At 45.7% G+C, this 243,793-nt stretch overlaps 1 protein-coding gene across 1 annotated transcript; it reads right to left on the bottom strand.

Moving 5' to 3' along the window:
* Positions 1-493: 493 nt before the first annotated feature.
* Positions 494-167,824, bottom strand: ADAMTS9 (ADAM metallopeptidase with thrombospondin type 1 motif 9; the record flags this gene model as incomplete). Its single annotated transcript, XM_081106532.1, has 40 exons — positions 494-2,124; positions 3,169-3,263; positions 10,333-10,437; positions 14,371-14,462; positions 15,982-16,115; positions 16,201-16,295; positions 16,398-16,492; positions 16,915-17,047; positions 18,429-18,623; positions 21,624-21,797; positions 37,244-37,417; positions 44,155-44,322; positions 69,083-69,259; positions 71,497-71,658; positions 75,913-76,182; positions 78,343-78,510; positions 78,642-78,746; positions 81,374-81,496; positions 85,300-85,464; positions 87,565-87,729; positions 88,209-88,419; positions 96,308-96,434; positions 97,489-97,618; positions 97,711-97,877; positions 106,617-106,712; positions 106,952-107,072; positions 108,489-108,625; positions 108,709-108,890; positions 116,675-116,820; positions 122,618-122,731; positions 124,786-124,927; positions 126,384-126,530; positions 131,384-131,489; positions 131,596-131,636; positions 132,536-132,645; positions 132,739-132,822; positions 135,498-135,787; positions 160,995-161,157; positions 166,716-167,116; positions 167,710-167,824. 39 exons carry the CDS (start codon positions 167,822-167,824, stop codon positions 3,174-3,176), a joined length of 5,820 nt encoding a protein of 1,939 aa, XP_080962658.1. The 3' UTR covers positions 494-2,124; positions 3,169-3,173.
* Positions 167,825-243,793: the final 75,969 nt, after the last annotated feature.

Genomic DNA, 243,793 nt, shown 5'->3' with positions numbered 1-243,793 from the left:
TTGAAGACTCTGTCTCCTTCTCGATGTAATGACGAAAATTTATTACCTGTTCTCCTGTGTAGTCGTGGGGATGAGCTAAAACAATTTAATAAAGGGCCTGGTATATGGTGAATGTCCACTTACTATTAGACTTCTTTGGAAAGCTCTCATTTCTATAGACACCATTAGTCTGTAGTGTAGAAATTACTGTTACAAAAAATGGACAGGTAAGCTCCCAAATACCACTTAAATCTGGGTCATTAGTTCATCTGTTCTCTGTCACACAGATAAGAGGTTTATACCTCTGATTTTTGGAAGAATCACTTCCACTGATTTGAGTGATAAAAAGAGAAACTTGGGGACAGTCCCCATCCCTTATCTGTCTCTAAAATAGCAACTGTAATTGCTGAGATTAGGAACTGCATTTCTTCTCAATCTGGCAATCTTAAAAACTAGAGACATTTTCATCCCCACTTGAACGAGAGTCCAGAAACCACGTGGAACACAACTGTTTGGTCGTGGTCATGGTATTTATTCATAGCATATTTCTGCAATGTGTTAACAATGGAGAACAGCACAGATTCATACACTGAGTATACCCTCTCCTGGCGCGCTCTGGAGTTCCGGGGCTTGGAGAACACTGCCAGGTTTTTCTTCATCTCTTTGGTTTGTGGAAGTTCCAGGGTCTGCCAGGGGGTGTGGGCAATGACTTCCCTCCGGTCAGGCTGGAAGGCAGGAGGACCATGGCTTTGGCACTTCCTTTTGGAAAGATGTAGCAGAGTGGGGTGATGGACGATCAGAAAGATGGGGCACCTGGTACTCCACAGTTCATGTCTTGTCACAAATGCGATCACTGCAGCAGCCACGAACACTGGCAGGGTCTCGGGCTCACAGACGGGGGAGAAGGCATGTCGCCAGTGTTTTCATGCAAAAGGCAATGACTAAGCACCTGGGTCTGAACCCCCGGGTACGCTGGCGGTGCTGAAGGCCAGCCGTCCTATGTATGCATCCTCATCTTGCACCTGGTAAACTTGGACGTCATTTCAGAAAGTCTTAGCAAAATGCTGAGAGGACCTCTCTGTCTCAAGGTCCCTGGAATGACACTACTTGTGGGGCCCTCCGTTTCACGCAGAGGGACTGAGGCACCATGAACTGAAGCAAAACATATTCATAACAACAACAATAAAAAGAGCAGAGTACAACTCTCTTCCGAGAAAGACATGTCCGAAAACGGGTAAATAGCTGGCCTCATTCTAGCCAAGTGGTTCCGTCCATTGGACAATGTCCTTCGGTTCCTCCCTTATTAAATGTGTTTACATTTCTGAGTCTGAAGATCACTTAAATAATACAATAGTAGCACCAAGGCAGCAATTTTGTTCCCAGAGTTCACGTGAAACTGAATAGATACTTAACGTAATTCATAGCTGGTACAGTCTGTGACACCACTAAATTCCTTACGGGCTAATGATGCTTTCATAGAAATGGCAAATACTGCTGTAGCACCTTGATGATAGCTAGATTGTTTTAAAAAACAAGTTACAATTTTTTTAAAAAAAAATGAGCAATAAAAAGATTTACATATAGAAAGTAAACAATAGTGTACCGTGATAATGAAGGATCACTTTTGTCATAATACTACATATAATGTAGAGTACGTAAAATGCAGTGGTCTGACTGCAAGGAACAAAATATTGCAAAAGGCAGTCGTAATAGAATCATTTTACGTACAAAAATATTACATCACAATAAATAATTTCAAACATAAATATTAAACTTTACATCATTAGGACATTCCACAAATATACACACCCATATCCGGAGATGTGTGTGTGTATATAGGTTTATATATGCATATGTATATGTACACACACACACAAGCATACAGGTCCACACACACGCACATACACACGCACACGCACACGCACACACACATGCCCAGATTTTAGGTGGAGGTATTGCATTACTATCCTTCATCCATCCATCACGGCTTCCTCTTCAGGGCACCTGGAAACAGATGAGCCACCAAGAAAGGTCAATCTTCTGTCTCAAAGGTCACAAGTCAAGCGTAGGCAATGCATACATTTTTTCATGTAGAATGAACAATCACACGTTGTTCTCTTAGATTTTACAAGTAAAGGATGTTTGCTGTAAGAAACATGTAGATTTCAGGGAAGCATAAAGAATAACAAGTCACTAGCCGGAAATTCCCACCCGAGGTAACGCTCTTCTCATACTGGTATATTTCCTTCTAGGCTTTTTCCTATATGTACATGTAAATATTATGTAAAACACACGCAAACATTTATTTACCATATGTAAAATATATAAATACACATATAATGGGGATCTCTAGTGGATACTTGCTGACTTTGCTGCCTTCATCCCACCTCCCCATTTCTGATAACAAACCCCTTGTGCGTTGGGAACTATGTCTCTTCCAAATGAAGCTGTCAATCACCCGATTCTAGGTGGGTACATGATCTCCATTTCCTGGACATTGTGATTGGTTCAGAAGTTGCCATGTGACCCAACCAGAGCCAGAGTTCCTGTGCAGAATGGATGCTGGAGATGAGCATTTACTTGGGACCATGAGCTGTGAGGGTGGTGTGAGCCAAGAGCTGCCAGGGGCCATGGCGGGGGGAGATGACCCGCCTGAGAATGAAGCTGTTTAAGAGACAAGCACTGCTGACTGATGGAGAAAGAACGAGTCCGGATAACTCTGTTTGAGCCTCTGGATCCAGCCATGCCTGAAGCCAGCCCACTGCTTGAATGGCTGAGTTATTTAAGACAGTAAATTCTCTTTTGGTCTTTTGTCTCTTGCAAAGGAAATAATCCTAACTTGAGATCATAATCTTGAATTTAGATGTTTAATTGAACCTTGAAATACTGCTTTATAAGTGACAACTAGGTTCTCCTAAGAGCTTCCCAGGATCATGGGCTGCTGGAAACTGGACGGCAATTAGTGGGAGGTCATATGAGTAGTTGAGTTCTTCCCTTGTGGCTGAGGGCACTGGGGCAAGAAAAAGCAGGACCAATCCGCCCTCTGCCCGGCAGAGAAGGAAAAGGCAGGACAGTCCCCCGACTGGGGTCAACGGGCCTGGCCACATTTGTTACTCATCAGGCTGCAAAAAGAATGAGGTAGATAGATAGAGAGAGAGATAGACAGACAGACAGACAGAACTGACTTACCTTAACTATAAAATCTGAACCTCCAGGCCAGTGCCCGAGGACGGAGTGCATTTCCCACAGTAACCGCCGCATGTCCCCACCACTCGGGTGCCATCCTGCAAGGAGAAGCATGACGTTAGACTACCCGCGTGGCTGGCGTTTCCAGCGCTTGCCCTGGCTCTGCAGGCAATCGCTCCTGCGCACACAGGGGGCGGGCCTTCTGAAAGGCAGCGAGGCCTGTCCCTCACTGTGGGGCGAAGCGGGGTTGAGGGCCGTGGGCTCAGGGCAGCCTGCCGCCCACTTCCGGATGGCCCACAGGTCAACAACAGTGTTGACGTTTTAATTTTATTTTTTATTTATTAATTTGGAGAGAGAGGAAGGGGGAGACACACAGAGAGAAACATTGATTTGTTGTTCCACTTACTGATGCATTCATTGTTTGCTTCTTGTATGTGCCCTGACCGGGGATCGAACCCACAACCTTGGCGCATCAGAATGATGCTCTAACCAACTGAGCTACCGGCCAGGGCATGTGTACATTTTTAAACAGTTTAGAAGAAGCTAATAATAATAATAATAAAAATAATACTTCTTGACAGGTGAAAATTTTATAAAATTCAAGTTTCACTGCCCATAAAGTTTGATTGAAACGTAGACTTGTTCATTCACTCCATGACTCCAGGGTTGAGTAGCTGGGACAGCTCTCTTGCTCTATATTGCTACTCTGCACACTGCCAATCACAGGGACACCTCTTTAGTCGACAGTGCTTTGAGTGCCAGGCGTATTCTATATCATAACATTCTGCTTTATTTTTTTTAATTACTAGTGTCAAAACAAGAAGAGAAAAGTAGACTCTGGATGCTACACTTTTGAGGTACAGTGCTGGGTGGATTATCACGTTATCAAATTGAGAGGGCAAAGCCTGGGCTTTATCACACAACGACATCACAGCTGTGCGAGGAGAAAACACTCTAAACCCACGGGCGCAACCTTTCGGACCTCACAGACCAATAGTGTCTGCGGACCATGGGCTGGCGACCGCTGCCAAACCTATGTTACCAAACTCGGCCTTCATCACAATGCTCCCAACTCACGGGAGAGCAACTCCCTAAGTTCAGAATGTTTAAAAAGGAGTATCTCACCGAAGCATAATTTCTTTGTAAAAATAAAAAATGCAATGAGTAAATAAGTTTCAAAGTCGCTCATTTGTTAGCCAAGAATGGAAACAGTTTACCCATGAAATCTTGTTCTATTGCAATAGCCAAAGAAATATGTCCAGAGAAAATAAACCTGTCCTTAGAAGAGAAAGTTTTCCAACCCTTGATGTAGAGCAGGGGTGGGGAACCTCTTCTCTGCCCGGGGCCATTTGCATAGTTAGAACCTCATTCACAGGCCATACAAAATTATCAACTTAAAATTCAGCCTGCTACATTTGGTCAAACATTTAATTAACGGACCCCCTAATGCCTTGGCAGGGCCAGACCCAATGATTTTGTGGGCCCTACATGGCCCACGGGCCGGACCTTCCCCACCCCTGACCTAAAGTCCTGGGTGTTCGCTCCAGATACCATCACTTCCCTCTCCCCTGCCCTGCTCCCAGAATTTCTTTGGGCTGCTTTTCTGATGTGCTCTGTACACTGGGCCTGTGCACATGTCGCTCCTCTACCTGGAGCTCGCTCTCCTCCTTGCCCTCTGCGTGCACTGGGTCAGCCCAACTTTCGACAGGACCCAGCCCAGGGTCCTTCCCTTGACATGCCTTCCTGACCCAGTGACTGCTACACAGCAGCCTGTAAAGATAGGCAGTTCTTCCTTTACACCTGTCTTCCTGCTAGAAGGTGAGCCCCAGGCTGGCAAAGCAATGTCAGCTTAGGATTCAAGGCTCTCCAGAACCTAGCACAGCATATGGGGTGGGCAAACGCATGTTTGCAGGGGTACATATGGAAAATAAGGCAATAGTTAATAAACAGCAATACAAAAATAAGTGTGCTTCACACACTCACACTGCGAACCTGCGTCTCCCCCACTCCGTGTGGCTCAGAGTGATACGAAATACGCACCTGTTGAATGAATGAATGAATGAGTGAATGAATGAGGCTGAGGCGCACTCTTCTTTTTGACCTGGGATTCGGATCACTCTGCTAGTAAGTTCTCCTAACGCTTCACCATACGAGGAAGAACTTGTTTAACTGGCATCTTCCCCACTGTGGAAATTCACCGTGTTGTGCTAACCCCCCCCTCCCCCCCTTCCCCGCCTCCACTCTGCACAGTGTTTGGCATCTTAGATGTTTCCCATATGCCATCCACTATTGGGAGTAACACTGTGATGGGCCATCGTGTGCCTGCATTTGGCTACGTTCCCAGAACTGGGTCAAAGGCCATGAATATTTGGTTTTTATGGCCAAATTAGGAAAGTCTCTTGCAAATAAGGCTACTCTTATTAGACATAGAACTTGGCCAATTTAACAAATAAAGAGAACAAGTCAGGTTCTCTCTCTCTCACATGTGCATGCCTTGGAGTATGAGTGAGATGAGTTGGTGGGTTTCTATCACCCCGATGGCCCTGGCTTTAAGGCCCATGTGAGTTCTGAAGCTAGTCTGACACCAGCAACTGGATCTGAAGACAGACCAAGCTGCTAGCCAGAAACCCTCTCCCAGGCTGGGAACTGGTCTGGTGGTCGTAGGATGCAACATGCTAGAATGCCTGTCTCGTCAAAGCTTGAGCTTCACCTAAACTCTCTCCTGACCCGGCGGAGAGAGGGCCTGCCGGCGGCGTGGGGCAGGCACTGCATCTTTAAGTAACTGTAAGCCGGGGCGCCTGGATATGGGGGTGATATTAGTCTCTCCTGACAGGTTTGCTGTAAGTCAATGAAGGCATGTACAGTGCTTGGCCTAGTACTTAACCTAATATTTGTGGAATATTCGCTGTCTGTACCATGAGGGTGTATTTCCTCTGTGCATCTCCATCATTGCCTGTTGTCATGGAGACGAGGAAAGGCTGGTATTTGTAAAACCGTTGATAATGACTTTGCAACTGTCATGTTATTTCATTAATTGGGACTCAGCTAATGTGATTTAGATAAAAACTAACCCCAAACTTATTTTTATTACAAAACAACAACAACAACAAAACGTACTGGGGAAATGTGTAGCATAAAGTTGCCATGGAAACAGTGCCTATTTCTGAGGAAAGGGTCTGTTTTCCAGCATTTTAGAAGCACCCACTCACCTACAACAAATCAGTAATTGTAAACTGTTTTTAGTTCTTCACTAGAGCAAATGGAGCTTTCTAGAAATAAGCCCGATGACTTCAACGAACATGTGGTTAGCCGGCCTGTTTAAGCTCTTACATATATGAAGATGAATGACTCTGCACCATTAAGGATGGTTTCTATTTCATACTTTCCCCAACTTCTGTTTCCTCAGTCAATATGAGAGGGGAAGTCTCCCGGTGCCTCAGCCAAGCCAGCAGGTCTGGGCCTGGAGTGAGCTCATTTACCTTTCTTTGGCGTGTGCTGGTGGTGAAACTGCCCATAAAACATGGCATGTGGATGTACATACACTTTCAATCCGGCCCCAGAGAGTCACATATATATGAATATCTGTAGACGCGTGCCTGATTTCTACAGGGATGCACAGCGTAGAAGCACAGACGTGTAAGGTGCTTTCACTACACTGTCTGCAGTGTGACCTCTACACGTGGTGGACAGCTGGGTTCTCAGAAGGAATCGTGGGTGGGAGGCAGGCTGGCAGGCCACGGAAGAGAAAGGAGACCTGCTTCTGTACCACAAACACACATTTACCTCCTGCTACCTTCACGCCACTGGCTGTAAGTGAGCTGGACAGGCACCGAGTCTATCTCCACGACAGCACAACCTTCACTCATTTTACACTTCAGAGCGATTCTTCTATTACAGCTCTTCCTCTACCCTCCTTCCCTGCAACCGCACAGGATTGTCAGCGAGGTCCTGGGGCCAGGCCGGAGGTCTCAGAACACAGGCCTCCAGACCCCTCGTCCCCAGGCGCACACAGAGGGGGCACCTCTCCCATGCAGCCCGACGGGACCTCCTTTCCTTCTCCCTCCGCTCTCAGCTCTGGGCCACGCACCCCTTTCCGTCTGTCTGTCCCTCACACACAAGCAGAGTAGAGACGCATTAGCACCTGAGCCACGCAGGTGCAGAGAAAGCCTTTGCCTAGAGGCCGGTCCCTGGGCCAAGGGGCTGTCCCACCTGCCTCACTCCTGGTGGGATCCCATGTGGACAAAATCCACGTGGCGCTGTGGGTACCAGCGGGCCCAGCTCAGACTTGGCTCAGCCCGCACGTTCATCTCAAGGAAGCCTGCTTCCTTCGCTACCTCCACCAGCTCCTAAAAACTATGGCCAGCCTCAGGGCTGAGAAAATGTTGGAACAGTAATCCTATATAATAAAAGGCTAATATACAAATCGACTGAACGACTGGTCACTAGGATGTGCGCTGACCACCAGGAGGCAGATGCTCAATGCAGGAGCTGCCCCCTGGTGGTCAGTGTGCTCCCACAGGGGGAGCACTGCTCTGCCAGAAGCCAGGCCCACGGCTAGCGAGCACTCCTGCTCCGCCACCTCTCTCCCCCTCGCCGCCCCTTCCCCCCCCACCCCCCCCATTGTTGGAATGTCCATTTGGGCCTCCCCAGCCAGCCCTGGAGGTGGTGCAGACGCAGGCTTGGGTCTGAGAACCACTGATGTAGGGGACTGCTAGTTTGAATAAAGTCACAGATTTCCACCCTGTGTACTTTAGTCTCACCTTTCGTGCCCCATACTTGCTGTGATGCTTCGAGAAGGAAAGAAAATACAAGTTTTCTTCCAAGTGCCTTTGGCTGCAGAGGCCTATTCCCATGGAGCAGGGGTCCTCAAACTTTTTAAACAGGGGGCCAGTTCACTGTCCCTCAGACCGTTGGAGGGCCGGACTATAGTTTAAAAAAAAACTATGAACAAATTCCTATGCACACAGCACACATCTTATTTTGAAGTAAAAAAACAAAACGGGAACAAATACAATATTTATATTTGCATGTTGCCCGCGGGCCGGCCGTAGTTTGAGGACCCCTGCCATGGAGCATCCCTGGGATTAGGGGAGAAGAGGTGTTTCCAGGGGCTGCCTCCAGGGGCTGCCTGCAACAAGCCATGGCTCAGTCTGGCTCCAGATGAGGCATAAGGAATGCCCCACAGGTCCTGGCGGTTATTTTGAGCTCAGGCTCTCTGAACTGTCCTGAAACACCAAGATTTAAAAAGAAAATGCTGACAGGCAACTGTGGAACCCATTCCCTCCGGCACAGGGGACACCACGCCCAAAGCTGGGGGAGCAGCAGGGGATCTTGTCCGGTAGTAATCATTGTTTCCACAAGGTGGCGCTCCCGGCCGTAATTATTTTCAGTTTCGTGACTAAAACTGCAATATTGACTTTGGCTGCCAAACAGAATTGAAACTTGTAACATAGTTTACATAGATGGTTCCCTACATAATGATGTTTCATGTCTGATCATGTTTTGGGCAGTTAACTAGGTTTTTGTTCCTCTGGGTCATTGAAACATAATAATATGCAGGCCCTGGAGGGCAGGGCACATCCTAAAGCACGTGTGTGCCCTCTCAGCTCCCTCCATCCCCGTCAGTGCAATCATTGATTTATGAGCAATCAATCTAATTAGAGGCAGTTGATTGGCTGAGACAAGAGGGAGTGAGACCGTTTTTTGTTTTTTTTTCATAGACAGAAATATAACTCTGGCAGCTTAAAACAAGGGAACCGGGAAACTCCGATTTTCCTGGGAAGTCACAAAGGGTTGATTCTGCTTTGCCCAAGGGGAAGCAGATTGAGCTGCTCCTTTATATTCTGATTTGACAGGATTAGCAACTAAAAATGCAGGATGCCCAACCAGAGGTGAATTTCAGATCAACAACAGATACTTTTTACAATAAATATGCCACATGTGATGCTGAAGACATAGTAATAGAAAAAAAAGGTTCCTTGTTTATTTAAAAATCTAATTCTAATACTGGGCCTCCGGTATTCTGTCTGGCAGCTCTCCTTTGGAATAACACCCCATTTCCAGTTCTCTTGCCCCCTCCCCTCCTCACAGCCCCGAGGGGCCTTGGGACAGGGTCATGTCTGGGGTCAGCCCGGGGCCATGGGCCATCCTCTGAAAGTTCCGCAGTTGTCCCTGGGCCAGGTTCCTGCCTCAGGTCCACAGGGCTTCTGAGGGAGCTGGGAAGGGCAGTGAACATTAGAATCACCCCGAACTTCACATTCTACCCCTGCTTCAGGGATGCCCCTCCCGTGACAAGCGGGGCCAGGGCAGTGCATGTTAAGCTCTCCCAGGTGAGTCTAATGGACACCCAGGCCAGGTCAGGGCGTCTCAAGCTGTAGGTGCTAATGCACCACCAGGCAACTTCCTCCAGCGCAGATGCCGACTCAGAGGCTGCGGCCGGAAGCCGCATCCAGCTCCCAGGCGATCCCAATGCTCTAGCCACAGGGACACACCTCAGTGCGCAAGGTTTTAGAGCAGCGGTTGCGTGGCTGCACATTAGAATCACCTGGGAATCTTTTTAAAATCCTGATTTCTGGGCCTCCTCCTCCCAAAATTCTGTTTCTTTGTTATGGGGTGGGGCCACAACATTAGTAACAAAGAAATAGAATTTCCGGAGGAGGAGGCCCAGCAGTCAGGATTTAAAAAAGATTCCCAGGTGATTCTCACGTGCAGCCAAGGTTGAGAACCAGTTTCAGAGCATGAAAAACTGACTACTGTAGAACCCATGCGTGTTTCCCCAACTCTCCACAAATTCCACCCGAGTTATCCTTTTTTCCAGCCCTGTTTGTATTTTGATTTTTCTTAAACATCCTCTCCCCTAAGTTCATAAAAGGGTCTCTCATGTGGGCTAATTGCAAGGCGTCCGGCGCTCACACTCCCCAGTGGCTTCTTCCTGCTCCAGCCTCCCGGCCGCACCGGCTACCACCTGCAGCCCCGGCTCACATCGCCACGGAGCACGCTCACTACACTCTCCTCACCTGTGGTTTATTTCCTGCGTTTCCTGACACTTTGCAAAATGGTTTGTGGAAAGGGACAGCTCACGCGTACACCGCAGAGGGCAGGGGTAGGAAGGGCGGGAGCGGGAAGAGAGAGACACCACGCCCGCCCTCGGCTCCGCGGCGCCCTTACCGGCGACTTCTTAATGTTGGAGACGGCGTAGTTCCCCTGCGAGATCCACCTGGCGGACTCGGTTAACGAGAGGCCTGTTCCGTAAAGGTTGATGCTGAAGCGACCCTGGAAAACGACCGAGAAGGAGTTAGTCCACGCGACGGCCCCAGCACAGGCCGCGCAAAGGGGGCTTGGGAAGGAGGCGGTGGTAATTCATAACCAGGGACTCATGAGGAAGGGTGTCTTCTTGGGGGGAGGGGAGGAGGTCTGGGCCAGACACTTTGCAAGCATCGTCTCATCCATCATCGCGAGAGCTCTGGGGAAGGCGTTTTCCTCGCAGATGGGGAAACTGGGGCCCAGCAGAGCTGCTTGGCTTCAGGGTGCAGCGCACCCCCCGTTTTCCTGACTTCAGAGTCTTCGCTCTCAGCTAACGCAGCAACCCCGATGGGTGTTGCCCATAATGATCGGATTCCTTCGGGAACAAAATGCCACAACCTAATTTTTCTAACAAGATCTCGCTGCCAAAGCTTCCTGGGCTTGGGCTCCCCGCGCAGAGCACTGGGTTCTGAGCGCAGCAGGGCGGGACTTCAAAGGAGCGGCGCGGTCTCCGGGCGGCCAGCAGAGGGCGCGCGCGGCCTGCTCCCGGCCCTGGACCCCTCTGGCCCAGGGAGCCCGCCCCGCCTCCAGGCCACGGGGGTTCCTATGGAGACGTGGCCCTGAGCTGTTTCCATGTTTCTTCCTAAGGAGGCGGTGCAGAGAGCTGTTCTCTTGCTTTTCCCATCCGCCTCTGACCCCTCCCTCTCTCTCTCAAAAACGGCTTCGCAGAGGCACCTGAAATAGTTTCTTCTAGGGCAGTGGTTCTCAACCTTCCTAATGCCGCGACCCTTTAATACAGTTCCTCATGCTGTGGTGACCCCCAACCATCAAATTATTTTCGTTGCTACTTCGTAACTGTAATGTCGCTACTGTTATGAATCGTCATGTAAATATCCGATATGCAGGATGTGTTTAGGCGACCCCTGTGAAAGGGACATTCGACCCCCAAAGGGGTCGCGACCCACAGGTTGAGAACCGCGGACAGGCTCAGGGCGAACGCTTCCTCCTGAGCCATACCACCCAGTCCTTTGTCAAAAGCCTTAACACAAGGAGGGGAAGGCTGGGGGCCCCATCAGCCCTGAGTGTAAATTCAGCTCTTTTTTAGGGCAATGAGACCCTGACACATTTTTTCAGCCCCTGGGGCTCTCGGCTTGTCTGTCTGCAAGTGGAGGTAATGGTCCTGTTTTCTGGGGTCCGTGAGCGAGCTAAGCTGAGCTGCAGCGCTATGGGGGTGCTCGCTTCCCGGACAGGGGTTTCCAAGTCCAGGCTGCATGAGGCTCAGTAACTTCCTGGTTCCTGGTTCCCAAATTAACGTTATCTGATCTAACCTGTGAATAAAAGGGGTTAGAAGGTAACTCATTATCTGGCAGCATAGCTGAAATCTTCAAATGTGCCCTGGGATTATTCTGTGACAGCCCCTAGGGTTGGTGGTGGTCGATCTGAGTGTCCCTGAGTGGCCATGCCAAGGCAAAGCCGCCCTTGTGGTCCTCAGACACTGGCTTCTGCCGGCTGGATTACCCCCCAAGCCACTTGTCTTCTGTCATCCCTGCCCCAGGACTGGTACACAGCCCCTCTCATGCCCAGAGCACACCGTTCCCGGGCACCCCTTTCATTTCTCCCTCTCCATCCTGCTTCCCAGGCACCGGCCTATGCCACTTGCACTGCAGAAGGTAGACTTGATCTGCTCAGCACCCCCAGACCTGGTATCCAGGGTCTGAGCTGCCCCGCTGGGCAGGTGACACACCTGAATGGAACATGCCCTCCGGCTCTCTCCTCCTTTTCTGGTTCAGGGATTTGATGGGCAGCAAGTGTCCCAGCTCTAAAGAGAGACCTCTGTCCTATCTCACCCTAGTCAGGGGCATCCTTGTCCCGAGGCCTATCTTCAGGGTCGAAAGGGCAGGAGAATTTTAACTACTCCCTCTGTTGCTGGTTTAAAAGAGAAACAGTAATGAAGAGCCATGCATACACTAGAAGACCCAGAGAGCTTTGCGAAGGATATGCCTCAGGGTTTGCTCTCTGCTCAGAGGAGAGTGAATGCAGCAGAAATCCTGCCTGGAAACAGGATCAGCCAGACAAGCAGGGCTGCCACTTGCACTCCGACACCTGAGATCAAACCCAGCCTCCACGGCGCACCTGCTGCGTGGGTCTGGACAGGCACCCAGCCTTTCTACACGCCCTGTCCTCCCTGTCAGGAGGGGGTATTCTCGTAGGATGCTGTGGGGTCCAATGCGACGCCGACTGACGAATGCTGAGCACGGGGCCTAGAGCCTAGTAAACAATAGATGCTAGTAATGCCAGCATCAAAAAGTTAATGACAACGTGGCACCCACTGGGTTATGATTTAAAATACATACATATTCTGGCATATCTTCAGGTGAGGGCTCTTGGGGAACCGCCCCCCATGATAAGTGAATCCCCAAAGCGGCAGTGATGGATGAGGCAGGAGGAGCAGACTGCCAGAGCACCTCGCTTTGACTTCTGCCAGGTCAGAGGATAAACCGTCCTCAAGCAGCTCGCACAGCCCTGCTTTCCAGACCTTTCCCTAAAACCCATTTGAAAACTCAAGGCATTCATCTACTTTGCTGGTGCTCAATAAAGGGAAAGAATTCTTTAAGTATCCAATATGGTTCGAGGAATGGGCTGGGAAAAAATACAAATCAGCCTCTCCCTGGCTTCCGGTTTGCTCACTTAGCAACTGCTTCAAAGTCAGGATTTAGCAAATCAATCCGTTCATTTGTCTCTAAATTAGTAAAATAAATGAATGCGAATTCACTCCAGTTATTTCGCATACAGAAAAGAGAGACCCCTGGGACAGCTGACAAAGGCAGGGCGGGCCAGTCTATTCGCTGTTAAAATGCAGCCCATACAGGGGGTGTTTGAAGTCCCCAACTGCTCTGAAGAAGCTGCACTTCAAACGTTTCCAGGCCTGGGTCATGGAGAAAAGGCCCCTTTCACCATCATGTGCTCTGTTTATTTTCCTTTTCCCCTGAGAGCTTCCTTTTCACTCTTCTGAAACGTTTAGCAATGCGTTCTACAGCTCAGGGCTGAGAAAACACTTCTTAAAAGACAATTCAGATGTGTTTGTCTTTGGACGTCCCTGTGGCTGGTGAACGTCTACCCTGGGATCCCCTAACCCCTCCCCCCACTTCCAAGGTGCACAGGCAGAGGGGAGATTCCGGCCTCCTGGGAACCAAAGGAAACATGGGGCCATGTTCTCCTGCCAATCACCTCGCTCCTTGTTTGTCCTGCAAAGGCTGGTGGTGACGGCCAGGCTGATGTTGCAGAAGGAGAGCTAAACCCTGCGGCACAGGAGAATGGGCAGGAGGCCTGCCATGCAGCGGTGCTGCGAAGCGCCAATGCAGGGGGAGGTGGTATGTGTGCACTTCCGGTCCGAGCATGGCACATTTTACACGTCTGAGGTCTGCGACTGCTTCTCTACGTCACGTAACAGTCAGGGTTTGTAATGGTGGACAGGGGTGTGTTGGAGGCCTCTTGCACTGGCTGTTGAGAGCTGATTGCCTCTCTTCCCAGCTCTCCATTTAGCGACATAATGCCCATGGCTTGAAATCAGTCGTGCAGGTGGGAGGGAGATATCTGTACCACGGAAATCAGCAAACGCTACAAAGCCGGGCTGTTTTTTTCTTTCTTGGAGAGCCAGCATTAAACATTTACCAGCATGTCACTGACTCCATCATATTCATTTTATTATCATTTGCTTAACCAAGCTGTTTGCTAGCCCGCATCTAACTTGTTTCTAAATGCTTACGTTGTAAGAGGTGCATTTTGCTGAATGCGGAGGTTTGGCCTGTGGCTGTGATCGTTCCCTTAGGAAACACTCCCGGGAGTGGGGTGCGACTAGATGAGAAGCTGTGAGCATTTGAGGGGCTCCTGGTGCAGGGACCAGAACAGCTGTTCTGACTACATCCCCTCAGCCAGGCCCGGGGGCAGGCTCCCAGCACATACCTGCGGGCACTTGGCGGCGCTGTAGCAGTCCCCAGCGGTGGCAAAGGGCACGGGATGCCCTTCGCTGGTCCTCGCAAACTGTAAGTCAGTGGCTGTGGAGTTCGGAGAGGGGTTAAAGGCGGAGGAGAGGTGACAGCAGGAGAAAGAGGCAGGGAAGGGACCGGATGTTAACAAGGAGAGAGAAGGGAATGAGAGCAGTAAAAGAAATAATAAGAGGGAGTGGGAGAGGAAAAAAACACACAGTACGATTAGTGAGCAAATGCATCCAGACGGGCTCTGGCTTGTTCCTCGTTGGGGTTCTGAGAGCCTCTCCCTGGGGTTTATCAGCCCTGACTGTCTCCTCACAGCACGGAAGCCCCCCAAGGGGGTCGAGATGACTGTATAAGTCATGTGTGAACCGCCTCGCTTAAACACAGCGACGGGGGTGGTGAATCTGCTGTTCACCCGCCAAGGCCTCGGGACCAGGGAAGGAAGTCAGGAAGGCGTTCCCGGCAAGTCATTCCTCGAGGCTCCCTCTGTCCTCCCGTGGCCCAGGCACTGTGTTACTGCCAAAATGTGGAGCAATGAGAACCCACATCTTGAAAGTATTAATGGCAGTTTCTCAAGTTTGGGGCTAACTTGTAGTTTTTTTTAAAAAAAGCCCATAAAACAATGGGCTCATGTTTTTAACTGTCTTGTAGCTCTTGTGACCTGTAAGGGGTCAGGGATCCTGTAAAAGTTGCCACTGGGGGAACTGGAGGTCAGGGCGGCTCGTTACCTTTCTGCCGTGTCTTTCTGGAATCTTCCTGCAGCTTACCACATTGTGGTGGGAGGAACATCTGAGTGACCCCTCTCCCCGGTCCTGCAGGAAAGGGACCCTGGCAGGAGCCCTGGCCTTAGCTTGTGGGGGCGGGGGAGGGGGTCTGAGTGAGAAACTGCATACCCTGCCCTTAGCCCTAATGGTCCAGCTAAAAGCAATTAGGAATATCTTGGTACCAATCAAGTGCAATCCACCTCAAGAGGAAAGAAGTGCAATATTATGGGTACCTTGTTAATGAGGAAAAATTAATTATTCATCGCTTGTTTTTCCTCTATTCAGGGGACCGTGTTTGGCTGTTAGAGCTGCATTAACCACTCCCATGATTAATGTCCCGAACAAAAATGCAGTGTTGGCCAGAGTATGAAATCAGCCCACGCGCAGGCCGGTTTTAAAAGGTAATTGTGTGGCTCCATTTATCTTGTGTGAATCAACAATCAGAAGAAGTCAGCTTTATGCCTGTGTGTGCGTACGCTGTGTGTGGGAGCCATGGCCACCTGGGTCCCCAGTGCCGGCTCACCCATGCTTGACCTCAAGGCCTCAACTCTGATGTCACTTTTGGGGGTGCTGCTCTGACTCCGCCACTGCAAAGGACCCCTTTAACATGCCTCCATCCCCTCCATCCATTCGTCATCACAGGTCTGAGGGCCCCGCTGTGCCAGGCACCTTCCCAGCAGGGACAGAGGGGAGCACCCCACCCTCAGGGGCTAGGACAGTGGATCTTGTCCCTCTGTGCATTCTGGGCACCTGGCCCAGCCGCCTGGCTGCCCGAGTGGGGGACGGATGGACACTCCCACACGACACCCCGAGCTCACTTATGATCTGCATGCTGGCCAGGTCTATCCTGATCTTCTGGAAGCTGGAGAAGCCGGCCGCCGTGTAGTCCTTCCGACACTGGCAGTCCTCGCGCCGGCTCCCGTTGTAGGGGCATTCGGTCGGGTTGTGCAGCCTGCAGGCCAGAGAGAAAGTTCTGGTGAGCGTGGGGGGCATCCAGGAGCCTGCAGGGTTGGGCTCCTGGAGCCGAGCTCGCCTACCTGTGCCCGTACACCTCAGAGAAGTTCTCCGCGTCCCCGCGCACCAGGGTCAGGTACTCCTTGGGGTGGTCGGACTGCATCCCTGCACAGAAGATCTGAAAGGCAGACAGAAACCCCCCGGGGGGCGGCTCAGGAACGGGGCGCCTGGGGGCTGGCCGCTTGCTCCCGATGCATTAGGAAGAGGACTGCCACCTCACCTTCAGGAGCTTTCCCTGGACTGTCAGGAAATACTCCCCGTCTTCCCTGGCGCCGCTCAGATGCTGCACCTCCCTGCAGCTCTGGGGTAACTCGCCTGGAAAAGATGAGGCACGAAATGGCCTGAGACGCCCCCGGTGGGCGTATCTCCTCAGGCTCTTCAGCCAAGGGGACAGTTTCTTTAAAATAGATCGCATTTATCTGAAGGGGCAGGCAAGCAAGTGAACAGGAAACCCTGTTCTCCAGCCCTAGCCGGTTTTGCTCAGTGGATAGAGCGTCGGCCTGCAGGCTGAACGGTCCCAGGTTTGATTCTGGTCAAGGGCACATGCCCAGGTTGTGGGCTCGATCCCCAGTAGGGGGTGTGCAGGAGGCAGCCGATCAATGATCATTGATGTTTCCATTTCTCTCTCCCTCTCCTTCCGCTCTGATATCAATGAAAATATATTAAAAAAACAAAACAAAACACAAAATACCCTGTTTTTCAGGCTCCAGAGAGGTGGCTTTGCTCGGCCAACTTACAGTTGTAGATATTATGGCAGGTTTTCCTCTCTTCTGGCTTCAGCTCCGCGGGGCAGAGGTGGCTGGGCTGGTCCTCGTTGGTCAAGCACTGCACGGATCGGTGCCGCACCCCGAGGCCACAGGACACCGAGCACTGCAAGGAGAGCAGGGTCAGCCCGTGCACAGGCGTCACTGCAGACCCTCTGCCTCTGAAACACACAGCTGACATATCGAGCACATACTATGGTCTCGTCCCTGTGCTGAGTTTTACTTCTACACGTTTGCGCATGCCCACGACCGACACAGTTCCATATGCATGTGTGCATATGATCCTATATAATAAAAGGCTAATATGCAAATCGACCAAACGGTGGAATGACTGGTTGCTATGATACCCACTGACCACTAGGGAGCAGACACTCAATGCAGGAGCTGCCCTCTGGTGGTCAGCGCACTCCCACTGGGAGCACCACTCAGCCAGAAGCCGGGCTCGTGGCTGGCAAGGGCTCCTGGACTGTGAGAGGGTGCAGGCCAGGCTGAGGACCCCCCCTGAGTGCACGAATTTCGTGCACTGGGCCTCTAGTGTAGATACAATTTTACATTCTCACTTAGGTCTCACAGTGACCCTCAGGTAGTAATTCCATGACTCTGTCTGTGCAGAGCAGAGATTAGGGCTCCCATGTTGAATTTGTTCCAGGTCCTGGGGGAGCCAGGATTCACACGCTGACCACTTCCAGCGACTCCTAGACTTTTGCCCAATCACTGCGACCCTGAGCAATCAGGGTATGTCAGCCCAGGCGAGTTACCCTAGAACTGCAGGGAGCTGGGGGCTGCGGTGATTTCCCAGGGCAGCTCCAGTTTAAAATATTCTCCCTTGGCCCAGCCAGTGTGGCTCAGTGGTTGATTGTCAACCTATGAACCAGGATCTCACAGTTCCAACCAGTCAGGGCACATCCCCTGAAGGCTCAATCCCCGGGGAGGGATGTGTGTGTGCGTGTGTGTGTGTGTGTGTGTGTGTGTGTGTGTGGCCGATCAATGATTCTCTCTCATCACTGAGGTTTCTCTCTCCCTCTCTGAAGTCAATAAAAATATATTTTAAAAAATAAAATAAAAATTCTCCCTTATACTCCTTACACGACAGGACTAGTTCCCAATGCAGGACTAGACCACACAGACTGCTCAGCCACAAAGCGACGTGATGAAGTTCTAGGTGCTTTGAAATTTTCAATTGTGGAAACTGTAAACAATTTAAAATGTGCCACTCGGACATAAGTGCTTTTTTGGTATTAACCCTTTCTTCTTCACAACCACCCACGTCACCGGTGAGGCCACTGAGACCCGGAAGTTCTGCCCTTGCCCAAGGTCATTCGACTGGGAAGTGGCCTAAGCGCCCGGCCAGCCCACTGCAAGGTGCTCACGGCTGCTTCTCACCAGGTCTCTCCTAGCAGGAGAGTGACAGGGCAGGGCAGGCCGGCCGTGTGACGGTGGGGCTCTCCATCCCACACTGTGACTGGATAACGCAGCCATCTACTTACGCTGCCCCAGTTGCCCACTCTCCAGGTGGCGGAGACCGGGCACTCCCTCAGGTAGCAGGGGTGGATGCTGGGGGGCTGCGTGCCCGGGCAGTTGGCGGCAGTCTGGTGGCCGTACTCATAGTTCTCCTTCCCGGTGTAAATCTCGCTGCAGGACACCAGCCTTTGCTTGTAGCCCTTCCCGCAGGTCACCGAGCACTGAGGAGAGAGGGGTTGAGGGAGAGGCTGGGGCAGGGCTCCGTGCAGCAGCCTCCTGCGCTCTGCAGCCGTCCCCAGCACAAGGAGACCGGCGCCTCCTGCATCTGTGCTCCCACTGCCCCACGGGGTGGCTGGGTGCCTCAAGCACCTTCTGTGGATTTCAAGGGGAGAGGGGGCCGGGGTGTGGGGGAGCTCCAGCTGTCATTGGTTCATTTACAGCCTCCACAGCCCACACCCCGGCTTTCCCAAACCTACAGTGACCACATCAGAGACCTGACCGAGCGGGATGGAGAGAGAGCCTGAGTCCATCTGGGCTGAGTGTCAAGTCTGAGCGCTTAGCCAATGGGGGACCCTGGGACAGGCTTCCTTTCCTGCTCAATGTGGTCTGCTTCTCCATCTGACCTCCACCTAATTCCCTTCTCTCTTCTCTCTCCCTGGCTACATATTATTGACTAAAATGTTGCCTTTTTGCTTCTCTGTCTGTCTGTCTCTCAATCATGCAGGCATTGAGCCTGTCTGCCGTCATTAGCATGCATTAAAAATACCCAGAGGCACAGAAAAGGAGAAGAAACAAGTATCTTACTAGTGTCCGCCTCCGTGATGGGGCAGCTAATTGGTTATTTATTTTATATGCGGTTCAACCTCCCCGGCGAAGTATTTCATGTATTATTTAAAAATAAATCTGAATGACAGTGAATTTCGTTTTGATGACATTTTTAGTCGAAGTCATCAAGTAACTGGCCGTCCCTTGTGACGGTGTCACCTGAATTCAGGTGGGGTGTGAGGACTGAAGCCACAGGCTCTCCGAGGGGGGCCAGGGGGAGCCGGGGACAGTCCAGCAGCGGCTGGTGTGCGCTGCTTCTCCGGCTGAGGGACCAAAGCGTCATCTTACGCCCTCTGAAAGCCACAGCCCTGCTCCCTCTGAAAGCCACAGCCCTGCTCCTTCCTCACTCCCCGGGCTGCGCTTTAAGCCACGTGGCTTTCCTCCCTGAACCGCCCCCAGGGAGAAGGCTGTCCTTGAAGACCTGCCAGAGGCAGGAGGGCACAGGCCCAGCCGCGGGCACGCACAGCCCAGCACTCCTCCCCGCGGGCTCCGGGCTTGTCGAGCTGCCTAGGGTTCTTCCTTCTTTGGCAGCCGCTGTTCAAATGCCGAAGACCCCGCTGACGCCAGCCCGGGAGTGTGAGGCCAGTCTGGGGAGTTTCACGTGTGGCAGATGGCTGAGGGCTGCCCTGTCCGAGCGGCGGGTTTAGCGTGTACCCAGCGCTTGCGTGCGGTGACCTCAGTGCACGCGAATCCGAACAGGGCTGAGTGTCTGCCAAGGCAAGTCCTGAGAATCACCCACAGAGCAGCCCGTGGCCACGGATGGAGGGACACAGTGGCGGACAGGCATCTGCTGATGGAACGGAACCCAAATATGGTCAGGGTTTACTCCGGAGGCCTCTGCTTCTCTGAAGAGGATCTGGAAGCACACACCCTGCCTCTGGCTCCTGAATGCATTTCAGAGCAGAGCTCGGAGGGGGAGGAGGCTCATCCTGGGGGGCCGGGGCGGCGGTGGGGGGAAGGCAGGGGGGCCAGCGCAGAGGGCGGGGGAGTCCTGCTTTTCTGACCTGGCCCTGGCGCCCAAAGTTCAGGAGGCTGAGCGCAGAGAGGAGCCCAAGAGCCGTGGAGGGAATTCTGGCCCGATCCTTTGGCATCCTCCCCTCCCAGGGCCCCTGCCCTGCGGTCCTGTGTGAAGTCCTGTCTCCAGCCCTCTAAACGTTGCTTGTACATTTGCACATTTTTCACTCTATGACACATGTGAGAATTTGCAGACGTGTAGAAGACCTTTTTAAAAAAGGAAATCTTCTCATGTTATCCTTTAGGGGTTAAGATTAGGTTTTAAAGCTATAGGAATAATGACTCGAGACTTAGAGACCACATTCTTCTAGCAGAATAACAGCAACACACCACGGACTGGCTGAGGTGACTGGGAGTGGGCCATGCACAACAGGAGGTCTGGCAGCACCCCTGGCCTCTACCAGATGCCTGGGGCATCCCCAAGCAACAGTGTCTCCAGACATTGTCCACTGTCCCCTGGGAGGGAGGCAGAGTCGCTGGAGTAGGGAGGAGGATGGAGAGGCGGAGCTAGAAAAGACTTTAGGACCAACTTTCATAGAAACAATTCAACACACACAGACCTGAAGAGCCCTGGCCAACAGTGAGCGCGTCTGCAGAACCCAGGCCCTTCCCTGTCACATCTGTAGATTCTTCAGGGCAAACAACAACTGGTTTTGATGCTATAGATCTGATGCTATAGTGTTTGGAAATATTGTGAGGTTGGAAAACAGTAGAATCATGCTATTGTTACTGTTGTTGGATTAACGATAAAAAGTGTCCAGGTCGGCAGTGTCTGCCGGAGGAGATAGTGAAACACAGACCCTTGAGATTCCTTGGATATTATGGGAAATTATTTTGTTCCTGTGAGCAGAGTTGTAAAATGGGCAACCCACATCGGGCCCAGGAATGTGTTTGGTTTGCCCCACACAATGTTTCAAACAAATAATTTGAGTCCCCATTTTAAAATTAGGAGACCTCAGCCAAAACCCCTGGTTGAAAGATCAGGTTTGGACCCACATTTCTGCACAGCCTCCACGAGTGGGAGAGAGCCATCCCATAGCACACGTGTGCTAGTGTGCCGCAGTCTCCACCTCTCCCTGCTGCCTCCCGGGCACTAAGGCACTTTCTTATACTTAACTCTCTTCCGCACGGACAGGCATCTTCTGAAGGTGCAGCCTCTGTTATAATGACTCCCTAATCATACCAGCAGGACACTGACGTGAATCACAGAACCAAGACTTGAGGGGAGCTCCCCATCTCATGCACCTTCCCCAATACGCACATGGGGGCCCTGGCCCTGGAAGGCGGAGGGACTTGTCTGAGAACTATGCTCAGGGGCATCCCTGCCCTCACCACCCTGTTTCCCTCAGGCCATTGCTGACCATTGAATCCCCAGGACGCACCTCTGACCACTCTCCTGTGATCCAGATGTACTCGCAGGGCTGCAAACTACAGCTCTCACGGTCGGCAGGCCGCTTGCTGGGGTCGCAGTGCCCGCCGTGCACCTCGCCGCCTTTGTCCTCATCCACACACAGCACCCTGCGGTACCTGGTGCCTTCGCCGCAGGTCCTGGTGCACTGCCGAAGACAAGCAAAGAGGGCTGGTGTGCAAGGGCATGGAACAGTGATGTCCTGTTATCATCTATGTGATATGCTACCTACTGTGTATAGAAGGAGATCTGCTTGCTGCGATTGCTTGTTTCCCTGGCTAGCACCCCTTTGAGACTGAGACCCTGGGATGAGCAGGGGTTACCCGCAGCAGCCGGAATGGGATGGGGATAATGAATTTCAGGTCTGCGAAGACCTGACGGTCTGTTTACTTCGAACACCTACACTGCTCGAATATGGAATGCTCTTAAAACAGTGGCCAAATGGTTTTCAAACTATTATTTAGTCACTTCCCTGACTCAAGAGGTGACTGAATACTTCTTAAGTCAGGGAAGTCATTACCTGTCCACATGGCCCATTTCATCTAAAACCAGGACTAAATGGCTCTCTGTGGGTCCCAGCCTCTCGTCCTGGTGGCCCATTGCAGGCAGCAGGGAGGACAAGTTTCATTTCTCACCAGTGACCCCTCCAGGGCTCGAGGAGGGCTCTCCTGTGGCCCTACAGCCCTTTCTTCTCCAGGTGACCTGCTCATCTGGTCATTCAGCAAATATTCACCATGTTCCCAATCAGGGCCAGGCCCTGGGCCGGTTCTGGGTGACTGAGAGTGGACAGGGTGTGCAGCCCCTGCTCTCCCAGAGGAGCACGTGTATTTCAGTAGCAAAGCCAGGCGTGACCGGCTGAGGGAGCCGGGGAGTGAGTGAGCAGGTGCTATGATCTCCATTTTCAGACCAAGAAATGGGGACCTAGAAAGCCCATATAATTTGCTCCAGGTCACACATCTCTCTGTGAGGTAGGAGGGACTGATCACTGTATTCCCAGGAACCAAGCGAGGAAACAGAGCAGCTGGCATGTGTTGTCCTGGGATGACCTATCTCTATGCTGTCCATTTGAGTTCGGGAGCCAATTTCACTCAAAATTCTTTCCTGAGAAAAATGGACAGATACATGCAAAAGAAGAGAAACCAGACCACTTTCTTACACCAGAATAAACTCTCAGTGGACTAAAAACTTAAACCTAAGACCCCCAAACCATAAAACCCCAGCAGAAAACATAGGCTCTAAAATCTCTGACATTTCTCTTAGCAATGTGTTTTCTGATAGATCTCCTTGGGCAAGGGAAACAAAAGAAAAAAATACACAAATGGGATTACAACAAACTAAGAAGTTTTTTCCCAGCAAAGGAAACCATCAACAAAACGAAAAGACCAATTACTAACTGGGAAGAGATATCTGCCAATGACACAACTGATAAAGGGTTAATCTTCAAAATTTATAAAGAATTTATACAACTCAACACCAAAAAAAAAAAACAAAACACAAACACACACACACACACACACACACACACACAAGCAATCGAATTAAAAAATGGGCAAAGGACAAGAATAGACACTTCTTCAAAGAGGACATACAGATGGTTAATAGACATATGAAAAGATGCTCAATGTCACTAATCATCAGAGAAATGCAAATTAAAACCACAATGAGATATCACCTCACACCTGTCAGCATGGCTACCATCAATAAATCCACAAAGAACAACAGCTGGCAAGGATGGGGAGCAAAGGGAACCCTCATGCACTGTCGGTGGGGATTCAGATTGTTGCAGTCACTACAGAAAACAGTGTGGAGTTTCCTCAAAAAATTAAAAATGGAACTGCCTTTTGACCCAGTGATCCCATTTCTGGAAATATATCCTAACAATCCTGAAACACCGATTCAGAAGGATACATGTGCCCTTATGTTCATTGCAGCGTTATTTACAGTAGCCAAGATATGGAAGAAACCCAACTGCCCGTCAGCAGACGAGTGGATAACAACATGGTGGTACATATATTCAATGGAATGTTACTTGGCCATAAAAAGAATGAAACCTCACCACTTGAGAGCATGAACAGACCTAGAGGGTAGTATGCCCAGTGAAATGTCAGTCAGAAAAAGACAAATACCATATGATTCCACTTATCTGTGGGGTCTAAAGAACAAAATAAACAAACAAAAGAGAAACAGATTCACAGATGCAGAGAACAGACCGATGGTTGCCAGATGGGAGAAGAGCTGGGTGACTGGGCAAATAAGATGAAGGATTAATAAGTACTAATTGGTACAAAACAGTCACGGAGATAGAAAGTCCAGCACAGGGAATACAGTCACCAATATTGTAATAACAGTGTGTGGGGCCCGGTGGGTACTGGAAATACTGAGGGGAACACTTTGTGAAGCATATGATGGTCTAACCACTATGCTGTACACCTGCAACTAATACAAAATAATACTGAATGTAAACTGTAATTGAAAAATGCAATTTAAAATAAAGAAATTCTTTTCTGATATGCTTCTTGTCTCTCTCCCTCTTTCTCTCTCCTTCTCTCCCCCCCTCCCCCCCCACCCCATCTCTCTGGTAAAATAAGCATAACACAGCCATCTTAAAGTGTACAATTCAATGTCATTAAGTTACCCATAATGCTGTGCAATAATTACCCTATCTATCCAAACATTTTTATTGCCCCAAAAGGAAACCCAGAGCCTGAGCCACTCCTCCCCACCCCCACTCTCCTCCCCTACGGCAACCACCAGTCTGCTTTCTGGCTCTATGATTTGCCTATTCTGGGTATTTCATACAAATCTAATTATCCAGTGTGTGTCCTTTGGTGACTGGCTTCTTTCATTTAGCATAATGTTTTCAAGGTTATTCCATGTTAAGCATGTATCCTGTTTATGGCTGAATCATAGTCCAATGCATGGATATACCATGTTCGGTTCAAATGTTGATGGATAAATAGGGGTAATTATTGCACAACACTGTGGGTAACTAGATGCTGTGGACATGCATGTACACCTGATTTCTATTCTTTTGGCTGCATTCCTGGGAGCAGAAATGCCGGGCCCCATGTCTTCTGTGAGCTGCTCTGCTCTTCAAGATGCAGAAGGGATACATGGTGTGTTCTGATAACCCATTATCATTTGCAAACTTAACACGAAATTTATTCCTGCTGCTTGGAAGAAAACCTCAATGTCTAGAATGTGAAGTTATTTGTAATTTTTCTGGGGCACAGATATGAATCAAAATTACTATGAGATGAGCACAGAGGAGCAAATCGCTTCCAACCAGTGCGGGGGCTGGTGGGCCCGGGGTCTGGCTCAGTCCTGGTTCGGTGGTTTTGGGGTTTTCTGTGCCCCTGGGGGGTGCTGGGAATGACTGTGAAGTAATAATGTTTTTGTTTCTTCATTTAAGAAATGCCAAATAAGTTAGGGAGCCACCGAATGTTATAAAACAAAACAAAAACGTGGTTAATCTGTGACGTGTAGGTCTAGGCAGGAGAAATACTTAACTCCCCTCAGAAAAAGCAGTTCCCTAGAAATCAGGACTTGGTGGGCAGAGGATGAGGCCGAGCAGCGGCCTGCCCCGGCCTCCCGGGCCCCATGCCTTCCCTAATCCGCAGGGCTTTCCTTGTGTCAATGAGCAACAGCTTAGAGCAGGGACTCTAAGTCCCTTCTGCTCGGTAAGTGTTTCTCTCCTGGTTTTGAAGAATGTGCGACTGCCATCAAAGCTTGTTTGCCAACGGCGGAAAAGGGAGCTGGAAACCTTACCTTGTGTCGAGGTAAGAATTGTCTAAACCTGTAGAGAATATTAATGAGTGTCTTTGAGCCAAACTGACAATTGCCAAGAAGCAAAATCTCAGTGGATGGAGAAAATGCTCTGGAGAAGGGCAGTTCTGCAGCTTATTTCATTCATCAGCATCAGAGGGGGAGGCGTAAGAAGCGCTGCATGAACCCACTGTGTAGATTAGGGGGGTGGCAGCAAGCAAGACGGGGAGTCTCGGGGATGGAGAAAAGGCAAAATGGAGAAACACATGCTTCTTTTACACGGTGGGTACAGGATACATCCTAATTCAATTCCCAGCGCACAGAGACGGTGTTCCGGGAGCAAGGTAACCGTGAGGGCTCTGTGGTCTCCGCTCTGGCAGGAACGAGGGTGAGCCCTGCGGGTCCTGGTCCGGGAGAGGAGATAAGCTGACATTCCAAGCTCTGTTATCTTAGATGCAGAAAGACAACAGCAGCTCAGTTAACATAAAGAGTGACCTTTGTCAGGGAGGCTACAGGCCTGGGACGTGACTACCGGCCATGCCTCGCTTTTGGTTGGGAAGTTTTATGTCAGACCACCCCTGTGCTTACTGTAGGTCTCTGAGTTTGTGAGGCCACCATGCGGGCCGCCCCTGAGCTGTCAGGTTTAGGGTGTGGCCCCCTTTTGCCCACGATTGAGTATAACTTTTAGAAGAATGAAGGGGAGTAAGTAAGTGAGACGTGCGTGCTCTGGAAGGAGTCTGCAGACGCTCCGGAGTCACACCAGCTTGTCTGCTGGCGCCTGGACCCGAACCAGAGCTGAGGCGGGTGGTCAGAGCACCCCCAGCCCGTGCTTTTAGATCATCAGCCTTGGGTAACACCACTCCCCCTCTGACTTATGAACTCTTCTTTCTCCTGGAGAATGATCTAGAATGTCCTGCAAAACAGCTAGAAAGATCCACTAGCCTCATTTTAATCCCAAAAGCTTTCCTCAAATTTCATGACAGCTTTTAGGATAAAGTACGCTGAGTGCCTAAGTCACAGCGCCAGCCGGCCAGACGCTCAGCCTCACTGATGCAGATGGCGAGCCACAGCGGCGGGCTGCCCCGGGCCTGCCACCGCCTCCCAGGCCACGTGCCGTTCAATGCGACGAAATAAACGGGGGAGCAACTTTCCAAATCCCAGGGCAAGACCTACAATAAATGGTTAAAGTACGATTTTCTTTAGGCAGGCAGGTTGGCCACGGGGAAAGGTCTAAGAGGGGTTATTTGACACATTGGGTAGAAACTGTCTTTCTTTAAAGATTGTAATCAAGCTGCTTTCCACTTGATCTCTCTATGGAGGACAGAGTCAGTCGCCCACTCCCAGGGTCCCGCTATCCTTGTCAGATAGTGTGAGCACAGACCCCCACCAGACGGCATGGGCTCAGATCCCCGCCAAACAGTGTGAGTACAGACCCCCACCAGACAGTGTAAGCACAGACCCCCACCAGACAGTGTGAGCACAGACCCCCGCCAGACGGTGTGGGCTCAGACCCCCACCATATAGTGTGAGCACAGACCCCCACCAGACGGCATGGGCTCAGATCCCCGCCAGACAGTGTGAGTACAGACCCCCACCAGACGGCATGGGCTCAGATCCCCGCCAGACAGTGTGAGTACAGACCCCCACCAGACGGCATGGGCTCAGATCCCCGCCAGACGGCATGGGCACAGACCCCGCCAGACAGTGTGAGTACAGATCCCCGCCAGACAGTGTAAGCACAGACCCCCACCAGACAGTGTGAGCACAGACCCCCGCCAGACGGCATGGGCACAGACCCCCACCAGACAGCGTGAGCACAGACCCCCACCAGACAGTGTAAGTACAGACCCCCGCCAGACAGTGTAAGCACAGACCCCCACCATACAGTGTGAGCACAGACCCCCACCATACAGTGTGAGCACAGACCCCCACCAGACAGTGTGAGCACAGACCCCCCACCAGACAGTGTGAGCACAGACCCCCGCCAGACGGCATGGGCACAGACCCCCACCAGACAGCGTGAGCACAGACCCCCACCAGACAGTGTAAGTACAGACCCCCGCCAGACAGTGTAAGCACAGACCCCCCACCAGACAGTGTGAGCACAGACCCCCACCAGACAGTGTGAGCACAGACCCCCCACCAGACAGTGTGAGCACAGACCTCCACCAGACAGTGTGAGCACAGACCCCCCACCAGACAGTGTGAGCACAGACCCCCACCAGACAGTGTGAGCACAGACCCCCCACCAGACAGTGTGAGCACAGACCCCCCACCAGACAGTGTGAGCACAGACCCTTACCAGACAGTGTGAGCACAGACCCCCCGCCAGACAGTGTGACCACAGACCCCCGCCAGATGGTGTGAGCACAGACCCCCGCCAGACAGTGTGGGCTCAGACCCCCACCAGACAGTGTGAGCACAGACCCCCGCCAGACAGTGTGAGCACAGACCCCCGCCAGACAGTGTGAGCACAGACCCCCGCCAGACAGTGTGAGCACAGACCCCCCACCAGACAGTGTGACCACAGACCCCCCACCAGACAGTGTGAGCACAGACCCCCCACCATACGGTGTGAGCACAGACCCCCGCCATACGGTGTGAGCACAGACCCCCACCAGACAGTGTGAGCACAGACCCCCACCAGACAGTGTGAGCACAGACCCTCACCAGACAGTGTGAGCACAGACCCCCACCAGACAGTGTGAGCACAGACCCCCGCCAGACAGTGTGAGCACAGACCCCCGCCAGACAGTGTGAGCACAGACCCCCGCCAGACAGTGTGAGCACAGACCCCCACCAGACAGTGTGAGCACAGACCCTCACCAGACAGTGTGAGCACAGACCCCCACCAGACAGTGTGAGCACAGACCCCCGCCAGACAGTGTGAGCACAGACCCCCGCCAGACAGTGTGAGCACAGACCCCCGCCAGACAGTGTGAGCACAGACCCCCGCCAGACGGTGTGAGCACAGACCCCCGCCAGACGGTGTGAGCACAGACCCCCCACCAGACAGTGTGAGCACAGAGCCCCCACCAGACAGTGTGAGCACAGAGCCCCCACCAGACAGTGTGAGCACAGACCCCCGCCAGACGTTGTGAGCACAGACCCTCGCCAGACAGTGTGAGCACAGACCCCCCACCAGACAGTGTGAGCACAGACCCCCCACCAGACAGTGTGAGCACAGACCCCCGCCAGACGTTGTGAGCACAGACCCTCGCCAGACAGTGTGAGCACAGACCCCCCACCAGACAGTGTGAGCACAGACCCCCGCCAGACAGTGTGAGCACAGACCCCCGCCAGACGGTGTGAGCACAGACCCCCGCCAGACGGTGTGAGCACAGACCCCCACCAGACAGTGTGAGCACAGACCCTCACCAGACAGTGTGAGCACAGACCCCCCACCAGACAGTGTGAGCACAGACCCTCACCAGATAGTGTGAGCACAGACCCTCACCAGACAGTTGTGAGCACAGACCCCCCACCAGACAGTGTGAGCACAGACCCCCACCAGACAGTGTGAGCACAGACCCCCCACCAGACAGTGTGAGCACAGACCTCCACCAGACAGTGTGAGCACAGACCCCCCACCAGACAGTGTGAGCACAGACCCCCACCATATAGTGTGAGCACAGACCCCCCCCAGACAGTGTGAGCACAGACCCCCGCCAGACGGTGTGAGCACAGACCCCCGCCAAACAGTGTGGGCACAGACGCCCGTCCGACGGCTGGCCCAGGACAAACGGACAGCTTAGCAGCACGCGCTCTGTGTGCTGCATGGAGGCCTGTGTGCTGCATGGAGGCCTGTGTGCTGCATGGAGGCCTGTGTGCTGCATGGAGGCCTGGGTGCTGCATGGAGGCCTGTGTGCTGCATGGAGGCCTGGGTGCTGCATGGAGGCCTGTGTGCTGCATGGAGGCCTGGGTGCTGCATGGAGGCCTGGGTGCTGCATGGAGGCCTGGGTGCTGCATGGAGGCCTGTGTGCTGCATGGAGGCCTGGGTGCTGCATGGAGGCCTGGGTGCTGCATGGAGGCCTGGGTGCTATGGAGCAGTGCTGACCATCAGTTTATCCACATTCCTTTGAAGTGACAAAAGGAAAAGCCGTCTTTAAAGGACCAAGAGGTTCTACTCAAAGCTCATGTTAAAGCCAGGAACGTGGACTTCAGACACGTTTACCCCAGCATAGTCTATTTGCAGGGGAAAGGCAGACACAAGGCTGTGGAGGCATTCATAGCTCTCAAGTCACTCACACTCTCAGGCCCAATTCCGTGCTGGGCGCGGAGGGGCAGCCCCGACACCCTACCCGCCTCTGTCTCGGTTATGACACAGGTGGCTGCTCCCAGCCGGGGTCTCTGTCAGGACAGCAGGCAAACTGGTGGCCCTGGCATTCACGTTTCGGGCACCTTATGTGGCTGTGTGAACAGATGTGGGCTCACAACAGACTGTGAGGGGGAAGGAGCCATGAGGTCCTCTGCATCTGTGACCGCGGCAGAGGACACGGCGGGCTCCCATAGCTGGAGGGGTGCTGGGGGACCACAGGCAGAAAGCAGGAGTGCAGGAGGCGGGGAGGGGCGGCCAGGGGAAGCTGGCCCTGGCCCAGGAAGGCCTCCACCTGCCTGAGGCTGGAGGTGAATGACATCAAGGGGAAGGGGGACTGGGCGACTAGAGCAGCTTGGTCTTGCTATAGCCTTTAGTCTGTGATAGGGACTCCCAAGGTGGGCAGAGGTCAGTCAGGAGGGGCTCATCAACCTCCTACAAGGCTCTGGAGAAAACCCAAACCCTTGCCCTGGGCTGCAGGGCACGTCATAAACCTGCCCCTCCTGCGCCCACCCTCATAGCATCTGGTTCCTGCGATGTTGCACTTTTCTGTACAAAGGCCCTGCGCTCTGCCCTCCCTCTTCCTTCGAAGAGGAATCACCTCCGCTTGCCCTTCGCCCCCTGACCACCCTAGAGACGGAGGCCCAGCCTGTCATTCTCATTCTCTCCCCCTCTCTCTCTCAGCGCCTCATTTCTTTCCAGCCACTGCACTGTTAACAATTGGCAACTTCATGCAACATGTTTGCTTGTTTTCTCTCTGTCAACTCCACCACGGCATTTCCGTAATTTCTACTGCATCCCTAATGCCTAGTGCCTGGCACTTTGCAGGTGCTTGATAAAGATTTGTAGAATGAATAATAAAGAGCTAATATCCAGCCCTTGTACACACACGAAAACCTGATCACTCCCTGTTGGAAACTTGATGAAATCTTTGTAACCACTGACCAAGGACCTGCTGCTCATTTCTAACTTTTCTGGTCTAAGGCAATAGATGAACTTGGGAATCACTCCACAGCTGATCTCAATCAAAGTTCTTAGACTCCAAGTCCCCGCCCTGGGCCAAACAGCTGGGGGATGGCAGCTTGCAAGGCCACACGTACCCCAGCACAGAGCACAGCTTGTCCATGGCAATATGACAGGAAAACAAAACAGCTGTGCTTACAGGAACACAGGAATTTGCCTGCCTGTTCTAAAAGACATTCTAAAGATTTAAAGAAGAAAGGCCATCCATGAGCAGGCATCGTTCTATAATGCCTTCCTTCCTTCCAACATCTTCTTGTCCCTCCATTCATTTTATTATTCAACAAGTGCCTTCAATGCTCGAGGTACTGTGCTAAATGCCGGGGAAAACCCTGGTGAGTAAACTCTCCGACCCCAGAGAGCTGATAACATAGATAAGGAAAACAGGCCACACTTGAGAGCTGACTGCGGGAGCAGAGTGCTTTCAGGCTGCTGTGGGGAGGGCCTCTGACTCAGTCCTGAGTGTGGAGGGGCGATCAGCACAGGCTTCTGAGAGGAAGTGACCTCTGTGTGAGGCTTGAAGGACAACGAGGGTGACTGAATCGAGGGAAGGAGCAGGGCAGCCTCGCTGAGACCCTGAGTTACTAGGTAGGAAAGAGAGTAGTCCAGGCAAAGAAGAAAAAAGGGAGTTTGCAAGTCCTGGGAGGTTTATTCCTTAATGCTGGGAGATGTACAACCCACGTGCTCACAGTTCAAATTTGACTGAAAGTTCTCTGAAAGCTATAAGAAATTGGTCACATTATAATACTATTACTAAGTAAATCCTTTGCGGTTGTAATTTTCAAAGGAATTGAAAAGTATTGTGTTCCTTTTTACAAATTCAAACAGCCTCCTGAGCATTGTAAGTCTAAAGCAGCGGTTCTCAACCTGTGGGTCGAGACCCCTTTGGGGATGGAATGACCCTTTCACAGGGTCGCCTAAGACCATCCTGCATATCAGATATTTACATGACGATTCATAACAGTAGCAACATTACAGTTATGAAGTAGCAACGAAAATAATTTTATGGTGGGGTCACAACATGAGGAACTGTATTTATTTACTTATTTAAAAATATATTTTATTGATTTTTTACAGAGAGGAAGGGAGAGGGATAGAGAGTTAGAAACATCGATGAGAGAGAAACATCGATCAGCTGCCTCCTGCACACTCCCAACTGGGGATGTGCCCGCAACCATGGTACATGCCCTTGACTGGAATTGAACCTGGGACCTTTCAGTCTGCAGGCCGACACTCTATCCACTGAGCCAAACCAGTAAGGGCGAGGAATTGTATTTAAAGGGCCAGAAGGTTGAGAACCACAGGTCTAAAGTGAGTAAAATTGATTACTGAGAGGCCAAATATCTAGCTCAAAGCTGGCAGCGCCATTAAAAGCCCAGCATGGCAATGTGGAGGCCACCAGACTGAAGAGAAGCAGCGTGTGGAAGGTCTAGAATGTGCGAGCCCCTCACTTAGTCCCACTTAATCCTCAGTAGGAACCTTCTACAACGTCCGCCTATAGTCTCCACTTAGCAGATAAGCTAACTGGAGCCTAGTGACTGAAGTAGTTCCCCAGAGCCACGCATTGAATCATCTTTTGTTCACAACATGGTGCATCGAGGGCATAAACAAAACGAGACACAGATGTCATTTTCCTCTTCTCCTATTACTTTGCCCCACATCTGAAGGTCCAGGCTCTTCCCTATGGTATCCTGAAGGCACACTGACGCCCTTCCTCCCCACACAGCCAACGGGCCTCGCAATAAACAAAGCGGCCCATTGAGGTGCTCCAACAACATCAAGACTCCCCAGTCACTCTATCACAGGTGTGGGTCTGCTCATCAACCAACTGAACCAAGAATTTCATTTTTGGAAGCAGGTGGAGGTGGTCTCCCAGCAAAGGGAATTCTACGTTGATGCCAATGGGGCAGTAAGAGGCTGGGCAAGCCCGTGAGAGGGAAATGAAATGATCCACATGGTACATGGAAGGCAGTGGAATATAAAGATTCAGAGCATATGCTCCAGAGGCCAGGCGCTGGGCCTCAAACCCCAGCCTTACTACTTGGGAAATGCACGCACTTGGATGAATCAACCCATCTAGGCCTCAGGTTTCCTCACCTCTAAGTGAGGATGGAAAGTTAATGACTACATTAGAGTCTCGAAAAAGTTAAATGAGGTTTTGCACACAGTGCTTGGTCCAGAGCTTAATAAACAATAAGATGCATGATCTTTTTAAGCATCACCAGTCTTAGGGCCTCTGCTCTACACAACTCGAGGGCATGCCCCTGACCTTGCAGCCTATGGGAACAGCACCCCCAGAGCGTGCAGTGCGCATGTGTGGCTGTATTAACCATCATGATGATGCTATTGCGAACATGCAGGACTTGTGCTTCTCAAGGTGGATGCCTGGATTATTTCTCAAAAAGAGGAGGGTGCCACTTGCTATGTGTCTTGAATGAAATGCATCTTACCAACAAATAGGCGAGTTTTAATAGTGCACAATGGGGAAGCAAAAGGGGAACATGCACATGCAAAAAGCTAGCAAGAGCTCCGAGCTGGTTGCCAGGGGCTGCTAATGCGAAGAAAACTCCTGTAAGGGGAGGTGGGGGAACCCAGCACGTCCCGTTCTGTGGACCTTGAGGCTGCGCCTTAGCATGCTCACTGACATCAGATCAAGGTGCCACTCAATTACGGGAGCAAAGCCAAGGCACATGCCGGCCCCAAGGAGGTATCAGGTAAAATGTAGTAGTGAGGGGGTGAGCGAGGAGGTGAGAGGAGTCCACAGGAAAGAGATGATTGCAAACAGTGGAACCCTCAGGAGGGCGAGTGAGAGAGGACAGGGCTGGAAGGCTCAATCCTCAGCCATGTTAACACCGCAGTTCTGAAAAAAACAACCCCATTTAAAATTGCATCCAAAAGAGTAAAACAACTAATAATAAATTTATTTAAGGAGGTGAAAGATCAGTATGCTGAAAACGGTAAGACTGAAGAAAACACGAATAAATGAAAAGATATTCTGTGCTCATGGGCTGGAAGAATTAGTACTATTAAAATGTCTACACTACCCAAAGCAATCTACAGATTCCATGCGATCTTATCAAAATTACGAAGGCATGTTTCACAAAAATAAAAAGAAATCCTAAAATTTGTATGGAAATTGAACCATGAAAGACCCCGATTGCCAAAACAATCTTGAGAAAGAAGAACAAAGCTGAAGGCATCATACTTCCTGATTTCAACCATATTACAAACCTATAGTAATCAAAACAGTAGGGTATTGGCATAAAAAAAAGGCATAGATCAATGGAATAGAATAGAGAACCCAGAAATATATATATATAATCAGTTAATTTAGACAAAGGAGCCAAAACTATACAAAAGGGAAAGAATAGTCTGTGCAATAATGGTGCTGGGAAACCGGACAGCTACATGCAAAAGAATGAAACTGGCCTCCTATCTTATACCTTACACAAAAATCAATTAAAATGGATTAAAGACTTAAACATAACACCTGAAATCATAAAACTCCCAGGAGAAAACACAATGAGTCAGTTTCTTGGCATTAGTCTTGGCAATGATTTTTTGGATTGACACCAAAACCAAAGGCAACAAAAACAAAACTAAATAAGTAGGACTATATTAAACTGAAAATGAGCAAAGGACCTGAATAGACATTTCTCAAAAGAAGACAAACAAATGGCCAACAGACATGTGAAAAGGTGGACGACATCACTAAGCATCAGGGAAATGTAAATCAAAACCACAATGAGATGCCACCTCACACCTGTTAGCATGGCTATCATCGATGAGACAAGAAATAACAAGTGTTGGCGGGGATGTGGAGAAAAGGGAACCCCCATGTGTGCATTGGTGTAGCCACTAAGGAAAACAGTATGGAGGTTCCCCAACAAATTAAAAACAGAGCCATCGTCTGACCCAGCAATTCCACTTCTGGGTACTTATCCTAAGGAAATAAAATCACCAACTCAGAAAAATATATGCACCCCCATGTCCATTGCATTATTTATAATAGCCAAGAAATCACCTAAGTGCCCATTAACAGATTAATGGATAAAGAAAAGAATATATATATCACACACACACACACACACACACACACACACACACACACACATACACACACAATGGAATATATAATTCGGCCATGAAAAGGAAGGAAATCCTACCATCTGTGACAACATGGATGAACCTTGAGGGCATTAGAGTGATATAAATCAGACAGAGAAAGACAAATACCGTATGACCTCACTTATATGTGGAATCTTTAAAAAAACCCCAAACATAAATATAGAGAATAGGTGATTGGCAGAGGTGGTGGGGTGGGGGGTTGGTGGGGGAATGGGTGAATGCGTGAAGCTGGTTGAAAGGTACAAACTTGAGCCCTGCTGGGGAGCTCAGTTGGTTAGAGTGTCATCCTAAAATGCTAAGGCTGTGGGTTTGATCCCTGGTCAACCAATGAATGTATTAATAAGTGGAACAAGAAATCAATGTTTGCCTCTCTCTCTCTCTTTAAAAATCAATCACAAAAAAGGTAAGTAAGTCCTGGGTATGTAATGTACAGCTTGGTAACTATAGTTAAAATATCTTATCACATATTTAAAATTTGCTAAGAGAGTCTTAAAACTTCTGATCACAAGAAAAATAATGTATAAGTATGTGAGGTGATGACATTAACTATAATATAGCTATTTTTAATAACTAAACGTACTGTTGTAATTATACTGTAATATACACATATATCAAATCATTATGTTTTCACTGAAAATGAAAACAATATTATATGCCAAATATATCTCGATAAAGCTGGAAAAAAGTGGCATTGTCACAGCACTTGTGTAAAATGATAATATAAAAGAATGCAGCGAGTGTCTCATAATGGTTTACGAGTAAAAAAGAACTTGGGCTCGAGTCTTGCTTCTTCCACTCGCTAGGTGTGTGGCACTTGGAGGAATGACACTGGCTCCCCGAATCCCAGTGCTCTGGACTGCAGAATGGGGTAGTGATAATAACACCCCCTTTGTCTAGTGGTTGCAAAGATTAAGTGAGGTGATGACATGAAGCACTTAGCCCAGTGCGGGGCACGATTTCTCCCTGTTCTAAACACCGTTCCTGGGGAGAACTTTCTGTCTTATTATCCATATCTCTGAACCTTTCACAGCATGCACTTTCTTTTTTAAAATTAAATTTACTGGGATATCATTGGTTGGTAACATTATATAAATGTCAGGTACACACCTTATAATCTGGCCTCTGTATGCCGTATTGTGTGCTCACCACCCGAAGTCTAGTCTCCTTACGTCACCATATATTTGATCCCCTTTTCCCTCCTTATCCCCCACCTCCTTCCCCTCGTCACACCATTCTGTCATCTCTATGGGTTCGCTTTTTGTTTGCTTTTATTAACTTGTTGCTTTCAGCTTTATAGTTCACATATCAGTGAAATCATACGGTTCTTGTACTTTTCCACCCGACTTATTTAGCTTAGCATAATACTCTCAAGATCCGACCATGAGTTGACAAGTGGCAGTATTTCATCTTTTTTATGGCCAAGTAGTATTCCATTATATAACTGTAGGTTTGCAGTTGTGAGTATGTGAAACACAGAGTTTATTCTTGTGTTATTATTTATGAACTACTGTATCATTTATTTGTAATACAACTATAAACCTACACTTGTGTGTGCACCACATCCCGTGTGTGTGTGTACCACATCTCCTTTAGCTAATCGTTTGTCAAAGGACACTTGGGTTGTTGCCTTGTCCTGGCTATTGTGAATAACAGCATGCATTTTCTATTTCATTCCAATGTCAGTGGGTGTGGTTTTCCTCCTAAAGCTCTTTCCCCCCTTTTCTACAATCGAATCTTCTGATACAGAGGATACCTCCTACTAATGTCTTTCTTTGCCAGCCAGACGTTTCCCTAGGGACATTTGGTGTATTATTTCACTGAGTGTTAACATTAAACATTAACATTTTCTTTAACCAATTATTAAGAGGGAGAAAAACAAGTCTGTCTGTTTCTGCATCAACGGAGCAGTTCTTCAGATTCCATCATTTTTCAATGTGGAAATACTTCACTAATTAACCGGGATTTCAGTGAGGGCCCGTCTTCTACCTCACAGCCAAGACCTGGACGCAGGAGCACAGGGGGGTCCCAGCTCAAGTCTGTGGCTGTCTGCCTACACACAACGGCCAAGCCTGGATACACATATTTAAAATATTTCCTCCATTTCCCCTCCTCCCAGGACAGTTATCTGCAAGCATTTTGCCTAAGGCAGCTGGACTGGGAACCTTCAAGGATGTAGACAGAGGAATTGTGCAAAAAAAGGAGCCGCCCCACTGGGGTGGGAGTGAGCTGCCTGCCTCTGACCGCAGACCTCTGGGTCCGAGCCAGCCCTGTCACTGTGCCCGAAGGCTTCACAGGGGACAGCTGTGATGATGGCAAGGGGGTTGAGCAAAAGGCCTGGCAGGTGCCCACTTCATGGTTCTACTTACTTCTTGCCATTCCTCTGCCCTCCAGGCGTAGAGCGGGCACAGCGGGGCTCTGCAGGTGCGCTCCGACTCCGGCCTGGTGTACGGGTTGCACTCGTTCTCTCTGGCTACCTTGCGAGGTCCCAGCTGACAGCCCACATTTCTCCGCTGCACGCCGTGGCCGCAGGACACAGAGCACTGAGAAGACAGAGTGTGTAAGTGGGAGCTGTGGGCCACTGTGTGGAGGGGGGCGGGGAGTCCGGGACCTGGGGATGCACCCTCATCCGATGCCTTTCGCAGCTATCACAGGGGTTTCTAATTCCCACTGAAGGAGAGCCGTTGCCTGCCCATGTCGGGGAGGAGGAGGATGTTGAAGTTTGGGGAATCTCTAAAGTGAACAAAACTCTTAGGATGATAAAGGGGTTGGGAGAGATCATTAGGAAACATTAGTACAACCTAGAAATAGAGCTGCCACGTGAAGTGGGAATCCCAAATGATGGCTATTCTGGAGGATCTGAGGCTCTTGAAAATTGGCACTGCAGCACTCTACAGGAATACCTTCTTGGCAGGTTAAAAGAATAACCCAAGGAGAGGAAGTAGGGGAAGTATTTTCTCCAGCCTCTTCCTCTTTCTATTTCTGGAGATGGATGACTTTTTTTTTTCTAAACTATGGAATGCACTAAAGTATTTCTGTCTATCTACAGCCTAAGATGAATACATAAGAATAAAAGCTGATGAGGTAAAACCCTTCCGCAGGCATAATGTTTCAGCTCCTGAAAAATACTGCTAATCAGGCTGAACCATTTGGTTGACCAAGTTGCAAAACACCACATTAAATCTGCAATTAACTTTCCTCTAAATTAATTTTTTAATGGCTTCCTCATTGCTGGATTTTGTAATCTCACTGATGGGTAGGCCAAGAATGATGGTCTTTATTAAGGCTTGGACAGGTAGAAACTAAAGGCACCGCGTATTATTACACTTAGCTATTTAAAATGTTTACCAAGTTTTGTGATAGCGCAGCTTCCATTAATTTGGCTGGCATGGAGAAAACAAGTTTAACATACATTAAAGCCATATTCCTAAGAGGAAGTCTTTATAAAGAATAGAATTACGCTGTTAAATTAGAAAGAAATTGTTATCCAATTAACCTGCAGTAGGACTCATCACATGCTGAGCTCATGGAAATTTACTCTCATGTACACCCATTGGATTCTGCTGACTAGGAGCTTTATTGCCATTCGGATTTTAAGAAAATAGGTTATACTGTGTAGAAGGCAGCTTGGGAAATCATATTGTTTCAGATGAGTCCGTGCCAGGCAGGAGCTCCAATGCTCAAAGCCGGCTGGAGAGGAACTATTCTGGAGAACCATAGGTGCTGTTGTTTGGATTTATTTGTATTCATTGGATTGCGTGAGTTTATGACCCACAAAAACGAGATTTTTGAAGTCATTTTATCCCGGTGGAACGGGGACCGCCTGAACAGGAGTGACAGCCTTGTGTCCAGGGGATGGCAATAGAATGCCACAGGAGCCACATGTACAGTATTTCCCACTGATTACCCTGGAAACGAGTGGACGGTGCCACGGGAGAGTTAGACACGAATGACAGAAGCATCAAACACTGTCATCACCCACAAACAACCACCACCAAACAGCCCTTTGGCGATCTAAATTTGGGGTCTACAATACAAATCACTACATTTCCAGAACAATGTGTCCAAATGGAAATACAGCGACAGAAAAAGAACAGTTACACAAACAAATCTGAGTCGGCCACAGGGCTGATATCTATTCAAAAGCTCACAGTGCCTTAACAGCCTAAAGAAACGGAAACAACGTCAAAGACTGGTAGAGTGCGTACTCTACAGGCTCACAGTCAATAGAACCTCTTTTAAATGCTGTCCTTACTGAGTAAATCACTTATGGCTGAAGAAAGGCAGGGCATCGAGAACCCTAAGTATGCAACATTTAAGAAATCACTTCCTTAAGTGTGATAATTCTTCAGAGGCAAGTAAAGACATAGGAAAATTCAATTACATCATGTATCTCTGTGGCTTCTGGCTTTTATAATGTCAAAGCCAGCTATGAGATGACAGCAAGGTTCCCACATGGCTGAAATGCATGGCAAGGCAGGCACGCGTGGCTCCATGGGAATCTGTGTTAGAAGGGAGTGCCCCGCCTCAGGTCCTCTCCGGACTCCAGGCTTTTTCCTGTGCTGTCTCGGGGACGCAAGGATTTGCACACACAGCCAGCCAGGCTTGCTTGGCGAATCCTGAGAGGTTTGTGCAGAAACCCCATGAACAAAACAGCATCAAAAAGACCTCCGCCTGACCCCGGAGGTGGTGGTGGTGGTGGCGTGCACTGTGCGTGCTTAATTCTTCTCGTTTGTCAAGGGGAAACGTTAAGCAGCCTGTGTGAACGTGGCCCCCACTGCCCTCATTCCGCACCGCAGTCTATCTGTGCGGGATTGGATCGAAAGGCAATGTTTTCAGTTCCGAACAACGGAGCTGGAGCTGGGTTTCATCTCTGTGCTCCCTGCTGTGCGGAGCTACTTTGCAAAACTCAGCACCCTAAAGAGGGAACTGGACGCTTATGTGCTTCCATAGATAAAAGAATCTCTGTGCAAGTTCTGTCTGGGGAATCATAATATACAGCTGAAAACTTGGAAGGAATTATAGAAACTTTCTCCCAGTATTACTGTGGTGACATGACTTAAAGGAGCGACTAGCTTGAAAAGTAACTATATGAACCAAATATCCTATATAATCAAGAGCTAATAAGCTAATTAGACCGAATAGCAGAACGACCATCTGGACGACCTTCCGGACGAAACCGGGGCTGCAAAGGCTGAGGCAGCAGCTGGGGCTGCGAGGGCCTATCCTTGCACAAATTTCATGCATCGGGCCTCTAGTAATAATATAATCATGTAATAATAGTAACAACAGTAACAGAAACATTTTACTAAGCATTGACTATGACCAGTCTGTAAACTAGAGCTTCACACCCTATATTCTTCTTTATTGGGGACTGCCCGGTGCCTTATGGGAAGTCTCACAGCGTCTCTGGACTCTACCCACTGGATGTCAGTTGCATTTCCCTTCCTCCACCAGGTTGTGGCAACCTACGCTGTCTCCAGACGCTGCCAAATGTCTTGAGAGTTAAAAAACCACCCTGGTTGGGAGCATAGCTCTATGCTAAGCACGTTAGAGGAAATACCTTTTGTATTTTCTTAGTAACCCTTTTAGGCAGATACTCCACAAGTAAATTAAGCCAAGAGCACATATAATCACTCTAACTCAAGCAGAAACAAGGAAAAAATGAACAACACAGTAAATTCTGTCCCTGGCAATGTACTGGCTGTAGCTACTGTGGGTTAGAATGTGGCTCCCATCCTTAGAGTATGGTGCGAATAGGAGGCAGTACTTCTGTACTATGTCAGCACGGGTGTAGGTGAGAGGCCTGTATTCAAAGCAATTCAACCTCTGCTTACGGCCCAAACACAAGCACAGATATGAGAGCACACACACCTGTCTCTGAAGCTGACCATGCGCATATGGTCTCCTTGATTTCTCAAGACACACAGCTACCTATTTGCCATGCTGCTCCCTTACACACGTGCAGAGCACTTCAGAGCCTGACACCACAGCCAAGCTGTTCTCACTGTAGTCATGACAAAAATCCTAACCCAAATGGCCAGTAGATTCATGTTGCAAGTGCCAGTTTCTATTTTGGCAATTGCTCTAAGAGCTTGAAGAAATGAATTACTGCCCTGAGTCTGAGACACCACTGATTGCAAGCACAGCATCATGTTTTTATCAGTAAGAAAGAAAACAGGGGCTGTTAACTAAGTCACGGCATTCCACTGATTGTTAGGCCCATCCTGACCCTTGCGATGGTAAATCATAAGAAAGACGGGTACCTCAGGATTGGTGAATGCACCCAGTGAATGAGTTCATGACTGATAGATTCTAATTCCATTATTTATTTTTTTCACTTCTAATCTTCATTTTTTAAAAAGCCTTTTAATAGGAATCGGATAAAGTAAAAAAAAAAAAAAAAAAAAGATCACCCTGGAATGCTTTCATATTGTGACAAAACAGGTTTCTCACTTTTATCAAGAGGAATCAGGAATCTGATGTTGAATTTTGTCTTAAATTTCACAGGCATCTATCTAACCTTAGCTCTTGATCAAAATCATCTAAACAACCTGAACATGAACTTTTGAAAAAAATTGCTTTAAAACTACAGTGAGGATGTTTCCCAAGAAAAGCGTTCCTTTCCTTGGAGAAATTTCCTTTATAATTTCAAGATTTTCAAAAGGTATAGGTTGAATGAAACATTCCACTTTAAACCTCAAAACACCAATTTTGAGGGAGAGACTACGAAGATTAATTAGTACAACTACCCCAGTGTCCTATCCCAATATTCCATATGTCTTATTATCATTAGACATTTTGACATGATGAGAAATTGCACTAATTATTCTTCCTACCTTGAAGAAGAGATGACCAGAAAATAGCTAACAGCAGAAGACACAGGGACCAGATATGAAATCTTCTCAATTTGTTGCAAATGAATCATCATTACTCTTGCTGTAATATCGCTGCCTTCGGGGTATTCCTGTCTACCACCGTATCATTAGTGAGCCAATAATCCTTCATCATGCAGACGGCCTTTCTGCATCAGCCACTGGGTCTGATTACTTTCAGGCACACTTCTAAGCTGCACAAACTGGGCTTTACCTCTGCAGCACCTTGTCTTACCCGCTTTCCTAATTCTTTTCTACAAATCAAATCAGGGCATTCTAAAGCTGGCTACAGACCACTACCCGGCTGTGCTGACTTGCATCTTCAACTAGAGCAGTGGTTCTCAACCTTCCTAATGCCGCGACCCTTTAATACAGTTCCTCATGTTGTGGTGACCCCCAACCATAAAATTATTTTCGTTGCTACTTCATAACTGTAATTTTGCTACTGTTATGAATCCTAATGCAAATATCAGATATGCAGGATGTATTTTCATTGTTACAAATGGAACATAATTAAAGCATAGTGATTAATCACAAAAGCAATATGTAATTATATATGTGTTTTCCGATGGTCTTAGGCGACCCCTGTGAAAGGGTCCTTCCACCCCCAGGTTGAGAACTGCTGAACTAGACTTTTCTAAGCAATCACTTTGAACAGGTGCGGTGTTTTCTGAGGAGGAGCTCAGATAATCCTATTAGCTTACGTTTGAAAACACCCCCGGGGTTCAAACCTAATCATCACAGCTTTGTGAGCAATTTTAGATTTCCCGTCAAGTCACAGGATACTGAAGTAAAACTCACTCTGTGTTTACCAATAAAGAGCGAAAGATTCTTCTCATTGCCTTTTTATTGAAAGAACTGGACTTTAAAATGGACATCATTTTACATGCTCTGAACTTAATGTTCAGGGAAATATGCAAATAGATAAGTTAGAGGCTAAGGAACATAAAGAAAAGTAAGAGCATGGAAGTCTAATAAAGGACAGGCTAGTGTGGAATCCTAAAGAACATTAGCAGGAAGCTTTTATGTGACTTAAAGAGCTCCCAAAATAAATCCTAGAAGTTGGAGATGACAGCAGTCACTTAGACAACCATTACGATGACTCGCAGGAAACACCCTTCAAATCGCACCCCTTGAGGACACCAAAGGAGGCCCTAGTTCTGGCTGGAACATGCTTTGAGGGTTAAATTAAAACAAAAGCAAAACATGTTCATTGTGGTACAGACCTTGAGAGGAATCAGACTCCTGTGCTGGAGAACATGCAGGAAAGTGGAGTGTGGCAGGAGGTATCGGGGACAGCTCAAATCATGTAAGAAAAATTCACATTTCTAGAATTTTCTAAGGGTCATGTAGAAATGGAGGATCCTCAGCTCCTCCTATGTTAATTCAGGCACCCAGTGCTTCTTTGAGGCCTTAGGGATCAAGACCCAGGCCCTGGCAGAACCAATCTGACGGCTGCCAACCTTGACCCTAGTGTTTTATTGATTCTCAGGATCATCTGCGTGGCTCTCCTGTGCATAGGAGAAGCACACATTCCCTCAGACCTCCCTGAAGCAAAGCCCCGGAGAGCAGCAGCGGCATGAAACGCAGAACACGCAGCCTGAGTTGTCAGCGAGTGCCTTCTACCGCTCCGAGAAAGGTACACGTGTGGGGAGGCGAGGTCTGCTTTAGGACTAGATGCAGAGACGAGCTCATGCAGCCGTTGTTTAAAAGTAAACAGCCGCTTTGAGAGTTCCTTCATGAACTCAACTGTGAAACTCCCGTTCTCAGTGTCTGACTACATCACCCCATGTTTAGAATTAGTAGCTTATTGGGCACTAACCCCTCGCACCTTCCCACACACACGCATCCAAACAAATGACCCTTCTCGAGAGGCCGTGAGATGCAGTATGTGGCACTCGTCATGGCACTGAGCCCTCGTAAGAACTCTGTGAAGTACTGGTAGGCTCAGGAAGGTTACATCACAGCCCCACCTCTCTATACAAGGAAATGGGCAGAGACATATGTTCTAACACTTTATACTGAAAGTCCTTTCTTTAAGAACCTCCACGGTAAATTCACACTCAGCTCCTGCCAGGAGACCGTGGTCCGCCTCACTGAACGAGTGTCTTCTAAGGGGTGCGTGTAACACAAGCGCAGTCAGGAGGGGCTGCTCTGTGCTAGACATCTGCCATCTCCAGCTGCTACCACTTAGGATTCATCCTCACAGCCACCCTGCCACAGGGATTAACCCGAGTGCAAGGCCTGAAGCCACTTGCCAGGTCCCACAGGGGGTACGTGTCCTGAGGCAGTCTTCCCTCCCAGGCCAGCGCTCCCCTCTGAGAAAGCAGAGCCGGGCACAGGCGCACAAGCCAGCACGCCGGTCCCAGGGCCCGAAGCAGTCGTAGGGGAGAAGCATTGCTCACCTGACTCCAGGCGCCAGCCTTCCACTTGGGGCATCTTCCTCCTCGGCACTCGCGGTGCCCACTGGGCTTAGCAAGGTGCTTACAGTGCTCACTTCCTAAAAGGCTTCCATCTCTTGCCATGCAGTAAACACTTCGTTGCTTATGCCCTCGACCACAAGAGACAGAACACTGCAATATAAAGCAATGGCAAGGTTGTTGTTGTTTTTTTTAATCACATGGAGTTTGATAAAAACCTGTGTTGTGAGATGTTAAGATCACGCCTAACAGGAGTCACCATTCCCCTCTCCAGCGCGTTTTGGTGACATCGCAAGCACGACATGGGAGGAAGGCAGCAGCGGGGGAAGAATGTCCACAGCGTGACAGCCCCAAGCCTGTGGGGTGTTTTGGGGCCACTCGAGAGAGTGGGTACATCTTGGTGATTTAGGCCAAGAGTGAAGCCCAGGGACCTGAAGTTACCATGCAATTCTGATTTAAAAGCTCCTACTCTAAATAAGGACTTCTTTCCAGATCTCACTTCTTGCAATCTCTGACCAAAACATCCCTTCCACAGCAGGCCTCGTGAGTCACCGACTTGGATCAAGTTGCATTTCCAAAATACAACTGTGCCCAATTTCCCAATTAAATGATTGGAGGAAATTCCTCACCATCTTTCAGAGGATAAACTCTCATTTGCCCAGTCCACTGGGGAGAAGGGGGGAGAGGCACGCTGGGAACTGGAAGGTAAGCTCGAAGGTAAGTCTGCCAAGTTCCGGAGGGAGGCATTACCTTTCAACTCTGGTCGGCAGGTTCATCGAGCTGTTTTAAGTGTGACCTTGTCTGGCCACATCTGAGAAACTTGACTTTGATTTCAGATTAGGTTTCTCAGGAAGGTCTAGGAATCAAAGTGCCCATGGGGTCGGGACAACAATGTGATGTGACAGCTTCCTGCAGCACAGGCAAGAGGCTGCCCCAGTGCATGTGCTGGGATAGTCAGCGTCCCTTGCTCATTAGTGATTATAGAAGTCATTACCACGGGATCATAAGCTTGCTGGCTCAGGTTCTTAAGGCACATTATTTCCCAATATAGCGTTCCTGCTTTTCAGAGGGAAAGGAGTTTAAGAATGAAGGGGAAAATGTAAAAATGCAATGAAAACAGATTTCAAGTATCGCTTCCTTCTATTCAATATTTCTTATTTCCTCCAGTAACTTTGTGGTTTTGTTAACTTAAATTAGTAAACGGCCCTTTTATGCCTAATAGATAAATAGCTCCATGTAAAACATGTAGCCTAATATCAATTCAACCACTATTCTCAGCCAAGCATGCTCAAAGTTATACCATTCATAAACTTGCCAGACATGTTTTGCTAGTAGACAAAGCCATTATAAAAATTGCAATAGTAGCTGATAGATTTAAACATGTATCTTAACAGGTGTGGCCATGACTTGGCTTTAGGAGATGGATGCATGATTTGGAGCAGCCATTGTGGAAATCTTAACGGAGACAGGTGTGGAAGGAAGGAGCCCACTTTGAATATCTGTACCAAAACCGAAATAGCCATCATTCAACAGACAGTGCTGTGATGTGTATTAAGGCTTTGGGGCATAATTCTAGAAGGCTTTCAGGATAAGGTTCCTAGGGATCTCCCTACAAACCAGAGATCCAGCAGCGACTTGCACCCAGGCACACCCTATTATCAGTAACTAATTTTAATATTTTAAAATGTTACTTTGACAAGAAAATAACACAAGGGCACGATTAGGATTTGGGGTGAGTCCATTTGTTTATGCAACACACATTTATTGAGCACCTACTAAGTCCCAAGAATTATGCGCTGTGTTGGGGATATAGTGACGAACAAAACTGATATAATACCTCTCCTCATGAAGCCTGTGACAATTATCAAGGGATGACAGAAATAAATATATGCTTATTCATTGAGAAGAGCGTCATAAAAAAAAGTCCAGAGTGGTTAGAAGAGGGCTCCCTGAGGCGTCCCCGGGGGCACGCAGAGCTCATGGTCACAATACTGTGCTGGGAATGTTTTCTACCTGCAATGGGAAAGCACTGAAGAGCTTTACGTCAGGATAAGACGTGATCTCCTTTTTGGTTCACAAATTCTACCTTGACTACTGCGTGAACCATGGGTGAGGACACAGTGTGGGCGGAAGTACGAAAACTGCTTGGGAAGCTGTTGCATAGACGAGAGGTGATGGCAGCTTGCATTAGGTGCAGAGTGTGGGGTGGAAGGCTGGTGGATTGAAGCCACATCTTTGAGGTGGAAATGATAGTTCCCGAGGGACCAGCTGTGGGGTGGAGGGGAGAGGTTCGAGTGAAGGATGACTCCCAAGCTTCTGGTATGGGCAGCAGGATGCAGAAATGACATTTATGGAGATGGGGAAAACAACATTGGGGGTGACGGGTATATTCAGTTGTAGGAAATGGGCTGGACTTAAAGGATATAGACTCAGGGGTGGTAAATTTGGTTGATTAGAGTAATCAGATGAATCTGGGTGAACTTAGAGCAAGTCTCTGCTTAGGGATAATCATTTTAATGTGCAAACAGTACAAACTATCCCTTAATATCGAGAGGCAGCAGGGAGTTGATAGAAATGCCACTTTAACACTCTGCAGTGGTCATCGGAAGAGAGAGCCTAAAAGTAGGCAGCAACCTTCAGAGGCCGAATTAGAAAAGGTACAGCTTTCTCATGTTACTTCTCTGCCCGACACTTCTCTATGGCTTGAAATGCATCATCTCATTTAACCATCCCAATAACCATAGAGACTGGTACTATTACTGGAGACAATAGGTGTCTTCAAACTGGGTAAGTGCAGTGCTTTATGTATACCTCTGCCCACACCACTCCAACACCAGGGGACAGGTGTCCATCAGGAAGTCACAGCACAACGAGAATACTACATTAGCACATCACTGACTATGCATCCGAGGGCACCCAGCATCTGCCTGCCCATGAAACGGAGATGAGTGAAGCAGTCTCTAAGTCTGTTGCCAGAAGATTGTTTACTGCCTGGATTAGTGAGGTCCCACCGACGCCTATGTGCCTTTCCTTATTTGGAGACCAAAATGGAACTGACTTGAAAAAAAAGAACGAAATACGTCAGCCTGACTCACTGCACATAGTACTTGCCTAACATTGTTAAGATCCCAAAGCAATTAGAAAATTCTCCAGGTATGTAATCGGATAGAAAACACCTTCCATTTTATGCTTTCTAACTCACCAATGAAGACAAGCAGCTGCTAGTGGAAATTTTCATCTCCAACAGTGTACTAACGGGCCTGTTATGACTTCATAAAGGAGCTGTGATTCTGATCATCAAATTAACTCAGGTTTCAGCTCCTATATTCTGAGGGGAATTTCCATCCGACCGTGTCCAGGCCTTTTGCATGGACAAGCGTCACTGAGAGCACAGTTAAATTTAGTGCGTCAGCCAGTGCGTGTTACTTACTGGCGACATATCTGAGGGTTCCTGCTCTGGGAAATATTTCATTCCTTACATCTGCAGCTAAAATAGCTGCCCAGTTTCCCAATAGAAATGTGACCTTTTTTCTCTGGGGAAACAACCCAAATTGTTTAGAATGATTCCCCCACCCCCAGCGCGGAGCAAGACTCCCAAACCATGCAAGCTCTGCCTCTCACTCAGAACATCGGGGCCCACAAGTAGCGCCCGGGGTTCGGGCTTTTGTTTCTGCGAAGCCTTTCTAAGGGCCTGCTTAATGTGGAGCGTGGTTCAGATGTATCCTCAACACTCGCCATAAACTAAGGTCTCAGAGTTTGAAATCCTTGCATTTCAGCTCCTCTGGGGAAAATAAAACTCAAGGCATGGGCAGTTTGCTCGCAGCTTGTACCAAGGGCCCTCTCTCTCTCTCTCTCTCTCTCTCTCTCTCTCTCTCTCTCTCTCTCTCTCTCTCTCTCGGTAGCCCCCCTGGGGACCTGGGTCTGCTGTGCTATCCTGGCCTCATGGGCATGGGTCCTTCCACTCCTATTGAGGGGCATGGCCTCCCCATCACTGAGAAGCCAGCAAACACCACAGTGTGTCTGCCTAGAAGGAAGGGCTGAGACTGAAAGAGAATGGGACCCTGCAACTGCTGAGGCTGCTGAGACCGGAGCATCCAAATGAAGAAGGAGGATTACCCCCGAGCCGGAAAGGACGGTAAGGACGCCAAGGACGCCACAGGAGGCATCCGAAGGGGAGGGTGGAGGTCAGGGATTTACATAGAAGCCGGGCTGGAGGGTGGTGGGGTTGACACATGGGTGGAATGGACAGGATTGGCTGGGTTACATCAGGCGCCTAATACGTGTGGGTCAACAGATGGTCCAGGAGGAGGGCCCTGGAGTGTCTGGCTCGGCTCTGTAGGTCCAGGGGTTCTCATCGCCAAGTGATCTAGACACAGGAGAGTCTGTAGACAGGAGCTGTGTCTCAGAGGATGCTGACTGGCTAGTCCGAGTTTCCGAGCATAGGGCTGGCGACAGCAAGAGAGAAGCCGGGAGGCACAGACAGGCCTCAGAGGGCTAGCCACCAGCAGCCAGTAAGTCAAGACTCTCCCAGGCTTAGGATTTCTGACAAATGGGCAGCTCACCATCACTCTGAGACGGGTGGGCAAAGTTCAGTTTTGAGACAGGAGACCTTGCTAACTATTATTCCAGACCTCTGTGATGCTCCAAAATATGAAAATAACATCTCAATCACTTCATTTAAAAACGTGCAGTTGTGTCTGTTCATAACAACAACCAGCTCTTCTCGATTCTACTCTCACTTTGACCTTGTTTAACGAAACATAAAGTCACACCTCATCTGGAAAGTGTTTTATCAGAAATGATGCAATGCTTGCCCTCAAGGTTCCGGCTGCCTTTGCGGATGACGGTGGCGAATGAAGTGAGCTGCGTGAGCACTGCGCCATCGGGGGCAGCAAAGGGATGCCAGCCTGCCCCCCCCCCACCCCCCCACTACACTGAACAACGACAGTGAGCACAAGGACATGGATTTAGGGATTAAAGTCTCAGATACTAACTCAGCGTAAGTCCTGGAAAACCACATGGGCGTGTCACATAGCAAAAAGTTAGCCAGTGTGTATGGAAACGAGCGAATCCTGAACCCTGCAGCCCTCGTAGGGGTGCACTGTAGATGAAACACCATGCTTTCCTAAAAGCCACAGAGAAAGCCACCAGGGCTCTGCCCCGCAGTGCAGGTGCCAGCTCATCTGGTGCAATGGCTCTCAATTCTGAGGCCTCCCCACGAGCAGGCCTCCACTGCAGCGGCACCATCGGAAACCACGCTGGCCACCTCCCACTGAACTCCCACCTTGAGCGGGAAAGGGCCGCAGTGGATGAAAGCGGGGCCACCACTTGCCCAGGCTCACAGGTAGGGAGTGAGGGAGCCAGGCTTCCAGTCCAGCATCCCCCCCTGACCACCGTCTTCCTCACACTAGCCTGAAGGGAGGGCCTGGCGGGGAAACAGGCTGCTCACCTCTGCTTCCCAGGCAGCCACAGAAAGCAAGGACCTCAGAGGAATGTTCCTGAGGACTGTTTTAGAGACCTCTGCTTCCTTGGTCTCCCAAGAGGAGAGCAGCTACGCAATGTTAGGACTGTGACTTAATACTTTCTTCACAACATCGTTAGCGCCCTGGGAAGAGAGGCGCCATGAAAAGCAGATGGGCAGTCACAGCAGGAAAAGGCCACATTTTCCTTTGGCCAAAGCCACCCCCCGATTTCTCTTGGCCATTTTCCAGGCCATGGCCCCCGGGGCCTGCTGATGCCACGTGGTGGGTGTCCAGGGGGGAAGGGCTCTGTCTGGTCAGGGACGGAGGGCTGCAGGTGGTAACGTTCGGCCCGCTGTGTCTCCAAGGACGGCTCTCTCAAACGCTGAGCTGTGGAGCATCTCAAATATTTCCAGTCCCTCTAATTATTTTACAAATTCAACACCAGAAGGAAGGAGACATGGTCACACAGGGAGGGAGGGGTCCACGTAGGTGCAGGACTCTGAGCTCCTGCCCCTCGCACACACTGTTCACTGCCCATTGCACTGGGATCTGTGGCCGGTTCCCGTGGCCTGCACAGGCTGCTCGGCACCACAGCTACCGGACAACTGACTGCTCCGACCCCAGTTGGTGCTGCTCACAAGCAGCTAGCGGGAGGGAAGGGACTGCAGAGGCAGGCGAGGCTCGGCTCCTCTGGCTTTGACAGGTAGTAAACACCGGCAGGAACAAGAGAGGGCGACAAGCTCTGGTTCCCAGGTTCTAGTTAGGAACCAATTCCAAGGGTGGGTGTGCGCGCGCCACACAGGACACGGCGGCTCCTGTCCACGTGCGCAGAGAGGCGGCATCTCAGGGCCCAGGTTTGACAGACCCAGGCTGCAGTGCCACCTGCCACTTTCCTCTGCTGCCATTTGGGCCAGTGACTTAACATTTCTCAGCTGGGATCTGTTCCCTGCAATGGAGACAATGGCACTATCTATACCAGTGATGGCGAGCCTTTTGAGCCCGGCGTGTCAGCATTTTGAAAAACCCTAACTTCGCTCTGGTGCCGTGTCACATATAGAAATTTTCTGATATTTGCAACCATAGTAAAACAAAGACTTATATTTTGATATTTCTTTTATATATTTAAATGCCATTTAACAAAGAAAAATCAACCAATAAAAATGAGTTCGCGTGTCACCTCTGACGTGTATGTCATAGGTTCGCCATCACTGATCTATACTCAAAAGAGGTGAACGCAGTTAAGTGAGATGGCGCATGAAGACAGAGTTCTTCATGTTTGGCCAAACAGTATAAAAATCAACACACGTTCACTAGCTCCATGACTACTTCCGGTCAGCAGAGTCTTTTACCGTCTCCCAACATGCAGTTAAAAAGGTGAGTATTTAAAAAAATATGTTAACTAATGGGACCTAAGATTAACATTCTAACCGGGAATTTGCTGGGTGAAGGAGGGACTCAATCTGGCAAGATCTCGCCGCATGAATGGGACGAGCTCCTTTCCCGAGGGCACAGGCCCGGCGCAGAGCCGCACGCGGGGCTCCCTGTGCAGAGCCCTTCACTCCCACACACGACGACCACTCCGAACACCGCATCTGCCAGCCACGGAAGACAGGAAACAAGTAAAGAAAGAAAGACCACGTCTTTCCTGCCCCATCCTTTCCTCTCAGACTTATTGTCTAAGAGCTACTGTGTGTGCCGTATTTTCACTGTGCTCTTTCTTAACTGTCCTGACACACAGACTCCACATAGTAATCACCACCACCGAGAACAGATCCTCCCTTCCCTGCTCGCTCAGCTCTGCTGTGGGAACGTTGCAGGTCTTTGTCAAAAACACTTCTTATCGGGGGGAGTGACACATTCAGGGATTTTTCATCGAGGCTCCCACAGCACAAGAATGGTTCTGAAGGGGGCACCAGGGAGCCACAGGCCTTAGGAGGAAGGGGAGAAAGCTTTGTCAGGAAACAAGGGCCATGACTTCAGGGCGTAAAGCCGGTGCTGACAGCCGGCCTGATGGTTGTGTGTGCCCAGGACCACCGTGGCACTTATTACCATGAAAAGGCACTGAGAAAGCACGAGATTGGCAGGGAACACCCTGGAAGCTCAGATGTGAGAGTCATGGTCATTCAGTTGGAGGCAGCATTAGGCCGTCATCCCATCTCCACTGCCCGCCGAGCCCCGGGCCTTTACAATGCTACAAAGGCCTCAGACTGTGGAGAAAAGGGAGATGTATATGCCACTCTTGGCACACCCTTGAGGCTGCCATCAATACTGCAGCCAAGTAGGTGGCCCGGTGTGGGCCTCCAAAGGGAGGGGTAGGACCAGGCAAGTAAGGGGAGCCGAGGAGAGGTGCCCCTGCCACTGCCTCTCATCACCCCCAAGAATGAGGAGGCACAGGGCTCCCCAGCTGCCCCTCCCCACCTCATAATAGAACAACTTCATATGGGGGGGGGGTGGGGGCTGTACTAGTAAATGTTAACATTAAATATAGCAAAACATATGCCATTAGCTATGTAAGTTGTGAAGCCCAAACTGGGTTCCTTTTGTTCTGCAAGACCATAAATATTACAGCTTTTCTAGTTACAAAGACAGAAAACAAAAGCCAAGAAAATCTGCATGAGCAGCCTCTACTGTGGCCATATCCAGTGGTACCTTGGCATGAGCAGCATCTCACGCCACCAGCCCTGTCCCCACCTGCCCTTGGCTTCCCCATTCTCAAGCACATGCACTCTTTTTACACAACTTCTTCCCCCTCGGTGTCACACGTAATTGTTATTGTAACCAACTTCAGGAGGATAATGATACTGGCATTTTCAGGAAAGAGGTGAAGATGGTGCCAGGACCACACTCATGCTTGCATAGGATTATCTATGAGGGCAGTTAGGAACTCGGGGAGGGTGGTGGGTGAGATACTGGGCAGTTAGGAAGTCAGGGAGGGTGGTAGGTGAGGATCCTTACTCTCAATCATTGCAAAGGTAAGTGAAGAAGTGTCTGATAAGAAATTGATAGAAAAGCTATGGCTGATGGGCATGCTGACCCAAGTTTCTTGGCATTCTGAAGGTGGACCGTGACCGGAGGCCCAGGCAGGAGGGCTCAAGGTTACCCAGAGATGTCATTCTGCTAGAAGATGACAATGCCAGGAATACCCAACCCACTCATGACTTGCGCTATGTCACAGGCAGTCAGAAACACCCAGAAGCTTAAGTCACCGTTGGGAACGTTACCATGGAAAAGTGAACCCTGCAGGTGGCCTCTGGACGTGCCCACACCTAACCAATGCCCAGCCCTCGAACTGCTTCCTCCTACCACAGGGCTAGCCCATGTGCTGTTCAGTTCTTAACAGATACTGGGCAGAGTTCATTTAATGGCATTTTCCAGTCTTGCTTTTGTTGCCTGCCTGGCCCTTCCTCCATCAACCTGGTGTGAAAGGAACATCTTTACATGCCACTACAGCAAACATCTTAATGCCAAAAAGTTTACCACATTTTTGTGAAAGTAGTTCATGTCGTCAGTTTGCTTTGGGGCAGATATTAATGCCACCCCAGAGCTGAGAAGTGCACACCTATCCGGGTTTGTACCCAGAGAACTATAGTTCAGCGGGAGGGAAAGGGTCATTTTAACCATTATGACATTAGATGCCCGACCTCCAATTCTGCATTGCTGTACTGGGGGTTCCGATAAGACCAAGTCACTGTCAATATGCACTGTTCTAGTTCTTTGTGGCTTTTCTTATCTCCTCCCCCTGCTCATCTTTTGGTAAAGGAATGGCTCAAAAGTACCACCATGAAAGAATGACTAGAAGAAATAAAAACCAGCTACAGTGTAAATGGCTCACAACATGGAAGACCTAGCATTCGAAGTGGCTGGAATTAGGTTTGCTTTTCTGTGAATTCAAATTATTCCTATACTACTCTGAGACTTATTCAGATGGAAATACAAGGGTTGAGGCAGGAGAGGTTGATAGTTATGAACCTGGTGTTGGAATCAATTGGACCTCGTTTGACCAGTACTCCCTCTTCCTTTGTGATCTTATGCAAAGGAAGATGCCTAACCACAACAAGCATTTCTTTCCAATTTTGTTCCAAGAGGCAGAAGTGACGGTTAATAAGAAGCTCAAATGCAGCATCCCCCAAACAGATGTCCTGGTCTTCCTCTGTAGCACTTCTCTCCCTAGAGCAGTGGTTCTCAACCTGTGGGTCGAGACCCCTTTGGGGGTCGAATGACCCTTTCACAGGGGTCGCCTAAGACCATCGGGAAACACATATATAATTACATATTGTTTTTGTGATTAATCACTATGCTTTAATTATGTTCAATTTGTAACAATGAAATTGGGGGACACCACAACATGAGGAACTGTATTAAAGGGTCGCGGCATCAGGAAGGTTGAGAACCACTGCCCTAGAGCCTCCCCATGGCAACCAATGGACACTCCACCTCCCACTTGCTCAGAGCGCAGCTGTGAGTCATTCTAACTCCTCCTCTCTTGTGCCCCGTATCCAAGTGCTCAGCTGATCCTTCATCTCTCCCTTCAGTACATCAGACTCCCCCACTCTCACCGCTCCCATCATGAACATTCTCATCTGAGCTACTGCAATGGCTTCCTAATAGTCTCCCTGCTTCCATGTTGCTCCTCCTGCAGCTTCTTCTAACTTCAGAAGCCAGAATCATTCTTTTAAAAAAAATTCATGGCCCGGCTGGTGCGGCTTAGTAGTTGAGCATGGACTTAGAATCATGGTTTGATTTCTGGTCAGGGCACATGCCCCGGGTGCGGGCTTGGTCCCCAATGTAGGGCAGCCGATCAATGATTCTCTCATCATTGATGTCTCTCTCTCTCTCTCTCTCTCTCTCTCTCTCTCTCTCTCTCTCTCTTCCCCCCCCTTCCTCTCTGAAATCAATAAAAATGTATAAAAAATAAAAAGTATCATAAAACAAATCTATGTTCCTATTCAAGCCCCCTCTCTCCTCAATGGCTTCCTACCTCACAGGGTGTAAGGAAAAAACCCTCCATGCTCTAACCTTCCTCTCCCCTCCCATGATCTACCCCCATGTTCCTCTCCTTCAGCTTCATCTCTAATTTCATATCCCACCCAACCCCACCTCCCACCCACACAGGCCTCCTTGCTATCACTGAGATGTGCCTCCTGTACTCCTGCCTCCGGGTCTTGCCCTGGAATACTCTTTTCCTGGATATCCACGTGGCTTGCTTTCATATTTTCCCAAATCTCTGCTCAAATGTCACCTTTTTAATGAAGACTTGCCTGAACTCCTTCAAATTACAATTCTTCCTTGCTATTTATTCTATCCCTCTTCTCTCATTTAGTTTTATCTATGTCAGCAATCACTTTCACAAAATATCGTTTGCTTTTTCTTACTTTGTTTGTTATTTATAGGTTATCTCCTCAGCCCCACTAGAATGTACGCTCGGTGAGTTCAATAACTTTTGTGTGTTTTGTTCATTGCTGCATCCCCCGAGGCTAAAGCAGTGCCTGGTTTATGGAACACATGCCCACACTTATGGGATGCACAGATGAGTGCAAGAAACAGTGAATGAAGAGTCTCTACTGGAATCTGGAACCACTTACATCACAAGCATTCTTAAGATTAAGTAAACATTCTGCACAATGCCTAGCCCACTGTACAGACCAAATACATAAAAATACAGAACTCCTGCTCGCTCCTATCTCCTGTGTCTGTTGAGTTCGAAACCGGCTAAGTACTCTTGTGGTTTAATATTTAATGTACAGTTATAGCACCAAATGCTGCACCGGGGCATCTCCGAGGGAGGTTATCTGAGAATGTGATATGTGATTACAGAGAGCAGTGGTAGCAGCGAGGGACTCAGGATGCCACACTGCCCTGGGGAGCCAGGACTGACAGCACCCACACCGTGGGTGTCACATGTTTCTCCTCCCCAAAATGTCACCTTAGAACAATACTTTTGCCAGATGGAAAAATGTAGGTGTACAGATTTAAAGTAACCTACAAGAAACGTAATGGACGAGAACGGGTCCTATCTAGGCCAGGTTAAGATCTATTTTCATTCTAGCTGGAGATACTGAAAGCAAAACCTGAAGGCTCACACTGTTCTCATTTAGAAAAAGGCCCTAAGCGTGCCGGAGATCCAGCACTACACAACCAGCGCGGGCCCTGAGACTGCGTGATGTAGAGTAAGTTTGACCGACGTGAATCATGGCCACCTGCCTGTACCCTCCACAAACTGACCACCACAAGCCTCTCTACTAGCGGGTCATTATTGCCCAAATATCAGGGGCAGGCCATGTCCAGAAAGATCTAGTTTTAGTCCAGCAGACCCCTCCCTAGCTGTGCCATGCCACACCATGTGGGGGCTGTCACTGTGGCCGGGGGAGCCCACTCTTTTCAGAGCTCTGGTTTGGGAACTCCAGGTGACCAAGCCCAGCTTCTGAGCTCCTTTAAAGATCACTCAAAACCAAGTGGAGTGTTAAAATGGTTTATTCAAAAATGCAAATATTCAGCTACCTCCCACTTTTGATAAGTAAAATAAACAAAACCAGGAACCTGGCTGAAAACCCTGGGGCATGTTCAGATGCGAAGGGCTAAGCTCTATGGCTTTTAAAATGCAGAAGGGTGCTAAACGGGTTCTGGGCAAGAGATTGTTTCTTTTATGTGTCACATTTCGAAGTCAGTATTTCTAGAGGTTTTGAAAGTGGGAAAGCTTTGGGGCTTGGGGGACAGTCATGTCTGGATCCCAGATTTACTGATTATAAGATGCTGGGAAACTTGCTTAGCCTCCCCGCAGTTCAATTTTCCTGCCTACATAACCAGGTCCATTTTGCAAGGATTACATGAGGCTTAGCAATTATGCATACAAAGGACCATCCCAGGGCTTGGCTCACAGCAGGGGCTCAGCAACGGGACCTTTGGTATTATTTCTACACTTCCGGTCAAATCTATTTGGCCAACTGCAGATGTGGCACCGTTTTGTGCCACATCAAGACATGTAAGACTGGTCATCCTTTGGTGACTGGGATGTGGAGAGACTCATTCATTCAGGGAAGCAAGCTTTTCAGGAGTGGCTGTCTTCTCATTTTTTTTTTTTTTTTTATTTCTTGAACATTTGTGCCCAATTTAGAGCCTAGAATCACTGGTAAGTTTATAATTAGGTAAAAGTCAAAACTCAATTTCTAAGTTAAAAGGCTTTTTACACTGTCCATTGTTAATTTAAGGCTCTAGTTAACTCTGGAAGGTGGCCCCCACTTGTGGATAGAAAACCAAGACTTCTACATTGGGCACCAATGTGCGTGTCTTCTTTTAATAAAAATTTCTGTGGTCTCCTGTCAAATAAAGTCTTCCCCTTGTGGGGGAAATCCAGTATTTCCTCAGGGCTAGGTCCTATCGTAAAACTTCTGAGGTCGACGACAGTGCCTTGGGTCCATCTGGCTTGCCTTCCCTCTACTGGTAGCTGTCTTCTCCGTTTCCGTGCCTTGGAGTCACTATCAGGGGTGTGGCCACTGTCAGTGCCCTTTTTGAAGAAGAGTTGAGAGATTGTCCTTCTAAGGACAGGAGATGCATCACATGAAACGTTCCCTGACGCACAGTCTCAGAGCTGAGCTGCTGTTCTGAGTCTGCATGTGTGTCTGTGGCGTGGGGGGTGGAGTTGAGTGCACATCATTCAGTGTCTCCGAGAGCAGGGGCCGTTGGGAAAGGGGAACGGGGTGTCCTGTGGCGGCAGAACTTCAGAAACTTTCCTCCCCAGAAGGTCATGGCCTGAAGAGCCAATTAGTGGCACACATCTGGGAAAGCTGGGCACCTGCCTAAGGCTTCCGCCATGGGTTAAAAAACTGGTGGGGAAACCCAGTGATCTCTGCAATGTAGGGACTGTCATCAAACATGGTGGGGAAATGCTGCAGACTCTACCAGGAGGACATGGAAGGGAAATTCTGTAAGAAATCCACACAACTGGATTGGGTGGGGGTGGCAGTACTGCCGAGGGGGCACTTGGCAATGTCTGAGGACACAGCTGATTGTCACAACGAAGAGGATATGCTATTGACACCCAGTGGGTAGAGGCCATGGGTGCTGCTAAACATGCCACAGTGCACAGAGCAGCCCCAACAGAATTATCTGGTCCCAAATATCAGCAGTACTGAGATAGGGAAACCCTGCTTCATACCTATTTACAACCCATGGAACACTTTCTGGACCATTCACTGTCTTAGTTCCAAATTAGAGAGGTAGTCTGCTATTCTCTAGATAAAATGCAAACTAGGACTAATCCTACTTTTAAAAGAGTACCACCCCCCAAAAACCCTAAACATTCAACTCTGACACCAATTCCTAGATAGAGTTAGACCATGACATCCATGCAGATTCTATCATGGCTGAGGGAGGTACTGTTGTTTGAAATGTAAAATTAAAAGGAACATGTACATATGAGCTGTCAGCACCATCAGAACGATCCAAATGTATGAACACATTGGAGTAACCCAGGTTTTCTTTCCTTTCTTTTTAAAAAAGATGATTTTATTGCTAACCCTGGCTTTCTCAGAGATGCCCATTCTCATTTATGCCTTTCTTCCAAAGTTGGTCACTCCTGCCGAAGTGGCCACGCAGAGGGCCTATGGGTGGCCGGGGGCACATTTGTAAGCTATACAAATCCCCTCCTCCCACAAGGAAGGAACACGTGACACTGCTTGCTGGTTTGCAGATTCAGTCTGGTGAAACAACTTGGAGACCTTGAATTTTTAGCTCATCTTTTGACTGACCTTGATAGCTTCCTGGGATCCCACATATGGAAAATTTAACTCTCCAGAGAGAATTGCTTTCTGATAGCTAATTCTCAGTGTCATTCCACAGGGCCTGTGACTGTGCCTTCAACTCTGACTTTTAACTAGGAGTCCTCTTTCTCTTCACCAGATGTCTCTGCAGGGTTTCTCCCCCTCAACCATTTCAGCACTTTGGGTGAGAGAATTCATCGTTGTTGGGGGCTGTGCTCTGCACTGTAAAATGCTCAGCAACAGCCCTGGCTTCTCTTCACTAGAGGCAGCAGCCCCAGCCCATTCGTGACAACGAACGACACCTCCAGACACTGCCAGTGTCCACTCGTGGTGGGGTCAGGGTCAAAATCACTCCCAACTGAGTACCATTGAATTCTCCCCAGGTTTTGAGAAAGTCCTTCAACAAGCTCTCAAAATGGAACTGATTTTAATTGACCCGATGGGGGCAGGGCACACAGCTTCTTTTGGATGGAGTGGTAAAGGGCCTGCTGAACATCAATCCAATAAGGTCAAGGTCTTAGGCTAAAAGGGTAGGGAAGCTCTGATCTATAGAGAACACGACATGTACAACGTGAAATCAATTCCCACGCACAGCAACGGGGATCCCAACTGCCATGGACAAGCATTGTGTCCATGACCAGCTGTTGCTAAGGGGATCCTGGGCACTTTGAGTCTGATTAAGAGATAACCAAAAAGAAAGAAAGAAAGAAAGAAAGACAGAAAGAAAGAAAGAAAGAAAGAAAGATTTGACTAAGAAAGCGCCAGCTGCAATGTGGGAATAGGTGAGCTGGGTGCAAGAGGGCTCTTATTAAGTGCAAGGAAAACCAACAGTACACGTTTTCTTTCTCAAAGGAATCTGGGCTGTGACCGGGAGCGGCCTATAGAGCAGCGGATAGAAAATAAAGGAGTCTGTATATGTCCAAGTGTTTACTGACAAGACTTGCAATAAAAGGGCATTTCCCTGGGAAAAGGGGAGGAGGAAACGCAGCATTCCCAGAGGCCTTTCATTTTAGCTGCTTGGGTGGGAGGTGGTAGAGGGCAGGAGGGCGGGAGGGAGATGGAGACAGGGGAAGAGAAAGCCATGGGGAAAAGGCCAATAAAAAACCAGGAAGGGTTCTGTTTATGCCTAGCTCTGGCTGCAGTACCCACTTTTATTGATGTTACAGCACAAATCTGAGATGAAAAACAGCTTCGTAAAATGTGTCAAAAATGTTCAAGTCCTGCCATAAATCCAGACCTACCCTTCACTTCCTTGTGAAGTAAAATACACACTCTCAACATATTTATGTTTAAAAAAAAATTAAAAAATAACCTATTTTGAAAAATTTAAAACTTAAAGAGAAATTGTAAGAGCAACACACAGAACTTTAAACCCTTATTCAGATTCCCCCAACTTCCAGCATTTCACCATTTACTCCTTCCTTCATATATATATAGTCCCCCCAAAATGTATGTACACTTTAATGATAGCTGATAGCTCAATTTTAAAAATGAAATATATTTTAATAAACACTGCCTTTATAATTATTCAAAGTATGTGTACACATTTTTGGGACACTCTATATATACACATATATGCCAATATTATTTTGTCTTTTCCTGGACAATTTGAGATCAATTTGCAAACATAATGTCTTGTCATCTCCAAAACATTCATTTCCCCAAATCAAGGACACTCTCCTACAGAAATGTCATACAAATCCCCAACTCAGAAAATCACTATGGACACAACACCACCACCCAATCGTGGGTATTTTTTAAGTGATTCCTCTCTACAAGTCAATCCTTTATCGCCACATTCCTAGGCCAGTGCAATAAGGAGTCCAGTTCCAGAGAAGCTGGGCTCAGTCACTCATGTCTCTGTTGCCTCCGGTATGCCTGCATTGAGTAAGGCAGCAGGTGTGAACACGGGGCCTCTTCAGCCCAAAGGAAACGAAGGTTTGGGGGAGTTAAATAAATGATTTAAGAAACAGGTTTTTCACTTGAAACATGGTGGCTATGCGCACATGTCTTCCTCCGTCTAGCTAAGAAAAAGGAATCAAACCCACCCTTTTTTCGTTATATTTCCCTCCCTTTATCTTACACAGCTCCCCACCACAACATTGCCTGATCATTCACGGGCACACAGACTGAGGGGGACAGCAGAAGTGGGGAATGAGGGTGGAGCCAGGAAGCCTGGAGGACAGAGCTCCCAGGAGCTGCCTGTCTGACCAACGGGGATGAGCAAGACTCAGCAAAGGAGGAGTTCCACTCCTGTAGCTTAGCTTCTGCTCAAGAAATAGTGTGGCGATATCTCACTGCAGTTCATCTGCTTTATTTCAACCAGAGTTATGAATGTGAGGTAACTTTTAATACATTTTAATTTCATTATTTTTCAGAGTTCACTTGTACATGACAGCATACACGTTCTACAACAACCCTTATCTCCACAAACATCTGCAGACCCCCCTAACTGGCTTTAACAAAACCTAATCTATCATCCCCAGTATCTGTACATCTCTGAGTGAAGAAAACACTTCGATTTATAACCTCCCGTTACTGAAGTTCTCTTTACATATTACAATGTCAGAAACATCAACTAATGTGTGCTTAATACTGGATGCTTTTGCCCCTTCCTCGGAATCTTCTAGCAGGCCCAAAGTTTGCTCTTTATGGCTTGTTTTAATTTTAAGAGAAACAATTTTCTCATATTCATCCCCTTATACCTCTGAGCAAAATTCATAAAAGGCTCAATAATCCCAGAATGCTTTAAGTAGCTACAAACTGGGAGGACAGAAAATCTTAGGTTGTAGACATTCTTTCCACAGAAGCTGCATTTCACCACCTCACCAACTAAACAGTAATAGGAGGAGACTATAGCTTAGTAAAACCAGGGCTTTGAAAGTCAGGACGGCTCTGGCTCAAATTCTGCATCAGCCACTTCCCAACAGTGTGACTGGAAACCAACTGGCTAACTTCTCTGATGGCGCTAACGCCAGCCACCAGATAGAGAGGGTTAATTTAGATTATGTGTGTGAACTGCACTACATAATCCCCAGCGAAAAGTAAATGCTTCAAAATGTGATTGGAACAATAAAAAAACAAAAGTCCTCCTATGATTATGGAGAGAAATACATTGTGCAAAATTAAAGGAGGGAAAAGCAGCTCTTTGTGGATGAAGCTACCCATTTCATCCCCTTTCTGAGATAGCTCAGAGGACTGTGGGCTCAGGGAGAGCTTTTGAATAATTTCCCACTTTAGTGCACAGACCCCCTAAGAGTAAGAATAATAAATTCATGAGAGCATAAAAAAACAAAACAAAACACAAAAAACCAACCCCATCTGAATGGTTTATAGTTTAATTCAGGGCGTTGCTTTAGAGTCTAAAGGAAAGAACCAAAAAAATTGTATCTGGCCACTGGAAAAGGGAATCGATGACATCATTAGCCAATCTGCAGCCAATGTTGTTGCATAATGTTAATTTCTGGGGGACATCAGTATGGAGCAGGAATGTGAGTGAACCCAAGGGTTTTCTTAACGCTGTGGGTGCCACGTCTTGGGAAGTTAAGTGATGACAGTGACAGTGGTGGAGGCAACTCTTCCTCGACTGTGCTCCATTGGAAGTGTCTGAAACAGAGCCCTGCAAAGCTGACGGCTCAGCCTCCACCTCCTGGGCTCAGCACCTGCGCAAAGCTGCCTTCCGGAACTCTCCTACAAAGGAGGGGCCTCATGGGCTTCAGGCTTCCACCAGGTAGCTACCTATATTCTCCACTGTGGCCTTCTCCTGACGAGCATCCATCAAGCCTTGCCCTTCCAGCCCACTGCACACATAAACATTCTTTCTCCTTAACTGAACTTACTGCCAGGATGAACTTGAACTCTGAGCTGCATAAGAGGAACATTTGTTTTAACAGCTGCTTTGACATCGAGGCCTGGGAGTAACTACTCCCAAGACAGCTGGTTCTGATAGTCTCTCTTTTTTATCGTCCTCTGCTTTTTCTAGCGCCCAGCTGTCAGGGAACACCCACGGAAGTGTTCCAGAACAAAGGCACAGAACAGCAGGGCAAGAGGATGCCACGCACGGCGGGGACGGGCATCTTAATAGGGCCCCCTCTATGCTGAGACAGGGCTTTTCTCCCCACTTGTTTTTATAAGTTTATTGGCTTCTTTGCCGGTTTATTATGAATTGCTGAGGATGCACTGTTGCCTAGGTTGCCCTGTCCAGTATGGTAGTCACCAGCCACAGGTGGCTGCTTGAACTTAGAGGAATTACAATGAAATAAAATTCAAAATGCACTTCCCAGTTGAACTTGGCCACATTTCAAGTGCTCAATGTTAGCCACATGTGGCTAGCGGCTTGATATTGGAGAGCAAAGCCAGACATTTCCCTCACTGCAGAGAGTTGTTGGGCTGTGCTGGCCAAGGCATAACCTCTTCCTGAGGAGAAGGGGGTGCAGACCTGGCTAAGAATGATGGCTTTGTAGGGAGTATGTACTGATTATCTTCCATACGTCTTCCTGTGCACTCTCTCCTAGGCCGCCCAGGTTCTATTTTATAAATTTCTGGAAAGGGAAGTTGTGGTCATTAAAACCATCCATGGACATGATCCCAGTTTAGAGGAAGCAACAACAAGAAGCAAAGGCGGTAGGTGGCAATGCACACGTTCCAGACATTGGTACCCCCTGAGTAACAAAGCGGGGTTTGCTCTTGGCCACAGCTCCCCACACGTGTTGGGGGCTGGGAACCCCAGCAGGGAGTGGCAGGGAGCCAGGCCCTCCAATTATCCTGCCACTGAACTCACTCCTGAGTTCTAGTGTAAAAGCGAATAGAAGCATATTCCCTGCTGGGAGGTTTTTAAAGGTTTCATGCCATTAGCCAGGGAGCATTTAACCCTGAAAATGATTGGGCAAGTATATATTTAAAAGGAAAGATAGGATCAATAACTTGTATTTATTAAACAAAGTTCATTAGCAGCAAAATATATATATCTATATCTATCTATATCTATATCTTTATTACCCCCCCGCCCCCACAGGGATGGGCAAAAGTAGATTTACAGTTGTGAGTACATGAAAGTATGAGTTTATTCTTGTATTATTATTTATTAATTATTATAATTAACCTTCTTTTGCCCACCCTGTGTGTATATGTGTGTGATATATACATACACACACATACACACACGTGTGTGTGTGTGTGTGTGTGTGTATATATATATATATCCTAATAGCAACATGAATTTTTTTTTTATTTCTATGGTTTAGTGAGGCTTCCAGGAAAAAAAAAAGGGTCAGTTCTTTAATTACATGTGTAATTTTATTCCTTTAATACCAGATTTTCTCTCTCCACTGGAATGAATAGCTCTGCCATGTTCATGCTGTATCTCAGCACCTAGAACAGTGCTGGCTCACAGCAGGCACGCAAAAAGCATTTGCTGAAAAATGAATGACTTATTTTTTTAAGGAATGACCCAGAACTTTTTACTTCCTCCTCATAAAATAAATCTTCCCCGACTGCCTTTACTGGTCAGGATTCCCCACCAGCCAATTAGACCTGGACTCAACCTCGCCTCCCACTCCACATTCCAGTTTCCAGTCCTCTCCATTCCAGAGGGCACCTCTGATATGAGTCAGCAGAGCCCACTTCTCCTCAGGCCTAGGAGCCCTCCAGCCCTGCTGCCCCGTCCCCGCCTCCGCCTTTGGACTTTTTAAAACTGTGAAAGTGGAAACCTGTCAAGCTCTCATGAAATATCAGCTGTCAGAGGCAGGAACAGAGTCTGAGACAGAAAACAATCACTAAAAACTAGAAAAAAAGGTCAGCTAAGTTTGATCTCCAATGAACTAGATGCAGCCAGTACTGGGCTTGTTTTGAAGACATTTTTAAATGAGTGGTTTAGAGACTTAATCTACACTAAATGCAGGTAAACTTAGTAACTCCACATGTTGTGATGTTTTGATTTCAAAAACTACCTCATTTTTTATACTTCATATTGGTAAGCCAGACAATATGTTTCTTATCTTTTTAAAGAAGGTACTAAGCAGTATGTTTAAGATGTGTCTTTGTTAGTAAAAAATCTCATATTTATAACAATGCATATGCATTTAATGTGATGTTCCTCATGGTCTAATCTTTGCACCCTCCTCCTAATCTGGCTAACATGATTTCTTGAAAACGTAAGAGAAACGTGTTTTGCCATCCCCTAAACATAACCGGTGTTTGAAGTGTTCATAACTGCTGGTTATGAGAGCTGGCTGATAACAGGACTAAACGGGGATTTCCTGTCATTGGAGTGACAGGGACAGTCAACACTAGCTCAGTAAGGCTGAGGTGAGATGGAGTTTGAATGTTAGGCATATCCTTTATCAAATATGAACAGGAGTTTAAAAATCTCATTATGAACATGGGCTGTTTGTTTCAATCAAAATAAGCAGGACTAATACAGTGAGTGTACTGACACTGAAGTCTCATCACTAAAGTAGATTATCACATAGATCATTAAAAACACCTCCCTCACAGGGCAACCTGGGTTAAATGTGATGTGTTCTTGCTTAACGTGGCTTGGTACACAGTTAATAATAAATGTCAGCGATGATCAGATGCTTTCAAGAATTATTAGTTTCACCTTATAAAGTTATAAAGTTATTATATTCTCCTAGTCAGCACCTTATAAAAATGTCAGACCCATATAGGGACTCCCCTATTTTGATCCATTCCCCCTCAATTACCATAATAAATTACAATGAAAACTGGAGGCTCAGTAGGGAATGTGGCACCAGTAGGTGTCTGGGCTCATCTGTATGATTTATAATTTTTTGAAAAGTGCAGGATCTCTTAAAACTTCCAAGCGTATTGTTACAGTGTTTTGTTTATTTTTCTTTAATAAGAAATGATTTCTGAAATGTATTGCAGGCGAACAAATAAGAGAAATGACAAACGTGGAAGTATTTTACAGTTATCTGGACACAAGAATAAGGTCTGATGAATTTCGGGGAGCTTTTTCCTATACCTAGCTCTTACATGTGCAGAACCATTTGTTCTAATCACACGCTTGTCTTCTGGCTGTGCTTTATCATTCTCTATAAACTCACTAAATGGAGCATTCCTATTTCATCGTTCAGACTCAGTGAATCTTACTGCGGTATCAGTAAAAGGAAAAGAAAACAAATGTTAAGCCCCAGGTATTTTTGTTTATATCACTAAGCATCATTTCCAATTCAAAAATATTTTTTAATGTATGCCTTTAGAATATACGTTTTAAACTGTCCAATTACATAAAGCTTGTCATTTGGCTACTCAGATTCGGAGAGGAATGGAAGAGGTTGCAGGGGATATACTAGTACAAAATTAAAATGTATCCTTTAAACCCAAAAGAAATACACAAATGCCTTTCTAGTTCACATCGCCTATTTGACTTTACAGCCTACTGATAAACACCGATTTAAACATTTGTATATAAAATTAAATAACGTGGAAAAATAAATTATACTTCATTATATAAACACATTGAAATCTGCACTGCTCAAAATATTCAGATAATACCACACTTGGCTGCTTAAAGCTGTATTCAGAAAATATGGTACAGATGTTTACAATCTTTATCATTTTGCTAGAGAGAGATTCAGTGAGGTGATAAATAGCTGATGTCAAACATTTCCTCCTTCTACCTACAGGAGCTGCAAACTTTAATATGAAAATGAGGTAGACAAAATTCATAAGTTGGCCACACAGAAACAAAAGCACAGTTCCTTCATAAATTCTCATTGTTCGGGTTGACAAACATTATTCCACATCACCTAACGCAAGGCTCAGAGACTGCTGTTAGGTTTGTCATGGAAAACACAAATGAGCAATTTCTCCTAGGCAAGAACAGTAGGCAAGATGGCCAGCCAGCAGATACACGGAGCATGGCGAAAGAGGGGTGCAATGGGACCAGCTTGCAGGGGTGACATCACTCACCTAGCCACCGTTTTCACTTTAATTATCTGATGAGTCAGCTTACTCTAGAAGGCTGCAGGTTTTTAACCTACTTTGGGCTGCGTTTGAGAGTACAGAGCCCTCTTTCCAATGCACCCCTCTAGTCAGGGGGCGTGTGCACTCACTACAGTCCGCAGCTGGGGCGGCTGCAGGAGCCACCCAAAGGCCTATCAGTGGAAGAACCTGATTTCAGTAACAAAACAGTACCGACGAAGAGTGCAAGGACACGTGAAAAGGCGGACAGAGAAGGCTGAATTTTTGGAGGATATTTCTTACAACCATGACTTAATCCACAGTGACTTGAGGCAGAACTAAGGGTCTAGAACAGGTTTGAACCCTATGTTTACAGGAGCTTCCTTTTAGAGACTGAAGCCATGCTAACAGTGATTTGGAGTTTCTTTCCTAAATATTGCTCCTTAGTTAAATTGTTGAACGGGCTGTCTCCATGTTGGCCTTGGAAGGCCTACTTGCTCAGGGGCCATTGCCTCTGGACACTACCTCCAGCATGGGAGTGCGTGGGGACAGAGGAGAAAGCAAGTGACCGAAGGGCTGTTACCCTTGGTCTCTCATAAACCTACAGTGCTTTCCTTTGAAAGCAACTTGTTAGCACCTCAAATGCACTTTTTGTTGTTGTTAATTTCACTGTCAGTTACAATGGTGGAGCACCATCAGAGTGGCTTTATGGCTAATAACACAATTCACTGAGGTATGCTTAAATTTAGAATTACTATGAAATTGTACCAAAGCATCCATAAAAATCAATAAACGTAAAACAAAAATCCTACCCTAAGAATCTAAAAGACTTACATATATATATAAGTAATATACTACAAATGTATATATTTAAATAAAATGCTTTTGATTTAAATTCTTAAAAATCACAGTTAAAAGCCTTGCAGGAGTGGCCTTGCCCCTAGACTGCAGAGGTATTTAAATATATATTTGAATAATGATCACTTTACAAAGGAAGCACTAAAATCAGAAGCAGCAAAATATGTGTAACAGAAAATTAAAATCTCTCTGTTTTTCTCTCTATGTGTTTCAGAAAACTCTTTGTAGGCCCAAGAAGAACAACTATAGTAAAAATAATGTAAAGTATTCAGTTAAATTAAATAGCAGATCATAATTTTAAAATTTAAGCACTTAAGCTCTTAAAATATCTGTGGGGGAGGGTGGTGATCCTGTGTAAAAAAGTTTCAGCTGAATTTAGAAAGGATGCTAAGAAGAGAACGCTATGGGAAATCAATATATGTTATATAGTGTATCACAGGGTAAACCTACGTTTGCCTGACCCTGTATATATACTATACAATATATATTACATTATTGTATTGTATTACAGTGGGTATACACACAGACACACACCCTCTGACGTTTAGATGTTTTTTGGTCAAATGAAAGAAACACAACTTGTTAGAGAGCTAGCAGATTTTTTGAAACATAACGTGACTGCGGTGCCGTGGACTGAGCGAACAGGGTGTAAATATACGGGCCCAAGAGGGAGAATTTCATGAGGAATAATATGTGATGGTGACTTGGGGAAGCTAAGAATGCCAGAGGATGTGCCTGGCATTCTAAGCACATTCCTATGTGCCAGTACCGCGGGCGAGATGCTCCAGGTGAAATGTACGTCAGATTCTGGCACTTCTAAGCTCTTCAGCAAAATCCTCACAGCCCAGGGAATAGCGCCCGTTGAGATGGGACGCTGAACGCCTCTAGAGTCCTACTTACTACAAGGTGCAGTGGTTATATCACTGTGTTCAACCTGGGACACGGCAACCTTGACTTAGAAGCGTCAACAGGTAGGAGCCATGTCACGTCAGTTAATCTGCTCTTTAGCTGGTCCCAGGAATAGTTACTACTCCTAGAACCACATGAAAAGCATTCTGGGTATGACCTAATATATTGTAATTTCAGCTTCAGTGCAATTAATGTGTTTACAGGAATGTTTAGTACATTTACTTGAAACGGCCCTAATGGCTCCACAAGTCACGGTACAACTTCGCCAGAGGATTGTTTTGACAGAGCTGATCCTTCTGTTTGCCAGGCATTGCCCCGGACTTCTGCACAGTGCGGAGCGGCAAGGCAGTCTCACCGTGCCCGCTAAGCGCCCAGCAAAGGAAGCCTAGGCCCAAAGCAAAAAATGGTCTTGAATGGGCTTCGTGTCTTCGTGGAAGAAAGAGAACATTTCAGACACGGTGAGAAGCACCAGGTCATGGAGTCCAGGTTGCTCTTTTGCATTTTCCAAATGACTTCAATCTATTTTATGGGCACAAGCTTTGAGGTGACTGTGGTGGGAGGTGTACCTGAGTCACTGCAGAACACATTGCTTTGGCCTCAATAAGCAGGCATTTCCCCCAAAGTCAAAAACACCATAGCTAAGGAAAGGAAGGTGCGCCTGCTAGTGAGCTGTCTGTGTAAATCACTTTGGAGCTGATCAATTACCTTAAGTTACTTAGTTTCTTTTAAAAAATCCAAACGTACCTCATCTAGTTCTTCTAGGGAAGGAAGCTACTCCCTGTCAGGAGGCACATGCACTCTGCAGAGTACCTTTGGCAACCTCACACAAAGCCATTCTGTTGTGTATCGATACGAAGAAAACAACAGCCTGCTTATCGCCAGGGAGTGAATGCCCTTGTGAGCATGACAACCGCCTGTCGCAGAGGAGGGCCTCAGAACGCCGCGGAACTGGGTGTATAGCTAGACAGCCTGGCTAACGAACATTAATAGTTAGGGCCGTACCGAACTCCAAGGGCCGGTGCTCCATGCCGCGTCTTGGGGACAAGCGTGCGGGTTACACCGCTCCCGGTCCGGAGGCTTGTCCAGAATTTCACAGCTCAGATCTGGAAAGCGCTCCCCGCTGGGCCGCTGACAGACCACCAGCCTGGTTCTCAGGCCTCCGCCACAGAGCTTGGAACACTGCGCAGAGGCAAAGGGAGGCGACAGTTAGCTGTCTGAACAGCCAATGCAAACTTTCTTTTCCCATAAGAAATTTTTCTCAGCCAAACTCTACCCTGGCACAGGGCAAGCAAGCCTCTGGACAAAAGCACTCTGACTTATCCACAGCCCACCTCCAACAGACTGGCGCTCTCTGGCTCAGGGGGGGGACTGCTTACCCAGGGCTTCCTCTCCCCCTGCTCGGAAGCTCTCAGAGACATGATCTCACCCAGAGGAGCGAATAATCATTTGCCCTATTTCACATGTGGGGCAACTAAGCTTACGAGAAGTTAATTAATCTGATAAGGTACATTTCATAGCCAGAGTTTAGACTAAGATTACAGTATAAAACCAAACATCAAATATGCAAAACACCACAGAGTTCCACCTAAAGGAAATAGTAATGACTTGGCGAGTTTTACTTCCTGGCAACCTCTCAGAAGCTGCGCCAACCTCTGGCTGTTCTGGGATGCCAATCTTTACGAGAAGCTATTTTACGTTATCTCCCAATCTTAGCACCACTCTGACCCTCCCCGCGGATGAACGCCCAGCGTGGCGGGTTGCTGGATCGGGTTCTGACTCCTGGCTGGATGCGAACTTCCGAGGCAGGGACGAGATGTGTTTCTTGGACGGAACCCCTGTGCTCACTTCCAGGAACACCGACGGGCGGCCTCCCTGCTGTGCCAGGGCCAGATCTCCCGCAGAATCCGGATGATCTGGTCTGTGCTGACAGCAAGCATCCCGCCAATGCCTGCCCTCTCCTGGCTCCAGTCCAATGACAGAAGCTTAATCATGGGCCCCACAGGACACAGCTTTTGAGGAGTTTTGGGAAAACCATGATACACGACTCTCAAAGCCTGACTCCCCCTTCCTGCCTTTCAGCCAAGGCCTCCAGAATGACGCACTGTCAACGAAAGTCAACAGAAACCTCCATGGGACTGCCCAGGACTACTGGGCTGCGTGCATGAAACCGTGACATATGGACACGATTCCCATTAGCCAGGGGCACTAGTGGGCCCAACCAGTTCATTTGCTTCCTCCCCCACCCCCTTTGGCACTGGGGTCTCCAAGATGTTAATCCTCATGTTTTATTTTATAAACTAGAGGCCCAATGCATGAAATTCGTGCAAGAGTAGGCCTTCCTTCCCCCGGCTGCCAGCACCGGCTTCCCTCCGGCACCCGGGACCCGGGCTTCCCTCCCAGCCTTGGCTTCATCCAAAAAGTTGTCCTAATTAGCATATTACACTTTCATTATTATAAATTGTACTGTCAAGACAGAAACACTCAAGAAGCTTTCAATATGTGATTTCCCTGTAAATTCAAAAGTAGAGAGATATTTTCTTGGTTAGTTAAACACAAAACAATAAGTATATAAGCCCTACATGCAATAGTGGTCGAAAGCCCATTTAATAATGATAGTAATGCTAATCATAACAATAATTATTACTACTACTAATAACTTGTATCATAGCAGTTGACTTTGCTTGAAGGCTATGTGCTAGGCATTTGACATGTACTCTCTCAAATAACAGTCATGATTATTATGAAGTTGATGCCATTATCATTCCCACGTATAGAAGAGGATACAGATGTTTGGCAACGTTCCAAGGCTGGGACTGGTACCCAGTTTTCCCTGGTCCAAAAACTCTATCGTCTTTCATCAGTCATAGCAGGCAACTCTTTAGAAAGGTCTAAAAGATAATAGCTGAAGAATTTCATTATTTGAGAATACAGCTAATTATTCACTGCCATGTTTAAAATGAGTCACCTTTGATAGGAAGAACAGAACCTATTAATTCTGGTTTTATCTGGGGTTTGAAATAATGACAGATTACACCATGAGAATAAGAGTGTATCAAAAGACCCCAAAACTATGAAGAAGATGGCAACATTTCCATTGACGAATTTTACATATATTTTCAATCACTTTAAAAGATTCCTCCATTTTTTAACCAGCAGAGGTTAACAATATAAATTAGCATTTATCTGCATTCTTTCCTCATTTTTCTAACCTGCTTAATCAAGCTGTCTATAATTGATCAAAAATGCACTTTTAAAGTAGTCTAGCATTAAGACAGGTCTCCTAGTTAATTCCAAAATAAAGAAGCTTTAACTGGAGCTAGTTCTTCTTCCTTCAAATAAACTATGAACAATAACACAACTTGGTCAGCAAAATTACTGTTTTTCCCAAAGCACGTACAAAGGGCCTTTACTCTCACCTCTCCCCAGCTGCCATAAGCCCACCGCGGACATGGGCCGGACTCGCAGGCTCTTTGCTCATCGGGTTTGATTCTTTCCACACAGTCACTTGCGGGGTATCCGTTCTCATCCTGACATACAACGACACGCCGCTGGGACCCGCCAGCACAGGTACTAGAACACTGAACACATCAGACATCAGTCAACAGGTCAATCCTCATCTCGATTTCCATTTTAGGATCATAAAAAACAGCTGAGGGGAAGGTCAGAGGCAAGTGGGGCAGAAATTGTTCACAATGGACAGAAAGCAATTGTGAGAACTTCCCTTCTGTGAGGTTGTTTCATGTGCAAGTCTTAAAATAAATACCCCGAGGGCAGAAACGTGCTTCTCCTTTGTACGCGTTAGGCCTTGAGCAGGTGTCCGATCAATGTCCAATGGACATTTATAAACCTTTATTTGTACATGTCAGTGTTCAGTACATGTCTATGAGTGATAATGTGCGGTGGTTTCCAAAGCAGCCTTATTTATGGTCCTCCTTTATCTTCTCCTGGCCTCTGACAGGTACACAGGTGTGGACTGACCCCCAGTCTACTGAGAAAGTCTTTTCTTTCCAAAAGTCCAAGTGCTCATTTAGAACCAACTTGGGGCTTCCCTTACAGCCCGGGAGTCAAATGACATGCTTAACGCTTAACGAGTAGCCAGTTGTGGAAACGAAGCTTTCATGTTAACTCATTCACTTACATGGAGCACCACTTAGACGTCAGTTTCTCACAAGTCATGTTCCCATCTCTCCCTTCACAATAGGGTCTGCTTTCGTGGCGGATGGTAGCAAGGTTTGTTCCCTTCCTTATTTCTATTTCCCAATGAACTCCCTTGAATTCCATAGGGACCAACCTCTCTCCGAATGGAGGCTCAGTCTAGCACTCCCTCTCATGGCTGTTCCTAGAATTATGTTTGCATTGCAGCTAGGTTCCCACGCGGGCTTCTCATAGCTCTCTTATTTATCTACATCTTCAGTGTGTTTTTCTTCCCATAACTTCGTTATCTTTTGAAACCCAATGTGTTTGCTAGTATCCTTCACTCTGACCCCTCACAGTTCGCCTATGTGATAACCATCTAGTCCTCAGAGCAAAGCCATTCCCACCACTTATCATCTCCAATGCACTGGCGACAATGTTTTGAGTTCCGGGTTCTGGTGGCTGACTTGTGCTTTCTATCACACCTCAGCCCACACCTGCGTTATTTCAAAATACCTGCCAATACTGCTTCTTGCTGGTCAGCTTTTTCTTATAACCATCTGAATGTGCTTTGCTTATTACATTGGCCCTCAGTTCAATTTCCCTACCGATGCTTGTTAAAATATGAGTGGCTTAAAAATATATTGGGTTTAAGTTTAAAACATGTATAAAGGAAGAAAATAGATTTATGAATTCTGTCTGAGAAAATATTTAGGGAATTTTCGATTACCTAAGTTTTTGAATGTTTTAAAATATTCTACCTCTATTTTCAGATGGTCTGGTACACTTACTCTAAACTTGAAAATATTTGTTTTCTACTTTTTAAACAGCTTAATCCATAATAAAAAACACAGAGAACTATTATTTTAATTAGCTTTGTTTGGGGACGAGAATTTAAAATGTTTGGGAGGCTCTTCCACATATAAATAGTTTTGGAATATATCTTCTGGCCTTTGAATTTTTCCCTTCATAACAAAATCTTGTATCATTCCTTTATTAAGCCTCCTGTGAGTGTTATGGCCCAACAAAATGGTAAACTCCTCAAGGGAGGGCTCAATGGCATCACGGACTTCCCTGTCACTCCCAGAACACTGGTCTCAGGTTTTATTGCTGGTTCCATTCACGTTTCTGGAATCGGTACCTCTATAAGCCACAGGCTACCCCCTTCAATACAGCCCAGGGGAGCAAGCACGGTCCCTCATTTACAGCTCCATTGGCCAATCAGATGCTTCCTCCTGAGGCTCTGACGGAAAGGTGGCGAGAGTGCTCCTAGGGGGGCCAAGCAATTGAACGGCCCAGCCCTGGAATCGCACCGCACATTTCCAAACCCAGGCGGGCCTGGGTCTCTCTCCTCCCGCACACACGTGGAGTGTTGCCCGGGAACAGTGCCTAGGTTGCAGAATTTCTTGTGGTCCCTCTTTTGTTAACAAGTTTCCTATTCTCTTTAGATGACATATTTTTCTTGGTAGACGTTGAACAAAGCCCTGCTCCTATTATCCCCGCTGCACAAAACAAGGAAAAATGGCCTTTAGAAAACCCAGAGGTAGGGACATCTTACCTGTGCCATATATTTCCCCTACAACTGGCAGCACAATTCTCTTGTAAGGCCTGTCTATTAAGATACTCTGCCCATCCCTGGTCAAGCTGTACGTGGAACAAGCTGGACCAATCAGACTCATTTGGGAATTTGAATACCGAGTAGAGTAACTCAAGGGTGGTTCAGAGGTGAAAGGGATTCATTAAGACAGAAAGTCCTTAAAGAAGTTATTCTTTAGTTACTGGTCCATCTAGATCAGGATTTGGCAAACCCCAGCCGGAGGGCCAAATTGAGGGCCAAATCTGGCCTGCCACTTGTTTTTATAAATAAAGTTTTATTGAAACACAGCCATGCCTGTCCATGTATTGTCTGTGCCTGCTTTTGTGCTGCTACAGCAGCAGAGCTGGTTAGTTGTGTCAGAGACTGTATGGTCCACAGAGATAAAAATGTCACTGTCTGGCCCTTTGCAGAAGAGAACTGCCAAAGCCTGAGCTAGATCCCCGAAGGTGCTCAGGTCCCTGCTTGTGCTGGGGCTAAGTGAATGCTTTTACTTGAGTCAGTTTTCGTTTCTTTTGCTTGCAACCAGAGACCCCGAATTGAGAACACACAGAAAACCTCACACAGGGTTTGCGAAATCTAGTGTAAAACGAGGTCCTTACTCTAGAATCCAGCATAAACTTGACATTCGCATTCTCTCGTGTTCAGGATTCTTTGCTGCCTTTTCTGCCACGGAGGCAGGAAGACCCCGCACACTCCTGAGAGCAGGTCAGGCAGCACAGGCCGGCCTGAGAATCATGGTCCTTAACTTAGAAAAAATCCCCAAACAAAAAACAGGCACACTGGGGGGAAGAATGGTGCTGCCCACGGCTGCAAAAGGTGACCTAATCCTCCCTAATTGGGAACTCTGCCCAGGGCAGAAGCATTCCGTCTGAAAGGAATGCACTTTCCCAAATGCAGTCCCAAATAAGAACAGCTTTCAAATGTTTTTTAAGAACTTCCTAGGGCTATCCTTAGAACACACATGCATGCGTTCCGTACTCTTCAATCAGAAGAACTGGGACACCCTGTGGGTACCTCCCTTAGTCACCCTTTGATTCCCTTCTGAGCCAGGCGAAGGGAGACAAGCAGGAAGCAAGCCGGGAGCAGGAGATGGCAAAGGTCCAGCCACTTGGCCGAGGGACAACCCACACTCGCAAATGTGCCGCGGCTGGTCAGGAATCCCGGAGCGTCGGTGTGACTCCCTGAACAGCCACGTGAGAAACAGACAGCCGCCTTCTAATCCTTTTGAGTCCACACATAATTATACACAATTAGCAGGACTAGAAGGAAACGTAGCGAATCACCAGAAAGAAGACCCCGAGTGACGGGTCAGCCCTGACTCCGCAGGCCGTGCTTCCTGGCTCCCTGCGGCTTCATGAGACATGGCCAGTCACCACAATGTCATCTTTTTTTTTTTGAAAATTATTTAGTAAAAAATAAAACATTCCAAAGTATATCTTTTCTTCGAATACTGGATATTTTTCAAGGTCTCCTCGATTTGAAGGACAATGGTAATAATAAAGATGATGGCTGACATCTATTACGGTCTCCCTCCGTGGCATGCAGCGTGCCAAGCACTTTATTGGCATGGTTGCATTTGATTCTTACAGCCCAGCAAAGCCAGAACGATGGTTCACTTTGTTTTACAGAGGAGGGAACTGAGGCTCGAAGAGGATGCTACTTCCCCTTTCAGCTCAGATTTCACCCGGCCTCCTGTGTCACCCACCCCTCCCCCAGGACAATGATCTACTGCCACACGCTCTGACACCTCACGGGTCTGGGAAATAGCGAAAAGGAAAATGAGGCTCGCGAAGCTCTCCCTTTCAGAAAAGCGTCTCTGCCCCTTTAACACCCCCAGGCTCCTGCATCGTGGCCTTCACAGGGCCTTCTGGAGGCCACCGCACCCAGCAGGGACACTCCCTTCTCCCCCCAGTCAAGGGAGCTTGTGACGCCTTCTCAGGGACTGCAATGAACCCACTGCGGTTCACCCCCAAAACAAGCGAAAATGCATGTTGTGAGAAAAAATGCTCCAAAGGTGTTTCTAGTCCATGCCCCACTGCACCCCCAACACCGCCTCCGGTGGGAGAAGAAGGCAAATTAGGAAAAGACTCGTCACACTCACTGCTCCCCAGGGGCCGGTCCTCCACTGGTTCCCCCCCAGCACGTGGGTCTGGCTGGGGCCGAGGCTCCTGGGGTGGTAGCCCGCGTTCTGGAAAGGGTGCTGAGCAAGGCCCCTGTCTGGGGCCTGGCGCGGGCACGGTGGCAGCGAGCAGTCCTGCGCGGTTTCTGGGATATAATCTGTGTCACACTGGCTCTGATCAATCACGTGGTCACTGTAGTCCACACACATCACTTGCCGGGTCGTCCTACCGTGCCCACACGTCACGGAACACTAGAGGGAACGGTCAGGAAGAGAAGGGGTCAGTCACTCAGCAGTCAGGAACTCATGAATGTGCATGTTTTGTAAATTGTCCCCTCCTCACCCAGTTGACCAGGTCAAAACCTTGTCTCCTCCCTTTTCTTCCCATCCCGTCCCATTTCATTAAGAAATGATTTAGCTCAGAGGTCAAAACATAACCCCAGCCCAGCCACTTCTCACCACCTCCTCCATCACCTCTCTCGTCCAAGCCATCATCTTCCCTTGCCGGGACTACTGCAGTAGCCTTCCCTGTGGGCTCCTGCTTATAACCTTGACCCTGACCCCAGGTCTGCTATCTCCATATCACAACAGTGACCCTTGCAAACAAAAGCCATGCCATGTCATTCCCTCCAATGACAAGTGACTTTCCAATTCCTCATCCTGGCAGCTGACATGCCTCATCTGGGTCCCTTTGCCACAAGTGGCTGAGTACTGAGCGTTGGAGCAAAGGAGTGTAGAAATGTTATTAGAATCAGCCGCTAGCTGGACAGCAATCCACTTTCTACGGTCATGTCAGAGCATGTCTTCTTCCCCGTTGGACATTAGTCAAGGTCCAAAGTCCTTACTTGAATTATGGACCCTTCGTGATATGGCCACCAGCTATTGCTTTGACACACCTCCTATCACTCTCCACTCCCTGCGTTCCAGCCAAATGGCCTTTTGGATGCTTCGTTAACCCGCCAAGGACACGCACATCTCAGGCGGGTGCACCTGCTGTTCCACATGGGTACCCACGTGGCTCACTCCCTCATTCCCTCAGTCCTGCTCAATCAACGTCAGTCCTTTCCCGACCACCTTGTCTGAGAGCATGTCCCAGCTTTCTCTAGGCCAGGGGTGGGCAAACTTTTTGACTCGAGGGCCACAATGGGTTCTTAAACTGGACCGGAGGGCTGGAACAAAAGCATGGATGGAGTGTTTGTGTGAACTAATATAAATTCAAAGTAAACATCATTACATAAAAGGGTACGGTCTTTTTTTTCAATAGCTTTATTCATTTCAAACAGGCCAGATCTGGCTTGCAGGCCATAGTTTGCCCACGGCTGCTCTAGGCCATTCCTGGGCTAAAGTATCCCTGCACTTACCAGCATCACTCCCTGTTCTATATCACATACCTATTTCTCATTTTCTCAGTGGTTGAAATAATCTCCATGAAGGCAAGGAGTTTATTATCGGTTGTTCACTGCTCTTTGTCCAGTGAGCTTTAACAAATACCTGCTGAGTAAACAGTTGTACCCGACGTATGTATGTATGTATGTATGTATGTATGTATGTATGTTTGGAGACTCAAAGCATGAGGATGAGATTACCTATCATTTATTGAGCATCTACTTTGTGCTACATATTTGAACATATATAATCTCAAATAATTCCCACCACAACCTTGGAGGTAGGTACTTTTTGGTCTTCTCTGGAGAGCAGAAGAAACTAAGGCTCCAGGTCTTCAACCGGACAGCTCAGGCCACGCGGCCAGTAAACGACAAGGCCTGGGTGTGCACACAGCTCTGTCTGCATCCGCCTCTCAAATTTTACATACGTTATGATGTCTTTGACATATTAGCCTGTTTTCCTCCTGATGTCTCCTCGTCTATCCTCAGTTTGTATTTCCTGGACTCGCCTATCCTCAGTTTGTATTTCCTGGACTCTGGTTTTGACAGGGCAGAAAGCAGAAGTTGCCTGAAGACAAATACTTTTTCACTTTTGGAAAATCCCGTAGATGCTGCCTGGTGTGCACAGAGGCCAGGTCGCAGCCCCGGAGGAGGGTTCTCACTGTCTACTCTTGGCAGCGAAGCCCAGAGCCACTGGACTCCAAGGGACCGCAGGGTGCAGGAGGCACCCAGACTTCGCCACTGTGGGTCCCATACACACCTACGACATTCTGATGTGACTGGTTTCCATTCAGCCCCACTGGAGAGGGGCTTGTGTCCATTGTAAATTGATTTACATGTTTTTTTAAATGTGCATTTCTTGTACACCTGGCTAAGATTTATACCAGCTGCACATATATGAAGCACGATTAAAATCACAATCTAAGTCCGATTCTAAAATATTACCCATGGCCATCTGAGGCCTCCTATTAGTCCTCCCCCTTACTGCTCCCCAATCCGCCCCCAGCCCCCAAATTCTCTCGCTTACAGGGCTCCAGTCCAAAGCCTTCCACTGGCCACAGGGGGTCCCCACACATTCCTCCTCTGCCAGTGGTCGCGGCAGGGCCGTGCAGGCGCTCTCATCAGCCACGGAGCCGTCCTCTTCCCGGCAGCTGACATACCTCATCCGGGTCCCTTTCCCACAGGTGGCTGAGCACTGGGTGTTGGAGCAAAATCATGCAGAGATGTTACTGGAGGCGGTCGCTACCTGGACAGTGATCCACTTTCCATGGTCATGTCAGAGAGCACCTCCCCCCCCCCGACAGCTCCTCCCATCTGATCTCTTACTGGAGTCCAAGACCCAAATCTCCACTGGGTTCTTGGGGCGCCGTGCGTGTTCCTCCTTGCTTCGGGGACAGCCGGCGGAGGGTGACAAGGTGGCAATTCGCAGTCCTAGATGTGAGAAGGGGGGACACCAGTTACCTTTACGTCAGTGCACTCTTTCATGGTCATGGCAAAGAAAAATAGAAAAACTGAAAATTCTAACACTTCAGATTTGTGTGTGATTTTGAGAGATATCAAGTAACATGCTATCTGTCAGCTCCAATTTCTTTTTTAAAAAAATCTTTTAAAAAATCATTGATTTATGGAAAGAGTGAAAATGGGGGGGAGGGGCGGGTGGAGAAAAAGAGAGAAACACCAATGTAACAGGGAAACATCGATTGGCTGCCTCCCATATGCATCCTGACTGGGGATTGAACCCGTGACCTTTCAGTGAACTGGATGGCACTCCAATCAACTGAGCCGCACTGGCCAAGGCCAGCCCCAATTTCATTAATTGTAAATGGAATATAATTTGAGTCAATTTGTGGGCGCCTTTTAGGTGTCTACTTAATGATTTTTAATACCATATTTACTAACCTGTTCAAGTGGAAAGAGGAAAAAATATTGTAAAATGGCAGATAAGTTGGGAAAGAGCAGAATATCCTTTTAAAGTGATCAATTGTTAATTTTTCAAAATTCTGAAGGCCAAACTTTGTTCCCAAACTTCAATTAGTTTCCTCATCAGAATTCGCTGATCATGAACTTGCTTTCTGAGTTTACTTAAAGATAACTCCTGAGGTCCTGAAGGTCAAATCTAGATAGAAGAGCTATATTCCATATTCCGATGACTAGGTTTATATGACACCCCTCAATCACTGCAGAGAAACACCCCTCTAATGAATGAGGCCATCGGTGTGTAGATAACATTCCCAGACTTACAAATAGGAAAAGAGAAGCACACCCCTCCTCACATTCACTCCCAGCCTCAGCGGTTAGCAAATGTTCTTTGGTTCAATATTCGTCCGTAAAACGCCTGCGATGTTATGCACAGTGTGAAGGGCTGGGAGAAGGAGGCATCCTTGACTTCAGGGAGCTTAGGATCTGAATGGGACATTCTGACCTCACCTATTCCTCTGTCCATGGTCCAGAGAAAGCCACAGCGATATTTTCATACTGAGAAGAAATGAGTCACGTGCTGCAACTGTGGGGCTGCCCTCTAGTCCCATGGATATTATGAAACAGTTGAGAGAGAAATGTATGTTATGAATTTCTAAGGGAGCTGCTAAGTCCTTACTTCCTGGCTGCTCAGATGTAATACTTAGCAGTACAGGCCTATATAATATGGTGATTTGAAATATTTCAGTAAAATAATAAAAATAAAGACGACACAACTCATAAGTTGTGTTTGGTTAATTGATCAGCAGTGACAGCATGGACGGCACTGCCCTATTCCTTTATTTTTCTGACACGCCTCCTCCCCAGACAACCATGGCGACATGCATAGACTAAGGGTGTCAGTACAGGGCCCGTGCCCTGCCGGATGGAGCCTGGGAGCACAAGTTCTGGGCATGGTCTGTGCTCAGATTTGGTCTTCGGCAATTAGCAAAGCTGATGTGCAAACCCAAGTCTCTGCTTCACAAAAAAGGAAGCCCAAATCAAGGCCCACACAGAGTGGTGTGCTGGGGAGTGATCGCCAACGAGCTCTCAAGGAAAACATGTGCATGTTTTTGTGTAGAGAGATATATGTTTACACATGCACATATATGCCTCTTATAAATTTTACTGATATAAAGGATACACAGCATACAATTTACAAATAACAATAAAGTATAGAATTCTTCATTTAGAATTCCATACAGTCAATTGATTCTCACAGAATAGCTTTGATGATTTTTGCTAAACTCTGCAATCTGTTCCCAAACTATGGTTGTAATTGCCAGACAAGTGTGGTTCTGACATAAATGTTAGCTGATGTTTTGTTTACTTTTAAGCATAAGGTGAAAGTGAAGCAATAAAGATGTACGTACAAACGTGGCTCATTCACCAATGCCATGAGCGATTTCTTTGTGAAACCAGATAGTGATTTTCAAACACCGGAAAAATATTTCTTTAATTTTTGTGCTATTCATAATGTAACAGCTACGGACACTAGACTCTTTTAAGTTTTATTTGCATGATTGCTATTTTCTCCATCACCTTCTTACGTCTAAATAATCAACCAAACAGTGAATAAAACCCTGGAATATGTAATATTTGCTGACTTCTGTGCTGTAAATACTCTCACCATGGCTAGTCCAAGCCACCAACTTGATGTCAAGTTGGGCAGAGATAGACAGTAGCCACTGTTATACAATATCTCCAGCACACCGACACGCGCACAGGTAAGAACCTCAAGAGCACAGTCGATAGTGAGATGCAGGAACAAGCCAGCACCGGGACCTGCTGCCTGAACAGACGACACTATTTGCTGAACCTTATGTTGAAATCATTAAAACAACGAAGAAAAAAACACCCAACAATCAACATCTGCCATCCAATAAGAATCAGAATCAAACCTACATACATTCCAAATGACCAGAGAAGAACAAAACTGCTACATCAAAATACTAGATTAAAAATGTAACAAATAAGTAAATCCAGAACAATTTAATGAACGGTTTTCTCTACCTACATATTTGCCTATCAAAAGAGCCTCTAGGAAATTTTGGCATCTCAGTGCCCAAAGCCAATAAGGGAGTTGAACGAAGGAGACTCACCTGGACCTCAGCTGGTCTAGCTGCTGCGCTGCAGACATTGACATCCACCACTGACACGCCATAGGTCCCAACGATGCATTGCACCACTCTGTGCTGGTATCCCCGTCCACAAGTGACACTGCACTGGGGGAAAGGAACAAAACACAAGTATATACGATTCAGCAACATTTCTCTTCCCCTTATTTTCCACATAACATTCTACAAGAGAAAAAATAGTTCCATCACTGTGGCCAGAGGGTAGGCACCCAAAGAAATTAGGTAAAGTAGGCAATCCTGCTTTATACAAATTATCACAACGCTTGAAATTATTTCTATCTCCATTGAAATGATACTGTAGGAGTTCAGTTCCTTAACTGTGAATCCATGGAAGGAGGAGAATACATTTCAATAATTTTTACACCTTTCACACTATAGTTACCAGAACCATGACAAATAGTATGGTAGGTCCTCAAAGAATTTAATATAGAATTTCCATACAACCCAGAAATTCCTCTTTTAGGTATATATCCAAAAGAATTGAAAACAGAGTCTCAAAGAGAGATTAATATACTCACATGTATTAGTAGCAGCATTAGTCACAATAGCCAAAAAATGAAAGCAACCCAAGTGTCCTTCAACAGACGAATGCATAAGCAAAGTATGCTACATACACACAATGGATTATTATTCAGCCTTAAAACTTTTAGGAAGAAAATGATATTATGTCTATGAAATAATCCAGTCCCAATAGGACAGATAATGATTCTACTTCCAGAGGCATCCAGAATAGTCAAATGCATAGATGTAGGGTGTGGCTATAGGGTTAAGCCTCGGACTAACCTGTTGGCAAAGCCACAAACAAGTCCCAGTTTAGAGGGCAGCGCCCTCTTAGCATAATTAGGCTTGACCTTATGACACTCCCTAGATCTTATCTGGGTAGCTAATGGGCTGAGGGAGATGCAGCAAGTGCTGCCAAAATAAGTGAAACTCACAAGAACATTGTAACTATGGTGACTACTACCTTATTTACCTCTGGCTATAAAATAAAGGCTCAGCTTGCCTCTGGATCTCTCTCTGAGGCCTCAGCCAGGCACAGGAAGATCCACCTAGACCAGTGATGGCGAACCTTTTGAGCTCGGCGTGTCAGCATTTTGAAAAACCCTAACTTAATTCTGGTGCCGTGTCACATATAGAAATTTTTTCATATTTGCAACCATAGTGAAACAAAGACTTATATTTTTGATATTTATTTGATATATTTAAATGCCATTTAACAGAGAAAAATCAACCAAAAAAATGAGTTCGCGTGTCACCTCTGACACGCGTGTCATAGGTTCGCCATCACTGCCCTAGACCCAGCTTACTCCCTTGGTCTGTCTTTTCTTCATCCTTCGCCACCCTCCCTCAGGCTTGCGACCCCTTGGCTGAGCTGGCTCGGACACATAGAGAATGCAGACTAGTGGTTGCCAGGGGCTGGGTGGAGGGCAAATGGGCAGTTATTTAATGGGTAGAGGTTTTTTTAAATTTAATTCTCTCCTGAGGATTTTATTTTTATTGATTTAAGAGAGGGAGAGAGAGGGGGGGGGAGAAACATTGATGTGAGAAAGAAATATTGATTTGTTGCCACCTATATGTATGCGCCCCAACTGGGGATTGAGCCTTACAACCTTCTGGTGTATAAGCTGATGCTCCAACCAACTGAGCCACCTGGCCAGGGCAATGGGTAGGATTTTCATTTTGCAAGATGAAAAGTTCTGGATATTGGTTGCACAGCAATATAAATATACTCAAGACTATTGAACTATACACTTAAAAATGGTAAGGATGGTAAATTTTATGTTATCGGTATTTAACCACAATTACAAAATTTTAATAATAGGATAAGGACTTGAATAGACATTTTTCCAAAGAAGATATACAAATGGCCAACAAGCTCATGAAAAGATGGCCAACAAGTCCTTAGGGAAATACAAGTCAAAACCTTAGGTGTCATAATTAAAAAGTGGGAAAATAAGAAGTGTTGGCAAGGATGTAGATAAACTGGAACCTTTGTGTGTTATTGGTAGAAATGTAAAAGGATGCGGGTTCTGTGGTAAACTGGTGGTTAAAACGTTAAACCCAGAATGACCACATAACTCATCAACACCACTCTTAGGTATATGCCCCAAAGAATTGAAATCAGCTACTAAAAAGAACACTCATTCATAGCAGCATAATTCACAATCTCCAAGAGGCGTGAGTAACCCAAATATCCAATGAGGGATGACTGGATAAACAAGTGTGATATACCCATACAATGGAATATTACACAGCCATAAAAAGGAACAGAGTAAAGAGGTGTGCTACAATGTGGATCACCCCTAAAAACATGCTACATAAAAGAGCCATACACAAAAGGTCCAATATTGCATGATCCCATTTATATGACATACTTAGAATAAGTAAATACATGGAGGCAGAAAGCAGACTGTGGGCTCCAGGGGCTCCAGGGAGGAGCAGACGGGAGTAACTGCTCAGTGAGTGTTCTGGGGGCCATGGGAATGTTCTGGAAGTAGACACAGGTGGTGGTTGCACACCATGAACGCACTAAATGACACTGACTTGTTCACTTTGAAGTGGTTAATTTTGTACATGAATTTTACTTCAATTAAAAAAGCCCAAGTCTAATTTTAATATTATAAAAATACTTTGTATAAAAATGTTTTAAGAAAATCATATACATATTAATAATGTAATCTCTGCAGTGCAGAGTTAGAAGTATGTTTGGTTTTCTTCTTTTTGATAAATAACATCTAGCAAAATTTTTCTTATGAACAGGCATGACTCTTACACAATATTTTAAAAAACATTATTCTGTGGCCCTGAATTGCATGTTCAGGCAAAGGAAGAACAAATCTCTAGCTAGGACTAGTCTGGTGTGGACAGGGGTAAAAACAGATCCAGCAGTTCTAACAGATGTTATCTTCCAATCTTACCAGCGACCCTGAGCTGTGCATCTTTCCTCTGAGGACTCCCTAAGAGTTATGTGGATGGAGACAAAGAGAAGGCGAGATTAGAGGTGGGCGTGTGTATGCAGAGTGATCAGCCATGTTTTAACTGGGGACGCTGGGCAATGGGGAGCATTTGGAAGAGTGTTGATGCTAATGACAGAAACCGCAGGCATGGAAATGAAGATGTCAACTGGAGGAATGAAATGGCTGAAGCTGGGGCTGGACCGCACGGAAGGAGAGTCATTCTTTGAGGTATTACGTAAGTGACAGCAGACAGCTGCTTTGCTTCCCCTGGGAACCCAGAGAGCTACTGAAATAGGACCAGAATGCTTTTTGTTTCCATATTGGGAAGGACTTAATCTCAAGAGCAGTGGCTTCTCCACTGCAAGTGCCAGGGAGACTTCCACTGTCTCCTTTAATGCAGGTCTAGTCAAGAGTTAAAACCCACTCGGAAGAGATTCTTGCAAAGCGAGATGATTCTGTAGCCTTTGACCTGATGAATCTGTTCGAACAGTCTGACTTACTTATGAGAGGTGAGCTTTGGAAACACAACAATGGGAACCACAACGTCCCATCGAAATCCCACTCCAGACCCTCCTGCCTAAGATGCTGGGGCTGGGCCCTTTTTCTGTGACAGACACACAGGACACATGAGAGGATAACGTCCGCCAGACTCCAGATCTGTTGTGACAAGTTCCAATGCTCGTGTCTCAATCTGGTTTTAATCCCAGAGAGTAGACAGGCATGTGGGTCTGTACAGGGGACAGTCAGCTGCAGGAGGGCCAGGGCAACCCGGGAAGTGGGGTAGAATAGGTGCAGAGTTTCTCCTGCTGGGCCCAGAGCACAAAGGCCCAGGGCAGTCAGACCCGGCGGCAAGGTCTGCCGTTGGCACGCCCGCGGTAAGCGCTCTCCAGGTGAAAGGAAAGAATGCAGTTAAGAACTTGATCTTTGAAATACCTGTCCCCAGGGACCTGCCTGCCAGGACGCACATTCTGGCTGCTGACAGGTCTGCACGGAGGCTGGCTTGGTCTGCGCGTCACAGATTCTGTCGTCTAATTGATCTTCGCCGAACTGACACCACACCTGCCGGCGCTTGCGCCCTTCCCCGCAGGTGACCGAGCACTGCAACGAAAGCACAGCCAGTCAGGCCCACTTCTCAGCCCCTGGGGGTCCCGGGCCACTCCTGACCAGCAGGAACAGGAGTGCTCTTTCCCACAGCAATTCCTCTCTCTCAGCACCCTGAGGGATAGCGATGCTCATTCATTCATTCATTCATTCACTCTGCATTTATACAGATTCCAGAAGAAACCTGACTCAGCACCATGCTCTGAGGTACTGAAGAGCTGCGTTCACAGGTTCCTAGTGAGGGAGTTAAGTGCGGGGAACTGAGTCAGACCGGTCCGGGTTTTAATTCAGAGGCCAAGTGAGCTCTGTACCCCAGTTTTCTCATCTGTACCAGGGGGACAGTAGCACCTGCCGCCAAGATCTGTGAAAACTAAGTGAAAGCAAACCCAACTAAAGTGCTTGCCCCATGTCCATCTAGTAAATCTATGCTAATAATAGAGGAATATGCAAACTGTCCAGGACACAGTCACAGTAACAGTAACAACCATGGGGCGTCAAGGCTGGCCAGGGTGTTAGTGAGGGACGACCAAATGACTGAACAGCAGGCTGTGTGGGGTGACCAGCAGGGTGGGCAGTTGGGGGTGACCAGGCTGGTGGGGATGGGCAGTTGGGGGTGACCAGGCCAGCAGGGGGGAGCAGTTGGGGGCAACCAGGCTGGCAGGCAGAGGTGGTTAGGGGTGATCAGGCTGTTAGGAGGGGCAGTTAGGGGCGATCAGGCAGGCAGACAGGTGAGCAGTTAGGAGCCAGTGGTCCCAAATTGTGAGAAGGATGTCCCAGATTGGAGAGGGTGTAGGCTGGGCTGAGGGGACCCCCGCCCCCAACCGGGCACGAATTTCATGCACCAGGCCTCTAGTATTAAATATAATTACTGCTATTGTCTATACTCATTGTAAAAAGCTTGAAAAGTACAGAAAAACATAAAAGAGAAATCTAGAGTGATCCCCAAATCTCACTACCCAGGGAGGATCATTAATATGTTGTTGTCTGCTTCCCAGTCTGTTTATCTATGGAATGCTGGATCATACTGAATATATCATATAGTTTGAGAACCCTGGCTTGCACTTTATCAAGCATTTTTGCACAAGTTTGTAAATTAATTTGAAATGCTACTTTAGTTCATACTAGCTATCTAAGAAAAATAAACCCAATACCTTCTTTCATCTTTTTAAGAACAATACAGGGGTTTAAGAGAAGGCAACTTGTTCACAGCGAAAATACGAAGCTTGTTTGTAACTGTCCAGAATAAGACACTGTTAAGCACATGCACCATTGCTTGCCTGCCATTCAAGGGGCATTAATAGTGTCCTCTTAAGATTCACATTCTAGTTGATGCTAAAAGTGAGCAGCTCCCCTGTGCTTGTGTGGATGAGGTGGGGGAGTGCACGCAGAGGGTGCTGACAGGAAACACCTCTTCCCCACATTCCTGACTTGGCCATAAACAAGGGAACTTCAGTTTTCCTTCCATTTGCTGGCCAGAAGGAAGGTGGAAGGAGTCACCGCTGGGTGAGGTCCCAGGGGCTATGCTAGTGGTGCGCGCTGACAGGCCTAACAGCATGAAAGGGGCTCCACTGTGCACCGCCCTATGCTTCCCAGGTCAGGGACCGAAAGGCATAAAGCCAGAGTGCCCAATGGCCCTTTCTCTTTCCCGTTTCCACTAGCACCTGGTCGGATAAGTCAGAGAGGCCACTTGCTGGGGTCTGATTCTCCTACTTTACAGATGAGGAAGCAGGACACCTCATTATTTATTGTAGGCCTAAGCCAATGTGGCTTTATAATTCCTAAAGCCTGGGTTCGCTTTGCAGTGACCTTGCTGGGGCTCAAAGAGGAGAGACGGGTCTGGAAAGTCAAAATCACTAACAAAAGCTGCCGTGGCAGGTGATGCAGCTAGCCTGGCAGTGCCTCTGAAGCCGCCAGTGGGCCCTCCCGTCCAGTATGGCAGTCCTGGGGTGGGTAGAGGACTCGGGTCGTTTCCCCAATGGAAGGTGTAGGAAAGGCACAGCAGGTTTAACCCTGAACCGCCCGAGGGAGGGGGAGGGATGGGCTCGGAGTTGGAATGTCAGAGATGACCCAGGGAAAATGACAGCCCTGCCCTCTCACCTCGGACCAGTCTCCCGACTTCCACCGTGGACAAGGAAACTCATTGCACCTCTGAACGGTGACTTTCTCCTGATGTGTGCATTTGCTGTCATCCAGGACATCATTTCGGGTGTTGACACAAACAGCCCTTCTCCTCTGGATTCCGCCATCACAGCTTTCAGAACACTGAAAAGACAATGAAAAAAAAACCGAGTTTCTTGCCAAGCACTGTCGAGATCCTGGCTGAGATGGCTTGTCCCTGCCAGACCTTAAGACACAACCAACCAACCAAGCTAACTAATCTGGTTGTCATTTGGGGACTTTCTGTTCACATTATCAATTTACTTAACTGGTTTATAAATGAGAATAGAAAAATAAAATTAGAAATGGTCCACGGGATATGAAAAAAGTGATTTGTTGAGTAGGTGGGCCATTCCCAGTTTTCCACATTCCATGGCCGCGTCACACATTACAGATTAAACATGGTGCACTTTTTCGCAGATTTCGAATGGGGTCAGGCATTATAAATCAATCATGGTACTCTTTCCGTACAGCTACACAGGGTTTCTCAACACTGCCCTAAGGAATGAATTAGCTGATTCATCCTCATCCATTAATCAGACTTAGCACTTGAAAAGACTGTCTTTTAGAGAGAAGCAACTCACTTCAGTCCAAGCAGAATAGTGCCAGCCCCCGGTGTTACATTCTCCTGAGCATTTTTCCTGGTTGCCTGGTTTGGGGTGACTGCTGCAAAAACTGTCATCCACCTTCTCGGTCCTCCCATCCAGCCGGCTGTATCTGGCACAGTAGATGTCTAACGTGCGGTAGCCCAGGCCACACTGGGCACTGCACTCACTCCTGCTGGCCACCTGCCACCTGTGCACACCGGGAAGACACCAAGACTTCTGTTAAGTACATGTCTCATCTACATTCAGCTGCTGGAAGAGTTGACTTCATTCCCTCCCTCCCCACCTTAACTCAAACACCATCAAACTATAGTCAGTTATTGAAATCCAATTTTAAACCACCATATACCCTGTATTTTTCATGGCTGCCAATGTACATGGAAGTCACAGACTGATAACTAGAGGTTCTGTCTTTGTAAAGGTTCTCTCCTGATAAAATCTAAAATTCAAGCAACCAAAAGGGGGGAAAAACACACCAGAAGTCAACAGAGCAAAAGAGAAATTTTATATTTAAAAGGTTCATGCTACCAAGCATTTCATTTATCAAGCAGACTGCTTCCAACAGAGAACAACTTTGGGAACCCCCCGGACACCTCCCTCAGGTGGGCCTGTGCTAGAAGGTGCGCAGTGAACATTCTGATCATTTGGACTGTAGTTGTGGAGTTAAGCGTGCTAAACTGTGTACATTACTACCTGTGAGTAAAGACCTTAAGTTACTCGAATACAAGTACCATAGTCTATACAACTCAATTATAAAAATTTTTAAAAAATGAGACTTTATTTATTTAGAGCAGTTTTAGGTCCGGGCTAACGTTGAGAGGAAGGCGTGGAGATTTCCCATATACTCCCTGCCTCTCCTCCCCACAACCCCCGACCCACCACAGGCCACATCCTCTATTATCAGCTTCCCCCACCAGAGTGGTATGTTTGTTTAATAGATGAACCTACGTTGATGCATCCTTATCACCCAAAGCCCCTAGTTTACATTAGAATTCACTCTTGGTGCTGTACATTCTATGGGTCTGGACAAATGTGTAATGACAGGTGTTCATCATCCTATGTAATAAAAGGGTAATATGCAAATTGACCAAATGGTGGAACAAGCATTGCTATGATGCACACTGACCACCAGGGGGCAGACACTCAACACAGGAGCTGCCCCCTGGTGGTCAGTGCGCTCCCACAGGGGGAGTTTCACTTAGCCAGAAGCTGGGCTCATGTCTGGCGAGCGCAGTTGTGGTGGCAGGAACCTCTCCCGCCTCTGGGCAGTACTAAGGATGTTTGACTGGGGCTTAAGCCCACTCCCCACAGGGCACAGGCCTAAGCCATCAGTCAGACATCCCCTGAGGGCTCCCAGACTATGAAAGGGTGCAGGCCAGGCTGAGGGACCCTCCCCACATCCCAGGGCATGAAATTTCGTGCACTGGGTCTCTAGTATAACATAATACTCTAGAACAGTGGTTCTCAACCTGTGGGTCACGACTCCTTTGGGGGTCAAATGACCCTTTCACAGGGGTCACCTAAGACCATCAGAAAACACATATATAATTACATTTTGTTTTTGTGATTAATCACTATGCTTTAATTATGTTCAATTTGTAACAATGAAATTGGGGGTCACCACAACATGAGGAACTATATTAAAGGGTCGCGGCATTAGGAAGGTTGAGAACCACTGCTCTAGAGAGTATTTGTACTGCCTTAAAACTCCTCTGTGTTACAATTGTTATTTTTCCTTACTGCTCCATAATTATATATTTTAAAAACTAGATTTGAATCTACAGATCTTTGTAGCCTTTCTTGGCACACAGCAGGTGCTCAGAATGGGAAAATAAATTCTTTTAATGCTCGGGAACATGGTCAATGCTTAAAGAAAAAATGCTGAAATTGAATTTATTTAGAATAGTCTAAATAAAGTTGAAATGTATTGTGTTGATTAAATTTAATAATAAAAAAGATTGCTTTCTTTACCATCTTCATTTGGATTTGCTCTTAATTATTAATGCTGTATTGTTCAGAAATTCAGTGGCTTGGTGAGGCCCTAAGAATTCTTCCATCCACACCTGTCCAGGGCGAGGACGTGGGAGAAAATAGTACTGGACTCAAGCTTATCTCGGAATTCCTCACTAATGCTCACAAGTAGGTCAGAGTTGACCTACTTTTACATTCGGCATGTAAAGTGGGCTAACGGGATTTTGTTCTAATCGGAACATGTTACATGAGGGACAGTAAAACAACGCTTTATCTCATCCTGCCAAAGTTTAATCTGGGCGAACCCTCACTTCCCTGAGGAAGTGAGGCAAAACCCTGGACCAATTCAGCAGAGGTAGCTGGAACTTTCATCTGCCCTTCGGCTCCTGGCTACCTGCACTTTGCCTTCCTCACCGTTTCCGTGTGGAAAGGTTATTTCCCATCCTGGATGAGGGAGGCAGGAGTCCCGCCTCAACAGCGCAGGCTGGAAAAACACTGTGGAGACTCCCTGATAGTCACACAATGCCCGGAATCCGAGCAGAGAACCTGGAAGAGTGTCAAAGGTCATACACTGCCTGGGAAAGGTCTCAAAATGCGATCCTTTGCTTCACAGTCGCTCCCTCGAAGGTGGTCTCAACTAGTGATCTGAATTCGTTCGGTTCATTTCATGTAACATTGTATTTTGTTCCTCTGTTTCAGAAAAGCCAAGTGTCTGTTAGTAAGTGGAAACAGAAAAAAAAAAAGTGCTGTCTCTATGGGCGGGAGCCATGATTTAAGCAGAGTTCTACATCTCAGAGCCTTCGGAATGCTCATCAGCACTACGGATGTCCACACAGGGGAGGAGACAGTCAAACATCCTGGCCGGCCAGGGATCATCTCATGGAAGTAGAGTTCCACAAACATGCTTTGGGCAAAACTATTTTAGAGTTTGACCATCAGTAACAATTCTCTCCTCAGTCTTTTAGCTTTGCACGTGGCCACTTGGCAATACTCAGTATAAATCACAATTATAGAAACTGTCAGGTTGACAGAAGAAAGAGAAATCACCTCCTTGGGCTCAGTTTGTGTCTGGTTTTCAGTGAACAACTTCTACCAGACGTTTCCACTAAAAGACATGGCTACCACGCCTTCGCCTTTTCTTTTATCAGCCACAGGTGCTACTCTCATCCAAGCCTGTGCCCTGAGCTCCTTTGGTCTCAGTAGAGTCGAAGTATTTCTTTTTTTAAGCTAAGTATAAAAAAGAGGACTTTCTCTGAATAGGAAATTTAGAATAGCAACTTTGACATACCTATTATATGATAAAATGAAAAGATTTTAAACGCTGGTTTCACCTTGGTCATGTGAAATTATCTATATATATGAAAGCCTAAGCGACCATTATGACTGGTCGACCAAACAACCAGTCGCTATGACACAGACTGACCACCAGGGAGCAGACGCTCAATGCAGGAGCTGCCCCCTGGTGGTCAGTGCACTCCCACAGCCACCTCCCACAGCCGGCCAACCTCCTGTGGTCCCTACCCCCAGCCGGCCCCGATCAGCCCTGATTGGGACTGGGCGAGAGGGCCCCGATCGGCCCCAATCACCAGCCAGGCCGAAGGACCCCACCTGTGCATGAATTTGTGCACCGGGCCTCCAGTTTTTAATAAAAGTGAGAGGATGATTTATGAAATCAGAAAGACTTAGGTGTGAACTCGAGCTCTAACACTTTTTAGCTATAGACCCTAAGGAGATCACTTAACCCCAAGCTTCAGCTTCCTTATCTGTGAAATGGGGTAAACGGGATTCTTTTCGCGGGGCTACTGGGAAGATGGGAAGGCCAGGCATGTGTAACATTGAACACACATGACACCCACTCAAGAAAAGTGGCTATTAATTACTACTACTGCTCTCGGTGTTGTACTCTCCAGCCAGTTCAAGCATCATGTACCTCCGCATAAACCACAACACAGTTTGAGGAGACATCCAGCTGAGATCTGCCATATAATTCTTCCTAAGTCTCACGGATTCCAGGTGCCTTCTCAATATATTTGCTTTCTAAAATTTGCTTTCATTGTGATTTTATATCTGAGAGCTTCCAGTGCATGAGAGACTCTGGGAGACCATCAGCTTAGCTGGCATCACTACCAACTCCATGGTAGCTGACTGGAATTTGTTTGAAGTGAGCATTTTCAGTTCCTTGAAGTAACAGTTCAAACAACAGCTCCACCTCAAATTGTTGCTCCTTGGGTACACTTAAGCAGGTTCTTAAAGAATCTTTTTTTTTTTTTTTTTACTGGTAAGGTCATGTCCTAGTACTGGAGATGCTTTGCACAAACTTGTCTTCCCCACAATGCAATGAGAGGAGCATGCTTAGTGCTGCAGCAGGAGCCCCACAATAGCTGCACCTGTCACTCAACACCCCCCATCATCACAGTCTCCTGTTCTGACCCAGCCAGAGCACAAATGACAGCGAAGGGGTCCAAGTAAGAGCGAGAACAAGGGTGGGGCAGGAATCTCCTGGGAGGTGTTTCTTTTCACAAAGGAAGAAAAGCTACACAAAATGAGATCAAGAAATATCACTCACTGCCTGAAATCAAAATGAAAACAGCTCTCTCCAAAGAGTAAGGCTCAAGGGTCAGACAAAGCATATTTAAATCCTGCCCCTTCACTAACTAGTTGTGTGACCTGGGGCAGTTTGCTTAACTTCTCTCACCCTGTGTTCCTTATTTGTTAATTTAGAGTAATAATAATAATACTTAGGTACTGTGTTGCTTATTAGATTATTAATAAGATAAATAGGACATTAATATATTAACTAATTAATAGGATACTATTTTATATATATGTGATTATATATGTGATTAATAAAAGACTGTTAATAGGATCATATATTACTTAAAAATAATCCATAGTAAATGGTTGACTCTATTATTACTTGCAGAGTAGTTACCACTCTGAACAATATAATTACTATTATTGTTACAACCTTATTAGTTATAATTGATATAAGGTTAATTGTAAAATGTCACCTTTCCCAATTTATTGAAGTTGTGCTTCAAGGAATCTCTCTACCAATTCAATGTTTCCTCCCTAAACTTCAGTGATTAATTCAGTTCAGCATTAACTAGATAATTATTTTTTTGAAAAGACCTTAAACTTTAGTTTAACTCAATTGGCTGAAGCAATGGGTTTGTATGGAGATTGCCTATAATAAGAATTAATGCTGCCCATGTAAATGTCTGCCTTTTAAGAACTTGGGTTTTTCTTTCTACAATTACCTCTATCAACTCTTTTTGACAAATCCACCAGCAAGCGGGTCCATGGCATGGGTGGAGAGGAAGGGCAGTGGGGAGAGAGCCAGGGCTCTGAAATCAGAGACTTCAGACCAGGACTCACAAAGATGTGGCATGCGTGCCATGTTGCCCCTCCTATTCCTATGACAGACATGACTAATTGATTGCAGCACTGCTCATCTCTCGTAACCTCGAGAATGCATTATTATTTTCTCTCTAGCCAACAGGCCTGCCAATACCACTTAACAGGATTTGGTATGGTGATGTGGAACCTGCAAAGTGCTGAAGTGTCCATTTTGCTTCTTATGAGTGGTGAGACCTTTACAAGTTCCCATACTATTTTATATTAATAACTAGAGGCCTGGTGCACAAAAATTTGTGCAGTCAGGGGGTCCCTCAGCTCGGCCTATGCCCTCTTGCAGTCTGGGACCCCTTGGAGGATGTCCATCTGCTGGCTTAGGCCCACTCTCTAGGGGATTGGGCCCAAGCTGGCAGTCAGACATCCCTCTGGCAGCCTGGTAGCCCTCGGGTGATGCCCACTTGCCAGCGGGGAGCAGACCTAAGCTGCAGTTGGACATCCTTAGCGCTGCTGAGGAGGCGGGAGAGGCTCCCACCGCTGTACTGGCACATGTCAGCCTGGCTTGTGGCTGAGCAGAGCTCTCCCTGTGGGAGTGCATTGACCACCAGGGGGAAGCTCCTGCATTGAGCGTCTGCCCCCTGGTTGTCAGTGTGTGTCACAGTGACCAGTCATTCCCAGTCATTCTGCTGTTAGGGTCAGTTTGCATATTACCCTTTTATTATATAGGATAGAGGTCTGGTGCATGGGTGGGGGCTGGTTGGTTTGCCCTGAAGGGTGTCCCGGATCAGGGTGGGGGTCCCACTGGGGTGCCTGGCCAGCCTGGGTGAGGGGCTGAGGGCTGTTTTCAGGCTGGTCAAACACCACCACCCCCCAGTGGGGATCCCTCACCCCATGGAGGTTTGGCCAGCCTGGGTGAGGGGCTGATGGCTGTTTGCAGGCCGGTCACACCCCTTAAAGGTGGGGGTCCCCACTGGGGTGCCTGGCCAGTCTGGGTGAGGGGCTGATAGCTGTTTGCAGGCTGGTCAAGCCCCCCCATTGGGGACCCTCACCCCATGGAGGTTTGGTTAGCCTGGGTGAGGGGCTGATGGCTGTTTTCAGGCTGGCCACACCCCTTTTAGGGTGGGGGGTCACGCCTGGCCAGTCTGGGTGAGGGGCTGAGGGCCGTTTTCAGGCTGGCGAAGCCCCCTGGCGATGGAAGCTCCCAGCCTCTCCTTTTTTTTCTTCTGGGATTTATTTACCTTCTATAATTGAAACTTTGTAGCCCTGAGAGGAGTTCAGAGCCGGCCAGGGCAGGTGGGAGGGAAGCCTCCTGCTCGCTCCAGCTCTGTGGCCACGGCCGGCTGAAAGCAGGTATCTGGGGTTTATTAACCTTCTATAATTGAAACTTTGTTGCTTTGAGTGGAGCTCAGAGCCCGACACAGCAAGCGGGAAGCTTGGCTTCCTCCATCATTGGGGCAACCAAGCCTCCTGCTTGCTCCAGCTCTGTGGCTGCCAGCCACCATCATGGTTGGGTTAATTTGCATATAGTCGCTCTGATTGGTTGGTGGGCATGGCTTAAGGCATAGAGAAGGTACAGTCAATTTGCATGTTTGTCTTTTATTACTGTAGATTCTTTTCTGTCAAAGGAGACTAAAGCACCAACTCATCTTATCTGCACTTAACTAATATGTAGACTATACAATGCAACCTCCAGGCTACTAAATTTTCAAACGTGTTATAATCAAGCTTATAGGCAAATGGGAAAACTATAGCATTCTCCACCCACCCACCATTTCTTGCCTTAGATTTCTTTTTTTTTTTTAAATATATTTTATTGATTTTTTACAGAGAGGAAGGGAGAGGGATAGAAAGTTAGAAACATCGATGAGAGAGAAACATCGATCAGCTGCCTTTTGCATGCCCCCTACTGGGGATGTGCCCGAACCAAGGTACATGCCCTTGACCAGAATCAAACCTGGGACCCTTCAGTCCGCAGGCCGACGCTCTGTCCACTGAGCCAAACCTGTTAGGGCATTGCCTTAGATTTCAGACTTAAATGCAGAATTGTTTGGATCCTTAGACAGCTACATACAGATTTCCTTCCAACTCCTTCTATGAGTCCACCTTGCCTTAGCACATTGCAACTTTCATGTGCATTAGAGCTCCCCTGGGGTGTATACACTCTGAGTGATTACAGACTCTTCCAGGTATTTCAATGGATAACGTTTCCCCCTTTTCTGTTGAGTTTCAAGCTAAACTTTTGTAAGATGTGATGCAATCATAGTGATACCATACCTACACAGTGAATTGTGAGGGTCAAATGAAAACTGCTTTTGGCAAGTGCCATAGTTTACTAGCTATTTTTTTTTTTAAATATATTTTATTGATTTTTTACAGAGAGGAAGGGAGAGAGATAGAGTTAGAAACATTGATGAGAGAGAAACATCGTTCAGCTGCCTCCTGCACATCTCCCACTGGGGATGTGCTCGCAACCCAGGTACATGCCCTTGACCGGAATCGAACCTGGGACCTTTCATTCCGCAGGCCGACACTCTATCCACTGAGCCAAACCGGTTTCGGCACTAGCTATTTTTAATTCTTAAAAAAGAGGAATAAGACATGTGCAGGTGTGTGTGTTGGATAATCTCCATTTCACAGAAACACAAGGATGGGGACGAAAGACCAACATCCCCTGCTCCTGCTGCTCACCCAGAGACCTCCGGCCAGACCCCCAGAGCTCAGGAGTAAAGACCATGACGAAATACTGGCCTTACCTCAGGTCACAGTCTGTGCCGCAGGGCTCAGTGATGGGGCTTGGCTGGGGCAGCCGATCACACCTTTGATCAGAAACTATGAGCTGATTGAACTCCCTTGTGCAAATGGGTTTTCGTTTCCGCTCTCCTAAGCAGGGGGAAAATTAGTCAGAGAGAGTAACCTATTCCATAAACTGTTCAGACCAGGGCTTGGCAAACATTTCCTATAAAAGGTTAGATAGTAAATAGTTTGGGTTTTGTGGGCCCAATGACCTTTGTTGAAACTCAGCTCAGCCATTATGGGACAAAAGCAGCTGCTCATAGACAGTATATAAACAAGCAGTGTGTCTGTGTTCCAATAAAACTTTATTTATAAAAGCATAGGGTAGGCTGAAATTGGCCCCCTGTCTGTGGTTTGCCAACACCTAATTCAGACAAAAGGAAACACAATAAATAATATGTCATATGACTACTAAATTGATGTTTCTGGAAAGTGACAGAGCCTATTGGTTTGGCTTCCCAGTGTGTGTGAAACTCTTAGACGAAGAAAGCTAACAGAGCCCTCAGCCCTCAGAAAGCTTACCATGCAGCCAAGTGTGAGACAGACTCAGAGAATGCACAGCAGAGAATGCAGGCAGATAGAAAGTTGTATAAATAGCATGTATTTGCCTGTTTCTTAAAAATATTTAAAAACACTGCAATTCTTTTTTTTTTTTTAACTCAAAAACACCTCAAAGGTATATAGAAAGAAGAACTGTGGAATCTAAAAAGAAAATCAAGCTCAGAGAAACAGAGATGAGATTAGTGGTTGCCAGAGGTGTGGGTCAGAGGTAGTGATGGACAAAATGGGTTGAAAGTGGTCAAAGCTACAAACTTCCCATTGGAAGATGGATAAGTCCTGGGAATGTAACGTATAGCATGGTGACCACAGTTAACAGCACTGTGTTGTATATCTGAAAGTTGCTCAGAGATTAGATCTTAGAAGTTCCCATTGCAAGAAATAAAACTGTAGCTATGTGTGATGATGGGTGAAAAATAAATTTATGGTGGTGATTCTTTTGTAATATATCTGATCATTACATCGTACACCTTAAACATACAATGTTGTAATATCAATTATATGTTGACAAAACTGGAAAAGTGAACACACTAAAAGGTTACCTCACCCCTCCCCCCCCCAAACGCAACTGCAAAGCTGATACCTTGGCAAGGTTTGCTGCAGGGCTGCCAGGGCCCGTGACTGTTCCAGGAGAACTGCGGGGGCCTGTCTTCGATGGGGACATTGAAAGAGTAGTACACCTTGGGGTTGAACAACTGCCCCACCGCCAGCACCTGCGATGTGCAGACAAAATGGACATGGTGTTTGCATGCCTGGTTGGCCCGAGTGGAAGCAAAGGGCTGTGGGCTCGTGGCCACACGTTTACCTGAATCAGGAGTTCTTGTTCAATGCGGCCTGAGCAGTTGAGTTTCTCTATGACGGTTTCGGAGCCACTGTACTCGATCAGAGCCTTCCCAATGCGGATCTCCTTCTTGGCCATTGTGATAACGAAGTTCCCATTTATGAAGTACTCACCATCGGTGTTCGATAGCGCTGGAGGTAAGAAAACAGAATCCCACTGATTTGCCGCCAACGGCTCCCTGATGAACAATGACATGACACTTGGATAAGGAGTCAGCGTGCAAAGGACATGGACTTCTCAGGCAAACAGGCATGGACTCCAATCCTAGCTCTGCCACTTGCTGGCTCTGGGGCCTTGGGAAATCACGTCCTCACCTCAGCCTCCATTTCTTTATCTCTAAGACAGAGAAAACAACACCTACGCTTCAAGGTGCCTCTCAAGGGTAAGAGAAATCTAAGCATCCTGATTAACCTAAGATTTGTTATACAAGCCCCACCACGACAGGGTTAGAGATGGAAACAAGAGTGTCATGATGTAAAAACAGGTACAATGAATTGAACATTAACAAAACGGATCCCCACGCAAATATCCCTCCCTTCTTCACATTGGCTTTACTCGGGCTCATGAAGTCTTGGTCAGTCTTCTTTGTGTGACAGATGTGGAGACCTGAAAATCCATGGCCAATCTGTGTGCTCAAATGCCACCTTTTCCATGAGGCCCACAGCAGTGGCCAGCCTCCAATCAGGTCCAGTGACCTTTGCCGCCTGGAACTCACCTCGTGGGTCATCCCCTCCCCCATGGAATAGCACTGACATGTAGTCACTAGGACACTGCAGAAATGACAGTGTGACTTCCAAGGCCAGGTCAAAGGCATGTGGCTCTGCCCTGCTCTTCCTTGCATCTCTGGTTTCAGGAAGAAAAGCCAGCTGCCATATTGTAAGGAAGCCTAACCAGCCCCCTTGAGGGCCTTCTTGCAAACAGCAGTGAGGACTGGGGCCTCTTCCAGCGGGTCCGAGGGAGGCACCTGGGAAGTGGATCTGCCGGCCCCAGTCAAGCTTTCAGATGCACAGACACCTCACGCCAGAAACACGCAGCCGTGCTGCCCCCGAATTCCTGACACACAAAATCTGGAGACCGTCTGTATCTGTTCTGTGAAGCCACACGTTTTGAGATCATTCTTCAAACAGTAAAAGCTGTTCAACAGAACCACTAGTTTGGAAATGGCCATCCCTCCCACCACCAGCACAGATCTCCATTTTCTACACCGTTTCCCACCTGCATTTCTCGCCACAGCACTGTTTATGCTTTCCTCCCCAAACGAGAATGTAGGCCCCCTGAGGACTAGGACCTGGGGACCATCTTGTTGGCTACTACATATATGCCAGCTTCCAGAGAGCACTTGGTAGGTGCTTAATACATACTTTCTTTGGCAGAATGAATGAATCTACTGCAGATCTTATAAAAGAGGAAATAATCAGCGAAACTGGAAAAATAATGTTGGAGAACTGCCTGAGTCAAGTGCCGAAACATTAGCCAACGCAGAACATGACAGTCAGTCGGACCCATGAGTAAGTTACACAACAGACCGAAAATGGACAAGGAAGATGAGATGGCAGCTGCTTTCCGAGGAATAATTTATGTATCAAGTATCAGGAGAGAGCGAATAAAGCCCCAGAAAGTTCTTAAGAAGGGACTCCCTCTCAGAGATGACTGCTGAATTCAGATGGCAAGGAAAGAATGCACCACCCTGACATCATGACTTGAGTGGGAAACTTTGGCAGAAATATTTACCAACTGCGTTAGTCTCCATCTACAAAACTGGGCACGATAAAAATTAAAATGTAATCTTGTTGAACATAAACATAAGAGAAAATAAATGTATTCTCATATTTTTTGACTAATTGCTCTGGATAAAATCCTAATCACCTCTTTCCCCCTTGTACTTATTATTAAAGTTTTGGTTTGAGGTACCAGTCAGTTTTCCCAGTGGCCCTGCTCCCTGGATAATGAATCCTCTGGAGGACTGGGCTGGACGTGAAACACACACTCAACAAATCAGGGCTATCAAACATGTGGGCTCGGCAGGAAACACTAGAGAAAAGGCCCCTCACCGTTTGTAAATTGTGCCTGACTGGCAAATCTCAGCAGGAAGGGAGCCCTTGAAATACCCAGGCCGTGAGTGTTGGTGAATAAAAGGAACATGGGGCACAGAACCTACACAGAACGTTCTATAGAGACAGAAGAACTTCGCTGGAGAGAACATGGCAAAAGATCCTGGAAACAAACTGGCCTCAGATCCTAGAGACAGAACCTAGCGAGAGAACATGGCAAAAGATCCTGGACAGAACCTGGCTACAGAACTTGGTTGGAGAACCTAGACAGAACCTGGCTGAAGAACCCGGCTACAGAACCTGGCGACCGAACCTGGCTGGAGAACCTAGCGAGAGAACATGGACACAGAACCTGGCTGGAGATCCTAACCAGAACTTCGCTGGAGATCCTGAACAGAACTTGGCTGGAGATCCTGGCTAGAGATCCTGGCTAGGCTGCTGATCAACTGAACGCTGTCTCCGTGTCATTCCTTCTTCGCCGACTCCGTCCACACCTTTGGGGATCCCTGGACCCGCTGGGGTTGGACCCCGGCAGCCATCAGCCCATAAACTCATCTAAACCCTTTGGATCTGTTCATTTTTCCAGATTATATCTGACAGAGTTTCTTTGCTGCCTCCTGCTAAGAGTTAATTTTTTCCCTTTTGACTATTCTAATGATCACAGCCTGGGATGGGAGATATAGTGGTATCTCCTGAAAAGAGATTTCAACTTTAAAAACTTAGCTGAATTTTAATGGCATTGAAGGTTGATTTAGCTTTTCTGTTTAAATAATTAGTACTATTTCCTTGTGAATTCAATGATCAAAATAAAAACAAACAAACAGAAAAAAAAATAATAAAAGGAACATGGACATTTAATGCATAGATAGCAAATAGGTTTCGCCCCAGCACCCATATCCATGGGTTGGTACTAGCTGCCCAAGAACCGACACAGGACAGGGTCCCTGCAGCTTCCTGGCTCCGCAACATGCTCATGACAATCTGTCTTGGTTGTGACATGAGGAGGGGCCAAGTGTTTGTCAGGTCCTTGCCCATCTTTCACTGAGGCAGGTAGCGTACTTTCCCACGTGGGCAGCAGCAGCGTGCGTGTAGGAGGGTGAGAAGGTAAGGAGAGAAGGCAGGGTGCCCCATGTGGAGGAGATGAACGCGGGCTGAGGCGAGCTCTGAGAGCTTCTTGTAGCGCAGGAGCAGCACGCTCTTGCTTCTCGTACAGGGAACCTCCCAGAACTCCCTCAGCTGGACACTGTCCCGATGCAAAGACTCTGCGGGGTCAGGAATTAACTGCATGGAATTCTGTCCCTAATCCAGCACTTCTCTACCGGAATTCCCATCCTGGGAGCCCCATCTGGACCCTGAGGGAAGCATACGATGCCTTCATTTGAAATGGTGGGGAAGAACGTGGAGACAGGGGAAAAGCTTTAAAAAAGATTAAAAAACAACAACAACGAACCTCCAAAACTATGGCTGCTGCTTCTTAGCTCAACATTCTTTGGCAATCCCTACTGCCTACAGAATTCAGTTCACATTCCCCAGGATGACTTTCCGTACCTTCACAAATCTTATCATGACCTATTTTTCCAGCCCCACCATTCACTCCCACCGATAAATCTCAATTTCCAGTCATGTGTATCCCGAGGTCCGGTCAGCCATACGTTTTTCTACAGGGAGGCAATACAATGATGTGTAGGGTCTGAAGTCAGACCAAAAAGCAATACAATTCTCCCCTTCTGTTTGTGTGATCTTGGGTGAGTTACTTAACCTCTCTGAGCCTCAGTTTCTTCCTCTGTATGATGGGTTTCTCATAGGATTGTTAAGAATGTTAGATACGGCAGGACACACCGGCTTCCGTTCCTGGCAGATCAGAATGCCTTTACATGCATCGTCTCCCTGTCAGGCCGCTATCGATGCCTAATATAGACGAAGAAAGCGTTTCTTAAATGTCAGCAAGTACCTTCCCAAGGCAGGTCTCTTGTCAAGGAGGCCTGTCTCCAAAGCCTGCTAACCACTAGCGTTTTCTAAGAAGGACATCAACAAACAAAAACGAATTCAGGCATTCTTCCTCGTGTGTACAAATACAACCCAAATATATTTAGCGACACATTTTAAAAAAATGTAAATTGTTTGCTGCTAGACCGCAGGAGCGTCGTTAGTAAAGTGACCATTTAAAAATGCACGTTTCTGAGGCCGAGAAAGATCCCAGTCGGGGCTCAATCGATGATGTTAAAGGAGGAGTGATTGGCTGAACCTGACATCAAGACAAGGAGGCAGAGTGCTTGCAGCCAAACGACTGTTTCCTTGTCAGTGTGAGCCCCTGGCAGCCTCATCTCGCCTGCAGCTTTTGCAGCGTGAGCCCCACCAGCCCGGCGAGACGCACAAGTTTCAACGGGTCACTGATTGGAGGTGAAGTCGTTTCCATGGCACCAGGGCATCCGGAGACTCCTAATGTGGGTCCCTTACATGGTGATGGCAGGACATGCTGCCAACATCACCCAGTTTTTCAAGTGAAGTTGCCTCTAGCCACCCAGCTGATGTTTCACGAAAAGGGGGAAATAAGGTGTCACCAGGCCAGTCTGTAAATGAAGCTGTAATCCAGTTTTGCTCCTATTCAAAGAGCAACTGTTTATTCTAGGGGGCTCTGGGCTCCTGTCCCATGTCTCCAGGCTTCCTCTCATGCTCTTGCTGACCTGACCCTTCACCCTTCACCCTTCACTGCATCTCCTTGTCCCAAAGACGGTGAGCAGGGAATGAGATGGGGGTCACCAGGTGAGATGACATTCCTGCTTTACCTTGAGCCAGATTGATCCCCGTCTTCCTGCTGCCACAGCTAATCCGGCGCTAAGTGTACTGGAGGCAAGTAATATCACAGCAACGGCTCTTTTTTCTCTCAAAAAACAAAAACAGCATCCTCATGGTTCTGGGGGCAGCAGGGCTGCAACCCAACAGGAGGGAGGGTGTGTGTGAGAGGGTGACCTTTGACAGGGAGACTTTCTGCTTCGGTACCTTGTGACGGAATCATTTCCTGAGAACAACAGTGGATTGCCCAGCCTCCCACTAACGCCATTAGGGGAGCTAATTTCCTGGCTTCCTTCCCCCCATTTCCCCCATCAGAGCTGGGCTCTCCAAAAGCCTTCTCACTTGGAAGCAGCTCCATCCCCAAAACATGCAGAAGGACTGTGGCTGGGCTGGCCTTCACACATCAGGAGGGAGAAGGATGAAGGTTGCTTAGCAACGGAACAGCTGGGCATGGACTCTTCTAGCACTTACTGCTCCTTCCTGCAAGCCAAGAGCGAACGTCTACGCGCCAGATCTGATGGTATCCCTTCCTTCCTAACCCGCTGCAGGGTTCAAAGGCTCCGCGGTGCCAGCGGTCACGCTCCATGAATGGCGACTTCCAGGCCTGCACACTTCTCAGGTGTGACCAGAGAGACGTCCTTCTGCTCACAGGTGACTTTACCGAATGTCCCTTTAAAGAGCCATGACTGCCTCAGACTGCCTGTCGCAGATGACTTCATTCTTTACAAAAGATTCAGAAACCTCCCGTGAGGAATAGAAGCCTATCAGGAGGCCTCCTCAATCCAGGCGCCTGGCCTGGTGGATGAAGCTGAATGGAATTGAGGCCCCTGCGTGGACAGAGATTACTTTTCCAGGAGGGAGGAGAAGAAGGGAGAACCGTCCTCCCTTCCAAGGGAGAGAAAGGAGGAGGGCGACATGGCTTTTCGCGCGCAGGAAATCGGTTTATACAGGAGGTTGTGTGTGATGCTGCTGATGTGATGAGGAAGTAGGGAGGCCACGTGCTCAAATTGATAACCCAGTTCACGAAGAAAAGTGCGCGACCCATTCTGCACGCTGGTGGGATGAGGAACGAGGATTGCCAAAAAAATAACTTGAAAAGAAACCCCAAGAACTTTGTTAAGTGTCTTATAAAGTCACCACTCATCTAGATACTTGGACGTGGAAAGCTGGGCAGTCACTGAGTGACTGATTTCAAGTGAGACGTTATGGTCTTTAAACGAAGGGGCGATTCTGTCTATTTCCATGGTAACCCCATCCCCTAGGAGCACACAGTGGGCACTCCGTAAAGACAGCATGAGCAATGGTTGTTCCCAATTCAGCAACCATGTGCCTACTCTGTGTGTAGGCTTTGTATCAGGAGCTAAAGATATAACGACACAGCCTCTGACCTTAAAACCTCGTGCTCATGGGGAGAAAAGGAGAAACAAGCCATCTCACCTCAGTGGATGGCAGTTCCACCCCACAGTTGCTCAGGTCCAAACCCTGAAGTCCCCCTCTTTCTCTCACAGGTGACATTCAGTCCATCAACAAACCACAATGCCCCTGGCTTCACAAGATACCCAGAGTTCTACCACGTGCCACACCTCTGCTGCCCCACTTGGGGTCAAGCCACCAGCTCCTCCTGGATTATTGCAGTAATTTCCCAACCAGCCTTCCTGCTTCTGCCCCCTCCTCTCCCCTGCCACCTATTCTCAACATAACAGCCAGAGTGCTCATTTGAAAAATAAATCCATATATATAAAAGCCTAAGCAACCAAACGATTGAGTGATCAGTTGCTATGATGTGCACCGACCACTGGGAGGCAGATGCTCAACGCAGGAGCTGCCCTCCCCCTGGCTGGCCGCTCCTCCTTACCCCCATCAGCCCCAATCGCTGGCCAGGCTGAGGGACCCCACTGGGCACAAATTTGTGCACCGGGCCTCTAAAATGATTATATCATGCTATTCCTGGGCTCAAAACACCATAGTACCCCATGTCTCAGTATAATCCTTGCAATGGTTACATGGCCCTTTGTGATCTAGTCCTGACACCTGCTGAACCTCGTCTAGGACTCTCCTCTGCGCTCACTCAGCTCCAGCCGCAGTGGCCTCCTCCTGCTCTCGGAGCAATCCAGACATGCTCCTCCTCTGGGGTTTTTCACTGTCTGTTCCCTCTGCTGGGAATGCTCTTCCGCCAGGGTGTTGTTATCTCTGCTACATTTCAAGTATCTCAACGCCACCGCTCCCAGCTCACCCTCAGGACCCCGGTTTCCCTTATGCTGCTCTGGTTTCTAATAGCTCATATCCTCCTCTAATAGTATATAGTTTGCTCATCTATTAAGTTATTGTCTATCTACACCAGCCATTTTTAACCTGTATGCCACAAGAATTTTTTAAAACAGGCAATGCCATTTAGTCAAGGGCACTGACCTCTTTTCCCTCAGATCGTCAAATTTAAAAAAAAAAAATGACAACAACAAACACAACAATACCCGTTTGGTGTGAATGAATCAAAATTATACCTTTTTTTGGTCAGATTGGCAAAAAATATATTTTTTGGTGTGCCACAGAATTTTAGTAATTAGTTTATATATGTCACGAAATGAAAAAGGTTGAAAAATCACTGATATGCTCCTACTAAAAAGTAAGTTCCAAGAAAAAGGAGATTCCTATTTTAAATTTTTTGTTTGTTTTTGTTATTGTGCCTAGCACACATTATTGAATGGTTAATTAAATGAATGACACACACACAGAAAATGCTATAATGGAGTCATGTCTAAATGTTATAGTTGATGAGCCTGCTTGACTAAAGGGTCACTGTCTATCTTAGGGAGGATTTCATGCAGACGTTCCAAAATATAGATTCAACTAAGACTCATGTACTAGCTCAATATGGCGAGTGTTTGGAGGCAGCCTCCCATAGAGGCTGTATTCAGGTGGATAAAGAGTTCCCGTCTGGACAGTGTAGGAGAAAGCCCATTAGCACACTCATTTCCTTTAACCTGACTGCCAAAAGGGCTGCCCGATCTCCCCAGATCTGAGTGCGGGGCCGGCACGCTGCCTCTCACGGGCAGGGGTACGGTGGTGCCAGGTGACCAGCTGAATCCTCTCAGTCATGACCCCTCTCCCATGTCCTTCTTTTAATTAAAAATGGTTGGCAAATTCCATCATCACTTACTGCAGTTTTTGGAAGGATATAAATTGGAGTGGGACTCGGCTGAGCACACTGTTGAAAGTGAACACAGGGTTGTCGGGGTGCTGTGCTTTCAATATAAGGAATGGGTCTGAGCTAATCACATGCCGGAGTGTGGGGAGGGAAGGATGAAGAATCGGTAAAGTAACCAGATGGGCCTAGTCATGACACAAGAAAAATATTGCCACTAGAGAACCTTTGGAATGACCAGCTGTAAGCAAATATTGAGTAGTCCACTCTTGGTTAGAGCCGAGAACATAAACATTAAGTCAGGTAATACCTCTAATAAAACCTTTGTAAGTCAGTTACCCACAGGACAGTTTTTGAAAAAGACTCAAAGCAATGATTTTATGCTAAACTTACAAGTACTTTCAAAATGTGATTTAGGGCCCAGGCCAGTGTGGCTCAGTTGGTTGGAGCATCGTCCCAAACACCAAGAGGTGGTGGGTTTGATCCTCCATCAGGGCACATACCTAGGTTTTGGGTTTGAGCCCCAGTAGGGATACATACAGGAGGCAACCAATTGATGTTTCTCTCTCTGTCTATCTCACTTCCTCTCTCTCTCTCTCAAATCGATTAAAAAATGCTTAAAAAATTTTGATTTAGGGCCTTTCTATTTTCTAAGATCCAGAGTAAATCCCTCAATATTGACTGATGTGACTACATGAATCTTACATCAATACTCTGAGAGTCTATATATGTTGAGAAATCAAATAAGTGAATTTCAAGACCAACTTCTTTTGTGAAAATACTTGACACCGGAAAGCTCTCCGCGTGCAATGCAGGAAGGGAAGTGTCCACCAAGTGCTCCAGAAAACAAGAATCCCTGCCCGTGGCAGGGGCACCCATCTCACCTAAGTAGTTATCGTCCTCCAGTTTTCCTGAGTCGCTCTCCTGCTGCACATAGATGCTGGTAGCACCCACTGGAATTCGGACCACTAGATTATAACCTGAAAAGAATTGGGCAGAAGTTCAGTGTTCCACAGCATGGCTCATCTCTCTAAGCCTGGAATAAAATACGAGCAACAAAGGAATACACTATAACTCTCGCTTATAGCCAGGTGGGTAACGTACCTTCACAAGACTGATTTTACGCTCGACATTATTACTTCTTACATATTACACAAGGTGAGCAATTTTTAAATGGTGACCATTTTCCTTCTCGTGGGAGTTAGAAATAGAGTCTTACCGTAATGTACTGCTACTGTCCAGTTTCCTTCCACTGTTCTGCATGAAGAATTATTGCCACCGCACACCCCGCACTTATCTCTCCGGGCTTTCGAGTTTAAAACGTGATCGCATCCAGCTTGCTTTTAAAAAGAAAACATTTGAAATAAGTGGTAATTATTATAAAGATGATAAAACAACAAGTAATGTGCTTCTTTGCATGCTGGACATTCAAAATGACAAGAAAATTAAGTCAAACTTGCTATGGGAAACGTGGGGGGGAGGGGGGCAGCAGCCCAGGGCACCCCAAGCCTGTCGGATGTGCAGATGCGCGAGCACCCTCAGATCTGCGGGCTCGGGCAGATGTCCTGGCATGTTAACAAGCTCCTGATGTGCTGCACCTACAGAGTCGAGTTTGAGGAGCACTAGCCCACAAATACATTCAGTAAATGAAAAGCCCACTTGGCATTGGGAAATGGAGCAGCGAGGACTGTATCCAATTAAAGAGCTCACATCCGATCTTGAAGGGGCAGCGCTGCCCACTGCGGCCACCGCCGCCAGCCACGCCCACCGGCGCCCAGTGCTGACATCTCCCAATTGTCCAAGACAAGCTGGAAATGTACTTGGCGTGAAACCGCCTGTGTAAGTATTGCAGATGAGTGCAGGCCAGCGATGGCTGCAGACCCCTTTGAGGCCTGAGGCTCCCAACGGCCTCCCGAATGTCTTCAGGTCTCAGTGCAAAGCAGCAGTGTAGCCTGAGCTCTGAGGACACCAGCAGCAACCTGGAGACCAGGGGGGCGGCGCCCCATTCCTGCCCATCTGGTTCCTTTGTAGGATCCAGTCTTGAGGGAGGGACTCCAGCGCTGCCACAAAATACGCTGACAAGGAGGACCTGCACCGTCAGGTGTGAGCAGGGCGTGGGGGGCGCCCTCAGGGGCTCTTGCAGTCGGATCCTCCGATTAGGAATCCCATCTGCCAGGGACCACGAGCAAGGAACACACAGGCCATCTCCCACCCTGGCTGTGCTAGGGATGATCTGTGACTGGTGAGCACAGTAAAATGGGATCGGCCCCTGAGAAATCACTGCTCTGATGCTTTACCATCGGCCAGAAGTGTCTTGATTTCCCTTCGAAGAGTAAATGACAGGTGTGCCTCAGGTAGAAGCTTTCCTGCTTAAAATCAGAAAGACGAATCTGAGTGAGGCCAGCCCTTCCTCACCAGACCACCCTGGCGCAGAGCTAGTCAATCTAGAAACTGCTGCCAGGGAGCATTTGGGTTTAACCTTAAGCACTGAGGTTACGGTGAAGGAGCGTGTGGGGAGACTGTTGCAAGACACCTTCACAGGGAAGTTCTGTGCAGGCCCCTGAGGGGCTGAGAATATCAAGAAAAATCCACGGCGGCAGGTTCAGGGGTGTTGATGCTGCTCTGGGGACCCCACTTGGGACAACCACTGCCCAGAGGCAGTGCACAGGCCTTAGCAGCTGCTACTCCGTCAAGAAAGCCACAGACCACAGCCTGGCAGCGAGACAACAGTGACGGAAACACCAGCGGCGACTTACCCGGCAGAGGCCTTGGACGCAGATGTCGCTGGTGTCCTGGCTGCACGGGGTCCCGTCCACCACTCTGTCCTTGAGCTGGTAGTAGGCTGTGCTCGTGGCCACCCTGCAGAACAGCTTGCACCGGTCCTTCAACAGAACTGGAGGAGACACACCGTGAGCGCAGTGCGCCTCGTGCGGGGACGCCCTGGGCCCCGGACCACCCCGCCGGCCGCGCACTCACTTCCGCTGTACTTGGGCACCCAGCGCACGGTCGGACTGATCCCGTTGATGTTGAAGTGCTTCCCGTCAAACTGAGCACACTGCTCCTCTCGGAAGTCGCGCTTCTGCTTGGGACACGGCTCCGCGTTGCAGGACCTAAATTTCTTCCTGCGCCCCGTGCAGTACTTTCCGCCGTATTTGGGCCTGAGCGAAGGGAAAGAACACGCGCTGTTTTATAAGGTATTTCCCTCGCCCGTGGCTTCTGGTCTTCCAGGGAAGGACATTGGAAGTGGCCGGTGACCGGGAACAGGGCCAGGGCTCTGAAGCCTGTGTTTGCGCTCTGCCTTCAACACCCGTAACCGTCTAACCTTGGACAAGTCACTTAACCTCGAGCCTCAGTCTTACCATCTGTAAAATGGAAAGGTGCTATTGGATAAGGCTGTTTTAAGTGTATAACTTAAAGTATAAAATTCGAAGACTGGAATCGATTAGCCCATTTTTTCGCCTTTCTTCCCATCAGTTAGTCCCTAGATTTCAAAAAGGCAAAAGGTGAAAGGTACAGATGCATAGTTGGAATGCTCCCTGTCTGCCTCTCCTACTGATAGTCTCCTGGGAAACCATCCTAAACCTTTGCATCTCACCCCATTCATGCCCTCCATCCTCTCTTCCCACCAATAACCATTGTATTGGTTTGTTTTACAAATAAGATGGAATAAAGGGAACGAATGTGCCTGTATTTCCACTAACCTAATAGAAGCGGGAGAGCACACTGGCTTCATTGCCTTTTGTACAGTAAGAGTATGGAGTCTGGCTTGCAAAGCATCACAGTGCAAATTTAATCTCTGCATGCAACCCGTGCATGTACTTTCCAGATGTGACCCGGAGAGTAAATTATACAACGCGTCTCCCAGCAGTCAGCAGCTTGCCAAGTTCATCATGGAAACTGGAAGATCAGAGTCCTACGCAGTCTGGCTCACCCACCTGGGGCTGGTACAGCTCAGATTTCTCTGCCACCCTAGGACACCTCTCTCACCTTCCCGCCTCTCCTCTGCGGAATGAATCTTTCAGAGTGATTTGGACCCTAAGAAGTATTTTTATTTTTATTTTTTTTAATACATTTTATTGATTTTTTACAGAGAGGAAGGGAGGGAGATAGAGAGTTAGAAACATCAATGAGAGAGAAACATCGATCAGCTGCCTCCTGCACACTCCCCACTGGGGATGTGCCAGCAACCAAGGTACATACCCTTGACCAGAATCGAACCCGGGACCTTTGAGTCCACAGGCCGATGCTCTATCCACTGAGCCAAACCGGTTAGGGCCCTAAGAAGTATTTTTGTTTTGTTTTGTTAAACCAGGCTCTGGAGGAATGGGAAATGTATCCAAGCCCAGAGAGGCAGCCCAGAGGAGCAGGTAAGAGTTGGATCTGGGCTCCGCTCTTGGCCGCATCCTCGCCAAGTGACCATAGACAACGCTTTTAGTCTCCTGCACTTCACTTCTCTCCTTCTCTAACGTCTGCGCACAGTGGACGCCTGGAAGGTTAACTACTGTGCGGTGCATGTGAGCACTCCCAACCTAACCGGTCCAGGTCAGCAGTTTGCGTGTTTGAGAGGCAAATCCGAGCGACAACGTGGCTTGCATCCCGAGGCCGGATGCGGTGCTCCTGCAGCGTGCCCGCGCCTCAGGCAGGGCCACCTGGCCGGGACACTGTCATTAATGTGGTCCCTCGATCAGAGATTGTGGAGTTAGGTGAGAGCGTGGGCTTTGCAGTTACAGCTGAGCACTTCTGTGTAAGTCCCCTGGCCTATCTGAGCTCTGTCCTGCACATGTAAAGCTTATTATGAATAGTTACCATGAAGAAGACTGCATACCCAGCAGTATCTGTCTGATTGTTTTCCCATTAAACACAGTTAAATCCATAAGCTTTTAATCTGCACTGTACATGTGACTAGCCAAACGCACGCATGCTCTGCCCAAGAGAAAGGCAGAGGTACTTAAATACCATGCAAGAGGAGGTTCGGGGAAGTTAAGTACTTTGCCCGAGGTCGCACAGCTAATAAGAGAGCAGAGACGGGAGTAGAGGTCACGGTTCCCAGGGTCTTGCTCTGTGCTCTTTCTGCTGTGTTATCTGGAGCTAGGGCCCGGAATCTTTTCTTTTTCTCTTTTGATGCCACTTAGAGATACAGCCTCGGTTTCCTGGAGACTAAGCTCTTCTCTCAATACGAAGGCACCCAAGGCTCATACATACAATGGCAGGTTACGCATGAATAATAGCTCAGGTCCACACAGCTGTGCAGGTGAAGCCTGTTTTAAATGTGCTACAAGGAAGAGCCCCTTCACCTTTCCCTCAAATTGAAATGATCTTTGTGCATCGTTTTAAATGCCCCAACTAACTCTGGTGGATGGATCATTTATTTGTTGCCTGAAAATAATTCACATCTCTTTCTCTTTGAAAATACATTTAAAAGTTGATTTTTTTTGGTGGTGGTCGTTGGGGGTGGGGGGTGGGGGTGGGGTTCTGTTACCTAATGAGTCTTAGCTGACTCTTGCAACTGACCAAATGCAGCAGTTCTTTGGGCTGCGAAGAGTTAATACTTGTAGGTGGCTTCCCTGCAGATGGTGACACCTTCCGCCTTGGCCTGCTTTGACCACTATCAAATGGCAAATCGCATTTAGTGATTTATTTTTATAAATGACATTTAAAAAATATATTTTTATTGATTTTGGAAAGGAAGGGAGAGGGAGAAAGAGATAGAAACATCTATGATGAGAGAAAATCGTTGATCGGCTGCCTCCTGCACGCCCCAAACTGGGGATAGAGCCTGCAACCCAGGCCTGTGCCCTGACTGGGAATCGAACCGTGATCTGGTTCATAGGTCAATGCTCAACCATTGAGACATGCTGGCCGGGCTATAAATGGCATTTTTATGAACAATTCATAGAAAACACTCTATGTGAGAGGCCATGTTTCTGAGGTTATCAAGTCGGACCCTGATATCCCAGCCCTGCGTCTTACTGAGAGAGCAATCTTAGGCAAGGTGCTGCATCTCTAAGCCTGCTCCCCTCTTGTAACAGGGAGATGATGCTACTGTCTGCTTCATCGGCTCAGGGAGAGTCAGCTGGGTGAATCCATTCAAAGCACCTGAGCGAGGCCCGCCACACGATAAATGCTGAGCTATTACAAGGGTCTATGAAGACAGCAGGGCCACCTGGCCGGGACACTGTCATTAATGTGGTCCCTCGATCAGAGATTGTGGAGTTAGGTAAGAGCATGGGCTTTGCAGTTACAGCTGAGCACTTCTGTGTAAGTCCCCTGGCCTCTCTGAGCTCTGTCCTGCACAATATGGGCTAAAATCTGGCCTACGACCTGTTTTTTTACATAGCCAGCACGAAAATAATGTGGGGTTTTTTTTTTTACATTTTAGAATAGTTAAAAAACTTTTTAAAAAAAACAGAGATACATAAAAAGTAGGTGAAATTAAAATTTCAGTGTTCATAAACAAAGTTTTATTGGAACACAGCCACTAAGATCCTCAAAGTCTAAAATACTTGTGAAATTTTACAGAAAAAGTATTCGTTTATGGAAAGAGTGTGCTGGCCCCGAGCTATTCTTTGAGTGTGCAGGGACACACTCTGAGGTGGGAGTGGCATTCTGGTGTCTGAAACTGTGAGAAATGGGCTCAGAAATGTTAAGCATTCTGTCAAGGTCACATGCCAGTTAAGTGAGATGTGCTGGCTGAGACCAGCCCCGTCCCTTGGCCTTTCACTCACCATCTGGCCTCACTGCTAGGCCTCCTCTCTTGAACAGGACTCTTTTCATATCAAAACTCGTCCTCTGATCTTATTTGCTTTTTATAATAAAGGCAGATTATATTTGATTAATAAACGTAAATTTGCCCTTTTGAAATATATGGCTTATCTTATATCCCAGCCAATGCGATCTCGGCCTGCCTTGCATGTATTGTTTAATGGGGAAGGCTTTAGCCAACTTAACTTACCTTTCAGCCCGGAAAATTTCATTTTACACTTTAGTAATTTAGCCGGGTAGGCGTATTTTTTCCATGTAGGAAAATACTGAAAATTATAGGAAATGCAACTTGAAAAAATATTAACCACATTTTCCAACCATTAAGATCCTTTAAAAATATAGCATGTCAAATAGGGATGAAAAGGACTTAAGGAAATTGTTAGATTAATTACTATGAAAGTAACTATACTCAGCACAGCCATGCTGAATCTTCCCTTCCAGCACATATTACACAACCATGCTTACTCATACATAACAAAGAAAATTCGCAATGCTGCACAGCCAAAGATGGAGGCATTTTACAAGGATCATCACAGGTGCATTCTACCATCAAGGGGAGCCAACCTTTAATCTGCAAATGGCTTTAAACAGAAATCATGACTTCTGTGTTTACTTACAAAGAGTTAGGGCAGGCAGATTAGGGTCAGCACAAGGAGAAATTTCTAAGAATACAACAGCAGCCCCCGGAGCTAGTGTATTTCCTAAGTTTGGAGGGTTTTAAGAAGTTAAATGACCAACTGCAGAGGTTGCTGAAAAGCTCTTCGGGGATTAGATGGGACGAGCCAGGAAGCAGCACTAGTCATCACTGAGGATCCTGCCAAGTGGGGCAGTCTCTGGGACTGCAGTCTCTGGGACTGGATACTAACTCATTAGTCAATGGCCCTCCCACAGTAGCTAATTCTGGACATTTTTAAATACGTTCATCCAACTCAGTGTCTCAAAGAGCTTTGCTGCAGTTTTGTTACAGCCAAATGAGAGATTGATTTTCATAGACGAAACAGACATATATGTCTACTCTCTTGTATGTAAGATTTCATCAGCAGTTGCTATGGTGAAAGCCTAAATAAGAAATATCCAGTTCATTATCTTGTCTTTTCTTAAATCAATGAGTTTATTGTTATTAAATTTAACCTACCTTCAAATTTAAAAGCAAAACAGAAGCACTAGAAGAGGGAAATACTCTGCCTGCCGTTCCTGAAGAACTGGCTTGATTTGTTACTTTGATGGACGCTAACAATTCGATAAGCCGTTTCTTCCAGTCACCAGGAAGCTCAGGGCCAAACTGGGAGCCCGAAATAAAAGTGCTGGCCGCGGGCCCATGCCTCTTCTGGGTCCTTGCTGGTCTTGTTCTGACACTCTAAGTTAGAATCTGCTGGTTATGATTTAAAATTTTGCCCTATTACATATTTCTCATAGATTGGGTGGCCATATAATTAATTGTCTATTCCAGGGCACTTGGAGAGGAAAAGGGAGCTATTAAACTTCTCCAGGACAAGAGATGCCAATGGGAACCAGAACAAATGCTCCTTTTACCTGTAGGACTTGGGTCAAAAATGGAATTAAGAACAATAAATAAGGCATTTAAAAACAAAATATTAGGGGCCCATTGTCATGACGGCAAACCTGGGCCACCGTATACAACCTGAGGCCACGATTTTGGACTAAAATTAGAAACATAGGGTTTGTACAGCTTTCTCATGGGTGTGCCACAACCCACGTGCATGGCGAGGCCACTTTTCTTTTTCAGCTTTTATATTTTCCAGGAAAAAATCCTCAACATCCAGCGTAATGTGTCTGGATGCTAAAGAAATGCATTCTTGAGTCACATGGATACTGTGAAAAATTAAAAACAATCCCGTGTTCTTAATAGAGACAACCTTGAATTCTGAAGTTGGAGCTTGGCATTGAACTCTGGCACTGAGGAAAGGGGTGTCCCTGGTGGGAGACCGCCCCCGCTCCCCGCCCCCAGACTGAGGATCAGGGCAGCAACCGCTTCCATGGTCCCTAATGAACCATCCGCTCTGCCAATGTCTCTGAACAAGCTTTTAACTGAGGTCTGGATCTGATTTCGAGTTTCTGTGCCCCCTTCTCTGGTCAAACTGACTCGCTGGTCCCCTGGGACCTCGCTTCAGAGGCAGCGTCCTTCCTCAGCCCCGGGCATTGTAATGAGGTGGTGGCCGTGTGGCCACTGGGCCAGGAGGGCTGCATCCGTGAAAAACCCCCGGGGGGCAAACAGCAAGAACAAGGGCCTCCCACTGCCGACTTCAGTGATTGGCCCCTAACTTCTGAATGTGAGGATCTTCGCTTCACTCTGAAGCTCAAGACCCTTTCCCGTGGGGACCTTCCCGCGGGTGACTGTCTGTCTGGCCCAGGCCATGGAGGGATTCATCTCTCCCTCCCTTCCACAGCACTTCTAGAACTGCCCTGATGCTTAAACAAAAAGAAAAAACAAACATTTCTTTTGAATACAATATTCTTGAGTCAAAACTTCAAAAGTGTCACTATTTGCAATATCCATAGCTTACTATAATAATAATTTGGCTCACTGTAACCACCCACTAGTTTTTAATTTTTTAAAAATTCATATTTGCTATTGGCTTTAAATGTTTTATTTTAAAATTTCAACAGAGCAAATAGCTACATACTTGATTTTAAAAAGCAAGTTGTAGAACACTGTCTAGTGTGATCTTGATTTTGTATAATGCTTATTTCATACAATACATAAAATTGTTTTTGGTAGTTATTTCTTGTGGGGATAACTGGGGGTTAGAAAAAACAATGATAGGAATTTTTATATCATATACTTTTGTATTTACATTTTTTAAAGCATGTACTATTTTATACCATTACTTAAAAAAATACTAAATATGGGCAAATCTAATATTTATTAGCTTATGAACACAGCTATAGTGTTAGTTTTATAAACCAGAGTCTAATATCTCATAGCTCTATAGTTGTTTTCTATAGAGACTACTAATATGTGGACGTGAACTCAATGTTGGGCTGTGAACAAAAATATATTAAAATTAATTGATCATCATCTGTGATTTGTGCTATAGGGTATTTGCAGGACTTGCAACAGTGACCTACAGCTATTTGTTTTTCGGTTCACACAACTCAGATTTTTCTTGTAAAAAATCTGGAAGCTTGGTCAATAGCAGGCCCTTTTCCTGCCAATCAGCACTTGGTCTGCACCCCTCTGCAACACAACCCTATTGTACTGAGCCAGGCCACTCTGCTACTTCACCTGCCTGCTTCTCTTTGCATCCCACCTGCCCTCCTGCGTGCAGGCTAATGAGTACAGCTGGGTGGATCATTTTACATTACCCAAAGCAGCTGGCTCTTGAAAAATGGTTGTTGCTTTCTACAGCTAGAAACTACTATATATGCCGAATCTGTGAAGACTTCTTGGTGTCCCCACCTATATAGGTTCAGTGGCAATAATATCCTGTATTGTTTTCTATTCCTTTAAATTTGATACACCTTCTAGCCACACAAAATCGGATGTCATTCCTCATAAAGAAGAGAGCAATTTTCAAAACCTGCTGGTTAATAGCCTCCGCAGCAAACACAGGATAACATGCCAGGATAGGTGCTGAGAAAACCCCACTGCCTTTACTTGACCATCCAAGTCCTAACAAGGCCGGGCTGCTCACACGAGGGTTATCCCGAAGAGCAGGACACTCCCATGCTGTAAACGGTCAGGTTGTCTCACCTGTGAAACAACCAGATTGATTCAAAAGTAATTCCTGGCTTGGGGTTCCAGATCCATTGGGATCTGCCGATGCTGCCTTGGGGGTGTGGGTACCCTTCCCAGCATTCCAGAAGCTCACTGGAAAGGGTGCATTTCTCTATAATCTGGATGCAAATGGCCAGTTTATTTGTTTCCACAGGAAAAATTTATCTGTTTACTTTAGTAGCGTGCAAGCTCTGGGGGGCAGTGAGCTATGCCTGCCTGTCGGAGTTGTTAAACACAAACGCATCTACTGTTGGGTAGAGAAAACTTTTAATAATAAAGGAGCATTGGAGGAAATAATAAACATTCGCTCTGGCAACCCCAGAAGTCCACCCACTCTCTTAATTTGGAAAGATCTCTTCGCCTGGCCCCAGCTACCCGGTTCCCTTCGGGCCTTTTTCGCTCCTGCTCTCCCGGCAGGACAGGGAGGAGTTCCGGACTTACGCTGGTCTGTTGCACTCCCGGACAGCGGCGCGGACGCCCCCTCCACACGTTCTGGAGCAGGTTCCAAACGGAGTCCAACTTCCCCAGGATCCATCAATCGCGGGGGCCTCCATTTCTTTGGGAACACAAAATCCAAACTTGCAGTGCTGTATTTAATAAGGGAACAATGAGGGAGAGCTCGGTGCTGAGGCATTGCAGGACCCGCTGTCCTTCCAATACACCCTGTGCTACCTGACTTCCAGGTGCCGGTGGGAAAGGCTGCAGTGCCATCAGCTGTGTGAGTGATGGACACTGTGGGGCTTTTAATCTCCGACTTATTGATTTTAGGCTGAGTCTTCATTTACAACTGGCTTGAATAAAGCTGGCCAGCGAGTGGTCGGCTCCAGGCTGGTCAGGGCGGCCAGCTTCGAGGTGCTCAGTGAGTCGAGGTGGAGAAATAAGGAGTGGAAATGGACACACTGGCTGGAGCCAGAGCCAAAACGAGTTACTGGATTTGCAGAGCAAGTCTCCATTAACAAGGCCCAGAGATGTTGCGAGCCTGTTAAAATACAATGCTTTACTGCTTCCCATGGATTTGAAAACCCATTTTTTAATGAAACAGGGGGAAAAATGCTAGTTCCAGAATTCCTATATAGTCACCCCACAAGGCACGAGGACACACTAAAGCCAAATGGACACATTACAGAGAGCCCTGAGCTTTATTGCTTTTTCGTTACCAATGGTTTCACATTCTCCAGCCCCGAGCAGGAAGGAGGCCATGGTGTTTCCAACAAAACAAAACACAGAAGTCCTCGGCAGGACAAGGGTGGCCAAGAAACCATCTCAGGCCTCTGCCGTGGCCGGCGTGAGGCTGACACAAAGCCGAGGCCACTGAGCAGGGGCCAAAGGGAGAGTGGCAGCCCAGGCGGCAGGAGGGTGATGCCCCGCAGCTCACACAGGTCTCCTGGCAGAGCGAGTGCGACTTATCCGCAGGGAGGGCACAGGCCTGGAGCCACGAAGGCCAGGGGGAGGCGATATGGGGGGGGGGGTGAAGGGAGGGGGGGGGCGTGGGTTCATATTTGGGGAAAGTGAGCAAAAAGAGGCAGGTGAAGGTCCCAGTCTGAATGGCTGGTCCCAGGAAAGACTTGGTGAACGAGTGTAATTAAACTGTCTATTCTGCTGCGTCTTCTCCCTCGTAAGTAACGTCTCTGAGTGTCTGAGGACACGTCCCTTTCCCTGGGCTGTTTGGCTGAGACCTAAAAGCTTCTGCCTCCAAAGAATCCTGGGCAACTCGGTACCCAAGACATGCGGGCAGAGGCAGAGGTGCCCCCAACACCCCTGAAGCCACTTCCCATACGCCTCTACCCTGGTCTTGAACATTCTGGCCACACACGCACTAGATTAAACGAGAGCGGCAGCTGTCCAGGCAGCGGTCGCCAACTGGTGGCCCGTGAAGTCCGAAAGGCTTGAGACCGCTGGTCTAGAGCGCCACCCCCCAAGGAGAATGCGACTTGAGTCACATCTTTAAGCCAGACTAACAGTTCCTAAGAAGCCACATTAAAAGAAAATGGGAATTAATTTTAATATCACTTATTTAGCTCAAAATATCTGAAACATTATTTCTATATGTAAAATCAATACAAAATTATAAATGAGTTTTTAAATCCTTTTGTCCATCTAGGTCTCAACACCTGGCATGTTTTTCCACTTAAGCACATCTCGGTTCAGACTGACATTTCAAATGCTCACCAGCTGCCGTGGCTAGTGGCTGCCATTCTGGACAGCACAGGGACAGGTGTAGCAGCAAAAGTCTGGTTTCCACTAACAGCGCTGTGCCCTTCGGGGAGTCACTGAACTCTGCTTCCACAGATGAAAAGCGACCAAAGTTGTCTTGGAGTGTAACAGGGGACAGTGCATCTAAGCACCCACTACGCAGCTGAGCACATAGGGACCAGACTTAGAGTTAGCAAAAATAATGGCAAACATTTGCCACTTAATATTTGTCAGGCCCTGTGCTAAGCATTATTAACTTACTTAATTTCCATATTAACTTACCTAACTCTCACAGCACACGACGAAGTAGTACTGTTAGTTACTCCCATTTATACAGAAAAGCAAGGGAAGGCACAAAGGGGTTGAGGCCAAACCTCAGTAAGAGGCAGAGCCTAACCATTAGACCATCTGACTCAAGAGTGCACCTCTAACTGTGACACATGTTGCCTGTCTCTCCATTGTGAGCAAACGGGGCCATTCTGACATCTAAATAAAGACTGAAGTTTAAAATAAAAGCAAATTAATGGTTTGGTAAATCTAAGTTGTCTACTTGATATCCATTCTCCCTTTCATCCTTATTACAGACTCTGTATATCCCCCGATTCTTAAACAGATAAGAGTGGTCAAAGAGATGTTAGCAAGATTCATTGGGTGAGATTCTGGGAAGGTTCTTTGCCCCTTTGTTCCTTGCCCTTTGGCTTCATTCTGCCTGGAACTCAGACTTGATGGCTGGAGCTGCAGCAGCTATTTTGTGACTTTGAGGATGAAGACCATTTGCATGTGATAGTGGAGTAGAAAGAAATTAGGAGCCTGGGCCTCTGATGATTTGGGGGAGCTGCCACAACAGCTCCATAACCTGTTTCAATGTGGACTAGAATTTCTGTGTCAGAAAAAAAAAGATGCAGTTTGCTTACACTACTATAATTGGGTCTGACCTGGACAACATTTCTAATTAATATATAATTGAGGTCATAGCTATTGCCCAAATTCAGCCTTCGGGTCTTGGTGCCAGATACACACTTTATAAATTCCACAAAGTAAGGAAAAAGTTCCTATGATGATTCATGGAGTTTAATAATAAGAAATTGCTTGTATATATATATATATATATATATATATATATATATATTTTCTCTCTTTTTGAGACTGTTTGCAGTCTGTGCTCTTTCTATTCTATAGACACTACTTCCATAGAAGAACAAACAATAAACTTCAGAGAAAAATGCCAGAGTGCTACCATCCAGCACTGCACGCAAATGTCCTAACATGGTCCCTTTAAAAAAGTAAGTTTCTAATTGAACACTGGTCTACAAAGGAAACACGTCTACCTATATGACCATGGACAGGTATTCAGAGGAGAGGAAGAGCCTCAGAGGAGCAGGGGACAGCCTCAGGTGACAGAGGCTGGGAATCGTGGCTGTTTGGCAAATATGTGCCAAGATAGTCTATTTTTCCAGGCAAAGCTGACAAACAATAATTACATATTGGAATAGCCCTTACATCATAACAAATCATTAAGTGGCTAGTAGAACCCCAGCCAAAATATAGTCAGCCTTTCCTAAAAGTGTCCAGATCCATTTAAATGATATTCTACCTAAATAATCGCCAAGTCGCTTCAAAAAAAAAAAAAAAGAGGTTGGAAAAGGGACTTGGGGATCAATTTTGTGCCAAGGAGGCCTAAAACAGAAGTTTCAAACCTGAGACTCACAACCAGGGTTTAAATAAAAATGTTAATGGACTTAACACGAGAATGGGGAAAATAAAGAGACAGACACGTTCATCACAAGAACATTTGTCAGCAGCTCTGGAGAGCTCCTTGCAGAGGGAGCAGGGCTGGAAGAAGAGAAAGGAAAAAAATGAACCCCTCCGCCAAGGGAGGCTGAATTTGCTAGAGGAAAGTGTATGATTTTACTGCCAATTCTATAAAAACAAAATGAGGAACACACAGAATTTCTATGCTAACATCCCTGGCATTTGTAAAATGCATAAATACTCTCCAGGCAAATAAACACACACATCCCCAGTTCTTTAGTAAAAGCTACTAGACTCGGACACTTTTCCCCACTTTCCTAAAACACAACTAGAAAGGTCCCCATCATTTTCTCTGCAGAGTTGCTGCCCAGAACGTGTTCTGAATCTGCCCTTGGAATGCCCTGAAGTCCCTCATTCTTGCTGAACTCGAGCCTTCTGAAAGATCTCCCACATTTCCCATCCCTCAGGCATAAGATGACCCTGCAGCCCCTTATCATCTGCGTCTGCTACAGAAACAGAAGATTGGAAAAGGACACAGCAGACATCCTCCCACGTTCCGTGTTCCAGGATTGAGTGGGATACCACGTCACTACATGGCACTTGGCAGCCTGTTCATGACAACTTACTAAATATAATTCACTGCGTCATATTATTGAGAATCCTTCTTTGTTAGAGTTTCTTAAAGCAATAGCATGTGTCAGAAATGGACATATTGGATGGGTACATCAGATTGACTAAGAACCACAACACAATGCTAGTGATTTTTCTGAGATTAAACAGGTTCAATGTAAGTAACGTAGTTGACTGGCTCTAAGTCAAGCCCACTCACCAAGTCATCAACAGGGTATCATGTCTACTGGCATCTCCCACCAACTGGTGGCAGCTGTCAGGGCCACTGTGTTTAGGACTCTGAGGCCTCTTCATTTCATAACAATGAGTGAATTCCTAAAGGCTGCCATGAAAACCCAAGAACCTATTCCCCACTCAAAGCTATGACCCTCTGGCCATCAACACGTTGAATTAAATGTCCCACGAAAAGTGCAAGATTCACTTTGACCAAGGAGATATATTTCTTTTTAAGCTAATGAAAGGTACAAAGGTGGCTGTACCTATGTCTGCATGTAGCTTTGGTGAGGTTGTCATTGGGGAACGGTGTATACTTAATTGCTGAAGTCCTAGCCATTAAGAAGTGATAAGTTGAACTGACGTAGTCACCAAGACAAGTAAAAAATCACCTTCATTGTAATTTTGTATTGAATTTGATGTTTTTCAAATAACGTTCATGTCCTCCAGCTCATGTAACTGCCTGAGTGGTGAGCGAAGAAACCACTGTCCTCCTGTTTCACCAACAGAAACTGAAACCCAGTTACGGCCCCTTCAGACCAAACAGAGGCGGGAGTTCCGGAGGGCGGGGCTCAGGTGTCGGGGGCTCTGCCCTGAATGAACTGTGAGATCCTGGGCAAGCCGCTTCTTTTTCGGTTCCCTCTCTATAAAATTGGGGAAAAGAGAACTCCGTTCCGTCATCTCTTTAGGACCCCTTCCATGGAAACTGGTGCTATTGATTCCATAAGGAAAAGTGGAGGGGAAAAATGTGAGATGAGAATAAAATATTAAAAGCGAGCAAAGTAGACAATGGGAAGAAGAGAGAGGACAGGAAAAATATAGGACTCAGAATATAACCCAGGAGTTGCATCATTGCTGAGTGAAATCCATTTTCCATATGGATTAAAAAAATCAGGGTTTATATGGGTTAGAAAACACTTTCTAACCAAATTTTTGGGTGATGATGATATCACTAATATAGTTACTTTTTTTTCTGAGCTGGATACCAGGTGAAGCAGGTTGCATTAATCATGCTCCTAGATGCATGGGACATTGTTATCATCGGGCCATGCAAGTAGCATATTTTGTGTGGTTACTAACAAGTGGGAACCAACCGAGAATTTGGACTTGGATATATCCCAGGTAACATCATCACTTCTTAAAGGGACAAAGGTTGGGAAAAGCCTGGCATCCCAGTAGTGAACACAGTAAGTTTACTGTATTTCTCTGTTTATTTGGTTTTAAGATGTTTCAGCATATATGAATAGAATTCCATTGCCACCTCCAAAAGAGACAGAAAGAAGAAAAAGAAAGATTACCTCACATTAAATGTACCTATACATTAAAAAGCACACTGGGGTTTCAGAAATATCAAAATGAGAAAAAGTATGTCTTAAAATGGAGGCAATAGTTATAGTCACGTGCATTGGACCAATATTAGGCAACAATTTTAAGTTTTCACCATTTTCAATAGTAAAACCGAACCTCTTGCCTCAAAAAAGTATTCTGCATGCTAAAACACGCTGCACTAACAGCCAACAGCGGCGACTGGCCCTGCAGCCGAAACCTTGCCCATTTCTGCCCCAAGACAGAAGGCAGGGTTGGGGCATTACTTGCCTTTCCAGGCTCGCACTCGGTGCCATCGGCCCAGGGCGTGTGCTGAGTCTGGCAGCCTTTGCTGTTTATATCCGCTCCGTCCGCGTTACTGCACCAGAGTCGTCGGCACTGCACCTGCTTATTTCCGTGACATGACAATCAGAGACAACATGATTAGATGACAGCAAACAAGGCCAGCATTACTTCCAGTTAATGTTTGGCCCATGATACAGTATCCGTTGAAAAGGGGCTTGATTTCTTGGTATGATAAGCGATCAAATATTCCGAGGGACACAGAGGCACATGCCTGTGGCTGGCAGGACGTGAGATGGTGTGAAAGGGGGGCTTCCGTGCAGCCAGTGCGACTGGAGATCAGGTGTTGGGATTGGCTGCGATTTCAGTTTAGGTTTGGCCTGACCGCAAAACGAGTGCTTTCTTCTGGTAGGCTACATCATTCCCCAGCCATCGGATGACTCCTTTCTAGGGTGTCAGGAATTATGAGAGGGAAAAAGGGACCCACTATTGTGAACATTTCAGACTTACAAAAAGTGCAAACAGCCACATAATGGATAGCCATGGACCCACCACCCACCTAAAGCAAACCTCACAGGCCCAGCTGAAGGCCTGGTACATCCCTCCTCAGCCCCAATCCCTTCCCCTTCTCCCAGAGATGACCACTGTCCTGAGTGGTGGCCATCATTTCTTCACTCCCGTTGCTGTGACCACAAATGTATACTATGCATTTCAACTTGAAACAAACAATAGCATTCAGCATTTCAGGATATGCTCATAGGCCTTGCAACTTGCTTTCCCCCCTCTACACACACACAGTGTGTTTTAGATTTACACAAGTTGATATATTTAGCTCTATTTCGGGGCATACATTTTAAAGAACTTTTTCCTGATTATTACACTAAACCATGCTCATAATAGAGACATTTAGAAAGTACTAAAATTTTATTTTATTTTACATTAATCCTCACCCGAAAATGGTTTTCATTGATTTTTTAGAGAAAGTAGAAGGGAGGGAGACATGGGTGGGGTGGCGGGGGGGGGGGGAGGGAGAGAGAGAGAGAGAGACATCAATGTGAGAGAGACACATTGGTTGCCTCCCACACACATCCCAACTGGGGCCGGGGATTGAACCTGTCACCCAGGTACATGTCCTCGACCAAGATTGAACCCAAGACTCTTTAGTGCATGGGACGATGCTCTAACCACTTAGCACACCATCCAGGGCTAATAATTTATTTATTAAAAAAATAGAAAAGCCTCAAACTACTCGGTCTTTCCTGTAGTTTCTTGGCTTTTACAGTTGAAAACATGCTCTACAAAATAATTATTTATCCTGTTATTTTAACTTAAAAGATATTAGGATCATGTTTCCAAGTGTAGTTAATTTTTAATTGTTGTATAGTATTGCACTAACTAGAGACACCATAAATGGCTCAACATTTCTATTATTGGGCATTTGGATTATTCCTAAAATTTACTATCATGAATAACACAGAAATTAATATAATCATGGATAGGTTTTACTCAAGATATTTTATTATGTATTTCTATGGAATCACTGTACTTCCCAATTCACCATGCTATTTCTGAAATTTCTCCCAGCAAAACGAACAAATACATATACCCAGTGAGATAGAATGGGGCATCCCAAAGAAGCACAGTTCAGCTCCTCTGAAATCTGAGAGCCACTGGATCATATCATTGGTCCACATGCCCACAACATATACATCAAAATGCCACACACCCACCAGCTGAGCTACCACCAGAAATGATTTCACAGGAATAACTTTGATGAGCTAAAACAGGGAAACAGGTTTGTCTCATGCGTTACTTTTACTGAATCTAGAAGAATTCCTTTAATAAAGGTCAACTAGACAGGTCAATGGGCACGAGAAGAGACGAGGAGAGAGAAGGGCCGAGCTCGGCCATCACCAGCTCTGCACCCTGTCCTCTGTGAGCATCTCCTGTTGGACTGTCCCGAGAGGGAAATGGGAAAGTGCGGAGAAAGCACCATCTACCAGTGAACACTGTGACTAATCACCTTCGTCATTTCTACTTCCATTAAGAGTCAATGGACCATTCTCAACTTTTCCATGCGTGGTTTATATTAGGGTGAAAATCTAATGGAAAACTACGAATAAAAAGAAGTCCAGAATCAACCCCCAAACACTTACCATATATGGGCACACCTGATAACCTTGTCCAAAAATCAATTCACATTGTTTATTCACATTGTAAAGGAGGCCTGGCTGTTGGGAAGGCAAACTGTAGGCTCTGTATCCAGGTTCGTTAAGCAAACACTCGCCGTAACCAGTGCTATGGAAAGCAAAAATACAGATGGTGAGTGTGGTGCGTGACTCATGGCTTGTCAACACCTCCAGTTGGAAGGGAAGGCCATCTGCCATTGTAATGGTTGGGCGGACAGTTCCTTTTTTTTTAATTTTAAAAATATATTTTTATTAATGTCAGAGAGGAAGGGAGAGGGAGAGAGAGATAGAAATATCAATGATGAGAGAGAATCATTGACCAGCTACCTCCTGCATGCCCCACACTGAGGATTGAGCCTGCAACCCGGGCAAGTGACCTTGACTGGCATCCAACCTGCGACCCTTCAGTCCATAGGTTGCTGCTCTATCCACTGAGCCAAACCGGCTAGTGCAGGACAGTTCCTTTCTTATATCTGTTTTATTCTTTTCACCCAGGGCTAAATCTAGAAGCTGAAGTTGTATATTTTGGTGTATACTTGTTTGTACTCTGATTGGCTATGTATACAGCCCAGCTAGTAGGAAAGATGTATCTGTTATAGCATTCATCACATTTCAGGGCAATTATCTTTTTGTTTTTAATTTTGTTACGATCTTTTCCAAAAGACTGTAAGTTCTTAGCAGCAAAGATGGTGTCTTTTTCATCTTCCATAACAACCGATGTTTAGTAAATGTTAGTTGAATAGATGAGTGAGTTAATTAACAACTTTCTTGAGAAACACCTTAGGCCACCTGATTAAGAGTGTAGAAAACCAGCAGCCCTCCAGGCCTTTTGACTTTTCTACAAACACTTCTGGAAAATTCACACCCAGTGAGTTCTGACTAATAAAGCCCTCTCTTTCCTGTGGTTGCAGAAATATACACCCAATGACCTCCGGACAATCACTTAACCTTTCGTACTTCTGGGGGAGAAAAGCAATAAGTCCGTGACACAGGGATATTATACAATGTAATTGGATCTCTGAGCACCCTGGCAGGAAGCTTAAAAAACAAAACAAGAAAAGAGAGGAGAGAAAGGAGAGAGAGGAGAGAGAGATCGGTCTTCCATTCAACAACAGGAAGTTGTGCTGCAATTTTCATCCACCAGATAACTTCTTTGGGATTGCCTCACTATCCTACCCCTCTCCAAGCCAAAATGATGAAGTTAAAGCCCATAAATATTTGTGGACTTCCTTCATCATATAATCACATTCATGGTCCCTCCCCCAGGATCGGAACAGATTTCCTAACTTTACCAGGAATAAAGCAACATTTACACATTCTCTGTAAGGTTCAATTTTCGTTTTTGCTTAGTCTGTAATCTTCTGAACTCGGGCAAAGACATGAACTGCACAGATGGCAGAGAGTATTTTTTTTCCTCCTCCAAGGAATGTCAACAAAAAAACAACTAAAAATAAAAAAAATGCTTAGCTCTACATTCCCCCCCCCCCCCACACACACACACAATTAGATTACTACACGAAGGCCAGATACCAGAAGTCTGTGCTACAAGAAAGTTCAAGTCTTACTCTAAAAATTCAGTGATGTATTTTCGACTACACTTTGACCACTTCCAGGGCATGGAGTAATAGTTCAATGTTGGAGCCATGACATTCTGGGGATTCTTGACTCCGTCTTCTTGGCACTTATTGCTGTCGTCATGAGGCATATTAAACCTAAGGCCAACAAGACAAGGATGAGAATGTCAATAAATACCAAGGGATTGAGCTGTTCTCATTGATTTCAAGAATGCACCTGTCCAAAAACATTTTTATTAACTGATGGGAAGCATTTGTCATTCCAGAAACATCAGTTGTATGATCAACATACCATTCTCAGCTTGATAACTACCCATTGGCCAACAAGCTCAGAGGGCTGTCCTGTCTGCATGACTTTCCCCAATCACAAGTTTAATGCATATGAATAATTTAGCAATGTAGGGAGGAATTTACTTCATTAGCTCATCTTGAAAATGGAAATCAGAGAGTTAGAAGTGTGTAGACTTGCTTCATATAAAAGTAAAAGCTGGGATAAAAGTCTGTGAGGTCCAGTCCATTGATTTTTCATGTGTTTGGTTTTCTTTTTCTTTCAAAAATTTGGGTCCCATGCCTGGCCGGCATGGCTCAATGATTGAGTGTAGACCTATGAACCAGGGGGTCATGGTTCGATTTCTGGTCAGGGCACATGCCTGGGTTGTGGGCTTGATCCCCAGTGTGGGGCGTGCAGGAGGCAGCCGATCAATGGTTCTCTCTCATTATTGATGTTTCTAACTCTCTTTCCCTCTCGCTTCTTCTCTGATATCAATAAATATATATTAAAAAACATTTGGGTCCACAATAATTACCAGATGGAGTAACTGCCTAATGGAAATTGTAGGATGGAAAAACTCAAACTGTCTTGTTTGAACTTAAAAGGAGTTCTTAATGCTTACAAGTCCATTTTCTTAAAAGAATGACTGCCCAGGTTTCTAGTGCAGCTGCATAGTCAGTAATACCACCTGTACCACCAAAGCCAACCCAAGCCAAGCATCCAAATCGACTTTAGCTGTTGAGTTCTCTGTCGTGTAAAGGAGCTGGTGTTTACTCCCCACCCCTCACCAGAGCTTGTCTAAATCCACTCTATTTCATCACGTAATCAGAAAACTTCTTTTCATTCAAATATCAGGCACATTTGCTCAAAGCAGGGGCTAGGTAATAATACATATTCATTAAGCACTTACTAACCAATAATAACCTAAACTTTTTTTTTGCATTCACAACACACAGGACAGTGTGTTAAATGTGTCAGATGCTTTTTTTCACTTAATTACCTATTTGACCCAATGAATAATACAATTACTATCCATGTTTTACAGGTAAGGAAACTGAGTTGTAGAGGTTTAATTACTTGATTGAGGTCGTAAGGCTACTAAGATGGGGGAACTGGGATTGCAATCTGCTTTAGTCTGGTTCTAAAGCCTCTTGTTTGGGAGTATATGTATATAAACGATAGTCCCTCTTGTTAGATGAGTTGTGATGATTTGTCAGGAATATTGTGGAAAGATTTCTATATCCAGAAGACACTGAATTACCTCCCCGTCTTCCTCTTCCACTCTGTGTCTATGGACATTCTGGTGCAAGAGGGGAGGGGCTGTTTGTGAGGCATCCAATGACACTCAACAGATACAAGAGCAATTGCTCCCCCTCCCCCCCTGCACCAATGACTGTTGGGATTTTTATCATCAGAAAGTCCGGACTGAAACACCTTAACATGTAATTGTTAAAAGGTTCAGTAGAAAATCTGTGATTTGCACTTTCCTTTACTGCGAGTAAACCTAACTTCATGAGACAAAGCATCAAAATACAAAGAATTCATTAAAGGGTTAGGAATATACTTTTCGTTTAATAACTCACATCATCCACCAGATTTCATATTTCACTTTCTGATACTTTTGAGATGGGGTATATATGTATTGTGCCCACTTCACAGGTAGGGAAACAGCATACAATTTCAAGTCAAGCAGAATGTGGAACCATTCAGTCCAGAACTTGGTCTCTGGCTCCCAGACGACCTCTGCCTGAAAGCAGGTACCCCAGCGTAGTACCGCCAGGTCAGGCCCAGAGGCACAACAACCCCTACCTGTGCGACTGGTGAGGACTACGGGGCATCATGGAAGTGAAAGCCCCTTAACTATGCTGCCGACTTGGGTTTTGTGCAGGGAAGATATTTGTTAACTATGCATTGAATTTTCTCAACAGCTGAAAATAATTTAGTTTTTGCTACTCAAAATTCTCACTTTCCTCAAAATGTCAATGCTATACACAGTCTAAAAGAAGTTCATAAGCTCTTGTTGGAAGGAAATTAATAATATTTCTTCAAATGGTACACTTTTCTTAGCCATATGTTGGGGAGAAATGTTAGTCTGCTAATGGAAATTTTCCACCCTTTGAATGCCTTCCTATTTGTAATTTTTCCTATTCCATTTCCTAGGAAAGGAAGAGCAGTCCTGTTGAAATGCCACCTATTCTTCACGGTTAAATCTACCCTCCTACCTACACTTCCAAAGAAATGTATTACATTTTATGTAAAATAAACAAATATTCCTAAAAGATTCTGTTAGAATAGGTTTGGGAAAACCAAGTTAAACAAAATCAACAGTTTACTATGGAACTTGTCAGAGCCTTTATTTTATACCATTTAGCCTTGTGACTCCAACCAGGGACAGACAAGACAAACATTTTTTAAACTCACATGACTGCTAAACTGATCAGAACAGATACTACACTTGATCTTAGCCACAAGCCTGAGAAGCTACCTGGAGAGTATGTGAGATACTCCAGTCAGAGAAAGACGAATGCCATATGATCTCACTTATATGTGGAATCTAATGAACAAAATAAACAAAATAGAAACAGGCTCATGGATACAGAGAACAAACCGACCGACAGCTGTCAGAGGGAGTGAGGGGGTGGGAGACTGGGTGAAAAAGGTAAAGGGATTAAGCAAAAAACAACCACCACAACTCTTAGACACAGACAGAGGGAAAGAAGGGTGTGGGGGAGGTAGAAGAGGGTAGAGGGGAGATAAAGGGTGATGGAAGAAGACTTGACTGGGTGGTGAACACACAGTACAATATACAGGTGATGTATTATGGAATTGTACACTTAAAACCTAAATGTCATCCCCAAAAATTCAGTAAAAAAAAAAAATTTTTAAATAACTTTTACAAAACTCATTTTTCTCCCTGTAATAGCATGGATGGACCTAGAGCAGGGGTCTCAACCTTCCTAATGCCGCGACCCTTTAATACAGTTCCTCATGTTGTAGCGACCCCCAATTTCATTGTTACAAATTGAACATAATTAAAGCACAGTGATTAATCACAAAAACAATATGTAATTATATATGTGTTTTCCGATCGTCTTAGGCAACCCCTGTGAAAGGGTCATTCGACCCCCCAAAGGGGTTGTGACCCACAGGTTGAGAACCGCTGACCTAGAGGGTATTATGCTAAGTGAAATAAGTGCGACAGAGAAAGACTTCGCTTATATGTGGAATCTAATGAACAAATAAACACACAAACAAAATAGAGACAGGTACAGAGAACAGACTGACAACTGTTAGAGGGAAAGGGGTGGGGCTGGGTGAAAAGGTGAAGGGATTAAGAAGTACAGATTGGTAGTTACAGAACAGTCACAGGGATGTAAAGGTCGGCACAGGGAACAGAGTCACTAATATCATGATAACTAGTATGTGATAACTAGTACGTGATAACTAGTCTGAGGCCAGGTGGGCACTTGAAGTGGCAGGGAGACCACTCTGGAAAGTACACGCTTTTCTGACCACTTTGCTGTACACCTGAAGCTAACATAGCATAACCCTGAATGTCAACTGTAATTGAAAAATAAAGAATATCAGACTACAAAACTCCTTTTGTTTTCACCGACCATTCTTTTGGAAATGGTGTTCAAATTCCTGTGCTTTGGGAAACACTGGGGGGATGAGTAGTTTTCAAACTGAGTTCCAATAAGTCCTCGAGTTTCATGACAGCATTTGAGAAACCAAAAGGACAGAGCAAGCTGACTAATGGGACTCTGGCCACCACAGCTGCTTAACGAAAGCCAAGCTTTTGTGCGCTATCAATATTGGGTATCTGATCACATTTCCTTTAGAGAAAAGAAAAGGGGTATGCTCTTAAAATATGCTTGAAAGGTGCTAGTTTTGAAATATACCCATTCTATGTTGAACTGAAGTGGAGAGATACCTATCTATCTGCCTTGCTTTAGCCTAGCACCGCACACTGCACAGAGGTGCCTTCGGAAGCCTGGTGGGTGATCGAGCTTGCTTAACAGATGACTTCAGTTATGAAGTTAACATCTGACATGAAAATTGATATGCAACTCCATTAGTGACATCTGAGAAAATGATTTCAAAAAGATGTAATTTAATTATTACTTATGGAAAGAAAACGATGCAGCTCAAATAGCAGAATAGTTTCTAGCAAATTTACACTATTTTGCCACATGTTCTAACCATGCTCTGCTTCTAAAAGAACAAAAGGAAAAGCCAGTTTCACAATGACCACTTAGTGACCAAAATTCATGTTTTCCTTGCTCTCTCTTTGTTCATTCTCTCCCATGACAGAGGGGTATCCCTGTCTGAATTATAGGCATATAACCAGAAGCAGGGAGGATCTGGATTTGTGAAAATCTCATGAGCTGGGCAATGATGGACCTTCCTCGACAAAGATGTCAAGCCCTCCTCCTCCGATTCCCAGTAGGAAGGAAGAATATTAGACTTTTCATAGAAAACGTGTGCAGTTAAACCAAAGATCCGCAGGGGCTGCGGCCAAAGAGGGTGCACGGCATTCACTCAGCTTTCCCGAATCAAAGTCACTTCTCCCTTCAAGGGTCAAAGTGCGTCAATCCTGCAAATTCTACTGTGACTTGAGAAGTGTCTTGCCCTTGAAAGGCAAGGAAAGGCTCACTGTTGCAGAGGAAGAAAGTTTAGGTCACTCTGAACTCAAGGAAAATAGGGAAAGGAAACATACAGATGGCCCAGTTCATGGGCTATGGTAAAAGCCGTGCTCAATCCATTATCTTCGCTAATAGAACAGCTTCTGGAGGGGTCACAAAGGGTTCCCAGTTCAGCCAGACCTATGGGAAGGAGAGAACAAGGGTTTACTTGAACAGGAAGTTGTGGCTTAAGAGTGAAAACATGCAGGAAAGGGTTGGAGCGCAGAGGGCCGCACAGCCGACTCACCTAGCGTGTCACACTTGTCCTGAGCTCTGCAGATGTCCTGTCTGAAAGCAAAGCACACTTAGGGCCTTGATGACACCAGAGAGGAAACACCCGTACCAGCCACCACTCAGAGCCTTCCAGGCCTCACAACACACCCGCAGTCGGGAGGGGGTTACAAAACCACTGATTTCAGGATAGAAAGCCACACGGAAAGGCTCCTGCGGCCTCAGGGCTGGCCTGGAACCTCAGAAACCTTTCCGACCAGGGTTTTTCCTCATCCACCGAGGAAGTGATTCTCGTTTATGCCAAAGACTCCTGACAACAGGCCTCTCCTCTGTGCTCATGAGTGCGTCCCTGGGAGCAAATCCGAGGCCCGTGGCGGCCAGCGAGGCAAGCCAGCGGGCCTTTTTGTTGCCCCATAGAGTTTTTGAGAATATTTTCTAGGTAGCAGCTACGATTTAAACATTGGGAGAGTTCACTTTATGGACAAATGCATATCTCCGACTCCTTGCAAAATCGCAGAAGTTGGCAGCACTGGACTGTACCCCGCCTGGTAACAACGGGCTCCATCTGAAGAGCCGCTGGCCCCCTAATTGGGCATCAGGCCTGCCCAATGCAGCACCTTCGGGTAAGTGGTTCCCAACAGGGGTGATTGTGTGCTCCCCTCCCCCACCCCGGCCCACCCCCGCCCTCACAGGGCATTTGGCATCCTCTGTGGGCTGAGGATACTGTGGGTGGTCACAGCTGAGAGGAGGGCATGCTACTGGTCAGTAGTGGGCAGAGACCCGGATGCTGCTAGGCATGCTGACATGCACAGGACGCCTCACAACAGAGTTATCTGCTCCCAACTGCCACAGTGCTGAGGCAGAACAGCCTGGTGCCGGGGCCTGGCTGCCAGGAGCCTACACCTCCCATCACCTTGCCTGGGAACTGCGAGATGAGAAGCCTCAGGACTGCGTACCTCGTGATCAGAATGGCAGTATCGTGCTTGATCCCACCTGTGTTGTTCTTCTGCCACTGGCAGAAGCTCCTTAATGTCGTCTGGGCATTAAAAGAGATGGGCGGTCCCTCCTAAGCACAGAAAAGAGTGATGGTTGGTCGTTGTACCGATTGCACATGCCGTTTCGGATACAGAGAGAAGAAAGAAGAAAAAAACTTGATTACCTGTTCATTATGAATCACAACTAAGTTCACAACAACAATATTAATTAAATTTCCAATAGTGGGGTCTTTATAGATAGAGGCTACCTGCAACCGAGATAAATTTTTCAAAGTTAATTGTGAACTCTGTGTAAGCAGCAAGCAATTCACTTCTTATGTGCGGCTCCACCTAATTGTACATTTCATGCAGCATATGCATTTTTCAGTTTTGAATTTTCATTCATTCATCAAACACTCATTAAAACTATCTTCGTAAAATTATTCATAGATGGACGTTTTAAATAATAATAAATTCTAACACATTTAAGTTTTAAGGTACTTTCTTTAAAAATTGCTTAGCCATGCATCTTAATAGTTCTCTATGCCAAAATACTGGATATTAACTTTGATCAAGCTCCTTCTTCCCAGTTCAAGTCCCGATTGCCAAATTATGGATCTCACATTGACCACGTCTTTGCCGATACTGCTGCTCTGCATGCTTACCACGCATCTGGATTCTCCACAACCCGGCACCTAGTTTTTTCACCCATATTGTTTAATTATGAGAGCTAACATTCACTGGATGCTTCTCGTGGACTAGACATTGCTGAAAACTGCATATGCATTTAGTCTCTGTAATACCTGTGCTAGGCATCATTCTAACTTCTACCCAACAAATGAAGAAACGAAGGCTCAGAGAAATGAAGTAACTCATCCAAGTCTATATACAGTGGCGAGTAGCAGAGCCAGAACTCTCAACCTCTGTCAACTTGACCCAAGCCCATGCTTCACAATTGGAATTCTTAGGACAGGTCTCAATTTATGGGTTGGAAATGGAGCTGAGTCTGTGTAAGGTCTGATTAGATTTTTCTTTCTCTGCTCCAGGACAGGAGAAGGCTGGGACACGTAGGACTGAGCATGGCAGAGGTGGGTCACGGGAGGGTGGAGGGGAGGCAGGCTCCAGTGTGGGGTGGAGAGCACCAGGGACTGGTTCACAGCAGTGAGGGAAGGACAAGGAGAGCCATAGGCCAAGGAGCGGGAAGAAGAAACTCTAAAGCAATGTTCCCAAACATGGTAGCTTTCCACATTCATTTGAGGAATATATAAAAAGTAGATTCCTATTCAAATAAATTAAGGTCAGTGAAGGGGGGCAAGATCATAGGGACTGCTATAGAAAAACATCTCCAGCCCTAACCGCTTTGGTTCAGTGGATAGAGCATCGGCCTGCGGACTCAAGGGTCCTGGGTTCGATTCTGGTCAAGGGCATGTACCTTGGTTGCGGGCACATCCCCAGTGGGGAGTGTGCAGGAGGCAGCTGATCGATGTTTCTCTCTCATCGATGTTTCTAACTCTCTATCCCTCTCCCTTCCTCTCTGTAAAAAAATCAATAATAAATATATATAAAAAGAAAACCACCTCCAATATTTCAAGAAAAAAGCAATGTGTAAAACAGTCCAGGACAATTCTGCATTTCTGTTTGAGAACCAGTTGCAAATGCATGCATATATGCTTAAGAAGTGTTGCGTGCCATCCGATACGGTAGCCACCGGCCACGCATAGTCACTGAGCACTAGAAACGTGGCTGGTCCCAACTGAGGTGTGCAGTGAGGATAAAACATCCTGGATTTCGAAGGCTTAGTATGAAAAGTATTAAACTATCTCATTAATAATGCTTGAAGTAATATTTGGGTATACAATAAAAATGCATTATTAAATCAATTGACCTACTTGTTTTATTTCATGAGGCTACTAGAAAATATAAGATTATATATGTGGCTTACATTGTATCTCTATTGGGCAGAGCCGTTTAGAAACATATCCAAAAAAGCTTACTAATGGTTGCCTCTGGGAAGGATTGGAAGCATGAGTAGGGAACAAGTTATTTATTTTTTTAAAGGAAACAATGACTTCCTTATTTTGTCAATCCTCACCCAAGGATATTTTTCCATTGATTTTTAGGGAGAGTGGGAGAGAGAGAGAAAGACAGAGAGAAACATTGATGTGAGAGAAACACACTGATTGGTTGCCTCCTGCACAAGCCCGACCAGGGCCCAGGCTGGGGAGGAGCCTGCAACCAAGGTATGTGCCCTTGACTAGAATCGAACCCGGGATTCTTTGGTCCACAGGCCAACACTCTATCCACTGAGCCAAACCGGGTAGGGCAGAACAAGTTATTTTTCATCAATGAACTTTTATGTTAGATTTTTAAAAATTATGCAAATGTATTGCTCTTTCAATTCAAAATGGGCATAGAAAAATAGAGGGAGAGATTTCTAGGCCCCACCCGAGGGCTCATTAGAACCCTGGGGAAGAGCCCGGGTGACTGAGTCACAGGCAGCAGCGGAAGCCCAGAGACTCACACCTGGCTGTGCGAGCTCGCATGTCAGACAGAGTGCTGGTCTCAGCAACGGGACCAGCTAGAAGTCACATCAGTCTCCAAGCCTTCACACGACCATGGGCAAGCGACCCACCTCCTCTGAGGCTCCGTTTTCTTGTTTATAAAATAGGGGTGGTAATCCTACCTAGCAGAGGTGCCCGAAGGTTTAGAAATTATGCCTTTGAAGTAACAAGCACATTGTCAAATGATCACAGAACAAACACTCAATGACAGCCATGACTGTTACAAAACAGCAACCAGTGGACAATCTATGTTCTTTCCAGTCACTTGCCTGAGTCGGTGAAATGCCAGCCCTGAATGATCCTCCAAAGCCCTGCATGGAAGCCCCCCTCACCCCTTGGCACCTGTAGGGGCTCATAAATCAGGTTCTTTTGTGTGTACTTACAATTGACATTAAAGTTAAAACATAGTGTTGAAGATTTGCTCCATGGAATGAAATCATTTTCCGGTCTGCCACCACCATCACTTCTACAAACCGTGGGTAGGACAAGAAACGCTTTGTTCTTCTGGGGGTCCTCTGTTCTCTCGCGCTGCCCGTCTTGTTCCCAGGGGCAGAAAGCGCCTTTGCTGCGAGGCCGCTCTTGAGCACTGCCACGTCGTCGGCCAGGCTGCTCCTTCCTGCCCGTTCCCTTGCTCTCGGTTTCCTCCTGTCCCTACTGGGACTATCCCTGTGTTCTGTAAGAAATCAGAGGCACGCATTACATGTCAAGCCGCATCTACTTCATATTAAGAACTGAACTGGACACATCTTGAAATAATGCCTCTCATGTCAAACTGCATACAAAATCCAGTTCAACACACTTCGGACTCTACCGGTGAACCTCAATCTGCACTCTCATCTAAATGACTAAGGATGTGAAATTAGGATCCCCTGAAGTTTCCAGAAATGCTCATTCAAGGTATTAGACAAGAAATCAGGCCTGCGTTTAACAATTGCAAATGATTCTTTTCATTTGGTAACAAAAGTCTTGCTGGCATTTAAGCAGTTTCTATTCATTGTTCTTGGGCATATAGTAAGGGCCAATGGCAGCCAGAGAGCTCTAGAGAATGGAAATGGAGATATTTCATATACACCCCCTCAGCTATTCACTAAGATACAGTATAAAGAGGTCTGAGAGGTAGGCAGCCTAATAGACAACACAAAGGAACTATAGACAATGCATGACAAGGTAGACATAGTATTATTCTATTACTGTATTTGATCATTATGATATGCAAAATTTAGGAATAGAATCACTGCTATTTAATGCCTCTGAATTTCAGAGCTCAGTTAAGAAAGTTCATTAAACTCAGGGAGTGTGAACAGGTAGTTGGGACCATGATGCATAACAACAGAGAGCTCTAGTCAGTTCCAACTCATGCCCTGCCCACCAGGGTTCTACACAAGCTTACTGCTCACAGTGTGGTCCTTGGACCAGAAGCACTGGCAACTCTTGGAAACTTGTTAGAAATGCAGACTCTCTGGCCCCACTCAGGACCTGATAAATCAGAATCTACAGTTTAACAAGATCTCCAGGTGATTCATATTCATGTTAATGTTTTGAGAAGCACTAGCCTCAGTCTCGGCTTGCAGCTTGTATTGCTGGTGAGAATATTCAATTTCAAAGCCATCAATCACACAATAAACAGAATAAGCATAAAAGCGCCTGCCACAATATGCTTTGAGTAATAACATGATGCAATCAGTTATCTTGCCTATCAGTTTTTAAATGTGCTTGTGTGTGGGCCAGGGAGAAACTTCCTTTTGCCCTTCCAGGTTCTTCTGGCTGGTCTAGATATTACATTAACATGAAGCACTTTAACAAGAGAAAATAGCCAAATTCAGTTACATACATATGTATGGGAACCTCATGTACATGAGATAGTCAGAGACCCCCCACATACATGAGGATCAGAGACAAAAAGATAAAATGAGATGTACATGGCATTCTGAGCTAAGGAGGCGGTAAAGAGCCTTGGGCTTCAGAGGGGAGAAAAGTCAATCATTGGAACATAAGAGGAGCAGCTGTTGAGTAGTTAAGTGTTTGTCTGTCCTAGGCATAGATCATAAAGTCATTTCTGGTGATAACTCTAATATGTGCAAGAACCTTAATATAGATTCTTTAGGGAGAGGAAAACATTTCTTGCGAGCCTGTGGGGTCTTGACTGCCTTCAGCTCAAAATAATTCAAGTGCCAAAGGGGCACATCCTCGGGAGGCTGTTCTGCACCCCTTCAAATGCCACTAGCTGTAGTCTAAAATAGTCCACAGAGTTGTACAACTAAGAAATATGCTTAGCTAAGATAGGGATAAAATTCTTTACACCACTAGACATATATAATGACAACAAAAAAGTTAAATTATTTAAGTGGCTTGAATTTTTAAGGGTGCAAATATTTCATCTTTATAACCTACTAGAGGCCCGGTGCACAAAAATTTGTGCACTCGGGGGGGGGCGGGGGGTGTCCTTCAGCCCAGCCTGTGCCCTCTCGCAGTCTGGGACCCCTCAGGAGATAACGACCTGCTGGCAGAGGGCAGGCCCAACCCCTAGGTGCAGCCCCTGGTCAGGCTCAGAGCAGGGGCGAATGGGGAGTGGGGCACCAACCCTGTCATGCACAGAGCAGGGCGGATCTAGAGGTTGCGATGCCACCCTCAGTCATGCTCAGGGTAGGGCCGATTGGGGGGTTGGGGCACTGCCCCGTCACACTCAAGGCAGGGTCCATGGGGAGGTTGCGGCGCCACCCCCTGTCACGCACAGAGCAGGGCCAATCAGGGAGTTGGGGCTCTGCCCCCTGTCACGCATAGAGCAGGGCCCATCAGGGGGTTGGGGAGCTCCCCCCTGTCACGCACAGAGCAGGGCGGATCAGGGGGTTGGGGCGCCACCCTCTATCACCCACAGAGCAGGGCTGATCAGGGGGTTGGGGCGCCGCCACTGTCACACTCAGGGCAGGGCCGATGGGGAGGTTATGGCTCTACCCCATCACACACAGAGCAGGGCCCGTGGAGGGGGGGGGGGGGGGGCGCCGCCCTCTATCACCCACAGAGCAGGGCCGATCAGGGAGTTGGGGCACCGCACCCTGTCACACAGAGCCGCAGGGCAATCAGGGGGTTGGAGAGCTCCCCCCTATCAGGCACAGAGCAGGGCTGATCAGGGGGTTGGGGCACCTTCCCCTGTCACGAACAGAGCAGGGCGGTTAGGGAGGTTGTGGCCCGCCCCCGTCACACACAGAGACACAGGGCCATCAGGGGGTTTGGGCGCTGCCCCCTGTCACACTGATCCCGGTGCTGGGAGGCCTCTCAGCTCCGCTGATCCCGGTGCTCAGAGGCATATTACCCTTTTACTATATAGGCTAGAGGCCTGGTGCATGGGTGGGGGCCGGCTGGTTTGCCCTGAAGGGTGTCCTGGATCAGGGTGGGGGTCCCCACTGGGGTGCCTGGCCAGCCTGGGTGAGGGGATGATGGCTGTTTGCAGCTGGTCACACACTCTTCAGGGTGGGGGTCCCCACTGGGGTGCCTGGCCAGTCTGGGTGAGGGGCTGAGGGCTGTTTTCAGGCTGGCGGGTGACTGAAGCTCCCAACTGCTCCTTTTTTTCTTTTTCTTTTTTAATCTGGGCCAGCTTTAGCTCTGGCTCCAGCTCTGAGTCCTCAGCTGCTGAAAGCAGGTATCTGGTTTGTTTGGAACACTGTATGAACTCCAGCTCTGAGATCCCGGCGGGCTGAAAACATGTTTCTGGGGTTTGGTTTAGCTTCTATATTTGTTACAATGTTTCAAACTGCAGGCTCAGAGTCCGGCAAGGCAGGCAGGGAATGTTGGTTTCCTCCATCACTGAAGCAAGCAAGCCTCATGTTAGCTTCAAGCTGCCGGGCTGCCGGCCGCCATCTTGGCTGGCAGTTAATTTGCATATCTCGCTGATTAGCCAATGGGAAGGGTAGCGGACATACGCTAATTACCATGTTTCTCCTTTATTAGATAGGATTGCTAAAACAATCAATTTAGGCCAGGATGTGTCTTTTGCCCAAGTTGAGTATTTTAGCTGTTGCTAAAACAGTCCAAATTACCAAATAAGTTCTATGTGGTACAGCTACAGATCACAGGACTAGCCCAAAGCCTGGTACACAGGATTCAACATTACATTCTTTTCTTCAATTCTCTTCTTTCAGGCATATTCATGGATGGGTACTCATGCCATATGGGTAATTAGGCTGTCATTCCATTTTTAAATCATCAAGTGATTACAGAATAGGTACTGCAATGTGCCAGGTATTGAACTTGGATCTTTTGGGTATGTTATCTCACAATTCCTCTCAGACTAAGAAAATTAACCTCTATTTTATAGAGGAGGAAGATAAATCTCAAAGATATTGAGCAATTTGTCCAAAGTCACATAGCTGGAAGTGGTGGCATGAGGAATCGGGCATGGATTTGTAAGCAACCTAAGCAGTACTCTATTAGGTCAGATTTCTGAAAAGCTTGGAATTGAAATGGACTCAAGGTTTGATGGATAGTTTCCAAACAGAATCTGAATTAGAAGACAGCAGCTGGTAGATATTTTCACAAAGGTTAGGTTCTTATAACAGGTATATAAGAAGCCATGTTGAATCTGATATTTTTAAATGCATAAGAAAATATGTCGCCCTAGCCGGTTTGGCTCAGTGGATAGAGCATCGGCTTGCAGACTGAAGGGTTCCAGGTTTGATTCTGGCCAAGGACACATGGCCGGGTTGTGGGCTCGTTCCCCAGTAGGGGGCATGCAGGAGGCAGCCGATCAATGATTGTCTCTCATCATTCATGTTTCTATCTCTCCCTCTCCCTTCCTCTCTGAAATCAATAAAGAAATATATATATTTTTTTTAAAAAAGAAAAGATGTCACTTATTTTGTAAAAAAATAATCCCTGTTTAATGTTTTCTGTAAATATTTTAATACAATTTTATTATAATCAGTAAAGTTTCATATGTTTAAAGTCTCATTTTTCTATTCTCTATTTCATTAATTTCTGCTTTATTTTCTTCTTTCTTCTTGCTATAGGTTTAGTTTTCCCTTCATTTTCCAGTGTCTTCAAGTGAACTTACTGGCAACTGAAAAAATTGCAACAGGTGTTAGACAGGTGAAGTCAGAGAGGACCTTGGTTCAGCAATCTTAGTTCTGAGTTCTGCTAAGAAAGAATTCAGAGCCAAGACTCAAACTATAAGAGAAAGTTTATTTAGAAAGTCACAGAGGTAGAAGTGAGCCATAGTAGAAATGAGCTCAGGAAACAGGTTACAGAGGCAAAAGAAGGGCCCTTGGAGCTGAGGAGAAGAGAGACAAGGAAAACGTGCCTGGGAGGAGGAGGAGGGGGAAGGCAGATGCTGGTGTGCTCCACAGAGAGAGCCCAACTGGGTCCCCTGCCTTGAGGGTATTTATCTGGACGTCTCAAGGGAGGCTCCCAGTAGACTATTCATCAACTTTCCAGGTGTGTCCTTTCCAGGTCAAGGTCTCTACTCATTGGTAGGCACCTGGGCAGGGGGTCATTAGTCCACACGGGTAGAGTGTCATTTATCTGGTGTTGCTGCTTTTCTGGGCCTGTAGCTGAAACACAACTGAGGCTAGATGTATTTGATGGGGGTCGTTCGTCCTCTAAGGGGATCCAACTGCATGACTAGCAACATGCCAGGGGAGGAAAGGTCAGGGAAGGGTCTGAACTGCATAACCAGCGATGGGAAAGGTCAGGTCTGAACCGCATGACCAGCGATAGCCTAGCGGAAGAAAGGTTATCCTGGAGGCAAGGTCCTTGTTTTCCCACTTGGCCTGTTGCTAAGTACTTGAGGCTTTCCACCCTAGTGACCTTCTGTACCTGGCCTATTGTCCCTCCTCTGCTCTAGTTTGTCTAGCTGCCTACCACAGAAGGTTAGATTATTGACTTGAGATACTTGTTTTTCTCCTAATAGGGGCATCTATAGGAATACATTTCCCTCTCAGCACTGCTTTTCCTGCCTCCCGTAAATTCATTTTCCTTCATCTGGAAGTATTTTACGACTTCTCCTTTGACTTACTGGTTATTTAGAAGTGTGATGCTTGCTTTCCACATAGTTTTCATTTCCCAGTTTTTTTTTTTTCTTCCTGTCATTGACTTCTAATTTCATTTCCACTTTGGGCAGAGAAAATACTATGTATTACTTCTGCCCTTTTAGATTTATTGAGGTTCTTTATGACCTAGCATATAGTCTATTCTAGAGAATATGCCTGTACACTGCAGAAGCATGCGGCCTCTGCCCCTGCTGGGGCAGTGTACTATAGACACCTGCTAGTGTAGCTGAGTACAGTGCTGCTCATGTTATTTCCTTGCTGGTCTTCTGCATAGCTGTTCTACCCATTATTGAATATGGAGTATTGAAGTTTCCAACTATTATTACTGAATTATCAATGTCTTCCTTCCTTTGTGTCAGTTTTTGCTTCATGTATTTTGGTGCTCTATTCTGAGGGGCATCTATGTTCATCATTGTTAAGTCCTCCTGAACTGACACTTTTTTTATTATAAAACTCTTTGATAAACTTAACCCCATCAGTAAAGTGAAAGAAGCCAGTCACAGAAGACCACCTACTACATGATTGTGATCATGCAATACCGTGAATAGGGAAATCTATAGAGATGGAAAGTAAATCAGTTGCTTAAGGATGGAGATGGAGTGGGGACGTAGTGTAGTTGATAGCTAAAGGGTACAAGGTTTCTTCTTCAAGTAATAAAAATGCTCTAAAATTGACTTTGATGTTGGCTGCACATACCACTGAATGGGACACTTTAAATGAGTGAATAGTAAGGTATGGGAATCATATCTCAATAAAGCTGCTTTAAAAAGAGGATATGTCACTTAGGTTGTGAAAATTAAATAATCCTTACTTAATGTCTCCTGAATATATTTTGACTTATTGATTATTTAGACAAATGTATACCTGCAGTGAGAAAAACACTCAAGAAATGCTGTGCAGAATTTACTCTTTTTGATCACTAAGGGGGGAAAATGTAGTCTGAGAGAGTCATCAGGGGGAATTTGGACATGGGAAAACCAAAGGATGATTTAGGGCCCTACTTGGAAACAAGAAACATTTATTTAAATAGCAAAGTTGAAAAAAAATGAAGGCATTAACCAGTGAAAGGCTACAATGTCTTTCATGGCATAACCCATGTAAATTCTAACATGCCTGGAAGATATTCCATTCACAAGTAACCTGTTGCATGAAAATGCAGGAATAAAATTACTTCTTCAGACTAGATATGTCTTCTAATACATAACATTTCCCTATCTTTTACCCAACTGATCTTTTATCCTAGTTATTAGAGGCAGATTTATTGACCTAATTAGCCCAACTAATTTCTATCATATTAATCATTTTAGCATTAAAAATAGTATGAACTTCAAAGATTCAAATATTCACTATGACTACAAACAAACATTTTTACTTAGAATAAAAAAATTATAACTTGTATACTTACTCAGCTCTCTTGCCTCTGAACAGACAATGATTTCTACCAAGTGACACACATTGGTAGAATGGAAAGGAAGCCATCCACATTTCTCTTTAATGACCTTTTAGCATAATGGAATTGGGGCAAATGTTTCTAATTTGCAATGCCATTTGCTAGTAGCTTTATCAGAATGGGCTACATAATGAAATTTCATCCTTGTGGAAAGTATAGTATAAAAATTAGATAAATATAGGTATAGATATAGATATGGATATAGATATAGATATAGATAGATATTTTAAAAATAATCCTCATCTGAGGATATGTTTTTCATTGACTCTAAAAGAAAGGAAGAGAGGGGGAAAGGGAGGGAAAGTGAGAGGGAGAGAAACATTGATGTGAGATACATCAATTTGTTGCCTCATGCATGCATCCTGACCTGGGATTGGACCTACAACCCAAGTATGTGCCCTGACCAGGAATCGAACTCACCACCTTTGGTGCATGGGACAACGCTCTAACCAAATTGAGCCAACTGGCCAGGGCTGGTCTGTATATTTTTTGACCTTCCTTTCCACACATTCATTATTACTTTTATTGAGATATAATTTGTATACCATAAAATTCACTCCTTCAAAGTATAGAGTTCAGTAGTTTTTAGTATATTCAGAGAGTTGTGAAATAATCACTATTATCAAGTTTTAGAATATTTTCAGTATCCCAGAAAGAAACCCTGTGCTCATTAGCAGTCACTGCCCACGCCCCGTCTCCCTCCAGCATCTGCCAATCAGTAAACTGGTAAATTTGTCTGTTCTGGCATTTCATACAAATGGAGTCATATAGCACGTGGCTTTCTGTGGCTGGCTTCCCTCACTTGGCATATTTTCAAAGCTCATCCATGTTGTAGCATGTCTCAACACTCTATCACTTTTCATTGCCAAATACTATTCCGCTGTGTGGCTATCTCACATTTTGTATATCTGTTCATCAGTTGGTGGACATTTGGGTACAACAACTCAATTGAATAATGCTTTTATGAACATGTGTGTGCAAGCTTTTGTGTGGCCATGCTTACATCCTCTCGGGTAGACACCTAGAAGTAGAACTCCTGGGTCATATGGTAACCATGTTTAACACTTTGAGGAACTGCCAAATTGTTTTCCACAGTGGCCGCACCATTTTCATGCCTCTTTCTGACGTTCAAATGTGCCACTCAGAAATAGGAAATCATCTTTTATGGTTCTTTTCTTTAAGAATGTCTCAACAATTAATCACGTTTACTTCATTAAATAGCTGATGAGCAACCTGACCTAGTTCATATCTTAGAGTAGCAAGTTGAACCAAAGAAGATTTACAGATGGCAGATGAGTATATAAAGATGTGCTCTACATCATATGTTATCAGGGAAATACAAATTAATACAACAATGAGATAACACTACCCATTGGTTAGAATGGCCAAAATCCAGCACAAATGCTGGAGAGGATGTGGAGCAACAGGAACCTTCCCTCATTGCTGGTGGGAATGCAAAATGGTGCAGCCACTTTGTAAGAGAGGTTAGGTGTTTCTTATAAAAGTTCTTCATATAGCCGAAACCGGTTTGGCTCAGTGGATAGAGCGTCGGCCTGCGGACTGAAGGGTCCCAGGTTCGATTCCGGTTAGGGGCATGTACCTGGGTTGCGGGCACATCCCCAGTGGGAGATGTGCAGGAGGCAGCTGATCGATGTTTCTCTCTCATCGATGTTTCTAACTCTCTGTCTCTCTCCCTTCCTCTCTGTGAAAAATCAATAAAATATATTAAAAAAAAAAAGTTCTTCATATACTCTTTTTTAAAAATATATATATATTTTATTGATTTTTTTTTACAGAGAGGAAGGGAGAGGGATAGAGAGTTAGAAACATCGATGAGAGAGAAACATCAATCAGCTGCCTCCTGCACACTCCCTACTGGGGATGTGCCCGCAACCAAGGTACATGCCCTTGACTGGAATCGAACCTGGGACCCTTGAGTCCACAGGCTGATGCTCTATCCACTGAGCCAAACCGGTTAGGGCAACATATATATACTCTTAATGTATAATACAGCAATCACGCTCCTTAGTCTTTACTCAAGCTGAAAATTTATGTCTGCTAAAAACATACACGTGGATGTTTCTAGCAGCTTTATTCATAATTGCTAAAAGTTGGAAGCAACCAAAATGTCCTTCAGTAGATGAAGGGACAAACTGAGATACATCAGACAATGGAATATTATTCAGGACTAAACAGAAATAAGCTATCAAGCCATGAAAAGATCTGGAGGAAACTTAAATGCATATTACTAAGCGAAAGAAGCCAATCTGAAAAGGCTGCATACTGTGAGTCCAATCATGTGACATTCCAGAAAAGGCAAAACAATGGAGACAGTAAAGGATCAGTGATAGCCCGGGATTGGGGCTTGGGAGGGATACATAGGCAGAGCATTCAGAGGATGCTCAGGACACTGAAAACACTCTGGATGACACCATAATAATGATGGACACGTGTCAATCAATATTCGTCCAAGCCCACAGAACGTACAAAACTCACAGGGAGTTACGGACTTTGGGCGATTATCATGCATCAGTGTTAGTTCATCAATTGTAGCAACTGTACCACTCCGGGGAAGGATGTTAAGGGTGGGGGAGGGTGTGCATTTGTGGGGATGGGATGTATGACAATTTCTGTACTTTCATCTCAGTTTTTCTGTGAACTTAAAAGTGCTCTAAAATATGAGACTTAATAAAAAAATATGCTATTGACACCTCCAGAAATCAAGCGCACATTTGCATTCTTTTGCAATGTGAACCCTTGCATGTGCATGGAAACAACATTCAGGCATGTGAAAAAGCTCTCACTGGCCATCCTGTGCTTCCTAATGAAAGTCAGAGGCACCGCAGCCATCACATCTTATTCCGAGGACGTGAGTTAATGCTGGCTGTTACTACTGTTCTGGCCTTGACGCCATGAGGGGAAGTGGTGACGCTGACTCCACAGACAGCCAGTGTTTTAAGATCGCCTGCTCTGAGGGAGCCAGCTCCAAGTTCTATTTGACCTTGGGCAAGTGAGTGACTTGCCACTCTCCTTCTCCCATGTGAGAAGATGGGTAAGAACAGTACCATCTCGTAGAGTTGCTTTGAGAACCAGCTGTAGATCATACAGGTAAAGTGTCTACCACATAGGAAGAACTCCTGGGTCATATGGTAACCATGTTTGGTACCATAACTATGGTAATTTTTTCCTATTTTTAGTAGTCATAAAGTAAGTTAGAATGAAAAGGAACCACTTATGGGAGAGTGACTAACCGTTAAAAACAATTTTCTGGCTTAAAATAACAATGTCAAAGATAGAAGCTGTTTGTACTCTAAAATGACCTTTTCTAAGTCCCAGTTTCCTGACCTCTTAAAGGAGCATAAAAATATCTGCTTCCATCTTAACGCCGTTTTTTTAAAGTGAGAAAGTATATGGAAAATCCTTTGTGAGTTATACATTGACTTTATAATTTAATTATTATTACTTCTTGAGCACCTACTTTGCGAAAGGCACTGAGCTGCAGATAAGCTGAACAAAAGAGCAAAATAAGAATAAGACTTAAAGAGAAACTGTTGTAAAAATTTAAGATGGTACAATTATTTAAAAACCTCACAACCAACTTGAATATTTGCTTACTTATCAGTGGAACTGTTTTAAATGAGTTTCACTTCCCCAAGGCCAGGCAGCACATTGCATATTCCATTCCTAAGTACCGGACTCATCCAGCAGTTACTCACCCAGTGTTTCCCACCCACTGCAGTGGGCTGAGATGTGAATGCTAACAGTAGCGGCTGAGAAGTTCATTGCTGCCCTCTGTTTTTATAAGGTTTATCAAAATTTAACTGAGCTTCCTAAGGCACCCAGCCACCTGCCACCTCCCGGTGTAAGTGGGCAGCGCAATCCCAGTCCAGGAGCTTAGGGATGACAAGAGCAAGTCCCTTTCTCTCCGCCCGGGTCGGCCTGACAGCCAGGAGGAAGCTGGACAGGAAGCACAGCCCCGGGTTTTGCCCTGGTTTCTGTTGCCAAGCAGCCCTGGCTCACCAGCCTGCCCCCAGCCTCAGGTTCCTCATCTGTGAAATGAGGATAAAACAGCGCACACTCACGGGCTAACTGTGCCGACGAAAAGAGAAACACATACAACGCCCCTAGCGCGAGAGGTGTGTGACGCACAGGGAGGAGCCATGAAATACTTCTCATGGTCATTACTAGCTGGTACTGTTTCACTAGTCGCATGCAATGCCCTCTCCTCATAAGTTAGTATGTTGACATTAGGGTTTCTCAAGCAAAACAACTTTACAACAGTGGTTCTCAACCTTGGCTGCACATTAGAATCACCTGGGAATCTTTTTAAAATCCTGATTTCTGGGCCCCATCCTCCGGAAATTCTGTTTCTTTGTTATTAATGTTGTGGCTCCACCCCATAACAAAGAAACAGAATTTCTGGAGGATGAGGCCCAGAAATCAGGATTTTAAAAAGATTCCCAGGTGATTCTAATGTGCAGCCAAGGTTGAGAACCACTGCTTTAGAAGGAACCTTCTATGGGAAAGGAGAGTTAAAAGGAAGAAAGGGAAGGAGGGAGGGAGGGAGAGAGGGAAGGAAGGAAGGAGAGAGGAAGGGAAGAAGGGGGGAGAGAAGGAAGGAAGGAAGGAAGGAAGGAAGGAAGGAAGGAAGGAAGGAAGGAAAGAACGACAGTAAAGGCCAGGCCCTGCCTCCACAGAACTTTCAATCTAGGTAACAACACATGAGGGTTGAGAGTGAGAAGACACAGTCTGCGATGTAATTCCATGTAAACAACTGCAAGCACTTGCACTTCTCAACGCGCTCCAAGGGCTCATAACACGGGAGCAAGAGAGGAAGCCAAGGCAGCTCCCTGCCCTCTGAGTCCTCCTCAGCTCTAAGCTTGGGCTCTGGGCCTGTGCTCAGAGAGCTACTCGGCGGGGCCTGCAGGGAGGGACGGAGAAGCAGTCTGCGGGGTCAGTGGAAGGTGGATAAACAGCGTGCGGAGGAAGAGATGAAACAGAAAAACAAAAACAGCCATAAAACAACGAATGTTCTAATAGTACAGGACAATGTGTTTCCAAAAATTGGGTGGTGGTGGTGGGGGGGGGGGGGGTGGGTGCTGAGGGAGGTGGGATTGTTCTGTGTTTATAAAGCTTTAAAGGGCATGAATGAAATTACCAAGGTTTACTTTTTTAAAAGGGCCCTCAATTTGCTAGCTTTAAAAACAGCAGTCCCCGTGTGCATCACTTTGTGAGCTCTGTGTGGGCATGGGTGCGTGTCCGTGTCCGTGTGTGTGTGTGTGTGTGTGTGTGTGTGTGTGTGTGGCATGCCCGTGTCTGATGGCGCTCCATGCTCAATACTGATGAAATGTGTGCAAAGGGCAGTGGAGGGAGAGATTATGCTGCTAAGCCTTCTTTTTGGCTCCCAGAACCTTTATGTTTCCCTGAGTGGTTTCCGGAACATTAGTCCCAGAAGATATTTCCAAAAACAAACCAGGTAGCTTTGCAAAAACCCTTTAAGCGCATTCACATCTGGGACCTCTCCCAGGCACATTAGCATTTTAAGAGCTTGGAGAAGTCTTGCAGCAAAGAAACCAGTTTACATTGGTTTAACCATGAACTAGGGCACTCCCAGGACCTTGGCCAGTTTGTGGGGCAGGTGAGGGGACCGAGCGCCCTGGGAAGAGAGGGATGGAAGGAGGGTACTGCCGGGTGCTGCTCGGGGAAGAAGAATGTGAGAAGCTTCTTGCAGTTCAAGGGGCTGTGCTGGGAGGTGGGTGGCGGGAGCTATGTCTGAGGGTCAGCACACTATTTTCTAGGAGTGGGTGCCTCCAGCTACCTGGGGAGTTAAATTTGCTGAATCAGATCCGAGAGCTGGGGCACCACCCCCACAGGCCCTGCTCACACCCTCCCTCAGCATCCTGCTGCCCCTCTGGCTGTCATGGCGAGACGGCCGCTACCATAGTACCAACTCCCCCTGTCGGAGGCCGCCCTGCCAGGCTCTCCTCCAAGCACTGCACACGGATTAGTCTGTTATTCCTCACGGCACCCAGACACCGTGGGGACTGCTGTCTCCAAGGCACACACGAGGAAACTGAGGCACACTTGAAACAACTCGAGAAAGTATTTAAAGAACATCTATTTGAAGTTATAAAATGCTGGACATACCCAAGTCTATATTTTACTAAGAGACTGTTTGATTTTGCTATTAATATCCTGCAAAACACCCTTTGGGAAATGCTGGTTCTGACTCACTCCATCTCTAAGCAATCAGGGGAGCTAGGCCCTGCTGGTTGGCGGGTGCCAGCGGCTCATGGCCCCCTGCACTGTCTGTGGCCCCGTTTCGACATGCCTTGGGATCTTCTAGTCAGCACTTTCCAGTAGAAACAAAATGTGAGCCACACCTGGAACCTAAGAATGTCTAACAGTCACATTAAAAGAAAAAGCCAAAAGAAACAGGTGAAATTAATTTTAATACTCTGCTATTCTACTGAAGTCAATATATGCAACATATTGTCATTGCAACACGTGGCACTGGCCACATTCAAGGGCTCAGGAGCCACACGGGGCTACTGGCTGCTCTATAGGACGGTGCATTCCAGGCATTTAGTGTGTGCACAGTGACTACTGGCGGCAGTGAGATATGCTAGATAAGAGTTGGGGCCTGGGAGTCAGAGAGACCTGTGTTCAAATCCCCGCTGCTCCACATTCAGTCGGTGTGACCCTGGCAGTCACTTAAGCCCTCTGTGTCCCGTTTCCTCATCTGTAAAATGGGATCCGAATGGTTCCTCCCTAGGAGGGGAGTTAAATGCTTTAATACACGTAACAAGCTGCACTGGGCCTGGGGCTGGGTCCACGCTGAGGGGTGTGGCTGTGGTGACTCATTTGAGGGTAGCACCCTTTTAGGGCTGCGGAATGGAGTGGCTCCAGGGCTTCCTGCTATCTGACAGCAGCTCCTGGGTGGCCCAAGGCAGAGCGGATGCCTGTGGTGGGTCTAGGTATCACTCCCTTATCAGAGACTAAAGAGCAGTTGGGCAGGATCTCTTTTAAAAAGCTTCTAGCAACTCCTGGAGAGCATATCTCCCACATTCCTTTGCTGCACAGCCTCCCAGTTCCCACAGGATGAGGACAAGTTTGCACACCACAGTCTGCAGTACCAACCCTTTCTCATCCTGATGTCGGTGTTCCAGCCTCTACGGCAACGAGTGGTCCAGGGGCATGCTGTGCTCTGATCACAGTGGAGCTCCCTGGGAACCCTCCCAGCCACAGGCCACCTTCCCGCAGCACCTGGCCAGGAACCCGTACAGCCACAGGCCACCTTCCCACAGCACCTGGCCAGGAACCCACACAGCCACAGGCCACCTTCCCACAGCACCTAGCCAAGAATCCGCACAGCCACACGCCACCTACCCACAGCACCTGGCCAGGAACCCGCACAGCCACAGGCCACCTTCCCGCAGCACCTGGCCAGGAACCCGCACAGCCACAGGCCACCTTCCCGCAGCACCTGGCCAGGAACCCGCACAGCCACAGGCCACCTTCCCACAGCACCTGGCCAGGAACCCTCCCAGCCACAGGCCACCTTCCCACAGCACCTGGCCAGGAACCCGCACAGCCACAGGCCACCTTCCCACAGCACCTGGCCAGGAACCCGCACAGCCACAGGCCACCTTCCCACAGCACCTGGCCAGGAACCCTCCCAGCCACAGGCCACCTTCCCGCAGCACCTGGCCAGGAACCCGCACAGCCACAGGCCACCTTCCCGCAGCACCTGGCCAGGAACCCTCCCAGCCACAGGCCACCTTCCCACAGCACCTGGCCAGGAACCCTCCCAGCCACAGGCCACCTTCCCACAGCACCTGGCCAGGAACCCTCCCAGCCACAGGCCACCTTCCTGCAGCACCTGGCCAGGAACCCGCACAGCCATAGGTCATCTGCCCACAGCACCTGGCCAGGAACCCGCACAGCCACAGGCCACCTTCCCACAGCACCTGGCCAGGAACCCGCACAGCCACAGGCCATCTGCCACAGCACCTGGCCAGGAACCCGCACAGCCACAGGCCACCTTCTCACAGTACCTGGCCAGGAACCCTCCCAGCCACAGGCCACCTTCCCGCAGCACCTGGCCAGGAACCCGCACAGCCACAGGCCACCTTCCCACAGCACCTGGCCAGGAACCCGTACAGCCACAGGCCACCTTCCCGCAGTACCTGGCCAGGAACCCGCACAGCCACAGGCCACCTTCCCGCAGCACCTGGCCAGGAACCCGCACAGCCACAGGCCACCTTCCCGCAGCACCTGGCCAGGAACCCTCCCAGCCACAGGCCACCTTCCCGCAGCACCTGGCCAGGAACCCTCCCAGCCACAGGCCACCTTCCCGCAGCACCTGGCCAGGAACCCGCACAGCCACAGGCCACCTTCCCACAGCACCTGGCCAGGAACCCGCACAGCCACACGCCACCTTCCCACAGCACCTGGCCAGGAACCCGCACAGCCACAGGCCACCTTCCCACAGCACCTGGCCAGGAACCCGCACAGCCATAGGTCATCTGCCCACAGCACCTGGCCAGGAACCCGCACAGCCACAGGTCACCTTCCCACAGCACCTGGTCAGGAACCCGCACAGCCATAGGCCACCTTCCCGTAGCACCTGGTCAGGAACCTGCACAGCCATAGGCCACCTTCCCACAGCACCTGGTCAGGAACCCTCCCAGCCATAGGTCACTTTCCCACAGCACCTGGTCAGGAACCCTCCCAGCCATAGGTCACTTTCCCACAGCACCTGGCCAGGAACCCTCCCAGCCGTAGGTCACTTGCTTGCAGCACCTGGCCAGCTCAAATATTTAGTTTCTGTAAATTCAGCTCTCCTGTAATAACTTAATTCCTTAAATGAATTAAAAGTCTGTTGTCTTTCTCCAAAGCCATAAGATAACTGAAATGATCTCACTGGTTTCTTAATTGTTCTTACACTTAAATCCAGTGGCACTTTCAATATGTCACTTGAGTACCACTTAAAAAAAAAAGTTTCTATTGATTTTAAAGAGTGAGGAAAGGAGAGCGAGAGAGAGAAACATGGATATGAGAGACAAATATCGATCAGTTGCCTCCTGCACAACCTCTACCCGGGATCCAGCCGGCAACCCAGTCATGTGCCCTGACTGGGAATCCACCTATGACCTCTTGGTGCAGGGGGCACCACTCAACCAGCTGAGCCACACTGGCCAGGGCTTGAGTGGCACTTTGGAACATCCTCTTTCTAAGCACCTTCCCAGCCAGCTTTTCTGCAACTTGCAGCCTGAAGAGAACACAGGGCTGGGAAGGAAGAGGCCTGTCTGGGCCACCTTTCCATTCGCTCTAGCTCCAATTGAAATTCTGAGTCTTGGTCCTCTAATCCAGAGGTTCTCAATCTGTGGGTCGCGACCCCTTTGGGGGTCGAACGACCCTTTCACAGGGGTCACCTAAGACCATCCGAAAACACATATATAATTACATATTGTTTTTGTGATTAATCACTATGCTTTCATTATGTTCAATTTGTAACAATGAAAATATATCCTGCATATCAGATATTTACATTATGATTCATAACAGTAGCAAAATTAGTTATGAAGTAGCAACGAAAATAATTTTATGGTTGGGGGTCACCACAACATGAGGAACTGTATTAAATGGTCGCGGCATGCTGGGGTCCAACCCCAGCAGGTCCAGGGGTCCCCAAAGGTGTGGACGGAGTTGGCGAAGAAGGAATGACACAGAGGCAGCATTCAGTTGATCAGCATGGTTGGGTTCTCTTGCCTGGTTCTGTAGGTTCTCCAGCCAGGTTCAGTCACCACATTCTAGTCAGGTTCTCTTGCCATGTTCTATCCAGGTTCTGTAGCCAGGTTCTGTCTCTAGGTTCTTCAGTCAGGTTCTCTCGCTAGGTTCTGTCTCTAGGTTCTGTGGCCAGTTTCTGTCCAGGATCTTTTGCCATGTTCTCTCCAGTGAAGTTCTTCTGTCTCTAGGTTCTGTGTCTATGTTCTGTGTCTAGGTTCTGTCTCTTGTTGTCTTGTTACATCTGTATTTATACCAGTTGATTCCAATCCTATCAATCTCTATTCCAAAGGTTAGGGCGTTTCTTATCTCCATTCCAGGGAGTAAAGATTATGTAGCTTAAGCATGATTGTTCGTAGTTAAAGTGATTAATTACCCGCCTGGCACTTAGTTAAGGGGTTTTATTCCCTCCCTAACTTCAGGGGAAAATCCCTACCTGGGGAAACAACCTTTCTCAGAGAGGTGACCTTGGTTAAAACACATAGTGCCAAGAAGGTGAGAAAACATATTAAGAACAGTATGCATATATGCCAGGTCCCTTGAAACAGCAAGGATGGACAGGCTCCCGGCCGTGGCATTAGGAAGGTTGAGAACCACTGCCTAATCCGTGAAGCTCTCTGGGGTAGAAGTTCTCTCCAAACTCCCTCTAATATTAAAAATAGGAATTCTTATACTTATAAGATAAAAGTGAATAACACTGAAAAATGAAGCCCCAGGATTTGAAAGGAGAAAAACCCAAGGACTGCTTCTCTTGGCCACTGTCACTCAGTGCACAGGAGCAATAACCACCCAGCGACAGGGTGGGCAGGCAAGAGACAGAGGAACCCCAATGCAGGGACCAACAGGAAAGAAGTGGGCTGTAGCTGATGTCAAATAATGTCAGGGGGAGTACAGCTCACACATCTCCATCGCTTGCTGTGTAGCTTTTATTTTTGGACCTGCTAGAACAGATACCAGTGTCTGAAAACCACTTCCATTCTCTCTAATCGGACTTGTTACAATGGACCAGCATCAAATGTAAGGATTAGGAAACCTTTGGGAAAACGCTTGTATTGCCCACAAAGCACAGGACAGGAACTCTGGGAAATCGTGGGGTTATGTGTCCCATTCCTCTTCCCCCAGGAGCGTGGCCTTACAGGGCTGAACGTCACACCAGTGCCCCTCCTGTGTCTTTCTCTCCCCTGTGTGGTGCGTGCTCTGTGCGAGAGAACATATTCGCATCCTCGGGCACCCAAAGCTTCCTCTGTAACTGCTTCGCTTGTGAGGAAAGAGACACCCCCCCCCCCCCCCCGCATCATAAAGCACACTGGCTGGGAGCGGGAAGCTGTCTTCGTACACGGATGAGAAATAACAACAGCAGCGCCTTCTCTGTTGGCATAGGCACTGCTTTCAAGGACAAGTCGCAAACAAGCCTTTCCTAGTCCATCTCTCTTCACTGCGTCTTGAACACACTCTCTACCGAAGCCTACACTGTGCATTGTCAGTGTCGCCCTGACAGCGCTGTCTGTGCTACACGCAATGCCTGCACTGAAGTAAGGAAGCCACGGACGCAATAGTGTCTGCAAATGAGGACAACGAGAGCCGAGCCACACCCCCTCCTGGGATCCAGCTGGCACCAAGCATGTGCCCTGGGGGAAGACACTTGAACTACATAGCTGAAACAGGGCTTTATCCAGAATATATAAAGACATCTCAATTCAATAATAAGAAATATTCCAGTTCTTTATAATGTGGGCAAAAGATTTAGACACTTAACCGAAGATGATACATGGATGGCAAATAAGCAGACGAAGAGATGCTTAGTCATCAGGGAAATGCAAATTAAAACTGTGAGGAGATACCGCTACGAATCTATTAGAAGGGCTAAAATTAAAAGGCAACACCAAATATTGGCAATAACAAATGCTAGTGAGGCTGCAGAAAAACGGAACTTTTATACCCTGCTGCTGGGACTGCAAAATGGTACCGCCACTTTAAAAACCAGATGGCAGTATCTTGTGAAGTTAAACATACTCTTATCATACAACCTAGCAATTTCCCACCTAAGTGTTCACCCAAGAGAAATGAACGCGTATGAATTTGTTTGTAATTGTCAAAACTTTGTCCCTCAGCTGGGTCAGATAAACAAACCGTGGTATGTGTACTCATGCAAAGGAACTGCTCACAATGAAAAACAATGAATTCTGATACAGGCTACCCGGATGAGCCGCAGCACTATGCCCAGTGATCTTATTTCTATGACAGCTGTGAAGGGGCCCAGGGGTGGGCAAACTTTTTGACTCGAGGGCCACAATGGGTTCTTAAACTGGACCGGAGGGCCGGAACAAAAGCATGGATGGAGTGTTTGTGTGAACTAATATAAATTCAAAGTAAACATCATTACATAAAAGGGTACGGTCTTTTTTTTTTTTTAGTTTTATTCATTTCATACGGGCCGGATCCGGCCCGCGGGCCGTAGTTTGCCCACGGCTGGTAACCTGTAGAAACAGAAAAGGCGGCTGGCCACACAAGACACAGGAATTCCTCTCTGTGTTGGCTGGGATGATGGTGACATGACGATATACATTTTTGAAAACTTGCAGCACTGGCCAATAGAAAGGCTGACTGTTACTGCATGTAAATTATACCTTACTAGAAACATGGGGGGAAACAACTAGAAAATAAAAAGATTTGTAAAACAAAGACTAACAGAGAAATGCTGAGGCCAATCACATCAACTGGAAGTTTATCCATGCACCACAGGCCAACCGCTTTCCATACCCACTCTAATTCCCACGTTCCCTGAGAGATGGGGGTCGATACAGAAGGAAGCGCTTGGCCAACATTTACACTCCGTTTCATTTCGTTCCTTCTCAAAGGCCACAGCCCACACATGCACAGACCAGCACACCTTGCATTTCCTCATCCTTTTTGTGATACTCAGAAAGCTTCCTCTTCATTCATGATTTTCAGTTGTGTACAGTGGTCGCTAACAGGTGATCGGCGGACCACTGGTGGTCCGTGAGGTCTGAAAGGTCGGGGGGCCGCTGCTAGACACGGCGTCAAAAAGCCACCGACCACAGCGCCTTCTGTGCTCTGTGGAGCCACTCTGACAGGGGCTCCTTCCGCTGGCGGAGTTCTTGGTACCTGCTCTGGGTTTGGGTGCTGACTCTGCTCTTTCAAACGGTTGCAAATGCAGCCTAACCTTATGGTGACAAAGGCCAAGCAAAGAGCCAACGAAGTGGAAAGGAGAAAAGGGGCCATGGGAGCAAAACTAAAACTAAACCAGCAACTTTAACAACTGCAATGACAACAAGTGAAGTTGCTTAAGAGACATAACTAATCGCAATGTGTGGACCTTGGTTAGATCACAATCTAAGCAGAAGGAATATAAAAAGGCATTTTGGGGACAATTAGAAAAACTTTACTATAGGAACTCTTTAGGTGATATGGAGAAATTATCATTGATTTACCTTACCATCATAAATAATGTTACAGTTATATAAGAAAGTATCTTCAGCCCTAGCTGGTTTGACTTGGTGGATAGTCGGCCTGCGAACTGAGAGGTCCCGGGTTGGATTCCAATCAAGGGCACATGCCCGGGGTTGCTTGATCCCCAGTAGGGGGCGTCCAGGAGGCAGCCAATCAATGATTCTCTCCCTCTCCCTTCCTCTCTAAAATCAATAAGAATATATCAACAAGAAAGAAAGAAAGAAAATATCTTCATCTTCCAGACAAGTAGATTGGAATATTTAGAGAGAAGATGTCATATATATAATATATATATATATATATATATATATATATATATATATATATATATATATATATATATATATATATATATATATATATATATATATATATATATATATATATATATATATATATATATATATATATATACATATATATATATATATATATATATATATATATATATATATATATATATGTATATATATATATATATATATATATACATATATATATATATATATATATATATATATATATATATATATATATATATATATATATATATATATATATATATATGTATATATATATATATATATATATACATATATATATATATATATATATATATATATATATAGTATGCTACAAACGAGATAAAGGAGAGGAAATAAGCTCAAGAATTCAGTTACTTAAAATAATAGTTTTCTAATAACTTACTAAGGCTTTTAGAGGTCATTGCTTATATTGACTGTTTATTAATCATCAAGTCATTGAGGAACATAAAAAAGAGAAAAAGGTATGAAGGCTGAGGGGTAAGTGAAAGGAAATCAAGTCAACACAATAGACCCCAAATGGCAGGAACTATCCTGAATGGCGAGCCAGTCCAGGCTGGAGCGCCCCTGCTTCCTGTACACGCTGCGGGCAGGCCATTGACCCTCCCAGTCAGTCTTCTCAGCTGTAAAATGGGAGTCACTGGAGCTCCTGCCCCCCAGCAAGCTGCTCCCGGCTCAAAGGAAGCAACCATGGCCCCGCCTGTTGCCTGTCCTCCTGTGCACAGGCCCCGGGGCTGGGGGAAGGGTCTGAGGGCATGAGCGTGTGTGGGAAAATGGAGGCTGGCTAGCTTCTCACAGAAATCACAAATTAGCCAACAACCACTGCCCTGCTGGGGCCCAGCCGGGACTGTGAAGTCAGCCAAAGCTTCCATTACTGCCTGGAACCCTCCAGCGGTCCCAGAATTGTTTACTTAAAGCCCCCTCAGAGAACTGCTCCTCAGCTCTGTCTCTCACTCCATTTGGGCCCAACGCTCAGGGCAGCTAATCTAATCAGCTAATCTATGCTAAATTATTAATGGATTCAAGAGGTTAATGTGTAACAAGCCTCCCCTCCAACTGAGGCATGCTGGAGACACAGTCCCTGGTGACTCATTAGTCTGGGTGGGAAGTCCAGGCACCAGGCAGCCCCCCCCTCAAATCAAATCAAATTCTGGGAAGGCTTTTAAAAATTCCTACAGAAAAGGTAATTCATATGTGAATACAATGGAATCAACAGAAGGATCGGCCAAAGAATCCTCTAAGGCAGTGGTTCTCAACCTTCCTAATGCCGCGACCCTTTAATGCAGTTCCTCATGTTGTAGTGACCCCCAACCATAAAATTATTTTCGCTGCTACTTCATAACTGTAATTTTGCTACTGTTGTGAATCGTCATGTAAATATCTGATATGCAGGATGTATTTTCATTGTTACAAATTGAACATAATTAAAGCATAGTGATTAATCACAAACACAATATGTAATTGTATATGTGTTTTTGGATGGTTTTAGGTGACCCCTGTGAAAGGGTCGTTCGACCCTCAAAGGGGTTGCGACCCACAGGTTGAGAACCGCTGCTCTAAGGAGACCAGGACAAAGGCTATGTTTATGAGCTTTGTATGGACTTCTCTGTGTCTCTATTTTCCCAACTGCAAAATCAATCCAGGCGGAGGTAAGGATTAAAACATATAATCCACATAAAACATGGGTAAGAGTGCCTGCCACACAACGCGTGCTCAACAAACGTCAGCCATTGTTAGTGTCATTTAGGGATTAGATTAGATGGAAGTCAAAAAGGATGTTCTGAAATCTTAAGTAAAAAAGCATTTTTTAAAGGCAGCTTCTTCCATTGTTTTCAGGGTAACCTGGCTCACAGTGGACCACACTGGGATCCGCCCCAGGCTCAAGTCAGCCCACTTCCTACCAGCTGTGTGACTTTAGTGCTGTCATTTTCTCAACTGTAAAATAAGGATAATAATACCTACGTTGCAGTGTTGATGAATGGATTACATATGATAACGTATGGAACATGGGTAGCACTGAGACCCCACATGCGCATACTATGAGACCAACAAATGATGACTTTAATTATCATCTTACTATTTTTCCGCCTTTATGATCATACCCTTGGGAGCCTAACCAAAAAGTGACAGTACGTTCTAATGGGGTGACAGGTCCGCAATCCCTAATGGAGACTAAACCATGGCCATCCCCAGGTCAGTCCAATGGGTACCAGGAATTTAGTGAGGTGGAGAGGGACCCTCAGCTCTGACCAGCCCAGTGTCCCAGTGAAGTAGCTACAAAGCAGGATTTCTGTCTGTGTGGCATCGAAACTCTCTCATTCCCAAAAAGAAAAAGAAAAGGCAAGGAAGCGAGCACAGGATCTTGGCTTCCTGTTGGTCCCTGGTGACAAGTGCTATGGGGCCACACAGTAACAGTACGCCCCCACCCCCATTTCTTTTCAAACTCCGTTTTCTGGTTATGAAACTGCTACAGAATCATGGCAAAAACACAAGAACATAAAGGACTGCCTCTGTTCCTGCCAAACAGAAGTAATTCCTTTTGATATGTCCATGCATATTGCTTCAGATTTTTTCTCTACACCCCCATGCACCCACACACACTTCATTATTTAAGAAAATGAAATCATACCATATACACTGAATCATCACTGCCTGTTCACATACTATACGTATTTCTGTGTTTGTTAACATACATCTCTGCCATCATTTTTAATAGCTGCATAGGAATCCATCAACTGCATACCTCACCCCCCACCACCCCTGGGCACTCAGGTTGTTTCCAGCGTTTTTCTATAATAACACTGTACTGAGTATTCTCCCATAAATACCTTTACACAATTGTCCGATTATTTCCACAGAAGTGGCATTGGTGGGTTAATAAGTGTATAATTCCTAAATGCCTTAAGAAGCAAAAACAGCTGGCCTTGCTGAGATGGGAGGGTGAGAGAGGTATTTTAGCAACAGATAAACACTGTCTTCTACGCCCAGGCAAACAAGACAATCCTTTTCCTGTTGGCCTACTCCCTGCCTTTCACTCACCTATCAGAAAGTATGTCTCACTGATAAGGACAACTACATTCCCTTGTGCAAAGTTCAGGGTCAAATAGAGAGTGTCCATGTGACAGAACCTGAGGTTTCATCTGGAAATGCAAAGGGAAGGATGGGCAGAAAGGGGCTTACAAAATAGCAAAGGTTCCTGAATGGCTCCATGGGCAGGCCACTTGGTTACTCTTGGTTACCACTCAGTGATCTGGGGGTGGGGGGGGTGGTGGGGGGGGGGAGCATCCCTGAATCTAAATGGATTGATATTTACTGAGAGGATGTTTTCCTCTCTGGCCAGAGGGTCTTCCCCCCACCTATTTTCACTCCCTGCGCGAAGGCTACCTGGTTTCGGAGGTTGCCATGACCTGCTGGCCCATCTCTCTAATGGCAGCTGGCAACTGTGCCATACTCCAAAGTTCTTTCCAACTACTGTGAGCCCCTGCATCTGAGCTGAAAGAAGGGGTGCAGGAGCGGCTGGAGGAGAGAAGCCAGAGTGGCGAGTTCAGCAGCAACCTTTGGAGGAACAGTCAAAGCTGCTGGAATGAAGGAAGGGCCCACCACACCGGTCACTGACAAGCCAGTCAGAAGGAAAAATAAAGGCTGGCCGTGGTGATCTGAACTGTGGCCCTTAAAGGCCCCAAAGCAACAATGCCCAGAACCAAATAAGCTTTTGTGAAAAAGTAAGGCATCTTCCACTGTCTTCAATCTTCACCTTTTTAGATTCCCTCTTCTTTATGTTTAAACAAGATTTGACAATGACTTGTCCTCTAGCCCAGAAAATCAATCCAAAGTCCATTGACTTGGGTAGTTAATTTAAAAATAAACCTTGAGGGTATTTTGAAAGGCATTATTAAGTCTTCTCCTTCTCTCTCTCCTCTCTCTCTCTCTCTCTCTCTCTCTCTCTCTCTCTCTCACACGCACACGCACACGCACACACGCACACACGCACACACGCACACACGCACAGAGAAAACGAACCATGGAATAAGACAGGCCAACAAAGGTTTTCCTTATGGTCTAGCTGTGAGATCGTCAGTGGGGTCATGGGGTCATCTCTGAAAGCCTCAGCATCTCTGCCAGGGCCAGTGCGGGGAGAATGCTGCCCAGCTCACCGGCAGCAGGCAGCCTCAGTGCACCTGGCCAGGATCCAGCTGTGGGCACAGATGCATCTGAGAGAAACCCGACCTTGCAACCCACACTTCCAGTCACATATTCCAGAAGCCACAGAACATGAGCTAAGCTGAAGCTGATAGGAAAAATCCCATGAAACACATAGTTTTTGAGTTCCATTTGTAACCTTACATGATAAAATAAAGAAATAGAAAACAAGAAACATAAGCAATTGCTGACTGAAGATATGGCTCTAATAGCCTAAGACAGTGGTCGCCAACCGATGGTCCACAGACCACTGGTAATCCGTGAGGTCCAAAAGCTTGGCGACCACTGGCCTAGGACATTACTAAGCTTAGTCATATTAGCAGCTTCAACGAAAGAGGCGGCTCTGCCCACAGTGGGCTTGGAGTCACTGCTGTTGGAGTTTGAATCCTGGCCTTGTCACTTACTAGCTGTGCCACCTGGGACAAGGTGCTAAGGATCTTTTTCGCTTTCACATCTGTACAATGGGGATATTCCGACCTCACTGGAAGATCAAATAAAAGACAATGGCAATGGTAGTGCTTTTAGCCTATGAAAGAGCTACATGTCTGCAGCCGGGCAATGACCCATCACAGGGGTGGGATCTCTGCTGAAGGAAGACACGAATACCTGCGGTGTCGCACGCGTGCCTTTCTGTGGAGGGCTCTTCATGGGCGGTGCTGAGCCTGTAGATAACGTGGGGTTTGTTTTGTTCATCTTCATCTTCTGGTTCATCCACGGACAGCAGCGGCTCAATAAAATAATCCCCATCCTGGGACCGGAATGTGCCCAGCTGCAAAGGAAGAGATGAGAGGTTGATTTCATAAAGATGAAACATTTGAAAGTGGAGACGGTGCCATTTGACCCAATCCCTTTGTCGTGAGGGCTGCTTAACCCGAAAATGCTGCGGACACACTTGGAGAGCGATTTATTTTCATCCTCAGCCATACCAGTACCTTCTCCTTGACTTGACACTATTGTTCCTGCTCACCAAATCCGTCTCTAAGGAATACTTCCTTGGCGCTCAAGTTCTAATCACATATTCCCTTCTCCAGGCTGTTGACAGACAGTGTTTCTCTGTGTGAAGACAGCTGGAAATTGAGGGACCCGTGTGATCTCTGAGAGAAAAGCTGAACCTCGGAAGCATTATCATGACTTCAAATTCAGGAAGCATATGTTGACCACAAGGCACTCACGGTGGTTCCACCTGTGACACTAGCCCATGAGTCTCTCCCACCCTTTCTTTGCTTCCCTTTGCAACAGGCAGTGATTCAGTACCAGGCTTTGGGGCTGGGCTGCCCAACACAGGTCCCAGTCCCAGCACAGCCTCTTACCCACCCATCTTGCCACCCATCTTGGGTAAGTTCCTTAAATGCTGAACCTCAGCTTCCTTGTTCGTCAATTAGGGATAAACTTACTATAAAGGATTATCCTGCAGATTAAATGAGATAATGCACTTAAGGTACTTAGCACCTTGTAAGGGCTTAGAACATATTAGTGGCTTTTGGTGTTGTGGTGTTAGCCTCTAAGCGCCCGGATACAGTTGTGTTTGCCAATCATTCTAAGCACTTTGAAAGTGGCAACTCTTTCTCCTCTCCTTCTCACATACCCACAGTTTTGCAAATGATGAATGATGCCTCAAGGTTGACCTACCCAAACAAAACATGACAAGAGCATGAAAAAGTTCCCCATGTCGTGCAATGTGTTAGAGGAGTCAAACCCTTCTCTCATTTTCCATTGTTCCCTTTCCTGCACTGGGGGGAAAAGAAAAGGAGAAAAAGAAAAAGGAAAGGAAAAGCAGACCTTTCACCTTTCCCTGGACACAAGGGAAATGACTGTCCATAAAGGTTATAAGCATCATCCAGAAATTTGCTAGAAATTCAAATAATCACGCTCCACCCCAAATCTGACCCACTGAATCAAAATCTCAGGGCAGGGCAGGAGTTGGAATTTTAATGAGCACTCCATGGTATTCTTATGCACGATAAAGCTTGTGAAGCATTAGGCTAGGGCAGGTTCCAGACCTAGCTAAGATTCAAAATTGTTTGGGAAGTTTTTTAAAAATTCAGATTTGGGGCATTACCGCTTATCTGCAAATTGAATTTCCAGGGGTAAGGTCTAGCATCTATGTTTTTTAAAAAGTTCTCTACATGATTTAGGGGCCACTAGCTCAATGAGGGAACAGCTCTGGTGTGCACAGAGCAGGCAAAAGAGTAGCTGGTTTTTGGCGAAGTGATTTAACAACTTTATTCTCATCCAGGCAGCTCTCTCTGTTTCCAATACTCAACTCTGGTGTTCTCTGAACACAGTGCAGGATATATGCTACAATATGTAAAACCTACTAGAGACAGGCCGTAAGTACTGGGGAAAACCTGGGAGTTCATCTGGAGAGGGTCTGGCCCGGCTGGTGAAAAGGGAAGCCGAGGGAGAAAGTGGCTGGTCCGCAGTTGCCCTTTGGTGGTACACAGCAGCTGAACAGAGCCAGTGCTGAATCTAGAACTCAGATTTCCCAACTTCAGTCCAGTGCCTTTTTATTTTATCTTTACTGTTATTTTTAAATCCTCACCCACGGACATGTTTTTATTGATGCTTAGAAAGAGAGAGTGAGAGAGAAAGAAACATGGATATGAGAGAGAAACATTGATCAGTTGCCTCCTGTATGCACCCCGACCAGGGATGGAGCCTGCAACCTAGGAATGTGCCCTGACCAGGGATCAAACCCACACCTTTTGGTGCATGGGGTGACGCTAGCCAGGGCAGTGCAGTGCCTTTTTAAATTATATTCTCTTTAGGAATATGGATTCAGTCTCTGAGTGGCTAAATGCATGGGTCAGAAAGACTGGGTGGGAACGCCAGCTGTGCCACTTAGGAGTGTGAGACTTCGAGCAAGCGTCCAACTCTCAAAGCCTCACTGTCCCCATCTGTAAAATGAGTTGAGGATCGGATTGTGTGAGGGTTCTCTATGAGATGATGCATACACAAAGCACTCATTATAAGGCAAAGCACATAATGACAGTTCAATAAATGGTACCCATATAGTGCCAAATTAATTTTGTTGTTGATTCACAAGTAGTTGCTTGATCTAAGAGTAATTCTTTCTTGGTCAAGGTGAACATTTATTCAAACATACAGGGTATCCTATATAATAAAACCCTAATATGCAAATCAACTGAATGGCAGAACGACCAATTGCTATGACGTGCACTGACCACCAGGGGGCACACGCTCAATGCAGGAGCTGCCCCCTGGTGGTCAGTGGGCTCCCACAGGGGAGCGCTGCTCAACCAGAAGCCCGGCTCACAGCTGGCGAGTGCAGCGGCGGTGGCGGGAGCCTCTCCCGCCTCTGCTGCAGGCGGGCAGTAAGGAGTAAGGGGTCCTGGACTGCGAGAGCCCTGGACTGCAAGAGGGCACAGGCCAGGCTGAGGGACCCCCCTCCCCCGCCCCCCGTGCGTGAATTTTGTGCACCAGGTCTCTAGTGCACCTATAATATCTAAGGCTCCAATATGGAAGCGAAATGAATTGATGTTGATCCTGCTGCCAAAGAGAAAGGGACAGAACATACCTACTGAGAACTATAATAATACAAGGGAGCAAACAGAAGAACCAGTAGAGAAATACACATACACATATGCATCTATGAAGGTGAAGGGGGAGACATGGCAGCAGTCCATAGGACCAGGAACATGTTTCCGGGGGAGAAAGATATCTAAGTTACATTTAAGTTACACTTCAAAAGAAGGGCATGATTTGAGCATGTGAAGCTGGGTGAGATGAACAAATAAGTCTGGAGGCCCAAGGGCAATGAGGCAGGATTAGGATAGGAGGAAAATTCAGTAAAATAAGCAAAAGCAGGTTGCCTGAAATACAGGCCTTGTCGAGGAAAGCTTGAGAGATGCCCTGGACCTGCCGGCCTGAGAGGGGTGAGAAGCACTGCAAATGGTCTCAAGGGCCAGACGGAGTTCACAGTTGTGACTGGGCATGCGCTGTGCAGAGCTGGTGAGCCGGGAACCATGTGGCCTTGCACCCGGGGATCATTCATTTGTTAGTGGTAGAGCTTAAGAGAGAAGAGTCTGGAGGAAAAGCCAGAGACCAATATTTCTTAGACATCAGTCCCAATGAGCAGAGAAGTGAAGAGGGCTAGAGTTAGGGCAGGGATGCTCAGAAAAGGTAAGAGACACATCTGAGATGGAATTCAGGGAAACGGATACTTTACTAGTGAGGTGTGTGTGTGTGTGTGTGTGTGTGTGTGTGTGTGTGGTGATGGGGGAGGCAGAAATAGCATGGTCCACCCTGAAGAGTGAAAGATTTGCTGGGGGCTTTTAGGCCACTGGGAATACCACAATTCCACAGCTACAAAAAATGGTAAGGGGAAGTCTGGGGGGGGTGGGGGTGGGGGGGGGTTGGAAGGGTAGGGAGGTGGAGAAAGATAAGTTTCAGAAGGAAGACAAAGGGCGAGGGTTTGGGGGGTAGATTAATCACTGACGTGTGCATATATTTAGGATTATGTTAGGACTGCCCCCTTCCTCCAAAAGAGGCAGCTTGCAAATTCAATGCAATATCAATAGGCTTATCAGAGTCTAGGCATCGTTTCTGAAGAACTGTCCTCAGTGGCCTAGGAGTTACCTCCCGCAGTTCCACGTGCGAGTGGCTGCCTAAAACTGCCAATAGACAAGAAGGTCCTGCGCAGCAAAATATTCCTACAACCGCAGGGGCCACTCAGCGGGGTGTGGAGGCGGGGAAGGGGCGGAGTAAAGGCTGTTTACAAACTTGACGTACAGACGCAGCCCGACCCGTTAGGTTCTGAAATTCGGGGTTACCGTCTTGGGATCTGCAGGCGCTCTGATGCCCTTGGCTCAGGCACCCGGCTTATGCCCACACCGGCCGGCTGGAACCTTTCGAGGAACAGAAGGATTCCCGGGCTCCAGCCCTACCTAGGTCTGGAGGCAGCGATGACTCACCAGCACCCCCTCTGCCTTCGCCAAACTGCCGTCTCCGCCCACCCCAGTCTCCACGTCTGGCCGCGGCTCTCTGCTGGGGGCTCAAGGGGCTCATCCTGATGCCCGCCTCCCAGAGGCTTAACCTGCCCGCTCCCAGGCTTCAGGTTTGCCTGGCTCCCCTCCGGACCCCTCCCTCCGCTGAGCGGCGGAGATGGATGCGACATCCCCACGGGGATCTCTGGACTCCCCGAACAGCAGCGCGTGGAGGGGCAGCCGAGCACCCCGGTAAGTATCCATGCCCCCACTTTAAAGGTGACAGTGGGCGTGGGGTTGCTTAGGAGAAGACTAACGCATCACCGGGCGCCCTGCGCTAGGAGAGCCTGACCCGGGAAAGTTTCTGCGTCACACGCGCGTGGCAGCAACGCATGTCGCTTGAGAAAGTCAAGGCTGCTATCAATCGGGCCAGAATCTTACTGCGGGTCCTCACATGTCACGGGGAGGGGACGGGGAGGGGGGGGGGCGATGCCGTGTAGGACCTCCTGAAGGGCAGGTTGGGCGGGGGGGTTGTAAGCCTGGGGGATAGGGAGGGGGGGCAGGATACCAGCTTGGATCCCAGGCTAAGTCTATACTTTGCTGCGCAGAGAGGTGGCCGCCCCGCCCTCGCGCCCTCCCTCTCTAGGGAAACGTGCGCCGCAGGCTCCCTTTTCTGATTCTAGGGAAACTCCAAGGGGTGACAGAAGCCCCAAAAGAACTGACATCTCCGCCTCTCCGGGCCCTCCCGCAATGTCTCTGCTTCTCCGAGCCACCCCACCACTAGGGTGCAGAGTCGGACTGCGCCGCACCCCACTACCCGTTTCCTCCCCAATTCAGCGTCCGAGGCAGGCGCCGCCTTCTCCCCGCCCCCGAGCGCTGGGCCCACCCTTCCGTTCCGGGACGGGACCTGTTCCCTGTCAATCCGGTCAGCCTCAGGGCTCCTGGCGCGTGAAGAAAGGCCAGGGGAGAACGCGGGGACTCCAGATTACGCACCGCCCTCCGCGATGCACAGAGGGAACTCCCCGCACCCAAGCCTGGGGATCCTCTGCCCACACCCCCAACTCAGGACGCACCAATAAGGAGTGGGGCCCTCCCTACACTCAGCGGCTCCTGGGCGGCCGAGTTGTAGGAACCAACTTCTAGCGCGCAGCTGAGCAGGGTTAGGACCCTAGAAAGCTCCCAAATTCCAGAACCCCGTGGGGGCGGACGCGTGCTCGCCTCTCGAGTGTCAGCGCACGCTCTGGGCTGGCCACCTCGGCCTCCAGGCGTCCAGCTCACACTCCGGGCCGGAGCAGAGACTCGCGCCCTGAGGGTCTCGGGCTGGAGGGCGATGAAGTCTTCCCGCAGCGGGCGGGGGGAGAGGGGGCGCGCGCCCACTCACCATTCCGGAGCAGAGGCTGATGACCGCCGTGTGCTCGGACTTGGTATTGACGTGGCCTTTGTAGAAACAGTGCTTGAGTTCTGCTTCGTCCTCGGAATAAAACTTTGTCTGGTTCTCCTCGGGCGCCCCGAGGAGGGTGACAGTGAACTGTGGAGCGATAAATCCGGCCTGGGCGGTGAGATTAAATAGAAACTGCTGGCCGAAGGCGGAGAGGCGGTAATGCGCCCGGGAGGAGGTAGCGGAGGAAGAGGAGGAGGCGAAGGCAGGCCAGGGGTCAGAGGCAGAGTTAATGCTCCGTCGCCTTCTTTTGAAGTGCACGTTCGTGGGAAAGGGTTCTCCGAGAGCGTTCACTCGGACGGGAGACGCGATTTCGTATTCGCTCAGGGACTCTAATAATTTCACTGCAGAGAGAAGCAGAGACACACAACCAGTGATTTAGTTTTCCGCAAGTTTTAAATTAAAATAAAGGTGAGGGAGGGCTTTGTCCTGAGTGGCTTTCCAGCGGGTTTTCTTTTCCCATTTGAATCAACCCCTTCACCCTCAGTCAGTGGACAAATATTTGCTGAGCACCTACTGTGTGCTAGGAAGAGCAGGGAAATGTGCAAGACGCTGAGGATACACCCTTAGGAGCCAGAAACACGAACAAGTCAAAAATATATAAAGTAATTTCAGATTCTGACGAATACCCGCAGGAAAATAAAGCATGCTGCTAGCCATTGCCCCCAGTTACTGAGTTATGGTACTTTGGGGGACAGAGATTGGGGAAGGGAGAAAAGCAGGTTAAAAGCAAAGGGTGTGGGGGTAAGTTCCTTCCCCAGTGTCACTCTCTGGAAATTGGCTGGGAATGACCTAAAGAAGGGAGAGGCTGCAAAGCGGGAAATCATTCTTTCTAGGAAAAGGAAAGAGGCTTCCGCTGCGGGGTGCCCGCTCCCGGCGCGGAGGCTGGGGAGCCGGCGACAGGGGCAGAAAGGTCCCGGGGCCGGAGCCTCATTACCTTGCCTCGGGTGCAGCCTGTCCTTGCGCACGGCTGCCGCGGCGTCTGGGCTCGCCATCTCGGCCAGGTCCCGCACCAGGAGCGTTAGCAGTGTGGCCCAGGATACAAACTGCATGGTGCTCCTCACCCCTCCCCCGCTGCCCTCACCCCTCCCTCCTGCCCTCCTTGGCGGCGGCGACCCGAGGCAGCGGCCGCGTAGAGCGCGCCGAGGCCGGCGCCCGCCGCCAATGTGTGACTTTAGGAGTCGCTGAGGTCTCGCCGCGAGGGTCCCGTCCGCGCTCGGCTGAGCAATGCCGCCGCCTGCCGAGAGCTGAGCCGCTCGGGCCGCAGGAGCCGCAGGAGGAGCACTTGGAGGACTGCGGCTCCGCCGCTCGGCAGCATAATGTCCGGGGAACGTGCAGGAGAAAGCGCCGAACGTGCGCTCCGAGGCGCGGCGCGCGCCCTGTGCTGGCGCGGATAGCGGAGCGGCTTCTTGAATGGGGGGCGGAGGCGGGGGGGCCGCGGGTCCTCCGCCGCTCAAATACCCCGGGTGCCCGCCTCCAGGAGAGGGGAGGGGAAAGCGAGCTGAGTGCGGACCGCCTCCTTCCAGACGGCGGACGGTGCCTGCCCGGCCAGTGCGGGACTCCGGGACTCCCGGCCTCCGGCTTCAGGAGGCGGCGGCCAGAGGCGCCGGGAGCGCGGAGGCTGCGGGTCGCGATCTTGGCCGCCTCGTGGAGATGAGCTTTTCTGGGACTCCCCGCCCCGGGGGAGAGAGCTGATTGCGGGCTCTCTTTTCTGGCGCTCGCAGTCCCTCTCCGGGTCTCTCGGTCTCTCGTTTCCTCTGCCCTCTCGCCTCCCGGCTTTCCTTCCCCTTCCAATCTCCTCTCTCCTCCGCGCTCGCTGTCCAGGCCGCTCGGAATCGGCCTTCCTCCACCCCACCCCCTCCGTGGTCTCTCCTCCTCCTCCCACTGCGCCCCTCTAATTCCCCGTATTTCTCTTCCCTTTATCTCTCGTCTGTTCCCGTCTTTTTGCTACAGTCCTCTTCCTCTTCTCTCCTCCCCGGTCTCCTCCTTCCTCCTCTCTTCTCCAAACCCTTTCTTTTTTGGTTTCTTGCAAGTGAAAGTGGCCCAGTGCAGAAGCGCCTTCCCTTAGTCTCTCAAGGGACGGGATTTGTTATCTAATCTAAGTGAGGAATTTTAGGGATGGGGTTCCTAATCTTTTTGGTGGTATATTTCAAGTCCTTGGCCTCCTGAAAGTGTCGAAAAACTGTCTAGCTGTGATTCCCCTAGACTCTCGTCCCATTCTGAGAGGGCCCATGGCTTTCGGTCCCAAAAAAGGTTAAGAACCACTCCTGGCAGCCAGAGGGGGCGGGGACTTTGGCGCTCGGACTGCCCGGGTGGGGGAGGAGTTAGAGATATGGGGGTTGGGGGCGAATGCCAGAGGAGAGTCCTGGCCCCAGGGGGGAAGCACTAGTCCTAAGAGGGATTTCTCAATCACTTACGCACGCTTTCTGCCAGAGATGCTTCCAGCCCCCGCAAAGCTGACACTTCAACCTACACTTACTTCGCTCCGCCCTGGGATGCAAATTTGAAAGTCAGAAAGTAAGCCAGAGAGGGAGGATTCTGGTCTGTGAATGTGGGAGTCTGCGTGTACATTGCCTAATCCCGGAGGGTTCAAAAGCGCTTTTTCCTTTACCAGTCCTCAGGAAGATGGGATGTGCTAATTTCAAGAGAAATGACAATTTTTGTAAAAGATATCACATGTGCATTTGCCCAAGTTTCCCAGAACCAGTTTCCTGTCCCTTAGTAGGCTGGCATCAGGGTTGAAAATACTTAAGATTGCCAACACCAGGGACCAAATAGCAATATGCTAGAAATGTCCACTATTCTGGAAATATTACTGCATATATTTCTCCTGGTAGAAGGAAAAATAACTTGGCGGGACTGGAATATCCTAAAGAAGTTGTTAGTCCAAATGGACTACTATTGCCATTGTCCAACTGTATTCCTGAAATGTATGATTCCCGGGTGTATACAATGATGCATAAAGACGGTAAAATAGTAACACCTGCACAGTACACAATAAGAGATTTTTAAGAGATGACATTTAAGTATTTGTCTTCAACCTTCAAAGCAATTCACTAAAATACATTTCTTCTGCCCTAACGGGTTTGGCTCAGTGGATAGAGCATCGGCTTGCGGACTGAAGGGTCCCGGGTCAAGGGCATGTGCCTTGGTTGCGGGCACATCCCCATGAGGGCTGTACAGGAGGCAGCTGATCAATGTTTCTCTCTCATCGATGTTTCAAACTCTCTTTCCCTCTCCCTTCCTCTCTGTAAAAAATCAATAAAATATATTTTAAAAAATAAAATACATTTCTTCTAATACAAGATCTTTCTTCTCATCCTATCTAATAAAAGAGAAACATGGTAATTGGCGTACAACCACTACCCTTCCCATTGGCTAATCAGGGCAATATGCAAATTAACTGCCAGTCAAGATGGCGGCTGGCAGCCAGGCAGCTTGAAACTAACATGAGGCTTGCTTGCTTCAGTGACGGAGGACTCCAACATTCCCCGCCTGGCGCTGCAGGCCTCTGAGCTGCAAGCAACTATGTAACAAACATAGAAGCTAAACAAAACCCCAGAAACCTGCCGGGCTTCAGCCAGCAGGATCGCAACATTGTAAGCAAAGGCCAGAAACTTACTTTCCGCAGGCAGCGGAGGCCTAAGAGCTGGAGCCAATCCTCAAAGCTAAAGCTGGCCCAGAATAAAAAAGAAAAAAAGGAGCGGTTGGGAGCTTCAGTCACCCCCAGCCTGAAAACAGCCCTCAGCTCCTCACTCAGACTGGCCAGGCACCCCAGTGGGGACCCCCACCCTGAAGGGTGTGTGACCAGCTGCAAACAGCCATCATCCCCTCACCCAGACTGGCCAGGCACCCCAGTGGGGACCCCCACCCTGGTCCAGGACACCCTTCAGGGCAAACCAGCCGGCACCCACCCATGCACCAGGCCGCTACCCTATATAGTAAAAGGGTAATATGCCTCCTGGCACCGGGATCAGTGTGACAGGGGGCAGCGCCCAAACCCCCTGATCGCCCTGCGGCTCTGTGTGTGACAGGGTGCGATGCCTCAACCCCCCCTCCCCCAAGGGGCCCTGCTCTGTGTGTGACGGGGTAGAGCCATAACCTCCCCATCGGCCCTGCCCTGAGTGTGAGAGTGGCGGCACCCCAACCCCCTGATCGGCCCTGCTCTGTGGGTGATAGAGGGTGGCGCCCCAACCCTGATGGGCCCTGCTCTGTGTGTGACAGGGGGCTGCGCCCCAACACCCTGATTGGTCCTGCTCTGTGCGTGACAGGGTACAGAGCCCCAACCCCCCTGATTGGCCCTGCTCTGTGCATGACAGGGGGTGGCGCCGCAACCTCCCCATGGACCCTGCCTTGAGTGTGACAGGGGATGGTGCCCCAACTCCCTAATCGGCCCTACCCTGAGCGTGACTGAGGGTGGAATCACAACCTCCCGATCACCCTGCTCTGTGTATGACAGGGGGCGGCGCCCCAACTCCCCAATCGGCCCTGCTCTGAGCCCGAGCAGGGGCTGCACCTAGGGATTGGGCCTGCCCTCTGCCACCCGGGAGCAGGCCTAAGCCAGCAGGTTGTTATCTCCCGAGAGGTCCTAGACTGTGAGAGGGCACAGGCTGGGCTGAGGGACCCCCCTCCCCGCCGAGTGCACAAATTTTTGTGCACCGGGCCTCTAGTTATCAATAAAATTCCTCACAATCACAGCATCAGGGAATTGCTGAGAGTTTAGCAAGGAACAGAAAAATGTCAAGAAATCAAACTATTAGCTGATTCTCAAGGAAAGTATTGTAGAACTCACACTATAAAATCGCTAAAATATATAGCACTTTGATAGGCACTCAGGTGAATGGAACAGAATAGAGAACCCAGAAGTAAACCTATGCACACATGGTCAATTTATTTATGACAAAGGAGCTGAGAATGTATGATGGGAAAAAGATAATCTCTTCAACAACTGGTTTTAAGAAAACTGGACAGCCACATGCACGCAAAAGAAAGAAATGGGATTGCTTTCTTGCATCACACACAAAAATTAGCTCAAAGTGGTTTAATGATTTGAACGTAAGACCTGAAATCATAAAACTACAAGAAACATACTGGGTGATCTCCCTGACATCAGTCTTGGTGATGATACTTTGGATTTGACACCAACCAAAAACAAAGACAACAAAAGCAAAAATGAGTGGGACTACATCAAACTGACAAGCTTCTGTGCAGCAAAAGAAACCAGCCACAAAACGAAAAGGCAACCTATGGAATGGAAGAAAATATGTGCATGTCTCATACACCAGAGAAGGGGTTAATATCCAAAATATATAAAGAACTCGTATAACTCAGTACTAAAACACATACACACACACACACACACACACACACACACTCTGATTAAAAAATGGAAAGAGGATCTGAATAAATGTTCTTTTTTCAAAGAAGACAATGCAAATCAAAACCACAATGAGATACTACCCCATACCTGTTAGAATGGCTTTTATCAAAAAGATGAAAAATAAGTGTTGCAAGGATGTGGAGAAAAGGGAACCTTTGTGCACTGTTGGTAACGGTATGGACGTTTTGCAAAAAATTAAAAGAACTACCATATGATCAAGTAGTTCCACTTCTTGGTATTTATCCGAAGGAAATTAAAAAAACTTAACTCGAAAAGATACCTGCACCCTCATGTTCATTGCAACATTACTTAAAATGCCCAAGGCATGGGATAACCTAAGTGTTCCTGAATGGATGAGTGGATAAAGAAAATATGGGATATAAAATAAGGAAATGTTGGCCGGCCATGCTCAGTGGTTGAGTGTTGACCTATGAAATAGGAGGTCACAGGTTCTGTTTCTGGTTAGGGCACATGCCCTGGTTGCTGGCCCAATCCCCAGTAGAGGGCGTGCAGGAGGCAGCCAATCAACGATTCTCTCTCACTGATGTTTCTATCTCTCCCTCTCCCTTCCTCTCTGAAATCAATAAAAATATATTTAAATCAAATAAAGAAGGAAATCTTACCATCTATGACCACATGGAGGGACCCTTAAGGGCATTATGAAAAGTGAAATAAGTCATACAGATAATATACGATCTTATATGGAACCTAACAAATAAAAAATAAATGAACTGATAAAGAGAACAGACTGGTGGTTGCATGAGGTGGGGGTGGGCAAAATGGGTGAAGGTGGCCAAAAGGTACAAAATTCCAGTTATAAAATAAATAAGTCCTGGGGAATGTAATGTATAGCATGGTCACTGTAGTTAATAACATTCTATTGTAGATTGGAAAGTTGCTAAGAGAGTGGATCTTAAAAGATCTCATCACAGGAAATGAAAAATTTTGTTGATGATTTCACAATATATTCTTATATTGAATCATTATGTTGTACAGCCGAAACTAAAATAATGTTCTATGTCAGTTATACCACACTAAAAATTAAAGTTTATAAAGGATTAAAAGTAGCACTTTTCAGTATTTCCTATTAAACAATTTTCCTCTATTTTCGTTTAAACCACTCCTGATAAAGAGAAGCTAGTTCTTATATGTAGGGACAGAAGCCTTTGTTTATTCTCTCATTAGCTTACTTTCTAGGATTTGGTTTTAAAGGATGAACTTTATTTACTGTTGTTTAATATTGCTGCTGATACTACCCAATCATTTCACAAGAGCTGAAGGGAAGGGAAATACAAAGTAGCTTTGGTGACCTCGGGAGGTGACCAAGAGGCACAGTTCCTGAATTTCTCGTCAGTCAGTCTATTAATCCTTTCTCAAGTATATTATCTTGCCTCTGAATTTACAGCTGTACACAAGTCTCAAGGAATCTTAGGAAGATGTTTGAAATCATAAGACATGAATAGAACAATTGAGCTATCTAAATAATTCAAGTTTAAGATATTTTATAGGAATAATAATAGTTAAAATAATCAAATTTTATCTAGTACTTACCTTATGCCAGACTGCATGCTGATATAAGCATGAAATGTAATTCTTACAACAGGTCTATGAGCAGGTGTATCAGTAACTTCATGTTACAGATAAGGATTTTATGGTCTAAAGATGTGAAATAATTTGACAGGGGTCCCCCAACTACTAGTAAGTGAGAGACATAATTCAACTTCTGTTCCAACAGCTGAGTTCAAGTTCATAATTACTATATCACATATAATGAATAAATGATCAGAAGGTTGCTGGGTTTGGGGAGGTTTGGTTTGGGGGAGGGTGGCTAAATTACCTACAGAATTGCAAGATAATATACTTGAGAAAGGATTAATAGACTGACTGACGATGAGAAATTCAGAAACTGTGCCTCTTGATCACCTCCCGAGGTCACCAAAGCTACCTTGTATTTCCCTTGCTTCAGTTTTCTTTCATATGTATAATTTTCTTTGGCTTTCTAACTCCTTTTTCCAATGCTGAATATTTCATGATAACTTCTTAGCTATTTCATTGATATTTCACAACTTTTTCCTCAGCACCTAGAACAGGTCTGGCACATAGTAGGTTCTCAAAAAATGCTTAGTGAATAAATATAACCCTTCTACTTTGGTTCAACTGTGATAAAATGACTTCTTTATTACACACATACACACACACACACACACACATGCAATTTGGAGGTTGGTCCTATAAATAGGAATATCGAATTACCTGAGTTCAGGGGGAAAAGTAGTTTCTATAATAAATTAGCCCATCACAAGAGTTTGCTCTGAAAGAAGTAGAGATGTTTTTCTTTTCTTTTATATATTTTTATTGATTTCAGAGAGGAAGGAAGAGGGAGAGAGAGATAGAATTATCAATGATGAGAGAGAATCACACTCCACACTGGGGATCAAGCCTGCAACCCAGGCATGTGCCCTGACTGGGAATTGAACTGTGACCTCCTGGTTTATAGTTCGACGATCAACCACTGAGCCACGCCAGCTTGGCAGAAGCAGAGCTTTTTGAGGTTACCCAGAGTTAACAGAGGGACAGTTCTTAGCCTGTTTTCCTCTCCCAGGCTTTATTGGAATTGAATGTTATTGTAGGTTAAGTGGAAGACTCCTTTGGCTGATTCTTCATTAAAATTGGATCTCAGGGGAGTGGCGATTGACATTAGTCACTAGAGAGAGACCATCTGGTCACTGAAAATATGAAAGATGCTATCACACTCGACTTGGTTTGCAGAACTCCACTGCACACAGCGGGAAGGAGATTTGAAGCAAAGCCATTTATTCCACAGAGAGGGAAACCCACACCTGAATGCCAAGGAGAGACCTGGGGGCAAGAATCAGAATGAATAGTTTCCTGAGTGGTCAGCAATGGGTGGCGTCTAGAGTAGACAAGCCCATGCTATGGATACCACAGGATTCTGGTGAGCAAAGCAGGGATTCAGAATTGGTTGTGGCAGGACTCTGTGACCTTGGGCAGTGTCATTTCTGATCCAGTTTCATGTTTGCAGAGTGGAAGTGGGGAAACACCATGTCATCTTTTCTTGCCGCATGCGTGAATGGCCCTAGTATTTTTTAAAATAAATTTAGTTGGGTGGCCTTAATTAATCACATTACATACGTTTCAGGTGTACAAGTCTACCATACATTATCTGTATATTGCATTGTGTGCTTATCACCCAAAGTCTGGTCTCCTTCTGCCACCAGTTTATATTCCATTCCCACCAGCAGTGTACAACGGCTCCCTTTTCTCTGCACACACTCTCCAATACTTATTTTTGTTATTGATAATAGCCATTATAATAGGTGTGAGGTGCTATCTCATGGCTTTGATTGGCATTTCTCTTATAGCTAGTGAAGTTAGTATCTTTTCACATATCTGTTGGCCATCTGTATGTCTTTTTGGGGAAAAATGTCTATTCAGGTTCTCTGCCAATTTTTTAATTGGATTATTTGTTTTTTGTTATTGTTGAAATATATGAGTTCTTTATATATTTTGGATATTAGCCCCTTGTAGACTACCGCCTGACACCATATGCAAAAATTAACTCAAAATGGGTTAAAGACATGAATATAAGACCTGAAACAATAAAATACAGAGAAGAAAACATATGCACTAAACTTACGGACATTGGTCTCAGGGTTTTTTGTGAACTTGATCCCAAAGGTAAGGAAAGTAAAGCAAAAATAAATGAATGGAGCTACATCAAACTAAAAAGCTTCTGCACAGCAAAAGAAACCATCAACAAAACAAAGAGGCAACCAACCAAATGGGAGAAGATATTTGCAAATAATAACTGCTAGTGCAGTGGTTCTCAACCTTCCTAATGCTGTGACCCTTTAATATCGTTCCTCATGTTGTGGTGACCCCCAATTTCATTGTTACAAATTGAACATAATTAAAGCATAGTGATTAATCACAAAAACAACATGTAATTATATATGTGTTTTCCGATGGTCTTAGGCGACCCTGTGAGAGGGTCGTTTGACCCCCAAAGGGGTCGCGACCCACAGGTTGAGAACCGCTGGCTAGTGTATTTTTTTAAAGTTTTCCAAATAGTAACTTCAAGCAAAGCATAATGTACAGAAAACATAATGTTAGTGTCCAATGAGTATACGGAAAGTTATACTGAAGTTATATTGTTAATGACAATAACATAAGATTCTTTTCATTGAGTTCCTAATTATTGAATCCTCCTAGCAGTCCTGCCATCTGGGTTTTATTCTCCCCATTTTACATATGATGAAAATGAGACTCAGCAAGTTAAAGGACTTGCCTAGAATACAGAGCTAGACTGTGCTGAGCTGGGATTTGAACTAGGGTCTGGTTACCTCCAAAGCTTATGATCTCCATTAATCAGAGTAGCCGAGTAATATAAAGACATTCACCAAATTGTGATCTTTTTTTAATCCTCACCCGAGGACATTCATTGATTTTTAGTGAGAGGGAGGGAGGGAGGGAGGGAAAGAGAGAGAGAGAGAGAGAGAGAGAGAGAGAGAGAGAGAGAGAGAGAGAGAATGAGAGAGAGAGAGAGAGAGAGAGAGAGAGAGAGAGAGAGAGAGAGAGAGAAACATCAATGTGAAAGAGAAATATCAACCGCCGTCTCCAAACACACTCTGACTGGGAATTGAACCTGTGACCTTTTGGTGTATGGAACCACGCTCCAACCAACTGAGCCACATCAGCCAGGGCTCACCTACTTGTTCTTGATCATTCAGCCTCTGTCCTTGGCCTGATGAATATGACCTGTAAGAACTTTTTTTTCTTTTATACTAAATCTAAAGTTCTAAATAACTTCTCTGAGCCTGTTGTTAAGTTCCAGTGCTTCAGGTGGCTCTGTATAGCTCCTGACTAGCGATGGCTATTCTACAAAGCTGTTTGCTCACCAGGTGCTCCTTGCTGGCCATGCCAGAGACCTCTTCCACCCGCTCTAGTATCCTGTGCAATGAGACCTTGGCGCCCAGAGTTCAACATCACAACTACACGTGATTCAGGAGTGCTGGACTTCTAGCTCAGATCCAGACCACTCGCTCTTAAACAGAAGCCAAATGAGAAAGCAATACAAAGTGTGCGAACACAGCCTCGCCATTTTCTGAAAGGGCACATTCAGCATAGGTGGTTGTTAGAGACAACGCTAGCATGGACTCTGATAATTCTCAGAGTAGTTGGAGGTGCACTAGGATGCTACGTGCCCACTGAGCCCTGAACCTGTCCTAGTTTGTTCCACGCTTTTTGTTGTTGTTGCTTAGTGTCCTGTGTTAGGGGCAAATGTACCTCCCTCACTGCTGTACCCCTTTGGTCTCAGGGTTTTTTGTGAACTTGACCCCAAAGGTAAGGGTTCTCCATACTAACAGGCACTTAATCAATATTTGTTAAGTTGATGAATTAACTATCACCACAAAATTGTTTCTAGAGTATTTCTTTTAATTTATAAAAGCATTTTTTTCACACACACACAAACACGCACATTCACGTGAAATCTCAGGAATGTCTAAGGTCATCTCTGTGCCTGACGGTATCATTACTCACGGGGCACAAGTCCTGCTTTAATCAGAATCTCATCAAGATTCCCTTTTATTTTTTCCCCTAGAGTAGACATTTCCAGGCTTTCCCCAGAGGCTACTTCAGGATTCTGAGCACAGGCCAGTAAGAGACCAACACTGTAGGCAGGTCCTATAGCCTTTCCATATCCCGAAAACAGGGTAACCATAGTTACCTGCCCCACAGCGATGCTGTGAGTATGAACGGACCTATGAACACGGTGGCATTGAGGCCGCATGGAACAAGGGGTCTCTGAATGCTCCAATCAGCGATCCCACTGGGACCCCGATGCCAGGGAGGGTGCTGACTCGGGTGATGGAGAAGGGTGCCGGCAGCCTCCCACTCCTCTCCCACCTCCCTCCCTCCAGCCCACCCATCATGAGCCTCCGTTCCCCTGGCAAGGAGGACAAGCCATGTGTAAACTTGTCGTTCTTCCGCTGTGTGTTTTTCACACTCAACTTTGCTGTTAGCCTTTTTGTCCTTTAAATTTAGTTTTCATTTTTTTAAACAGCTTTACTCACCCTCACACTCTGCTTAAATTAGCATTTCACATATGTTCAGTTTAGCAGTCTTTCAGCCACTAATCTTGTTTTCTGGCAGAGTTTTAAAAACAGCTAAGACATTTTTTAAAAGCCTGTTTTACATGGTAAACAATTTTTACATGTGCAAAATAGTAATTTCCTGTGCCAGATGATGCTTAGTCAGTTGTCTGTCCTAATGGTATTTGATAATAATGATAAACCTCAGTGATTGCTTCCTACTTTTAGGCACAGTGGGTAATACTGTATGCAGCCCTGACACCCCATGAAATGGGAATGCCGTGAGCCCCACTCTTCACAGGAGGAGATGAAGGCACAGAAAGGGGGAGCTGCCTGCCAAGGTTGCACCCTAGTGAGTAGCTGAGTGGGTATTCAAAGCCAGGCTTTCGGACTTCCAGGCCTGTACTCTTAATCCATAACATTTACTGACTGTCATATGTTTTGATGCTTTGTTAAGCTTAATACAGGATGAATTGTGATGCTTAGGGATGCAATCGCAAAGAGCGAGCACTCAGACGTGAGTAGAAATTCAGATATCGGGCCAAATAGGAGAAGAGGCCAATAGGAGGTATGGGTTAGGGTGTCAGTCACATGTGGTTGGATTCTGGACAGCAGGTCACGTGGGGTTGAAGACAGGGTCTTTCCTACACCTCAAATCACTCATACACCTATCTAACAAGGCTGGCTCTTCAGTGGTCTTATTGCTGCAACCATTCTTTTAAACTCCCATGGCCCTTCAGTCTGCTCAGTGTGCTTGTGTTGTTTAGACCGTGTTGTGGTCCTTGCTATAAAGACAGCATATGCCCAGAGCCCTGCTCTGGAGTTACAAAAGGGTGCAGGGTTTCAGTTTCCCATGATGAGCCTATTGGAGGCAGGCCTACTACAAGGAAGGTTTTCAAAGAACCTTTCAAAAGAGTGGCTGCCAAGGACAATGGAGACGGGCTGGGGCCGGGAAGAATACCTTCGTTTTCCAAATCAGTGTGCGAAAACGTAGATTCGTGCCATGGATCACCTTGACCTGATAATGAGATTATGTGACATCAAATCAATTCCAGTTATAAATGGTATATTCGCCATGCACTGCCCTGGTATTACTCGGCACCGATAACACAAAATAGGATGCTTCCTGAAATGTAAGCCTAGCAATTAGTGCCTAGTCAAGTCCCTATCAGATGTTGGCAAAATAATTGGCTTGGCTTTTTTTTTTTTCTTCTTCATTAAAAACAGGTCTGACTATACACATGGCAAGCATAACTGGATAAGCCTCAGCTACTGCTGGGCTCTGTGCAAGAGGTGCTGCTACAAAGAGCAAGTGTTTGGAGATGTCATTTTCTTTCAGGCACTCTCATCCAGCGGTGGTGGGGCCTGCACTCCGGTTACAACAGCAACACATATCACCCACGTCAGTTTCTGTGCAGCCACACTCTTACAGCTGACTGTTCAGTTCTTTAGTTCCGAACACAGATCTGGGCCTCACAGAACTTCTCTTGGCTCTATTCTGTCTTTCCCAACAAAACAGAGGTCGCAGTAGAGAAATGGCTGCTCAGCAGGGGCTTTGGTCCTTGTGTCCAGAAGTGGCAGAGGCCCCAAGATCAAAACGTACAATTCAAGGCCCTCTCCTCACCAATCAGGTGAAAATGGAAGGGAATCCACCGTCAGGAGACAATAACTGCAATGAAATGTTAGGCAGTTTTTAAAGAATAAGGAAGAGCTGGTTTTTTGTTTTGTTTTTAGCACATAAACATATCCAAGAAGTATTATTAAGCAAGCAAGTCACTGTGTTGTTTATCTAATTGGGTCCTGTAGTGGCAAAACCAAAATAAGACAGCAACAACATCAGCCTGGGCCAGGACAGAATATGCACAGAAGAAAGTCTAGAAAGATGGATATATATTAAACTAGGATCAATGACTGATCTCTAGAACTGGGATTTGTGGAAATATTTTATCTTTCTACATTTCTATGATACCCAGTTCCATATTGTTTGAACATTTTTACAACAAGAACAAGTAACTTGGAGCTCCAGTGACGCAATTGGTTAGCGCACGGTACTTATAAGAACAAGTAACTTTCTTAATGAGAAAAGTAGTTGTTTTTTTTAAAGAGTTGTTTTTTATACATATGATGGGCATTTTTTTTTATATATTTTATTGATTTTTTACAGAGAGGAAGGGAGAGAGATAGAGAGTTAGAAACATCGATGAGAGAGAAACATCGATCAGCTGCCTCCTGCACATCTCCCACTGGGGATATGCCCGCAACCCAGGTACATGCCCTTGACCGGAATCGAACCCGGGACCTTTCAGTCCGCAGGCCGACGCTCTATCCACTGAGCCAAACCGGTTTCGGCCATTTTTGCTCATAAATTATGTATAGCTTAAGCTTTTTATATAACATTCAGGGTGAGTTTGAAAATAATCATATATATATACATATATATAGTGAGTATGTGAAAATAAACATATATGTATATATATATAGTGAGTATGTGAACAAAGAACACTAGGAAGAGATTTATGCTACTTAAGTCAGGCTCTTGAGGGAATTTGAGGAACGCATGTGTCTTTTTTTTTTTTTTAGAAATATAAGCACTTGATATTCTGTAACTGTGGATTTAAAATGTGAATGGAGAATAGTAGGTGCATAGCAGGAAAAATTATATGCTTACCCCACCCCTGACTATATACACAGAGAAGATATTTGTTCATTCATTCAGTATATATTTACTGAACACCTACTATGTGTCATGCACTTTCTAGATAGCAGAGGAGTTTGCAGTCTAGTGAGGAAGAGAAACACAAAATGAGTACACCTGGGAACATGTATATGGTGAAACATCGCTCTGAGTTTTGTAAAGGAGATTAAAGGGAGATAGGTTAGGTGAACAGAGAAGGCCTCTTTGAGAAGCTCAGCAAACTGAGACTTAGAGAATGAGAAGGAGCCAGCTCCTTAAAGAACAGAAAGAAACCTATTCCTGTAGAGAGAACAGCAGCGCAGAGTCTGCGATGGAAGTGGGGGTGTTTCAGGGCCCAGAGAAGCCCAGTGGCTAGAGTTCTGTGAATGAGAAGGAGGTGATTGAGAACGGGCTGGGCGTGAGCCAGGGCAGGGTGATACAGGGCCTTTCATTTTATTCTGAGTGCAAGGAAAGCCATGGAAATATTTTAGGCAAGGGGATTCCAAGATGCTCTTTTTGTTTTGAAAAGATCCCTCTGGCTGCTCTCACTATGGAGTCAAGGAGGCTATTGTGTTGTTCAAATGAAGATCCAAGTGGCTTGAACTAAGGTGGTTGGTAGTGGAGGTGGCAGGGTTTGGACACATACAAAGTGTATTTTAGAAGGAGAATCAACAGGACATGGTGAAGGATGTTGTAGTGGGACTGTGTCCCAAAACTATTATGCATAATACACATATGTGTGCGCACGTGCGCACACACACACACACACACAACCATATAGAGAATATAGAAGGATAAAAACTCAGCATACAATTGCACCAAAATCATGGAGAGTAGAAATAACAAGAACAAGAAACGTGCATTGCCTATATGATAATATTTTAAAACACTAAATGAAGGTTTCAGAGGAGATGTGAGTAGATGGAGAAATACCATATTCTTATGACAAAGGTGATGCTAATACCACAAAGGTGATGCTCTCCCTAAAATAGTTTATAAATCTTTGGAATCTCAATACAAATAACAACAATGTCTTTCTGTTATTTTCTTTTGCTCAAATGAGACAGATTGAGTCAAAATTTATTTGGGAAGATGAACAAACAAAAAAAGCCAGATTGGAGAACTTTAAAAATGAAAAGCAGTGTGGAGAATCTAGTAATAATACCAGATGTTAAAACGTATTATAAAGCCTCGATAAATGAATAGGTGATACTGGATTGTGAATGAACAGAAAAACCAATGGAGGTGACTAGAAAATCCAGAAATAGATCTAACTGTGAGAATCCTTCTGAAACTAATTGGGAAAATATGGACCACTCAATGCTAGAATGACTTGGTGGCCATACGGTTTAATGGTGATGATGATGATGATGATGATGATGATGATAATAGCAACAACGATAATAAAGTTGAATCTATACCTCATACTTTATTAAAAAAACATTTTTAAATTCTCACCTGAGAGTATGTTTATTGATTTTAGAGAGAGAGGAGAAAGAGACAGAGATAGACAGAGAGACGTTGATGTGGGAAATACCAATTGGTTGCCTCCCATACTCACTCTGACCAGGCATCAAACCTGCAACCCATGTATGTGCCCTGACTGGGGATCCAACCCAAAACAAATTGAAACCACAACCCTTTAGGAGTATGAGCTAATGCTCCAACCAAGTGAGCCACCCGGCCAGGGCCCTCATACTTTACTTTTATACACTGAGTGGCCAGATTATTATGACCACCTGACATTTGTAGGCAAATTAGCTATAATTTCGCGCTGAAGTTGCTAGAGGGCCAGACCATTATAAAGAGGGAAGCAGGTTGTTTACCACGACAGTAGAAATGATTTTTTTCTGAAGATATGGGTAAACAATGCGATTTAACAGCCTTTGAACGTGGGATATATGTTATTATGAGTGGCCAAATTATTATGACCACCCCATCAGTGCTTCGTTGGGTCACCTTTTGCCTTCAATACTGTGGCGATTCTTCTTGGCATCGACTCCACGAGATGTTGAAAGGTGATGTGAGGAACCTGACACCATGCCTGATGAATAGCACTGTCCAGTTCTGTGAGATTTGATTGTTGTGGAACCAGCTGCCTGGTAGCTCTTTTAACTTCGTCCCACAAATTCTCAATTGGATTGAGATCTGGTGATTATGGGGCCACCTAAGTAAGGTAAAGTCTCCCTCACGTTCTTGAAACCACTCCTGCACAATACGAGCACCGTGGTATGGCACATTGTCTTGTTGGAAGAAGCCATCTCCATTGGGATACGCCATCAACATGATCAGCAACGATACTTAGGTATGTTGTGCTATTCCGACATTGTTTCACATGAATTAAAGGGCCCAAATCATGCCAGGAAAACATGCACCAAAACATAACACTGCCCCCACCAGCTTGAAGAGTTGTACTCATGCATGTGGGGTGCATGCTTTCATACTGTTTCCGCCAAATTCTCACTCTGCCATCTGCATGATGCTACTGGAAATGTGATTCATCATACCACATGACTTTTTTCCAGTGCTCGACTGTCCAATACTTGTGTTCCTGTGTGAATTGGAGACATTTTATCTTAGTAACTGCAGACAGCAAAGGTGTTCGAACAAGCCTTTGGCTTCCATATCCCATACGATGCAGTGTATGGCTAATTTGCCTACAAATGTTAGGTGGTCATAATAATCTGGCCACTCAGTGTATATACATATCCCTCATACAAAAGCTGTTAAATTGTGTTGTTTACCCATATTTTCAGAAAAAAATCACTTCTGTTGTGGTAAACAACCTGCTTCCCTTTTTATAATGGTCTGGCCCTCTAGCAACTTCAGCGCAAAATTATAGCTAATTTGCCTACAAATGTCAGGTGGTCATAATAATCTAGCCACTCAGTGTAATACTTGATTCATATAAATTGGGTCAAGAGTTGAATATAAAATAAACCAAAACAGATCTAGAAGGACATAGGAGTGAATAATTACATCTGAGGCATAAGGAAGGTCTACTAATTATGACTCAAAATCCACAAGCCATACAAGAGAAAAAGTTGAAACATTTAATTTTATTATAAAACAAACAAAAGCAAGTTCTGCATGACAAAAATCAAAAGTCAAGTGACAAACTGAGAAAAATATTTTCAGCTCATAACGCAAAGGAACCTTTTCTTTAATCCAAAAGAAAAACCTGCAAACGGTGTCAGTTGACAGCTCACAGTAAAGAAAATGCGAATGGTGCAAACCTGTGACAAGATACTAGGTTTTACTCATAATAAAGAATATTCATTTTAAACTGTACAATACCAGTTTTTCAACTATCAGGCACAATCCTAATGAATATGGTCAATTTCTAAAGCTTTGGGAACTTTTATATATTATTGTTGGGTGACTACATTAGGACAACCCCTAAGAAGATAAATTGACATCTGTCAAAACTGCAAAATCATATACCCTTTGACTTAGCGACTTAGCATTCTGCATTTTATACATCGTATATTTTCCCCTATGTGGAAATGACATGCACAGGATTCTTCATTGATTGCAGTATTATTTCTCATGGCAAAAAAATCACAAACTAAAGATAGAAACTACAGAGGACTGATTAAATTAAGATACATGCATACAATGAAGCACAATGCATCTGTAAAAGGAATGGTGCTTTTGTGTGTGTTTGTGTAAAAAATGGGGGAAAGTAACATTAAATGTTTTTATTTCCTTATATATTTAAAGAAACTCTGAACAGATACATAAGAACCTAAACACAGTGGTTATCCTGGGAGGGAGATTGGGAACTGGGCAGTGGGGGTGTGTTAGTTGGCTAAGGCTGAAATTTAGTCATACTTCTCCAGAGAGACAGAACCAAGAGGATGTATATGCATGTGTGTATAGACACACACACACACACACACACATACATTTATTTAAAATTTTATTTTAATTACAGTGGACACTCAATATTATATCAGTTTCAGGTGTACAGCTTAGTGGTTAGACATTTTATAACTTATGAAGTGATCCCCCTGGTAGCTCTAGTACCCATCTGGCACTATACATAGTTATTACAATATTATTGACTAGATTCCCTATGCTATACTCTACATCTCCATGACTGTTTCGCAACTACAAATTTGTATGGTTTAATCCCTTCATCTTTTTTACCCAACCCCCACCTCCAACCTGGAAACCATCAGTTTGTTCTCTGCATCTATGAGTTTGTTTCTCTTTTATTTGTTCATTTTGTTCTTTAGGTTCCACATATAAGTGAAATCTTTTATTTCACTAAGCATAATACCCTCTAGGTCTATCCATGTGGTTGCAAATGGTAAGACTTCATTCTCTTTTATGATTGAGTAATATTTCATTATATATATATATATATATATATATATATATATATATATATGCCACCTCTTTTTTATCCAGTCATCTATCGATGGACACTTAGGTTGCTTCCATATATTGACTATTGTATATAATGCTGCAATGAACTTAAAGATGCATATATTTTTCAAATTAGTGTTTTGGATTTCTTCATATAGATATGCAGAAGTGGGATTTCTGGGTCATATGGTAGTTCTATTTTTAATGTTTGAGGACTCACCATACTATTTTCCACAGTGGCTGAACCAACTTGCATTCCCACCAGCAGTGCATGAGGGTTCCCTTTTCTCCACATCCTCAGCAATGCTTGTTGTTTGCCAAGATCTGCAGAGTGAGCTAACAAGTCGGAGACCCAGGAGAGCTGCTGGTTTAGTTCAGTCTAAGTCGCAGACCCAGGGGAGCTGGTGGGTTAGTTTTGTCCGAGGCTGGCAGGCTCAAGACCCAGGAGAACCCTGTTTCAGTTGAAGTCTGAAGGCAGAAGAAAGACAATGTCCCAGTTCGAAGGCCGCCAGGCAGTAAGAATTCCCTTACTCAGGAGAGGGTCAGTTTTTTTAAAAATTCTGGGTTTCCATTGTCTGGATGAAGCCTTCCCACGTTATGGAGAGCAATCTTCTTTATTCATTCTACCAATTAAAATGTTACTCGCATGCAAAAACACCTTCTCAGAAACACCTAGAATAATGTTGGATCAAATATCTGGGTACTTTGTGGCCCAGGCAAGTTGACACATGAAATTAACCATCACAGGCTGCCGTCACAACATATCCATACTGGGTGGCTGGAAGTCACAGTTCAGGAGGCTGGAAGTCCAAGATCAAGCAGGATTGTTTTCTCAGAGGCCTCTTGCAGCCTGCTTGCAGGTGGCTGCCTGCTCACTGTGTCCTTGTTTGGCCTTTCCTATGCACACCAAACTCCTGGTGTCTCTGCCTCTTCTTCTAAAGACCCCAGTCCTATTGAGTTAGAGCCCCACACTTATCTCATTTAACCGTAATTATCTCCTTAAAGGCCCTGTCTCCAAATATAGTCACATTAGGGGTTGGACTATAATGTCATGAGTTGGGGGGGGGGGGAAGGGGCACAATTCAGTTCATAACAGGATAAGAGTGGGAGGGAGACTTTCATCGTTTACTTTTTTATAACTTTTGGGGTTTAAGATACATGAATGGATTATGTATTTTAAAATATTTTAAAAATCCACATTTCTGCCTCTAGCACCTTGGAGGATTTGATGCCACTTACGGGAATGAAAAAGGCTGAGGGAAAAACCATTTGGTAAGGTGGGAGCGGGTGGGAGCATTGGAGATGCTGGAGAGGCACCCTAGTGGAATGTCAGGGAAGCCGTTGGTGTCTAGATGAGGAGCCTAGGATGGAGATGAGAAAAAGGAAGTCTTCTATGAGTTCACAAAGTAAGGAGATTAATGCCATCACCCAGCTCAGTGGTTTTCAAGTTTCACTTAGCATTCTTCAGGATCATCTGAAGGCTTGCTACAGCACATATTGTACGGCCCATCCTCCAGTTTCTGATTCAGCAAGTAGTCCTGAGGCTGGTACTGCTCGTTGGAGACCCCATTTGAAGAACAATGAGCCCAGGCAATCCTGCTCCATTCTAGATCTCACATTAGTATCGCATGGAGGGCCATGCGAATGCATACCTCTGACCCTCCCCACTGCAGGCTAATGAAGTCAGAGCCTCTGGGAAGGGGGCCTGGGCCCTGGACATGGAAAAGCTCCCCAGTTGTTTCTGCTGTGCAGTAGGGATAAGAGCTTCTGACCAAGGGAAAGAGACGGGAGAAACAAGAGAAGGCCAAGACCAAAGACCTTAGGACATCAACCTTTTAAATGATGGGTAGGCAAGCAGACGGAGAAATGAAGGGATAAAGGCAGTGTCATGGAAGGCAGTTATTAGCTGACAGGCTGTGTGTGGGGTTCTGGCGACCCCATTGTTTACTTTTACAAATTAGACTACGCAGCCTTCAAGAGTCCTTGTTGTTAAGGTCAAGACGCCCTGTGAAAGAAGCAATGGCATGATCTATCCACTTCTTCGTGTGGGCCCCAGACAACTACTTGCCCATGTGAATGAGAATCGCTAGTGGAGATGCTCATGGAGTCACTGCTTGCGGTAGTGACAAGCTGGACACTACCGTCCTCAGCAGAGGCACGGCCTTCACAGACTATGGTGCAGCACGTGGGGGAACACGGTGCAACGGTTCAAAGGTGTGAACCGGGCAGGCATCGATTGGCAAGATCTCAACAAATATTGTTGAAGGAAAAAAGCAAGTTGCAGTATGATGCGTATATCATGTATGTGAAAAACAAGTCACGCATACATGTTTTTGTGCAGAAAGATACAAAAAGTCACCTTGAAGTATGCACTCCAAGTTATTCCTACCTGGAGAAAGGGAGAGGAACGCGTTTGAGGATGATGTGCAAAAAGGACTTTAGATGTATTTGTAATGCTCTTAAAATTGTTAAGACTTTTGATAAATGCACATATTTAATTACCTCAGTGCTGTACTACTTTACCATTTTAAAAGGCATTTACAAATGTCAAGAATTACTATCAAATCTAGAGTTCATGTACCCACACACTAGACTCTTTTACTTTGTGTGGGGTCTGGAAATAATGCTCTCTGCATCCCCTCCTGACTTTGAGTTTAATTCAGAATTTCACTGACCACATGAAATACCTCTCTCAACGCATTTCCTAAAGTGAGGAGAGGGCAGAAACTGTGACTTCAAAGGAAAAACAAACACACTGCCTGGCCATGACTCTCCCATGGGTTATACTGCGTAACGATTACCCTGCACTCCCTCCCCAGAGTGTTGCCTGGCAGACATGCTGTAGTTATTCAGTCAAGCGCCGGTGCTGGAATGCAGCGCTGAACAGGCATCCTAGGTTTTCATTTTGCCGACCGCTGTCTCTTACAGAGCAGGTGCATGATGCTGGGAGACTGCAGGCAAAGATGGAGACTCCACTGCAGCATCCTTTAGCCCAGCCACACCTGTGACTTTCTAGACACGTGGATACTTTGGAACGACCTGTGTCGGCAAACCTCAATTGTCTCCCTAGAAAGCAATGACTTTTCAGTCCTCAGGTGTTCATTTTCAGAGTAGGAAGATAATCTCCCTAAGAATGTTCTAGAAGAGCAAGAACCTTGTCTGATTTATTGCCATTGTGTGCACAGTGCCCTGCATACTGCCTGGCTTATAGCAGATGCCCAGTAAACATTTGTGGAATGAAGGAAGCCATGCAAAAGAAAGATAAAAAAAATAAGACTGTGGAGGAATTCTATATACTGTTGAGTGAAAGAAATCAGACACAGAAAAGTACATCCTACATTTTCTATTGATATGATGTTAAAAATAGACAAAATTAATTGATAATGATAGAAAATGGTTCCTTTTGAGGGGTGATGATTTGGAAGGGTCCAGGGGGCTTCTGGGATGCTGGTCACATGTTATTGCTTGGTCTTTGTGGTGGTTACAGGGAGGTGTGCACTTTGTGAAAATGCATTCAGCTACACAGTTAAGATTTATGCACTTTGCTGTTTGCATGTTATTTTTGTAACGTTTACTTAAAATAAATGAAGTCAACTTTGCCATAAAAATTCACTGTTAAATAAAGTCACACCAACCGAGGTTTTAAAACTTTAAACCTTTATGTAGTAGATGATCAAGTCTCTGGAAAATTATTTCCAACCCTAGACATATTGTCCTAGATTTCTGAAGAGACTACGCATCACGTCAACTCCAGGGCTGGCTGGCTTCGCCCCCTCTTCGAAGGTGTGTGCTTCCTCCTTTCGGAGTGCAGGAGAGGACGCACTCCGCTACTGGGATTTGAGTGCCCATCCTTTTCCCTCCCCTCCCCGCTTTTGAAATTTCCAACTCCTTAAACAGATGATGGAGATATTGAAAGAAAACCAGAAACTTCAGAGAAGTCCAATCTGGGAAAAACATGTGACATTTCTCACCATTTAATAACCACCAGACTCAGTAATTTCCCAATGGTTTTCTTTGTGCTCTCTTCCTCATTCCTTTTTCCTTTCTGATAATAATATTAACAAACAAGTTTAAATCCATGACCATTTATGTACATCTGTTTGAATCCTTGATTTCAAATATTTTACCTGGCTGTGACTTGCTGGATCATATTGAAATTCTAAGTTTAACATTTTAAAGAACTGCTAAACTGTTTCCCGTAGTGGCCGAACCATTGTGAATGTGCACCACAAATGTCCAAGCGTTCTTGATTTCTCCACACTTGTCAACTCTTGTTATTTTCTTTTTTTTTTTTTTAAATTAGCAATCTTCGTGTGGATGGAGTGGTACCATGGTGGCTTCAATATGCATGTCCCTCGTGACTAATGACGCTGAGCATCTCTTCCTGTGTTTGTTGGCCATTTGTCTATCTTCTTTGGAGAATGTTCGAGGCAGGTTCTTTTCCCATTTTGATTAAGTTATCCTTTTGTCTTTGATACTAATTACAGATACTAGACTCGCCTATCCGATTTGACTTGCAAATATTTTTTCCCATTGTGTAGATTGTCTTTGCACTGCTTTGATCATGTCCTTGGATGCATTTGCTACGTTTACTTACTAGTGTTTACACAGAGAAATATTATTTTCTGTTCTCCCACTTTCACCTAAAAGTAAATCTTGGACATATGTTTGTCATTGACCTTATTATCACAATCACATTATTATCATTTTTATGCCTGCATGATATTCTGTCATATTGATAAATTATTTAAGGTTCTCTTGGTAACAGGAACAAATTAAATCCAATGGCCCATTCAACAACCAGGCACTAAGAAGGGCAGGAACCAGGTTGGTCTGAGGATCACATGAGTTTGTGGCCTTGGCCTCAACACTGTAGTAAACTCTCCTCCCCACTTCGAGTCCTCTGTCTCCCATCTCAGACTCTTATACACAATACCTTGCTGACTCAGCATGGGTCAGTGTCGACCCTTAGGGGATGCCCAACTACCCGGCCCGGAACCCCACTCGGGACCAAGGTGCTGTTTCTCCCAGATGCCGCAGTGTGGCTGCTGCCAGCTCCCCGGGACTTGCCTTTGCCTGAAGATAACTTTTCACCCAAAGTCGTGTGTCTTTTCCTAGGGCAGCTCACATGTAATGATGGCTGCGCAGTTCATTTTTCCCTATGCTGAGCCTCACTTCCCCACAGGTACTGACCCCCCAAATACCTCCTGCATCTAATATCTGCCAGAGACCTGCCTCCCAGGAACCCAGGCTGTTAAAATGTTTAATCCAGTCATAACTGGCCCAGGCCTTGGGGCAACACCATGGCTTCTAGGACCTGAGGATTTCAAAGTGGGAAGGGATGGCTTACGGTCTACTCCTGTGGACTATTGAGTAACACTGGAGTAGCAGCTTCTGCTTCTATTTGAATAAATCCCTAAGAGTTGGGTTGTCATTCCTCCTATGCATTTTTATGCTGCTTTCCAGAAGGACTTCTCCAATTAACAAGGCCACTGACAAGGAGTGAATGCAACTCTGAATTCCTAATACACCTGTAACTGAAAAGGGGGTGGATAGCCCAGGCTGGTGTTGCTCAGTTGGTTGAGCATCATCCTGTGCACTGAGAGGTCACTGGTTCAATTCCCTGTCTGGGCACATGCCTGGGTTTCGGGCTTGATCCCTGTAGGAGGCATGCTGGAGGCAGCCAATAGATGTTTTTTTCTCTCTCTCTCCTTTCCTCTCTCTCTAAAACCAATAGAAATACAGTGGGGCCTTGACTTATGAATTTAATTCATTCCATGATGGAGCTTGTAACTCAAATTACTCGTATGTCAAATCATAAAGTGAGCGAGTGAGACACATGATGCTGGGCTGATGTTGTGGCGTTCACTGTGACGTTCACTGCGCCAACTAGCGGTGGGGTATCTGAAGCTGGCTCATAACCCGAATTTTAGCTCGCAACTCAAAGCAAAAAATCGGGTGAGAGACGGCTCGTATCTCGAAAAACTCGTTAGTCGGGACACTCGTAAGTCAAGGCCCCACTGTATGTCTTTTAAAAAAAGGGTGGGATGGATAAAGACAATATCATGTGTGTCAGGATATCTGCTAGGGGCTTAAGTAAGTCCTATGGTGTCTCCTAATACTTCATTTCCAATATTAACAATAATTTATTAAAACTCAGAACTTACTAGAGTCATTACTGCTGAGAATGAACAATGTATTTCCTAACTTCTCCCATATCAGACACGTGCCTATGTTCTGTCCCTTGGGATGGGAGTAACTGATGTGGGAAACTTTGTGTCTTTGAAGGAAGGGGCAGCCCTCCACTTCTCCTTTCCCCTTTCTGTTGGGTGAAATGAGATCATGGAGCTGAGCCATTCCAGATGAAGACGACCAGGGGGGAGGGAAGAGTCAGAGGACAGAAGGACCTTGGGTCCGTGACACTGTGCAGCCACAATACCAGCCCCAGACTACTTGTACCTAGTTTATTACAGGGAGAAAAATAAGATGTTTTCTTATTTAAACCCGTGATATTCTGGATCTTTGTGTCAGCAGTTGGACATGTATATGAACTAATACACAACATCTCTCTTCTCGCTCCATCCTTTGGCAATAGTTATCTGTACTGTTTAAGAGACGAAGAGATGGAGGGTTGCAAATATTAAGGAATTCATCCCAGAATCACATAACAGGGATCAAATTCAGTCCAGATCAAATCCAGGGATCCAATTGGAAAGCCCAGGTTTGGTCATTGTTCTGTTCCTGAAGAATGTATAGTTTTTCAGAGGCACCTAATTTTCAGCCTCTATCTTGCTGACTATCTGACAAGATTTTTAAATATATATATATTATTAATTTTTACAGAGAGGAAGGGAGAGGGATAGAGAGTTAGAAACATCAATGAGAGAGAAACATCAATCAGCTGCCTCCTGCACACCCCCTACTGGGGATATGCCCTTGACCGGAATCAAACCTGGGACCCTTCAGTCCACAGGCCGATGCTCTATCCACTGAGCCAAATCGGTTAGGGCTGACAGGATTTTTATACAGATTGTAAGTCACAGTAATCACACCACTAACAATGTAGAAATAAACATATTTATGCCTATTTTTCTCCACATTTGTCTTTTCTACCTTTTGTGATTCAACTTTTCCTGACCTCTGAACAAAATAAGTATGAAAGCTATTTTGGAGTGATTATAAGTTTTAAAAATTATTTTGTTGCTAGTAAAGCTTTTGAGGCAAGGAAACTTTAGGAATTTGATGACCTTTGAAAGGAACCACAATTATGGGTAGGATTTTGTATAATCAAGACTGTTTTTAGTGACAAAAGCCCAACTCAAACTCATTTAAGCAAAAATAGAGAAAAATGTGTTGTCTTGGCGAACTGGACGAATCTGGGGTATCTGCTTCAGGCACAGTTGGGCCCAGGACAACTAGATGATGCCATATCCATGTCGTGGCTGTTTTATCTTGTACTGTCTGTGTTTTCAGGTGGGCTTCTTCCTCATGAAGGTAGGCATGAACACCAGCTTTTCCAGGCTCCCCTTGTTACCAGACTCGAGCAAAAAGAGAGTGCCTGCCTCCCGATAAACGCAGCAAAATATACGAACGGGACTCTGTGTGGCCAGGTCTGGATCCCAAACCCGCTTCTGGGGTTGAAGATAGGCTTAGCTCCACCAAATTGAGCTTGGGCAGGACTGAACTTGGATAGGAATGAGTGTTTTAAACTGAAAAAAGAGGAAAAATGGGTGCTGGATAGTAAAAAACAAAACCCCAAACCAACAAAACAAAAACACCCAGATGCCCATTACAGGCTACACAGGTGGAGATGAGAATGGGGAGGGAGTTTTAGGTGGGAGCCACAGCCTGCACAAAGGCATGGCGGCAAGGTCCTTTAGGAAAGTCAAGTCTGAGGAGAAGGTTGAGGAAGAGAGAAGCACTGAGCTGAAATGTGTTGTAAAAAGGCCAGTTGTTTATGCCCAGTTTCAAGGGCAGTGGGGAGCCAAGAAGCACCCACACTCTCATCACATGTTGAAAGTACAATACATCATCAACTGCAATTGAAAATCGGTTAGTTTTCTGCACTTTCTTCAAGAGTCTGGTATGTATTGTAGGCTTCATTTATAAGGCATTTATTTTCAATTAAAAGATACAAGCTTGCCTGACCTACTACTGGGAAAAGTTTCATTATGTTTGTTGAATGCATCTGTCTCCCCCCAGCTTATTAAATTTCCGGTTGCCTATAACTTTGGGATTTGGCAATCCCAGGTGAAGGACCCGGGAACTCTCAGAGATAAATAAAAAGAGTTCACCCGACCATGACTCCTTAGACCTGATGGGCAATTTACAGCCCACCACTTGAAGGGGAGGGATGCACTTATTTTTCAGGTAAAGTTCTCTCAACCTTAGCACAGACTTTGGGGAAAGTTTTGTTTTGTTTTATTAATGATTTAAAACACATTTGGAGGAAATAACTTGCTGATGAAGATTAATTTCCCTCTCCCTTCTTCTCCTCTTTTCTGTGTCTTCTCTAAAAACAAGTGAGAAAATGATTGACCAGAGCCCAGAGTAATGGGCCACAAAATTCCTGATGGAGGGTCAACCTGAGTTGACCGTAACATAGTTTTCATGGCTTAATTTCACTGTAGGTTAAATGAGAAAGGGTTCTGCGGGCAGTAAAATGCGACACATGAATTAATTATCATTATCTCAATAACCAGGTGAGACCCATGGGGTGGGTGACTATGGTTCCCATGTTTCTGAGGCGAGGCAGTGTAGCTGCATGATAGCTAGGCTGTGGGCTCCTGAATAAGTCCTGGGTTTTTGTTGTTTAACAGGCATGAGCTCCCATGGCCTTATCTGTAAGATAGGATAAAAAAGTATGTTTGTATCTAATAGTAGTTTGCAGATATTGAGATGAGATAAAAATGAGTAAAAAAACAACTAGTTCAGTGCAGGGTGACTAACTCATCCCAGTTTTGCCAGAATTTTCCTGGTTTTAGCTCCATAATCCCATAGCCTGAGAACCATGTCAGTCCTAGGCAAACTGGGATGATTGGTCAGCTAAAAATCAGGAACTCAGAGAACTGTCTTAGAAATATTGGCCTTTTGCCGAGACCGGTTTGGCTCAGTGGATAGAGCGTCAGCCTGCGGACTGAAGGGTCCCGGGTTCGATTCCGGTCGGGGGCATGTACCTGGGTTGCGGGCATATCCCCAGTGGGGGATGTGCGGGAGGCAGCTGGTCGATGTTTCTCTCTCATCGATGTTTCTAACTCTCTATCTCTCTCCCTTCCTCTCTGTAAAAAATCAATAAAATATATTTAAAAAAAGAAAAAAGAAATATTGGCCTTTTATTTCAGAGGAGAAAAGTGAAGATTGAAATATTCAGTATGGTGTAGGGAACACAGCCATTTTGTCTAAAAAAAGCATCCATTATAATTATAGAATTAGATGTCTTGGGATTCATAAGTAAGGCTTCTAAATCCAAATCCTGTTCTTTTTCTATGGAGCTTTCCTTTTTTCTTTCATTCAGTTCTTCATTCATTTAACTGAACCCTGACCTCACAGACCTTCAACAGTTACCTTACCACTGACTTAAATTGCCTTTGTGCTAACTGCGCCTGAGTGGTTTTCCTAGACAATTTGCTGAATCCACCCACTCTCAAGTGCTTCCTTTGGCAGTGGAGGAGGAGAAAGAGAATCAGCCTGAAATGACCACATTTTGTCTGGTTAGTGGGGTTCCTCCTTTCACATTTTCATGGATTACAGACTCAAGAAGTACAGTGTCCTCATCTCTGTCACCTGGATGAATCCATTGTTGGCAGCTCCTAACCAAAGGGGAGGTCCTCTCAGATCCCTGCAGGTGAACCTGGTAGCACTTAACTGGCCCAAGGTCACAAAACATGAAAAGAACCTGGAGCCTTTCATTCAGCCCATGCTCCCACCATCCACAGAGAGCCTTCCATTCAACCCATGCTCCCACCATCCACAGAGAGCCTTCCATTCAGCCCATGCTCCCACCATCCACAGAGAGCCTTCCATTCAACCCATGCTCCCACCATCCACAGAGAGCCTTCCATTCAACCCATGCTCCCACCATCCACAGAGAGCCTTCCATTCAGCCCATGCTCCCACCATCCATAGAGAGCCTTCCATTCAGCCCATGTTCCCACCATCCACAGAGAGTCTTCATTTCAGCCCATGCTCCCACCTTCCACAGAGAGCCTTCCATTCAGCCCATGCTCCCACCATCCACAGAGAGCCTTCCATTCAGCCCATGCTCCCACCATCCACAGAGAGCCTTCCATTCAGTCCATGCTCCCACCATCCACAGAGAACCTTCGGTTCAACCACCCTCTCACCACCCACAGGAAGGGGAAGTAGGTTTTTCAGATGTGTTCCCATTCGCAATGCTGTGTGGTCTTTCATTTTCATTTCAGTAGAGCCAGAAAATTCAGAATCAGTCACTTAGTCCAAAATATAATAATCTTCTGGCATTATATTTACAACAACACATCACAGGGAAAGTGGATATTCATCTGGGAGCCCGGGCAGTCACTGAGGGACTGACCGACTTTCCTAGGCAGTACTGTGTTAATAAACTTGAGAAAGCCCTGTGCTGGGTTAAAATGCACCCCCACTCCCGCCACATGGCAAACTGAACAGGGAAGGCAACCTCTAGCAAAACAGGATTAGATTTCACAAAAAGATATGGAGAGGGATACAAAATCCTTCACTGAGTCTCCTGCAAAAATAAAAGAGCAGTAGCCATTTATTCAAAGAAGAATCTTCCCCAGACTGTTTTCACTTAAAATCTATTTCTGCCTTACACTTCAGTTTAGCTGGCTGGTATTTAACAAAATCTTTTACACAGTTAAGTGTTTTTTATTTTATGTCTTACTTGGGACACCTTTCAGAAAGGACTCTTAGGTGTTTGGATTTAGAAGGAAATTCTATGATCGGGTCCTGAGAAAATAATGTTTACTTTTGGTTTGGGACTCACGTGGAACAGGCAGACAGGAGATTATTGAAGAGCAGTGGTTCTGTGGCATCAGGTACAGGAGGCTGCTTTAAAAGTGTGGCCTCACCCTGGCCGGTTTCTCAGTGGTTAGAGCTTCAGCCCTCAGACCAAAGGGTCTCAGGTTTGATTCCCAGGCAAGAGCACATACCTCGGTTGCAGGTTCAATCCTGGCCCACGGTCACATCTCTCAAGTGGGAGACAACCAATCAATGTATCTCTCTCACTTTGATGTTTTCTCTCTTCTCTCTCTCTCTCTCTCTCTCTCTCTCTCTCTCTCTCTCTCTCTCCCTCTACCCTCTCTCTTCCACTCCAATGGGTGAGGATTAAAAATAATAATAATAAATAAAAGTGTGCCCTCACCACCCAGCAAAGGGCTGGTGTAGTGGTGGTCCCACCCTCCTCCCACTCAGACGGGAGCTCAGGAAGCTGGAATTGGAGGCCCAAGAGGTCAGGCTGGGTTTGGGAAGAGACAGCCTTCCCTGCTTATGTGACACCAACCCAAGAGATCCAAGAGGCAACAAGCAGGACAAAACTGAAGGTAATGGCAGACAGTTGCCCTGGGTTGTTACCAGAGGTGGGGCAATTTGGGGATGAGGCCACAGAGTAGAGAACCAAGAAAGCAGTCCTGAGGGAAACTGTTCCAAGCAAAGGGTGTGAGGCAGAGTCATGGAAAGAGATACTTTTATAAGAAGTGGGTGGGGAAGGGGGGAGTGAGGCATCAAAGAATGAGGGGCCAGGATGCAGGAGTGCTGGAGAGGCAGGTGGTCTTTTGCTCATTCATTAGCCTTCCTCCAGGAAGCCTTATAATGTCTCGACTCTCACTCCATCCCAGATTATGGTTAGTGAATGAAGAACTAATGAACTAGTGAACTTGTAGTGAGTCAAAACACATGGGGTTATTTACTCTTGGATTTGTGATGACATGCTTCTTTCTGTTGTTCTGGAAGCATCTTCAGCACAAGACTCGATCAATTTCAAAAACAAGATACCAGCACTTGCCCTGGCTGGTTTGGCTCAGTAGGTAGAGCGTTGGCCTACAGACTGAAGGGTCCCGGGTACGATTCTGGTCAAGGGCATGTACGTTGGTTGCGGGCACATCCCCAGTGGGGGTTGTGCAGGAGGCAGCTGATCGATGTTTCTCTCTCATCAATGTTTCTAACTACCCCTCTCCCTTCCTTTCTGTAAAAAATCAATAAAATATATATTTTTTAAAAAGATACCAGCACTTGGTGACGTGGAACCTTGAGCAGATAAGCCTCTCATGGCCTCCCACCCAAATAGCCCTGAGCGCCTGCCCAAAGGCAGGGGAGAATGAGGGAATTGGAATGTCCACGAAAAGAAGAGGAACAGAGATGTGAGAATGGCATGCGCAGAGGATGGGAAAAAAAGCAAGATGGACAAGCAAGAGATGGTGACCAGGCCAGATCAGCTGAGGGAAAGGTTCTTGGAGGGTGGGGTGGGTTAAATTGTTGCTGCCAAAAAGATATATCCAGGTCCTCTGTGTGTGATCTCATTTGGAAAAGGGATCTTTGCAGGGGGGTGGGTCGTAAATCAGCAAGCGTCCTTATAAAAGACAGAGGAAGGGAAAACACAGAGGAGACAGCCATGTGAAGCTGGAGGCAGAGACTAGCGTGATGTAGCCATAAGCCAAGGACACCTGGAGCCACCAGAAGCTGGAAGAGGCAAGAAGGAGGCAAGCAGGATTCTCCCCTAGAGCCTATAGAGCAGCGGTTCTCAACCTGTGGGTTGCGACCCCTTTGGCGGTCGAAAGATCCTTTCACAGGGGTCGCCTAAGACCATCCTGCATATCAGAAATTTACATTACAATTCATAACAGTAGCAACATTACAGTTATGAAGTAGCAACGAAAATAATTTTATGGTTGGGTCACAACATGAGGAACTGTATTTAAAGGGCCAGAAGGTTGAGAACCACTGCTATAGAGGGAGGAGCAGAGTCCTGACAACACCTTGATTTCAAATGTCTGGCTGCCAGAATTGTGAGAGAATAAATTTTTGTTGCTTAAAGTCCGCCTCTCCCCCACTCCCACCAAATATCAGCAGTATTTTTATTAGCGTTCTCCTTTTATTTCTTTTTCTTTTGAAATTGCAGCAAATCTGTGACTATTTCTAAAAGAAATTTAATGCAAAAGTTGTGCCCCTTGCTAATCTGAGATCTTGCCCAAGATTTGAAAACATGCCCAATGCAGATACGTGTTCGGAGACTTCAAGTGAAAGAAATAAGTTCAAAAATATTTTTTCTTTTGGTGGTGGTGCAGGGTGGGGGAGTGTTGGAGAGGAGCTACATCTGTTTCTCTTTCCTTTTTCTTTTCTTTTTTTAAAGGAAGGTTCTTTGTTAATCAGACATCATAGCAAGAAAGAAAAAAGGAGAGATCTTGTCATTGCTAATTGTTCAGTGATATGGGTTGAATTATGCCCCCCCCCCCCCAAATTCACATGTTTGAGCCCTAACCCCCACTGCCTTAGGATGTGGCTGTATTTCGAGGTTGGGCTTTTAAAGAGATAATTAAGATAAAATGAGGCCCTGTGTGGAATCTCTAATCCAAAATAACGGAAGGGAAGTTTGGACTCAGACATGTGCACACAGACACTGCAAGAGGCATGGATCAGAAAGCTGAGGCGAGAGGCCCCAGAAAGAAGTCAACCCGGACAGCACCTTGGTCTTGGCCTTCTAGCCTCCAGACTGTGAGGCAATACATTTCTGTCCTTTCAGCCACCCAGTCTGTGGCATTTCCTTATGGCAGCCAGAGGACTCTAATACACTAAGTCAAGTCACACTAAGTCAAATGACTATTTCTGCCGAAGAATGTTGCTAGTGGGCATGGAAACTCCTGTCTGCAGAGAGAACAGTGGCTTGCTTTAGGTTCTTAGTTATCTTTTAATATATTTTTTATTGATTGCAGAGAGGAAGGGAGAGAGAGACAGAAACATCAATGATGAGAAAGAATCATTGATTAGCTGCCTCCTGCATGCCCCACACCGGGGACCAAGCCCGCAACCGGGTATATGCTCTGACTGGGAATCGAACCATGACCTCCTGTTTCATAGGTTGATGCTCAACCACTGAGCCACGGTGGCTGGGTCTTAGTTACCTTTTGAAACTACATACAGAAGTGAACCTAGGCTTCTGTAGAGTTACTGGAGGGCAGAGGAAGGGATGTGAGAATGTATTTCGGTCACATTTATTAATTTGCGTGCACTTTAATATGCTTAATAAAATTCCCAATCACGCATGGCCTAGAAGATAATTTTTAAATTAAAGAATATTAATATATTTGTAAAAGCTTTTTATTTTTTTGCGTGGCCTAACTTGGATTTCTTCTTTTTAACTTAAAATGACCGTGCAAGTTCTTTTTTTCTCCTGACCTTTGTAAGTTGCTTAAAATGTCCATGTTCAACCTCAGAATAATTAAAATAAATATGATACAGCTGTAGATAGAATAAAATGCAGCTGTTTAAGAAGAATGTAACTGCACACTATCAGAAAGCATTTTTAGTATTATCTGAAAGAATAATTTTAAATTGTATGTATATTATTATTGCAATTATGCATAATTACATGTAGAGTATGTATATTGTAATTATACATATAGTATCGTTCCAGTTGGATTTGTTTTTTTAAGCCTAACCATAGACAATTTACGGGGGAAGTGCACAGAAATGATTACTTTTGGGGAATGGGATTATGACTGCTCTTCTCCCCTAGCTCTGTTCATTTTCATTTTTGCCTACATTTCTTTCATAAGCATTATTATTTTTATGAATAAAATTATCTGCCAGCAGTGTGAAAATGCATGTGAGATCATTATACATCAATAGTTAAACCAGCTAACCTCCAGGTGTAAACACCTGGTGTAGGGCCGGGTCCAGACCCTGAGCTCAGTCAAGGTAATTCTCTTTCTCCACATGTCAGACTAGTTTCCAGCCATACAACGGGATACAGGTGTCCCAGGGGTGGCTACCGACACTCACTGTAACTACCAGAGACATAAAGCTAAGAGTCAACACATCTTAAAATGTGGGTAGAGAGTGGAAGGGGAAGGAATGTAGGTCTCACAATTAGTAGACTTTCATCTTCTTAGAGAATTAGTAATGTACAGTCTTCACTGGCAGGCTTGCATATTGTTTATTAAGCATTTATCAGTTATATATTTTTGAGGAATTGCAAATATCATGGAGGCTCCCGTTCCCACAAAAGAACATTGTCTTCCAGAAAGATGGGTGGGAGAGGAGAGAACATGTTGCAAGTTAGGAAAAGTACATGCACGGCCTTGAAGTTCCATTTAAAAAGCATTGTGTAGGCCTTGCGTGTCTTTCTGTAAAATACTGTTCGGGGAGCTATAGAAACGAGGGGGAGCTGTTTCTTTGATCGGCTGCCCTTGTCTGTTGACACGAGGAAGGCACCGGGGGGAATATCTAGGTGCCTGACTTAACTGTTCAGCACATGTGGCTAATTTCAGTCGAGGGCCTGAACCGGGCCAGCGCTCCCAGAACTGTGTTTTTTATCTCGCTTCTCCACTTCCTGGCCCTCCTCCTTCCCTAGGGAAAAAAATCCCTAAGCCACTTTTAGAACAGCTGAGGAAGTTGTGTAATGAGGTGCAGGAAACCCTGGTGGCTTAAAGAAAGGCCTTTTCAATATGGTCCAGCCAAATACAGGACTGAAAAATTCTAGATTTTTTTCTGGAGACCTAGAACCCAGCAACACATTAAAACAGATGGCAGAGTGCGGTGTGAAATCTTACTTTTCTCTGCAGATGGATGGGACCTTCAATAATGACAGGCAGCTTTCGGGCCTGGCACGGTTTCTCACCTGACACAACCCTCTCAGGTTCCCAGTGGAGTGGAGATATAAGAGGCTGGAGGGAACCTCTGAAAGGCTGCCCTAGGCACAAAGGGGATCACACATCACTTGTATTCCTAGATGCTGAGCTGAGTAGTTCCTTCTCGACTGAATAAAGCACTTTATTTTCCAGTTCAGTGTGAGTTGACCTGAAACTCTAGGCCTGGGCCCAGTTACAATTCCTACCAGGAATTGGCCTTGTTAACAAATTCCTAACCGGAGTCCCATTTTCACTGAGGTCTCGCTGAACCTTATAACGGCAGTAGGGCTCATTGGAACAATGTGAGCTTTCATAGCCTTGCTATTTAAGATTCTTTCTCTCAGACTAAATAAGCAAAACTGCTCCCAGACATCCATCATGAGGATCACAGAAGGACTTACATATCATGTAACTGAGCCCGGGGGGAGTGGGGGGCGCAGTCCCTTCAGGCTTCCTGACTTCAGCGAGCTGCATCTGCTAACGTTGGAAATGGGTTTTGAAGACCTTGTATCATTTGGCCCAGAATATGGAGGGCCAGGTGGCTTTGAAAGAATATTAAATGGCAGAGGCTCTCTTAGAATGCTTAACTGTTTCTAGCCATCGTGCTTATATTTCCTAAATAGTGTCCTCTTGGGGGAAAATTTTTGTTATTTTTACCCAAACCAGAGAAAATAAAGAAGATGAATACTTTCAGGATATTTTCTAAAATAAAGATGATGAAAGCTTTTGGAAAGTGATAAATATAATTTTGAATATCTTTGATGGTACGGTAGTTTATCTTACTGACACATTCTGTTTTTATCAGGGCAGGCATAATATTTACTGTTAGTATTCAGCAATGTGTTTCCTACGGTGAAGGAAAATGTTTGAAGACTAGAATGATAACCTTTGCTTATAATGTGGAAACTTAAGTATAATGGTACATCAGGAAGATCTGAAGAATGAAAGTTAATCTTTACTGTCAATAGGATTAATAAAATATTTATTAGAAAATCTGAGAATGATGCCTGACACCTTATAACTGCTCAATAAAATCAATTACTGTTATGATGAGGGTGGAGCTGTAGATTCAGGAAGCCAACTTCTTATTTGATGTATCTTGGCTATCCAGGCACCTCAAACTTGACAAACTCGAAGATGAGTTATTTATTTCTTCCTTATTGAATCTGGCTCCCCCCACAGTTTCCCGCATTTTAATAAATGTCCCTCCAAATATTTCAAGCCAGAAGTCTGGGATTTATACCTGGTACCTTCTTTTCTCCCAATATTGTATATTCATCCACCACTAAGTCCCATTCATTGCATAGTTTAAAAGATTTTTAAATTAATCTCCTTATCTCTATCACTATTGCCAAACTTCCAGCCTAGGGTTTTCACCCCCTGTACTGTTGATACTTTGGGCCAGATAATTCTTTGACGTGGGGGGCTGTCCTGTCCACGTAGGATGATTACCAGTACCCCTATTCTCTACCCAGTGGGTGCCCCAGGGACCCCGCATTTGTGACAACTTAAACATGTCTCTGGACATTGTCAAATGCCCCTGGGGGTGGGAGTCTCCTCCAGTTGCGAACCACTGATTAAGCCCAAATGACGATCTCCTACTTCAACTCCTTCAAAGTCTCTTAAATGGTCTCTCCCGAAGTATAAGACCCTCTCCCACGCACATTAAAGCCTTTCTCCACAGAGCACCCAGAAGTCTTCACAACATATGAATCTCATCGGTTCACATCCCAGCCTTAACCTTTTACCCACTTTCCTTCACACTTAGAACACACTCTTCCAACCTGTCCTGGTCCTCTCTCCAACCCAACCTTGTGCATCTTCCTGTGTGCCAGCCTCAGTGGATTCTTCCCCAGAATATCAAGCATCTGTGCACCTCACACCTTCACCTTGGAGGGCTCTGCAGACGACTTTAACTCTCAGCCCCCTAGGGCCCCCTCACAGGTTTTTCCATCAGTGCCTTCATCATGGTTTGTAATTGCATGCTTTTTATCTTATTTTTGTCTCATACTACACTACAGTTTTCTTGAAGACAGAAGCAGGTTTTATTCCTTACTGAATACCAGCAGCCACCACAGTGTCTTGTACATAATAGAGAATCCATACAGATATGTGGAATGAATGAGTGATGAATGAATGACACAAGAAAGCAGTTTTGGTTGGAAGTTGCTTTCCCCATTCTTCACACTAGGGGGTGCCAAATAAAATAAATAAAATTTTTACAGTATTTAGGAGTTTGAATGTTCCTTTCCCATGATGCCATTTAAAGTTAGTAGCTCAAAAATTGTTCTTCTCACTTCAGAGTAGTTTTTAAGTTCAAAGTGTTGTTCTAATTAAATGAGATATGCTTGCAACACACTTAGCACAATAGCACCAGGCAATTAGAAGAGCTCAGGAAGAGCTAATTACTATTTTAATCTAGTAAATTATTTAAAAATTCAATTTTAATCAGCCTTGCCACCAAGATGATTAGGGGAAGTAGTTTACAGCAGAGAAACATTAATTACTAACTTATACATCCCCTAAGCAATTCCATTTCTGTGTCCCAGGGTTTTCATTATTTGCATTGAACATATAACGTCCTGCCCTTAATAAAATGTGATCATGTTTAAAATACAGAATGGCTAAAATTTGAAGAATGAACTGTTCAATAAAAATAGTAGATTGACTTCATTTTAAGCCAATCATTGGTGTTCTAATTTCTAAATAAAAATGTCATATGATGAGATACATAACTGAAAATTAAATCTTGACTTCATTTAAAATTTATTAGGGGTTTTGAAAGCCCTATTGCTGAGTGAGGATTTTATGACACATTTCGCTAAATTGGAATAGCTACAGGTTAAGGGTATTCCTTTGACAATACGGGAGCCAAGTTAGAGAGTAGTGCCAAATGCTAGCACGTTGCTCTAATTCTTCTCAGCACCTTCTGAGTCAGTCTTTATTTCATGCTGAAATTCTACCATGTAAGGGCATTAAACCCTCTTAGGTAGAGAGAGTATGCAACAAAATAGTGTCTTGCAGACATCTACTTGTCATATGTAGAGTAGTTTTCACACTGCAAAGAATATGTCGTTACAAAGTAGAGGGGTAACTTCACTGTTTCTGCTCTCCCCTTAGGTATTCAGATTGCCCTGATTGCTTCGTTTTTCTATGACCTTTGTAAACTTGTGCCTATAAGATCATCACAGTGAAATGGAGTGGTTATTCATGTTACCTCTTTCCCAAGCCTTTGCCCAAGGATCCATTGTAGTTGGAATTAAAATATCCCAAAAGAAAATTCACTGAGGATAAAAAAAAAAGATATCCAAATAATAAAAATATTTATTGCAGAGAGTTCTATTATAGAGCCAAATAAAATAACTCAGGGACTAGTTTGGGATTTCATTCTAACTCCATGTTAGACTAGTTAACTTGGTTGGTTATGAGTGTGGTACTAGTGAGGCCATGATATCCAAGTTGGGACCTGATCTGCTTGTTCACAGGGTGGCCTGGCTTGGGGATTCTGGAGGAATAATTTCAAGTTTGTCTATAAAAGCAGAAACACAAGTCTAAGAGTTCTATTATTTTCAAGCTGCTATATCCACAAAATTGGCCTTAGAATAGAAGGTAGGGATTAGAAGGCAGAGAGAAAGAATCACTGAGCTCACCAATAGCATGCTCATGCTCCCCTCAGAGCAGCGAGGCTGCCAGCATCTGTTCTGTGCTAACCTTGTGTCCAAAGGCTGGGTTTTCTTTTTCTAACAAAAATTTGACTGTGGGAAAGGTTAAAACTCTTTTGGGGGAAAACTTTACAGTGACCCAATTTCTTGGGACCTAAATTCTCCCTGTTTGTTTACATTATGAGACCAACTTCTGTTCAACTCCCCTAAAGAGTGCTCCCTGCTCACTAGATGCCCATGTGCAAGTGGGAGCTGCCCTTTACATGCCTGATACCCAGACACACTGCGGAGATAAATCCTCCTCTCCACAGGAGCACCACGAGGATGCCGAGAAGAGATGCACCTAATCATGACAGTAGCTTACACTATTGAGCATCTCTCCATCCTCTCCGGATAATGTCAATCAATTATTTTAAATATTTATACACAAAATATGTGTCTCTCTCTCTATATAGAATATTTGAATATATATTCATGTTTAAGAGTTTACCTATTTTTTTTCTAATTTTGTGTGTGGAATCCTAAGAACAAGAATGGTATTTTGTCCTTGTAGCCACTACATAATAACTAATCACAAGATGATACTGACTTACTACTATAGGAGTGGACTTACTGTAGTTTCTAGTTTATGAGCTCCACAGATATGTCGGCCTTGATCATTGCTGTATCCATAGCACCCAACACAATGCCAGGAATATTGTAGCGACTCATGATGAATGGTTGATTAACATTGAATAAAACTAAAGCTTACTTTTTAACCATTCACGATGTCCTACACTGTGTTGGACACCTAGCATGTACTCACGTATATTTTAGAAATTTCACAGTGGCTTTTGGCTGAAGGAATGGAGATTTGACTACCGCTGCTTAGCTACACTCTAACTTGCGACGGGGCTGCCCATGGAATGGGACCAATCATAGCAATAACATCTTAGAACTTGAATAAAGGGAACTGACCCCTCCACGGATCAAAGCCATGACCTTCACCTCTTTAGTTATTGCTATAGTAATAAAAAAAAAAAATCTCATAAAACAGAAGGATAAGTTTAGGAGCAAGTGAATACCATCTGGTCAGAAACTCTATATTACAATGCTGAGTACATCCCCAAAATTTATCCCTAGCACCCCATTAAATTAAGTTGTATTTCCTTAAGGGAGGCCTGTGCTACCAGGTGACATATAAGGCCACTTTGTGAGGGAAGGTGTTTTTATTACTAAGGAGCTAGTCTAGAAAATTCATAGGTTAGGCTCAAAACAACAATCACAAACACCCACCTGGACCTGAATAAAAATTCTGCTATCCCTATGGTTGACCTTGAGCAAGAGATAACTTTTCTGAACTCAGTTTCCTCATCTGTAAATTAGAGATTAATCTCTTAGCCTAGCTTAGTGGAGTCACAAGGGACATTTGACCAAGTCTCAAGTTGACAAAAAGTTTCAGATGTAGATGTTTGACATAATTATCAAATGAAGTTTCATTCAATGCTCCTTAGAGATACTGACAAGATGAAAATAAGTTAATTATATTGCTTTAAATGTATGTTCTATTACTAGACCACACTACTTACAGTGCATTATAAATTATTATATTTTTTGCAAAATAAGCCAGTCAGAGAAAGACAAGTATCACATGATCTCACTTATATGTGAAATCTAATGAACAAAATAATCTGATGCACAAAATAGGTCCAGAGGTGTGGAAGCATGGAACAGACGGACAGATCTCAGAGGGAAGGGGTGAGGGTGTGGGAAGAGATTAACCAAAGAACTTATATGCATACTAGAGGCCCAATGCACGAAATTCGTGCAAGAATAGGCCTTACTTCCTCTGGCTGCTGGCACCAGCTTCCCTCTGGCACCCAGGACCCACTGGAAGGTGGTCTGGAAGGAGATCCGGAAGGACGTCCAGTCTAATTAGCATATTATGCTTTTATTATTATAGATATGCATTGCCCATGGACACAGACAATAGGGTAGTGAAGGCTTGCAGTGGGGCAGGAACCAGATGGGGGGCGGGCAAAGGAATAAAAAAAGGGGTATATCTGTAATACTCTTAACAATAAAGACATTTTTAAAATTATCTTGCTTTCGCACAAGTATATTATACTGCATTTCCTTCTACTTGAAAAGCATCAGTCTGGTCAGCGTAAATCTTTAAGAACGCAGGGTATTTCCGACTGCACAGTCTCCGCTGCTTCGGAAGCAGCACTGTGTGAAGGCTGGCCCGAGACAGTGCTTTGAAGCTGCCCAGCCCAGAATATGGCACCGAACTCTACATTTAAAAATGGTAAAGATGGTAAATTTTATGTTATGTTACATTATATTTTAGCATGTTAACTGTTAAAAATTACTTAACATTTTGAAAGGAAATGATTTTTTATTTCTCATTTTAATCAGTGAATAGCCCAGTGTAAACCTCTCGAAGGAAATTACTAAAAACCATGGTGCCTAACTGGAATTTTAGGTGGAAAAAAGATGGAGCATTGTGATTTCCTGTCCTCCCACAGATATTTATCAAGCACCCACTTACTTGTTGACACTCTTTGAAGAATTGGGAAAGAGGAAGAGAACCCAGTTTCAGTGCTCACAGATCTTACCTTCCAGTGAGGGGTGGGGCACTAAACAGAAAAACCAGTAGCATCAGGTGGAGATAAATGCCACGGAGAAATATCGTCAGGAGCGATCACTGAAGATGCTGCTCTTCTACTCTGGGAGCTGCTTAGATGTTTAAGAGCCTTTCTGTGGTTTTGTCCTGGAATTTCTCTTGACTGTGCACAGCCATGTTACAAACCTGACCCAACTCTTTCTTTCTTTTTTTAAAAAAATATATTTTTATTTATTTCAGAGAGGAAGGGAGAAGAGTGAGATGGAAACATCAATGAGAGAGAATCATTGATAGGCTGCCTCTTGCATGCCCCCCACTGGGGATCGAGCCCACAACCTGGCCATGTGCCCTTGACCAGAATCAAACCCGGGACCCTTCAGTCCGCAGGTTGACACTCTACCCACTGAGCCAAACCAGCTAGGGCCCAATTCGTTCTTTTTGGTTTTTCCTGCTGAAACCTGTAATTCAAATGGTAATTATGTTGGATGTTAACAATATTTTATTATCAATATACAGCATAATTAACAAGCAGATCCCTAGTCAGTCGTCTTCTGACTCTCAGGTATGCTCTATGTATCTTTGTGATAGTTACTCATTCTTTTGTTTTGAAACCAATATTTTTCAGATTATTATATAGCATTAATTTGTACTTATGGGTATTGAGTTTTTTCCCAGAGCTTTAAACATGCTTCATTTTCTCACCACACTAATTAAATCCCGTTCTCAAGCGGGGCCGGGCCAGAATGCAGCTACTCTCACTGGGCATTGTTCTGTGGTTCTTTCGTTACTTAGAGTTGCTCCCCATCTGTGAAGGGGGATGACCCCCCTTGACGCACCTCCTTAGATGGTTGCTTGCTGAACAGAGAGCGTGTTAGAAGTAAAAGGGCCGATGCAAATGCTGGGCCTGGTTACTCCTGATCGGCATTCGGCGGAAGAAGCGCCCAGTTCTCAAAGGCTCGGCGGCTGCAGAGGGTGCTGAGACCAGGTCTTCAAACTCCGCAGGAAGACAGCCTCTCTCTCTGGCCGCCGCACTGCTGCCAGAGCAATCTTTGGAAGGCAAAGCTTGATCCCCCACTTGTATTCTCGAATCTCTTCATGGACTCTCCAGGCGTAGAGGACGAACCCCGTGCTCCTTAGGTGGCTGAAAGGCCTCTTTGCTGTGTCTTGCCTCTCCCCACCATGGGCAGTCCAGCCTCCACTAAAGAACCGATGCAGAAGGGCCTGGCATAGCTCAGTTGTTTTGCTGGATCCACTGTTGCCTCAGTCAATACTCTGAAAAGTACTGGACTAATACATAAAACCTCACTAACTCCATGTTTCTGCCCCCCCCCCCCCCCCCCCCCCCCCCCCCCCGTTTACCTCCTTCCCCCTGATCCTACCAACTCCAGACCACCTATGCTAATGAATAGAGGAACTGGTGTTGAACAAATGTCTGTTTTGGTAACAGTATTATTTTATTTATTTATTTATTTATTTAAAATCCTCACATGAGGATTTTTTTTCCATTGATTTTTAGAAAGCATGGAAGGGAGGGAAGGAGGGAGGAGGAAAAGAGACAGCAAAAAAAAATCAATGTGACAGAGACACATCAATTGGTTGCCACCATGTGTGCCCCAAACTGGGCTGGGATCAAACCTGCAACCCAGGTATGTGCCCTTGATTGGCAGGGAATGGAACCTGCCACCCTCTGGTACACAGGCCAACACTCTAACCAGTGAGCAACACTGGCCAGGGCAATGCTATTTTTAAAAGTAGATGTTTTTGAAACATCACTGCTATATGAATTTGGGATGTATTATACATCTTAATTCCTCAGGTCCAGCAAGTACCTCAGCTTGAGTTTTTTAGATTATTGCCAATGTCTGTTTGGATGTCCCCCAACACACACCAAGAATTGTTTACCAGTGTGTGAGCAACCGAGTGACCTCTTGAAATGAAGTGTTTCTTCTGGGTAATTTCCTAATGTGTGTCACAGACATACACTTTATGGATGACTAGAGTCTCTTAAAACCATTTTTACTTAAAAAATAGAAGTTAGGAAATATAACTGTGCTGCTCATTGAGCCAATGTGTATTTAGCATACATGTAAAGCCCTGGGTTGGAGATTTATTCATATTTGACTTCTGTATATTAGGGTTTCCAAATTCTTTTCTTTCTAGCCAGCCCTTCTCTAGCTTAGGCTCCAGTAGTGCGTACGTTCATTCTGCCTTTCCATTATAGTTTAAAAGACCAAGGCAGGACATGGGGCAAGCCCTTTGGAAAGTGAGAATCCCGGTACACATCGCAGGCCTTCGAATTGCTCTCATCCCTGGTGTACTTGACTCTTCTGCCTGTTAAGCTGCTTTCTAGTTGGGATGGACTAAGAAATTGACTTTTTGTCAGTCTACTCACTGCTTAGCATTTCCCAGCTTCTTTACAATTTTCCTGGGACAGGAAGGAATCCATGAATAAAGTGTGCTCTCTGCATATCTTGTCTCCTCACTCCATGCCCCGACAGTCAGGTCCAACCAAAAGAAAGGGCTTCAGCATAGATACAGCTCGACAACTCGAGACTCTTGTTTCTTGCAGGTTTGGGTTCAAATTCCCAGATGTTACACACCGATGGGTGATGATAGGCATGTTACTTATCCTCTGTGAGCTTTGGTCTTCTCATCTCTAAATTGGGGATGATAAGAGTGCCCCTCCTTGTATCACATGAGGCAATACAGGGAAAGCTGAGAAGTATCACATAGAGAGCAGGTACTTAAATGCTGGTAATGCACAAGGTGTTGGGCAATGTCAGGCATGTTGAGCTTCAAATCAGCCCTGGTCTTCTATTCAAAAAATTTATTTTAAGATACAAGTAAGAAAAAAAAGCATGGTTGGTCTAGATCAGTGGTCGGCAAACTGCGGCTCGCGAGCCACATGCGGCTCTTTGGCCCCTTGAGTGTGGCTCTCCCACAAAACACCACATGCGGGCGCACATGTACAGTGTGACTGAGACTTCGTGGCCCATGTGCAGAAGTCGGTATTTTGTGAAAGAGCCACACTCAAGGGGCCAAAGAGCCGCATGTGGCTCGTGAGCCGCAGTTTGCCGACCACTGGTCTAGATAACTTGATTTCCCAACCAACTTATTATTTTTAATAGAGACCTTCATATACATTGATATCTTAACTAAAATTTGTAATAAGTCTCTTTAGTCAATCTTCATCCAGCTGATTGGAACCCATCAGGGGTTATGACACCAAGCTCATACAGGTGTACTGGTCTGGAACTGTGTGCCCTCCTGCAGTCACCCTAATTGCTTCCAGTACTCTGTGTCCTTCTGAATGGCCACCAAGTACGTGCTTTGTGATTGACAGCCTGCATTTCTATGGATGAAAAAAGATCAGTCTTAACAATAGTTTAAAAATAATAATTATGATACTAATTAGAGCAACTATGCTTTACTGGTGGCTACTGAATCCCAGATTTTGTGTTGAATTTGTATGAATTGTCTCATCTAATGCTGCAGAAGCTACTGGGTCCTTGTATTGTATCACAGTTGGGGAAACCAGGGCAGTGAACGATGAATTCCCCTTGATCATACTCCTAGGACATAGCAGAGGTCATATTTGAAACCAAGTTGTCTAATTAAAGGGTCTATACTCAATCAATAACTTCTGTTTGATTTCCCTTTTTTTCATATTTTCGTTTTGTTATAAGTTGGAGAACTTCAAGAGATGCTCTAATGATAGGATCTCACATTCCTTGAGTACATACTACATCCTGGGCTTTCTTGTTGCTGTTATTATACTATTTCTCCATTTACATTTCAAAAAGTTCTGGGAGGGGAGGAAGAAGCTTAGAGTGTACTAGTAAGCAACAGATAAGGAAACAGAGGCCTGAGAATCTCTGAGAAGCTAAAGTCAAATGACCTCAAGTCAGATGGCTCCAAGGAGGTCTCTAGCTCCATCCCAAACACATTCTATTTTCCACCACAGATATCCCCAAGCATCTAATCTGCACAGGCCTCGGAAAGATGTGTGGACTGTGCAAAGACATGTTGCAAAGGTCTGATGCCCTTAGATAGGAGAGCATATGGCCACAAGCTATTTTAATTGTGTTGACTCTACAAACCCTAGAATGAAAATATTTTCTTCTGAAAGAAAAACAGCATTTTCAGCCAGATTCAAGTCTTGTAAATCACAGCACCCTTTTAAGCTTCTCCAAAGTCTACACGGATCCCTTGATGTTTCTGGTAGGAAATGTCCCCGCCACTGACATCCTAGTGCATGAAAGAAGACAACGGTGGTAAAAGGGACTTTCCCAAATGTGACTCCAAGAGGCCGCTGAGATGTTTCCAGGATCTAAAATAGTCACTTCCATCCCTGTCCTGCAGGGTAATTGTAGCGTCGCCATCATTCTGGGGCTGGCCGTGATCCAGAGCCCTACCCCGCACTGCCTCGCCTTGGTCTGACCGAGTCCCTTCACATGGGTGTGAGGATTTGCGCAGGTATCTGAGCATCTTCCCAGTCCAGCCCGCCCCTAAACATCCCTGAATGGCCTGGGGCAGGTCATGAGGAAGGACAGTTAAGGAGTTAACCTTTAAAAGAGAACAGGAGGTATTTGATAGAGCAAATGGAATGTTTTGTTGTGCATGAGGCAGAAGTTATGCTCTTAATTTTTTCTCCAGGTTTGGGTGTGTATTTATAGGCTTTTAGGAGTGGAGGGTTTTACGTAGACAGATTTCTCTCTTAAAGGAGAAAAGAAAAACATTGTCCCCCACCCCATGTCTTTTTAAGGCCGCAGTCGAATTCATGCTCACCTTCCACGATCAGGAAGTGATGTTTTTTCAATTGTCTGAAGTCAGGTCTGCACACTTCCTTGACAACGTTCCTCCTTCCTGTCGGGGGTGGGTCCCTGGGGCCAGACACGCAGCAGGCTCCAGCCTCGTGTGCCAACTCAGAAGTCAGGAGCCACAGTGTCTTCCAGACGTGGGATCTGGGGTATGGGGCTCAGGCTTCTCAACTGGGACGTGACTGGAAACCAGTACAAGCCCCAGCACACTGCAGCTGAGCACACGTGCTCTCTTCCTCTCTTCACTGGTGTCTGGTAGTCCTTCAGTTAGCTTGGTCATTAGAAGTGCCTTGGCCAACACCAGAGCTCTGTGCATGGCTTGGCCAACACCAGAGCCAATGCACAGAGGATGTGGAGTTAGCCAAAGTGTGTTGTCACCACTAAGAGCAGAGCTGGGTGTTTCTCAGACTTTATCTCAAGTTAAGAACTCACAACCACCTCCCAGGATAGAAATATTCCTATTATTTCCATTTTACAGGTAAAAACCAAGGTTTAGAGAGAGGAAGAAACTTGTCTAAGGTTATGCTCAGTGTCTTCTTGGTTTGAATTCTGACTTGAAACACAGCGTGTGACAAGGATTTGAGTGAAAGTGGCTTATTTGGGGTGTTCAGGAAATACCAGTAAAGTCATGGGAAAAATGGACACAAGGACTGGCTGCTAATAGAGTGTGATATCAAGCCAGTAGGAGAACAGAATGCTACCCTGCGAGGAAACCTGGAAATAGTGTATGACGTATGCCTTGGAATTATCCCTTCCAGAGCGTGAGGGAGCTGGACTGTTTTTTATACCGAATTCTGTTGGTCATTGATGAAGGGTAGGGTGCAGATGGAGTGTTAATTTCCCAGCTTGGACAGAGCCCTTGCCAGGGCTTTGGAGAAAGCCCCCAGGCAGAGAGATCCAGATCCTGGTAGTGGGAAGCCAGCCAGTCTGCATGGAGTGGTGAGCCCAAATAATATGAGTTGGGAATAAAGTGTCTACCACATACATCAAATGACAGAGCCATTTTTAGTTACCTCTTGCTGCAGAACAAACTAGCCTACAACTCAGCAGCTTAAAACAACAGCCATTCTATGTGTTCATGTTATGGGTCTGCAATTAGGGCTGAGTTCAGCTGGACTGTTCTGCTGGGCTCACCTGGGGTCACTCATGTGGTTGCTTAACTAGGAGCTGTGTATTCTAGGGAGACCTCCGCTGGGACACCACCTCTCTATTCCATCTGGCCTCGTCCACCAGCAGCTAGACCAGGGGTGGGCAAACTTTCTGACTCGAGGGCCACAATGGGTTCTTAAACTGGACCGGAGGGCCGGAACAAAAGCATGGATGGAGTGTTTGTGTGAATTAATATAAATTCAAAGTAAACATCATTACATAAAAGGGTACAGTCTTTTTTTTTTTTTTTAGTTTTATTCATTTCAAACGGGCCGGATCCGGCCTGCGGGCCGTAGTTTGCCCACGGCTGCTAGACCAAGATTCGGCTAACTTTTGTGTAAAGGCTCAGGTAGTAGGTATTTTTGGCTCTGTGGGGCACTTAGTCCCTGGTACAACTACTCAACTTTGTTATAATGTGAAGGCAGTCATAGATACTACATTAACAAATGTGCATGACTGTTTTCCAGTAAAACTTGATTTACAAAAGCAGATGATGGGGTGGGTTAGGCCCAAGAGCCCAACTCTGCCGGTCCCTGAGCTCAACCAAACTTCATCACATGGGGCTGTGAGTTCCAGAGAGTTAAGGCAGAAGCTATCAGGCCTTTTGATACCTTGGCCCAGAAGTCAGATGGTGTCCCTTCTGTTACATTCTATTGCTCAAAGCAAGTCACCAACCCAGTCCAGGCAGGGCAATAGACTTTACCTTCTGATGGAAGGCTCTACATCATCCTATCACAAAGTGATGTGCATTCAAAGATGGGAGAAATTTTTGTGTCCATCTCTGCTAACAGTTTACCCTTTAATTCCAGAGTCCTCTAAATTAGTCCACACTCTACTTGCTCTCTATATTGCCTCAGGCAACTTGTTGGGGAATGAGGTCAGGAGGCGAGGCAAATCCTGACAGTTATATTATACTAGTCCTGGAATCCCTCCCCACACGCACTTCCTCCTGCATGCAGCCCCGCCCTCCCACCCAGAATGAGTCCCGCAGCCACCACCCCCGCCACCACCACCGGAGGCAGGGCCCAGAAACCCGCCCACGCCTCCGGTCAAGTCCTCCAGAGTCAAGTCCCCACCCACCTGCACGTGCCTGCTGCACATGCAGCCTCCTGATCAGTTGTTAAAGCATGAGGGTGTCATGTCCATTAGCATATTAGCTCTTTATTATATAGGATTCAGTCCAAAATTGGAACAAGGTCTTTGCTGCTCCAGAGTATGAGCTTTGTGTCTTTGGTGTGTTAGTTCTCGGCCTTAGAAATATAATTTGAGCATCCTAGAAGGTTTTCTAGTCCATCCACTTACCCCTTATATGAAGGAATCACTTCTATAAACTGTCCAGCAAATGACTGTTGAGCTTCTGTTGGATGACCCCTTGAGACAGGAAGCTCACTACTCCAGTTCTTTTTCCTTCAGTTATTTGTGTGGCTCATCCATCCCTCCGTTCATCAAATCATTCAGCCAAGTGTTTAATGAATGCCTCCTGTGTACCAGGTCACAAGTTAAGTAATGTACAAATAAGCCCAGTAGCTTATCTAATAAAGCTTAAGGTCAGTTCATTTTCAGCATGGCTCCTGTTTTCAATTTTCTTCTTGGTCACATAACTCTTTTTGTTCTTTATGGTTTTTGTTCTTTTAGGTCTAGAATAGTTGTTCTTAACTCAGGATATTTAAAAATACTCTCCCCTTCTTTCTGAAATGAATTTTATTATTTTCCTGAAATGAGTTTCACAGATACATAGGTATCTACACAATTTCAAAAGAATCAACATAATACATTAACTATAATTAATAAAACTTAAAGGGGAATTAACATAATAAAATCATCCATATTTTCATAAGTAAATATTCTAGGATTAAACAAGATTAAGTAATTGGATGTTAACAGCAGACATAGAATCAGGTTTATACCAGGGGTTTGCCAGTATTTCTGTGAAGAGTCAGCTAATAAATATTTTAGGTTTTGTGAGCCATTCTCAGCTCTGCTATTGTACTGAGAAAACAGCCATAGACAATCTACACTAATAAAAGAGAAAAATGGTAATTGGCGTACGGCGATACCTTTTTCATTGGCTAATCAGGGCTATATGCAAATTAACTGCCAACTAAGATTGGCAGTTAACTGCCAACTAAGATTGGCAGTTAACTGCCAACTAAGATTGGCAGTTAACTGCCAACAAGATGGCGGCTAATTTGCATATGTAGGCACAATGCAGGGAGGCGAAAGGGAAAGCAGAAAGAAGCCCCCTGCCACTGACAGTGATCGGAAACCCAGGGGGGAGCTAAGAGCTGGGGGGCAGGGCAAAGGCGGCCCTGGGGCCGCCTTTGCCCTGCCCCCCAGCCATGATCGGAGACTCAGGCGCCTTTGCTGCCCTGGCCAGTGATAGCAGGAAGTAGGGGTGGAGCCAGCGATGGGAGCTGGGCACGGTAGAAGCTGGCAGTCCCAGGAGCTAGGGGTCCCTTGCCTGGGCCTAAAGCGAAGCCCACGATTGCGGCGCCCCCCGCTGCCACTGCAGGTCCCCGCTGCCCGGGCCAGACGCCTAGGCCAGAGGCGTTAGGCCTGGGCAGGGGCGGAGCCTGCAACCGCGGGGAGCTGGGGGTCCCCTGCCCAGGCCTGACACCTCTGCCGGAGGCCTCAGGCCTGGTCAAGGGGCCGATCCGGTGATTGGTGATCGGAGGGTGATGAGGGTCAACTCCTCTGGCTGAGGCATCAGGCCTGGGTGGGGGGGCGGAGCCTGGGATTGGGGGGATATGATGGTCCCCTTGCCCAGGCCTGAAGCCTGGGTCAGAGGCGTCAGGCTTGGGCGGGGGGTGGAGCAAGCGATCAGAGGGAGATGGGGGTCCCCTGCCCAGGCATGATTCCTGGGCCAGAGGCCTCAGGCCTGGGCGGGGGCCAGAGCCAGTGATCGGGGGGAGATGGGGGTCCCCTGTCCAAGCCTGACACCTCTGGCGGAGGCGTCAGGCCTGGGCAAGGGGCCGATCAGGCGATCGGAGGGTGATGGGGGTCAACGCCTGAGGGCTCCCAGTATGTGAGAGGGGGCAGGCTGGGCTGAGGGACACTCTCCCCCCCCCCCCACCCAGTTCACGAATTTCGTGCACCGGGCCCCTAGTATGTAAATAATAAACATGGCTGTGTTCCAATAAAACTTTATTTACAAAAGCAGGCAGCAGGCTGGATTTAGCCAGCTCACCATGGTTTGCTGACTCAGTGTATACAACAGCTATGAATGAAGACTGATGAGAATATGGGTGTGGACAGTTCAAAATCTTCAAGAGCATTACTGTCAGTGATCAGATTTTTTCAAAATGGTGATGAGTACCATTTGGCAAAGTTCTGAAGAAAAATAAAGCGTAATCCTGATGTAATCTACATAGTAGTTACTTTTGTAGGAAATTCAGTGTATAATATTGCCTGGCTCCCCCAAAGTTTTGCATTTTTCATAACCTTAGATAATTAATTATGCACACATTTCTCCTCTACATGAATGTCCTGTGGAATATTTAAAAGATAGAATTCTTTTTTGTGGCGAGGACTGAACTGAAGAAGATTTGGCCTCTGTGGCCACTGTCCACTAGTGGCTCCTGTGCTCCTCAGGCTTTGTGACCACCAGAAATTACCTCCCTCGCCTTCACTCTACCTCATCCCTGCTAATTTCTTCAATAAGTGCAGTACCAGTCACTATTGACAACCACAGTTCTAGTAGTCTGCTCAGGCTGCCACACACAATACCATAGCCTGTATGGCTGAAACAGCAAAAATTTATTTCCTCACTGGTCTGGAGGCTGGAAGTCCAAGAGGTAATTTCTCCTGAGGCCTCTCTCCTTGGCTTGTAGGCAGTCACCTTCTTGCTGTGTCTCACATGGCCTTCCCTCTGTGTAGGTGTGTTCCTGGTGTCTCTTCCTCTTCTTATAAGGACATCAGACTTATTGGATTAGGGCCCACTCTATGATCTCATGTAATCTCAATTATTTCCTTAAAGGTCCTACCTCCCAATGTAGTCACATTGGCAGTTAGGGTTTTAATATATGAATTTTGGGGAGACACAATTCAGTTCATAACACAGCTTCCCCTACACTGCCTAGCTCAATCTTTTCATCCTGCCCTTCCTTCAGGGCTATGGGAAGTTCACTCCTCAACACAGCCTTCCCAGTCCAGGGGAATGGAAATAACGAAGTAGGCTGTTTTACATGTCACCTTACATTTAGCAGCATACTTTCATGTAAATATCCAACTGTTTTATGAAAGTCTCTTTGCCTTTTTAAAAAGCAAAAAAAAAAAAAAATTAAAATTAGAGAAAAATACAAAGTTATTTGGCAAATACCCAGGGATCTACAACTCCAATTTAACAAAGGTTAAGAATTTTTTTTGCCGTATTTGATTCAGATTAATTTTATGAACCAAAACACTACAGGTTCAACTGAATGCGTCCTATGCCACTTCTGAGTTCCGTCCCTTCCTCCTTCCTTGAAGTTGGTGTGTTTTCTTCACATTTATGTTTTTATAATTTTAGTATATATACACATATCCTTAGAATATGTAGAATTGTATGTGTTTTGACAATGTATTTAAGAGATATCATTTTGGACACAGGTCATTTGGCAGTATTTCCTTTGCACTTCACACTTTGGTTTCAAGAATTATCAATACTTTTTAATTGTGATGTGGTGTTTCATTGCATGAAGATACCACAATGTATCCATTTCTCTTTTGATGGGCACTAACTTTTTGTAATTTTTCTTATTAAAAGCTTCTGTTAATTCACCATAGCTAAGATCTGGAAACAGCCTAAGTGTCCATCAGTAGATGAATGGATTAGAAAACTGTGGTACATCTACATGATGGAATACTATGCTGCTCTAAAAAGGAAGGAACTCTTACCATTTGCAATGGCATGGATGGAACGGGAGAGCATTATGCTAAGTGAAATAAGCCAGTCAATGAAGGAAAAATACCACATGATCTCACTCATTCATGGATAATAGAGACCATTATAAACTTTTGAACAATAATAGATACAGAGGCAGAGCTGCCTCAAACAGATTGTCAAACTGCAGCGGGAAGGCTGGGGAGGGTTGGGGGACAGGAGGTAGGGGAGTAAGAGATCAACCAAAGGACTTGTATGAATGCATATAAGCATAACCAATGGACATAAGACACTGGGGGATAGGGGAGGCTAGGGGACTGTCTAGGGCGGGGGGGGGGGCAGGAAATGGACACATATGTAATACCCTTTGTATTACTTTATGCAATAAAAAAAAAGCTTCTGTTCATGTCACTTTGTGCACAGGTGTGACAGTTTCTCTGGAGAGCTGGGAAAAGAAATCCAACAACAGTGAGTTAGTGATGTCAGAGGTTACTCTTCATAATATCACAAGAGCCTGGAGGGAGGCATTCCCAGACGGCATAGCAGGTAAGCGATGCCAAGGGGATCCAGGTTTGGTCCCTCTCTCTGTTCTTCTGTCCTTAGAGGATACACTTTTATCCTCAGGTTTGTTGTTTCATGGTCACAAAATAGTTACCGCAACTCCAGGCATTGTGTCATGGTACGGGCAGGAAGAAGGGAAAGGAGCAAAAGTCCAAGAAAGCCATCTGGTCCTATTGTCTCTGTAAACCAGTTTCCTAGGAGCCCCACTTAGTGATTTTCACTTACACCTAATTGGCCAGAACAGGATCATGCGGATCAACCCTCAGCCAATTAGAAGAAAATTTCTGGATGGTGTGGGGCTGTGGAAGAGAGTTGGCTCAGTTGACCAGTTGAACCTGCCATACTGCCCAGAGAATCATGGCCAGGCCCTAGGACAGTGGTTCTCAACCTGTGGGTCGCGACCATCAGAAAACACATATAGCATATCAGATATTTACATTATGATTCATAATAGTACCAAAATTACAGTTATGAAGTAGCAACAAAAATAATTTTATGGTTGGGGGTCACCACAACATGAGGAACTGTATTAAAGGGTCGCGGCATTAGGAAGGTTGAGAACACTGCCCTAGGACCTGCACATCTTCAGTACTCCTAGGTGTTGTCAAAGTGATTTCCAAAGTGGTTAAACCAATTTATAGTCTTGCCAACAGAGTATGAAAGGTCAAATATCAAAGAATTATTAGGAAGCTACTGCATGCACAAAACTGGATCAGGTCACTTATGAAAAAGCAAATAGAGAAACAAAAACCAAAAATCCATACTTCCAGAGCTTTAAGCAATGTGACTAGAGCTTAGAGTACACTGTCAGACAGGCCTATTGGATTCCCTGCTCTGCCACCTACAGGCTGGTGATTCTAAGTTTTTCTGGGCCCCAGTTTCCTCATCTGTAAAATGGCAATAAAAGTACAATGGGGCCTTGACTTACGAGTGTCCCGACTAACGAGTTTTTTGAGATATGAGCCGTCTCTCGGTCGAGTTTTTGCTTTGAGTTGCGAGCTAAAATTCGGGTTACGAGCCAGCTTCAGATACCCCACCGCTAGTTGGCGCAGCGAACGTCACAGTGAACGCCACAACATCAGCCCAGCATCATGTGTCTCGTTCACTTTAAGCGGTTAGCTCTTAGTTGAAGCATTAGTGTTGTGCTCGCATTTGTGCTTGCAGTTATTTTGCAAAACTTCGTTTTTGGGTGTCCGGAACGGATTAATGGCATTTCAATTCATTGTAATGGTGAAAATTGATTTGACATACGAGTAATTTGAGTTACGAGCTCCATCACGGAATGAATTAAACTCGTAAGTCAGGCCCCACTGTAACATCTATCTCATAGAGATGTTTCCATGATTAGAAGAGAAAGTATCTATGAATGACTAGCATAGCCCCAGCCACAGAGGGAGGCTGCAATTAATGTTTCCTACTTATTTTAACATCATTACCTAGAGATTATATGTTACATGCATGTTGACCATATTTTTGAGCCCCAAATTAGGAAAAAGATATGACGCTTATGAGTTCTACTTATAGAAAAATGGGTCCAAATATTTAAAATGGGACCATTCTGGAAAATGTGGGATGATTTCTAATGAGTTAATATAAAGACTTATATCAAACCAGGGGCTTCACGTCATCTCTCTTTTCTAGAACATGCTCTTCTAGGATGCAGAGCATGTTTCAAAATATGAGCCTCAGAGCAAAATTAAATAAATAAATAAATAAATAAAGTAGACTAATTGAGACCAAATGTTTATTACTAAGCGCATATTTTGCTCTTCAATTTATAGATATAATCTTTGAGTTTTTCTTTTCTTTTTTGTCTTTAAGCCCTCAGAGAACAAAGGTAAGAATGTGAGCCTCAAATTATTATTTTTTTTAAATATATTTTATTGATTTTTCACAGAGAGGAAGGGAGAGAAATAGAGAGAGTTAGAAACATCGATGAGAGAGAAACATCGATCAGCTGCCTCTTGCACATCCCCCACCGGGGATGTGCCCGCAACCCAGGTACATGCCCTTGACCGGAATCGAACCCGGGAACTCTCAGTCCGCAGGCTGACGCTCTATCCACTGAGCCAAACCGGTTTCGGCCCTCAAATTATTTTTTTTCTTTGTGATATTTAACAGTAAGTGCTAAGATATGAATAATATGAAAAAGTGAGAAAGCAGTGAATAGAATTAATAGATTTTTATGGGGAAAAGTTTAAGAAGCTGAAGTTATTAAATTCTGAGAAGGGAAAGCTAAAGGGAAATGTCATAATTATAATTCAGTCCCTGAGCATTCCCTTCGAGGGGACCAGAGGAAACGGAGTGAGTTTAAATGACTGGAGGAGGGACTAGAGGTCCCTTTAGGAAAGACTGTTCCAGTAGGAAGCACTGTTAAGCCTTCTCCCGGTTTCCAAATTACTGAGTGGCCTGAGAAAATAGACTTGGTATTATTTTTCTGCAATTGTTTATATCCCTTTCAGGTCATGAAACACTTGGTCTTCAAAATTTCATTATACAATTTCAAACCTTAAAAGAAGTGGCATGCTTTGTAGTTCTCCTGGCACCATGTCAGGCACAATGCGAGACTCAGGATGTGGAAGAATGCCTGTTGGACTAGCTCCTGTCCTCATGGAGCCTACAGGCATTGCATTACAAAACTACGATGGATGCTGCGCAGCCCAGGAAAGGCCACCGAGTTCTGGCGAAGGGGCCGGACATGGTGGTCTGGGCAGGCCTGTTGAGGAAGTGCAGCCTAAGCTGAAATCTGAAGGATGAGCAGAAGTCAGTTGGGTGGAACTGGCAGCCTGTAGGTGGTGGGTGGTTAGAGGTGGGAGGTAGAGAGGAGGGACAGAGGATAGCTTATTCTCTTCTGGGGAGAGTGAACCTGGGTGTTGCGCTCAAATGGAGAAATGCAGGGCCTGATCACAGTTTACTGTGACCATTTTAGTGCTTATCTATTATTTTTCTTGTTGTCTTAACAATCATGACGTCATCATTTTATTTCAAAACTTGTTGAGAGGCTCTGAGAAAGAGCACTGGTGGAACAAACCTCTCCTCTATTTTCTCCTTAGCTACTGGCTTAAAAAATCAAAGACTGGGTCCTGACTGGTGTGACACAGTTGGTTGGAGATTCATCCCGGACACCTAAAGGTTGTGGGTTCCATCCCAGTTTGGCATGAATGTTTCTGTCTCACACTGATGTTTTCCTCTCTCCCTTTTTCACTCTTCTTCCTCCTCTAAAATCAATAAGCACGTCCTCAGTTGAGTATTTAAAAAAAATCAGAGTGGTGTAGGGAGGAGGAAGAGTGGGGAGGGAGACAAGCAGGGCCTTGGCGGCTAAATGAACCCGCCTCTCCTCCTCTCCTGTTTCAGTAGTTCATGTCAGACATCCACTGGGTCAGTGGCCGTGAACTATGTCCCACAGAGCATTTGGTCAAGAGACATGTGCTCTGGAGTTCAGGTGCCTGCTTTCAGTGGAGAACGACTGGCAGTGTGACCTTGGGCAAGTAAGTATACCTCTCTGGACCTCAGCATACCCATCTGTACAATAGGAATACAATAGCCCTTTCTCATTGAATTGCTGTGAGTGTTAAATGAGTTAAGGTACAGAAGGTGCTTGGAACAGGACCGGTATGCTATAATAAATAAATGGTGAGCAATGACCATCATTATTGTTTATCTTATATAGAACGTGAGGCAGGGATAAATAATAATAATAGTTCTCATTGACTAAGCATTTATTCTTCTACAGTCATTGTGCTTTGCCTTTATTATCTCACTTAATATTCTCAAGCACCCTATTTTGCAGACAAAAGGCCTCAGAGAGGGTTGGTAAGCTGCCAACAGCAGGGGTGGTGTGGCCATTGCACCCAACCCAACCTTGTCCACTTTGACCAGGGATATTGGATCCTGGATCTTTTTACTTTCTACTCAAAGTGTCTTGTTTTCTTTAGAGCTGTGTTGGTAGACCTTTCTAGAACTGTGTGTTCAGTCTGGAAGTACGGTCGGCACTTTTACAAACCTCCCAGCAGTTATATTAATAAACATGGCTCAGATAAGTACCAGGGAATTGGCCACCATAACCAAAGAACAGTCAGAGGAAAAGTACCCAAAGAATTTGTGTTCTAATATCAATAAACAGGCGTGGGCACACGGTGCGTGTGACTTGCTACCAGGGACATAGATGGTGACAGAGCTGAGGACAACCGTGTATTCTCCATCTTCAGCTGCTCACATGGGGGCCCAGCAGTCCTGCTTCTGAGAAGCAGAAGGGACAGATCTCACAACTCCCGTGAGACCACAGGCCCAGGAGCCAAGCAAGTGCACAGGCTTGCCGCTCCCACCAGGCTGTGCCTCGGGCTTCATCACTGCCAGTGAGGTGAGCATCGGCACCTGTTCTAGCTTCTCTGGACCCATTTCACTGGCCTGTGAGAGTGGGATATGGATACTCACAACCCCAACTCCTTGTGGACTTTTTCTAATGTTCATCGAAATGAAGAACACAGCACCTGTAATACCGTAGATTGCAATTGGTTAGCACTCAACGTTAGCGACCACTCTTCAGGCCTAGACAGCATATTGAATGCTCTGTTTTTGGACAGAGTTCATCACTTTCCCAAAGGATTTTGGAGGATGCACTCTGATGCAGAAACGAAAGTGTAAAAAAGAAGAATTTCTGAGAGGGCAGAGACACTGTTCAGAGGGCTAGTGGGGAAGCTGTGGGCTGCACTTGGGATGCAGCTTCCAGTATCTCTTCCTGTAGACTGGTACCCAGGTGTTAAAGGAGCCTGAAATTTGGGGGGAGCATGATAGGATGGGGAGGTGAGAGAAGAAGGCTTCTTAGATGGGGAATAGGGTGGTCCTGTCTCTCCTTCCAGATGTAGATTAACAATGACTTAATTCCAGAAATATTGTCAGCAAGTAAAATAAATAGACTAATCACTGTGGGCAATTTGTATGTTAATGTATCTAGGCATTGTTTCTAGTCTGACCCTTAAATATACGTTTAATCAATCTAGATGGATGAGTCATCCTGTTCTTAATTAATCTTTTCGGACATTTATAGAGAAAAGGCAAAGTCTTTACAAAGACCTTATAAATGTGTTTAACTTTAGGATGGATTTTTATTTATGTGCATAGCACAAGCAGCCGTTACTTGGAAATGATGGCTTATTTTGAAAGTTCTCAGACCTTCAAAATGTTTTATTTCCACCCTTGGGGAAGGAATCAGGGGTGAGTTGAAAGGAAACACATGATGGCCATTTTCCATGGCACGAGCTGGCTAACCTTTCCGGAGCGTACATGTTTGTTTGGATTTTATAGCATTGCAAGCAGAGAACGGGAGAAAGAGATGGTGCCTTCGCTCTTCCGGAGGCTTGGTTGGTTAATGGTGTCACATCAGAGATTTGTCTTAGTTGGGATGACCCTGGGCTCAGTCTCCTTTGCCACAGAAATCATCACTATTACAAAAGCACTTCCCTGGATCCTAAAGGCTTTGGCTCTTACAACAAACACCAAGGCAGTGCACTTGTTGTCATGGGCTTTTGTTGTGTCAGACATTGCCGGGGATCAACCATCTGCTGGGACTCTGGGGTTCATTTCTAGTGCTATTTGCTGTAGGGATTTCACTTAAATTTAAGTCAGTTCCTCTAAGACACTAGGCTCTGTGTGTGTGTTGCAGAGAATGGCATTATCACTCATTCATCCAGCTCCTCTTGTCCACCAGCATTTTGTGCTCAGGGTGAATTATTTTTCTCCTTCTGTGGTCCAGCTTTTAGCTTTTGGAATTCATGTGTATTGAGCATCTTTGTTGTAGAGCCTTTGGGCTAGTTGTTGAGAATGTAGTAGCATATACTATATGTTTAGAATAATCAGAATTCCAGATATTGATAAGTGCCATTAAAAAAAAGTTAAACAAGGTGCTGAGATAAGAATGGCATATTTCAGAGGCAGAGGTAAGTCCAGTGTGGCTGGAAGTGGACAAGGCAAGGAGCAGGTTGAAATGCAGCCAGAGATGTGGGCAGGGAGCAGATCACAAAGGGTGTCGAGGGGTATAGTAAGGAATTGGATTTTACTTGAACTGCAGTGGGCAGCCATGGGAGGGTTTTAAGCAAGGGACTGGCATGATCTGACTTAGGCTTTAGAGAGATCTCTTTGGCAGTTGTGTATAGCCTTGCTCCTCAGAGCCTGGCCTGGTGGTGGGCCATTAGTGTGAGCATCATCTGGGAGCTTGTTAGAAGAGTCTTGAGGCCCACCCAAGTCTTCTGAAGCAGGATCTGCTCTTTTAACAAGATCTATGTTTGAGATGTGCTTTTGCAGAGAAATAATGGAGTAGGGCAAGGAAAACTCATCTCACAAGGTCCCCAACCTCACTGTCTTCTCAGGTATAGGAGATAAGTCCTAGATCTTAAAGGGCCAACCAAACTTACTTTCAAATTCCACTTCTGATTGAACCATTAACATAGTAACTTTTTATTTGTTCACTTATTTCTCTAGTTCTTAGGTAACTCTTCTTCTTTCCTTTTACCCATCAGTTGAACGTGTGTGTGTGTGTGTGTGTGTGTGTGTGTGTGTGTTTGTGTTTCACTCACCTATTGGTTCTGTAATTCCCCTTAAGAAATTACCACTGTTTCCATCATAAATGAAGTGGCAGTTGCATAAAGTACCCATATCTTAATAGAAAGATAACTGGATCCTGTTACAAGGTTGGTATAAGGTTGACATTCATATTTATAGACTAGCCATTATTACTATTGGGTCTGCTGTTGGCATGTATGTAAGTTAGGATTAGGTTTGCCTTAAACAAGTAAACTTATAACAAAGGCTTATAGATAGAAATGTATTCTTTCTCATTTCAAAATCTGGAGGTAGGCAGTTATGATGTGGTTCTTGTGAAAGTTCTATTCCATAAAGACCTCAGGGATCCAGACTTGCTCTATCTTATTGTTCCACTGTGTTTGGCCTCTATTGCCAAGGTCACCTCATGGTCCAAGATGGCTGCCTTATCTTCAGCCAACATATTAAAAGTCCAGCCATCAGGGCAGAAGGAATAAAAAGGACGGTGCAAAGGAAGCACGGCAGCAGACTTTTCAAGAAGATTCCCCTTACAGAGTATTGGCCAGAATTTAGACAAATGGCCCTAACTCTGATAAGTGCTGTCTTTGTTTTGGGTGGCTAGATACCCAGCTTAAAATCAGCAATCTCTTACTATAGAGAAAGGGAAAGCAAGTATTAGGGAACAGCTAGCAGCTCCTAACACAGCATGTTTCAGGAATGTGATTTGACATATCTAAATATATAATGGTACCTCCCCACTAAATTTAATCTAGGCTGAATATTTTGCACCATCATCTCATTATGGTGTTTTGTAATTCTTTCCACTTTTCTTTCCAAAGAGAAAGAGGTGTCTGATTTAGCAAGAATGCATTTCTGAATTCAAAGTTGAAATGTGAAGATAATCCCCACCACTTGAAATAGGATAAAAGAAAATCCCCTGATAGTGGGAAATAGGCAAAGTTCTATTAACACATGTATCTTTTCCTGAGCTTGGTCTTTATGCAACAAAGGAATTGGAGGTAATCCACCCCTCATCCTACAGTCAGTTTCTGACTCAGCAACTGCAGGTGCTATTGTTACCACCAAGGGAATGAAAAGGGTGCAAACAGACATGGGACTTTCAGAGGATTCTATCCCTTAATTTAAAAATTTAGGTCTGGAAAGGGTATGTTTAAAATGTTTTAGTGCTCTGGCTGGGAGGACAGGCTGTGGAATCAGCTAGGCCAGAGCTGAGCAGTGAGCTGGTTACTTTTGAGCAAATAATTGCTGATCTAAGAACATACGCTAGTTAACTGGAGCTAAGTTACCATCACTGAAGGGTTCATTTAAAAATCAAATGAGAAATTGCATGTAAAGCTCTTAGCACAAAGCTTATTCCATTGTAAATATTCAAAAAATGTTGGTTATTACAAATTCAGCCCACATGTAAATTTAAAAAGAAGAAAGAAATCTAGCTGTCCTGGCTCAGGCTTCAGACTTTTCTAAAATCTCTCAAACAAGCAACAGCTGGTGTCAGCATGCCCCATACCTATCAATAAGAGGCCCAAGACCTGGCACTGGCACCAGCCTGCCTTGTTCACAGCTTGGCCTCACCTGGGCAGTCCAATCCCAATACAAGTAGCAGCCATCTGCAAATTGCCCTGTAGTTCCAGTGGCCCCAGGCAGTGGCTGACTTTGTACCTCACAGGAGGCCCCAGAGCCAGTGTACCCCACAGACAGCTTCAGACTGATTACAACTCTACAAATTCACAAGTGACACACTCAAAGGCCAAACTCAATGAGCACCAAAGCACTAATGAAGAAAGTACTGCTCTATAAGGGTGTCCCCTGCACAGCAGCTCTTTCATTGTAGTTGCAGCTGGTCCTCACAGCCAATTGACCTAGAGGTCAACTCGCTTCAGTGACACCAACATCAATCCAGGCTCAACTACAACGAGACTGTGCACTCAGCCCACACAGCAGGACACCTAGAAAGCCTAGCTCAGATGACTAGAGAGGCTGAGCATCTGGACCCTACAGGACATCTACTACACAAGGCCACTCTACAAATTCTAGGAGACATAGCAGCTCTACCTAATACATAGAAACAAATACAGAGGAGCAGCCAAAATGCAGAGACAAAGAAACATGTTACAAATGAAAGAAATGAAAGCAAGCAAAATACTGGATACAGAGTTCAAAACAATGATTATAAGGTTTCTCAAGGACCTTAATGAGAGCTTCAAGAGATTTACTGAGAATTTCAAGGATCTTAGTGAGAATTTCAAAAGACATGAAAAAAGACTAGTCAGAAATTGAGTATACACTAACTAAAATAAAGAATAATTTACAGGGATTCTGCAGTAGAGTCGAGGATTCTGAGAATTAGGTCAACGATTTGGAATATGAGGCAGCAAAACACACCCAACCAGAAGAGCAAAAAGAAAAAAGAATTTTAAAAAAAGTGAGGATTGTATAAGGAGCCTCTGGGACAATTTCAAGTATACTAACATTCACATTATGGGGGTGCCAGAAGGAGAGAGAGCAAGATATCGAAAACCTATTTGAAGATATAATGACAGAAAACTTCCCCTACCTGGTGAAAGAAATAGACTTACAAGTCCAGGGAGAACAGAGAGTCCCAAACAGGAGGAACCCAAAGAGGTCTACACCAAGACACATCATAATTAAAATGCCCAGAGTAAAAGATAAAGAGAGAATCTTAAAAGCAGCAAGAGAAAAGTAGTTAGTTGCCTGCAAGGGAGTGCCCATACAAATGTCAGCTGATATCTCAAGAGAAACTTTGCAGGCCAGAAGGGAGTGCCAAGAAATATTCAAAGTGATGAATAGCAAGGTCCTACAACCAAAATTATTCTACCCAGCAAAGCTATCATTTAGAGTTGAAGGTCAGATAAAGAGCTTCACAGACAAGAAAAAGCTAAAGGAGTTCATCACCCACCAAACCAGTATTACATGAAATGTTGAAGGGCATTTTTTAAGAAGAGGAGGGGGAGGAGAAAGAGGAACAAGAAGAGATAAAAAATATGAACAATAAAATGGCAATAAATACATATCTATCAACAATTGAATCTAAAAATCAAAATAAATGAACAAGGAATCTAATGAACAAAATAAACTGATGAATAAAATAGAACCAAAGGTATGGAAACATGGGACAGACTGAGGAATCTCAGAGGAAAAGGAGGTGGGGCAGGAAGAGATGAACCAAAGATCTTATATGTGTATATGCATTACCTATGGACACAGACAATAGGGTAGTGAAGGCCTGGGACAGGGTGGGAATTGGGTGGAGGGAGGCAATTGGAGGACTTCTGTAAAACTCTCAATAATAAAGATTTATATAATAAAATCTATATGTTTAAGGGGTCTTTTAGGGATATTCTTCTTTCACATTCATATTTGTTTAACTCACTTATTGGTCCATCCATTATTTCAGTACTTTGACTCCTACTTTGTACCAGACCGTAGTAGGTGCTGTTTGCTGGAGGGGGCAGGAAACCAAAACAAATGAAACAGCCCCTGTGCTGAAGGAGCTTACTGCTCAGTGGAAGAGAAAAGAACGAAACAAAATAATTATGTTCCAGTGAGAAAAACTAAAAAGTATAAAGTATTATGAAAGTGAGAAAAGCCCTGGCTGGTTTGGCTCAGTTGTTTGAGTGTTACTCTATGCACCAAAAGGTTACCAGTTCAATTCGCAATATGGGCACATACCAAGGCTGTGGATTCGATCCCCAGTTGCGGCTGCATATGGGAGGCAACCCCTAGATGTTTCTCTCTCATATTGATGTTCTTATCTCTCTCTCTCTCTTCCTCTCCCTCTCTCTCTAAAATCAATAAACACACACACACACACACACATATTTTAATGAGAAGAGAGAATTACAATCATGATAAGTTTGCTGGGAGATAAGTCAAATAGCCCAGCAGGTGTGGCTCAGTGGTTGAGCATCGACGTATGAATCACGGTTGGTTCCTGATCAGAGCACTCCCAGAGGGGGCTGTGCAGGAGGCAGCTGATCAATGATTCTCTCTCATCCTTGATATTTCTAGCTCTCCCTCTCCCTTCCTTTCTGAAATCAATAAAAATATATTTTAAAAAAGAAAGATTAATAAAAACAAGTAAGATAATTATTTTCCAATATGCTGATTTCAGTTCAGGGCCTGGGGTAGATGAAGGCCTCTCTTGCCAGAGGGGGTGGGAGAGTGGGGCATGATGGGAGAGGACACACTTTGGAGAGGACACCCTTCTATTGGTGGGCACACACTCCCAAAGACTGGGACAGTTCAGATATGCTCATTCATCTCATGTGCACATCTTTGGGATGTGGGAGAAAACCCACACAGATAACAAAAAACAACAACCCAAAACCCCCAAAACAACTTTTTGTTTTTTTACACCAGATAGTGGCCCTAGCCAGGAATTAACATTTTCTCTCATCAACATTATAACTAAAGCATGCTATTCAAGTTTCTATTGATAATGATTCTAAGACTTATTTTAGTTTCAGAAACTTGAACATGTGAAGATAAGTGAGAGCTTGTCTAACAATTGAGGGTAATAGTAATTGGAGGTAGTAAATTACCTGGGTATTGAGATAGATGATATAATGTTGAGTTGGTGAGTCAGCTGCAAGCCTGCAGACTAGAGCCCCAGAGGGGAAATTTCAGTTAGGAAAGTCTTTTGCATCACATTGGGAGCAACTCAATCCCATGGCAGGGTCTGGTGCTAAGGAGGACTGGCATCAGGTTTTGGGGTGTGGGCCTCCGTTTTGGGCTTCCCATGCCTGAATGCTAACCTCTCATCTTCCTCAGTGGGCCTGTAGAATCATCAAAGCCAAGGCAGGAACCCTGGGACTCTGCTAAGAGGATGGGCTATGTAAAGTCCTCACACCGTTTCTGACAGTATGAAAACTGGGCATTTGACTTGTCTCCCTGCAAACGCATCATAACACACGTACATTTCAACTTGTAGCTTCCCATTGCTCTTAGGATAAGGATCAAAACTTGTAACGTTTGCCTAAAAGGCTGGAGTAATCTAGTTCTCATCTATCTCTGCAGCCATTATCACTTCGATCTCAGAGACCAATTCCATGATCACGTTTAGTGTCTATGTGCCTGAGTGTCTTAGAACATGTTTTTTCTTGCACTCTCAGGTGCAGTCACTCTGGCTTTTTTCTCAGGTCCATATACCTAACCTGGTTCCACTTGCAGTGGGATCTCCTTCATGTCTAGAAAGTTCTTTCCTTCCACTCTTTGTCTAGATTACTTGAATCTTACTTCAAGAGCTTCATATCCTGCTAAAACCTTACTGAATCCTTTCCCTCTAGGGAGGCGTGGGAGAACTTTCAAAATTAATATCTCAAGGTTTTTCTTTTCTTTTTTTTCCTTTTTATTACCAGGCCTATAAATAGTCCTTTCCTACTCATTTTCTTTCTTGATTCTTTTTCCTGGAAATTCTTGAATATTTCTCTATCCCTGGTCTCTGCTGCAAGCTATTAGTTCCTTCTAGAAGGCCCTGTTTAGCAGCTCTGGTAGATATCTTATTGTCTTGAATAATTGGGTAGGTAAGGAGCAGAAGGATGATATAAGTAATAATAATAGCTGACATTTATGGCCCTCTTTGTCAGCCTCATCCACAGGTGACTGTCATACACTGGGGCAAATGGCTACCCACCCACACCCTGGAGCTTCTGGAGCCTAATAAAATCCCCTATGTGACCAAATCCATGTGGCCAAAGAAATGCCTGTTCTAATTGGCCTGGCTGGGTTTCTCAGACAATCATCATGGTAACAGGAGAGGATAACCCTGCATTTCATTCAGTTGGGGCCCATCCCTGTAGCAAATCTGACTCTATGGCTGCTGCCTAATGGGAGATGGGTGGGACTGATGTTAAGGGCATAAAAACCATGTTCATTGCAGCCATGCTTTTCTCAGATATCCCTTTAGTCAAGTTTTCTCATGACACTGAACACTTTTGACTTTGGTGCTTGTTTCAGACTTTGAGAGCAAGCAAATTAACACCTTTCATATCAGGATTTTTTGTTGTTGTTAATCTTTACCCAAGGACATTTTTCCCATTGATTTTTTTCAGAGAGAGTGGAAGGGAGGGATGAGGGAGGGAGGGAGAGAGAGAGAGAGAGAGAGAGAGAGAGAGAGAGAGAGAGAGAGAGACAGACATTGATATGAGAGAGGCACATCGATTGCCTCCCCAACTGGGGCTAGGGATTAAACCTGCAACCTAGGTACGTGCCCTTGACAGGGAATTGAACCAAGGACCCTTCAGTGTGCAGGCTGCTGTTCTACCAATGAGCCACACTCACTTCAGGATTTTAAATTCTTGGCTACAGTGTTTGCAGGGACTAAAAGCTCGCACTCTACTAATTCCTAGTATAAAACTCTAATAAAGTGAGGCTACCACAGAATGAATAAACATACTATTAAGTTTGGTGAACTGCATTTAGCACCAAGTTAGAAGGCCTTTCACAATAAGACAACTGATGACTTACATCTATCAGCTCATTCAACAACAGTCACTTCTAGCATGCAGACAAATGAAACTGTGCTTACCTACACCTACTGTAAACCTTCCAAGGATGGTTCAATCTCAGCCCACCAACTGTAGGATTAGAAAAGTGAAGTTTTTTCTTAATTTTTGTTTTTAAGTTAAGAATAGTAGTGAAAGGGGACCCACACATGGAGATGAGAAAGTAAGTGTTCTCTGCCATGCATCACATTTATCTGGAGGATTTGTTAAAACACAAATTCCGGGGCTCCATCCCTATAATTTCTGCTTTGTTAGGTCAGGGGTGGGTCTTAGGAGTTTGCATTTCTGATGAGTCCCTAGGTGCTGCTGCTGCAGGGATTAAGAGTACTTTGAGAACCACTGTACTCCAATGATCCTGTTTGGCAATTTGGGGTGGAAATAGGATTTTCCCCAAACTTACTATGTTCCTTTTTGACAATCTGACCCTGTCTAAACAGCATGATCAGTTCCACCCAGGAGAGCAAGCCCATGATCAGTTTTATGTGTCTGTACCGAAGTTTTTTCTTAATTATGCCTGTATGAAAAGCATAAAATGCCCCCCTCCTTCCTTAAGCAATTGGAAACTCTCTCTGCCCTCAATGTCCACGGACTGAAGAGCTCACTCTGGGAACTGACCCACCTCCCAGGAAGCCTTGTGATTGTCCTGGAGCAGGGGTGGGCAAACTTTTTGACTCGAGGGCCACAATGGGTTCTTAAACTTCTTAAATTGGACCGGAGGGCCGGAACAAAAGCATGGATGGAGTGTTTGTGTGAACTAATATAAATTCAAAGTAAACATCAATACATAAAAGGGTACGGTCTTTTTTTTTTTTTTTTAGTTTTATTCATTTCAAACTGGCCAGATTGGCCCGCTGGCCGTAGTTTGCTCACGGCTGGTCCTGGAGCATTGGATGAGCAGCTGGTTTACAGGTGCCTGGCACTTGCTAATGGCTCTTCCTTCATTGTGCCATTTAACACCTCATGCCACCCTGTAGGCGATCACTCCTACCTCTGGAAGGGAACAGAGCCTGAGAAGAGGCTAAGTCGCTTCCCTCTTCACTGAACAAGAATCCAGTCCAGCCACTCTGGCCCCAAGCCTAAATCTCAGCAGCCCAGCTGTATCGTCTGTTAGGTGAAACCCCACGAGAGAAGTAAACTGTGGTGTCTCCACCGTGATCTGAGAGTTCCCTCCCGCCCCTTCAGGCTGCAGTGCTGTGCACCAAGATATCCCCCCCCCCCCCCCCCCGCAAGCCACATACACAATCTAAAGAAAACAATGAAAGGGCTGATTCCTGAATACCTATTAATCAGACAGAAGCAAAAATCCCTCCCACAGCACGTAGCTATTCATGCCCGCGTTGCTGGAGAGAATTTACGCCATCCATTATTTTGATGGGTGCTGGAGGGAGGATCAGGATGAGATCAGCCCCAAGTGGATCCAGAAATTATTGGCAAATACAGCTGTGGAGGGTGTGTTTTGTACTTTCTTCAACCTTTTACTGAAGATAAATAGCATGACAGTAAGCAGTTATCTGTTTGAATATGCAGCCCCAAATAAAAAGTCTCACAATGGGGAAAATGAAGACGAGCAGGAAGAGAGGAAGAAGATAAAGGTGAACGCTGCATCTCTCCCTCCTCAGACACAGCCAATAAGGTGTCATATTTCTTGCTCATGAAATGACTGCCACTCAAGCTACTTTTAAACTTCTGACCCCAGGTTTGTTCCCAGGCAATGAAAAAATAACCCGAGGTTTGTCTGTATGCATTGGTAAAAGGTAATTTTTTGTTTTTACTTCCAGATAGCTATAGACAACAGCATGGGAACGAGCTAAAACTGAAGCGTGCCTATAAACAGTTGGGCGCAGATGACAAGAGCGTGGTGGGCGTTCGCCATGTCCGCGCCTGTAGAAGGTTGTGTGTGTAGATTTGCTCCGCAACCTGCCAGGCAGTTTCATGCGGGTTAGGTCCTGACTTCCATGTCCTTTGTATTTATTATTTTAGAATCACTGGCCCCAATAAGTCTCCCCATTCAACATGGGTTTCCCGTAAATGGCAAAGGCCCCTTAAATCTGTCCTCAGTTTTAGAACAAACTGGCCCAAAGCCTTCGTAATAACCATGGGTGGGCATTTGTTGAAGGGTTCACTGTCATGTTTATTTACGCAGTTCAAAGGTAGGAGGTTCCCTGACAGCTCCGGGAATGAATACAGATGCTATGAGGATCAGCAGTTTAAAGCCAGTGCAAGCTAAATGGTTGGGCTTGGAGGAAGCTGGCTGGAGCCATAACCCAGCCAAGGTCAGTGTGGAATGCTATTATTATTTCATTAGCATTATCATCATCACAATTAGTTCCCAAATTACCCTTTAGTGGGTCCAATGTACCTTCATGTCTGTAACTAAGACATAGATCACTTCTCTTCTCTCAGCAGTCGTTAGAAAAGTCCCAGGCAGATGTCAACCTTCTGGCTCTAAATCGAACCTTGATCTTCTCCAGTGTTCACTCTGCTTTTATTTATGTGTCTGCATAGGATTTGCCTGTAAACTTTCTCTCATGGAGTGTAAAGCCACAATTAGTGTTATTATCTATTCAGGTGCTCATAGCTAATAAAAATATTTTTATATTCACGGATAGAGGTTTAAAAATCATTTTCCAGTATTATTTTGATATAGATGGTTCCACTATGCTGAGACATTTCTCATAATAACACTGTTGGGAGGGTGTTAAATTTTCCTCCCTTGCCCTTTGTTCTGAGACTTGGTTTTTCTTTCACAAATTCCACCTGGAATAACTTTAGCGTTAGAGGTGGATGGAGGTCAAGTACCTGAGGTGGAGTCAGTCATCAGTACAGTTTAGCTCCTTTCCCATTTCTACAGTTCAGCTATGTTTTCATTCTTCTGACCTCAGAGGCTTCGAATCCTCCCAGATTCATGCACTGAGTTTAGAGTTGGAAGGAGAGTTAATATATACCCAGTTCGCACAGTTAATGAGTTGACTTTCTTTTATTTGCCAGTTGAAAAATCTGAGAGTTTTTGTTTAGGTCAAGTGCTGTTGCAGGCCCATTTCTATATCCTCATAACCCAGCAGAATGCTTGGCTCATAGAAGGTGCAGTAAATGATAGTTGAGTTAAGTTGTCTCATTTCTACATAGCTCTAAGTACCTCAGTAAATACAGAATGATAGAATAAGATAAAATAAAACAACTGAATGTTAGAAAGGTTATCATTTTAAAGATGAGGAAGCAGGTATGAAGAGATAATGTGACTTGTCCAAGGTCATGGAGTCAGAGCTATGGGGACTGGATTCAGGTCATACCATCCCAATATGAGGCTTTGCCTGCCACAACCTTCATTTATAACCACAAGTATTTGTAAGGGTATCATATTTTCCTTAATAATCATATGTTGCCCAAAATTCACATGATGAAACTTGAACTCCTGGTCCCTCAGATATGACTTTATTTGGAGATAGGGTCTTAATAGAGGCACTGAAGTTAAAATGAGGTCATCAGGGTGGACCCTAATCCAGTATGACTGGTGTCCTTTCAAAAGGGGAAATTTGAAACAGAGATTCACCTAGAGCAGTGGTTCCCAACCTGTGGGTCGAGACCCCTTTGGGGGTCGAACGACCCTTTCACGGGGGTCGCCTAAGACCATCGGAAACACATATATAATTACATATTGTTTTTGTAATTAATCACTATGCTTTAATTATGTTCAATTTATAACAATGAAAATACATGCTGCATATCAGATATTTACATTATGATTCATAACAGTAGCAACATTACAGTTATGAAGTAGCAACGAAATGATTTTATGGTTGGGGGTCACCACAACATGAAGAACTGTATTAAAGGGTCGCGGCATTAGGAGGGTTGAGAACCACTGGCCTAGAGGGAAGATTATATGAACAGACATAGGAAGAAGATGGCCATCTACACGCCCAGGAGAGAGGACTGGGACAGGTCCTTCCTCACAGCTTCAGAAGAAACCAATCTTGCCAACGCATTATTTTTGACATTTATTTTGATTAAGCCACTTCAGCAGCCCTAGCTGACTAAAACAAATTTTGGTATTAGTTTCTGAGGGTTGCTATAACAAACAAACAACAAACAAACAAGGTATGGCCTGGGTGGTTTACACAACAGAAGTGTACTGTCTCAGTTCTGGAAACTGGAAGTCCAGAATTAAGATGTCAGCAGGGTTGGTTCCTTCTGAGGGCTTAGGGGGAAGGATGGATTCCAGGTCTCTCTTCTGGGCTTGTTGCTGGCCATATTCATGTTTAATGCTGTTCTCAGCATTTTTGTGTCTTTTCCCTTTGTATGTTATGAAATAAGGAAAACTATTTAATTTTCTTTCCCTCCTTAGGCAAATACAAGGCAATATTAGGACTTTTCAGGTTTGCCTCTCTGTACTTCCACAATATTTTATTTACTGTGTAAAGTTCACAACAGCATTTTTATCCCTTCTTGACCTGTCTCCATACTTTCCCTTCTCGCTCCTGAGATGACTATAGGCCCCTTTCACTCAATTGCTTTTCCCCAAGTCCCACCTCCACTTCCTGTATGTTCATATCATAAACGTAATGTCTTAACATTCATTTGTCAGTTCACAGTTCTATAGATCAGAAGTCTCAGGTCCTCCACCTGGGCCTCACAAGGCTGAAAAATTAAGGTGTCAGCCAGACCAGAGTCTTATCTGAAGACTCTGGGAAGAATCTAGTTCCAATGTCATTCCAGAATCATTTCTTGCATCTGTGAGACCAACCTTTTCTTGCGGGTTGTCATGTGGGATTTGCTGTCAGTTGCTGGAGGCCATTGCCAGGTCCCTTCCCTTCAACCCCATCCAACTTTAAAGTCAGCAACAGAATATCTCTCTTACATCATATCCTTTTCATACTTTGAATATCTCTGATTTCTCCTCTGCCACCAGCTGGAGAAAACTCTCTGATTTTAATGAACTCATGTGATTGGGTTAGGCCCATCCAGATAATCTCCCTGTTTCGAGGTCAATTGATTAGTAATCTTAATCACATCAACAAAATCCCATTTACTGTGTAGTCATGAGACGAACATTAGGGAGTGAAAGTCATGGGAGTCACCTTAGAACTTTCCTACCACACCCTGCTACTCAATCTAAGGAAAAGCAGTGGATAAGAGACAAAAATCAATAGTTTTATCCATTTCCTGTCAATGGGGGCATTCGAAAGTTAGTTGGCATTTGAAATCTAAGACAAAGTTAAAAAAAAAGTTCATGTGAAGAAGGCCATGTTGTTTGATCTATAGTATTTATTAATCATAACTGTAAGAGTAGCTGTTATTTATTAAGGGCCTATTATGAGTCAGCCACTTTGAAGGAGGCAGTGTTGGCATTATTTTGAGTTTTAACAATGATTCTCCAAAATGATTTGCATCAAAGAGGAAACAGATACCGAGAAGCTTAATAACTTGCACAGGTGCTAGTAACAGAGACAAAATTCAAACCCATGTCTAGACAGTGCAAGGCCTGTGTTCTTTTGAGAACCACATGCTTCCTCCTTTCCAGGAAAGCCCAGGACCTTGCATGGATTTTCTCTGTAGAGGACAGCATCATGAATGCAACATGCCCAATGAAGTGATTTTCTGGTAAAATTAAGGTGATTCCATAGATGCCACCATGAAGCAGGTATCTTAGAATCTGAAACTTGGGGAGATTATACTGTTTTATAAAAGCATGCTGAAGTGAGGAAGGCTGATGGATGGTGAAGGCAAAATAAAATAGGATTATGATAAAAAGGGAGATTCAGAGTAGCATTCTGGGCTGATATTTCTCCATTTCTCTGGGGGAAGAATGACCCAGTGTTTAGCTGGAAAAGACTTTGGAAAACAAAAGTATAATTAAACAAACTGTACTCAGGCTTGACAGCAACGCTGTCTTTAATGTCTACTCCCCTGCTCAAACTCAGATCTATTATTTGGTATCTATTCTTCAGTAAGAGGCTTTGGCTAGGAAATTAAACTTCATTCTGGTGTAAGATGCTTTCTCCCTTCTTTTACCCCTTCTTTATTAAATCAGTCAGCCAATCAATAAACATTTAGTGAGCACCGACTATGTTCCAGGTATTTATTAGCCATGGAAGATAGGCTATCATCTGTGCCTTCTAAGAGCTTCAAGCTTGGCAAATTATTTTACATTATTTCGCCAGGTTACACACAAACCAAGAAAATAAGATCGAGTTGACGAGTGGTGACATTCAGAAATACTGGTGGGACCAGTGGAAACTGGACTGGTTGAAGTTGAAGAAGATTCTTTGAGAATTGTTGCCAAGGTCTAATCCAATGATGTCCAATAAAACTTTCTATGATGAAAGAATCGTTCCAGGCCTGCACTGTCCAAAATGGTAGCCAGTGGCCACATATAGCTATTGGGGCTTAAGATGTGACTAGTGTGACTGAGGAAGTGAATTTTAAATTTCACTTAATTTAATCACTTTAAATATAGATACTTACGCATAGCCAGTGCACTGCCCTTGCATTGGACAGCACAGAAAATGCACACATAGCTGATGTTCATTCAATCAGTTGCTTTGAAACCTTTACTACCTTTCTCCTTCCTGACTTTTAAATGTATTTTATCCAGTATCTGGGTTCTTTCCTCATGTAAATTCACTCTCTAAGATTAGTTTCTGGCATCAGTGTAAACATACTGCAAACCAAATGATTTTTAGAGATGGTATCACAAAGCAAAACAATATATTTTTAAACAAGCTGGAAAAGGTTATCAGCCTTACAAGAATACCAAGCACTGGGAAACAATTAGTCGGATTGCGTCATCTTAATCCCGTGTCTGGGTGTTCTAAGCAAACGCATCTCCTGCCATTTGACAGAAGTTGCCAGCGTTTGCCCTCTTGTCTGTTGAGAAAACATGCCAAATATGCTTTCGTTTCATCCTGTTTAGACAGTTGTTTTAATGCCCTTTCCTGATGTTATCCGTGAACACACAATTAACAGATTTCTACTAAGATGCCAGCTGCAATGAGAATTGTCTGCCTGTCACTTATATGTTGCGTCAACCCTGGCTCACTTACACTGCTTGGCAATCAGATTCTATAATGACTTTAAGCTGTTTTGTCCAAACAATAAAATCTATGGAATTTCAGTCCAACCATGTTTTTTCTTTTCTTTTCTTTTTTTTCCCCCCGGGCAAATTGACCTCTTCTGTTCTTAGCCTCCACCAAGACTGCTGTGCCACTTTTAATAGCCTATGAAAGTTTTATGGGTTCTTGACCATTTTGCCTCTCTGAGGGCATTTTGATGCCAAAAGATAAAGAGATACATTCTAATTTCTTTCAGCCAATGGCTTGTCTTTGCTGGCTGCTTTATTAAATGGGTGTGCATTTCTGGGAAGGAGCCCTGAGCTTTTCTGGCACAGTAGGATGAACTATATATTGAGGCTGTTGTTTCAGATTCCAGCCATTGTCCTCTCCAATTCAGCAAACTAATAAGAGTGTGCCCTTTGGGCATGGCACCTCGAGTCCAGAACAGGGCCCCTCTCTCTCAGGATCAAGTGAACAACAGTTGCACTTAATGAGGATTTTTGAAAGAATTGTGGGCTCTCTAATGCCATTTTTAAATAATTTAAAAATTACTCATGTAATATGTAACTTTAGAAAATATTAAATACAGAATATGCAATGAAGATAATAATGTACATGTCCTATGACCTAGCAATTCCACTTTCAGGCATTGATCATGGAAAATATTTACATATGTGCCCAGAGAGGCACATTGAAGGAAGGGAACACCAGCCCTTGAGACTTGCAAGCTTTAGGACCATCTACCTCAAGCATATCAAACTCAAAGGCTAACAGGGGCCAAATAAAGGAGGCATGTGGTCCACGGGCTGTGAGTCTGTTTGACATGCTTGATCTACCTGTTCATTTGTAAGGTGATTGATTAAACTATCATAGGGCATTCCTATAATGGAATAACTTTCAGTCAATTGAAAAGATGACAGATTTATATAGAATTGCTGATATTAAATGATATGTAGGCTGAATTAAAAGCATGGTGCCAAACAGTGTATTGCATTTGCTTCTATTTGTATCCTCAAAAGGCTTATTTATACCAAGAAAAACCCAGATACTCCTGTATGTGCTTAGACATGCAAAAACATTTTGGAAGGCCCAAGAAACTGTAAAAAAAATTATTTAAAGGAGATAGACTTATTTTACTTGGTATTTCATTTGTACTGTGATTTTTTTAAAAACCAGCAGCATGTTTTAATTTTTCCACTAAAAATTACTTAAAAACAAAAAGAATCCTCTGTAAGCCCACTACTCAGAAAATGTTTTAATATTTTGGAGAATATTCTTCTAGACTGACTTTTGTTCATATGTGTCATATGTTAGTGTAGTATAGGCATGATGTGACTCATTTTCTGACCAAATAAAAATCCCTCATGTTAATAAATACACTTCATCTTTTGTTTTGTTTTAATAAACTTCATTGACAATAAAATGCAAAGACAATAAAATCCACCCATTTGAAGTACACGGAGTTTTAACAAATCTGGACAAATGTGAACATGCCATTTTTAATGGTTGCATAGAACTGCCCCTTACTGGACAGTATCTGTCTTCCTGATCATAGAGACTAGTTCAGGGATAGGTCCATGAACCACATCAGCCCAAACTAAGCCATTTCTGGAATTTCTGGTGGAAATACCATATTTAATTGCCAATTCCACACAGATGAATGTTTAAGATGTTTTAAATTTTAAACTGTTCTAAATAATGCTGAGATACATGAAAATTTGTGTGGCAAGTCATTGTACATATCTTTAATTATAGTATTTTCTTAGTATAAATATGTAGAAGTAGAAATTCTGGGTAGAAGGATATAAATAATATATTGCTAAATTTCTCTCAAGAGAGAATTTCCCAATTTATATTCCCTGACCCTTTAACTCCTGTTGTTCACCTCTACCTATTGTTTTTTTGCCACCTTGGTAAGTGCAACCAGATACATAGTTGAGCACAGCTTACTTACTGGTTGACCAAAGAGATATGGGAGGTTGGAAAGCATTTGAAGAAACTGTGATTTCCCAGAAGGATGATTTGTTTTACAAAGCAGGGCTTATGACTTCCACCTCTGGGCTCAAACAATTGCTTGCTGTGCTTGATGTTCGCATCCTCCATTCTCAGGTCTGGTCCTTTCATCTCTCTGACATGGTTGTTGCTCAGCTGTCACTTCCTCAACCAGGTTACATGGGTGTCCCTGTACCTCTCCCTTGCTTAATTTCCGTCACTACATTTATCCCTTCTGACTTAATAAGTATTTTTGTGTTGTTTGTTCTGTGTTCCCATGTTAAAATATAAGCTTCATATGAGCATGCACTGCTATATGTGCACTGAACACAGATTAGGTCTCCGATAATTTGTTGAATGAATGAGTCACACTTTATAGTAGACTGGAGGCCTGGTGCACGAAATTCATGCGGGGGGCGGGGTGCGTCCCTCAGCCCAGCCTGCACCCTCTCCAATCTGGGACCCCTCAAGAGATGTCCGACTGCTGGTTTAGGCCCGATTCATGTGGGATCGGGCCTAAACCGGCAGTCGGACATCCCTCTCACAATCCTGGACTGCTGGGTCCCAACTGCTTGTCTGCCTGCCTACCTGATTGCCCCTAACCACTTCTGCACTCCAGCCTGATCACCCCCTAACCATTCCCCTTCCAGCCTGATCAATACCTAAATGCTCCCCTGCCAGCCCGATCGCCCCCAACTGCTCTCCCCTGCCAGCCCAGTCACCCCTAACTGCCCTCCCCTGCTGGCCTGATCACCTACAACTGCCCTCCCCTGCCAGCCATCCTGTGACGACATGGGGGGTGGCCATCTTGTGTGAGGGTGTGATGGTCAATTTGCATATTACCTCTTTATTACATAGGATAAAGGACTTTTAGACACATCTATCATTTGATCATCACAACATTCCTGTGAGATGAAAACGGCTGGTTCTGTGAGCATCTTCCAAACAGGAAAACTGAGTCTTCAAAGGACCGAGTGACTTGCCCAAGGTCATGCACACCTTTTCTGGCTCCAAGTTCAGCTTTCTTTCCACCTCACTCTTCACCTCTCTTAGCATGCAATTACAGGCACTATCTTTCTTCAAGGAAATTGTCATATTTCCCTATCAGTGGAGTAATAGTACCAACAAGAGTGGGGCCAGGGACTTAGTGGAGCAAAATAAAGGGTTGAGAGTCAGGAGACCTGAATTCTAAGTCACGTCTGCAGCTTCAGTAAACATTCTCTCTGTGGGCCCCAGTTTGCTTCTTTATCAAATGAGGAGGCCAGACCAGCTGTTTCTTCCAGCTTTACCACTCAATGATCCTCAAGGAATACCCACTATTGATAAATGGATGCTATTCACCAGTAGAGGCCAATCCTCCTGCATTTTAGCTATTGAGTCCAAAATGTCTCTAGTTCCTCTTTGGCTCTAAAAATGCCTGATGTGCCTGGCCTGCATGGCTCAGTGGTTGAGCATCAACCTATAAACTAGGAGGTCACGGTTTGATGCCCAGTCAGGGCACATGCCTGGATTGTGGCCTCGATCTCCAGTGTGGGGCATGCAGGAGGCAGCCAATCAATGATTCTCTCTCATCATTGGATGTTTCTATCTCTCCCTCTCCCTCTCCCTTCCTCTTTGAAATCAATAAAAATATATAAAAATAAGTAGATAAAAAAACGCCCAAATGCAAGAGAGTGGGTCATCACCTACAGTTGGCTCCTCATAGGAGAAGGTGCCAGGAAGAAGTACTACTAAACTCAGCAGAAAATCCCACGCCTAGACCAGGAATCCTAAGCTTTTGTAAAGTTTAAGTCTGTCCTAGGTACTATGAGTGTACACACATTTCTATTAGGATTCTTTTAACCACAAGAGCTGGAAACCAGACTTTATCTGACTTACCTAAAAATGGTTTTGTGTGTGTGTGTGTGTGTGTGTGTGTTCACACTCTTGAAAATTTCAGGGGAATGTTAAACTCTAGTTAAGGCTGAAACAAGGGCTCAAACAAAGTCACTGGCACCCTATCTATCAGCTCTGCGTCCCTCTTTGTTGACAAAGTGGGTGCCAGTTGTCCCTGACATGTACTTTCCCTTCAGTTCACCTAAATCTTCCCGGGATTTCCATCAGGAGTACCAGCCTCGTTTTGGATCAGCCTGACTGGAGTCAGAGGCCTCTCCCTCCGAGACAGTCTCCATGGCCAGGGACATGGAGTACACAGACTGGCAAGGCGTGAATCTTGCACCCACCCCTGGATCCCAGTGCTTGGTCTTATCTCATCCAGACCAGGAGAACTGAGAGAAAGGGGAGGTTCTCTGCATGCAAACACTAGAGGAAAGGGGGTGTGGGCTGGTCAGGAAAACAGAACAAAAGTTCACTGTCTTTTGCCAATCCCCTTCTCCTTCCCTCTACCTCCCCAGACAGCTGCAGGGCATGTATGGCTTTTGTTCTCCTGGTGATGGTTTCGGTGGTTGCAGAATTGGAGCATTTAAAAATTCATTTGATTGTGAACTACTGGGGGAAGGAAGGGAATTCCCTCTTTCCCCAGAAGGTCCCTGGAGATACCCAGGGCTGTCCAAACACCAGGGCTAATTGTTTCTTCAGAGAAACAGCAGAAACTCTTGCCTGGGAGTGGCCCAGGCTTGCTGGGAGTGTAGCAGGATGCAGTGGATAGAATGTGTCCTAGCGAGATAGTGGAGAGGTCAGACTGCTGCGGGCCCTCTGTGCAGGCCCAAGGAATGATGCTCAGCAGACCCTGCCAGGATTCTGGGAGCTGGAAGGCTTACCAAGTACAATCTGGAATCTTCAAAAGAGCCAGCTAGTCAGGGCCTAAAGATTTGAAAGGAAGACATTTCCCGTGTCCTTGTTTCCCCCTCAGAGG

This window comes from Myotis nattereri, assembly GCF_964212035.1.
Source record: "Myotis nattereri genome assembly, chromosome: 14".
Classification (NCBI taxonomy): Eukaryota; Metazoa; Chordata; class Mammalia; order Chiroptera; family Vespertilionidae; genus Myotis; species Myotis nattereri.
This window is presented reverse-complemented; position numbering and strand designations above follow the sequence as displayed.